General features: G+C 47.6%; 2 protein-coding genes and 1 pseudogene across 3 annotated transcripts; 1 reads left to right on the top strand and 2 right to left on the bottom strand.

Moving 5' to 3' along the window:
• Nucleotides 1-29926: 29926 nt before the first annotated feature.
• Nucleotides 29927-30351, bottom strand: LOC121433623 (annotated as a pseudogene).
• A 38895-nt stretch (nt 30352-69246) lies between these two features.
• Nucleotides 69247-128821, top strand: Ankrd33b (ankyrin repeat domain 33B). Its single transcript, XM_041632117.1, has 4 exons — nt 69247-69799; nt 109683-109812; nt 118614-118754; nt 126251-128821. Exons 1-4 carry the CDS (start codon nt 69443-69445, stop codon nt 127066-127068), a joined length of 1446 nt encoding a protein of 481 aa, XP_041488051.1. The 5' UTR covers nt 69247-69442; the 3' UTR covers nt 127069-128821.
• Nucleotides 128822-145004: 16183 nt separating this feature from the next.
• On the bottom strand, nt 145005-183880 carry LOC121433651 (death associated protein). 2 transcript variants are annotated; one of them, XM_041632138.1, is made up of 4 exons: nt 183686-183880; nt 175509-175605; nt 147092-147134; nt 145005-146166 (listed from the first exon to the last, which is right to left on the bottom strand). In XM_041632138.1, the coding sequence occupies exons 1-4, from the start codon at nt 183738-183740 to the stop codon at nt 146053-146055; spliced, it is 309 nt and encodes a 102-aa protein (XP_041488072.1). In that variant the 5' UTR covers nt 183741-183880; the 3' UTR covers nt 145005-146052. The 2 variants fall into 2 exon arrangements, with proteins under 2 accessions (XP_041488072.1, XP_041488073.1); XM_041632139.1 differs by lacking the exon at nt 183686-183880 and adding an exon at nt 177879-177961.
• Nucleotides 183881-286245: the final 102365 nt, after the last annotated feature.

The raw sequence follows: 286245 nt of genomic DNA, 5'->3' as shown, positions 1-286245 counted from the left end.
TCTGAATTGTGTGGAACTGTAGACCAGGCTAGCCTTGAACTAACTTATATGTAGACCAGGCTAGCCTGGAACTTACTTTTATCCTCCTGCCTCTGCCTCCCATGTACATCTCACCATACCTGGCGAGTTCAGTTAAAGTTTGTTCCTCCAGAACTGGGCTTTGTTTGGCTCTTTAGAAGGTTTTAGAGTGGTTTCTGGAAGGCTCAAGTGCTGGAGCTGGGTTCCTTGTGGTGGTGGTGAGTTGGTGGCACTTGTAAGAGGGAGGACATAGGGTGACAGGAATCTGAAGCAGCTGGTCATGTCCACAGCAAACACAGATGGGATGGATGTACGCATGCTTAATCTGATACCTCTCCAGGACCCAAATCCAGAGACTGTGCCGCACCCCACAGGACACCTGGTCTCCCCCACAGGACACCTGGTCTCCCCCACGGACACCTGGGCTCTTCCATGGGCACCTGGGCTCCCCCATGGGACACTTGGGCTTCCCCACAGGACACAAGACACCTGGGCTCCCCCACAGGACATCCTTTGTTCTTAACTCTCCCGAATTGTTTTGACCTAGCAAGTTAGGTCATGAACTGCTAACAAAAAGAAAGACATAATCCTGGTGTCTTAAGGTTTCTATTGCTGTGAAGAGACACCATGACTTTGGCAGCTCTTATAAAGGAAAAGAGTTAACTGGAGTGGCTTCCAGTTTCAGAGGTTTAGCCCATTATTATCATGGTGGGACATGATTTTTGGGGGCTGCAGACCCCTGGCCCCTTGACTTTCTTTGCCTGCCTCAGACCCTTTGCCTGCTGGAGTGAACTGAGCAAAACAACTTGTTTACCTGTGCCTGCAGCTGCTCTGAGCACGAGACCCTGATGGCAGGGGCATGGGTTCTGGTGAGGTCTGCAGCTGAAAGATCCCGAGAGCTGGGGCATGGCTATGAGTTAAGGATCCCTACATAAGCTTCCCTGGAGCACAATAAAGTTGGCATTCTTGTATCAAGGATGACCCGTGTCCCTGTCTATCTGTGTGCGTGTGTTTTTAAATCTTCAGGCTCTTGCCCAAGGCTCGCGTGCTGTAGCAGTAGCATGTAGAGAGCAGGCTTTACACCTGGTGTCATGCAGGCAGAGATGGTGCTGGAGAAGGAGCTGAGAGGAAGTGGTCTGAGACACTGAATTGAGCATTGTATGAGACCTCAAAGCCCACCCCTACAGTAACACACTAACTCTAAGAAGATCACACCCACTCCAACAAAGCCACACCTCCTATTAGTGTCACTGCCTATAAGCTCATAGGGCCAATTACGTCCAAACCACCACCACTGGCCTTTGTCTAGTTCACAGCACCTGAACACATGCATCGTCTCAGAATGGTGCCCGACCCTCAAGCTCTGTTTCTGAGAGTAAATCTCGTCAGCCAGTTCCTGGTTAGGTTTCAAGAATGTACTTTGCGTTTGCGGTGGACTCTAGGTTTAAAGAGGATTTGGGGGTACCTGTCCTCCTAATGGGGGTCACTGGCCAAGCAAGGGGTACAGTGGGACTCCCCTTTGGGTCATCACACTCCAGGGTCACCTCCATGTTCTGTCTCCATCCCTCCCTCAGGAGTCTGTTATCCCCTCTGGCCCTGGCTGCTCAGCTCAGATCCAGCCCCCCACCCGCACCCCCCGTGTCCTGCCAGAGAGGCTGAGCTCCCCCAAAGGTGCAAGATGAGCAGTGGTGTTTACTAACACATAAAGGAAATCACTTTCTAACCCATTTTTGTCCAGGAGCTTCAAGTACCTTCTTCTAGCACCTGTTTCAGGTCCCACACTTTTCTAAGGCAAAACCAGATGGCGTCCTCACAGTGTACCTGGCTCCCAGTTCCATGATGCACAGCTCCCCCTCATTACAGAGACTGCCTTCTCTTCAAACGCCAGCTTCATCTCGCCTGTGACAAGCAGAGGCATCTGTATCCCCTGCAGTGACTTCTTGTTAAACAGCCACAGGAAGCTGGGCCTTCAGTCAGATTAGTAACCACTCGGGGAAGTATGTGCCTGTGCAAAGTCGTTTGATGGCCGGCGGCTGTGCTGTACAGTAACAGTGCGCTCAACAGTCGGACAGAACTAGCCAAGCAACTGGTGTGCTTGGAAAAAGCCTCTTTAGGAGGCCAGAGTCACACCTTAGCTGCAGGAGACTGGGGTCTGTGAGGACCCTGGCAGGTCCATAGATGTTCTGCTCTGAGGAGAGGAGCCGGGATCTCCACACATGGGAAAGGAGGCAGCCACCCCTCGGGGTTTAGCACCTTGGGAGGCAAAGAAGATTTTTTTCAGTTAAAGCCTGATGATAATGAATCTCTGCACCAGAATAATCCAGCCCTGGTGTCTGAAAGACGTGGAGCCAAGGTTTATACATGGCTTGTGTTTGCTCCCTGAGGGTCGCGTGTTGGAAACTTTGTCCTCAGAATCCTAGTGTTGGGAGAGGTTAGCGTTTAAGAGGTGGTGCCACTGGGGTGTTTGGGGGAAGACTTGGGGATTAAGGACACTTGGAACTTTTGCAGAAACCCAAATTCAGGACCCAGTACCTGTACCAAGCAGCTGCCAACTTCCTGTCATTCCAGCTCCAGGGGATGAGAAGTCCTCTTCTAGACTCTGAGGGCACCTGTCCTGATGCATGCATGCACCTCCCTCCCTCATATATACACATAATTAAATATAATTTTAATTTTCTGAAACAAGTCAGAGCCTAACTGGGGCCTCCCCTCTCAGAAGGGATTATGGTAGAGATTCAGAGGCCCTGTGTTAGTTTTCACAAGAGTGAGCAGTAAGAACAGGCCTGATCCCCAGAGTCTCGTGTGTGTGTGTGTGTGTGTGTGTGTGTGTGTATGGGGGGGTGCTGTGGATCAATCTTTGTACACTGTAAAGATGTATTACTCTCATTGGTTACTAAAGAGCTGACTGGTCTATAGTTGGGCAGGAAGGGACTGGGTGGGAGAGCCAGACTAGGAGGATGTTAGGAAGAAAAAGGGTGGAGTCTTGGGAGTCACAAGCCAGATATAGAGGAAGTAGGACGTGTACAAAAATGAGGTAGCAAGCCATGAGCCACATGGCAGTGGGTAAAAGAATAGAAATTGAATAAAAATGGGTTAATTTAAAATGTAAGAGCTAGTTGGTAATAAGCCTAAGCTATTGGCTGAGCATTATACATAGTTAATAGTAAATCTCTGTATGGTTATTAGGAAAATGGCTGCTGGGACAGAAAAGTTTGCCTAAAGGGGGGGCAACACCATGGCCAACAGAGTGTTGATCCATGAGAGGCATATCAATGGCTCACTGTGGATGTTCCAACTTTGAGAGTCTGACATTGGGTAGTTTATTTTAGGCATGTTTAAGCACAGTGCACTGTGGGAAAAAAACCTTTCCTGGTAACAATTAAGTTGATCCCATGTTAGATAAAGCTTAGACATGACTACATAGAAACTCTTTGCAAAGTACACATGACATCGTCCATAAAAATGGGTTCTATAGATTGACAAGCTCACGATAAGGGTTTAGGGGGAAATCTGGTGTGTTCTCAGTCACATAGATAGTGCAGTGGTCACCAGGCTATCAACTATGTCAGTCCCTAGTCTGACATAGAAAATAAAGGCTATACATCTCTTTCTTTGAAGAGACAGCCTGTATGTTTGACATCCCTGTTCCCCTAGTGCTTATCCATGATCACAAGGACCTCTGTGTCTCCTTCGCTCTGGCTCATCTGGTGATGTGATCTCTCTTCTGTCTCCCATCGCTCCTACCTCTACATCCTTGCCAGAGTCAGACCGTGCCAGGGTCACCATGTCCTTGAACTTCCAAGCCTGTGAGCTAAAGAAGCCCCCTTCCTTTACAAAATTTACCCCACTTCAGATAGTTTACTGTAGCAACAACAACGACAAAAATGAGCAAATACACACGGCTTTGAAAAAAATCTGACTAATATCTCTGAGATTCAGTGAGGGATGAGGAATTGGAAAGCCAGAAGTGATGCGTGTGTGTGTGTGTGTGTGTGTGTGTGTGTGTGTGTATGTGTTGTGGGGAAGGGTTGGTATGCTTGTTTATGCATGTGTGTGTTTGCCCCTGCAGACACATGTAGAGGCCAGAAGTTGATGTCAGGTGTCTTCCTAAATTTCATCTCCACATTATTTTCCAGGGTTTCTTCCAAACACCCAAAGCTCACTATTTTTGCTATTCTGGGAACCTAGCTTCTGGGATCTCTGTCTCCACGCCCTTTTCCCCTAATGTCGAGGCTATAGGCATGTGCATGAACTTGGGCATGCTCAGCTGTTTTCATGTAGGTGCTGAGGATCCAAATTGAGGTTCTCATATTTGCACAGTAAATAGTTTACCCACTGAGCTCTTGCCAAGCCCACTTTCTGTGGTTTTGAGACAGGATCTTAGTGTAGCCCAAGCCACACTTTAAGTTCAGTCATCCTCCTGCCTCAGCCTCCTGAGTCCTTGGGTGCTGGACTGCTGGCATGCATACTATATGTCAGACACAAATTCTCTTAAGGTTTCAGCCTTAGCTTCTGAAGCCTCTCTGTCTGTCTGTCTGTCTCTCTGTGAACATCTATTGATATCTATCTATCTGCTCTCTAAGGAAATATTGAGCATCATTTTTTTCTTTCCTATAGGTGTTTATGGCATGTAAAAAAAGGCAGAGTGAAGAAGGGATGACTGGAAACATGCGAACACCTGGTGTGAAGGTGTGATGGTGTGAATATAACATGTGATCACCTGGTGTGAGGGGTGCTGAGGAGGGGGGCAGGCACGAGATCACCTGGTGTGAAGGGTGCAAAGGAGGGGCGGGCCCAAGCATCTGCTACTGCAATGATTTACACGCAACCCCTCATTTAGTTCCTGATCAGCTGTTATTTCCTGTCACTTGGTAGCACACTTGGGATTTCTGGTAAAGTAGGAAAATCTGACTTAGAAATGGTTTTCAAATGTACTCAGATTTTTTATCTCAATTTAGCAATTAATGGGGATGAATATATAAATTAATCATTCAAGCAGAATGAGTCTGCTTCTTCAGTAATTTGCAGCCAGTCATTCTTTTCCAGAGTCTCATCATTTCCACAGGCCCTTGAGACACTTGCAGGTCTGAATCTCTGCCCCAGCGTCTGGGAACTGAGCTGGGCTCAGAGCCCTTGAAGCAGAAACTGCACTTTCTCACCTGCTCTGCACGGCTGGCTCTCCTCTGCAGGAAGGGATTCCCCATAGATCTCCCAGGGGCAAGCCACCAAAGAGTTTACCGTCTTTCCAGGGAAGAAGAGGGACGCTCAAGCTTCCTGCCCCAGATTCAGGTGCACCCTCCTAGCCCACACGTCTGTCCCTCTCTAGTCTCTACACGAGCCAGCATTTCTGGCATCTGCCCCCACCCCTCTGCCCTGCCGTGAAATCAGAAGACCCAACAGGTAAAATACATTGAGCAATGTGACAGTTGGTGCCAGTCTTCCTATGCATCTCTAGAGTGTGGCTGTGCCCAGCCCACCAGGAGGGAGCCAACTTGGACCCAGCTGACCTCAGATGGAGAAGAGCTTCTTCTGGGCTGCTGTCCCAGTCAGCCACCACCCCAGCGCCAATCTCATGTTCAGAGCAACACAGAAGTATCAGGGACATGGCCAGGTGGGCAAGAGAGTGCATGCCAGGGGCCTGGCCGATGTTCCCAAGGGAAGCCTGGAGAACGGAAAGACACTTGCGCTGGGACAGCACCTGGGCTTGGGTGAAAATACATTTCCCTAGCACCTGTTATGGGCTGGATCCGGTGTCAAGTAAGAGCCTTGCATCCCACTGAGTTCTCACGCTCAGAAAGAGGCTCCTGCCACCCACGTTTTATGGATAAATTCCCAGCTCCTTGTCCGAGGTTAGTTAAAATGGGGATGGGGTGGTAAGACTATAAACCTGGGGAACCTGCTTTCAAAATCAAAGAAGAGAAAGGTGACTCCTGGGAAGGGGGCAATGACAGGATGGGGTAGGGGTTTATTTTTTGATTTCTAATCAGAATCGTGTGTAGAACAGGCTGCTTGTGAGGAACTCTTGAATAGAATTTGAGAGGAAGGTTTCATGGAAGATTGTTCACCAAGTGTGGGGGAGGTGTCTTGGTTCGTTTTCATTGCTATAACAATTCCTCAGACCAGATTGCTTACAGAGCATGCAGATGTATCCCTCTCAGCCTAGGATCCAAAGTGGTGCCTGCCTTACCGAGGGAGTCTTCCCCAGGGTCCCAAGGCTGCACAAGAGCTTCGCCTAGCAAAGGGCCTCAAACAACCCCCTCGGCACCCACCAGCTTCCTCAGCAGGTGCTGAGCTGGGTCAGCCCTTGACCCTGCTTTTCCCTTGTCTTGTTTTCATGATCCATGTTGCGTATGGGTTTGTGCTTCGAATAGAATCACACACCAGTCTAAAAAAAGAGTTTGAAAGCAGCTAAAGAAAATGCAGGCAGAGGAACAAAAGTGAGTTGTTGGTTGTACAAAGCCATGTGTGAGATGCCTGCAGAAACAGCATGTGCGCGTGGCCTCTTTCTCCTCTCCTGATGCCCACCAGTGCACCACAGGCAGCTTCAGAGACACCCTCTATCTCTAAGCGGCAGACAATATTGAAGGTTTGTGTGTGTGTGTTGGGGGGGGGGCGGCTGGAAAGATGGCTCAGAGGTTAAGAGCACTGGCTGCTCTTCCAGAGGACCTGAGTTCAATTCCCAGCAACCAGATGGTGGCTCACAACCATCAATAATGAGAGCTGGTGCCCTCTTCTGGTGTGCAGACAGAACACTGTGTGTATAATAAATAAATCTTTTTAAAAAATATTGAAGGTGTTGGGACAGGGCTTCACAGCTAAGTGTGGGGCTTAGGAAGGGGGAACCACTCAGTCTTTGCCATCATTTGTACTCTGCAGAAGATAGTGGAACACATAGTCTCTGTGTAGACAGAACAGACAAGCTAAGCTGCTGTATCAGAGTCACGTGGTTATGTAATGTCGTTGTGCCTGAAAGCACACAGCTGGCTCTCTCTCTAGGGACCCCTGGACGAGGGCTTCTTGGTGGTGAAGCTCCTGTGCACCACGGGTCCTTCAGGGAAGTAGGTGCCTCCGTTTTCCTACATAGCTGGTTTCTCTTTTACTCTTTGGTGGCCTGTCACCCAGCTCCCAAATTAATATACAGAGACTTATTCTTACTTAAGAATGACCAGCCTTAGCTTGGCTTGTTTCTAGCCAGCTTCTCTAACTTAAATTATCCCGTTTCTCTTTATGTTTTGTCTCTGGGCTTTTTTACCATTCTTTATTCTAAATATCTTCCTTTCTTTCTTGCTCCACGGCTGGTTGTGTGACTGGATGTCTGGCCCCTTCCTCTCCTCTTTTTCTTGCTCCTCCCTCTTTTCTTCTTCCAAGCCTAGATTTCTCCTGTGTATTTTCTGCCTGCCAGATCTGCCTATTTCTCTCTCCTGCCCAGCTATTGGCCATTCAGCTCTTTATTAGACCAATCAGGTGTTTTAGACAGGCAAGCTTCAACACAGCTTCATGGAGTTAAACAAATGCAACATCAAAGAATGCAGCACATCTTTGCATCATTAAACAAATGTTCCACAGCATAAACGAATGCAACACATCTTTTTTTTTTTATTTTTTTTTGGTTTTTCGAGGCAGGGTTTCTCTGTAGCTTTGGAGCCTGTCCTGGAACTAGCTCTTGTAGACCAGGCTGGTCTCGAACTCACAGAGATCCGCCTGCCTCTGCCTCCCGAGTGCTGGGATTAAAGGCGTGTGCCACCACGGCCCGGCCAATGCAGCACATCTTAAACTACTATTCCACAACCCTCTTGCTCTGCCACCCTGAGACTGTACAGGGAGCAGCTGGAAGAGTTAGAGCACATGGCCAGTCTTAAGATCCAGATTCAGAGATGCTGCTTGTCCCCTCCATCGGCCTTCCAGTGGGGGCCGAGGCAGGCTGAGTCATGTGACCATGCTGACATGCCCAACCTGCTGGGCAATGGGATCTCCAGCAGAGCAGCCGGGTGCCCACCTGACTGTATCACGTGGCTGACAGCTGTCAACATCCTCCACCCCATTCCATCTCTTCCTCCACGAGTCACAGAGCAAAGGTCCAGGTGCACACAGACAGTCCGGTAACAGCCTGGCCTTGGTGGGAAACCCGTGCCCCATCATATGGTTTTAACATTTTTAGAATTAAGACCAAACAGAACTTGAGAAAAACAAACCAACTTTCCGTGCCGCAAAGTCGGAAGTGTTGAGGAGATGAAGAAAACAGTCCCTGTACATCTGCTAGGGAATACAGAGTTTTCCTCCCACGTAACAAATTAGAAACCATCTGAGACTCGAGAAATCCGAGCTCAGGTTTCCTGAGTCTGTTTGCATATGGAGCAATGGTAGAAAGTTCAGAAAACATGAGTCAGTTTTGAAGAACTTTTGAGCACGAAGCGGGGAGGCGGCTGGAGGTTTTCAGTGCTTATGTGGAAGACCAATGCAGGGTGTAAGGATTTCAGGAGAATAACGACCCAAATAATGCCTGTGGAGTCATCGGCTATACTCTGGATCCGAGTTAGTGTCTGTCCACAGGTGCCGCTGGGAGACGATGAAACCTGGAAGAGGTGGGGCCTGTGGGGAGGGCGGTCCTTAGGTTGTCGGGTTGAAGCCCGGTCCTTGATAGCTTTAACTCGCTGGCTATGAATTAAGCAGCTTTAGCTTCACGCTCTTGGATGATGTCTTCTGTCCCTAGCAGAAGTTTCAAAGCAAAAGGTTTGCTCAGTCATTGAGTAGAACCCCCAAATCATGAGCTGAAACGAACCTCCTCACTTTGTAAGTTTGTGATTTCAGGTGTTTTGTGCAGCTAGAAATATTCTCTGTTCTGCTGGTCCCCCTGGATTGGTTTCTCTCTGCCTGCCTGTTTCCGAATAACCACTCCAAGGCTTATTATCAGTTACAATTGTTGGGCCAGTGGATTAGGCTATTATTGGCTAGCTCTAACTATGAATTCACCCATTTCTATTAGTTTATATTTACTGTGAGGCTCGTGGTTTGTGGCCTCACATCTTGCATGGCGTCTCTCTGACTCTGCCCTTTCTCTCCCTGTATCTTTGTACTTCCCGCCTGGCTATTTTTTGCCCTGTCCATTGGCTGAAACAGCTTTACTCATCAACCGATAAAACACACATTTGCAGCATACAGAAGGACATCCCACATCCGTTTCGTCATAGTCACAGGGAGCCCACTCACACACAATCTATGGCAAGTCGGTGTTTCAGAAAATACTAATCTCCCTCAACTTCATAAAAATGCTTTGACATGAGACTGTCGTGGCCACCGGAGCTGGGGAACTGGAGGCAGAATGTGAGGAATAACTGACCTAGTGCTACAAACCAGCCGGAGTGGATTTAAGACTCCAAGTCAGACAATTTGGTTGCTGGAGTCCGGCAAGTGTTCTCTGTAGAACATCAATCAGAAAATAGTTTAGGCGTTGCAAGTTGCTTGTTCCCATCAACTCTGTGGCAATGAAGAGCACACCTGTGTCCAATGGAACTTTATTGCTGAGGCTCGAGAGACGAGTGGCTAAGAGTGGATGCTGTTCTTTCAGAGGACCAGGGTTCAGTCCCACTACCTACATGATGACCCACAACCATCTATAACTTCAGTTCCAGACGACCCAAGGTTCTCTTCTGGCCTCCAGGGTCACCCGGTACCCATGTGGTGCACTTACACAATGGAGGCTAAACACTTAGACTCGTACTATAAAAATAAACCTAAGAAACCCTTCATTGTCCAACACCCAAGTTACAAGTTCATATAGGTTTGCGGCATTAAGTGTTATGCCCCACCCTTCCAGCTATTTCAATATGTCTAGGATCATTCTTAATTCTCTGTTTATGCTTACCTCCCACCCTGTGAACTTCAGGTAACTGACCCGGATGCTCTTTGATTGTTTTAGAGACGTCTTCTGACATAATAACATCTGAGCACTGACAGTCCCAGATGCCATCTGGGGGCTCTGCACCTTCCCCTGGGAAGTGGGTCCTGCTCCTGTCATTCCCGCTAAATAACATGACTGTGCACAGCATAACGTGGGACAGGGTCACGCAGTCGTCAGGAACAGGAGGTAGGTTTGGGCTTAGCCAGGCACTCCCAGGGCCGAGGATGTGGGATGATGCTCAACTGATGGGTCTCCTAGAAGTGAACGACAGAGGGCATCCACCACTCTGCCTTGGCAAGAGGGTGTTTATCCTGGTACTCTTGGTACCCAGGCTGAGAGTGACCCCACTGCGGAGGGAGCCCTGGTCAGACAGGAGCTGCTCATGGTGTAGCCTCGCTGGGGCCTTCTGTTATCCTGCTCAGGTGATTCTCCTTCCAGAGCAGTATGTGGCTGCCTGGCCGTCCCGGATGGGGATGGACATAAAGGCCTATGTTATGAACACGAGGCCTGGAATATGCTGGCCTCATGACGGTGCCTTGCTGGGCCCTGGCATCCGTATTTCCTGGGATGGGACAGGTGGGAGATAGGGAGGGGACCTGGTTGCTTCCAGCAGGCTGCATTCTCTGTAACATACGTGAGTATTTTTGGGTCTCGCAGACGCTGCCGTGACTGCATCTGCTCCTGCAGAGAGAAAGCAGCTGCCAGCACTGGGAATATGAACTGGAAGACTATCAGTGCGACTGCTCAGTCACAGCCTCTGGAGCTGCCTCTGAGCTCTCTGACCTCAGCCCCTGTCCCGTACCAGCCTCCCAGGGCTGCAGCACCTGACTACCTGGGGCTGGCGATAGAAAGCCAGAGTGGGTGCTGGCTGGGTCGTCTTTCTCCCAGGGTCCCAAGGATGAGTCCTTCCCTGCTTCTAGGTTCTGCTGGCCTCTGGCAATCCTGGTAGTCACTTATGGATGCCTCACTTACATCCCCGCCTCCCTCTTCATCTTCATCCTGCAGCTCTCTTAAGATGCTCCCTTACCATAGAGCGCCATCTTAACTGCACCAGCAAAGACTCTGTTTGCAAGTGGGGCCTTGTGCAGAGATCCTGGCAGGGTATAAAACTGCAGCAGCCAAAGGGACGTGGTGTAATCCAGTGCTCACCTCTGCATATATGTTGGACATCTTACCCCCCCCCCCCCCCATTTTGACAGAGTCTCACTGTATAGCCTTGGCTGACCTGGAAATCACCATGTAGACCAGGATGGCCATGAACTCACAGAGCTCCTGAACTCCACATGCCTCTACCTCTCAAGAACTGGGATTAAAGGCATGCACCACCATGTCCCATTAGGTTGTTGAGTTTCTTTTAATTTTTTAATTAACAATTTTTTTATTAATATATGGACATAGGTGAGAGGCCATGTTTTGGGAAATGGTTCTTTCCCGCTACCATGTGGGCTTTCTGGAACGAACTACTATGTGTCGATAGGTGTATGAAACCTGCATTCTTCTACAGCCTGCGTAGTTGATAGAGTGCCCCCCTCATCCCCCAGTTTCTCAAACTTGGCATCGTCACATCTTGGTCAGTTGTCTCAATTATTAAACACCAAAACTTTTAAAAAAATCAGAAAAAAATTTTAATTAATCAAAAGTTTTTAAAATAAGTATTAAAAAAACCACAAAACTCCCAAACAGCAAATTCAAAACAAAACTAAAACAACTAACTGAATAACTAGATGGGCTTTACAAATGTCTGAGGCGTGAACCAGTCTTTGGAGTGTGCAATGATAGCTCCTTCCCCTCCTGGGAATACAAGCCAAGGTGGGGCCGCCTTGTAGAAGTGAAGACCCTGCCATGCAGATACTTCAGAGTCCAGTCCATCTTCTCGGAGTCAGAAAACCCTAGTGCCAGGCCCTGGTCATATCTGTTATGACTCTCCTTTATTAAATACATCTCCAGGATTAAGACAGGGGTTTGTGCTCCATTTGGATTGTCCCGCAGTCTCCAGCAGTTTCCAGCGAGCCTTATCAACTGCTGATTGGACAAGACGGTTTGGCAGAGCTATAAATGGAGGTGGAGGAAGGGACTGTGGCGTCGACACCCACAGGCTTCTCTTTGCCAGCAGAAGAATATTCAGGGAGGCATAGCTGCCTCCGGGGAACCTCATGGAGAGTAGAACAGAGGTGGTCAAGGTGGAAAGAGGGGACAGCCCTACTAACTCTACGGCCACCATGTCTGCCTCTCCTGATTTAGGGGAGAGGAAGCTCCTGCCTGACTAATTCCTCTTGATTGCTGTATGACTTGTCCTGCAGGAGAGGCTAGGAATTATCATCTAGAGAAAGACATCCTAGCCCTAGTAGAGGAGGTACTAAAAATAGAGCTTCCCAAATCCCTCCAAGAGCAAATAAATGAATAAATGTAACTGGCCGTAAACAAATGAACTACTTCTGCTGAGTTTTCTTTTCCTTTGACTGTCCCCCAGAGCTACAATGTACACAAACATGTATCTTGATAGACTCTTTCATTAATTAAAAAAAAATCAGTTTCTCGCCCCCAACTGTGTGTGAAGTAATCCATAGGGGACCATTGTAGAGGCTGGGGGTAGCTTCTGATAAAATCACCAAGGGCAAACTTTTCTGTTCTAGAAAAATCCCTAGACTCTGCAGGGAGCACAGCCTGTGATGGTTAGCTTTTCACTGACTTGACACAGTCCAGAATCACCTTGAAAGAGTACTGAGGAAGGATTCTCGAATCAGGCTAGTCTGTGGGATTTTCTGTGGAGGGGGGCGGTGGTCTTCATTTCAGACCACCGCCGCTGACCCTGACTCATTAGAAAGGTAGCCTTTGCCTGTCTGAAGATGCCTACATGAGTCATGCACACACTGAAGCCAGAGGACAGTCTCCTCCCACTCTCTGGCTGCTGGAACAAAGTAGCTAACACACTAGGACCAAGATTTATTTGGGCTTATGGCTTCAGGGGTCATTCACACCTCCATGACAGGGGGTCATAGTAGACAGGAAAGACTTGCAGAGAGCAGAGGAGAAATAGGGGTGGGTGGGGGTTTGGGATGGGGTATGGAAAAATCCAGAGTCCCCAAATATTCTACAGAGTAGGCCCCCAAGGACCTACTTTCTCTGACTGTCTACACCAGTACCTTTGGGGCCACAAATCATGTCAGAACTGTAGCGCTGGGCTGGAGGACTTGGCTCTTATCTTCTGTGGCCTTTGCAGTATGACAGGTCCCTCTTGGATTCTGATCACTATTTTTTTTTTTTTTTGATTCTGTGGGGACTATGGGATCCTCTGGGAAAACTAAGTGCTGTCACAGGGTAAAGGACAGTCAGAAGGAAGAAGTGTATGCCCAGTGACATATTCTTTTCTCTGTCACTGTGTCTGTGGATAGCTCTGTCACCCAGGAGCTCAGTGACGATGTCACCCATCTCAGTGAGATGGGTCAGAGGGTCAACCCACCTGCCACCAAGCCTGATAGTCTGCGTTTGAGCCCTGGCCCCCGCGTGGTAGATGGAGCACAAACTCCTAACCTCCACACACATGCTGTGGTATGGAGCATACGTACGCACCTTGAATAAATAAATAGAACATTCAAAAATTGTTTAAATCACAGTGGGGGTTCATCAGAAGTCCCTTGCATGGCTGAAAGGTTTCTTCTCAGTAGCCTGTCAAGTGGCAGTAACAGGATCTATTAATGCCGAGGCGACCATCAGAGGGTGGTGGTGGGATGAGATGTCCCCTGTAGTCTTGGGCTTTTGAACACTGGGTCCCGGGTCGATAGCATGATTTGGACAGGTGTAGGAGGTGTGGGCTTGCTGGAGGAAACATACCCTGGGGGCAGACTTTGCAGCTTCAGAGATTTGTGCCTTTCCCAGTTTGTTCTGATCTCGCTAGCAGTTCAAGAGGTGGAACCTTGGGTGTTTACTATGGAGGGGGCACAAAGTGTGATGGAGTAGAAACCAGAAAACATTAACTTTCTATCCTCATTCGGGAGCCGTGTGTGCTACAGTGCAACCCCACCCTTCTCCAATCATGCCACTCTCGACCTCCTTTCTAAGTGCTTAGACTTTATCTCCACTCATTCCTGTTTTCACAGCCATGTATAATGTGCATACATCATAGGCTAGGACCTGTATATGGGGGAAACACGGGATTCTTGACTTTCTGAGTTTAGGTCACCTTGCTTAGTTTTTTTTTTTCCTTTATGTGTTCTGGGAACTGAACCCAGATCTTCTGGAAGAGCAGCCAGTGCTCTTAATCAATGAGTCATCTCTCCAGCCGCGTCACCTTGCTTACTTATACTTTCTAGGTCCGTTCATCTTTCCTAGAAGTTTTATGCTTTCATTGTTCTTTACAGAAAATATGTATAGTTGAATGATATCCCATGCGTATATAGACCACATTTTCATTACCTATTTTTCTGTTGATGGACAGCTTGGTTGGTTCCATTTCCTTGCTCTCATGACTAGAGTAGCAATGATCATGGATGTACAAATATCTCCACAGTAGGGGATGGAAATCTCTGGGTACGTGCCCAGGAGTGGAATGGCTGGGTCATATGGGAGTTCTATTTTTAATCTTTTGAGCAATCTCCAAACTGGCTTCCGCGTTGGCTATATTAATGTGCACTCCCACCAAGAGTGAAAAAGGTTTTTTCCCTCTCCAGAGCCTCGCTGTTGTTTGCTGTTAGATGTCTTGATGATAACCACTTTGTCTGGGCTTAGGTTAAGTGGTATCTCAAAATACCTTTAATTTACACTGCCCTGACAACTAAGAAGGCTGATCACGTTTGAAAATACTTCTGGGCTATTTGCACTTCTTCATTTCTTGAATTAGCCCATTTGTTGATTGGCAGTTTTGTTTCCTTGGTGTTCAGGCTAGGGTTGTAAGTTCTGCATGTTAACCCTCTGTCTGAAGCATAGCTGCTCAGGATTCTGCTGTCCTGCGGGCTGCAGGCTCTGTGGGCTGTTTCTCCTGCTGTACAGAAACCTTCAAAGATGAGGCAGCCTTATCTACCGCTTCTTGGCGGTAGTCCCCATGCTGTGTGTGTATGTGTGTGTGTGTGTGTGGGGGGGAGTCCTCTCAGGTTCTTGCTGTGTGTGTGTGTATGTGTGTGTGTGTGTGGGGGGGGATCCTGTCAGGTTCTTGCTGACACTGAAGCTTATCCTTGTTTTCCTCTAGTAGCCTCAGACTTTAAATTGAGGTCCTTGTTCCACTTCAGATTTAGCACCCCCCCTTTCTTTCTCCTTTTTTGAGACCAGGTCTCACTATGTATCTCTGACTGGTCTAGACCTTGCTATGTAGACCAGGCTAGCCCTTGAACCCTGCGATCAAGCTGCTTCCATCTCCCGAGTTCTGTTACTGATGGCACATGCCACACCACAGGTGGCTTCTGAGTTGATTTTTGTAGAAAAGATGAGGATCTGATTTCATTCTTCTGCATGGGGATTTCCACTTTTGCCAGCATGACTTGTATCTTTTCCCACTAAATGTTTTTGTTACCACTGTGAAAAGTTAGATGGCCGTAGCCTTCTAATCTCCACTCTTCCATTCCATTGGTCAACCTGTTTTTAATGTCACTACCAGGCTAGCATTGTCCCTAGAGCACTGCATATAATGTGAAGTCAGGTATTGTGCTACGTCCAGCGGCGAGCTTTCTCTTTAGGCTTGCTTCGACTACTCGGGGGTTTTCTTTAAAACAAGCAGTGGAATGAATAATTTTATTTTGTTCTCCCAAACTGGTAAAACCTACTTCACAGGAGTTCACTTACTTTTTATAAAAGTTAAGCTTTTAAGTAGTAAATATACTGAAGAAAAATTTTAAAATGCAGCCCAGTATCCTTCTGCTTATGAAACTATCTCTTTTTCTTTTTAACTGTGTGTGTGCGCCCGCGCGCGCGCGCGCACACACACACACACACACACACACACTTGTGGGTTTGCATGTGTGCAGTTGCCTTGGTGGCCAGAAGAGGGCATCATAACCCTTGGAGCTGGAGTTACAGGTGGTTGTGAGCTGCCTGCTGTGGGTGCAGGTACTAAAATCTGGTCATCTGCAAGAGGAGCAGGTGTTCCTAACCACTGAGCAATCTCCAGCCGCTACTTTATGAAAGTATTAAAGAAATAAGTCATGTAGTAGAGCATGGCTTTTCTTGAAGTGCACGTCCGCAAACATCTACTACAACACAGTTTGTTCACATACACTGGTTGTTTGTGATGCTCCATGTGTGTTGTGTTAGAGATGTTATGGGATTCCAAAACTGCTGTGGCTACAGGCTCTCAGGTGCGCAGAGAAGCAGAGGAAACACAGATGTAGTTGATTGCCATGCGACAGCACAGTGCAGCTGCCCGGGTGCAGATGCTGTGGCATCCAGAGGAAACCCGGGGCCAGCAGCGCGCTGCAGGCACTCGCGCCTTCGGAGATCAAGGGTAGGCGCTGTGTTTCCACCGGAGGAAACACAGAGCATGGGCCACGTTGGGAGCTTAAGGTCCTGTCTCCACCACGGCAGTCACTGAAAGACTTCCACGATGGGAAGGCGCTGGAACTTTTTTAGTGACAAATGACAAATCAGGTTCAAAGCGATTCAGACTGAAAGGGCAATGCTTTCGGACCCTGGCAAGCTCTTAAAAGCCCGGGGCCTTCAGGACTGGAACACGCATCGGGGAGGAAGTGAAAACTTCCTCAGGCGTCAACTTTGATCTGTGGCTTGTCTGAGATGGGCACAGCTCCTGGGGTGGGGGTGGGGGGTACAGGAAACTGCTGAAGAGAAGAAAACCGGGGTGGCCCACCTTAAGACAGCGTCATTGCTGTTTCCAAGTCCCTCAAACAGTCCCCATTCAAGCTCAGTGTGAGCAGCTCCACACACGGTGAATGGGCTAGCTTCAGCCACCTGGCAGCACTGGGCCAGTCACCACACAAATTCCAATACAGAGGCATGCCTGAATCACGTGACCTCCGTGTGACTCGCACGGAGCGATGGAGGGCGGAGTGGCTTGCGGTGAGGAAGAGGCCCTGCCCCACCTAGAAGAGAACGTTTCTAGAGGAAAGGGCAGCGCTCTCTTTCTTTTTTGAGAACAACAGATACGGGTGTGGGAAGGGCCTGACCCTGATGGTCTGCGTCGATTACTGGGCAGGCAGCCAGGTGGAGATGCTGGGCCCGCCCGATGCTGGGCAAGCCCACAAGCTCCATGAGTAGGCACAGAAACGTTCCTCAACTTTAACTCCGGCACTCTTACCCCACCCTGAGCAAGTATAACAGTCTAAGCCTTTTCAGAATGGCTGAGACCCAAAATAGACGAAGCTCCGAGAAGATAAATAAACCAAATGAACACCGCTTGGCTTCCAAACGACATGCTGGTTCCTAGGCAGCCTGAGCTCGCCTGCTGGGAGAGAAAAGAGCAGAGTGTGTGGAAGAGGGGAGGGGCAGACCCTGCAGCTGTTTCTGTAAGCTCCTCTCCCTGGGGTGGGCCCGGGGGTCTTAGGGGGAAATGGAGACTTCTTCAGCAGTTCCGGAGCAGCCTTTGAATCTGCTTCCAACCCTAGGTGATGCTAATGGTCCTGGTGCCCAAAGGAATGAGGGTTAGAGACTAGAATCATCCAGGCTGAAGGAGAGATGATATAAAAAGTTGTGAGCCAGGAGCATGGAAGCCACCAAGATGGGCAACCCTCATGGTTCCCAGCAAGACAGGCAGAGAGGGGCTGGTGAGCCAACTTGGTAGGGAGACCCACTTGGGCCTTGGCCAGTCTGAACTCTCCGAGTTCACCCCCTGGACACACAGAGAGCTTGTCTTAGCATTCAAAGGAAATGAGGGCAGATCTTCTCTCAATTGGTTCTGGGATCCGTGCCCAATGATCTCAGCGGGGGGGTCCTCTTTGGGGAGTCTGAGAAGGTGAAGGGGTACAGGTTTCCTTCTGGGCCCACATGCCAGCTTGATCTGGCAATGAAGGACAGTGGTCCCTACTTCCTCTTCCCTAAGCCACACAAGGCTCTCCTGATACGCAGGTTTTACTTCCTGGGTACTGTAGCTGGTCCCTAGATGACCAGGACTCCACAGACATTGTCACACAGCTTTTGCTCTGGACTCGCTAGAGCTCTTTGGACTTTATGATCTCCATGGAAAGAATGCAGCTGAGATCCCCAGACTGCAGCATAGCAAGTGGACAGGGTTTATTACAAGCAAAACGGTGTCATAGACTACGGCAGACCACTGGCTAGGAACCGAGATGGAGATGGTAGACAGCGGGGATGCGACAGTTAGGGACCCACCACTGTCCTCACTCAAGGTGACAACCTCCAGGAAGGGACAGAGATGCCACATCATTGCCACGTTTGGTCACCCACCTCTACCTGCTGATGTGATTCTAAACAATTTCCGGTCATTTCCAAAAACTGGGGTCCAGACTAGGGAAGTAAAGGCTCACTGTTGTGCCTTGAAAAGGAGGCTGCCCTCAGGGCCACCAGCTTCTGGCTAACCCATAGCATTCCAGTCCCAGAGGCTCTGAAACAGAAAGAGGCGTGGCTTTTGGCCCAGGCCTTTTCCTCTGATTTTTGTCATCTCACGATATGCCTGCACTGAGAGCCAAAGGATGCCCATATTTCTCCCCATGATGGGCGGAATGTGGTTGGTGCTGAGAGCAAGCGGTCCCCATCTTCCCAGAGACTACCCTGTTCTTTTCTCCATACCTCTCCTGACACCAGCTCCCAAGGGTTGTTGAACACAGAGCCTTGCATATGGCTGGCCAGTGATCACTTAGCTACTCCCAGGTCTCTGCGCTTCTTCAGCCACTGTTCCTGCTGCCCTTTGTTTTCTCTTTCTCTCTCTGTCTCTCTCTCTGTCTCTCTCTCTGTCTCTCTCTCTCTGTCTCTCTCTCTCTCTCTCTGTCTCTCTGTCTCTCTCTCTCTCTCTCTCATGTTAAGATTAAACCCAGGAACTTTGTGCAAACTAAGCCAGCGTTCCCCTCCCCCATCTAGGTATTTTTTAACCTAAGAGGTAAGAAGAGAGCATCATTTGGTTGTATTTTGTAATTTGGGTTTTTTTTAATCCCTGTGTCTGCTCTTTCCTCTCCCTGTTGTTTTGGACTTTGTGCCTGGTTTACATGAGCCAGGGTGAGGGACCTTTGTACATGGCCTGAGGTCATCAATTTTCAGAGAAATAGGAGTCTTTTGGGAGGATGAGCGAGCAGCAGCAAGACTGCTTTTGCGTGGGTGGCCATTTGAATTAAGTCGGGGCAGAGACTTTGGTATGGAGCAAGTCGCTCAAGCTTGCCCGTGTGTCCATCCCACGGCTGGACAAACCAGTCTCTGAAGAGAGCGGGCAGAAGGAAGCCTGGAGCTGAGATCCCTATCTTCCCTCCCTCCTGTTGCCACTGGTAGGAGGGAGGAGGGACCTGGAGACAAGCAGGGTGTAGGGGGGCGGGGAGGAGGAAGGGGAAGGGAGGGGCGGGGAGGAGGAAGGGGAAGGGAGAGGAGGGAAGGGAAGGGAGAGGAGTAGGGGAAGAGGGAAGACGGGAGGAAGTTGGCATTGCTGTTGAGGGGTCTGCCTCTTGGTGCATCCTGCCCACGTCCAGAGGCCTTCACTTCTCCATCCTTTCTCCAGAATGTTTCTCCTTTCTTGTTTTTTTTTGTTGTTGTTTGTTTGTTTGTTTGTTTTTTGTTTTTCGAGACAGGGTTTCTCTGTGGTTTTGGAGCCTGTCCTGGAACTAGCTCTTGTAGACCATGCTAGTCTCGAACTCACAGAGATCTGCCTGCCTCTGCCTCCCAAGTGCTGGGATTAAAGGCGTGCGCCACCACCGCCCGGCTGTTTCTCCTTTCTTTATCCAAGCACAGGGGCATGTGTATTAGCCCATTTGGACTACCATAACCAGCCCACATGCTGGGCACCTCAAGCCACAGAAACACATCTCTTATAGATCCAGAAGGTGATGGTTTGAGATGACCAGGTGTCAGCAGATGTAGGCTCCTGCGCCATCTCTCCTTGACTTGAAGATGTCCGACTTCATACAGTGTCCTCATCTGGGTTGTCCTCTTAGGACGGCTACCATATAAGCTTAGGGCCCACCCTAGCCCATACCCTAACCCCCCATTTTAGCATAACTACCTCCCTGAAGACTTGATCCAATCACATTCTGAGGTCCCAGGACATGAGGCCTCAGCATACAAGCATGGAGGGAACCTGGTCCATCTATAGCGGTGTAGTGTACACCCCTGTTTTTCACCCCGCCAGCTGTGGAAAACATGTGCGGAAGGGCTGCCTGATACAGTGTCGGCCATCTAGTTAAATAACTCCTTTGTGCATCTCAGACATTTTGCTGTTGATCTGCGACTTGCATTTAGCCAGCGTTCTGTGTTTTGGGCTGCTGCATGGCACCTCACCTTCCCATGAGCGTCTTCGTTCGTTTTCACAGGTATGGGACAGACACAAGGAGAAAGGAAAGAACTGGAAACCAGAGGAGTGTCTGGGGTCTGGGAAGCCCTCAAGGGCCCTCACAGCCATCAAGACACCCACAGGCAGAGTGGTCTGGAGGTCAGAGCACTCATTAAAGGAGTCCTAAGAGGCACCTTCTGTTTCCTCCTGGGTCTCAAGTCTCTGTCAGATGGGAAACATTACATAATACCAAAAGGGATTTCTCTGAGCTTCCCTGAATAATCCGGCTTCCAGTTGCACAAACACATTACATCAGCCACGACTGTAACCCAGCACTCAGGATGCAGAGGTGGAGGAGGACCAGAGACCTGAGGCCAGCCTGATGTGCACAGCAAATCCCAGCCCAGCCAGGACTACTTAGGGGGGGTTCCAAAACCAGAAAAAAATATCCTCCAGGAGAACAAAATGATCTCTTCAAATAACCAAAGAACCACCATCCTCCTAAACATCCCACCATCCACGTCAGGAGGATGAAAAGCTAGCGCCCAATCCCATAACTGCGGCTCTGTAAACCATTGAACAACCCAGGAAATGTTTAAGAGAGATTTGGAGACCCAGTAGGGGGCCAAGCATATCTGAACTGATTTGTGTCTCTTTACACTTTCTTTATTCTCTGCTCTGGACGGTTCTACCTTAAGGCAGTGGAGTAATCAGCAAGAAAGGGGGCATGCCCTCAATGGTGTGCCTCAAAGCTCACCTGCACCCTTCCAATACCTGCCTCTACCTCAGCTCCCCAGCTGGCCTCAGGCAAGCTCCTTCCTACACTGAGCTCCTTCTGTGAACTCCCCATCACAGCAGAGCCCAGCAACAGGCCATTCGCCCATGTACTGAGATCTCTGACACCATGAGGCACAACAAACCTTCCTATTTTTAAGATGGGTGTCTCACATATTTTGCTATAGTGAAGGGAAGCCCTATTCTCATTTCAATGCTCTTATTTCTTGTCTCGACTCACGACTAACTGACCCTAAGTCATTATACTAGGAACCAGCAGAGAGGAGATGGTTCTGTTCCTTCACTTTTCCTTCAGCATAACCCTTGCACAAATAATCATCATAGATTCACCGAATACACAAGTAACATCCTAAGAAATAGAACACTACCTCCCCTGCCCCGCCAATCTCATAATCCCTGGACTCCAGATCCCAAAGGACCCTTTGTCACTACTCAACCCCAGAGGTCAAGAGGTCACCACTGCTCTGTGTACCCTGGCACCCCGTGCCTTCCAGGGGATGAAGGGTGTGATCTCTTCAGTGCCTGGGTGTCTCAGTGTGGTGTTCCTGAGCTGCTGCAGCACCAGCATGAGGAGCTGGGGTTGGCTCTGCTTTCCTGTGGGGTAGAACCCTCTGTCCTGACACTGCACAGCCTGCTCACCCACCTCCCACAGTGATCACAGGGCTCACTCAGGGTTTCCAGCAGCTGCCAGCAATGCTGTGCTCTGACTGCATCGTCCAGTGAGTATGTGCACACACACATAATACACACACTCTCTCTCTCACACACACACTTCTCACTGGCAGTCCTGGGTGGATGTGAGGCACTGTGTAGTGTGGGTGTGCATTTTGGAAAACTCGCAGAGTTTCAAGGTAATTATATCTATCAAAGATTTCCACAGCCCTTATTGTCACACATATAAAACCCACTTAAGGCCACATAAATACGTTAAAATGCAGCTTTTTGTTCTGTTTTTTAGGTGTTTTTTGTTGTTGTTATTTTGTTGGTGGTGATGTTTTGAAATGATGCAATCTAGGCTGGCCTTGAACTCGTGATTTCCCCTGCCTTAATTTCTGAATGCTAATATTTGTGCCTCCACAGAGTTTGTGGGTTGAGTTGTGTCCCCTCCTGTTGCGGGAGGTCCTCCCACTCCTCCAGCCTATAGCTGCTGAGATACCAGCCCATTGGGGCGTGGTCTCTCTCCCTTTAAAAAAGCGGCCACTTCCCTCTCCTCTCTCTCTTCACTTCCTGCTCCACCGGCGACTAGACTCCCTTCCTGGTTGCGTAGAGGGCTGTTGCCTGGGACAGTGATCTGTAAGTTTTTCCCCCTTTAAATAAATACCACCCTATTAATCATAATTACAAACTGGTGTGGAATTGTTTGTGACTTACGCCTTCACCCTCCAAGCTTATGCGTTGACACTCCAGGCTCAGAGACCTCAGAGCTACCTTATTTGGAAATAGGTATGCCTTTCTGCTACAAGCAAAGGAATGCCAAGCATCGTCTCCAAGTCACCTGCAGCCAACAGAAAGGCCTGGAGCAGACCCCTGGGCTGCAGGACTCTAAGGTCAGGCATGCCACTCAGCGAGGGCAGCCCCATGAGCAGGGCTCAGGGTGGCGATTCCTGCAGAAAGATGTCTGCTGACTAGACACCCAACGGGCCTGGAGAGTCCGGTTAGATATTGTGTTTGCAGGAGGTTTTTCTTTTGAATCTCCTTCCAGAAGCCATCTCCTGTACCATTTGTCATCTTTCTGAACACTTCCAGAGAAGGTTAACAAATGACTCGGAGGACGGTGGAAAGCTGGTTGGTGGTGGTCAGCCCACTGTCACTACTCACCTGCCTTGGACAAGAGAGGGCCTAGGCTGATCACAGGCACCCACTTTGGCAGACTGGACCTCACGACACTCACACACCACACACACACACACACACACACACACACACACACACGGGCACATACATACCCTTCAATAAAAACAAATAAACCTTTAAACATTATAAGCACCAGCCGGGCGATGATGGCGCATGCCTTTAATCCCAGCACTCGGGAGGCAGAGGCAGGCGGATCTCTGTGAGTTCGAGACCAGCCTGGTCTACAGAGCTAGTTCCAGGACAGGCTCCAAAGCCACAGAGAAACCCTGTCTCGAAAAACCAAAAAAAAAAAAAAAAAAAAACATTATAAGCACCCACTCTTACTTCGCAAGCCAAAGTCACCTGATACGGCTGTGAGGAATGAAGTCAGGCCAGGTTGGAGGGGCCACAGCACAAAGGAGACTGACAATTTTATTGAGAACAATCAGATTTTTAATACTTTTATCAGAAACAGAACATAATGGCCATCTCCAGGATCAAACAGTTGTAGCCCCAGGAAACAATGCTGCATGCAGCTATCCAGGGCCAGCATTTTAATGCCGGAGACCTATTGTCCTGTCAAACCTTCAAGCTTCCCTGACTAAAGCTTATCAAGGCTGTCAAGTGAACTCTGTGATTTCCCACCACCCTCCCCCCGAAAATCCGTAGTTGTCTAACATTAAGTACTTTTGTAGTCTTCCATGGGGTTTCATTTCCTTCATCAGTTACTTCATCCCAAACTGCTCACTGCTATAAAGACCAAGATGCTGGGCAGGGTTTTGTCAAAGGGACACAGCCAGAATCACCTGAGAAGAAGGAACATCCATCGGTTGAGAAATTGCCTCCATTAAATTAGCCTATGGTCTTAAAAGCGATTGATGCAGGGAGGACCCACCCCACTGTGGGCAGGGGTGAGGTGTGTAAGAAAGGCTGAGCAAGCTGGAAGGAACAGGCCGGTAAGCAATGTTCTTCTGTGGCCTTTGTTTAGGTTCCTGCCCCCCTCATGATAGACTGTGGCCTGTAAGGCAGATAAACCCTTCCTCCCCATGCGGTTTTGGCCGTAGTGTCTACCTTGGCAGGAGAAGGCAAACTAAAGCAACCGTATTCCATTCCTTTGGGTGCCTGATGACTGACAGCCGGCTAGGTGCCCACCATAGCCGTAGGATTATGGAGTGAGCGAAAGAAGAAAAGCCCCACACATGTCACACTTGCTGAGTGTCAGCACTTTCCCCTGGGCTGCCCCTGACTTCCTGTCTCTACAGCAGGACCTGGACAGTCTTTGTGGTCATTTCAAATCGGTTGAGTGACATTTATTCTAATGGACATCTTAAGAGACTTGATGTGCTTAGCAAAAGCCATCTGTCTGATGAAATCAGCCTAGTGGCATCAGAACAAGCCGGACTATATCGTCGACTCTGAGATTATGGCGCTGGGCAGGGGGAATCTGGGTCAGCAGGACACAGGTTAGCAGAGCTTGTGGAGGCCATCGGGGAGCAGAGCCCTGGGCTCAGCAGACCTCTCTGCAGTCAGGAGGTATTGAAGGACACAGTCCCAGTTACAGGAAGGAAGGGAGGAAAGGAACAAGAGGCAGAGAAGAGGACAGGAGTGAGGGGGAAGGGAGAGGGACGATGGAGGGATGGAGGAGGAGGGAAAGGAGGGCAGGAAGAGAAGGGAGGAAAGGTGAGATAGAAGAGGGAAGTGAGGAAGGAAGAAAGGGAGGAAAGAGAAGAGAAAGGAGGAAGAGAGAAGGAAAAGAGAAAGAAGAGGAATGGGAAGAGAAGAGGAAGAGGAAGGGAAGGGGGAAGATATGAGAAAGGGAGAAGAGAGAAGGAAGGGAAAGAGAAGAGGAAGGGAGGAAAGACAAGGTTTACTTGCCAGTGTCTAAAAGAGACAGAATGAGTTGTCTGGGCAACAGTATGAGGCTGTGTGCTCCGTGTCTATCGTATGCTGGGAGCAGAACTAGGCAGCAGGTGTGTATTTTGCTAAAAGATACTCTGCTCATTTAAACCTTTTCTTCCAAAGTGAAAACCCACACAGCCTCCCATGGAAACATCTCAGAGTAAGGAGAGCTGTTGCGGCAGAGAACAAAAGCATGTGTGGAGGGCTATGGGCAAGCAGTGCTAACACCCACTGGGTCCACGTGAGACACGGGCTAGCAGCTAGGCTCTGTGGAATGGATCTGAATCTGGGTCCTCCACAGCCTGTCAGATCTGGACCTGCAGACTAGCTTCCTAGAGATGTAAACCTTTCCTGGGGCTGTTGTGACAAAAGACCGAGACCAAGAGTGGCTTGAGGTGACAGAAACAAATTCTTTCCATTTTGGAGGCCAGGAGTTCAAAGCTCAGGCTTTTGCAGGGGCTTGCTCTCCGAAGGTTCCAGAAAAGAAAAGGGTAACCAACTTGTTTAGTTTGCCCAAGATTAGTTTCTGTAGTGAAGCCCTCATACGGAGGACAGGTGGCCTCCCTCCTCAGCAGACAGATGGACAAGAGCCATGCCTGCCTAATCGGCTTTGGCTCCTGTCTCCTTGTTCAGATTTAGCGCCTCGTTGAGGATATACAGCCAACAGGTGTTTGCTCAGTGAATGTCCCTCATCAGAGAGTGAACAATTGCTGCTGATATTACCGGTGTTACCAATACATGGGACAGATTGGACTCGTAGCTTGGTCCAAGGCATGATAGAAGTTTCGCGCTAGTATGCTGAGCCAAATCATTAAGCAGAGTGCCTGGAGCATGTCCTGCTTGCCTCAGAGAGTCTGCACAAGTGTATGGGTCTGTCACGTACTCATGGTTTCATTGCCGGGCCGGCAGTTACAGGAGCCATGGCCAACAGCAGGATGGATTCACCGGGCTAACCCTCATGGAAGCCTTGGTTGCCACCTGGGTTTCCCTGGGCAGAGATCCTCTGCATATGCCTCTGGAATTATCTGACAGAAAGCAAGCTCTCTGCAATGAGAGACCCAAAGGAGCCTGTCTCGGGCTCCTGCAGATGCACCATGCCCCTGATGTGAATGGAAGCTTCCCGGGAAAGTTGCTACATTGGCACTGCAGGGCTTCCAGGCGGATCGATTACTGAGAACTCTGGGATCGTAGAGTTGGAATATTGCAAGGCCAGAGCCAAGTTATCTTGGTCTTTAGCCTTTAGTCTCTTGGCGGCCACTTCTGTGTCTGAGCCGCCGTTCCTGTGACTATCAGTGAAGCCTAGGACGCCTGAGAGGCTTGCAGCAGGGACGCTGCTCTCTCTGCTGTAACTTGCCCACCTGGCGCTGCCACTGATGTACCAGGTAAATCTGCTCAGGTGTGGCTTTCTTTGGTCCACGTTCCTGCGGTCGCTCATACTCAGCTTCGTAATAAGACATTTCTTCTTTCCTTTGGAACAAAGACTGCTTCGCATCAGTAGTCACGGCACATCTTTTTCTCGGAATAAGTCTTAGCCGGGCGGGTAACCCCCAAATCTGTCTGCTCAGTCCTCCCAGAGACTCACCAAGCCCAGGACTCCAATACACAGTCGGTAGAGGTGCATGGAGCTGCTTGCTGCTCCTGGCCACCCCCCCCTCCCCCGGAGGCCCAGCCCTCTCTGTTCTAATACACCTTATCACTGATTGCCGGGCTAGCCCTCCGGAGAATGTGGCAGAAAGCACGGCGCCAATGGCGATGGAGAGGGAGGAGAGCGGATCTCAGGGCTGCCTGCTCTCAGGAATCTCCGGGATGAGTACAATCAGACTGCTCTGTGAGGAGTCAAGACCCCAGGGTCCCCCAGAGTCCCTGCAGCCCCGCAGGCTCTCACAGGTGACCAGAGTTTGTTCCACAGTCCAAAGGCACATAATAAACACCTCTTTTGCACTAGCTTTAGTATTTTTGTATGTATAACTGGATGAGTATAATTATGGGCAGAAATGTCAATAAAATGGTCACGAAGTAGGTCTGAAGAAATCCCAACTTGCTGGAAATTTTAAAAAGTAATCTGTTTTCCAGGACAGCCTGGTCTACAGAGCGAGTTCCAGGACACAGAGAAGCCCTGTCTCAAAAACCATTTTTTTTTTTTTTTTAAAAAAGAAAAACTGAGCAGTGGTGGTGCAGGGACCAGAGCTGAGGGCCTCGAAGAAGACCTGCAGGCCTGTGGTCTGGTGAATTAGTGACGGTACCGGGAGCAGTCATGGGGAAAGAACAGCTTTTAAACAAATATGAGAGTTTCTGTTCCACTGAACTGGATCAAAATCTAAATGCAAAATTCATTGTTTTTGATCCTGGCCATTCTTACAGGTGTAAGATGGAATCTCAGAGTTGTTTTGATTTGCATTTCTCTGATGACGCCCTTTGCCCATTTCTATACATTGAGTTCTGATTATTGCTGAGTTGAGCAAGTCCAGCATATGTATATTTTTCCAGGCATCAGATTCTTCCCTGATAAATGATTTACAAATATTCCCTCCCATTCTGTGGGTTGCTGAAGATTAAGTTTTAATTGCAGTTTTATCAAGGCTTCCTGTCTTGTGTTTGGGATTTTGGTGCCTTATCTTAGAAGCCAAATGTAACATCATGACAACCGAGCCAGGGAAGACAGCGAGCAGTTTTCAGAACCTTGGAATTACTTTGATGAAAACCCCTACTTATGATAAACTCCTATTGCACAGCAAATCTGTGTGAGCCATCTGCCTTTATTAAAGACCGTGATTTGATGGCTGTCCCATAAAAGACGTTTGCGACAGCCATTGCTCCAGCAGAAAGGAGATTATATTATAATCACTCTGGGTTCCTGAATGGTCAAGCCTCATTGTGCCCATCATTGCACTTACTGGGTTCTTAATAAGGGGGTGAATGAATAACTGGATAAACGCACAGGCAGTTATGAGGACCTAATTAAAATCTTTCCAATTTAAACCTCTCAGCTGGAGGCAGCTGGGATTACAAACGCCACCCCTTCACGGCTGTGCTGGCTCAGTCCCTGGTTTTGTAGATTGGAAGGGAAGGCATTGGGGAACACAGCAACAGCTGGCAGGTCTGCCATCCTTTGCCTTACAGGGTTGGGTTGGCACCTGCCCCCAAGAACCCCTCCCCAACGAGCCTCTGTATATGATTGGCAGTTGTCACACCTGGTGGAGACCGTGAGGATCTTGGAATTGGCCTCTGACATTACAGACAACTAAGACAACCGAGTAGCCTTTGTCTTTGGCAACCACAGACCCTGTGGCAGCTTGTCCTGGGAGGGCCACCATTGTTGGCATTGTTGGCCTTTCTGGTCATTGGCCCTATTTGTGGCATCCCTGGACTTAGCAGGCACCTTCTGCTCTAGCCTAATTTACGGTGCTGGTCAAGGCCTCTGTCAGGGGCATGCGGAGTCTTCCGCTTTGCTATGTTCTTCACCTCGTTCTATTTCCATGACAACCTTGACAGCAAGGTCTTAATCTCCCTCTTTCATACATTGGAACCCCCAAATTTAGAGTGGGTGAGTAACTTTTCTGAAGTTTCACAGCGGGTGGGACGGATTGGCCTCCCAGCTCTCCCGTGGCACCAGCTTGCTGCCTTGCATGGCTGCACCCGACTCGCAAGTTCTTAATGGTCAGTGAAGGTTGGGTACTATGGAGGTCGGTTCCCTCCCTCTTGTCTCCTCCTTCTCTGTCTTCTCCTTCCATCTTTCTTCCATTTGTCCTGTGGGATTAACTTTATAACCTTGCGCCAGGCGGTGGTGGCGCACGCCTTTAATCCCAGCACTTGGGAGGCAGAGGCAGGCAGATCTCTGTGAGTTCGAGACCAGCCTGGTCTACAAGAGCTAGTTCCAGGGGGCTGGAGAGATGGCTCAGCGGTTAAGAGCACTGTCTGCTCTTCCAAAGGTCCTGAGTTCAATTCCCGGCAACCACATGGTGGCTCACAACCATCTGTAATGAGGTCTGGTGTCCTCTTCTGGCCTGCAGGCAGACATACAGACAGAATATTATTATACATAATAAATAAATAAATATTTTTTAAAAAAAGAGCTAGTTCCAGGACAGGCTCCAAAACCACAGAGAAACCCTGTCTCGAAAAACAAAAAAACAAAAACAAACAAACAAAAAAAACCTTATAAGCTTGCCTTTGCTGCATGAATTTAGGGCGCTGCCCTGGACTGTTAGAGAACTCGTCACTTAGGAGCTATTGAAAGAGACAGTAATGGATGTGAAGCTATGATGATTCCACTAATCCCGTGTTCATGAGAAACCCACCCAGGGCCATCTGTCTAATGCTCTCATCAGAAAAGAAAATAACAGCTATGATTAAGCCATCCTGAGGACAGTTACAGGTTCGCCTTTCTTGTAGGCGATGTGCAGAGATCGTCCCGAGGTCAGAAATTTGGATATGCACAGGAGTGAGCCCTCCCTCAACCTGAAACACATTTTAATTAGCGTCGTTCCCACCCAAAGCCTCCCAAAGGCTGCACTGTAGCCAAGTGAATGAATCTGTAGGATGTGGGTAGGAAGGCTGAGAACACATCAGAGCTTCGCATGTCCAAACCTGCACCTCCTTATGTCACCATCTCACGTGGCATCCATGAGCAAGCAGTGGCGGAGACTAGATCCTGCTGTGGGTGACTTGTGCCCACCACTCCCTGCTGAAGTAAGTCCTCACTCAGTCAGGGGGCAAAAGTTTGATCTGTAGGCAAATGGCATGAGATTGTGCTAGAGTGGGGTGGACCTGATGCAGTATGCCTGCTGCCCTTCTAGAAAGGGGATGTTTGCATGCGTGCGTGTGTGCATGCCACACACACACACACACACACACACACACACACACGGATGCAGGGTAAAGGGAGAGGCAGAGGTTGGAGTGGACAAACCAATGCGAACAAGTGAAAAAGTAACACTGTTCTGATCTCAACGTGTGATGGGTGACAGTAAGATTAATCCAGTTTTAGGTTTTAAAAAAGTGTGTATTTGGATAAAGGATTCGTTAGTGCTGAGAGTGGCAGAGTGATGCCCCCTCACGAGCTTGAGAAAATTTCTAGGTAGTGCACTGTGCATCTTATAGTGATGTAATCAGTCAGCTTAAGCCATGGTGCCACAGATTTGTTTTGACAACCAAATCATTTTTATTAGGGGACTGGGCCTCAAGAGGGTGGGCCTGGGGCCTCCCTGCACAACTTGCTCATTGGCACAGCCTCCAGAATCCTGTGGCTTCATCACATCTGGAAGCTCCAGAGGGTTGGAGAAGGGCTCATAGTGCAGGGCTCCGAAGGTGTCATCTGCTCAGAACCCAGTCCACTGTGGCTGGGGACTGTGACTGGCTGGCTGGTCACATTCCCCAGAGTTTTTCCATCATCAAGGAGCGGGCCATCCTTGGACGGCCACCACTCATGAGCAACCACTTGAGGACAGCCTTGACGACTTGCTTCAGCTCAACACGATGCTGGAATCCTCGGTGTCTGTGAAGATGGCGGTCTTATATGCCGGATCATGAGAAATGCATCCATCCTGGTGACTACTTCTGGCTCCAAGTATCTGGTGGTACAGGTGTGCAATCTCAGCGCTCAAGAGGCTGAGGCAGGAACATCATGAGCCAAGAACAATTGGGATTACATGATGAGACCCCTTATCAAAGAAATAAATGAAAATGATAAATGAAGATAAACATTTCTAGAAGGAAGTTGTCTTCTGGTTAGGCAAGTACAGGAGATCCCCCAGGGGAGGAAGCCCCAGGTAGCACCCCCCAGAAGATGCTGTGAAGGACCTCATTGCTCTTCGTCTTTATGTGACTTAATTTTCACTACCCCTTCACTTCTTGTTGCCAGAAAGAGAGGTGCTGTTTGGCTTTATGTTGCCCCGATACAGGGAGAGGAAAGCTGGTAGATTTCTTGTCTGGACCTGGGATGCAACAGTTACTGCTTGTATGCCATTGGATGGCATCCCCCAATTTCCTGGCATCTCGTAACTGAGAAGGTCCTCATTTGGGATAGGGTCTTTGGTTAAAATGATATTTTACTGGAATAGGGTGGCCTCTAACACAATATGAGTAGTGACCTTAAGACATGTCTTGAAGATATTCAGGTGAAGACACCAACGAATAAAGAGGAAGGGCCTATATAGCAAAGGCAGGGATGGCGATGACCTGGCTGGTGTGTCCACAGGGAGCACAGAGGTGTGACACTGAGGTCAACCTTGTGGGAGGAGGCCAGGGATGGGGTCTTCCCGTTGTCATTCTGCAGGGTTCAGTGTCATTGATATTTGGAGCTCTAGTGTCCACTGGCCAGAGAACATAAGTTGGCTGTTCCCAAGACACCAGCTTGTGATATTTTGTTCTGGCATCCACAGAATATGAGTACACCAAGTCAAGGCCAGGAACCTTTGCTTGCTACTCCAGCTCAGATTGTCTAGACAAGGGTGTTGCCGAGGAGCTGCGGGGACTCATGGCAACGCCAAGCTAAAAGAAGCAAACCCCTGCCCCAGATCAAGCAGGGCAGGGAAAGTGCCCAGCATTTGGAGAACGAGTCTGTTCTGGTTGGGTTTTTTTTAGTAGCTTGTTTGTTTTAAAACAGGGTCTCCTAACTCACTACACAGGGACCAAGAACAGAAACCATGACTGAAGGGGTCCAGGCCAACTCGGCATCCTCTTCCTGGGTCAGTGGAGGAAAGGGCAACAGATTCAGTACATGGTTAGTTCCGGTGCCCAGATGCAGAGCACAGTCCCCATGGCAGCCACTCCCCAGTGCCCCTGCTTGGACACCAGCCTCCCCTGCAGCTCACCGCCTGTATGGTTTGCACACGCGCAGTCTTCCACCCTGGTCGGAGGATCTCGATGTGCCGAGGAGAGGCGTCCTCTCTGGCTGCTTAGTGTCCCCTCAGAACTAGAGCGGAGGGAGATTAGGGGTTGCTAATTTGGGACCAGGACTGATGCGCTATAAAAAGCAAGGAGGCTTTGGGATCTGCAAGCCGTTTTAGAAACGCATCCCACACAGAAAGGATGAAGTCAGTGGGATTTGTCTCTCTCTGCACCTTTCCTCCCGAAGATCCTCCCAGCACCTTCCCTGAACCCTTCACGCCTTCACCGATAACCCTGCTACAGAAGTTCTGGATGGAGGGGTCAGAGGCGACACACTCAGGCTTCTCAGTCCAAGGCCAGCACAATCTGGGGACCCAGAAACAAGGGAGGAAGTTTGAAGGGGCTTGAAGGAGGCAGCAAGGAAGTGACAAGTGGAAGGAGGGCTGGCCCTACTGTGATGTCCCCACCGGAAACATTGGCATGTCAAAAAAAATCTTTAAGTTTTGTAGAAGAGTTGTAGTGAGTGGGGCTCTCTTGTGGGACCCTGAGAAAATCACCCTGAATTCTTGACAGTGGCATTTTACCAATCTATGATGTTCACCTCCTCTGCTGCCTCTGTCTCTGTCTCTCTGTCTCTGTCTCTCTGTCTCTGTCTCTCTCTCTCTCTCTCTCTCTCTCTCTCTCTCTCTCTCTCTCCTTGGAACATCATAGCTGTCTCCTCTCAGTGTCAGAGAGAGGTGTGTAAACCTGACTGGAAGGGTATTTCTCTCTGTCCTTCAGAGTATCACACGGACTTTGGAGGGACAAGGCCATCTGACTTTCCAGGGAAGTCATTTTATTTCAGCTCCAGGGCTGCCAGCAGGTCGCTTAAGCCCTGACCTTGACAGAGCCAATTCCAGGTCCTCTGAAGAAAATGTGTAACATAGTTTTTTGTTTTGTATTTTTTAGATTAACCCCCAAACTGTGTTTTCTCTTTTCTTGTCCATCACAGTATACTTGGCATGTAAGGTGAACATTCCTTTCTGGAAGGTTACTAGCTGTAAAGAGACCCCAGTGAGCCCAGTATTAAATTCCAGGATGATTGTTTGGGGACATAATATCTGCTGCGTGGCTACTGAGAACAATTCTGAAACACACTCAGGATGGCAGGAAGAGAAGCCAGATCTCAGAAGAGCCACAGCCCTGATCGTAGGTCACCACTTGACTCAGCAGGGAACCCCCGGGCTGGGGACCTCAGTGTAGTAGGACCAACAGCCTCTGACGGCCCTCTTGAGACCTGCAGCTGCTCCTGTTCCTCCCTGACATAGGCCCGAGCAGTCACAGGGTGGGAGCAGGAAGTGGTAGCACCAGGGACATTCCAGCAAAGGCAGATGTTGTGCGGGTGTCCTTGTCTTCTGATATTTTTGTCTTGGGGACCAAAGGCAGTGTAAGGCTGTCCTTTAACAAAGGCATCCTTAACCCAGTCTTCATGGAGAGTGGTGGACATGACCAGAGTGAGATGCTTGGCTCTGTGAAAAGGCTGTCTTATGGCAACCTACTCTTCTGGTCTCTAAAGTACACTGACTTCTATGCTTCATACGCTCTGTGGTATCACACAATACGGTACAGTAACAAACACGGGCAGAGATGCAGGCCAGTGCGAGAGCCCTCTCCTGGTGTGTGTGAGTGAGGCGCTGGGCTCAATTCTCTGCATCATAGAAACAAAAGAAATCAAATATAAGATAATAAGAAAAATAGTATGATGTATGTATATTTCCCTTTTATATATAATGTTAGGGTGCAATGGTATAATGTTTCAATTTATATAGAATAGCATGACTTATGCATTGTAATGGTGTCTTTATTTCTTTCCTTATGGCTGTGATAAAATATCCTGGTGAAGGCATTTACGGGAGAAGAGTTTGCTTTGTCTCGTGGTTCCATACTTAAGAGCATCGTGGCAGGGAGCTGCAATGGCAAGGGTCTGAGGGAGCTGGTCCTGTTACATCCACAGTCAAGAACAGAGCCAGATGCACTCAGTGTTGGTGATCTGCTCAGCGTCTCCACGTCTCCACAGCCTGGAATCCCTGTCTAGGGAATGGTGCCGCTCACAGTGGGCATTTCTTCCCAAGTAATCAAGATAAACCCCCACAGACACACCAGGAGGCCCATCTCCTAGGTGACTCTAACTACCACCAAATTGACAATCAGCAACGATATGACAGTACTATACCCTAGTCACTGACTTCTTTATAATAATTTATTTTATTCAAAATACTGAAAAGATGAGCATTGCGATACACAACCAACATGAATGTATTAGCTAAGTAGACATATTTTCGTGACTAAGCCTTAAGAATTCTGCCTGCATGCCCGACCCCCAGCACGTCTCTCCTTGAACAGTCTCATTCCACATGGTTTGTAGCTCTAGGTGGAAAGCGGCTGCCACTCAAAGTGCAGCTCTGAGGTTTCTGAGCCCTGACTTCTGGGCAGTGAATGATCCGAAGCGTATGTCCTGGCAGAGGTGAGGAAACACACCCTTCTACAAGCATCTCTCCTCTAGATCAAGCAGGAAAGATGCTTTCTTGAGAAGCAACAGGGGCTGCGGAGGGAGTCTCCAAAGTTAGATATCACATTCACGGGCTCCTTTGTAAGGAGCCAATCAACCGTGTCGCCAAGCTAATGACAGTCTAAAACACTTCTTATGCTTCCAGCTGCCCCTTTGGAGGAGCCTGCTCCCAGCATCCATCCCCTCATCCCCCACTCACACACAACCTCTGATCCGATCACAAGTTCTGGCTCTAGACCTCAAGGGTGCAGCTTTTTCTGTGTTCATCTCCATCCCCCAGACTTTTCATTTCTTAAGTTTAAATACATGTGTACCCCCAGTCTGACTTCATTATAATCTTGTTTGCCAGCTTTAATTGAGGCTGACCCCACCCTCACATTTGAGCATGTGCTTTGGAGCCGATCTCCCTTGCAGTTAGAGGAATGTCCACGAACAGGGGACACCCTTGTTAGTTACGTGTGTGCATGTGTGTCTGTGTGAGGTCAGGGACACAGTAGTGCAGTCGCCATGGGAGGCTAGAAGGATCGTATCCCCTTGAGCTGCAGTTGCAAGTGGTTGTGAGCTCCCTGATGTGGGTGCTGGGAGCTGAACTTGGGTCCTCTGCGAGCACGATATAAGCTCTCGGCCTCTGAGCTATCTCTTCCCAGTGATATCTCAATTTCCACTCATTTCAGCTTCCTAAAGTGTGCTTCACAGAACCTTCTGGGCGCTGGCATTCTTAAACCGAAAAGAGGAGGTCTGCTTCTGCTTTCAGATCGGATGTTATTCAGCAAAATGCCCGGGTCACTGGTCATGCTCTCCTGAACCCTGGCAGCCTTCATTGCCTTTGCCAAGGCTCTCTGTGAGGGCCTGGTGTCGCGATCCTCTGAAGGGATGTTGTCTCTTGTGGATCGCTGCCTGGTTCATGAGCTACAAGGAACAGAAAGCAGGACACAGCCATCTCTGCCAGGGTTTCTTCCCTCTTCTTTTTTACATAGATTCTTATGTAATCCAGCACCTGCTCTGTACAGGGCCGTCATAGCCTTCCCTATATTAACTATGAGTTCCACACTCACTTGTCACAGCCACCCACATTGTCACACCCTTTCTCTGTCATGTGCATATGGCCACAGTTCTAGGAACACTCACACGCACAATCATACTCGAACGCATACACGGTGTCTCTCTTGGTCTCGCTGTTTGTGTCTCTCTGTCTCTCTCTCTCTCTTTGTATCTCTGTCTCTCTTTCTCTCTCTCTGAATCTCTGTCTCTCTGTCTCTCTCATACACACACTCCTTCCTCCTGGGGTCTTCTACGCAGGACTGTGTTGGAGTGTGAATGTGTCCAGTGCGTGCTTGAGTGAGTGTGAAAGAATGCGGGTGAGCAAGTGTGGTTGAGTGTGCACGTTTGAGAGGGGTAGAACAAGGGCGGGAGAACACATGTGTGCATGTGTAAGTGTGTGACTCTCCAGCAGGCACTGACACCCTTAGATGAACGGCACCTCTGTGAGGGACCAGGCTCCTTGCTCAAGGCTCTGTGGGCCTCTGACCTTGGTGGCATCTGCAGGTGCCCCATAGCCCTAGGGTGAGTCTGAGCTACACGCTCCATCTAGGACATCCTGGTGCTAAGATGGGAACGAACTTCTCGCTAGAAGAACATGCTGTGCAAGGTGGAAGAGGAACAAATAGAAGCTCCCACGCCTCCCACGCCCAGGGCTGCAGCAGGCGGAGGGAGGGTGACTGACGGCTGAGTTTTAGGCAGATGTGGGAGCAACCCCAGCCAAGGCTCCATCACTCCGAGGCTTGATTAATGCTCTTTCTCATTATTTGATGTCAGTCTTCTTCCAATGAGCCGCTGCAAGCATCACTGTAGGATCACTCTGGGCTTCCTACCCCCCACACTAGCAAACATGCATTTAAAAATAGCCGGGTAAAATTCAACCCAGAGCAGGACACATTTGACAATAAGCTTGGGGTGGTTTTATAAGGCATGTATATATAGAATTTAACAGGATGAATGTTGTTCATTGCTTCCACAGGACGGATCTAGCTCATGGGGATGTGGCTGGGGTTCAGGCAACTGTTGTCAAGACTTCAGCGTACTCGCCTGTGTTGAGGAGCCCACCATCTCAACACCCCAAGGTGTCCATCCTCCCTTACCATAGGCCGCCTGTTCCTCCACTTCCTGCAATGCCCACAGCCTCATCTCACAGAACTTGCACCATGGCCTGGCCCTGTCCTTGACTCTATCTGCTGCGGGTGGGTGGGCTCTCAAGCTAGAGACCACACATGGTGTATGGAGGGCTGGCATGGGGAGCTCTGCCCAGCCAGGGAAGGGCTTTGCTGCCAGTGCCTTGGTTTTGAAGGTTCGAGTAGCAGGAACAGAAATGAAAACTGAGACATCATCCAAGGGCAGAGCAGGGGCTGGGAGAACCCTGGGTTCACCAGAGTTCCACTAGAGGGATCTGACACCTCTGACTTCTGCAGGTTCGGGCACACACCTACACCCACTCACCACACACTTAAAAATTAGTCATAAAGGCCAGGCGGTGGTGGTGCACGCCTTTAATCCCAGCACTTGGGAGGCAGAGGCAGGCGGATCTCTGTGAGTTTGAGACCAGCCTGGTCTACAAGAGCTAGTTCCAGGACAGGCTCCAAAACCACAGAGAAACCCTGCCTCGAAAAAAACAAAAACAAACAAAAACCAAACCAAACCAAACCAAACCAAACAAAACAAAACAAAAAAAAACAAAAAAGAAAGAAAGAAAAAAAAACAAAAAAAAGAGAAAAAGAAAGCAAGAAAGACAAAAAATTAGTCTTAAGAAGAAAAACCTGGGGACTGGAGAGATGGCTCAGCGGTTAAGGGTATTGCTTGCTCTTCCAAAGGTCCTGAGTTCAATTCCCAGCACCCACATGGCAGCTCAAAACTGTCTGAAGATCCAGTTGCAGGGCATCTGACACCTTCACACCAATGCATATAAAATAAAGTTAAATAGACCATAAAAAAAAAAATATTAAAAAAAAAAAAGAGTCGATTAGATCATCCAGGTTTCTGGAAACTCCCTCCTCCTTCTCTGCCTTATCATCCCTGTGGGCATAAAACAATTTATTTCAAGTATTAAAATATATATATTAAAAAAAAAAAAAAGAAGAAGAAAAACCTGGAGCCATAAGCATTGGGGCAGTCAGCCTATGACTCAGGCGCTCTGGGAACATTCTGCAAGCTATCCAGTCTCATAATAACCCACTTTCTGCCTCTCTTGATGGCAGTTTTGTTTTGGCAGAATTTTGTTGCCTGCAACCCCGAACCCAGGTGGATTAACCCTTGGCTGTACACACACGCAACGTTTAAACACAAACAGCAGGAGACTCGGTATCAGGTTCATTTGCATTGCAATCATTTTGAAAGGGAGGCTCAGGTGGGTGTGGCGCTTGGGCATAGGATCAGGACTAGTGAGGTAAGGCCTGCAACAGGTGTGGTGCTCCCCGGGGTGTGTGGTGGGTGCTCCCTGGGGTGTGTGTGGTGCTCCCTGGGGTGTGTGTGGTGCTCCCTGGGGGGTGTGGTATTCCCTGGGGTGTGTGTGATGCTCCCTGGGGTGTGTGTGGTGCTCCCTGGGGTGTGTGTGGTGCTCCCTGGGGTGTGTGTGGTGCTCCCTGGGGTGTGTGTGGTGCTCCCTGGGGGGGTGTGGTATTCCCTGGGGTGTGTGTGGTGCTCCCTGGGGTGTGTGTGGTGCTCCCTGGGGTGTGTGGAGCTCCCTGGGGTGTGTGGAGTTCCCTGGGTCATGTGCTGCTCCTGGGAGACTGATGCAGGAGGATTGGAAATTCAGGCTTGCCTACATACCTTAGCAAGATCCTGTCTCAAAGCAAAACGGTAAGCTGCGGAGTTAAGACAGAGGGATCACTATGAGTTGTAGGCTAGCCTGGGCTAATGAGTGAAAGGCTATCTCTAAAAACAACAAAAAGTGCAGCATTTGCATGTAACCTCTGCTTATTTTCTTACAGCGCTCAAATCCTCTCTAGATGACTTATAAGCTGGTGCTCGCAGCAACTGCGCTGCATTGCATAGGGAGCAAGGACCACAGCAAGTGTCTGCATGTGCTCAGTGCAGACACAAGATTGTCAATCCATTTTTTCTAAACAATATATTTTGATCATATTCTTTCCCTTTCCCAACTCCTCAGATCCCCCCACCTCCCTACTCACCCAACTTCATGTTCTTTATATCTTCCCAAACTCCAAACGAAAAACTAGGCACAAAAATCAAAAAACCAAAAAGTCAAAGAACAAAAAAAAATACCCGAACAAAACATGCACAAAAAGTCATGGAGTAGCCGGGCGGTGGTGGCGCATGCCTTTAATCCCAGCACTTGGGAGGCAGAGGCAGGCGGATCTCTGTGAGTTCGAGACCAGCCTGGTCTACCAGAGCTAGTTCCAGGACAGGCTCCAAAACCACAGAGAAACCCTGTCTCGAAAAACCAAATAAATAAATAAATAAATAAATAAATAGTCGTGGAGTTTGTTTTGTGTTCCCTAACTACTCCTGCACATGGGACCTGCCCTGGATGGTGGCTCATGTACCCAATGGCACTCCACTGGAGAAAATGGATTTTCCCTGTCCAGGAGGTAGAGATTGCAAACAGCTTCTTAGTTAGTGTCCACTTTCCCTTTTCAGCACAGGGACCCTCTCTGGCTTGAATCTGTGCAGGACTTGTGCATGTTGTCACAGTCTCTGTGAGTTCATCTATACACAGTCATATTCTTTCTGGAAGACACTGTTTTCTTGGAATCATCCATCACCTCTGGCTCTTGAAATCTTTCTGCCCCTTCTTCCACACAGATCCCCAAGTCTTGTGGGACAGATTTGTTAAAGACGTCCCATTTAGGGCTGAGTATTCCAAAAGTCTCTCACTCTCTGAATCATCCAGCTGTGGGCTTCTGTGTGAGTTTAACCTACCTCAACAAGAAGCTTCTCAATGCGGGGTTAAGAGATGCTCAGATCTACGGGTATAACGGTATTTCATTAGGATTCATTTTATTTCTATGTCCTTTAACAGAACAACAGCAGTGGAGTTTCCCCTAGGGCCCATATATATATGACCTATTTAGTCTCAGGTTCGTGACCACTTTAGCAGCGTTAAGGAATGGGTTCCATTTCATGGAGTGGGCCTTAAATTTGATTTCTAAAAAAATGGTTGGTTACTCCCATAACATCTGTGCCACTATTACACCAGTATATCTTAAAGGTAGGTCTCTGCTCTATGTCATAGAGTTTGTAGCTGGGTGATATAATGGTTACTTTTCTCCTCTGGAAACATGCAAATTACCTCCCAGCATTATAAATGCTAGCCAATAGGGGTGAAGCTTCTAGATGGGCACCAGCTCAATTTCTCCATGTCCAATGACGTAAGAGGAGTCTTCAGCAATAGGGTCTTACCATCAAACTGTAGAGAGTAGCCAATAGCCTTGTCAGTCGCCTGTGCCATTCTGTGGAGGGTGGCTAAGAGACCCATGTGGTCAATGATTCAAAAACATGTAACCCATTTCTTTTCTTTTTTCTTTTTTGGTTTTTTGAGACATTTCTTGCATTGGACATTTTATTTGGTGGTATATGATGTCTAGCTGGGGCATTGTCTCCCTCATTATACATGCACTCCATGTAAATTCCTCTCATATAGAATATATTTCAGGAATCTTCTATAGCAGTAGGTTTCTATGTGATTTTTCAAATGGCCTTTAGTGTTAGTTGTCCTTCTCCATATATCCTTCTCTTCCACACCCTCCCTATTTAATCTCCTATTCTAGTGTCCCCTTTACCTCTTTACAACACCATATTTTATTTCTTATCCTTGGGAAGATCCCCTTTCCCTCAAGTGCTCACTAGCTACTCAACCTCTGCGGTCATTTGGATTGAAGCACACATATCTAAGTCTTAAAAGAAACTTTTGTGGCCTGCTGAGAATGTCTGTTGACCTTTGCCCCTCTTGGGCCTAGCTAGATTTTCATTTGGGTTCACACCCTCCTCCCCAGGGAGCCCAGGCAGGGCCAGGACAGGTTTCAAGGCTACAGAGAAACCCTGTCTCAAAATACCAAAAAAAGAAAAAGGAAGAAACAATTTAACTTTCTTTTTCTTTTTTTTCTTTCTTTTTTTTTTTATTTTTTTTATTTTCAAGACAGGGTTTCTCCGTAGCTTTTGGTTCCTGTCCTGGAACTAGCTCTTGTAGACCAGGCTGGCCTCGAACTCACAGAGATCCACCTGCCTCTGCCTCCCGAGTGCTGGGATTAAAGGCGTGTGCCACCACTGCGCGGCAGAAACAATTTAACTTTCAATACTTTTCATCCCTACTGAGCCAAACCCTCACTTGGTGTGGAGTGATCCACATCCCTCAGGCGTGGAGCAGTGAATGTGGAGTGGAAAGTGGTCTCATTCCCAAGGGGTATTTGACCCAACAGTCCTCCTCCGCAGTAAGATGTACCAGTTGTGACTCAATTACAGTTAGCAGGGATGGTAGGCTGGCTCATTTTACTTGGACCACGGTGAGAGTCAACCTTACATTTTAACTTTTAATTACTATGCTTACGAGATCCATGAAACAAAAATGTCTCTGGTCTGCCAGCCCCTTGCCCAAGGACAGACAGTCCTGAAGTGCTGGAGGCTGCTGTTTCTGGGAGATAACAAGCCACACGTCTTCACTGCCCTAAACAAGTTTGCTTGACCCAACTACACCAGTTGTGCTTGATCGCCTGTGAGCAGGACCTTCACAGGCAGGAATTATTAAGGATATACTCTTGCCCCAGACTGGATGCAGACTGGAAGTAGTCAGGATGCATGCTTGCCCCTGATTGGACCTGATGGAAAATGCAATGGATTACGGGTTTTCCTTCCTAAGCTGCTGCAAAGCATGACTCAGGGCCATTTTTTCTGGGGACCTAGGTATGGACCTGGCCAAAGTCCATCCACCTGGCCAGTATTTCATTAAAGCTTGCTTCAGATTTGGCTTTAAACTGTGGTAATGGTCTTATTCTCGACCGGTGGGATTAACACTACTTCAGTCCATGCTAAAGTTCTCCTCTTCTTTAACTTAAAAGTTCTATCAAGAGTTACCCAGCATATTCTAGAACATTTCCTACCAAATCCCATAAAGCTATCACAGTACCCATATGGCTTGTTTTCTATGATATCATTGCAGGAAGTTTAATTAACTGTGTTGCAAGAACATAACCAAATATGCCAGTTTCTGAAGGGGAGCCAGGCCTGATGGCACACACATGTAATTCCAGCTATTCTGGGGGCTGAGGTGGCAGGATAGGGGGTGTAGGGCCTGTCTGGGCTATATAACTTGGTCAGAGCTGCTCGACTTAGTTGTGTCTCAAAATAAAAAGATACCACTGATACACTCCATGTAAGTGCTTGACTAGTTCACAAGACTCCAAGTTCAGTGTCTGTTACTATTTGAAGAGAACAGGAGGTTAAAAGATGTCATTGCTAGTGAAGGAATTTTAGTGTTTAGTGGTTATTATCGGGACACACCACCTCCTCGCCCCAAATTCAGATTCAGCAAAATTCTCCTTTTTTTAATGCCTTGTTTTTGTTCCACGTGAGTTCTTTAAGTGGCAAATAGTTGAAACCTAATCTGTCATGGATGACAAAGGGCTCACTAGCCCCCGGCGGCGAGCAGAAGCCCAGAGGTCACATCAGATCTCCAGCCAGGCCACCGTAGTCACTAACCTGTCAGTACAGCTCATCTCTCTGCTATTCCTTTGGTGCAGGACAATCTTACCCCTCTCCTTCTCCCTCTGAAATCTGTTTGGTCACAGCCTCCTCCCCACTCTCCTCATGCAGTGGGAAGGGTGGACATCGTTAGACGCGATGACTGCCGCTGGATCAAATGCTGTGTTTATTGGCAAGGATCTAGAGTCCCAGCCCTGCCTGGGCTCCCTGGGGAGGAGGGTGTGAACCCAAATGAAAATCTAGTTAGGCCCAAGAGGGGCAAAGGTCAACAGACATTCTCAGCAGGCCACAAAAGGGGACTTCCCAGTGACCTTCTGCAAGTTGCCTTTTGCAGAAGGCCAAACTTTGGAAATTCTCCTTGGAGATATTTTGGAGCAGATGGGATATTAGGGGAAGTGAGGAGAGTCTGCTGAACTTCAAAGGAAGATTACAGCTGGGAACGCACCCCCATGTTCAGCCTCCATATGCGTTCAATGAAAGGGTTCCCCCCTCCTACAAAATTTATTTAAAGAACATTGTCTTTTAAGTTTTAAAGGTGAAAACATACATAAAAGGTAATTTTAGTAACAATTCCCAACATTCATGGCTCAGTGTGGGTCTGGATATGTTAATCAGGGCTGTAACTGTCTGATATAATATGGTTTATTGAAAAATACATTCATGAATTGCCAGCTGTTTCCCTTTCTCCAGTATTCCCTGATGAGGGCACCTGCTGTCTACAGTAGGTAAAGGAGTCTATTGCCCCTCCACAGCTGTCTGTGGACCAGGGCTCTCAGATCGGTATCCGATCCCTGCTCAGTAAGGCCAATCATGGCGGGACTGAGAGCTGCTCATATAACTGATTAACACAATGCAGGTTTCGTATGAATTCCTGAGCAGTTTCTAATGAGAGCATCAAGACTGATGCAGTGTGGACCAGAGATGAACATTTCCTTTTGGTTTCCTCACTGTCTTTACAAAGCCCAGCACTTCAGAACTGATGCAGTCAACCAAGACTCCATAGGTGTGTGTGTATGCGCACACACGCTGCACAGTGTGTGTGTGTGTGTGTAATGTCCTTCCTTCCTCCCTCCCATCCCTGTTCCCTCTTCCTTCCTTTCTCCCCTCCTTCCCCACTTCTCTTTCTCTTCCTCTTTGGTCAAATTTATTTGAAGAATGTTCACGTCACTTCAAAAACATGAGCTTTTGTGATAATCTTCGAGACCCGAGAAAACCACACTTTCCCCCCAATCCATTATCCACAAGCCACAATGTTTTGTGGAGTTCCTCCATGTAATTAGCTGTAATAATTCCCATAACTGCAGTGACTTGATCCCTACAACTGAAGTGACTCATGTTTTGAGTCTCTTGCCTTCCTGCCCCATGGGGTCAACCAGAAAAGATGCTTATGGACCATCTAATGTCTTCTGATTGTTTGTTAGTTACCCCTAGCAATGGTAAAACTTGGGGTGAAAGGGAAACTTCAACCCCCTTCTTGTTTCTGTCTATAAGCTCCCCAGCTTGAGAGCCCACAGTGGGCTCTGATTTTTAGACACCCCCTCGGCAAAGTTTCCCCCAAATAAAGGCCTGGATTGTCCTAAGTCAATTGCTGTCTAGTCTCTTTCCTTTCTTGATGATCATTTACAATCTCTGTGTCTCTATCTCTGTTATTGTCTGTCTGTCTCTCTGTCTCTCTGTGTGTGTGTGTGCGTGTGCATGTGACAGACATAGTAGTGTTGGTACTGGGGTTTAGACCTATGCCCTTGCCATGCCCAGCAAGCTCCTCTCCACTAAGCCATACCCCAAGTCCTCTTTTTCAAAAAAAAAAAAACAAACAAAAAAAAAAAAAAACTTCTGGGCTTTGGTGCTTAAACAAATTCAATGCTCAGTTTCCTATATTTTTTTTTCAATTCTAAATAACAGATAGAAAAGGGGAGTCAATTCGATCTTTTGCAAGATCCAAAGCTTGCTGTGATAAGATAATTGATCGAATTATTTGATTGAAGATCTGGATTAGGTAAACACCGGTTTCAGTTTTCTGTCTGATCCCTCTCCAAGGGGCTTTGACAGTTGTCAGGGTGGAGGTTTCCACAGATCTCCTCTGCCAGGACAAATGGTGGCTTTTGTGGCTGTGAACTCAGTGCTGGAAAAAGCTGAACCAGGCAGAGCCTTCTGTACCTTGCGGGTGACTGATCTTAAATTCTAGTTTTGTCCGATCTCACGTGCTGCTGAGAACGTGTGTCTTTAGGAAACACAAACTGTAAACGCAAAATACTTCTTCTTAAAATATTTTGACTCAGGCATTATTTAAACCAAGAATTTCTGGCATAATTATATGACATATACTAAGATAATCCATCCTTCTGCTTGAATCCATGAATGACAAGAAACAGTGTCAAACTTTTTGATGCTGTCTTCAATGCCTTCCTCATGTTAGATCTTTCCAATGCTATAACAAAATACCCGAAGCTGAGTACTTATCAATAGAAGAAGTTTGGGGCTGGAGATGTAGCTGTAGGCAGGTGCTCATCTGGCAAGCAAGAGGCACAGCGCTATGTAACCGGGGTGTGGTGGTCACACTCGTCATCCCAGCATGCAGAAGGCACACGCAGGGGCTTCCAAAGCTTAGTTCAAGGCTATTCCCTTTGACAGAGATGTTTGTAGTCAGCCTGGGATACCCAATGCCTCTACAAACAAAACAAACAATGAATTAAAAGAAATGAGGTTTAGGTAGAGGGTACAGCTTGGTGGCAGAGTGCAGGAATGTGGTGCTTGAGTTGGCTCTCTGTAGGGATTAGTCCCGCCCCTTGGGGGGCGTGTTCGCCTTGGGCTAATGTTTGCCTATAAATTTGGCAAGCGCGCTCCCAGCCTTCCCTTTTGCTTTCCTGGTCTCCGCAGGAATGGTGGTTTTGTAAGTCTATTTCGCCATTAAAGCTGTATATATATTTTTACAATCAGTCTGCATTCGTTTACAACGTTACATTTTGGCGTCCAACATGGGCTATTTTGCCCCCGACTCAAGCGGGTAGCCCGATAGCTAACACAGCACCCTCCCGGGTGCTGTTTTTTAGTTTGTGACTGGGGCCCCAGTGCCGAGTCCGAGACACACTCGGCCACACAGGCCCATTCTGCCAGCCTTGGCTAAGTTTGCAGTGGAACCCCACTGCCTGAATTAGCAGAAGCTCAAGTACCTGTGGTTTTGCAACAAAAGCCGCCACAGTGGCAGATTTGGTCTGATACAAAGTGACTTGGCCGGCTGGTGGTGGCGCACGCCTTTGATACCAGCACTTGGGAGGCAAAGACAGGCGGATCTCTGTGAGTTCGAGGCCATCCTGGTCTACAAGAGCTAGTTCTAGGACAGGCTCCAAAAACACAAAGACCACCACTGGCAGGAACCGATCATTGCAGGTAAAAAAATTTTCTTTCATAAATAAAATGTCTGAACATGTTACTGTTCAAGAATTTAACAGTTTTTTTAATTGTACCATGTGGGAGATTTTACAAGAGGTGTCTATCACCCCACATCTATGGATCCTTCTGGAATTCATAGTTTTCATTGGCACTAAATGGTTTGATAATAGAAATATGATAAAGTCTTTACGAGACGAATCCAGGATTCTTAAGGGAGAGATTGAACGCTTAAAAACAATTGAGAATGACAACAATCTTCTCAAGAATCAGTTTGAAGTTCTCCAGGCTGATGTTAAGGAGAAATTCATTACTATGGAAGAGGGAACAGCTGATCTGGATCGTAAGCTTCAGTCCCTTTCTGTAGGAACTGAAACATTAGTGGCTGATGTTAAGGAGAAATTCATTACTATGGAAGAGGGAACAGCTGATCTGGATCGTAAGCTTCAGTCCCTTTCTGTAGGAACTGAAACATTAGTGGCTGATGTTAAGGAGAAATTCATTACTATGGAAGAGGGAACAGCTGATTTGGATCGTAAGCTTCAGTCCCTTTCTGTAGGAAATGAAACATTAACTGAGAGAATCAAAACTGCTGAATGTGACAATCGGATTTTGTCTAAAGCTTATGACAGATTGATGGAAAAATTGTCAATACAAGAAGGCACGGTTTATGCCATAAAAATTATGTCCAAAGATGAGATGTTATCTCTAATGGACAAACTTCATACTTTAGAATCCTCAATGAAGGCTTTGGAACATAATTCTGGACAGGAGATTCAGACATTGCAGAAGGCAATGGTGAATAGAATTGAAAAGGTTGAGGAATTTCTAAATTCTGATGAAGAAGAGCAAAGGGTAGAAAGGCAAATTTTAACTACATCTGTGGGTAAATCTCTCCGGGACAATTTCCACAAAGCTCTACCTACAGCTCTACCTGCCTTTCTAGTAATAACAACAGAGAAGGTGATTGGTTCCAGAAACCCTAGGGTCATCAAGGAGGATACATGGGAGCCTGTCCGTATGAATGATCTCAAGGAAATAAAACAGGCTGTCATGACTTTTGGGATGCAAGGCTCTTTTGTTAAAGAGATGCTAAGATCTTGGGCCATGACAAGCAGAGCAACCCCCTCGGACTGGCTCCAGCTGAGCCCTGCAGTACTTGAGAGTGGACCGCAATTGAAATGGAAATGCTTATTCAGGAAAGAGACTAGACTCTTAGAACAGCAGGAAAAAGCAAAGGGAATTGACATTTCCCTAGATAAAATTCTAGATGAAGGGCTCTTTTCCGACCCTCAGGAACAAGCTAATTTGGATGAAAACACACTCTCCATGTGTACTACAACAGCCTTAAGGGCTTGGGACAGGGTACAAGACCCAGGACAGAGAATGGAATCATTTGTCAGAGTTAAACAGGGTCAGAGAGAACTCTTTAGTGACTTTTTACAAAGATTAACTAAGGCTGTACAAATAGGGATATCTGACCCAGAAGCAAGACGTATAATGATTGAGTCTTTGGCTTATGAAAATGCAAATGTGGAATGCAAAAGGATTTTGGGCCCTTTAAAGCTCAGATCAGTGCCCTTGGAAGAATGGGTCTTGCATACACTCAATGTTGATACATTTGATAATGGCACTGAAGCATGGGTAGAAGAAGCAATTTCCAATGGTAAAAGGAGACACCAGAATACCAAATGCTTTAATTGTGGCAAAATGGGTCATATGAAAAGGAATTGTAGACAACGAATTTCAGAAATAATAATAATGCATCTTTAAGAAATAATAATAATAATAATAATAATGCATCTTCTAGAAATAACAGGAATAGGAGGACTCAGCCTTCAGGTTTATGTAGAAGATGTGGAAAAGGCAGACATTGGACGAATGAATGCAGGTCTACAAGAGATAGACAAGGCAACCTGATACAGACGGGAAACGTGAGAGGGGGGGCCTCACAGGCCCCCATGGCAAACATGGTTCAGTCATTTCCAGTTTCTGCAGAGAACGTGCCTCGTCAGGACAATTAGGAAGCCCCATGCCTACTGTTACAAGCAATAATGATCAGAAAGATAAGTTACGTGTGTTTTGGCAAACTTCTATAAATGATCAAAGACCTAAACTGAGAGTATGTGTAAATGGCATTTTTATTACTGGCCTGCTGGACACAGGTGCTGATGTAAGTATCATTACCCCAGAATCTTGGCATCCGTATTGGCCTCTTCAGAATGTAAATGTTCAGCACCTGGGAATTGGAACCCCATCTCGAGTAAGGCAGAGCACGAGATGGGTTGAATGTATAGGGCCAGAGGGACAAATAGGAAAATTAAGGCCATGTGTAGCCAATATCGCAATGAATTTATGGGGTCGTGACCTATTACAACAATGGAATACCGAAATTAACATTCCTGCTACTTCTAGAGCCCATATTTCTGAGAATAATATTAAAAAATATTACAAACGGAGAAAACCGGCCATTCGGGCTGTACAAGAACAAGCAATTGATGTCCCTTCAGAGATACCAACAGCCTTGCCTCTAAAATGGTTGACTGAGAAACCAATATGGACAAAGCAATGGCCTTTAGCTGAGGAAAAGTTACAGGCTTTAGAACAGCTGGTACAAGAACAATTAGATGCTGGACATATAGAAGAATCTACCAGCCCTTGGAATTCTCCTGTATTTGTGGTTAAGAAAAAATCAGGTAAATGGAGAATGGTGACAGATCTCAGGGCCATCAACAAGGTTACTCAACCTATGGGCCCTCTGCAATCTGGAATTCCTTTGCCCTCTTTATTACCAAAAGGATGGCCTCACATAGTTATTGATTTAAAGGATTGTTTTTTCACTATACCTTTGCAAAAAGAAGATAGAGAAAAATTTGCCTTCACAGTGCCTACTTAAAACAATTCTCAACCTTCGAGGAGGTACCACTGGACCGTCCTCCCCCAGGGTATGTTAAATAGCCCCTCCCTGTGCCAATATTTTGTGAGCCAACCATTGCAAATAATATACAAGAAATTTCCCAAATCTATAATATACCATTACATGGACGACATTTTGTTATCCGATTCAAACATGGATACCTTGAACAGACTGTTTGAGGAAATAAAGATACTTTTTCCTAAATGGGAATTGCAAATTGCTCCTGAAAAGATTCATAAGGGAGATTCTGTTAATTATTTAGGTTATAAAATAGGTTTGCAAAAAATTAAGACACAAAATGCACAAATTAGGAGAGATCGCCTACGGACTCTTAATGACTTTCAAAGACTGTTAGGAGACATTTCCAGTCTACGACCAGCTATTGGAATAACACCTGATCTAATAATTCATTTGAACAAAACCTTGGATGGTGATAAAGATTTAAACAGTCCCAGAGAATTAACAGCTGAAGCAGAAAAGGAACTGACAATGATTGAGGAAAAATTACAACAGGCACATGTGGACAGGGTGAATCCAGAGCTCGATTGTATTCTCGTCATACTACCATCAAAAATTCCTACAGCCGGGCAGTGGTGGCGCACGCCTTTAATCCCAGCACTTGGGAGGCAGAGGCAGGTGGATCTCTGTGAGTTCGAGACCAGCCTGGTCTACAAGAGCTAGTTCCAGGACAGGCTCCAAAACCACAGAGAAACCCTGTCTTGAAAAACCAAAAAAAAAAAAAAAAAAAAAAAAAAAAAAAAAAAAAAAAAGAAATTTCTCCTACAGGAATTTTAATGCAGAGAGATGATATTATTTTGGAATGGATCTTTTTACCACATAAACCAAGTAAGAAACTGAAAACTTATGTGGAAAAAGTCTCTGAGTTAATTATAAAAGGCAAGCTGAGACTTCGTCAACTAGCAGGCATAGACCCAGCAGAAATTATAGTGCCTTTCACTGCTGATGAACTAAAGAAATTATGGGAAGATAATGAACCATGGCAAAGAGCTTGTGCTAATTTTTTAGGAGACATTAATAACAACTATCCAAAAAGCAAGAGGCTTAACTTCATAAAGAGAACTTCTTGGATTCTTCCTTGAATCGTCCATGAGGCTCCAATAACTGGAGCCCGTACATTCTATACTGATGCCAATAAATCAGGAAAGGCAGGTTACAAATCAGAAGACTTGGGTAAGGTGGAACAAAGTCCGTATAATTCTGTCCAGAAGGCGGAATTATATGCCATTCTCATGGTGCTAAGGGATTTTAAAGAACCTATTAATATAGTCACTGATTCACAATACGCAGAAAGAGTTATTTTACATATTGAAACTGCTGAATTTATACCTGATGATACAGAACTAACTTCATTGTTTCTCCAGGTTCAAGATTTGATCAGGAACAGGCTTTGCCTTATGTACATAACACACATCCGATCCCATACGAGTCTGCCAGGTCCCCTAGCACAAGGTAATGCAGAAATTGATCAATTATTGATTGGTAGTGTGCTACAAGCCTCTGAATTTCATAAAAAACATCATGTTAATAGCAAAGGTTTGAAGAAAGAGTTTTCAATTACATGGCAACAAGCTAAGGAGATTGTAAAGATATGCCTTACTTGCTCTTTCTATAACCAAATGCCACTGCCTGCAGGGGCTAATCCAAAGGGCACCCAAAGGAATGAAATCTGGCAGATGGATGTGTTCCACTTTGCAGAATTTGGCAAATTAAAATATGTTCATCACACCATTGACACTTATTCAGGCTTTCAGTGGGCAACTGCTTTAAGTTCAGAAAAAGCTGATTCAGTAATCACTCATTTATTAGAAGTCATGGCTATCATGGGTATACCTACACAAATAAAGACGGATAATGGTCCTGCTTATGTTTCTAGGAATATGAAACAGTTTTTTGATTATTACAATATCAAGCATGTTACAGGTATACCATACAATTTTACAGGTCAAGCAGCCATAGAAAGATCAAATCGAACTATAAAGGATATGTTGAACAAACAGAAAGGGGTGGAAAACACCCCCAGAAATAGGTTACATAATGCTTTGTTAACCTTGAATTTTCTCAATGCTAATGAGAAGGGAACAACGGCTGCAGAAAGACATTGGATAATGGAAAAGTCTGCTGAACTAAATCAACCAGTTTATTTCAAGGATGTGCTGACCTCACAATGGAAGCCAGGATATGTGCTACGTTGGGGAAGGGGTTTTGCTCTTATCTCCACAGGTGAGGAAAAATTGTGGATACCGTCAAAATTAATAAAGGTTCGGTTTGAAGAAGAGAAGCCACTTGGAAAAGATAAATGACAATTCTTTCATAAGGATGGCGAGCATACTGATGGTAAGAAATACAGATAGGTTGGAGGCAGGGTTCTTTTCTTATCTCCACAGGAAAATACTCATCTTCAAAGAAATTAAGGGACCCTGAATATTTAATTACTGATGGATGGACACATTTTGTAAGTATTAATTTATATATATATATATATGTCTTATTAAACATTTCTTTATAAATATGTAGAGCTGGTTTTGATGTTGGACTCTGGCTCAGTCCCTCTCCAATTCCAAGCCTGTTAGTAAGAGAAAAACCCAGAGTTTCTGGAGTTTCTGTCTCATGTCAAGAGCCATGATATGGGACAGAAAGAAATATGAGTTTAGAAAACATCTTTGCTTTTCTTCTTATCTATCCTACTTTTCATTAAATATATCTATCATGCCTTTCATTGAATATATATATGTATGTCTATATATGTATATATGATTAATGTTTAAGTTTTTCACAATGAACAGTGAGTTTTTCCTGAAGTGACATTTGAAGTTTCCAGGAAGAAGATGGGGCCCCACAACAACAACTCTACCTGTAAGTCTATTTCGCCGTTAAAGCTGTATATATATTTTTACAATCTGTCTGCATTCGTTTACGCCATTACAGCTCTCCAGAACAACACACACACACACACACACACACACACACACACACACACACACATTCTGATTGGGTTCATAGCACACACCTGAGCGTCAGTGTGGGGATATTAGCAACCGAACAGTGACTGGTATCACGATGATGGGGGCTCCCTTGAGGGAAAGAGGTCACGTCACAGACACGAAGCCACTCAGCTGCTGAGTGGCATGGAGGTTTTTTATAACGAAATAGCATGAGAACTAACTGGGGTCCTGTGAGAAGAACGACTTGACTCCCTCCGAGGGAGATGCTCCCATGGCTCCCCTGGGCTCTGCCCTCCAACATCTTCACCATGGGACCAAGCTTCCAGTGCTCAGTCTTTGTGGGACACTCTCAAGTCCCGCCATCATCCCTGCTCTCTTGTCCTCTCTGAGAAGATCATGGAGATGCTCAGATGCCAGGTGCCACATTTGTGGAAAGAAGACCACCTAACATAAGTTCAACTTCGACTTTTCAGCCTAACCACTACATGGGACAAATGTGTGTTCCTTCCCGGGAAAATGCTTGGAACTGCCAACTCTCTGGGTGCTAAGCATGAGATACTACGCCCTCACTGGGTAGGGAACTGCAGCAGCGACCCAGAGCTCTGAAGTGAGCAGGTGAGTAGTGTTGCTGAGCTAGGATTGCTGGTGACTTAACCATGTTTTCTCTGAATTCACCTTACCCTGGACCATGTAGAGGACTATGAGGACGCCATCAAGAACGGAGGGGCGTCTGTGTGTAGTAGCTAGGAATACTATGTTTCATCAAATGTTATTGCCTTGTTGTACACATTCTACCATGTCTCCTCCTCACAGGGCTTAAGGAAGAAGGCAACGTGTCTCATGGGAGCAAGAGGTGTTCTGTGAGCCTCAGTATCGCTGTTTTACCAAGAAGGATGTGAACCCAAAATAGAAAGATATCTCAGGTTATGAATGAAGGTGATTATTAACATATGTTGTGAGACATTTATTTGGAATAGGGAATCACATCTCCATTACACGATTACAAGCAATGGCTCACCAACCTCCCACACACAAGTGAGTTGAAGTTTGGTAGTCAGTGGGCTACCGATATGGACACATTTCTGAGAGAAAAATTGGCAGTTTGAATGTTGAGGACAACCCTGCTATGCCTCACCCACAGCAGATTGCCTGGTTACCTGGTCCAGGTCCTTTCTCAGCCTCATTTCTGAGCTATTTCAGATCTCAGAGAATAATTAGTAATTGTCAGTTTCCCAGGTTACCATACCACAGTGCCAGAAATGATGTTAGATCCCAGAAATCACCCATCTCCCAGCTTCAGAAACCACGTGTTTTCTGAAGGCTCAAGGGAGGACCCTCCTTGCTCCTCCAGCTCCTGGCACAACCTCTCTGGGAAGCTTTGCTCTGGCCCTGGCTGGTTCTGCAGGCTGTCTTAGTGAGGGCGGCCTGTTGCTGGGTGTGATACACACCATGAGCAAAAGCAACTTGGGGAGGAAAGGGTTTATTTTAAAGCTAGTAGTCCATCACACAGGGAAGTCAGGGCAGGAACTCCAGACAGGAACCTGGAGGCAGGAGCTGATGCAGAGGTCATGGAGGAGTACCATTTACTAGCTTACTCAGTCTGCCTATTTAGATTACCAGAGTCCCCTTGCCCTGAGATGGCACTGCCCACAGTGAGCTGGGCCCGCCCACATCAGTCAATAATCAAGAGGATGTCCCACAGACTCAGCTACAGGAAGGTTTTATGGGGGTATTTTCTCAGCTGAGAGTCCCTCTGCCCAAAGGACTCTAGCGTGTGCCAAGTTGACATAAAACCGAGCAGGGGAAGGGCCTGTGCACGTATCTGTGTGACTGTGTCAAAATTACCTTCTTCTTGTGAAGACACCATTAATGGCATTAATGCCTCGACCTCAATTTAGCAAAGGATGTTCCAGAAGGAAATGGAGCCAGGTCACTGTCACCTCAGGAAGGACAGATGACTGTAGACTGTACTAGAACACATTTGTTTATTTCCTCTTCCCTGTCCCTTCCCTCCCCTCCCTTCCCCTTCTCTTCCCTTCTATCCTCTCCGTTCCCTTCCAGCCCCTTCTCTCCCCTTCCTTTCCCTTTCCCTCCCCTCCCCTTCCTTTTCCCTCCCCTCCCTTTTCCCCCTGCACCCAGGCTTCACAGGTCTGTTTCTGCTTTGCCCCTCCAGTTTCTTTGCGTCCTCTGGATGCTGTTTCCCCAAGGGTTCCATGCAGATGAGGAAACTCCCAGGACTTCACCCCCAGTGTGTTTCCTTGTGTTAAATGCACAGCAGGAACTCTGTGGGACACACAGGGCAGGAATTCCTCACCTGATATCTGGTTTGGAGAAATTGAGAGTAGAAATGCCATGGGTCACAATTATGGCTCAGCCTAGGAGGAATGACTAGGTGGTAACTGTTGTGCTTTCCTGTCGCTTTAAGGGACAAGCCACACCCACTCCCATTACCTCTGACCTGCCTGCCGCCATCTTGGCCCCTTCCTTTTCTGCTTCCTTGACGTGCGTTTTCTCTGTCTCTCTCTCCTTTTATCTCTTCTCTCTTTCTTTCTCTCTCTCTCCCTCTTCCTTAATAAATACTTATGGCTATTTCCTGTGTTTATGTGTCTGTTACCTGCCGCCACCGCCTGCGTGGCGCGTGCCCTCCCGCTGGTGGGAAGCTGTAGCCGCTTTTCTCATGGTGGGCTCCGCCATAACAGTAACCCCATCTGCAGGGGTCAGGGACCTGGAGGAGGCCATTCTGAACTGCTAGGTGGGGTGGAGGCACCATTCTCTACAGGGATTGGGGATACAGGGGGAGCAGCAATGATGGAGGTGACCTTTAGAAGGGCTACATACAGTTTAACTCCCCAGAAGTTTACTGAGTACTAATTAATAACAGCTATTAATCACGTGCTTAGTGAATCATGGGTTTTACCTGACCTCCCCCCCCCCCTTTTTGTTTTGTTTTTTTGAGACAGGGTTTCTCTAGCTTTGGAGCCTGTCCTGGAACTAGCTCTTCTAGACCAGGCTGGTCTCGAACTCACAGAGATCCACCTGCCTCTGCCTCTGCTTCTGCTGGGATTAAAGGCGTGCGCCACCACTGCCTGGCTTTACCTTTCTTTACCTGGCTTTCACATGCACTGCCCTTCTCAGCCCTGAAAGCAGAGACAGGCATGAAAGACTAAGCTTTTAAAAGCTGGCTGGATGGGTCCCATGCTTCAGAAAAGTCATGAGTAGACAGTTACCAGCCTGAGCTCACCTGCACGACTACTGCTCCACCAATCACATTCTCAGCATTCCCTGAACCTCCACCAATCACATTCTCAGCATTCCCTGAACCTCCACCAATCACATTCTCAGCATTCCCTGAACGGCCCTACCCTGTCCCACCTACTTCTACCCCCTCTAAGGGAGACACTATTGCTTTTCTAGCGCTAGGCATTAGTTTTGATTGATTTCCTGAATGTTATGCAAATTAAACCATGCAATGGGAGAGCCCTGCAGGCTTGGGAAGCAAGACAGGCTATGGGCCCGACCTCCCTGTGTGCAGACCACACACAATGCCGCGATGTTTGGTGGGCACAGTCTTGCTGGTGCCACCGCACGGTGAGAACGTGTGGAAAGGATGAATGGTCAGTATGAGCCAGGGGGCGGGGCAATCTGTAGGCAGAGCTGCTCCCCAAATAACAACACAGAGACTTATGCTTGGCCGATAGCTTAGCTTTTTTTCAACTAGCTCTTAAAACTTAAATGAACCTGTTGCTGTTAATCTATGTAGTGCCTAGGAGCCTCAGAGGTTCCTTTATCTCATGGACGTCCTTCCCCACCCAGCATCTAGTGGTATCGCCTCTGACTCCGCCCTTCTTCTTCCCAGCTTTCTCCTAGTCTGACTCTCCCGCCCAACCTCTTCCTGCCCAGCTACACGTCAGTCAGCTCTTTATTAACCAATGAGGGTAATACATATCTACAGTAAACAAACATTGCTCCACAGCAGGGATCTGGCTGGTGCAGGGAGAGGCAATGAGACAGAGTTTGACAACAGGACTTCAGAGGAGACCTCAGAGAATTATACTGAAGCAGGAAAAGGAAAAAGACAAGAATAAGCGTGTGGAACAGAGGGGAGACTGCAGAGCTTAGCGAAGCGGTCAACTTTGTTAAGAGGTCAGCTGAATGAAGCCCTGATCCCTGAGCATCAGGAGAAGAGGGTGCCACACGCCCCCACAGAGGTGGCTAGATCAGATCCTATCTTTTCCACATTCCCTGGAGCACGCTGGAGCTGCAGAACACCATCATCTGTCTTCAAGCTCTGGCTACTTTGGGCGAGTAGATAAATGGCACCAGAGAGACGGAGGAGTGGCAGCGCATAACAAACCAAGTCTTTACAAAGAGTGTGTTTGGATGCGTGTCTGCACATGTATGTTTTCGTGTGTGTGTGCCTGTGTCCACATGTGTGTGACATAGCTCTTTCAGACTGCTAGGAGAACTTCACTGAGCTCTTTGGAGACTGCTGGGGGATGGGAAGGAACGAGGAACAGCCAGTGTGACAAGAATAGTTGTCTTCTCAGCCCTCCTCAGCACCAACATCTCCAAGGCACAAGTTAGGCCTCAGAGAAGGTAGAGGAGGCACAGGATTGGCTTGTGTGTGTTCTGACTCTAATGATGGCCAACTCAACCAGCCAGCCAGCCAGCCAATGTCCGCCTGCCACGCCTCCAGCTGGCGTAATGACGCTCCTCCCAGCATGCCTTGTCTTGAGATCCTCTCAGTAAATCTACAGGACTTTAAGGAGTCCTATTCTTTTCAGGAGCATCCTCCCTCCTGAGGAGTACCTGTCCACTCTTCCTGTCTTTTTTTTTTTTTTTTTTTTTTTTTTTTTGGTTTTTCGAGACAGGGTTTCTCTGTGGTTTTGGAGCCTGTCCTGGAACTAGCTCTTGTAGACCAGGCTGGTCTCGAACTCACAAAGATCCGCCCGCCTCTGCCTCCCAAGTGCTGGGATTAAAGGCGTGCGGCACCAACGCCCGGCCACTCTTCCTGTCTTAGTGACATGAGGACACGGTGCTTCTCAGATTTCTAGCTACTACCTTGGGAGAAGACTGCAGGCTCAGACAGCTTCCACCTTGTGCCGGGACATTCCTCTGCCCTCCCCTGCCTGCAGTGGACATTGGGAGGAATACATAAGCAGTAAATCAGCGCTTAATTAATAACAGTCGAGAGGTCACTGCTCAGGGGGGAAGGAGTGAAAGTCTAGCATTAATGGAGAGCCCAGTCTCAAGGGGAGCCAGCCTCTGAGGCCTCCCTGCAGGCTGGGAGGGCCGGGGAGGCAGCTGCCTGCAGGGAACGCGGGCATGAGTCACTGGGGGAGGGAGGAGGAGGAAATCAGCGGGGAAAGAAATGTGTCTGCCAGAGCGGCCCGCGCATCTGCTGCGCTCCAAAGCCGCTTGACTGGGTGCTTACGGATTAGGAGATGGAAGGAAGGATATAGACGGCGGGCATATTTATCTTTATTGACGGGATATTTTTGGTCCTGGAAATAAAATGCAGGAATGTTCTGGTAAGTTGTTTAAGAGCTCTTATAGGCATAAAACGACCAGCGGCTGTGCAAAGAAAGCGCCAAACCAGGGTTGTAAATTCTCAGCCTGGCTCCTGCCTCAAGCCAGGACCCTGGCTCCTGGATTGCCAAGAATTCTCAGCGGCTGCGCTGGCCGGTTGGGTAGTGGGACCGCTTGCTTGAGAAGGCTGGGCTTGCTCAGCTGTCCATCCATTACTCACTCATTGGACATTTCTGAGTCGGTCACACACAGTTGTGGATACTCAGGAGTCTGAGAAGTCAGTCTAATTCCAGATTAGCGGCCGTACTCTTCTGTAGCTCCCTGGGAGGAAATGGACCAATTCCCTTCTCCGTCCAGCAACCTCAGGACAAGAGTATGCGAGTCCCCAACAGAACTGTTGTGTCCAGGGACTTGAGTGCATTTTCCCACTGTATAGACACAAGGGACTGGCTCAGTGTCACACAAGGCTCCGAGTTGGAGATGTGTGCAAAACTCACAGAACGGAACCGAGAAGCAGCTCCAGGCTTCCTCTGGGAGCAGCCGAGGGGAGGGAGGTCTCGCAGAGGCAGGCAGCAGGTGCTGGAAAACACAGGTGCAAACAGCAAGGAGAAGACTGTTTTCTTTTTTTCTACTTTCTACAGACCATGACACTTGCTAGGGTCCCCTAGAAGCATGGAGTACTTTTATAATCTCCAAATATATTTTAAAGGAAGTAGCTGAAAAACAGGGGTACAGCTTGTGGGGTAGGTGTGCTCTGCACAGGGCCACGGCAACAGCTTCACCTTCAAACCGGACCTTTTCTTCCCTTTTTGGAACCAACAGCAAGTGGATCACCAACTGAGCAGTGAGGGAAGAGGAAGGAAGAGGAGGAGTAGGCAGAGGGGATGATGGTGATTACAGATACAAGGTAATGAGAAAATGGGGGGAAGCAGACATTCTGGCAATCCCAACATTTGAGTGGGCCAAGGCAGGAGGATGGCCATGAGTTTGAGGCTAGTCTGGGGAAGGGGTAGGCTAATAAAAGTGAAGGAGATGGTTGTCTTTCCTGGAAATACATGGATTTTCTGGAATTAAAGCTCGGCTCCTTTCTCTTTTTTTCTTTCTCAGCGATAGCCTTGGCTGTTGACATCTATCTTGGCCTGCACACGGGGTCCTGTTGTTTTGTATGCAAAGGGGATTATCATATTATCATGAAGTTAATCGTTTGTCTGGTATCAATCATTCTGGCAGCCATCTAAGACTCAACCAGTTTCAGCCAGCTTACCTGAAGAGGGATTTCAGGTCTCCAGACTTTCTGTCCTCAAAGATAAACAAGATTAGGGAGGTAGATTAGAGCTTGTTCAACTGTGACTCTGGGTAATTTGGGGGAAGGGGAGGCGGAAGTAGAGGCTGTCTGAGTGAGTGGCTGAGGCAAAAGACCCCGAGAAGGGGTGAGTGAGGCCGTCCAGAATCTAGAGGGTTTGGGGTTTGGAGTTCAAGAAGCGACAAAGGCAGAGAGCTTCAGGGGACTGCAGCAGGCCTGAGGGGACTCCAGGTGTTCAAATAGGAGGTCAGCCTCCATCCTCTCCACAGAGCAAGAGGGAGGATTTAGGTAGTAGGGGATTAGGTGGGAGGGGAGTGGGGCTTTGTGAGAAGGTCACCTTGGGAACTGGCAGCTAGGGCTGCCTGAGCTAAGGTTGTGTGGGGCAAGGCCAACAGGCACTGGGGCTAGAGTAAGGGATTAGGACTAACTCTGCCTATTGATAACCCCTGGGTCCCCAGTTGTTGGGTTCCTCCGCCGCCAATGCAATAAGCCAAATCAAACCAAATGAATAAATTCAAATTTAATAAACAGAGCAATGCAATGCGGGCACCCCCAACTGGTCCTCAGGAAGGCAGGGGACAGTACACAAGAGCGCTTGCAAGCAGATCTATGGGCTGGGTCTAAAATAGCGGGTAGGCGTGGTTCCTGGCACCGAGCCAGTGTTGGCAGGGGTTTTCTCAGGGGCAGAGTCTGGAATGAGGTGGCTCCAGGGAGCTGCTGCTTGGTGTGCTGAAGGCCTGGCCTGGAAGCCTCCCAAGCTGGAGATTCCAAACACTTGCAAAGATGACCCTGAGGACCGGGTGGGAATGGATTGGAATTCCTACACCAGCAGGGCTTGCTTCCAATTTCTTTAGGGTCTTGATCCTAAACCATCTCCATGGGACGTCTTCTGGCTTTCTCGTCTAAAACCCTGCCATGGACCCTCCTGTTTTCCATCCCTGCTCAATCCTCCCCTGGGCGTGTGGCGTTACACAACACGCTGTGTATTTCTTTTTCTTTTTTTTTTTAAGTTTTATTTATTATGTACACAGTGTTCAGCCTCCATGTATGCCTGCGCCAGATCTCAGTACAGATGGTTGGTTGTGAACCACCATGTGGGTTGCTGGGAATTGAACTCAGGACCTCCGGAAGAGCAGTCAGTGCTCTTAACCTCTGAGCCATCTCTCCAGCCCCCACACTGTGTATTTCAGTTAGAGTCAGGAGCAAGCTTTGTAGGTGACCAAAGTTACAGTCCCAAAGATAACAACATATTTACTTCCTGGGGGAACCTAAGTCATTTCCTAGACTAGGTTCCACCATAAACTCTGCCTGGTCAATGGGCTCAAACCGGAAATACCGACTGCTAAGTACCCTATCATGGTGTCTCCATTGGCCCAAAGCAATCAGGCCAGCCAGACATTGATCTTATGTTCATACATTACTGAGAAGGGGAGTGTGGATTGAGGAAAGAAATAGACAAGAGACAGAAGACAGAGTCTGGAGGGCTTCCAGTGAATACTGTAAGAAAAATTCCTGAGTTTATTACACACATCCTTATATACCCCAGTCAAACGGGGAGGGCACAAGACTTTCATGATACAAAGAACAAGCACATGTAATTACAAACCCCCTTTCATCACAAACCCCCTTACATTACTAAACACCTGGTAACCGTGCCTAAGTCAAACATTCTGTTCTCTGGCTTTTAAGTAGCAAGACCTCCAATAGCCTCACCTGTGCTCCAACATCCTGTTGTTTGTCCTTGAGGAGTAACAATAGGCTTGAACTCTCTGCTCTTCAGTCAAGATGGACCGGATCCTAACCTGTGGGCTCTCACACTCTCCTCAGCTCCTAGCCCATGACCATCTTGGGAGTGCTTTTCCTTTCCTTCTGTCTGATTTCTAGTGCCCCATCACAATCCTTTGCTCTGTTTCAGTGGTAAGCATGCTGCCGCTGATAACCTGGGCCTTCTCACTGTGTCTCTGAGAAGCATGTCTTTCTCCATCTTCCTCCCTCTGGAGCCTGCCAGGATGTTCAGTTCACCTGTGCTACTATTTTTCTCTCAAACACTAATAAAATTACCCTTGAACTTCCTTCTGGGTCTGATTTTAAGTCCTTTTTAAAATAAAGTCGAGAATACAAAAGGGACCCCCCTTTTCTCTATTAAACCCCAACAGAACGGAAGCCCCCCAAAAGCAGATACTGTGGGCTCAGTTGGAGACTTTTCATAGTCAGGTTGTATTTCAATAACCTCCTCCTCAGAGTGTAGCCTCATTGGGAAGATGGCCATGCAGACACCATTAGGGTGGACCCACCCTGCCTGGCTGTATCCCCACAGGAAGGGGAGATTGGACACAGACACACAGGAGATGAAAGGAAAGGTTGGGGTGATATTTTCACACAGCTATAGAGCAAAGGTGGACAGCAAACTGCTGTAGAAATCTAGTCACCCTCAAAGTTCTCAGAAGGAACAAACTGGGGACACCCTGAGTTTAAACCCTGAGACTCAAGTATGGGACAGTGGCTTCTACAGTTTAAGACACCAGTGTGTGGGTGTGTGGTGTTTCGTTAGGGAAACCCCAGACAAAGAGACCACAGAGAATTATTTAACTTTAATTTCTTCTAGACAAGATCACTTAGGTTATAGAGAGGTCTTCAAGAGGTCAGGAATGGAGAGTGTGGTCTTCCCAACCAATATACATCACACATCCAGCCAAGTTTCTCCCATCTTGAGTTTCGTTTCGACAGACACATTTTGGTTTCAAACTTAAAAAAGAATATGCCATTAATAAATAAATAAATAAATTAATAAATAAAAAAGAAAAAAAGAAAGAATATGCCAAATTGCAGCTCACAGTAGTGACTGTTAAATTCTGATGAAGCCTGACTTTGGTTACTGAATCGATACTGTTAGGGGGGAAAGACCAGGGGGTGATTTGAAGATGGATCTCATCCATCCAGCGGGTGTTAGCATCAGCACTGGGTGATGCCCAACCCTTTCTGTTTGTTTCCAGCAGTCTACAAACAGTGGCAAGATATGAACCTGGCTTTATAGAGAACCACTGGTTTCTAGACATGGTCCACAGGGTCTGGAGAGATGGCTCTGAGGTTAAGAGCACTGGCTGGAGAGATGGCTCAGGTCCTGAGTTCAATTCCCAGCACCCACATGGTGACTCACAGCCATCTATAACTTGATCTGATGCTCTCTTCTGGCTGTAGATACACAGGCAGAGCTTGCATACATAAAATATGAATAAGTTGAATTTTAAAAAAGAAGTGGTCCCACAATCTGCCCCCTAGGGCATTCCCTCTTGCTAGTTATGGTGACAGGTCTCAGATACATTCCTGATGAGCCAAAGACTTTGAAATGCAAATGACGAAGAAAGGTTGTGTTCCCTACCAGCTGCTCTAGATGAGGTGCAGGGGAGGAACTTAGGAGGCACCGCCTTCTCGTTCATCCAGCTGGGACTTGTTGAGTATCTCCCACAAGGGCAAGCCTCCTCTGCGGATGATGGAGCTAAGGGAAATGAATGAGACCTGGTCACTATATTCGGTGACAAGAGAAGACAGCTTTGCACAAAGTCATTGGGAAATTATGTAAAAAGAACTGTTTCAGAGCTTGTAGAGAGGCGCTAGGATGGGAAAGGGTGGGCATCCCTGGCCCCACTTCCTATCCCAAACCTGTTCTTGGAGGAGGTGGGTCACGGAGAGTCTCCTGCTGACCTTAATAGGCCCCCACTTGTCTCCACTTGGCATAAACTGGTTTTTAAAATCCATCCTCCTTGACTCAATAGGGACTGTATCTTCTATCCTGAGAGAAAGTGGAGTTCTCCAGTTGCATGCATGGATGACTGAGGTGCCCTGACCCTGCCTTGTTGCTTCTTTGGAGGCAGCCAGAGCTGGGGAGCAGGTGGCATCTGGGAGGGTAAGGGGAACCCCCAGCCCCATTATCTAGGAGCTGAGAGGAAGTTGAGTGTGAGCAATGGATGACCCCCATCCTGAAACCGTCTCCCCAGGTCAGCTTCTCAGCAGGCCACCATTTGCTTTTCTGATGCCCAGCTCCACAGACACCTTTTCCCTTTTTCTGCTTAGACCCCTGCTCAGTTCATTCTTCTAAGAGGGTTCTGTTTGGTTGGAAGCATCACCCCAGCCCCTAACACTCATTTTGGAATGTGTGAGTGGAAAGCTCCATTTCAAGCCCCCTCCCCTGGGAGTTGCCTGGGTCCAAACTCCACCTCTGAGAAAGCTTGCCAAATGGTGACCTCTCCCCAGAGGGGGTCAAGACCATCCCACAGGCTATTTAAACTCCCAGCCCCACCCCAAAGAACAAACACCAGTGGTCTCTCCAGTTTTCCTTCCCCTTTTCCCAGAGGGCCTCCCAGGAGCATTGGCAGCCATTAAACCTGGGCTGTTTCTAACAGAGTGAGTTCCAGGACAGTCAGGACTATTACACAGAAAAACTCTGTCTTGAAAAACAAAACAAAAAACAGAAAAAGCATTCCTTTCTGCACGCCTGGCTTCCAGCCTCAAAGGTGAGTCAACAGTTCCTTTCTTTGTTTGTTTTGTTGAGACAGGGTTTCTCTGTAGTTTTGGAGCCTGTCCTGGAACTAGCTTCTGTACACCAAGCTAGCCTCGAACTCACAGAGATCCGATTGCCTCTGCCTCATGAGTGCTGGGATTAAAGGTGTGCACCACTTCCGCCCGGCCAACAGGTTCTTTTTATGTCATTAAAAATTAATTGTTAATTTATAATTAGTTGTATTTGTGTGTGCCCAGGCACGCATGTGTGCCCACATACATGTGGGTGCTTACAAAGGCTAGGAGAGGGTTTCAGGTTCCCTGGAGCTGGAATTACAGTTGGTCGTGAGCTATATAACGTGGGTCGTGGGTGCTGGGAGCCCAAGTGGGTCTTCCGCAAGAGCGCAAGGGTTCTTAACTCCCGAGCCAGCGGCCTAGCCCCTCCTTCCCCCTTTTTCATCTGGATACTCATTACTGTAGGCCAAGTTGGGTTTGAACTCATGGCAGTCCTCCTGTGTCAGACTCCCATCTGAGAGCTCCAGGCTTGGTCCTGCTTAACTCCCGCTCACCTGGTGATGGCAGGGCTGACAGAAGGAGTAAACAGGCTCAGCTCTCTGGATCTGCAAGCCATCCCCCTGCAGCTGGCTATGAATCAACTCCCACTAGCACACTGCACAAGGAATGTTTTTCCAACAATTGGTTTCTTCCCCCAGTTAACTTTTAAAAATCATTGCTAGAAATTGCAAAGCAACACTATACAACCTATCAACACAGGGGCTTGTCAGAAACGCCTTATCTCAGGGGATCTGCTTGGGATTCATTTTTTTTTTTTCATGCTTTATTGGAGTCTTCCCTGGAGCCTGGTTACAACAGCGTGAGACACTTATGATTACAGCCCCAAGCCTTTCCAGTACCCTAGTCTGGACTTACCTTTTTAAATGTAGCAATGTGCAAAATCCTCGAGGTAAAGCTAGGTTTGGTGGTGCGTGTCTGAAATTCCAGGTTCTTAAGGCCGAGGTGGGAGGATTGCTAAGAATTCAAAGCAAGCCGAGGCTACCTGGCAAAACTTGATTTCACAAAATAGCCACTTTCTAGTTGGATTTAAGTCGTGACCCACGAAATGAGACTCATACTTGGCCCTATTATTGTTGGGTGAAGAATTGGTAGCGAGACAGGTCCAAGGCACAAGGGGGAAAGCCCACTCCTATTATTCTGCTAATTGACATAATTTTAAACAGACATGGTTTCACCAATGGATCCAGGCACCTCTCAACCCTCATCAGGAAAGCTTCTATTTTCGGTAGATGGTGCCACATGGGGACCCACAAAGAGCCAAGGTGTGGAGAATGAGAGCCATCAGAATGCTCAGCCCTAAGCAAAACATCTACTGCACACACACACATACATACACACACACACACACACACACACACACACACACCAAGGCTTTTTTGGAACAGGAAGCAGAGACAGGAAGAGCCAGAGGCAGAGAATGAATTCAAGGGAACATTGTCCTTTGGACAGAGCAGGGCACTACACATATGAACTCAACAGTTATGACAGCATGCACAAACCCCAAGCAGTTTCACATGCAACCAAATCCCAGCCTGGAGAGGACAGGGGGACGTGGAGTCCCACCCCTAGTGGAGAGACTATTGGTGATTGATAACTGCTGGGGGGTGGAGAGTCAGTATCCCTGGCTGTCATGGAGCTCACTCCTTAGGCCAGGCTGGCCTCAGACCCAAGATCCACCTGTCTCTGCCTCCTGAGTGCTGGGACTAAAGGCGTGTACCACCACTGCCTGGCCAGAGAGTAGGTTTTCTTTAATACATCCTAAGTTGCCCGTGCACCAATGAAAGGTCATATATTCAGGAATAAAAGAGCAGCACAAATTGGATTTGATGGATGAGGAAAAAAATAAAAGATACACAGTTGAGTGCATAAGAAAGGGAGGCATGGATTTGGGAGGAGCTGGTGAAGATGGCTAAAAGCCGGGCAGTGGTGGCACATGCCTTTAATCCCAGCATTTGGGCAGTAGAAGCAGTCAGATCTCTGTGAGTTCGAGATCAGCCTGGTCTACAAGAGCTAGTTCCAGGACAGGCTCCAAAGCTGTCTCGAAAAACAAACAAACAAAAATTCTTAAAGAACTAATTAAAAAGAAAAACAACAATGAAATCCAAACAAACAAGCAGTTTGGGGTTTAAGGAGACCAAGCCATTTCAGATGAGATTAAATGTTCTTCAAAAGAAATCCCTGCAAAATTTATACACGATGGGGAATGCTAGAAACACCTTGACTGTCCAGAGTAGGCTATCTGTTGGTGTGGTGATGCTTGCATGTACACCAGTCCTTCAGAAAAGGCAGGAGGGTTGTGAGTTCAAGGTCAGCCCCGGTTACCTGAGACCCACCATCCATCCCCACCCTCCCCTACAGTGGAAAATGAGTAGGGGATTTAGCCAAGCAAATGCTGTAAACTCCCAGGAACAGACGTGCAGAAACTAGGCCCACTGCCGTGGCTGCTTCGCAGTGGTGCTACTGGCCAGCCAGGCTGACCAACAGCATAATGTGCCTTTGGCCCCAGTCAAGCTGCCTTCCATAGGATAACATAAAAAATTACTTCTTATTGACTCTGGTGGGATGCTTTTCTTGTCGAATGATCTCAACAACCTGGAGAAGGCTTCTGCAGAGTGACTTACACCATCAAGGAGGAGGGATATTTTAACCCTCACAATAGCAAAATTAACCCTTGAAGGTAAGGCTGAATTCTACCTAGGAGCAAAACTTCAAAGGCTGGGAATTCCAGCCCTCACAAAGGGTCATTATTGTTTCTCCATTTTAATGTTTTGAGATAGTCTTATTCGGTAGCCCAGGCTGGCCTTGAACTCCAAGCGTGCCTTTTGCCTCAGCTTCCCAAATGCTGGCATTAAAGGTGTGCGCCACCACCGCCCAGCAGGATGTTATTTTATGAACTTAGGATGGGCTTGGGTTTGCTCTTCTGTTAGGGTTTCCTGTCCCCCTGCAAACAAAAGGGGAAACGAGAGCATAGGGGGTACGCATGCTCAACATCTCCAGGGATAAACACTGCCATTTTAAAGACATTTTTATTTTAAAAATTATTTTTATTATACATGTATGAACGTTTTGTCTGCATGTATGTATGTGCAGCATGTGTGTGCCTGGTGCCTGAGGAGGCCACGATAGGATGCTAGCTTCCCTGGAACTGAAGTTACAGATGGTTATAAGACACCATGTGGGCACTAGGAACCAAACCCCAGTCCTCTGCAGGAGCGGAAGTCACTGAGCCTCCTCTCAGCCCTAAAGATTTCTTCCTATTTGGGAGTGTGTGTGAACGTGAGAATCTGTGCTCACGAGAGCAGCACCCATGGAGGTAAGAAGAGTGTGTCAGATCCCTTGAAAGTGGAGTTACAAATAGTTGTGAACTGCTCACTACTGGTGCTGGGATCCAAACTTGGATCCTCTGCTAGAGATGTACAGTTTTTATCTGCTGAGCCACTGAGCCGGCTCCCCATCCCACCTTTTCTTTTTTGAGACTTGCAGCAATCTGTTTGCCCCCCCCCCATCTCCTATGTGGAGGTGTGCAGCTCCATGCCTGGCCTTACATTATAGTTATGTATTTGTTTGTGTATATGTGTGCACGAGCTTGCGCGGGTGCATGCTTGTGTAGAGGTCAGAGGACAACTTTCTGGAGCTGATTTTCTCCTTGCACCACATGTATTCCAGGGATCAAACCCAGGATATTAGGCTCAGAGGTAAGGGCCTTTACTGAGTCACCTCCCCAGCCTCATACTTTAAGTTTGAAAAGTCTGAATCAGAGCTCTTACTAAGGTAGTGCTGAAAACACTTGAGTGTTGCAAAGACAAATTATTAAACTACATAGACAAAGTGAATACATATACACACATATATATATGTATACATCTGTATATAATATATATATATATATGTTATGACATATCACCTTTGAAACTCAAAACTCCCTCAATGTTATTGATCTTAAAATGAGCCTGTGTCTATCTAAAGTTTTGGTAAGCGGTTCCCTCCTTGTCACATGAATTTTGTACATACAATATATAAATTTTGACTTTGAAAAGAATAGAAGTTCTCTCTCTCTCATCTATCTATATATTGATTTTGTGTTTCTGTTTGTTTTTTTTTTTTTCTTTTTCAAGACAGGGTTTCTCTGTGGCTTTGGAGCCTATCCCGGAACTAGCTCTGTATACCAGGCTAGTCTCGAACTCACAGAGATCCGCCTGCCTCTGCCTCCCGAGTGCTGGGACTAAAGGCGTGCGCCACCACCGCCCGGCTGATTTTGTGTTTCTGATGAAGCATCTGTTGCCCTTGTGATAGAGGAGTGTGCATATGTCACACACATACACTATTGTTTTTTTGAGATTGAGTCTTTAGGAGCCCAGGCTGGCCTCAAATTTTCCACGTAGTTGAGGATGACCTTAAAGCTGAGGATGACCTTGAACTGTTCTCTCTTCGGTGTCCTGCTGGGGTTCCAGGCCCGGGGAAGGCCAGGCTGAGCAAGGATCTGCTTTTTTTTTTTTTTTTTTTTTCGAGACAGGGTTTCTCTGTAGCTTTGGAGCCTGTCCTGGAACTAGTTCTGTAGACCAGGCTGGTCTTGAACTCACAGAGATCCGCCTGCCTCTGCCTCCCGAGTGCTGGGATTAAAGGCGTGTGCCACCGTCGCCTGGCTGCAAGGATCTGCTTTTAAAGACAAGGGGAAAGTCAGTAAAAAAAAAGCAGGACTCTCTTTGGAGTTGTTTTATTTAGTCCTCCCACCCCACAAGTGCTGGGAACCAAACCTATAACCTCCATTTAACCTCCGGCTTGCTAGACAGGCCTTTTACCCCTGAGCTATACCCTCGTCTCATTCTAGTTTATCTTTATTTGGCAAATGATTCCAGCACTATTTGGACCTAAATTTCCGAGAAAGAAAAAAGGAAGTGGAAAACCAACAGCCCCCCCCCTCCCCTTCCACTTCAGTGATAAGCTGCAGCTGGCTTCATGGTAACCCCTCCCTCTCCAGGCTGCAGCGCGTTTGTCTTCTCTCCCCCCCCCCCACCCCTCAGAAACAGCCCTCCTCCCCCAAGCCCCCGCCCAAGTGGTCCCATGGACTTGCGGTGGTATTGTGGATTCTGAGTTTAAAACAACCCTCTGCCAAGCGGGGAGGAGAGTAAAGCCAGCAAGCCCACTGTAGAACACGGCGGGGTGCGGTAGGGAGGGGGGGGGGGCAACTGCCCCTTGTAAATCCCCGGAGTCCCTGTAACGTAAAGGCGACAAGGAAAGGGGAAATTTCCTTTGGGAATTTACGCAGCTGCGGATAGTAACAGACACAGAGAAGCTGAACCGTGATGGGGGTGGGGTGGTTCGGAAAGAAAGCCCCCAGTACACCAGCTTCTCTGACCACACAGGGTGATTGGCGCAGTGCGGGTGGCATCAGGTACTGCTCTAGGACCTCGAGGGTCCAACGTCTCTCGACCTACAGTGCCAGTCAGGAGTGTAATGCAAGCGCTTTCGCACGATACCCTCGGACTTGCCCGCCTGCAACCAGGGTCCTTTCGTCTGTCCCCCATGTCTCAGTCTTATTCACCTTTCGGCCTCCCACAGGTTCTTTTGGTGGGCGCGCCGTCAGGATTGGTGGAAATGAAGAGGAGGCAGTGGGTGAGAGAGAAGTGAGGGGCTTCTTATCATCTCGTGAGACATAGACGGGATGACCCCTAGAACAAGGCCACAGCTCCTCCTCTTCAAAGTGAGGGACTCCAGGTGACAAATCCTTACAGACGTTTCCGACAGACAGCCCCCCCGGGACAGGCATACAAGGGCCTTCTTCGGGTGCCACTGGTACTTGGCAGTATCCGAGGCCAGTGGTTGCAGTTTCCAAAGTGTTTGGCTGCAGCCCTGGTATCAAACCTCTCTCTGAACTGCCAGGATCCATTAGATCCCGTGAAGCCCCTCACAGCTCTGACCCTGGGGTGCTGTCTCCCCTCACCCAGACGTCCTCCCCTGAGGTCCTGGTCACCTTTTCATCTCTCCAAGAACTCTTTCAGGCCAACCAGCCAGCCACAACCAGCATGGTTTTGTATTACTTGAAGAGTCTACAGACCCCCGTCTCCCTTTCGAGTTAGTCGTACCAAATAAGCCTTCAGTTCCTATTTGGGACAAGATAGTGGCTGGGGCAGGTTCTCCCCCAGGGGGAGTTTCCTCCAAAGTGGACGGCTCCACCGCCAGCCCCGGAGTGGACGCCTTTCGGTGCTCCACGAGCCTGTCCAGGCAGTCTCGTGGGTGGCAACTGGCCCTAAAGCTCAGGCTGCCGGGGAGGTGACTGGTCGTGCGGCTGCAGGAGAAATTGCTCCTCCTCCAGCCCCGGGGCTGGTTACAGAGCACTCCGGGAGTGAGAAGGGGGTGGTTCTCCAGGGACAGGTACTTTCCGACTGTAGGAAACTCGCTCAGCTCTAGGCGTCCCGGGACCCCTTCAACACCGGGGTCCCCAGGGAGCAGCCCTGGGAGGGGCGGGGCGCCCTCTGTCCCTCACGTTGGCTTACAGCTTCGGGTTCTCCCGCGCGTGTCTTTCCTTGCTCCGGGAAAAAGCGGCGCGGTGGCAGCGGTGCGGTCAGGAGAGGACCGTGGCTGAGCTCAGGACACCAGCTGTGAAGGCGCCCCGCCCGCCGCTCAGCTTCCACCCCTCCCGGCGGCAGCGCAGGGAAAGCCCCCGCGGCTCCGCCCACCCCAGGGGCTTTTCTCCAGTCGCCAGTGACTTTGCTTCGGGAGCGCAGCCGCCTGGCGCGGCTTTCCTCCAGGCTGGAGCGCGCAGGGGCCCCTGGCTCTTCTGCGAACGCAAGAGGCAAGAATCGGTGACCTCGGGGCGCGCCCCGAGTCCGGGTCCCTTAACCCGCACCCCAGCCCCCGGCCCGCGCCTAAGCCTCCAGCATGGTGCTGCTGGCTGGGCCCGGGCCGGAGGGCGGCGGGACACACTGCTTGTCGTCCCCGCAGTCGCCGACGCCACCCCGGGGAGCGCAGACAGGGGACGATCCAGGGGACTACGAAGAGTACGAAGACTTCTCAAGTCTGCCGGACACCCGCAGCATAGCATCAGACGATTCCTTCTATCCTCCCGGAGGCGAGGAGGAGTGCGGCTCAGGGAGCGCCGAGTGCATCCCGGAGGGCGTCCCCGAGGCGGCGACCCTTCTGCGCGCCGCCTGCACCAACGACGTGGGGCTGCTGCGGGCGCTAGTGCTGCGCGGGCCGAGTTCCGAGGAGGTACGAGAGACTGACCGCAACGGCCGGGTAAGCCTGGGTTTGGGTTGGGTCCTCTCCACTCTCCTCCCTTGCCCAGACCCCCGTGGCACCCTATTTTTGGATTGACTGCCCCCCCCCCCCGAGCACCCTTTCCTTCTTGTGCGGCATACGGTAATGGGACACTATTTTCTCTGCTCAGGGGCGGAACCTGCGGAAGATGACCCATCCTAGCTTCCTAAAATGTATCCCGGTCCCGGTCTCTTTTCCGCCCCGGGGATCCCCTACTTCTCCCTGGAGGTTGGGGGAGGGTCCCGGAGTCCCTTTCTATTCAGTGCCGTAATGACTGCTACATTTCCCCAGGCCCCAGGTAGGTGACGGTCTCTACTCCTCTGCGGGGTGCCACCTTTTCCTACCCTCGCTCTCCAGTCCCATTTGTTCCCTCGGCCCCGCCCGCTGCCCTTGCCTAACACGTTGGTGTCCGGAGTAAGATCTGAAAGCTACAGTTCCTTTCCTTACCCAAACCGCCCTGTCTTCCCTTGCTTCTCCTAATGGCCCGCGCGGCGACCTGCCAGCCTTATCTGCGGTCACCGCTGCAGGTCGAAGCCTGCGAGCCCTCACAGCCACCCTTCAGGCTGGTCCGGGGCTGCGCCGCACAGTAGCGGCGCGCACTGGGGGTCGGCAGTCAGGGAAGTAGGGAGCGAGGCAGTCTACATTAATTATGCCAAGGCTCAGAGAAAAAGCAAGAAAGTTTCAAAACAGGAAAGGAAAAGTTGGAGAGCTCTTCCCACTGATCACGGACAAGGAAAGTGACCCCATTAGTCTCTTCTGGGTGGACAAACAAGCTCACCTGATTTCCATGTTCCCGGAGGCTCCGGGGTTTCTGCAGACTCAGCCTTGCACAAATTAGGGACGCCTGTGCTTCTGCTTGGGCGTCACAGCTGACGGAAAATAAGCGCTTTAATATAGGGACGTGGTGACCCCGTGCCTTTGGCTTATCTTGGGGCTGTGTGTATGCAGTGGTTTGCCTCTGACTGCAGTCTGGGTCAGACTTTGGCAAGTATGAAACCAGTGTGTCACTTTCTGGCTTTCGATAACCCGGCGGCACTGAACTTGGAGGAACGGTTCGTGATTGTGATATGTCAGGGAGACCTGTATGATGAGGGCAGTACTACCCTGGTGCCCTGTGGTGGCCGTTCCAGCTAGCACGCCGTAGGAAGAAAGACTCCAGGGGCTGTTTCTCTGCTCCACTTTCAGTTTAACTAAGCGAGTTTTCCGGGTCAGGTGTTCCCAGTAGAAACCTCTCCTTTCTGAGCAAGCAGAGCCGCGTCTTGAAACGATCGCCTGTGACCTAGGGTCTCTATGTTTGGGGTGCTCTTCAGCTGGAAGCCTTCACCTGTGAGTGGCCACTGGCCTCTTCAGGTTTATTGTGCTTTCTGGAGGGGGACGGGCGGACAGACAAACAATCAAAGTATGAAAGCGGCCAGAAAAGCTGAGACGTCAAACCACCCGGGAGGCTTGAGCAGGGCAGCTCAAATTCCAGGACCCCTGTAGAGCCCCTCCCCCGCCCGGAGGCCCAGGGCCAGGTAGGAGCCTCCGAGCAGTTCCAGTTTTCCCTTAGAGACACGGTCCCTTCGGCACAGTTTGTGAGCCTGAAGTGCCGCCCTGCCGCGGAGCCCGGAGAAGTCCGGTAGGCTCGGCCCTCTTTACCTCCCCCCTCCCCCCCCCATTACTCCGTCATTTGCTTCTCTCTTGTTCTAAAGAGAATGTAGTCCAGCCTGTAGTCCTTGTGCTAGGTATTTTGCTCTGTTTTTTTTCCCCCTTCCCTTGCTTATGAAGATCGAGACTGAAGGGCCTTGGTTCTGCTTTGAGCCTCCACCTCTTTGTACCCATCAGATGCCCCTGGAGACCCGAGGAAAGGGCCCTGGGCTTTTTAATCTCTGTGTCAGAGGACTAGGTCCATGTTCTGTGGACCCTGTGAAAGCAACAGACTGCATTCTTTTCTTTTAAATTATTTTTATTTTATGTGCCTGCATGTATGTCTGTGTGAAGGTGTCAGATCCCCTGGAACTGGAGTTACAGACAGTTGTGAGCTGCCATGTGGGTGCTGGGAATTGAACCTGGGTCCCCTGGAAGAATAGCCAGTGCTCTTAACTGTTAAGTCATCCCTCCAGCCCCCAGATTGCATTCTTACCATTAGTTATTAAGGAGAAAGCAAGAGACTTAGGGAGTCGGGAGGCAGAAGACATTTTGGTCAGGTCAGGCAGGTGGAGTCAGGGGCTGGTGGCAGATGTACTGTGGTTTGGTCATGGCCTGGAGCAGAGACGAGGGGCTGTGGGAGACAAGGCTAGACAGGACCACCTAGGCAAGGTGAAGAGTACCCAGCCTCCCTAGCTGCCTGAGAAATACAGGAAACTAGAGTGTCAGCTCTCCAGGGACCCCTCCAGTCTGTAGCAGTTCACGTGCCTTCTAGTGATCACGTGACTCACTCCCTCACTGAGTCCCTGTCTTAGGGTACTTTCTCTGGAAGGCCTTTCCACCCCCCCCCCGCCCCCCATCTAAGCCCAGAGCTGGCTTAGCTATGTATTGAGACACCAAGGACTGAGATTGTCCCTAGATGGTCATTTGAGCACCAGGAGGACTGTCTTTGGGCAGAGAGGGGAAAAGTACAAAGGTCCTGCCTGAGGCAGGAGCAGTGACTGTCCCAGCCTGGTCTATGGGTTGATCATTTGTCCTAAAGTAAACTTTAAAGCAGGTCCAAGAGCTTTGGCGGAATAACAGAGGGGGGGTGACAGCTGGTGAGTGCCTCTGAAGCAGGGCTTCTCAACCTGTGGGTCGAGACCCCTTTGAATAACCCTTTCATGGGAGTCACGTGTCAGATCTTTATATCATGATTCATAACAGTAGTAAAATTACAGTTATGAAATAGCAACTAATAATTTTATGGTTGGGGGTCACCACAACATTGGGAAACTGTATGAAAGGGTCGCAGCATCAGGAAGGTTGGGAACCGTGGCTGTGGAGGCTTTTGGAGGCTGTTGAAGTTGCTGAATAGCTCACTTCTTCAGAGGCCCAGTGTGAGCTACAGGTAGCTGAGGACCGCATGGGAAACTAGGGGATGTTACTGGCCATGCAAATTTGCTGCCAAATCAGTGTTCTGGAAGGATCTCAGGACCGACTGTGTAGCATTTAAATATTTATCACTTCATTTTCCAGGAGCACTGAACACATGCTCTTCCTGTTTTTGGGCGGAGGTTGTTTGGTTCCTCTCATTAAAGGATGGAACCCTCCAGACACCCTTTTCCTGATGGTTTTCTTCGCATCGTAGCGTGTAAGTCAGGCTTACTCCTGCAGCCCTGGCGGCTCTCCTTCGTTAACAGCAAGATGGAAGACATATTTGTATCATTGTAGTTGTGGTGGAAGGGCAGGCTGATGTCAGACTCCTGGGCCAGACTATGTCTGTGAAGCCTAAAGTGCCTCTGTATGGTGACATCTCAGGAAATTTCCCAACGTCACTGTTCATTTATTACCAACACAGCAAAGTCCCCCAGCGTGGGGTGCCTCCCCTCACGCAAGAGGCTTGCATCTCCTGTTTTACAGGATACTTGGGTGTGATCAACACTTTCCCCTTGAAACGCAATTGAGAAATTGGTTGCATATTTTTAATGAAGGATTTATGATGAATGTAGGAATCCCCTCTTTTTAAAGTGAGGGTCACAGCGTTGGAATTCATGCACTGTCCTCCATCCTCCTAGGCCTCAAATGCCCTGTGCGTGCATAGAAACTGGCTTACTCACAGGGAAGCTGAACTTTCAGGTCTGTGCTAGTTACTATGGAGAGTGGGTTCTGGCCTCGACCCTCCAGCACTTGCCGGGGGCCAGTGCACATAGGGAAAGGCTTCCTTTGCTGTTGTCTGCCTCCCATCTTGTTGTAGAAACATTGTGATTGATTACAAGCCCCGCAGTATGGAGCTTGATTTTATGTGGGTCCAAGGGGTTCAAACTTAGGTCCTGGTGCTTGTGTGGCCAAGGCTTTACCCACTGAGCCTCCTCCCTGGCCCACTGTGTTCTTGTTTGGGTTTCACTCTGGACTGTCGGGAAGGAGAGAAGGGGGCACTGGATAGTGTTGTACTGGGAACTCCAAGGATTGCATTAAAAGTGAATCCGCTCAGCTTTTGGGAACCTATTCTCTAAGCCTCCTTCTGCCTTGTAGGGAGAGTTTTGTCTTGGTCAGCTTGATATGCCACGCTTTGTTGACACCCATGGAAGGCCTGCCCCTTTCTGACTGGAGAAGATTGGGGTGGGAGGTGATGGAAAGTGGGGAGAGGGAACAGGAAGAGAGAAGGGGGAAACTTTGGTTGGTATGTAAAATAAATGAAAACATTTAATACTAAAAAAGGTGAATCAGCTCAAGTGATGAAGTGAGCCTGGGGAGACAGGGCCTGTGGTAGGTGGCCAGCTCTTCCTCCTTGGGGGTGTGTCCAGGCGCAGCATCCACAGAAAGGAGCTTATAGGTTAGGTATGAGGATATCAGTTATCTGTGGTTGTGTAGTGTTTATATGTTACTCAGTCCTCTGTACCTACAGCAAATATATTGAGAAATATATTTGAGAAAAACATATTAGTCTGGCTTCATACTTGTGTGGTTTCCAGCCCAAGCTCCTACAGGCCTCTCACTTTTTGCCTCTTCGTGCTGCATGGCCGGGACTGCAAGGCCGTGGTCCAGGAAGTTTCCCTGGATGCAGCAGTAGGCCCCTCAGTCTTGTAGTCTCCTTTGAGGACTATACGAACCTCATGCCTAGCCCCACCTTCTGTTTATTAGGAGTACTACCAAGTTTTTAACCCAGGGGCTGTACAGAACATTTACACAAGTCATAGCACCATGGAACTCACCCCGAGGGAACCCCAGGGGTTCAGTAGTAACCGCTCTGCTGAGGCTAACCAAGTGCAGCCTATGGAGGCGAGATTTTCCATTTGCTCCCAGCTGGTGGTGAACTGCAGATGGCAAGACCAGGATGGTCCCTGCTGATGACTCATCTCTGCTCCTCGTGACCGCTCGTCTTCCAGCAGGCTGGTCCTGCTGGCTTTCTGTGGCACACGCAGGTTCGGGAAGGCCAATTTTGGCCCAGGTTTAATTCCGCTTCTGCGGAAGTAAGTCACAGGTCAAGTTCAAGTGGAGACAACAGACTTTTCTCTCAGTGGGAGGAACTGTAAGCTGGGGGTGCAGGGGAGAGAGGCTCTTCTTGCTGTCAGTCTACCTGAGGGAAGATGAGGTTAAGTCTAGGACTACGATGTGCCCTTCCCTGGGTGTCTCCATCAGATTTCAAGCCTTTGGATGTTTACCTGCTGAGCAGTGGTATGTGTGTATGTGTGTCTATCTGAGTTCATGGCAGGTACTTGGGCACTCAGGAGGTCACAGCTTGAGGGCAACCCTGTTAGAGCAGTGTGGTTGTGCTGGCGGGGTTGCTCTCTGTTGGCTTCTCTGAGTTGGCTTAAAGATGCTCATTCAGCCTCCATGTCTCCAGGATGCCTGGGACTTTCAGGCCACTGAAACAGCCTTTGACTCGGAGTTCAGCTTCTAGGAGGCAGTGATGAGTGGGTGGTTATTTCAGAACAGGTGAGGGGGTTGACAAGACGGCTCAGTAGGGAAAGGCGCTTGCTACAACCTAAATTTAATCCCAGGAGCTGTCACAAGGGTGGGAGGAGAGAATTGATGGGAAAACGTTGCTCTCTGACTCTCCCCACATGCATGCCGAGTCGTGCGTGCTCCAGGAAATGGTTTATCTTGGCTCACAGTTTCAGAGGTTTCAGTTCACAGTCACTTGGGCCTGATGGGTTAGGCCTGTGATCGCACAGTACAACGCGGTGGAAACATAAGATACTCACTTCATGGCCGTCAAAAAATGGAGAAAGAAAAGGGGGCTGAGGTACTATTATTCATTCAAAAGGTTTTTCCTAATGGTCTAACTTCCTCCCAGTAGGCTCCACCTCCTAAAGTTTTATCACATCCCAGTAGTGATACAAACTGGGATCAAGCCTTCAACACATGAGCCTTTGAGGAATGCTCAATGCCCATTTATAGTGAGATAATGCGTGCTAACGGGAGCTCTGGGGCAGGCAGGAAGGCTCAAAGGATGGAGCCACTCGCTGCCACATTCAAGAATCTCAGTTGTCCTCCACTTCCATATATGGGCTCTGGGATGTTAGCCCATGGGATGTTAGGTACATCCTCTGTTGGATGTCTAGCTGGCAAAGGTTTTCTCCCACTGTGTTGACCACTGCTTTTCTTGATTGACTGTTGTTACTTTTGCTGTCCAGAAACCTCTGGGTTCCATGTGGTCCTGTTTTCAATTGTTGGCCTCATTTCCTGAGCAACTAGATTCCTATTTAGACATCTTGACCTGTGTTTGTGTGTTACAGTGCACTCTCTCCTGTCTCTTCCAGCAGCTTCAGGTTTTACATGGAGGTTTTTGATTCATTTGGAGTTGGTTTTTGTATAGTGAGAGATATGGGTCCAGCTCCTTTCTTCTGCACATGCACATCCAGTTTCTCCAATGTCCTTTGTTGAAGTTGTTCTCTTCTTGTTAGTGTCTTTAATCTTTGTAAAGAATTAGGTGGCTGTGGTTGTGTGGGTGTAAATCTGGGTTCTCTAGTCTATTTACATGTCTGTTCCTGTGCTAATACCATGTTGTTTTTGTTGCTATAGCTCTGTAGTTTAGATTGGGATTGGGTATGCTGGGGCCTTAGTCTTTTTGCCTAGAATTGCCTTTAGCCCTCCCTTTTAATTTCTTGTGGACCACTGTTTCAGCTTATTGGGGTAGGAATTCTAAATCATAGCCACAGGGCATACATAAGCCAAAAATAATCCCTTATGTAAAACAATATGTTATCTTATTTTTTTATTAGAAAGAATAAGAAGAAAACAAGTTGTTGAATTGAGCAAAGGCAATGTGTTTCATTCAAGAAGGTAGGGAAATAATTCACATAGGCAGTCTGGCGTGTGTGTGTGTGTGTGTATGTATGTATGTATACACATGTATACACGCACACACACTTGTGTGTAATCAATGCCATTGTGATCTTCCTCTTGCCTTCCCTTAGCTTCCTGATCTCCATGGAAAGAATTCAGATGAGATGCACAGAATGGTGTGTATGGTGTAGGAATTTATTACGGAGTAAATTGCATCATTCCCAGTGGGTGAGGTTGTCCAGTGGCCGAAGAGAGAGACCATTGCAGCAGAATACTCTCAATGGCTGAGCATGGGCCATGGCCAGAGATACTACTCTGTAGGACACTCTTCCTGGGTGAGCATGAAGAGTGGCCAGAGAGGTCATTTTCCCAGCTTATATTTCAGTTAGATTTTATACTATTGTAAAAGTCTCTGAAACAGCCTTCCCAATGGTCATTTTCTTGTCAGGTGATTGACAGGCATGTTTGGCTTGTCTCTCCCAGGAGGGAACAATGGTCTGTAAAATCTCCTGTTAGATAGTGTCTTGAAGGAGTCAGAATTCCTGGAAGCAGTGCTAGATACTGATAGATTGGTGACCTTCCAGGAAGTCGAGAATGTCATGTCTCCTCCCAAGGCCAGAGCTAGAACTCAGGTCCCTTTCCTTTAGCGGGTCTTTTGAGTCTTACTGCCCCAGTTCTTGGTTTTTACGAGGAATTAATTAATGAGGGAGGGTCCATCCATACCCAATGCCTGTCAAGTGTGCAGATACCTACGTGGACACCTAGCAATACTAAGGGAAAGGACTGGGCAGGGAGGGTGACGGGTGGGAGCCACAGAGTTGTGAGGAACACGGGAAAGACAGAGTGTGAATGTGATCCTAGAGCCTTTTGTCACACTCAGGATCTTGCGTTGTAGATGAGGTAAGATATTAAGGATTTGGGAAGAGAGATGGCTTAGAGGTTGAGAGTTCTTCCTGCACTTCCAGAAGCCTCAAGTTTGGTTCCCAGCACCTGTCCTGGGATGTCTCAGCTGCGAGAGGCACAGATGGGTATGTGGATGATGAGGTGGGAGTATCCATCTCCTTGTGCTTATGGGAAGTGTCAGTTAAGAGTGTTGCATTTATAGTACCCATTCCTCCAACAATATGTGTTTGTTGTTTGTTTATTTAGTTAGTGATGCTGAGGTTGGAGCTTCAGGCCTCACGTTCTAGGAGAGTGTTCTTTCATGAAGCTGGTTAAAATAGAGAAGTTGGAACTCCTAGTACAAGCCTGTAATCTCAGTTTCTGAGGAAGTTGAGACAGGAGGATCAAATGTTCAAGACCAGCCTGGGCAACTTAGACTCTATCTCAAGAAGTCAAAAGAGGGGTGCATCTCAGTGGTAATAGTTCATGTAGCATGTGGGGCCCTGGGCCCAGTGTCCAGTTCTGGAAGTGGGGAGGAAAACAAGGAAGCCACACCGATGAGAAGAGCTCACTAAAATCTGTGACATTCTTGAATAGTGTGACTGTAGAGACGGAGGACGACTCTAAGTTGGAGAAGGCAGAGCTGCTGCAGAAAGACAACTGGAGGAGCCCTGGGGATGGGACAGTTCTGCACCTAACATGTGTGGGTTAAAGTGCACGGAATTAAACACAGGCATGCACATGCCTTCACACACATTTGTGTACATACCCTCACACAGAGGCACACAGACACTCATACACATGTATGCACACACCCTCTCACACAATGCATGCTTGCATCCTTCCACCCATGTGTGCATACACATGCATTCATATACTCCAGTACACATATGCGTGGACACACTTTGACATGGTGTATATGCACATACTCTTGCCCACCACGCATGCATACATATACCCATAAACACACATGCTCACACATAGGTACTTGAGTACAGGTACAGCTTGACTCCATCCTTGGTTTGTAGCAGGGTCAAGTTCCTGGTGGCACTGTTGTGTCATACGCAGGGGTACTGGCATCAAGGACAAACGTTGGAGAGCGCAACTTCCTGTGCACCCGCTAACTATTTCAAGACGTTAGTGGGGGTTCCCCCTTGATGCCACCTTCGCTTTCTGCTTAAATTTACCTTTGGTGACGTGGCTGAAATGAACCCGGCCCAGAGTGTGGGTAGCAGAGCTTTCCTATGCTCAGTGTCTCGAGCCTCCCTAGGCTGCTGACCCAGGAAGCGGCCTCTTGGCTATGGAGGGTCACCCCAACCCAGACTGCTGAATACAGATGCTGCAGCTTCAGGTGCCCTCTACTACCAGATGCTAGCCCTCTTATCGTCTCTGTCAACTGCTGTGACTGTTGTCTGCTGGATGCTATGTGGGCTCAGAGCAGGAGTGATGCCACAGTTGAGTGCTCATCATTATCTTTCCAGTATCCTTCCCGCACCGCCTTCCCGCCTTCCTGCACCCCCTTCCCTCACCCCCTTCCCGCACCGCCTTCCCGCACCGCCTTCCCACACCCTCTTCCCATACCCCCTTCCCAGGCCTTTCTTCTGACTGCTTGGGCAGGAGTGCTCAAAAATAGTCATCTGCTCTTTTTTTAAATCTGTCTTTAAAATATATATAAAAAACAAAATCTCTTTCATATATATTTCACATGTAAAATATATATGAAAGAGATTTTGTTTTTTATGATTTTATAATATTTTTATTGCACTATACATTTCTCTCTGCTCCCCTCCGTTCCTCCCCTCTCCCTTTCAACCCTCTTCTGTGACCCCCACGCTCCTGATTTACTCAGGACATCTTGTCTTTTTCTCCTTCCTATTTAGATCCGTGTAGTCTCTCTTAGAGTCCTCTTTGATGTCTAGGTTCTCTAGGGTTGTGGATTGTAGGCTGGTTTTTCTTTGCTTTATGTCTAAAAGCATTTTAGATTCAACTGTTGAGAGTCCTCTGTTTAGGTCTGCACCCCATTTTTTACTGGATTATGTGTTCTTTTGATGACCAATTTCTTGAGTTCTTTGTATATTTTGGCCCTCTGTCTGATGTGGGGTTAGTGAAGATCTTTTCTGTCAGCTGCTGTTTTGTCCTATTGACCATGTTCTTTGCTTTACAGAAGCTTTTCAGTTTCAGGAAGTCCTATTTATTAGTTGTTGCTCTCAGTGTCTGTGCTACTGGGGTTGTATTTAGAAAGTGGTCTCCTGTGCTAATGCATTCAAGTATACTTCTTACTTTCTCTTCCATGAGGTTCAGAGTGGTTGATTTTATGTTGAGGTCTTTGGATATCAACAAGTAAAAGAATGCAAATAGATTTATATCTATCATTATGTACAAAACTTAAGTTCAAATGGATCAAAGACCTCAACTTAAAATATATTTTTAAAGAATGATTGATTTTGCTCTTTTGTGGGTATGAGCACTTTGCCTTCATGTATGAGCACCATGTGCCTGCCGGTGCCCTCAAATGTCATAAGAGGGCTCTGGGTTCCTTGGTACTGGAGTTAAGATGGTTGTAAGCTACCATGTGAGTGAGTGCTGGAAACCAAGCCCAGTTCGATGCATGGGCAATGAGCATCTTTAGTGGCTGAGCCAATGCTCCAGCCTTGTAAAATAGTTTTTATACTTACTTGTTTTCTTTGTATGTGCGTGGACAGATGTGTACCACGGTGCCCATGGGGGTCAGAAAGCCCCAGGGAGGCATCAGTTCTCTCGTCAGGCTTGTCAACAAGCTCCTTCTCCCACCGAGCACCTGCTCTCTGATCTGGTTTTCTGTAGGTCTGAAATGGAAAGGTCCATGGGAACGGCAGCACCTTCCCATTCTTCTTTGGGGATACATGAGGTCCTTAAATAGGAAGCTTTCGCTCGGTGGTAGATGTTCGGGCAGCAGCTATGGCTTCTGGGAGTGAATTGCTATCCAGGTTGTTTCTCAGTACTACTGTTGGCTGCACTTTAGCCTGGAATCAGGTGGAAGCAAAGCAAATATTTAAGCCAAAAGGGGGTAATTAAGGAAATGGAGCTGGTTGTGGTGGGGTGGCTTACACCTGTAATCCTAGCATTTAAGAGGCTGAGGCAGGAGGATTGCCTGCTGTGAATCTGAAGGCCAGTCTGGGCTGTAGAGTGAGAGACATTGTCAGGAAGGAAGGAAGGAAGGAAGGAGAGAGGTAGGTAGGGAGGGAGGAAGGGAGGGAGGAAGGGTAGGAAAAAAATGTAAGCTGGTGTGGTACATGTTGTAACACCAGCCCTTTGGAGGTAGGGACAGGAGGACCAGGAGTTCAGGGTTATCCTCGGTTATACAGAGAGTGGAATTCTTGCACAGCCACGTGCCAAGGGCAGCTGTGGCACACACCCAGGTGCACCCCGACTTGGAGCAAGTGGGCATTGAGGTGTTGCTGTGGTGAGCAGAGGAGAGGCAGATAGGACTGGAGGCAGCCAGACCTTGGAGGAAGGATCGCTGAGGGACTGCAGCTGTCCTGTCAGTGATGGCCATAGGTTTTCATCTTCCTGCTTTGCTGGCCCATCCAGGGTCTGAGGCTGGGGTCAACAAGCGGCTGTGGTGGAGTTTAGAAGTTTCCTTCAACTTCTGTTTCCCTCAGAAGTTGAAGTTCCCAGGGCCAGCCCCAGAGGACCCTCCCCGCCCACTCTGCCGTTTCTGCCTAATGCTTCAGCATCGCTGCTTGACAACTCTGAACAATAGTCACCTGCTAAAAATAGCAGGCAGTGACCTGGCTGTCCCCCAGCTGTGACTTGTAGTGAGAACGCGGGTGGGTTTCTGGAAAGTGAGTCCCAGGTGCAGAAAAGCCAGGCTCACTCACCTAGTTAATAATTGAGCCCAGCTTGCTGAACTGTGGTGACCTTCTTCTCCCTGGTGTACAAACATCCTGAGCAGGCTGGAGCATTTTCCAGAAGTTTCTTTTTTTTAAAAAAAATATTTATTTATTTAGTATACAATATATGCCTTCAGGCCAGAAGAGGGCACCTGACCTCATTACAGATGGTTGTGAGCCACCATGCGGCTGCTGGGAATTGAACTCAGGACCTTTGGAATAGCAGGCGATGCTCTTAACCGCTGAGCCATCTCTCCAGCCCCTCCAGAAGTTTCTAAGGCCCTCAGTGGGCACTGTGAGGCAAGGGAAGAAGAGACTCTTGCACATTTTGTCATCTTTATGGCCGGTTTCATGGTGGGCTGCACCAGGCCTTGCTGATTGGTTGGCTGTGATGGTGGGGGTTCCCCCAGCAGGCACCAGTTGGACCAGGCATTCAGTTTACACTGGGATTTTGTGTTTGTGTGTGCACATACGTGTTCATCTGTGAACGTACACTCACTGAGTCGGTGCATGTGGAGACTGGACGTATGTCGGGCTGCCTTCTGTGATCACCTGATCACGCCCCGCTGTAGTTTTAGAGTCAGGGACTCTCACTGAACTTGAAGCTCTCCCTCCGTTTTACCCAGACTGGTTAGCCAGTGAGTCCAGATCCACCGGCCTCTGTGCCCTTCATCCTTCCAGGACTGAGGTTACAGATGTGCACACATCATTCCTGTCATTTACATGAGAACTGGGGATCCAGACTCAGGTCCTAATGCTTATGTAGCCAACACTTTATCCCCAGTGGGCCTTCTTCCAGCCCTACTGCATGCGCTTTGTCATACGAAAGCCATCATGCAGCAGGGGGACACAGAACAGAGCTGTCTTCTTGAGGGGGAGATGGTCTTTACGGGGGGTAGAGAGTCCTGGTTAGAGTGGGGAAGGGGAGTTAAGGCTTCTAGCTCCTGTCACAGGAGAAGTAAATAGATTCTCTAGGACACTCTGACATTAGACACACTAGAGAAACTGGTGACTTTGTTTTTAATAAAAGTGATCATCTCTAGCCAGGCATTGGTCGTGCACACCCTTAACTCCAGGACTCGGGAGGTAGAGGCGGGTGGATCTCTGTGAGTTTGAGGCCTGCATGGTCTACAAAGCAAGTTCCAGGATAGCCAGAGCTGTTACACAGAGAAACCCTGTCTCAAAAAAAAAAAAAATCATTTTTAGTTTCCTTTTGTGGATAAATGAATCTGAATCCTTTGGTTTTATTTGCAGGGAGGTGTGGAAGCATTTGGGGAGATCATAAAAAGATAAAGCCTACTTCGCTTGTTAGAGGCTATCACTCACAAGGACCGAAGTCCTGTGAACAAATTTATTGGGGTCTCCAACCCTGAAGATACTCCTTTTATTCCTTAGCTTTAGTTCATGGAGGGGACCTTTCATCATGCCGGCTTTGTTTGCAGTGGGCTAGACTGTGTGTGGTGTGCACACCAGCAAATGCAGGAAGCCTCTGCATTTCTCAGTGACACAGCAAGTCACTGCTGAGCCGTGGCATTCCAAGAGAAAGGCCATGTCGAAGCTTCTGCTATGAGAACAGCATCGGATGCTGAAGGGATAAGAAGAGCATTGTGTGTTTGAGTATCTCTGCTGCAGAAGAGACGTGCAGTTCGAGAACGCATCAATAGAATGGTATGCGCACGACTTTCCAAGCCATTTTTCTTTTTCCTTTTTTATTTATTTTTTATTTTTAAGGTTGGCCTTGAACTGATTCTGTCCTAAATTCAAAGTGATCCTCTTGCCTCACCCTCATGTGTGCCAGGATCACAAGTGTGTTCCCCTCTCTCCAGCTCTGAAAGTCACTTTTACTTAAAACAAAACCAAAATACAACAAAAAGCAAAACCTAACAACCACCCCCAGAAGAAGTCTTCATCAGAAATTCGATTCTCTGCTGCTTCCTGCTTGCAGCCCTGTATCTCACTTGGCTTCCCACTTGCCTGTTTCCTGGCCCCTCCTGGGCCACCTGGTCTACAAGCCTTCAGTTCTTTCCTTCCCTCCGAGGCCCTTTCCTGAGCCTAGTCTCTTCTTCCTGTGCAGTCTCATTTTCTGAATCAACTTGGCTAGCTGTATTAGTGATGCAGTTAATCAGACACCGGTCTAGGTATTGCTTCCTAGGGACTTGGAGCTGTGGTCAATATCAATATCAGTATCAATAGTCACCCTTCGTAATGTGAGAGGGGTCTCGTCTGATCATTGGGCTCTTTAGACACAAAGCTAGAGGTTTTCTGAAGAAGAAACCCTGCCTCTAGCTGTCAGTGCTGCAAGGCATGGTGGCTCTGGCCATCCTAGCATTTGGGAGGCTGAGGCAGGGGGATTTGGGCAAGTTCATTCTGAGTTCAAGGTCAGCATGAGTTAGAGTAAGAAACAAAAGCAGGGCTTAGGGGATGACTCAGTGAGAGAATGCTCACCACACAAGAACAGAGATGTGAGTTAAGACCCCAGCATCTGCAAAAGCTGGCTGTGGAAGGTGCGAGTCTGTAACCCTGGCAGCTCCCTGGACCCAACTGACCAGCCCGCCTAGCCAAATCAGTGACCTCAATGTTTAATTGGACCGTGATGCTTTCTGTCAACCTCTGACCTCCGCCTGCGTGCACACACATGCATATGTGCCCTCCCCCACACACCCACACAACCTCTGACCTCCGCCTGCGTGCACACACATGCATATGTGCCCTCCCACACACACCCACACATGCCTGCAGGAATATGTGCATGCAACACCCATAACACAGCACAGACAGACAACCTGAAACCCAACAGCCCCGCTGCATGAACTCCTTCCTATCTTCAGCCTCCAGGGCTGCCCTGTGGGTTTTGGACTTGGCCGACCTCACAATCATGTGAGCCAGCTCCTTAAAATAAATCAATCCATGCTTGAACCTCCTATTGGTTCTGTGTCTCCAGAGAGCCCTGACTGGTTGCTTCTTCCTTAGCTTAGCAGTGTGATCTCCAAGCTGCCTGCTCAGCTCCGGCTGCTGTCCTGAGGGTCTCTGACAGTTGGATCAGCAGGATTCCTCCCGTCTGATTTCTCCCACATCCCACGTTGCTGCTGCCTCCAGGCTTAGGGGTGTAACCTGTGCGCCTGGCGTGGGCTTCCCAGGACCCCTGGGCCAATGCTCTGCTGTAACTGCTAGAAATTCTTGATGATTTCAGACTGGGGTCTACCTTGCTGCCTCCTTCCTTTTCTTTTTCCCTTCTTCCTCTTCTCCCTTTCCCACATCTCCTTCCCCCCTCCTTTCCCCTTTCCCCTTCTTTTTTAGATGGAAGACCATCCTCTGCATGGTAGGATGTTTAGCAGTGTCCTGACAGTCCCACATTAGATGATAGGATAAACTCTCTCCCCAGTGGTGACAAATAATACTGTCTAGACACTGTCGAGTGTTCCCTAGGGACACAGCTACCTTGGGGTGAAAATCCCCAGCTAGAGCAGGTGACTCTTGGGGGTGAGCTCTGTCTCAGGTACAATTGCTTGCTTCCTTGGCAATAACAACAGTTTGGTCAACTGGTTTTCATTTACATATTCTTTTCCTGACATTGTCCTTGGTGTGCTTTGTTTCTTGAGAAGTGGTCCGGGGTAGCCCAGGATGACCTTGAGAGAACACTTCTAAACCTTGCAGAATGTAGATGCCTTTGTAGAAAACTGCCTATTGGCTTCTTCAGGACATCTCCGTCACAAACTCTCCTGATCAGGGGTCCCAGACATGTAAGCTCTGCTGCCTTTTTTTTTTTCTTTTGTTTTTAAACAGGGTCTCACTATGTAGCCCTGGATGGCCCAGAACTCTGTGTAGACCAGGCTGCCCTTAAACTCATAGAGATTTGCCTGCCTCTGCCTTCTGAGCTCTGGAGTTGCTGCACCTGGAACATAGGTGCTCCCCCCGCCCCTCCGAGATAGGGTTTCTCTGTTGCTTTGGAGCCTGTGCTGGAACTAGCTCTTGTAAACCAGGCTGGCCTTGAACTCACAGATCAGATCCACCTGCCTCTGCCTCCTGAATGCTGGGATTAAAGGCGTGCACTATTTGGAATTTTATTGTTTGAATATTGACGCTAGACTATATTTTCCTCTTGGGATTGTAACAGAGTAAATGAACGTGTGAAATTCCCGATTGAGGAGGCTTAAAACCTCTACTCCTCATTCTGTAAAGGACTCCAGATTTCCTTCTCACCCTTCCACAGTTCTCCGGGGCTTGCAGTGAGGGGCACAGAGGACAAGCGGAGGCAGCCAGCCTGTGCTCAGGGAGGCTGCAGCTCACGAGGGAGCTAGCTAGAAGCTGGAGGTGGCTGCTTCCTCCCTTCTGTGATTGTGTGATCTGTATTTTCCCAAGAGAGCTGTGACCCTGCTGTGTATGTGTGTGTTTGTGTGTGTGTGCGCGCGCATGGCAGTCTCTCTGTGTAACCCAAACTAATTTGATGAATTTGCCATCTTCCTTCCTTATCTTCCCAAGTGCTGGGACCACAGGCATGTATTACATTCCTGGCATACATTATTTTTTTTACTTTTTCAAAGGGATTTTTTTAATAACTAGTACTACTTGAAGTTAAAAAGGACTCGCATAAACATGCTAGAGTTTTGAGTTTACCATGTTTATTTTCTAATACTCTTGAGCATGTGCACACACGTTGGGGGTTCTGGTGGAGAGGATGCTGAGCAGAGGACCCTGCTGCTTTCACACAATCTGTGTGCTGTTGGGAGAGGAGGGATTTCTGAGATGCTCAAGTAAAACATGAGAGAACTGTTTCCCGGGGGAGAGTGGTGAGTTCTTAGAACAAAAGATAAGCAGGCGGTGACACGAGGTCTTGCAGGTTTTGGTTCATGATGAAACTTCCCCTCTTTGCTGAGGAAGAAACCCTTGATGAAAGACAGAAGCGAGAGAAAAACCTCACCGTGTTGTTTCTAGGGAATGACCATCTTTGGAGGAAATGATGGGAGTAGCTTGGACTTTTCTAGAATGATGAGGAAGCTAGAGGCGCTGGTGTGGAGTGGAGAGGAGGACACTGGAGAGAACAAAGGCAGGAGGGACTAGGGATTCACGGTGGTAGCAGCTTCCAGCGATGTGACCACCGCTGTGGGACATACAAGGGTTCGGGGTGTGGCTGTGTGTGTGGGTGAGGAGGCTTCGTTTGCTCTGGGTGGAGAAGCAGGAGGAAGCCTGAGAAGAAAGCCCTCCAAGGTGACTGCTTTCTTGGTGCCCGTAGAGAGACCCTGGTCTGTGGCGTGTGACGGGTGATGGTCACCTGTGATAGCTGACCACAGGGGCGTTTGAGGCAGAAGACAGCTGTAGTTCTAGCCTCACCATGTGCCTGACCCCTCCTCCATCCCCAGGGTATCAGTCTTCCTCCTAGCCAGTCCCCATGACGACCTCAAGCTCTATGAGAATGTGGCTTTCTGTTCAAGTGGCTCCTGAGATTCCTCTGTAATCTCTGTTCATCGCCAGTTGCTTCTGTTTCTGCCACCAGGTGATGATATGGAAAACCCTAGCTGGATGTGGAGAAGAAAGGAGGAGGGTAGCTAGCATTGGTGTCACAGCCAGTGACCGCTACTTGCTTAGAAACCACTGGATTTGATGCAATGTGTTGGGAGCAGTGAGGCCCCAGATCCTGAATTTCTTGTAAACAACTTGTCCCCCCCCCCCCCATCTGAGTGCCTACAGCAGCTCTGAGTACGAGACCCTCAGGAGTTCCTGATGGCAGGAGAGTGGTTTCTGGTGGGTTTGGCTGGGGCGTGACTATCTCTATATAATCTGCCCCTGAACACAATAAGGGGGCATTCTTGGGGAATTCAAGGATGACCCATATCCCTGTCTCTGTCTGTGTGTGTGTGTTTTAACCTCCAGCCCCCTTGCCCGAAGCTCGGGAACTGGGTGCCAGCGCCCAGAGTGCAGACACGGGGGCACGGTCTGCGGCAGCAATGTTAGAATAGAGTGTACCTGGGACGCCCATTACGTGCCTGTGAGTGTTACTTTCTTCCCTCAATTTTCCAAACACCCCATAAGATGACATTTAGATCAAAGTACTGTTCTCATCCGTCTTTTAGTGCTGAGCAAGTCTTCCTGTGAGGCACTGGGATGCATAATTTGGAAAGCTGCTTTGTCTTCTGCAGTCAGAGCCAGATTCAAATGTCGATCTTCTCCGGGTAAATACGGCCTCATACATTTACATCCCCGGTACCTGACTCACGTCTCCTGGTGTTTGACTTCGCAGTGTAAGCAGGTGTCTTTCCCATATATCTACATGTACCGGGACATTATTCACATGGTTGCTGACTTTCAGCTGGCTAGCGGTGTTTGCTTGTCTAAGGAGCGGGGAGACGCTCTTTTGCTGAGACATTTGGGGGCATGTGAAGTTTTCATTGCAAGAAATGGCTTCTGATAATGTTTTGAAAGGGTTTTTAGTGTGGTACAGATTCTTTAGGTTGTGACTCCTGAGGGACCTTGTGGGGTCCCAGTCATGATCCCCCCACCTGAGTTTCATCCATGATTATCCCTGCCTTTCCCCCCGCAGTAATCTTTCCCCTCCCCTCAAAAGCACAGAATATGCAAACTCTCCACCCCTCCCATCTCCTCTGCTGAAGAGGTCTGGTGGCAGTACCTTCTGGGTCATCTCTCTCCTGCCTCTTTGAGGAGGTCTACAGTTCCAGGTGAAGTCTATTCCACCACCCTGAGCCTTTGAGAAAGCAGTGTGGAAAAGAGGTAGAGCCAACCTGCAGGGGGCATGCAGTGTGAACATGAAGGAGATGCCATTGGGTCTGGGGCTTGCTTGTTATTCCATTGTCACCTAGCACACACTGACCAAGACAAACTGCCTCCCCCATAAAGGGACTGCCGTGCTTATTATCACAACTCTTATTCAGACCAATACTGCCTCAATATCTAGCTTCTCTCTTGTTCCTGCTTTCTTACCCTTGGCCAACGTACCTCAACGCTGCGTCTGTCAGCTCCTGCATTCACGTTATAGAAAGAGAAAGTCCTCCTTGGGCCACCCTGTGCACACCATTCCTACTTTAAACCTGGTGAGCCCAGGATACACCAGACTTTCCTGGGTTTGCCCTGTGCTTTCCCCACATGATCCAATCTACTTCAGTAATAAAGTTAAACTTTATTACTCGTCCCAGCTGGAGTATTCCTCCCCTGCCCTCCCTTGTCCGATGTTTCTCTTAATGAACAGCGTTGCACTTTGTGTGTCTCTTAGCTCTTTTTCCTGATACCTTTTCTTGTCTGTCCATTCTTGGTTAGCCAGTCACTCTTTCACGACTTTTCTCCTTGGCCTAACCTTCTGTTGGTTTTTAAATCCTCTTTTAAAAGTTGCTTTTTAACTGATACATGGACCACCGAAATTATACATAATAAAAGCAATGTTTTGGTGCCTTCCTGTAGTGGGTGATGTCTCTTCAAATAGATGTCACACCCTTATGCCAGATACTTTTCAGACGTTTCCTTCTGGATTTTTGAGATGCCCTACTGTTGCTGTGGTTGCCTCACTAGGCAACAGGCCCTGAACTATCTCGGGACGCAATGACCCATCTCTCCCCATCCCTCTCACCTGCTTTTAAATTCTTACAATTACTTCCATATTTAATTTATAGTATCTTCTTCATCCTCTTCTCCTCCTCCTTTATTTCCCCCTTTTCCAGCTCTGGGCCCTGAACCTTCTAGAACCTTGTGCGTGCTGACAAGCACTCAACCACTTAGGTATTCTAACCCTTATTTGGTTTCAGTCTTTGCTAGAAAAATGCTTTCTTCCATTGATCAGTTGTTTTTTTTTTTTTAACGTAACAAGTTATTTTAAAGTCTAACAGTTTCAACATATGCTGTCTCTTGGAGATATTTTTTTCTCTTGGTTTCGTCTCCTGGTTTGGTCATTTTTTTCCCCCCTGTATTCTATTCTATTGTAGCCCTGGGTGGCTGACCTCCCTCCAGAGTTGCCACAGGCAGACAGAACAGGGCAGACTGTTGCAGGCTGTCTTGTGGCCATTGTAAGTCCATTCTCCTGGCTTGCCTTATCCTTAGGTCTAGCTTTGGGTTTCCTACGGTAATGGCATGCTTTGCATGTTTGCTGTCACTGGCAGGCCACATCCTTATGTTGTCTTTTCACATTGGATTGTTTTCCTCTGATCCTTTGCTGGCTTCCTGCGTGGTTTCTCTGATTCAGCCCTGTGAGTAAACAGCTGTCCAGAGGGCGCCTGAAGCTGAGCTCAGGGATTTCACCTTTCTGGGGACTGGGCCTGCCAGACCTGCTTGGCTGGAAGGTGGATGTCTCCACTAGATTCTTGTTTCCTTGAGCTAGCATTTTAAGATGTAGCTGACTTGGCTGGCTTGGTACTCACTATGTAGACTAAGTTGGTCCCTCTGCATCTGCCTCTGAAAGGCATGCACCGCACCCTCGGCTGTAGACCAAAATATTGAGTCGTCTTTATAGTCTTTATATACGGAGAGGGTCTGAGTGCTGCCCTGTATGGCATCTGAAACCAGCAGTCTCTGGTTTGTTCTGCAGTTTTGCTGAGGAGAATTTCATTTCTTTAGGGTTTGACACTGAGCTTCAAACCATTCTTCCTTCCCTTTTTTTTTTTCTTCCTGTTTTTGGTTTTTTTCGAGGCAGGGTTTCTCTATGTAACAGTCCTGGTTGTCCTGGAACTCGCTTTGTAGACCAGGCTGACCTTAAACTCACTGAGATCCACCTGTCTCTGCCTCCCAAGTGCTGGGATTAAAGGCGTGGACCATTACTGCCAGGCCAAGCCACCCTTTCTAAGCCAAGTTTATAGAAGGAGTCGTCTGAATTTCCTCCCAGTGTCTTTATGGCCGCATGTTTACTGATTCATTTTTGGGCTTAGGACACCAGGTAAAGATCCGGCCTGGCTTTCCCCCTGAGGCAGCACTAACCACTGGATAAGGTGATTCCTTGATGCTATTTTATCTTTATTGTGAGTACCTGTCGTCTCATTAATGCTTTAACTTACCTTCTCTGCCTGCTGCGGAGCCAGTGTGCTCACACGCTCGTTAGCTCTTTGCCGGTCTTTGGCTATCCTCTTCTTTACCCATTTGGATAATTATAATTACATAAATTATATAAATATAATTATAATATCATAATTACACTGTTGGTACTTCAGGCTGATATTTAATATGCTCCTGTAGATTTTTAAATAAACCCCTGTGCACTGTGAATTTTGCTGTTCTTCAATGGCCTTTTAATTTTTGCTTTCGCTGTTTTTATTCAAAGGAATATTTTTTTTGTCTAGTACATTTATATATTTTAATTGTTTCTATGCTCTCAAAATATGTCTCTATCTCATTGATAAATGAATTGTTTGCTATATATAGATATGTATTTATATATGTGTATATGTATATGCATTTATTTTTGCTCTTAAGTTTTAAATATTTATTGATGTTTGGTTTTGTGCGCCTGTGAAGAGGGGGATGGGATGCATGCCATGGCATCTGTGGCACGTGTGTGTGGATGTCAGAAGACAGCCTGCAGAGACTCCATTCTATTTTCCTGTCATATGTGGGTCCTGGCGATGGAACTTAGCTAGCCAATGTTGGCGGCAAGCACCTCTCCTTGACAAACCATGTTACTGAGCACCTTAAGTATTTTCTCCTGCTTTGAGATAAGGTTTTACCCTGTAGCCCAGGCTGGTCTCTAGCTCACAGTGCTACCTGTCAAGTACTGGGATCTCATGCTTGGAGTGTGTGTGTGTGTGTGTGTGTGTGTGTATGTGTATGAGAGAGGGAGACAAGTTCTCAGTGTTTATCCTGGGATACCCTAGACATCTCGTTCCTGCTGCCTCCTTTTGAGCGCTGGGATTGCGGGCACGCGCCACCGCACCTGGCTTTATACAAGTTTTATTACTCAGTAATTAACTTGCCCAGCAAAGCTGCTTGTGTGTTCAATCCATTGTCCAGGTCATTTCTTTCAATACTTAACCTTTAAAGACAAAGGACTTTTCCTCTGCTCTACCCACATCCTGTTTGTCTGCATTCTTATTCCTGTGTTTAGGAGAATGAGGCGAGAAGAAAATAAAGTAACAGACTCTTGCATTCAGAAAACGGTTTAGAAGCCCAGTGAGCTTGCCGTGGAAAGCGGCCGTTATCTGCCCCGACCTCTGGCGTGGCTGCTGCTTACAGTGCCGGGCCACTTTCTACCGTCCTCACTTTCGCTTTCGCTCCCTGTGGCAAGAACCGGATGCCCTTCTGCCAGGGAACCTGCTCACTCATGATGAGTCTTGAGTCATGAGTTTGGGGTGACGCTCATGACTTGCTGTGGTGGCAGATGGGGTTTTTTTGTTCCTCTCCCTCTCTTTCCCCCTCCTGAGTCAGACCCCAGCCACTCATCGGCATTATTTCATATGTATTACTCTCATTCCTTGTATGGCGCACACGTGTGTGTGTGTGTATTTGGAACATGCTTGCAACCTATGTGGCCCAGGCTAGCCTCAAATTTGAGATTCTCTGGTGTCAGGCTCCAGAGTCATAGATGCATGCCACCATGCCCGCCCACCTTTGTCTGTCCATACCAGTGCTGGCTGGTTTTTTTATTTTTTATTTTTTTGTTTTCCCAGCTTCTCTGGTGGTTAAGGCCATTCTTAATCCCCCACCTCTCTCCACGTCCACCTCTCATTCTGTCTTTAGCTCTTTCCTTCTGGGAAGATTAGCGACATTTGTTTGACTTCATAACCTTGCTTTTATCTCAACTCTCTAGGTTGATTTTTACAAACTAGAAAGTAAAATTTGTATTGCTGTAACTCGGCATCCATCACTTTGCTGGGGATCCTGGCGAGACAGGATCACCTTCTCTTTTCTCCTTGGTGATACATTTTAATTTACCACAGCACATATTTTACGTGGTCTTTATTCTTGTTTTGGCTGTAAAATCATAGCTGTCAACTCATTATTCTTTACAAAGAAAAAAGCAAAATCGCAAAGCTGGGAAGCTCCCTTAGTTCAGACATTGCTTCAGGTACTCAGGTATTAGAAAGCAAGTATTTGAGGTGCGTGATCAACTTCTGCACATCCCTGAGGCTACAGTGATCTAAGGGGCACACTACAAAAGTGTTACAGCTGCAAGCAGGCAGATGTAGTCAGAGGTGAAGACAGTACTACCTCAGGGAGTCGCTGGCAGCTTGTGGGTAGGTGATTCTTGAGTAGAACTGTCTAAGTAGCGAGTGAGGGTCTTACACTTAACGGATGGCCTGTGTGTGCAGGTCGTGGTGCTCGGGTAAAGGTCAGAGGACAATTCCGCTCACCAGACCTGGTGGCGAGTGCCATCACCTGCCCTGATGAACCCCAGAATCTCCTTGATGGTCTGCGCTGCCCTGCTGGCTTCGTTTGCATTTTCCTTTACTGGTTTGAAAGGGGGCAGAGTGCGTATGACATTTGCAAAGTGTTTGTCCTGTGTGTCTCCTCAGTCAGCTGCTTGTCCCTCTTGTTAGCCGTCCACCAGCCTTCCGGTAGCTGGAGAAGAAAAGGTAGGCAAATGACCAAGTGTTTTGAGTATAGGCGTGCATCGTACAGTCAGATTTTAGGGTTTTTTTTTTTTTTGCAAATGTGCCAAACAAATACCTACTTTTACAACAGGTGTCAGTGACAGGGGCCCACTGAGACTGACAGGACCCCACCCACCATGGGAGCTGGGAGCTGTCTCTTTTTCTATGTACTCATTGAGTGAATTGCTGGTTTTTTTTTTAATTATACTTTTTAAAGAATCTTTTGGTTTATTTTATGTATAACTGATATTTTTATTTATTTGAACTGATTGATTATAAGTATTTGTGTTTACTATTAATATTACCCATGAGGAAAAAAAAATCTCTCTGACTAAAGGAAGAGGGTGGAGTGTTTGGAGCGCCTGCTAGAAAGAGTAGAGTTTCCAGGGTCTGAACGGCGGGCAAAGCGTGGCATGTTGCATGTTGGTACAAAGGAAAGGTAAGGTCTGCTGCCAGATGTGACCCTGGTGAGAGGGCAGTGGGGTGAATGAGGGAACCCGCCCCCTGGTATGCAGTGAGGGGGGGAGAGCATTGATCACTCCCTGGTAGTTTTGGGCGGGCGCTCAAATGGGCGGTGAAATCGCCTCTGGAAGCAGGTTTGTCCATTCACTGGGCGTTCTTGGAGGCTTGTGTTTACAGTTTCTCTGTTGAAGAGTGTGTAGAACTAACTCCCTGTTGAGCCCAGACTGGCTTCAGGCTTTTCATCGCCTTGCCTCTTAAAATGCTGAAATTTACAAGACAACCTGCCAGCTCTCTCTTCCTCTTCCACCTCCTTTTCATATCATATACACATTTATCTCTCCAATAAGTTTTCCTATCAAGAGCAGAAACCAGGAAACCCAGGAGCCCTGGCCCCTCTCTGGGCCCATCTCCTGCTCACCTGCTCTATGGCTCAGTCTCCTCTGTCCCCTGCCGCCTCCTGCAGTAACCCTCCTACCCTGGCCCACACCTGGCCCTGACAGAACACCTCCAGTTCTGCCACCAGTGCTCTGAAGCCGCCTTCTCTTCCCTCATCTGTGGTCGGATCCCGCCCACTCTGTCCCCCCCACCCCCCACCAGGGCTCTCCGCTGATCTCACCCAGTCCCAGCAGCTCTGGGTTCCTGGCATCCCTCTCTAAACTCCTTTCCGGTCACCTCCTTCTCTGCCAAGAAGTCATTCTTTTTAGCTTCCTGACTTACCCTACCCAGTAGAAGAAACATCTCTAGGGACTTCAGGAGCCCCCACGTCCCTCGAGGCTCCCAAGGCCTCCCAGGGCTCATGGGGGTTGAATAACTGCGTTGAAGGGACTGATGAGCAGAAAGGGTCCATAGTGCTTTTAAAAGCTGCTGTCTCTCTCTAGACAGCCCCCCCCCCCCCCTCGCTGAGAGGTGAGAAAAGTGCTTGCAGCTGCCGCTGGCCCTGTGAGAAGGGAAATCCTCCAGAGTTCTGAGGCCCCTGGAGGGTAGTCGCTCACTATTAGGTCTGCCTGCTTTGTTCTTTGAGGGGACTTCTGAACAAATCACCTGTAATCCTTACCATTGCTGTGAACCACATGATGAGCAACCATACTTAGGCCTGGGACTTGGGACTCCTGGAACGTGAGCAGCCTTTAAATGGGAGGGGCTATAGAGGGAGGAGGTAAGTTCAGTGGTGGGAGGGGTGTGTGTGTGTGTGTGTGTCTCTGTGAGCCCGCAGAGAGAGCTGAGCAGTGGTCTGTGTTATGACCAAATCCGCGAAGTCCCCACCAAAGCTAACAAGGAGACCAAGTCCCGTATGTAAAAGCAAAGAGCCTTTATTTTAAGCAAGTTTGCAAACACGGTCTCTCAGCGTGTCCAATGTATTGGAATAAATGGAGAGCCCTGAGCTCAGTTAGAGTTGGGTTTTTATAGTAGTAAAGGTAGGGGTGAGGGGTTTCTGAGGTTTAGGACCCCTGATTGGCTGACATTTGTCTAGGAGTATCTTGGTGAGTGTGTGCTGGCAGGTGGTCCTATCTACAGCAGTTGGAATGTTAGGCATTTCCTTAATCTCAGCTTGTGGTTCTTTCTGCAGCCAGGTATTGCTTCAGGGTAAACTCCTGAGACTCTCTCGGGGCCTCTATTTAAATTTATCAGGGTAGAGTTCGCTCTGGCAGGTGATAAAGGTTGGAAGTAAAGAACTAACTGCCTTTGGGTGACCTGCCCATCCTTAGCTTTTCATGGCTGGCTCCCAGAGTCTGGGCAACAAGGACACCCTGAGAATGTGATAGGGTTCAGGGGAGGAACTAAGGAATCAAGGCTAGCCTGGTGCTGGGTGGGGCCTGATTCCAGCCTCTCTCCTTACTCTCTCCCAGTTTCACAGACTGGGCCCTGAGCCCTCAGTTCTGAAGTCTGGAAGTCAGAAATCCAGGTGACGACAGAGCCACGCTCCCTGTCGCCTATGCTCAAGCATAGCACTCCTGGGTGTGTAGTGCATTGCTCCGAAAACCACCCCGATTTTCATGTAGTTTTCTGTCTCAGACCTCCTGGATGACCCATAAAGATCTTTTATGTTTTTATCTACAAAGGGACTATTTCCAAATAAGATCACATTCATGGATACCAAGGGCTAAGATATCCCCCTACCCCGTGTGAATCTGTTTTGAGACAGTACCCCACCAGGAAACCCAAGTTAGCCTCAAACTTGGGATCCTTCTGCACTGACTTCTCCACGGCTAAGATCCCCGTTTGTGCCATTGCGCCCTGCTGCAAATGTCTTTATTTCTATTCCAGAGCAGTAAACTAGACTCTGTCCATACGGTTACTTCCGTAGTAACTGAAGGAGAGGGGAGTGTGGCTGAGAACCCCAGGTAACATAACAAGGTTGCCCGTGCACCCCCCAAGGATCCTGGGTTCTGTCCTCAGTTGTGAGTCCCTGCCCTGCCATTTCCCTGTCTGTCCTGGTCATCACCTTCTAGTCGATTCTAACTCTGGAAATCACCAGCGTTTTCTTTTTCCATGGCTGGTGTCAGCCTGAAGCTGAAGAGCTGAGAGGGTGGGGAGAACCCTTCTTGGAGGGGGAAGTGCTTTCTGAGGGAAATTCATCCAGGGCATGGTAGAACTCACAAGTTGGCAACTTCTTGGTTGTGCCTGGGGCATCTGTTGTCCCTGGAGTAAGCTGAACAGCCTGTTCCAGGCAAGAAAGAAAACACCAAAGCAAAAGAATGACGTCATTGTGTGTGCACTTGTAATCATTATGAAGCCCTACTTCAACTTGGTGCTAAGTATGAGCCTGTGCTTCAAACTGATATGTGTTGAGTGTGTACACGGGCATTCTAATGGTTTTGGCTTTCTGGACCTTGGTGTGTTTACAAAGAGACCTTGATTTTTTTTTTTCTCAATGTTTTGTCAGGGGCCCAGTCAAATAGGTCCCTCTGCCTTCTGTTCCCCACCCTGCTCACTCTCTCTTTCTATGGTTGCTTTCTCTCCACCCTGAGGAGATGCTGCCTTCTCACTCAGAGGCCGTGGTGCTGTTAGCTCCGCCTGGGAACCCCGCTCTGCCAGCACTGACCACACTTGGTCTTTCCCTCCGCGTGCTTTACAGAGCTGCTGCTTACACGCAACAAAGCGCGTGTATTCTAACAGCTGGGCGCTTCCAAAATGTTGGTCATGCACCGCTGACGTAGGTGTGCCCTCTGAGAATGCGTCGCTAGGTGGTACGGTACTGATGCCATAGGCTGTGCTCCTGAGAGCCTGCGTGGGCCAGTCCCTCCATGGCCTTGTGGTGCAGTAAAATCACAAGGTAAACCAGAGACGTGAGGCTGTTGCCATCATGACACAACGTTCTGTTTTACTATAAAAATTCTTTTTGCTAGTAAAGTGATCCATTAAAAAAAATAATGGCCAGTGCTTTAGAGCTAGCCCAGGCTCTGAGGTAAATCTCCAGAACCCACGTGAGAGAAATCTAGGCGTGGTAGATGGCACTTATAATCCTGGTGTTGGGGTTGAGACGGGTAGTTCCCTGGTGCTCATAGCTACAGCTAGCCTACATGACAAATTACAGGCCAGTGAGAGACCTTTGTTCACAAAACGGGTGTCTCAGGAATAGCCTCGAGGCTGTTGTCTGCCTTCTACAAGCATGTACAATGTGTGCATGCATGTTTATACACGTGCAGTTTCACATACATGAACATACATGTGCATATACATACATAAAAACGATGACAGGTGTGAGGTAGGAAATATATAATCCAGTACACACTACATATTATCATCATCAGATACAGTGTACTGAATATCGCTTTTTATGACTGTTGGTGTAGTAAATTTATACAACCAATTCATCATCGGCATGACATCACGGTGACTGAGGTCAGTGAACGGCAGAATGTTCTACTGTTATCTTAATGTGTGCGGTATGTCACCAAGCATGTGTGGCGTGTGACTCTCTCTCTGCATCTGTGTGGTCATCTCCTCCTCGCCGAGATTTGGGAGTTTCCATCTCCAGTATGCTTCCCTTTGCCCCCTTTCTAGTCGGTCCCTGCCCACCAGAGGCGGCCACTGTGCTGATTGCTTTAAAACCATGGATCAGCGGAGCCAAGGCAGAAGCCTCTGGAATCCCAGAGCCTACCCTGTGACTGGCTTCTTTCACCCATCACAAAGGTTTTGAGTTTATCTTCTGTGTTCTGTGGATCTCTGGGTTGCCTTTTCTCTTCATCTAAATTTTTTCTTATTTTTAACGTGATGTATATACAAATGTATGTCTGTAAGTGTGTGGGGGTGTCTGCCTTTCTGAGTGCAGGCACACAGAGTCCAGAGGAGGAGTCAGATCCAGGGGAAATGGATTTAGAGGCGGTTGTGATATACCTGATGTGGGGGCTGTGAATTGAATTTAGGTCCGTGTAAGAGCAGTAGGTGCTCTCTATAATCGGCTGATCCACGTCTCCAGCCCTTTCCATTTTAAATAATTGTAGTGAGAAACAGTTCACATGTTAGTTTACCTGTTTAAAAGAAATGCTCAATTTTTTTTGCACATTTTGTTGTTTTTAAATGTTGTGGTAAATATGTGTAGTGGAACTGGCTCCTTTAACCACTGTTGGGAGCGTGCTCTTTGGTGGCATGAATTACCTTAGCGACGCTATGCTATGAAACTGTCACCACTGTTTCCAAAGATCTGTCACCAAAAGCAACCCTGTGACCAGGAAGCCATCGCCAACTCCCTCCCCACTCGGGTTCTGCTCTCTATATTCTACTGTCTTTACCATTTGTTATGCCGTGTTTCACACGGACAGAATGCAGTGGTTTGGATGAGCAGAGTCCCGCACAGGCTCAGGCGTTTGAACATTCATCACCAGTTGGTGGGACTTTAGGGGAAGTCATGGAAACTTTAGGAGGGTCGGTCCTGCTAGAGAAACACATCACTATGAGTGGGCTGTGAGGGTTTCTAGGCTCACCCCTTAATCAATCAGCTCTCCTAGCTTCCTGTGTGACAAACTGTGATCAGCTGTGTGCTCCTGCTGCCCCCTGCCATGACTTCCTTATCACTGTAGACTTCCCCTGTGGAACCATAAACCGACAGGAACCCTTACTTCCACAAGTTTCTTCCCGTCGTGCTATTTTATCCCAGCAATGAAAAACAGCGCATGCACAGAGGGCTCGATGTGCTCTTTTGTGCCTGGAGTATGTCACTTGTGAAGGTCTGCTTATGTTGTAGCGTGTATTAGGACTCTCTTCCTTTATAGAATGGGGAAATCGCCTTCTATGTGTACCCCATGTGTTGCTTGTCATCTGTCGAAGCCTTGGGTGCTTTCGTTATTGTGAGTAAAGCAGCTCTGAACCCAAGGGCGCAGGGCCCTCTGCGTTTCCCATTTAACCTCCCTTGGATGTGGACCTAGGGCTGGAACTGATGAGTTCTATGGCAGCAGACACTCCTCGGGACTTGGCTGTTTGTTCAATGGGATGTTCGAGGTCTCTCAGTTGTTGCATATGTAGCAAGATTTTGTTTTTTTATTCTTAAGCATATCCTGTAAATTCATGTATTTCCAGGTTTACCTGTTCTTCCTCCTCTTCCTCTTCTCTTCCTCCATGTAGCCTGAGAAGTAGGACAGCAAGCATGAGCTGTTGTACCCGGCTTTGTTAGGTGTCTTAATGATGAATGTTGACACTGTGTGCCGTTTGGGCCTGTGAGTTGTGAATCAGGCTCCCAATGTCCTTGTATCTCTCTTAATTTGAGCGCTGATGGTATTTCTCCGGAGCATGTCTGTGAGCATTGCTGTGTCATGAGGTAGACATGTGTAGGCTTGAAGAGCAACCAGACTTCCAGTGGTGGCCTCCACTCCACCCCCACCTGCCGGGAGCACGAGCGCTCCACACCCTCGCCAACATTTGGGATTGTCAGTCTTTTTAATTTTAGCCGTCCTGGTGGGTGTGCGGTGCTGTCTCTTTGTGGGTTCCATTTCCATCTCCCTGGTGACTAATGATATCGAGCACCTTCACATTTGGGAAAGGTTATAATTTAAATGCTTTTACATAAGGGAATCACTCTAGGAGACGTTAGCGTGCACCTGAGAGCACAGGCATGCCGGAGCCCAGAATGTCCCATCCCAGTTATCTGCCCCGACAGTTATGAGTCAGACAGACAGGTGTCAGTTTCAGTTACATCTGAAGTCACAAATGAGTTGGCAGCCTGGTTAAAAAAAAAAGGCGGGGGAGGGGACACACACACATGTATTTAGAGACTATTTTGAAAATAAAAGAAAATGGAAGGCTGTCTTTCATCTTCTGTGTCTCCCGCTGGGGAACCAGGCTTTTGGGGATACTCCACTCTGTGAAGACCTTGCTGTGGCTCTCCCCGATGAGGTCATGGGTCACCACCTAAGCCCACACTACGACTGCCTTCACCTGGAGGCTTCTGTGCATTTGTGACATGGTCCTGTCCTCCCCGGTCACCGGTCCTGTGAAAGAGGTCCTCTTCCTCTGGTGACCTGCACTGTGCCAACCCCTCCCAGGCTTGGGACAATTTCCCCTGCTCTGCCTCACCCACTGTCCCCTGGGCCCAAGCACATTGCATTGTTTGCTTCCTGGGCTCCTTCCCTAGGCCCAGTGTACCCAGAGGAAGGACCTTCTGTGTCTGTCTGCTTGGCTCCTCTTCCTGTTTCCACTCCCTGCCAGGTTCTCTACCAGTGCTTGCCTGTTGGTGGTGGATGAAGATTATTCAGGCTCTCCTCCCTGGGGCCTCTTTCTGTGGATATTTGATTAGTTACCTAATCAAATTCTTAGCAAATGGAACTATGCCTATATATTCTTAAATCTAAAATCTAAAAGACCAAGTATAAGCCACCATTTCCTGCCTTTCTTCATGACCATTGCAGCCCAGCCTTGTCACAAGGGGCTTTTGTGTGTTCTCAAAGAAGTAGTCTGTTGGCAGTATTATGAGGGAGGCATTTGAGGGTGACTGTGGGTACCTTAGGCTAGAAATAGGCAAGTGTTTATTAGTATACACCACGAGAATGACTGGGCAAGGCAAGAGAGTGGGTGTGCCTCCTCATTCAAAGAAAAAAACCAGTCACAATCAAAGGAGAACAGAAAAATGAGGTGAACGCTATGCCTGGCATCGCTGAATGAGGGAGAGGTGTGTGGACCCAGGTTCCTGGGCAGTGTGGGCATCTTCACTGCCCTGCTGAGAGCCTCACTCACCCAGTACCCTTACCCTGCATCTTCCTGTCTCATGGCCCACAGACCACTTGGGAGCTTATTAAAAAGTATAAGTTCTGACTCAGGAGCCTGGCGCTGGGGCCTGAGGTTTGCATCTCTCTGTAACTCCTGGCAATACTGATGTTACGGATCCAGAGACCTCTCTTGAGTGGCTGGGGCAGAGGCTGAACCAATCAGGTTAGTTGTCTGAGGAAATCATCAGTCAGCTTGTCCATTCTCCATCCTTTGCACTGGTTCATATGGTGTAAGCTAGCTTATTCAGCCCAGGATTTGTGGAAACTTAGTCTTCTAAAACATTGTGGGAACAGGGAAACTGGGAGACAGGTTTAATGTATAAAAAGGGCTGGCGAAGCACTTGGGAGGCAGAGGTAGGCGGGTCTCTGTGAGTTCGAGACCAGCCTGGTCTACAAGAGCTAGTTCCAGGACAGGCTCCAAAACCACAGAGAAACCCTGTCTCAAAAAGCCAAAAAAAAAAAAAGGCTGGCGAGCCTAGCCTCCTGAGGACCTATGTTAGGGTCTCCAGCACTCGCCTCAAACAGCCAGAAGTTCCAAGTGTGGGACAGGCAACACGTGGGTCCCAGGGGTTTACTGACCAGACAGTTTAGCTAACCAGTGAACTCCAGGCTCAGTGAAAGACCCTGCGTCAAAAGTAAGTTGGAAAGGAACACGTGACATCAGTCTCTAAACTCCACTGTGCATACATGGGTCTTTATGCACTAAGAATGCACACAAACAACACACACAGTCACACACAGACACACAAGATACACACACAGCACACACACACAGATACATGCACACAGAGACATACACCAACACACACACAGACACGCACAGAGTAGGGTTTTATTTATCACTAAGTAGAACATGTCGATGTCAGAAGCCTGCAGTAGATCAGCTGGAAGCAGCTAAAGGGGAACATCGTAACGGGGAACAGCGTCATTTTATTTTTACTTTATTTTTACCGTGTGGCCCGCAGGTCCTAGGCATGGAGCCACATGGTGAGAAACTGAGATGGGTAGGCACACCATGCAGACAGAGAAAGTGGGTATTTATTTAATGGGTTATGGAGGGGATGAAGTGAGACACTCTTGGAACTGGCCCCAGCCATGTCCCTTCACCAGCAAGGCTGCACCTCCTAAAGGCTCCATGACCCCCTAAACTGCCACCAACTGAGAATCCAGTTTCAGATGTCTGAGACTGTGGGGGACGTTCTCATTTAACCCACTACAACTAGTAAGTAGCCTCATTCAGAGCAATCAAACCGAAATCCTGTTGACTTTCTTCCCATCCCCCACCCTATGCATTGTTATTTTTTTCAGTTTTTTATATAAAAGTTTTATCTATTTTTAATTTATTTTACTGTTTAGTGCTTTCCTTTTATTAAAATTCTTCATAGGTCTCATTTTAAATGTTTAATGAGATTATACAATAGAAAAATTGTTCTTTAACTCTTCGTCCTAATTTCCAAAGAAGATCACTGTTTTGGGTGAATTTGCATTTCTCTCTGTCTTCTAAGCATATGGAAAGTCCTGATTGAAGCCCATAGAAGTTTTCCAAGCTGATAAGTGGAATTAATTATATGTCTCTAATCACAGTGGATTTAACATCTAGTAAATTTTATGATTATTGACAAGACAACAATGATTATGTATTTCAGTATGTTAGCTCTTCTTATCATTACTACCAAATAGCCCACAAGAAGCAACTTAAGGGAGAAAGCATTTTGGCTCATGGTTTGGGGAGGCCATCCAGCTAGGCGGTGAAGGACTGGCAGAGGGACCAGGTTATGCCTAGTGGTGGGAGCTGCCTGCTTGCTCACATCTGGGCATCCTAGGAAGCAGGGGAAGGGATTGCTGGTGTTCAACTGGATTTTTACCTTTTTTATTCAACCTAAAACCTCAGTTCATAGGGTAGTGCCACATTTAACATAGACCTTCACCTCTCAGTTAAACACCTTTGGAAACACCCTCACATACAAGACCAAAGTATATGTCCTTAATGCCCTAGGCCAGCAGTTCTCAGCCTGTGGGCTGTCACCCCTTTGGGGGTTGAACGACCTTTTCACAGGGTCACCTAAGACCATCGGAAAACAGATATTTATAATTACAATTCATAACAGTAACAATGACAGTTATGAAGTAGCAACAAAAATAACTTTATGCTTGGGGTCATCACAACATGAGGAGCTGTATTAAAGGGTCACAGCATGAGGAAGGTTGGGAACCACTTCCTTGGGTGTTTCTTAGTCCAGTCAAGTGGACCAATCAGAGCCAATCATCACAAGCCTGCCTTTAGTCAACCTGACTCCTAACCCAGGGCTCTCAAGTCTCGTATTGATCTCAATGCCGTATGCATTTAGTCCATCTCTCAAGTCCCCAGAGTCCTAGCCATCCTAACATATTCAAAACTCCAAGTTCAAAGTCGCCTCCGAGACTCACAGTAGTCTCTTAGCTGTCAGCTCTTGTGAAAATCAAAACCAAATTAGATACCATTGTGGTTTTAGTGTGAAATGTCTCCATAGGCCAGTGGTTCTTAAACCTTCCTAATGCTGCAACCTTTTAGTACAGTTCCTCATGTTGTGGTGGCCCCCAGCCATAAAATTGTTTTTGTTGCTACTTCATAAGTGTAATGAATCATAATGTAAATATCTGATGATTTCTGATGGTTTTAGGCAACTGCTGTGGGAGGGTCGTTTGAGACCCACAGGTTGAGAACCACTGCCATAGGTCCTTTACTTGATGTTATTTGATCTTGAGGCAGAGTATCACCGTGTAGAGCAGTCTATCCTGGAACTCACAGACTCTGCCTGCCTCTGTCTCCAGAGTGTCAGGGTTAAAGGCGTACACTGCCATGCTTGGTTTGTAGACCTTTTGGTTTAGCTCACGATCCCCAGCTATGGAACCTTCGAGGTGTAACCTCATTGCTGGGGGCAGGCTTTGAGGTTTTAGAGCTTGGCTCTTCTTGCTGTCTTCTTTCTGCTTCCCAACAACAGCTACAATATGATCAGCTGTCTCCTGCCGTCATTGTGGCTTCCCCTCCACAGCTGGTTGTATCCCTTCTCTGAAGTTGACTGTTGTCAGGCATTCAGTACAGTGGAAAGAGAAGTGACTAACACGTGCACTTCCAGGATGCAGAGGTGCGGAGCAGCATTCCCATTCCCACAGGGGTGAGGCGGAAGGTTAGCAAGGACTGAAGCAAGGTCACCAAGCTTAGTAGCTCCACGTTCCTCTACCAGGGCTCATGACGTCATCATCTGGGTTCCTTGGACTTGGCTACTAGCCCCGTCTCTCAGACAGTGTTGCCTGTGGCCTCTCTCTTGAGGCACTCCACACTGTCTGCAGCCTGCCTCATGAATGTCCCATTTTTCTGGCATCTTCGCTATTCTGGGGTCTCCATTGTGACTTTGAGACACTCCTGAGAAAACTGTACTGAGTATTGTGTGGGTCCGAGAGAAACACTGGATGGGTTTGACTTCCTACTACTTGCGATGCCGCTGGATTCTGTGGATCCCTGTGTTTATAGTGCGATTGTATTAAGGCAGTGACCCTGAAGAGCTCCTTCCTTTGTCCTTCCCTAGATGATGTCCAAAATGCCTGTTCCTGCAGCCTGGCCATCATCCCGGGCTGTCTTCTCATGACTGTGACCTGGTGTTCTGCAAAGCTTATTTTCTCCACCCTTCATGTGATTTGACTTAAAAAACAAGACCAAAACTTGGTCCTTATCTTAATCTGTTTCATTCTGGTCCTCGTCTTAGTCTGTTTCATTTTACTGTAACAAACTGATATCCATTGAGTAACATATAAACAATAGAAGCTTTGACTTTGGGCTTTGAGAAGCCAGTAAATGCTGGTCAAGGAGCCATGTCCGGCAGAGGCTTTCGTGCTGTGTCATTCTGTGGCCGAATGGAGAGGTGCGAAAGACCCTGCTTGCTTGGAAAGCCACTTGCTGTCTTCATGTAACCGGGCATCAATCCACACTTGAGTGTCCCGGTTCACACTGTCACTTTGCACGTTTCGTTTCCAACACGGTCGAACCGCATGTGCGGGGTAGCGATTTTGACAACAGTGTGAGAGTGGAGAGGATTGTCTGGGGGCTGGGAGAGGGCTCCTTCAGTGTGGCGCTGGGACACGCCCGAGGGCAGTGTTACTGGCCAGTGGAGATGCATTTGTTCACAAATGCTGGGTGACATTGGCTCACCATGTGGGGGAAGGAAATTAGATCTCTACAAAGATCATCAGTAGAAAACGAGACAATTGTGATTAAACCTAAAGATTTGAAAGTAAGCTCTGAATCTTTCCAATGAATTATGAGTATCTTTGTGGTGCTTTACGACAAAGGAGGCATTTTGTTTTTGTTTTTTTTTTGTTAGGCTCTCATATAACTGGGGCTGGCCTTGAATCCCCAATTCTCCTGCTTCCACCTTCTCAGTATTGGGGTTACAGGAATATATATACACCATGCCCAAGAAGAAGGGATTTCTGTCTTTAAAAAATTATTTGTGTATGTGTATATATGTATGTGTGTGTGCGCGCATGTGTGTGTATGTGTGTGTGTGCATGTGTATGTGTGTACATATGTGTATGTGTATATGTGTATGTGTGTGTGCCTGTCTGTATAAGTGACCCAGCATGCATGTGGAGGTCAGGGGCAACTTGAGGAGCCAGTTCTCGTCTTACATCTGTGTGTGGACTCTGGAGCTCAGACTCGGGCTTTCAGGCTTTCGTGACAAGTGCCATTGCCTATTGAGTCATTTCTGCAGTCCAGGCAGGATTTCTCAAATCACAAAAAGCATGACCATACTGGAAAACACTAATAATGTTATTACATTAAGTGGAAAAGGATGGCAAAATATAAGGTAAATAGGAAGATTGGAAGCTAGGTCCTTCTCTTCCCTTACATTGATTGCTGTTGAAATGGAAATATTTTGGATATGTTGAGTTAAATAAGCACACTGTCAGAATAATTGCTTTTATCAATAGGGCCATTAGGACATTTTATACAACTTTCATTGGTGGCACCTGTTCTATTTCTCTTGGACAGTGCTGACTTTGAATACATAGCCTGATCAATGAGGAAAAGGAGAAGAAGCCAGTAGGAAATGGACAAAGGATATAAACAAACTGCTTGTTAGACTGGAAATGCTGATGGCCGACAGATATCGGAGATGTTTAGTTTAAGTTAAAACTGGGGCAGTGCAAACCAGAATTACAAGAACATGGGCGCCAAGACAGGATTTAAACTAGTTGAACATGAATTGATTTTTTTATTCTTTGAGAACTTCAGACGCGTTTACAATATGTATTATCATATCTCTCCCTGTAATTCCACCTTTCCTACTCTACATACCCGTGTCCTTTCCTTTGTGCAATGCACTGAGCTGTCTCGTGTGTGGACATAGGGCCATCTACTGGGGCACAGGCAGCCCACTAGGGCCGGCAGCCTTTAAGAAAACTGGCTCTTCCTCCCCGGAAGTCTTCAATTATCAGTAGCTCCTCTCCTAGAGCTGGGGCCCCAAGAGCAGCTCCCTGTTCCTTCCGGAGTGTGAACTAGAGTTTTAAATGTGGAGATGCTGGTCTTTTGGACCAGGGCCCAAGAAGACAGGTGACGAAGGTCTTCATTTTGCAGAGTCACCAAGGCCCCGGGGTAGAGATGGGCGTCACTGCTTCCTGTCTCCTGCTGTTTCATCCCGAACCCCCGTGTTTAGTCATCTCTTTCTTCTCTGGCAGTCTTCATTTCTGACCAAGCATCGGGCTGTCGTCATCCAAGCCTGTTTCCTGTTCTGAGAACTCTTCCTCAGGTGGTGGGTGGAACAGACCCCGCAGTGTTAGCACCACAGTGACGGCAGTCCCAAAAGAAGGGCTGGTCACGACCCAGGGACCCCAAGAGACACGTAACCACCTATGGAACTGGATGGAGTGTTTACAGGAGGAGGATCCTGTTGGGGCTGCAGCTGCTGCCGAGGACTTTCCAGGCGTGCTGTATTGATGACCCCCAGGAGCAGCAGGACCCAGCGCAGCAAGCCTTCGGCCCGCAGCCTTCTGTACACTCCTAAAGGAGAAACAGAAGGCCTTTCAGTAACTGCGAGTTGTTTTCAGGGGTGCTTTTGCCGATGTAAAAAGGCCAAAAGCATATGGCAAAGAATCTTCTTTTACCTTGAAGAAACACACACGCACACACCCACGTACACACGCACATACACACACACAGACACAGATACGTGCACGCACACATGTGCGCGCACACACACACTTAGTACATAAAGAGGAAGTTACAGTGTGTTCAGTACGTCGTATTTCTAAGTCGGGAAACTGTCAAATACTAGAGCAATGCTTCTACCCAGAGATGTTTGGGAAGAGTTCGGGTGCTCCCAGGTGGTGCAGAGAGCATCCTGGCTCATTTGTGCAAGAGTGAGCTAACAGTTGAGCAAGGAGGATGGAGAAGTCGGTACAGTGACCGGGCTGGCAGGAAGACTGCAAGCTCCAGAAGCTTGCTCATCTAGGCCTCCTGCAGCGCTCTGGGCTTTCTCTTTAAAAGTAAAGAACTGAAAAAAAAAATAATGTGTGGATGACCTATTACACAAACCGTATCAGCCAGAGTTATCAGACAAGTTCTATGGAGTTGACTATCCTATCCTATGGATATCAATAACTCCAATATTCCTTAGAGCTTGAAACGTGGGCACACGGTCTAATACTCTTTTGACAGGGCAACTTATTATGATAATGGGAAAGGTACCTTAAGAAAAATCATTCTTTTTATGTAGTTTTGAATCAGTTTGGCCCTGGTGCTCAAGTTGCTGCTCCCGCCCCCTGAATGCTGAGATACAGCAATATGCCCCCATGCCCGACTCATAAGTGACATTTTGATTGACAATCTGGTTGTAACAGTGCTGGTCACTGTGGGATTGCTCTGAACTTCAACTTGACAACCTCCATGCAGCAGAGCATGCATTGGCTGGGCTGAAAGAGCAGTAATCATCAAGTTTGGCTCCTGAGAGCCCATATTAGGGGACTAGTCATCTGGGTGTCAGAGACAGTAACCCCATGTCTTGACTATTAGACGTGTGTTGGTCAGCTGAGGTTGCTGTAACAAAACACTGTGGACTGTGACTTATGAACAATGGAAGTTTCTTTCCTTTGCAGTTTTGTAGGCTGTGGAGGCCAGAGGTCAGGGTTTTGGGGGGCTCTGTTCTGATGAGGGCCTCTTCAGGTCTCAGATTGCCACCTTCTATGTCCTTGAATGCTGGGAAGGGGTAGAGAGAGTTGTCTGAGGTCCCTATTCTGTGGGCACGAATCCCATTCATACGAGTCCCATCCTCACGATAGGTCGACCCTCTAGTGCTATCCCACGGTGGGTTAGGAGTCCGCAGGAGACTGGAAAGAAGACACAAGCCATCTGTCTATGGTACCCACCCTCCATTAAAGCCTCAGTTTGTACTTTCTTGAGTTATCTACCCAATACATTTCTCAAAAGTGTGTGTGTGTGTGTGTGTGTGTGTATGTCATGCCTGGATATTTCTCTTACATGTTTTCAAAGGCCTGCATGGAATCCCCACTTCCCTAGTCTACTTCTGACTTGATCTACAGATGAAGCTAACTAAGCCTTGGTTTTGTAATTCCTCAGACACATGAGAGAATATCGCTGAGCTACAAAAATGGAGTCCTTGTCTCGGTCACCACAAATAGCACTGCATGACATGGCTGTGCAGAGATTTTTGCCAAGTGCTGACCTTGAGTCCCTGGGGCATGTGCTCAGGAGAGGTATAACTGAGTTGGTTGACATCTCTGTTTTCAAATTTTGTGAGGAGCTTTTGCACCAATTTCCATAGTGACTTCAGTAGTTTGCACTCCTCTGGCAATGTTGAAGGTTCTTACTATTATGTATTCTTTTTCGGTTTTTGTTTTTGAGACAGTGTTCTTCTGTATAATCATGATTGTCCTGGGACTAGCTCTGTAGAACAGGCTGGCCTCAAACTCAGAGATCTGCCTGCCTCTGCCTCCCAAGTGCTGGGATTCAAGGCTTGTGCCAAAACCCTCTGGCCTGTATATTTTTGATAATTGACAAATATTTCATCAGTAATTTCCAGAATCAGTCATCACCATTCACAGACCTCTCCTGGTGCCCCACAGTGCCTTCCTCTCAGATGCTGTGTGCTGTGGTCTGCACGGCTGCCTTTTTAAAATACCTGCCCTCCCCAGAGCCTCCTCCTGATTTGACAGTGGACACCCAATTGTTTAGGATGAGACTTTGGCATCATCTTGGTTCTGTGTCCTCTCACACACCCTGAGTCTATTCTAACAGAAAATCTGTCTTCACGATAGAGAATCCATACATATCTCCAGCTTGGGCCACTGTCACCTGCTCAGCTTCTATAGTACATGCTTCTCTGGTCTCCTGAGGCCAATTTCTGCCCAGCACTCAGAGTTAATGCAGAAGATTGACCACCGACTGTCTAGAGTGCTGCAGGGCTCTTGGCTACCCAGAGGGCTTGGGTACCCCTCCCTCAGTTCATGCTGCCCCAGCCTCTGGGCCACCTGGGAATGCTCTGATGGACTTGCCCAGGTCTGGCTTTGCTCCCGCTGTTTTTCTGACTGAGTTGCTTCCTATCCTTGTTCCAGGGGCATGTGTTCCCTTGCCTCCTTCAAAACTGGGTCCAGATACTCCCTGTGAGTCTGCTGCACCCCCAGATCCTGCCATGCACACACATCCCGTCTTGTTCCACACAGCTGTCTAACACACATGAAGCCGGTAGTGTGTACGCTTTCTTTCCCATCAGAGGGAAACACTCCTGAGGGCAGAGATCTAGCCGTTCATTGATGTCCCTACACCTTGTACCTCATGGTGATGGTCTCTGCTCGTTTGCAGATAAGTAAATGGTTGACCTGAAAGTTGAAAACGTTGAGAACTGGGGACTTGAGGTCCTTGCTGCCTCTTCTCCAGCTTCAGGGGTGGGGGTGGGGACAGCTCTTCCCCTCAGGGTCCCCAGAGCTCACTGGTGATGCCTGGGCTGTGTGCCTCTGACCCACGTCCCCTCTTCCTTTCTAGACTGGCCTTATTGTTGCGTGCTACCACGGCTTCGTGGACACTGTGGTGGCCCTAGCGGAGTGCCCCCACGTCGACGTCAACTGGCAGGACAGCGAAGGGAACACAGCCCTCATCACGGCTGCACAGGCAGGTAAGAGCCGGCCTTCATCTCCCTTGGGGACTGCCGCCGGGCAGTGTTGGCACCCGTGGCTCCTGAAAGATGGAAACAGATCTGCTCGTAGCAGGTGCCAGGAGGGGGCACCCATTCTCCCCACGCTCCTGGAATAGCATGTTTACCCACTCAGGGAGGATTCAGAATGGAGCTTCCCCCAGCCAACGTCTTCACCACACTCCAGAAGGCAGGTTTGCCTGCCACTCAGAGCACCGACACCCTCCAAGACCGGGTGGCATGGCACCGGCGGGTGGGAGTCGCAGTCATGTGCTTTACTGACAGTTATGTAATTGGGTACACTGAGAAGGTGACCTTACGCTTCACCTATAAAGAAGAGCCAGGGACAGCTCTCCGAGCTTCAGAGAATTCAGGTGCCAGAGTGCAACGAAATTAGTCTTGTGAATGTGGTTCCAAGTACGTGTCAGGGTCGTCTCCACCATGACCTAATGCACTGCTCCCGTGGGTTGGCTTGCACTGCATTCAGGCGGCGGGCATGTCGCTCAGTTGGTAGAATGCTTGCCTAGCAGGCTCAATGCCCTGCGCTCGATCCCTAGCGCTGCCTAAGCCAGGGCTCAGCTGTGCTTATCAGTGACGCCAGCACTCAGGAGATGCGTGCCATGGGGGCAAGCTTAGGGCCACAAGGTCATCCTTGGCGTATTTGGAGTTAGAGACCAGCTTGGAATATGTTTTCAAATACCTAAATAAGAAAATAAATAAATTTATAAAAGTTATATATATTATATTATATATATATTCCATTCAATATATTCCATTCAATCACTTTAACATAAATGCTTACACAGTCTCAAACAGTTGTGTAACTGATCTTCCCCTACATTTTTAGCTTCTATAGATCATAGTCAGCTCTTTGTATTTTGAGATTTCCTATCTGCAGATTCTACATGGATAGACAACACATTGTTTTAACTGGATCTAGAGCAGGGGCTATAGATAACTTAGTGATAAAGCACTTGCTAACCAAATATAAGGCCCTGGATTTGGTCCTGAATGAAACAAACAGCAGCAATAACAAACTCCACGCAAATAAAAATAGTATGTCAGCACTAAGCACATACGGACGGCTTTCCTTCTCGTTATGGGCTTAAAATACAGTGTAACACATATTTATGTCATATTTATGCTGCATTTGTTTCTGTAGCTAATGTGGGAGATGTTTCAAGCACACAAGAGGATTGTGCAGGTTATATGCACTACAATAGTCTTTTAAAAAATGTAAAAATTATTTAACTTTATGTGCATTTTGCCTGCTTGAATGTCTGTGTACCACAGTCATGCAGTACCCATGGAGGCCAGAAGAGGGCGGTAGGTCCCTTGGGACTGGAATTACTGTTGGTCATGAGCCACCATGTGGGTGCTGAAAAACAAACCTTTGTCCTTTGGAAGAGCAGTAAGTGCTCATAACCTGGGAGCCATCTCTCCAGCCTTGAGAACCTGGTATCCCACGAGGGTCCTGGTCCTGTCCTCACAGCAAGAATGACCATCTGTTTCATCAGTCATGTTCTTAGCCGCAAGTAACACAGCCACCTGTGGCTAAGCCAGGAAGAAGAGGCCTCTGCATTCTGAAAGGGGGTGGGGAGCTTGGGTGGTGTCTTAGGGTTGCCATTGCTGTGTTGAAACGCCACGGCCAAAACAACTTGAGGAGGAAAGGGTTTCTTTGGCCTACACTTCCACAACACTGTTCATCACAGAAAGAAGTCAGGACAGGAACTCAAACAGGGTAGGAACCTGGAGGCAGGAGCTGATGCAGAGGCCATGGAGGGGAGCTGGCTTGCAGCCTGATCCCATGGAGGCCTTATCTCAGTGGAGGCTCCCTCCTTTCAGATGGCTCTAACTTGTGCTCTTGACTGTGGATGTGATGTGACTAGCTGCTTGAATTCCTGCCTCAGTTTCCCCTCAGTGATGGATTGTGACCTGGAATTGTCAGCTGAATACCCCCCCCCCCCAACTTCCTTTTGTCAGGGCATTTTATCACAGCCATAGAAAAGAAATGACCACGTGGCATGGTGGCATTTGAGAGCTGCCTGACATGGGTGCTGGGGGCCAAACTTAGGTTTTCTGGAGAGCAGAGTTCTCTTAACACGGAGCTGTTTCTCCAGCTCCCATACCCTTAGGAGGGGAGAACTGAGGAACAGCTGGAGGTCACTGAGCCATGTCCACAGGCCTCTTCCTTTGAGACACGGTCCCACTACATTGCCCCAGCTGACCTTCGACTTAACAACTGTCCTAGCAAAACTTTAGGATTATTCCACTGTGCCAGACGCTTCATTTGTAAAACAGATTTATTTTTAAATTGTGTGTGTGTGTGTGTGTGTGTGTGTGTGTGTAATAATGTGCTTACAAGTCCAGGTACCCATGGAGGCCAGAGACATACATTATATTTCCCTGGAACTGGAGTTACAGTGATTGAGAACCACTCGATATAGGAGCTTAGGACCAACCCTGGAGCCTCTACAAGAGCAGTACATACTCTTGATCATCCAGCATCTTTCCAGCCCTATTTAAAAAGCAGATTTCCTTTTATTATTTTTAAATGGTGTGTGTGTGTGTGTGTGTCTATGTGTGCTCGTGCGTGCAAGCGTGTGAATACAGGCTAGCCCTTCATTTTAAAATAATCCGCCTATCCTCTCCAGTCCTCAGGGTCTTGTTTTACCTCCCTCCTCTCTACTCTTTCTCTCTTCTATTGTTTTAAAGAACAGATTAGCATTTTGGCAAGCCTTTGCTTTCCTAGCCCTGCCCTGCCGCTTCCTGTAAACCCAGCTTTCATGCCCGTGGCACACTGTCCCTATGCCCGAGCCACGCTGCAGCAGTCCCAGCCACGCCGCTCTCCTCTCGTACCTTGGAAGGCGTCCGGGACAGGAGGCTTGTCTTCCTCCAGCCCCTGCTGCCCCAGCTCTGGTATCTCCCCGTTTATGGTAGGGGTCCCCAAGGAATTCCTGTCCGGTTAGGAGGCTGCGTTTCCAAAGCCAACAGCTCCCTCTACTGGCTTGCCCTGGAGAACTACAGTGAGTCAAACTAGACAAGACTACGCACCACCCAGACTCTCTAACAGCCTTTTCCTTTTCGAAAGCAGCCTTGAATAAAGGAAGACATTTTTCACCTGCCCCTGTTCTTAGTGACAGCAAGACTCAGCCACAATTGGTGCTTGTGACAATGTTGAACGAGATGGTGATTAATTACGGTGGTGGCCATTTAATCTTAAATGATGGGGCTCGTGGCTTGATGATCATGAAGTGTCTGACGAGGGAGCACCTCCCGAGGGAGAAGTGGGCATGTTCTAACCTCCTTATGGGATAGGAATTCACTGAGCCTGGAGTCTGCAGCCAGTTGGAGGGCTGTGGTTCACCTTGTCACCAGTGGGTTCAAGTCCTGTTGCAAACCCAGGGAAGAAGGAGTGTTGGGAAGGACGGTCCAGCAGGTAGCCAGGCAAAGGGAGACTGGGTGTTGTGGGAGGGAGGGCATATACAGAGACAACAGGTTATAGAGTTCCTGAGGGCTTAGCAGAGGAGCTGTAGACACCCAGAGATGCTTGTATATCAGCGTCCATGGTTCTGCTATTCATAGTAGCGAAGTTGTACACCAAACCCAGGCATCCAGCAACTGGGCTGTATAAAGAAATGCGGTATATGTTCATAACAGACTTTTTTCAGTCATAAAGAGGAAGTTATATTTTTGTAGGAAAATGGATACGACCGGAGTCAAATTTCCAGAAAGACAAATCTCGTATGCATTTCTCAGTCGTGACTCCTTATTCTGCATAGCAGCTACACGACCATGCACACATCCACAGCACCAAAGCAGAAATAAACAACAGTGGTTCTCAACCTGGGGGTCAAGACCTCACAGGGGTCAACTATCAGGTATCCTGCTAATAGGTAATCACATTACAGTCTATAACAGTAACAGATGTGCAGTTATGAAGTAGCAATAGAATAATATTATGGTTGGGGGTCAGCACGACATGAGGAGCTGTATTAAAGGGTCGCAGCTTCAGGAAGGTTGGGAACCAGTGCTCTAAGGGAGCTAACAGAATGGGGGAGGGGTGGGAGAAGTGAGAGTAGATGTATGAGTGTGTGTGCGTGTGTACGTGTGTGAGTACGTGTAAAAAAGCTTGGGAAAGAACCCAAGCCATAACACAAAGGAGATCTGCGAGGTCACCGGGCAGGGAAGGGAGGCTGTGGTTGGGGGACAGAGGGTGAAGAAGAGATGCTCACCACAGAGGTGAACTGGGGTGCACAAGCCTCTGAGGGTTCTGAGTGGCTGCTGTGGTCAGAGAGGCTTCCTCCTGGACCGCACATGCTATAGGTGGAGGATGGGCAGCAGGGAAGCCAGGCCGGCCAGTCAGAGGAAATAGTGTAGCCCAGATCAGCGGGTAGACACGGGCACAGAGAAGCTAGGATGGGACGTTTTGGGAGACAGAGAAGAGGGGGGATTGGCAGAATTGCTGACTGGTGGCACGTGGGAGATGGGGAAGGTTTGGGATGAAGCCCAGACTCCTGGCTTAGATATCTAGTGCTATCCATCACGGAAGGATGTGCTGCGGGAGAGGAGTGGGCCGGAAGGGAAGGTGTTTGGGATGTGATGCAACGAGTTTGGCTTAGTCGTGGGACACCCAGGATAAATATCCGGTAGACAGATATTTAGGTGCGAAAGTAAGAAAGGACAGAAGTAGATGTGGGTGAGTTGGAGAGTTGAGGATAATAACCGAGTGCAGGGAGTGTGGGGCTGATGGCAGGACCGTGTGGATGAGGAGAGGGCCTCTCCATCGTCTCAGGAGCAGGAAGAGCAGAGAGGTGGGGGGGTCAGAGGGAGAGATCCTGGAGTACTCATGGGAGACAATTCCGTGAGTGAGGGGACAGTGGTCAGTGCTGGGGGGGTGTCAGGTATCAGAAGGGACCACAAGGGGTCGCTGGAGAGCTGTTGGGAGGATTCTGACAGAGCTTGAGGGGTGTCCGTACCAGATGAATGCTGCATGAGTCCTAATTGGTCTTTATAATAAAATCCCAGAGTCAGATGTAGGGGTGAAAGCTGAAGGAACAGAGAAGCAGTGTGGTCAGCCACTAGTTCTTACCTCTACCAGTGCTCAGACCAAAGGAGCCATCCTGTCCTCAGACTGGTGGTTTTAGACTATCTCTGACTGACTGCTTCAGACTGCTGCTGCCTCAGACTGCCTCTGAGCTCCTGTCTCCTCCCACCTTACATTGCTCTCTCCACCCAGCCTTATCACTCCTGTCTCCACCTTTCTAGTGCTGGGATTAAAGGCATGGATCCCAAGTATTGGGATTAAAAGTGTGAGCCAACAGCACTGCCTGGCTCTGTTTCTTTTTTAGACGATCCCGTGTAGTCCGGGGTGTCTTTGTTTTAGAGCAAGCTCTTTTTTTTTCTTTTTCTTTTCTTTTTTATTGATTTTTATTAAGCTCTACAAACAATTGACTGTTTTTTCTTTTTGTTTTGTTTTGTGTGTTTGTTTGTATTTCGAGACAGGGTTTCTCTGTGTAGCTTGACGACTGTCCTGGAACTAGTCCTTATAGACTGGCCTCGAACTCTCAGTGATCCACCTGCCTCTGCCTCCAGAGTTTTGGGATTAAAGGTGTGTGCCACCCCTGCCTGCAAGCTCTCTTGAGTATAGTGATGACCTCACAGTTATGTTGGGCACCATTCCTTGGGCGGGGTGAGGCTTACTGTGGGGAGGTAGGGAGTCTCTGTGGTGAGCCTGCTCTTGAGATGGAACCAACTCCTGTAAGGTGTAACTATGTGTTTAATATAAATACACATGCATACATGAGTGTACACATAAACACACACACACACACACACACACACACACACACACACAACTCACTTGTTCTTCGCTGGTCAGGTCTTCCTGGGGGATTAAAGCAGCACCTCTCCCGTGGCTGTCAAGGATGTATTGCTACATCCATGAGCTCCCCCCACTCCCGTCTCTACTTGCCCTGACTTTCTTTTTCTTTTTTCTTTCTTTCTCTCTTTCTTTCTTTCTTTCTTTTTTTTTTTGTTTGTTTTTCGAGACAGGGTTTCTCTGTGGCTTTGGAACCTGTCCTGGAACTAGCTCTGTAGACCAGGCTGGTCTCGAACTCACAGAGATCCGCCTGCCTCTGCCTCCCGAGTGCTGGGATTAAAGGCGTGCGCCACCACCGCCTGGCTATCAAGGAGGAGGAACAGTTAATGTTTAGGCAGTCTGGGAACACCAGGACCATCTTTAGTTTCTACTGAACACAGCCATCAGTGTGACAGAGGTGCTGTTCTCCCTTCTGGAGAAGCCTGGGGCAGGGAGTGACTCTTGGGCCATTAGAGCTCCAGACCGCAGTCAGAGCCGATTTTCTGACCTTAAACAATATACATAAAATATCCATGTAATGGGCAGTTGGCTCTAGAGTTTGTTTTCTTCTCTCTGCCCATTCAAGTTGCCAAGGGTGTGTGTGTGTGTGTGTGTGTACAAACAGCACCTGCTGCAAATTGTGACTGACACACAGTGTCATGCTTTGATAGAAAAAGAGCGAAACAAATGGCAATTCGTTTCACTGAGACGCGGTCTAAGTCTGACTGTTGTGTGACAAGAGTTCACGCAGAACGCAAGCTAACGAGGTCCCAGGTCGTCTACTACTCCACCGGCTTCAGAGCCGTTGCGTTACTGTGGTCTCGTGACCCCAGCTTCATCCTGACCCCCTCGCACAGAGGAGGCCCAGTGACTGGTGAGTCCTAAAAGCACCGTCCCAAGTTGGAACCTGTGTGCTAGGTAGCCTGGAGCCCCAGCCTGGGTCTTGTTGGCTTTGTAACAGTCAGCAAGGTGGTGACCCACCATTTCCCACTGTGGCTGAGCTCGTTGGTAAGCCTCAGCCCAGCTTCCTAAGAATCAGAACTCTGGTTTGTGTGCTTGTTTGTTTTAACTTTTAAGTTGGTAATGGGCCAACTCCAAGGATTGAGTTTGCACAGCGTGACAGCCGTCTGGAGTATACAATGTCTTCTGCAAGGGGTCACAGGGGTTCCAGTCTGGATATCTATCTTACTTGGGTGTGGTTGGACTGACTGGAGGCACGCGGTGTATTGATTTAGTATTGTGCTCACAGTGGAAGGACTGGGAAGGGGGTGAAGGCTGAGGACATATGTGCTCCCTCTCCCTTCTACCTCCATCCTGAAGCCTGCTTTGCCGGGATTGCAGCCAGGTCAGGGAGTCGGGTTCTCAGAGCTGCCACCAACTGCAGACTGAGAAGTGTGCGCAAGCAGGGGAGGCCCCGAGGCGTTTCTTGGTCCTATGCTGTACCACCCATTCCGCCTCTGCCCCAGAATCACGCTGGGAAGGGGACTCTGGGCTCCAGTGGTCTGAGTTCCCTAAGTGTAGACGTCCAGGGAAGGGTGGTGTACGGAGAGGGTGGGGATGCCCCCGAGGCCCCGTGCCTGTGGGTCTGATAGTAGAGCTGAAAGGAGCATGGGTAGAGTGGGGTAGAGGAGGGAGACTCAGACAGCCTGAGCTGCCCAAGAACGGAGTGACTTTGGGCACCCGGAAGCTCCCCCAAGATAGAGGGACTTCTACAGTCTCTCATTGCTAAGGCTTGCCTGCCATCTGCAGAGTCAGGATGGAGATAGAAGATAAGGGGAGGGGAAGCCCTTGAACACAGGGAGGGGGGCAAAGAAAACTGCTGTTTTGTCTGACATGGATGGTCTTGAAATAGCGATAGCAATGGAAGTGATCTTCCATAGCCCCCTTCAGGGAGCGTGAGGTGATGTCTACTTTCTTGGTTGTGGAGGAGTGGTGTTTGGTTGCTCTTGTGTTCTGGGGGTGCAGGCCAAGAATACAGCTAGTCAAATTATAGTGTGTAAGTCAGCCCCCATGGTATCTAGCTCCGGTGACAAGGCTGTTGTAACCGATTTTGACCCCTGAGGGTGGGTAGGGAGGAATAAATCACGGAAGGACTAGGGAAGGTGGACAAGTTGCCCAGCCCGGCCGAGTGTGGGTAGGGTGGGAGATTTAGCAGCCATTTCTGCTATGCAGGTAGTTTCCTGCTGGTCATGTGATCCTTGCCAGCAGGCCCCTAAGGCAAGTGCCTGGTGTTCAAAAGTTCTGGGAGTGAGCAGAAACCATATTCTGTTTGTGAGGAACAAGCTGAGAAAGATTCTATGACTGTGCCTGCGTGTGTGTGTGTGTGTGTGTGTGTGTGTGTGTGTGTGTGTGGTGTGTGTGTGTGTGTGTACAGGCACATACATACAGTGGTGTGTAGTAGGGGTGAGGAGGACCAAAGGGAGGCAGAAATACATCCTATTATAGGTGGTAACCAGAGGCGCCCAGCATGAATTAAGATACAGTCTTGCTTTGGATTTTCCTACTGATGCTCCATCCTTGGAGACATTTCCCAGGCTCCTTTGCAGCCTGGCTTCTGTTTGCCGTGGTGACTCCTGACTGCACCGTGCCTGTGGGGAAGTGAACTCCTTCCTCACATGGCGGTGCCGTCTGCCTCTGCCCCTGCCTCCCTGAGGAAACTGAAGGGACGCTAGTGACCTATACTGTGTGTTCCGACCGAGCAGTGTCTCCCACTTTCCTCGGCTCCCTGTGACCAAGAGAATTGTGATGGGGATCGAGTGAGAGCGCGCGCGCGCACGCACACACACACACACACACACACACACACACACACACACGACAGCCAGTACGGTTGGCGACGAGCAGTTTCTGTCTTTCTCTGCCCCACAGAAGCGATCACCTTTGCGGGTACTTGGATCTACATGCGTGTCTAATTCTTTTTCAGGGCATGCCACCATCACCAACTACTTGCTGAATTATTACCCTGGTCTGGACCTAGAGAGGAGGAACATATTCGGCTTCACAGCCCTCATGAAAGCGGCCATGCAGGGCCGAACGGAATGTGTGCGAGCCCTGATGTTGGCAGGTAAGGTCCGCCTGTCCAGTGCGGTCTCTAGGCTTGTGATGCACCAAAGGGAGCTCCTTGAAAGAATGCATCTTAAATAGACCCGTGCTGTTCACAGAAACAGTGACAGAGTCCAAAGTAAATGACATCAGGGCTGGCCAATGAGGGCTGACCACAGCCCTGGCCATTTCCTGAACCCCCCCACTGCTCCCTGCTGAAATCTTCCCTCCCCAGTCTGCCTATTGGCTCTCTAACTGTGCTCAGGTTTATTCTTCGAGAGTGGATATTCTGGGGGCTGGGCAGATAGCTCAGTGGGTAGAGCCATGCGCCACGTGCCTGAGCACTGGGATTGGGATTCCACACTGGGGAGATGAAGACAGGAAGGGAATCTCAGGAACAAGCTGGCTCGCTAGACTAGCTGAACGGAGGCGTTCCAGGATACAGATTCCTGACGTCCATTGGGCTTCCACATGCGTACCTCCTTATGTGCATGTGTGTCTATGCACCGGAACACACGTGTACATGGAAAGAAATGTTCATTCTGGCCTCACCGGTGTCCTAAGGAAGATGACCCAGGTGGTGCGGATGGGTTGGGAGGGGCTGCTCCTGCAGAACTTGCATGGGGCTGTCCTTAGGCCACAAGCTGGATCAGCAAGAATGTACCCTTACACCACCTGTCCTTGACTCCCCAAAAACTTCCCTGCCCTCATCTTTCTCTCCCTTCTCCCTGAGACAGAATATGATAGCACTTCGTAGACGATTGATAAACCTGCCATGTGAAAGTCCTTATCACTGATCTCTTCAGTCCTGCTCCTGATTTGAACCTGAAAAAGATCATTGCTAGGTCAACATGAGCAGGTGTCTTTGAGAATTAATTGAGAAAAAAAGGAACGTAAAGCCCAAATAATAGTGGGTTCAGAATCAACATCTAACACCGCAGAGGGTGCTGTGCTGCTGTTACTTCATGTTCTCCACACTGGGTGTAGCCGGTCCTGAAGAGCCAGGGCTTATTAACAGTATCTATGTACTGTTCTCAGTTCTAGAGGCTGGGAAGCCTGACATCAAGGCACCAGCAGATTTGATGTCTGCGAGGAATCCAGTCCTTGTGTCTTCACATAGCAGGGTCAAGCTGTCCCCCTGAAGATTCTTTACAAAGGGCATAAATCCCTCAGGACAGGAAATGTCCTAACGTTCCCAGCTCTTAATACCGTCACAGTGTGCACAAAGTCCCAGCCCGTGAGTTTTTGAGGACACCAAGGTCAGATCACAAGTCTCCTCTGACCCTAGTTACCCAAGGGTGGTGACACTGTTCTAGACATTAGTCCTTCCCATGAATGCCCTGTTTCTGTTCTGTGTCCCTGGCTGGCTGGCTCCCACGTGCGGGTCCCGTGTCCTCTGTTCCATCCAGTCTGTGGCAGTTGCTCTGTCTTTGCCAGTTGTTGTGCGTTGTACAGCATCTTTCCACCTCATCCTTGTGCTTAGTCTGCAGTTGTGGGCCTCACAACCTTGGGTTTTCTTTCCTCCTGCTTTAATCTATGTCTTAGAAACTACTTCAAGAAAAACACCCCAGATTTAATGAACAACAAAAGAAGCTTAGAAGATAGAAAACTCTCTTGGGGAAAAAAAAATCATAATTAGGATTGACTCCTGGGACTGATTAGATACTAGGACCCATATGGTGGAAGAGAACCAGTTCCTGCAAGTTGTTCTTTGACGTCCACATGTAAGCTTGGCACATTTGATAAATACATCCATGTTAAAGGGTATTTTAAAATGAATCCCACCGACTGTGCCTTTTGTTCACCTGAGTTTAATTTTTAAAGGCCAGATATCAGGGTCAGCAGAGGTAGGGTTCTCCTGTCCCATTTCAATGAGAAGTAGTCATTTCTAATTAAATGGTGATTATCTGAGGCTATTGTGCTGGAAGAAAGCTTTGTCCGTTTTCACTGGGTCAAGATCTAGTTATAGCTAGATGAAGATCTTTAATGATTTTATGTTCTTCAGCCCAAAAGTTAGGGTATCAATCTCATCAAGTGCATTTCCCCCAATTAATTAATTTGGACTATCAATTCTCTTTTGGCAGGAAGTAAAGTCACTCACTATTCCTGTCATTTCTTCTTAGCTGTCCTGCAGTTCCAGGCTCAGCTGCAGCCTTTAAAGTTTCTCAGAAACGCCTTCCACAGCCTCTGGAAGATGAGGCCATTTCGGGCTCGATGTTAACATCGCTCTTTCCACCCCTGCCTGCTGTTTGCTTACAGATTTGACATAAGGTCTCTAAACTTAACTCTTCCCCATTGATCTCCACAACCACCGCGAGCTTCTCCCCTCCACTGAAGTCTAGAATAATTGTCAGGAGTGCGCCTCGCTCGCTGTTGGCGGCTTTGTGTCGAGTGCAGCCCAAAGCCCAGGAGTGCAGCTTCCTGTGCAGCCTGCTGCTTACCTGCGCGTGGACCTGTCTCCTACCTCTCCTGGCCTTAGCTGATGACAGAGGCCTGATGGCAGTCGTATCACAGGAAGTTGTAGGTGGGATTTTGTTCATATGAGGACAGGGTGCCTAGCTTGGAGGAAGTTGTAATACATGCTGGGTACAGTCAGCTTTCATTGTTGGTACATTTACACGATCAGGAGTTACTTGTGAATGAATGAAAAATAGAGCATAGTTTTCTCTTTGAAAATCATCCTTGGGATGAGGTGTTCGTGCTAAGGAGAACGTAACGTCTTGACACCAGTGACACATGGAGCAGCTCAGTCCTTGTAGAGCCCATCTTGCCAATGTAGGGCTTCCATTTACCAGATGACTGGGGCACCCTCCAGCTGGGACACCCCAAAAATGCTTACGAATTGCCAGATGACCCCCAGGGAGGTGGTTCTCTCCCACAAAGAGCCACAGATACAATTAATTAAAGTGGGATATGATAAATTAAAAAGAAAAGGAAGAGACCCTCCTGTTCTTGGACGCCGTCCACCTCCCTTAGGGTGCTCCTGACGGGAGCGCTTAGCCTCTGGAATGTTCCAGTTCGCACCTGTCTTAGCTTATAATTATCAGGAAGCTGAACTGAGTTTTCCTTTTAGAGGAGATGTATTTTAAAGGAAACCAGTGTGCGAGCGGATGGCCTCCCTGGGTTTGTTAGACAGCGGTAAGGATGCCTGCTGGGATATTTTCAAATACTCGCCACTATTTTGATTTCTTATTACCATTTAAGTACAGTAGTATTAGGAAAATGGAGATATTCCTAGGTACCAGTTAGCTGTGCATAGAATGCATTTAAGTACAGCGGAGGACAGTGACTCAGAAGCAGACTACAGAATTAGCCTATGATTTTTTTTTTTAAAAGGCACGTACAATACTACATACTAATGTAAAACACATGTATCTCATTCTATTTTTTTTAGAATGCAGGATTTTTTGGTTCCTGAGTGCTTTTATCAGCAGATTTGAGTTTTCTGGCTTGCAATTTTATCATGTTCAGTTGTAACCACTTCTCCTAGAATGATGAATGATTGAATTGGCTGACCTCCTAAACCCTTTAGCTTTCTCCACAGTCGACAACACACAGGCACACAGCAGCCCTTATCTGCATTGTCAGGTAGGATAAAATAATGTTGGGATTATTGGAACTCTGAATTTAATGACAGATGCAGCCAATTCTGCAAACCGACCGGGTGGCTGTTTGGACAGGCTTCCTGATAATGTCAGCCATTCTGATAAGCATCGAAAGGGACATGCGGCACCTTGTTAACCCGCTGGAATATTAATGCGTCGAAGTGACAGGTCTATTTCTGTAAGTGGCTCCAAGGAGCTGTGTCAACGATGTGATTTCTTCCCTCGATGGAGGTTGCCAGGTTCCAGACCCGCTTAACAGAGTTCACTTTATTCCTGAAGTGTGATGTAATTGCTGCAGCCTCGGAGGAAGAATGTGAAGCCTAGCATCCCCCTGTGGTTCTTGGGAACCAAACAGATCGACAGGGAGGTGAGGAGCACACTGCGGACAGTAGGCCTTGTGTATGTGCTTCCCTCCTAGACAGACCCTCATGGCTTGCTTCTCAAAAACCAGGCGATTTGTGTCAACACAGAAGTTGCTTTCAGTTTATGGAAGACAGACATTTTCTGTTCAAGTTATGAGCCCGGAAGATGCCCACTAGCACTGGTAGTTTTTGGAGAATGTGACCTTAGGAAGAGGCACTGTGGGGAGGGAGGCGAAAGCGATGATCCCCTTGTGGACCACTGGATGGCAGCCTGGACTCTGAGAGGCTCTGACCCCCCAGGAATGCCAGCTGAAGGCCCGGGGAAGCTGTGCGGTGTATCCTCCGGCTGATCTCCTGATAGTGCCAGGTCCCCACTTGCTGAGTGTCACGGGAGACTTGCCATCCCTGTGTTTGAAGGTGGCCCTTGTGTCACAATTGACTGTACTTTTAGGGCCTAAGTTATAGGTCAGAGCAGGCACAATGGCCATGATGTCAAGGACTGGTCTGCAGTGCCAGGAGGGAGGCCTCAGCTGGGTTTTGTAGGACAGATAACATGGAGGGTAGCTACTGGGACAGAAAAGGAAAAAGGAAGTGGCACATTCCTGCTTCCTGCTCTGTCTCCCTCTCATTTGGCCCTCTGGGCCTGGGTCTTCACACCTCCCAGGGGAGAGTGTTCCTGAGACCTAGCAATAGAAGGCCCACCTGTCCTCTGTAGCGCTTGCTTTCGATGGTCCCAGTAACAAAATAGTCCATCCTGGGTATGATTTAAAGAAGGCAGACGTCGGTTTCTCTCAGCTCAATAGAAGCCATGGGTCAGCAGATCCTACCCAGGGTTGACCTGGGTTCCATGACATCACAGACCCTGCTTCTTTTCTTTTGTCCACCAGTTCTCCTTAGTCTTGTCAACCTTGCTCTTGTGTGTGTTTATACATACATGTGTGTACGTTGGTGTGTATGTATGTATGTGTACGATGGTGTGTGTGTTCACGCATGTGTGCACACTGGTGCATGGGTGTGCATACATGTAAATTGTGTGGAGGTAAGAGGTTGGTGTTTAGTGTCTTCTTTTGCTCTCCACCTTGCTTTTTGACCTTGGTTTCTTGCTGAACTTGGAGCTTTCTGATTTAGCTTGATTAGTCATGAGCTCCAGGGATCCCCCTGTCTCTGCCTCCCCAGCCCTGGGATTCTAGGTGCTCTCCACCATGCCCAGTGCCTGGCTTTTTACATGGGCTGGGAATCCATTTAGGTCTTCATGATCATGTGGCAAACACTTTATCCACCCTACCATCCTGCCAGCCCCATTTGACAGCTTGTTTCTGTGGGAGTCACCAGACCTCTGGGCCTCTGGTCTGTTTCAGGTAGAAATCAGCAGCAGCAGGAGGCAAAGAACTCATTAGGGCTTACTGATCAGTCCTGGTACTGGGCCACAGAAGGCTGGATGGGGACTAGGACCATTGTCCTTAGGTTGGACCGGTGATTCTGAGATGGCAATGTTGTCTCCTAGGAGATATTTGACAATGGCCAAAAAAGAGTTTGGCTGTCACAGCAAATGGGCTACTGGCATCTTTTAGTCAGAGAGCAGAGGTGTTATTAGAGTTCCCACAGTGCACAGGCTAACCCCATAACAAAGAAGTAACTGGCCAAAATTTCCAGTACTTTCAACATTGAGCAAGCCTAGGTTAGAGCAATCATGATGTCGTGTGTATATTTGAGTATAATGCTTTCTTGAGTGTAGTAGAGCATTTTGTACAGATAACTTACAGCATAGAGCATAGCAGCCAGTAGCCACCAGAGTGAGAGCCCAAGTCATGTCTCCAGTTTTGTTCAGTGGGTGAAATGATGCTGGCTAGGAGTGGAACTCAGGTGAGCCACTGTAAGGAGATGTTCCTGTTACTCTTCGAAAGGTATCAATGTAAAGTGTGAATCATCTTTTAGGTTGGTAGAGCATTTGCCTGGTATGTGCAAGGTCCTAGATTCAATCCTCAGTACTGCAACACATTCTTCCAGCTCCACGTCTTAGAGTCTATATCTGTGGGTTCAGCTGGCTCTGATAGAACACACAAACACACACACACACACACACACACACACACACACACACACACACACACCATGATCAGACCTCTTTTGTTGCCATCCCCTAAACACAGTGTAACAATGGTAGATAACATTTGTATTGAGTTATGGATTATGGGTAATCAGAAGATGTTTCAGTGTATCGGTATATAGGCTGACGTGCCACCCCAGAATTTGGTATCCAGTGGGGGGTCTGGGTTCCGTTCCGTATGGAGGCCAGGGACAGCTGTATCATCACTCATAGTTTAGTTGCTGTTACCCTTAGCAACAGTTTCCCGAGGAGCCTGGTGACTCGGGGTCCGGGGCTGCTCTAGTAGAACTGGCTCATCTTGATTTACAGCATTTGTTTTCTGATCGTGCTAAAAGATAGGAGGAAGACGGCTAAGCTCTGGACAGCATTTCCTTTCATTTTTCATTAGCCTTTGAAAAATGTCTCTTTCATGCAGTGTTCATTAAAGTTTTAATTTCGCAGTTTGTTCCCTTTTAAAGTGACATGCAATTAATTAAGGTTTAATGTGTCATCTATTTTTGCAGTGGCATTTTTACTGCCCCCCTTTCCATTTTCCTAGTTTATAAATTGTGCTCTAGCTAATGAGTTCCTCCTGAATTCCAGTTCCGAGTAATTGCCACTTTCCCAAGACTGGTACTCTTTAATGTGTCGCGGGACTAAGGCTTTCAGCAGGTGAGCTAGGGAGGTGGTCTTCCAGTCACGAGGCTTGATGTAGGCCTGCAGGGTGGGGAGGTGGCTGAGCCCCACGCTCTTGACTCAGAGCAACTGATCAGCCACCATGTTAGACACGTGGGTCTGTGTGAGATCTAAATGAAGATCCCGCCGATGCTGACTGGGTCCCTGGGGAGCTCACAGACTAGATAATTGCCCTAGTTCTGGATGCTTTGCCGGCGGAGAGTAATGGGACTTGGACTCTTGCATGATTTTTAACTATGCTGAGCTGAGATTGGTTGTGGTTCTGCATCCATTTCTGTAGGCAGCAGTTGGAATGTATGTGGATCTCAGCTGAGTTGGGGTTTAAGTCTGCAGTGTCTTTTGGGGAAGGGGGCATGGAAGAAAGATTTTCCAGGGAGTGACCATTGTCTCTAAAGAAACAGTCGCCAGGGCACATAAATGATTCATTCTAAAGAGTTGTCTTATGTAAACCCGGGGATTGGGGTGTCTGAAATTGATGGGGGTGTGCAGGAGGATTCAGTGCTCCAGGCAAGCTCTGGTTGCTCTTACCCCCTGCAGCTGATCGGTGAGGCTCCACCATATTTGAAAAGTAACCATTGTGACTCTGAGTCCAATCTCTCCAGGCTTGTGCCCAGCTCAGGATTTGGTCAAACCACTGGTTACTCTGGCCTAGCCAAGAAAATGCAAAATTAACCAGAATAACTGTTCTAGATCCTGCCACCATTCTTCATCTGTGGAAGCGCATCCTGGCTGCCTGACCCACTGGGGCAATGTGTGTTTTTTTTTTCAGGGGCGGATGTTCAAGCGAGGGATCCCCGCCGTGGGATGTCACCACAGGAGTGGGCTGCATACACTGGCCGAGTGGAGGCTGTTCGTGTCATGCAGAGGCTGATGGAGCGACCCTGCCCAGAGCAGTTTGGGGACAAGTACAAGCCAGAATTGCCGCTTCCCGCTGAGGCGCTCTTGAAACCAGCACGTTCCAAAAACTGCTTTCAGAGATTCACAGAGTTCCTGCGGTCCACTCTGACCTCCCGCTCAGGCCAGGGACTGGCGGATGGAGGTGTCCTTGATCACATGGTCAGGATGACCACAAGCCTTTATAGCCCCGCCATTGCTGTCGTCTGCCAGACTGTGTGCCCGGAGAACCCTCCCTGCGTGGGGAAACGGCGCCTGGCAGTGCAGGAAATCCTAGCAGCTAGGGGGAACCCGGACACCTATGCTCAGGATGGCTCTGAACTGCAATCCCAGACTTTGGAGACTCCCAGAGCGAATCCCTGGTCATCCCAGTCCTCTGGGGCCCCAGGACCCACCCCTGCCCCTGTCTCACGGAAGGCCAGCCTCCTGCCCTTGCAGTTGCTCCGGAGAAGCAGCGTGAGGCCAGGAGTGGTGGTTCCCAGGGTGCGCATCAGCAAGGCCCCTGCGCCCACCTTCCAGCCCGAGCGCCCAGCCCCAAAAGGCAACACCAAGGACAGTGTACACCTGCAGATCCCCAAGTGGCGGTACAAAGAGGCCAAGGAGGAGAAGAGGAAGGCGGAGGAGGCGGAGAAGAAACGCCAGGCAGAGGCTCAGAAGGAAAAGCGGGCGCCACGTTGGAGGAAAAGGACGTGAAGGGGCCGTGATACCCTCCGCGTGTGTGCCTGGTGTGGGAGCAGCGCAGGGATCCAGCTGGGAGGCTGCGGGTGGTGTAGATGGCACCACAGAGAGGGGTGCCCCTCTCCGCTGCATTACACAACCTCTGGGTCGTTCTTTCCTAGACCCACGAAGCAGGTTCTCCATTGTTCCCAAGACAGGATGGCTTTTGCTTAAAACTAGTTCCCTGAGCAGTTTATACACCCAAAGGGCAGTTTCCCAGAAGTCACCTCTTAGAGGACCCCAATGAAGAATTAAAAAACCTAATTTATCAAAGGGCATTTTCACATACTTTTTTATTTTGTTATTTATGAAAAACTGCAGCATTTTACAAGTGATGGGCTCTTTGTAATTATGGCAGTTTTAATCCCTGTGTTTGGAGACCCTTTGTTTAAAATGCTGCCTCTAGCAATAAATACTTGTAATGATTGTGTGAATCACACAGAACTCTGGCATTCTCCCCTTTCGCCCTTCGGTTCTGGCTTTTGCCTTCTCGTGTCCCGTGGACACACCTGGCTTTTCCTATTGACTTGAGTGATGCCAAATGCCTGCTTCTACTTGATGAGGGCACGGACTTCTATTCAAAACGGGCAGGTGAGATGGAAGCCTTCATTTCAGGAAGTCTCCTTCCTTTCGTTCCCTTTCTTAAACCTTTTGTTCTGACCATCGTCGTCATCATTGTCATCATCATCACTTATATCCTTGAAAGTGACCATGGCCCATTGCAGAAGTGCATGTGTTTCTGGGATCAAACTCATTTAAAACAAGAGGCTTGGATAGACAGACCATCCATCTTCCAGGTGATTTGAGGAGAACAGTTATTTAGCAGGGGGTAGATTTAACAAATGAGTAGTAGAAACACAATCGTATATGCCCAGAAAGAAGCAAATGTGGGTATCCTTAACTATGTCCAAGATGCAGAGGGCGGGGGTGCTGCAAACTTTTGAGGGGCAGACAGATGACTTTTAGGACAGGTGGAACACCCTAGATCCTAGACAGCAGTTTGGGGAAGGTTTTCCTGCAGTGATCTGCACTCAGGTGGCCCTCTCCTCCAGGGAGTCTCTTGTGTGTTTTGAGTGACAGTTTCCCCTTGATGAGCCCCAGTGTTCAGTTCATCCCCATCCCAACTTTGTAGACCTTCCGATATGTGGGGACTCAGGCCGGGATGGGATTTGCCTTGGGTGCCGACCTCTCAGTGGAAGGGTTCTTTCTATACCTTTCTTTCTTTTAGCTCCAAAGCATTAAAAAATTCCCAACTGAGTCTTAGCATACCAGTCACGTGCACTTTATTTGGATATTTAATGTAGCTACTTTATTACTTTATTTGGATATTTAATGTAGCTACTTGGTAGCTGTAGATTCAGAATACTACAGACTGATTTGGAAGCCCTTTGCTGAGGTCCGTCTCACACTGCAGGGAGGGGGAGAGTGGTACTGACTTAATCTTAATTCTTCATACTTGGTGCCATTAGGCATTGAGCAACGAGAGCTCTCCCACTAGCTTTCCCCGAAACACCATAAAATAGGTCAGTCTGACCTTAGATCTAAAAAGGCAGGGAAAGAAAGCCCTTGCTTTTCCCACTGCACTATGAGACTGAGACCTCTAGATCCCAGGAGAGGATGGAGGGCAGGGCTATGACAACAGGATATCAGCAGAGACCTCTAGATCCCAGGAGAGGACGGAGGGCAGGGCTGTGGCTTCAGGACATCAGCAGAGACCTCTAGATCCCCAGGAGAGGACGGAGGGCAGGGCTGTGGCTTCAGGACATCAGCAGAGACCTCTAGATCCCCAGGAGAGGACGGAGGGCAGGGCTGTGGCTTCAGGACATCAGCAGAGATCTCTAGATCCCCAGGAGAGGACGGAGGGCAGGGCTGTGGCTTCAGGACATCGGCTCTGCCTTCTGCTTTTGGAAAGGAGACCTGCTCTGTTTTCCTGATTTGGCAGAGTCGAGTCACAGGCCTGGGGGCCTGCTTGGCCTTGGGTGTATTAATTGTAAATAGTGAATTCCAAGTGGACAGGTGTCTTCTCAGGGATTTATACATAAATATAGTTGGGGAGAAGTTGAAGTGTAGTTTAAATCTTTTTGATGGTGAAGTCAATTAGGGTTAAACTGGATGAAAGAAATATTTCCAAGATAGTATCAAAGCTGTTGTTTCTAAGGGAGGTCTTGGGACTTGCCTCCGTGGAGATTTATGGGGACCTCGGCAGTAGGAATGACATCACAGTTGTGTCTCTCAGCTGCTGCTTCTAGCTGTGACCCTTGTGTTAACAGTTGCCTCCAGGTAGGCAGAGGTGACTGATGCCCAGATGGACAATCCATACCCACTCCCCAGAGCTGTTCTCTGAGCCCCTGGTCTATTCCCCTTGCTTTTAGGATAAGATGGCCACAGTCATTGAACGGGAGCTCACAGGGTGCCTTAGGAAGGATCGGGCTCCTCAGGAAGGAAGGATGAGGGACACTGTACCCTTGGTCCATCAATGACCCCCATGGGTAGTGTGCTTGCTGTGCTGGAGCAGGACAGTAGGTGGCAGGAGAGACTTTGCACCTCCTTCTTCAGCTCCTTCCAGGCTCCTGGGCCTCTCCTGATACCTGGGGGGGGGGGGGGGGGGGAGTCAGAATGGCAAGGTGTTTTCCATCTCAGCTTTGGATTTCCAGACTCATCTCACACACCGGGAAAGGGAGGATTCATGATGTGGGCTAGAAACTGGGTTTTATAGACTCAGAGAGGGTGTGCCAAGAGGCCTGTGGCCATTCCGTCCCAGCTGGCAGCTGGAACCAGGTCTCTGGAGAGGCACCAAGGCTGTTATAGACAAGAGAGAGGCTTGTGGGGAGGGGGCTGACTCCAGTCTCCAGGAGTCTGGGAGCATCTACAGTTATTCCCCAGAATAATAACTGTGTCTCACCGTAAATTCCCTCCTCTCATACGGTGAGGGGGCTTTTCTAGCGACTGGGAAATTCCAGCAGGTTCCCCGTGAGTTCTCCAGTGCTGGTCACTGTCTGGGCTCTGATCTGTGCTGCTAGCCCTTGGCCCCTTCAAGCCAGGCAACAATGTGGAGGACCACGGCTTCTAGAGCGTGAAGGCGGGAACACTGAGCATGATGAATCCTTAAAGAAACAACAAAGTCACACAACAGAAGAATGACCGGGGCTGTCAGAGCGAGGGTAGAGTTTGCCACAAAGAATGAAAAGGCACTTCTTAGTCACCCTGGCCAACTCTGCACATCTCTGTAACCCGAGTCCGTTATTCATTTATTTGCTAAATTCACATGTTTGTTAACTTTTTATTTTTTGAGCTGAGAACTAAACCCAGGGTTTGTGCTTGCTTGGCAACTGCTCTCCCGCTGAGCTAAATCCTCAGCCCCGAGCTTCACATGTCTACTCCTTAACATTTTTGATAACGTGACTGAAAATTTCTCCAGAGGCTTTATTTTATTGATTGTTATTATTAAGGCTTAGCAGTGCTATTGGGAATGCTGCCTGCTTTGGTCTGGCTGGATCGGTTTGGCTGGTTTTCAGGTGTTGCTGCTGGAAGCCAGGTGCTACACATGCAATTTTCACGCCCTGCCCCAACCTGAAGTAAGACTGTAATGAAAGGTGAACCCCCTTTTGTGCGCTGGCCGCCCTCAGCAGCAGGTTATATTAATGGGGTCCGTGCATGCTATCCACTTAAAAAGGCAAGCTGAAGGCCAGAACTCTGCTTGTAACTGTCCTAGCTGCAGGCTCACGGTGGCACTCAGGGAGTCTCTGCGGCCTGTTTGAGGTGTGTGCTCAGGTGGATTGCAAGGCCTGCGGGTCTACCCAGAGTCCCCAAACAGTGTGAAGCCTGGCTTGGCTGGAGTTTCCACACCCCAGGCTGTCCTACTAGGAAATGGTGCTGTCCCAGGTGGCTAACAGCAAATAACCCAGTTGCGTATGGGTCAACTCTGGCTTTGGTGACTGTCAATTGTGTGAGGGGCCCAGACCCAAGAGCACCCCCCTGGAGAGCTCCCACGGCCTCCCAGAGCTGCTGTCCTGCTTTGGGGGTGGGCGTATACTCTGTGGGACGTGACACAGGTGAACCCCTAGAACAGAATGGTACTCTAAGGAAGCGTTGGGATTTTCCAGTCTGCCTTGGTATTAGATCAGCTGGCTAGTTCTGGTTTTAAAAACATTCTCTTGGCTGTCACGTGACTTGCATTGTTTAGAAAGAGAAGGTAGATGGCAGAGGCATGAAACTGTCCATCCCAGGCAGAGAAAGCAGCAGGCCGGGCTGACCTGACCCTGTATGGATTTGAGGAGTAGCAAATCAGGCACATAACACACAGCAGTTAGAAAGTTCTAGAAACTAGCTCACAACGGTGTGACTCTGTGTACATGTGACAGGAGGGTGAGTGGACACCACATGTCCAGAAGTGGCACCGTCATCCTCTCCACCACCGACCTGGGGCCTGCTGTGGGGTTAGAACCCAGGGCTCCATTCGAATGATGGCGAAGCCTACTAGGACTGGAGCTTTCTTGGTCCAAATCATAATTCTAAAAACAAACAACAAGAAGAGAGTTGGGCCTAGAATTTGCTGGGGTGTGAGAGTCTCGGCTTTCAGTGGTGGGAGACTGACGGTGAGGGACGGAGCCGACTTCTGTACCGCCAGGGTTCAGGGTCCTGCCTTCTGGTTTGAGCTCTGTTTTACTGAATGTGAAGCCATTTCCTTTGTCATTCCTAACCCCCTCCCCCCTTGTGAGTTTTTGGATGCTGTACAGATGTTGAATGTGGATATCATTGTAAATTCCAGAGTGGTTTATTTTGAGATGAGAATTTTGCTACAGTTTATAACAGGATATTTTCCTATTTAGACCTCAGGGACCTTGGGACCCACTAATAAGTGTGACCCCCCCACACCCCCAGCAGCTTCAATTCTGGATAGACAAGTTATGTAATCTCAAAGTTAAATGTGATATATTATTCAGTAGGAAGAATGTGTTTCTCTCTTTCAACTTCTGACAAATTCTGTTGTAAAAGTGTAGAAAAAAGAGACACTAGAAAAAAATAAACCAATGGTGAAAAGAATTAAAAATCACCTGTAAAATAAACATTATGGTATAAAATTGTGATATTTGAATAAATTATTTTAAAATACTATCAAATGTATGGTATTTTCCTGTCATTTGTTTTGGTTGAAACGGTTCTATACATTTTGTTTCCACACACTTCCACTTTATTTTCATGGGTGTTTCTCGTGAGTGCTTCCTTGTACCTCACAAGGACCATGGTCCACCCCTTCCAGAAGGCACACCCCTGAGACAGAAGGCACCCCAGTTTTCCTCTGTCTCCCTTTACCTGAGTGGCACGCTATATGTGTTATCATTCAGGGATTTTTAAAAAATCATTAATTAATATTTCTTTGTGGAGTTTTAAAAATAATTTAGAAATGTGGTTTTATATTTAATGACTTATTTGTGTGCACGTGTGCGGCACACTTGCCTTTGGTGTGGTGGGTTAGCGGACAATTGTGGAAGTTGATCCTCTCCTTCTACCAGGCAGTTACTGGAGATCAAACTCACGTGACCAGGCTTGGCCGCTCCCTTTGCTCATAGCCGTCTTCCCAGTCTAGGTGGTTCTCAAATTTGCGTCCCTCCTGCCTCTGCCCCTTCAGCATGTCCTACTTTTATGTATTACCACAGCTTGTTTAAAATATTTAAAAAAGTAGTTTTCACAGAACCAAAGGTAGCCAACCTGAGGGGGCAACAAGAAGCCACAGTGAAGGGATCTGTGAGGAAGAGACCCCTCAGCACCCGAGGCTGCTCCCGAGCAGCTGTGTGATCCTTCTAGAGCTGGGGCTTCATTTCCACTTCTCATTAAAAATTTATTATTTTACTATTTTTTACTTTATGTATATGAGTGTTTTGTATCCCTGCTGCTCTCAGATCTTCTGGAATGGGTTACAGATGGCTGCCAGCTGCCATGTGGGTTATAGGAATCAAACCTAGGACCCTTAGAAGAGGAGACAGTTCAGTGACAGTTGAACTATCTCTCCAGCCATGTGTCTTTATTTTTTTTTTAAATATTTATTTATTTATTATGTATACAATATTCTGTCTGTGTGTATGTCTGCAGGCCAGAAGAGGGCACCAGACCTCATTACAGATGGTTGTGAGCCACCATGTGGTTGCCGGGAATTGAACTCAGGACCTTTGGAAGAGCAGGCAATGCTCTTAACCACTGAGCCATCTCTCCAGCCCCCCATGTGTCTTTATTTTTAAAAACTGTATTTTACATATAATAATACAACTTATATGTCAAATAACATAATAGCTTGGTACAATTTTGAATAGAAGAAAAAAAGAGAAACAGGTGACAAAACCCCTCCCCCAAAGCGAATTTTTACAAACCACTTTACTGAGTTGGGTCCATGTGACCAGTCAGGTCTAATTCCCCTCTCATGAACGGTCAATGGAATTGAAGGGAGCCTAGCTTCCTCACTCAGGCTCAGAGGAACAACATATGCTGGATTCTTTTGAGATGCAAAATGGTTCTTGCTGCTTCAACGCACAGAAAGTTGAAATCACAAATGCACTGTGAAACTAGAGAAACATTAGCTGTCTGTCTTCTTTCATGTCCCACGTGTACTGCCTGAACCCCATCCGTCTTCATTTCCTGCTATTACCCTCTCAATATCCTTCCTAAACTTCGGGACTTTACCCACACTCACAGATTAATGTGTATGTGTGTATACATATGCATATAAACGTATGTTGTCCCTTACATGTAGACACAGGCTTATATTGTTTAGAGCTGTGGTTTTAATTTTTTAAAGATTTATTTATGTGTAATTGGTGTGTGGTCATTTAAAAGAAAATGGTCCCCAAAGGGAGTGGCATTCTTTTTTTTTTTTTTTTTTTGGTTTTTCGAGACAGGGTTTCTCTGTGGCTTTGGAGCCTGTCCTGGAACTAGCTCTGTTGTCCAGGCTGGTCTCAAACTCACAGAGATCCGCCTGCCTCTGCCTCCCGAGTGCTGGGATTAAAGGCGTGCACCACCATCACCCGGCTGGGAGTGGCATTCTTAGGAGGTGTGGCCTTGTTGGAGTGGATGTGGCCCTGTTGGAGAAAGCGTGTCACTGTGGGGGTGGGCTTTGAGGTCTCATCCATGCTCAATCCATGTCCAGTGTCTGAGATCAGTGTCTGTCACTCACTCAGCCTCCACTCGGTGGCTCTGTTGGTTTGCAGCAGTCTTCCTGACACTCTACCTTCTCATGTCCCCTCACCGGCACTTTGCATGCTGTACTCCTACCGTCTGCACCCCCCCCACCAAACCGGAGGTGACATCTTTGTCCTTCCTGGGTTTCCTGAGTAGCAGTTGTCCCACTGTGTGCACTGTGTCTGCAGGCTGTGAATGAAATCCTTTGAAAAACATGAGCCCGGAGGCAGACTGGACAAAAGCTGGACTCTGCTCATGGCTCCACCTCAGCTGGAAGACACAGCCCCACACCAGCAATCCAGCACGTGGCTCTCTTCTCCTCTAGCCCGTGGGCATAATGGGAACCCCTCACCTCACTGCGGCCTCATGGCCCTGCCCTGTTTGGTCATCCTGTCCTTTTTGTGCTTCTCTGTCTGGCACCCAGCATTGCCAGCAGAAAGCTCCCATCATTCCCGGCAGTGAACTCTCAAAGGAAGCCTCCCATTGCCTACCTACCCCTTCTACCCAGGAGTCAGAGAAGCGGCTCGCCGAACAGTAGCATGGACTTGGTGGCTGTCCTATGAAATGCCTGCCGGGACATTGCAGATTGGACCATGTTAATAAGGGCACTGGCATTTTGCTAGGAGAATGTTGGACAATAATAAAAACCAGCTAAGTCAGCTCAGTTGAAGACACAGTGTGGAAGATACCCAGCTTTATTAGACCCAGCCTGGCTCTTCTCCCAGAAAGGCACACGGGGAAGAAGATGCTTGGCTTGCTTAATTAAACAAATGACACCACGCGTAATCTAAGCTGTGTGAGGAAGCCTTCGGAGGCACGCAGACTGGAGGCCAGTCTTGATTACATTTTTTCCTCCGTGATATGTGTTTTGTTAGTGAATCCATGAATCCTGAACTCATTCTCGAGTCCTGGAGAGTGGCCTTCTGGGAGTGACTCTGGGAGTGACTGGACTCAGTGTCCAGTGTCTTTGGGATGCTCAGGGATTCTCCTAAACTCCTCTGCTTTCAAGCCTTTCAGACCATCAGGGATATCTCTCAAGAGCCCCAGTGATACCTGATGGAGAATTGGGTACCAAAATATGGCCCGCAGGGAGCAGAAAGAGATGTGTGTTTCAACGGCTTCCTGAATTCTAATCCTCTGGGAAGACAGAGGCTAGACCCACTCGGTCTCACTCTGTGTGAACTCTGGTGTCAGCGAGGTGCTCTGAACTGTTCATCTGCAGGTGGAGATGTCACTGTACATCTGGCTCTAGGCTGAAGAAAGAACTCGCAGGAGGCTGTCTGATCTCTTCCAGGCACACCCCAAGGTCAGGATGTGGGAAGAGAGCAGAAGAAGCTGAAGCAGAACTGGGAGCCGCGCTCACATCTAGTGCTGTGGAATGGGTGCAGGCTTAGGGGGTGGGGATGTGTGGGGTATGACAGGCATCCCCGGAGACACACCACCAGCCGTTCTCCACTGGCCCTGGCTCCCCACAGCCTCATCCCTGACTCTTCCTCTTCCTTTCTCTCACACACCCTTGAAGATCCCCTCTTGTGTGAAACTGGACAATCTGTGGTGATACAGGTCACACGCTAGAGCATCCTCCTTGCAGGGAGTCTCCGGCTGGCTTTCCTCATGGTTCCATTGAGAAGCTGAAAGGGAGCAAGGAGGTGGCAGTATCTTCTCATTCTTTAAGAGGAAACGTGGACCTTTTGAGCATTTGTGTGAGGTCGGGTTAGGGCCAATTCCATGTAAAAGATAATAACAATACAGCTAAAAACTATCTTCTACACAGACCATTGGCCAGGCATGTTAGAATACTGAAATCCAGGGACTGTTACTCTTCTCATCTTACAGATGGGAATACTGAAGACAGAGAGGACAAGTACCCAGGAGGCCTTGGTACTAATAAAAAAAGATGCTGAGGAGCAGCTCGGAGTTCAGTCTCAACGTCTGTACTTTGGTGCTAGGCAGCTGGGTGTGGTGGTCCATGCCTATAATGCCAGCCCTGGGGAGACTGAGGCAGGAGAGTCAGTGTAAGACAGAGGGAAGCGAGGGCTATCTAATCAAGTTGTGAATTTGCGGATAGCCTGGGCTAGTATGATATCTTGTCTTGAGAGATGAGAGGGGGGAGAAGGATTAGCATTAGAAAGCATAGAATTTAGTGTTAGGTTAGTCAAAGCTTTGCCACCTAACTATGTGGCTTTGACTTCACTAAACTTTGCCTTACTCATCTGCAAAATGACAAAGTGTAGCAAGTAGAGTTGCTGGGAAGGCCTGGTACTGAGTAAGGTCAACAGATCTGGGAAGGTTGATAGAGATGGGGACGATGAAGAAGGAGATGCCAGCGTTGGTGGTCTGAAGGTCCTGATGAGATGCTAAGGATGATGGTGGCACTGCGTGGTTGGTCACAGTGGTGGCATAGCCCTAGATTTACTGTGATCTGTGTAGTACAACGTCTCTGTGATTAACGAAATACAGTGTTATGTTTATGTTGTTTAAACAAAGTGAATACGTGCCTATCATTTATCATCTCCTTATGTTTAGGTTGACTAGATGTCGTTGGAGAAGCTAACTTCTTCACTGAATTGATGCCAGCTCCCCTTCTTAGGGATGCTAATTGTTTTGTCCCCACAATGTAATGGTCTTTTGTTTTCCTTTTCTGGGCTAACTTTAAAAAAATTACGTTTTGTGTGTGTGTGTGTGTGTGTGTGTGTGTGTGTGTGTGATATGTGTGGACATGCATGCCACAGGTCACACATGGAGGTCAGAAGACAACTCTGTATAGTCAATTCTCTCCTTCTAGCTCTAAGTGGGATCTGGGGATCGAACTCAGGACGCCGGGCTTGTTCAGTAAGCACCTTTACTCCCGAGCCTTCATTCCAACCCTCCTGGGAAAACTGGGCATTTTTTTTTCCTTTGTGATGAGAATGTTTTTTTTTAATTAAATTTATTTATTTATTAAGGATTTCTGCCTCCTCCCCGCAACCGCTTCCCATTTCCCTCCCCCTCCCCCGATCAAGTCCCCCTCCCTCATCAGCTTGAAGAGCAGTCAGGGTTCCCTGACCTGTGGGAAGCCCAAGGACCGCCCACCTTTATCCAGGTCTCGTAATGTGAGCATCCAAACTGCCTAGGCTCCCCCAAAGCCAGTACGTGCAGTAAAATCAAAAACCAACTGCTATTGTTCTTGAGTTCTCAGTATTCCTCATTGTCCGCTATGTTCAGCGAGTCCAGATTTATCCCATGCTTTTTCAGAATGGTTTTAAGAAGAGTTAAGTAGTCTAACTTGCTACCTTGAAGAATGTTAGTATTAAGCTTCCCGGAAAGTACTTCTAGCTGTGACACCAAAGCAGCCGGTTTCTGAGGGACAGTCAGCTGTCACAGTTATGTTAGCACCCCCGGGGTGTTACATGAGTAGGAAGGCAACACAAACCATTGGAAAGACACTGCAAGGCATTCAAAGAGGGTTCCTTCTTGCACAGCACGGAACTGCGCCTCAGGATTTAGCTGGTTTCTCACAATTGTTCTTGTTTTGCCTTCCTCTTTACTTTGAGGGTCTCAGACGAAGCATGCCTCAGGAGGTTTCCTGCACTGGCTTCTGGTCTTGTCAGGCGAAGGTGGAGGTGGCATCCATGGTGGGGAGTAAAATTGATGAGAAAGCAGTAGACTTTTACAGTTTGCTTTATCCGGTGCTCTGAAACTTGTCTTTTACGGCTGTGCGGACACACCTGGCAGCTGAAACTAGAGCAGCTCCAGGACTTCATTGCAGGGGGGCTGTCAAGGAAGCCGAGTTCCATGTTCGTCTTCAGGCAGTGTGGGGCTAAGTGAGCACTCGTCCCAAGAATTCTGTGGGGTAGATTGGCTTCACTAGATTCCTCCTCCTGGAGGGAGGAAGGGAAGGCTTACCACACAACAAAAGAACGTTAGGAGAACTCAGGAGAAAGGACAACCTCCCCAGGGATATGTAAGTAGAGAGGAGAATCTTAGCAACACCTGCAGGCTGTGGAGGGGGCCCCTGAGATGCAGTTTTCATGAGTGGTACCAATGCTGGTGTTGGCTCAGTGATGCAGGTGCCAACTACCCATGGACCTGTGAGGAAGCCCTCACCTACACACCTGTGAGTGTGGCAGGGTTAATAAAAACCCAGAGACAGATATTGGGGTTCAACCTGAAGGTCAGAAAAGCAAAACAGCCGGCCACTGTCTCGTACCTCTGCCTCAGTCTGAAAGGCGATCCTGCCTCCAGGAATCTCAGAATGAGACCGCATGAGAGCTGTCTCCTCCCATCTTATATTCCTCTCTAGTGCTGGGATTAAAGGCGTGCAATACTACCGCCTGGTTTCTGTGGTAAACTAGTGAGGCTACTGGGATTAAAGGTGTGCGTCACCACTATCTGATCTGTAAGGCTGACCAGGATGACTGTTTCACTCTCTGAACTTCAGGCACGCTTTATTTATTAAAAGACAAATGAAGTATCACTTCATGTGTGGAAGCCCAGGAATCTCATAGTTCACCAGGCTGACTTGGGTGAAGTCAAGTCCTTGGTCCGTGACCGGTGCCCTATCAGGGGTGAAAAGGTGTCCGGTCTTACCGCTCCAGTTCCTGAATAGTCTTTGCTCCTCAGGACAGAAATGAAGGCTCTGCTAGAAGACGGAGACCCAGGCCAAGGCCATCGCCCCCTCTATCTGCAGACACTCAAGCGTCTTTCCCGGCAGCCCGTTCTGCAGAGAGACACCGTGTTCTTCTTTAGCTGTTTGTCTTTTTGCAGCGAGCCCTGATGGCCTCGAGGTTAATCAGCTTGAGGGCACAGCGTTAGCGGTGGAAAACAGGCGGCAACCGTTCAGAAAGAGGCTTTGAGACCTTTCTTAGAGAAAATTTAAATAGCTGAGCCAAAAGCCCATCAGCTTGTCCTGCCTGCCCTCTGCGAATTGGCTGAGGAAGCCACCAGGGGACATTTATCTCGGTTCTTCTTTGTATCAGCATCGGAGGAAACAACCATTACGGTGTAGCTCTGCTGCACACTCTCCCAGAAGGAAGAGATTTGCTCTATCTAACGCATCCAGGAGCGAATCTGTATCACTGCAATTTGCTCCCCGCACTTCCAGGACTGGGGAGGCGGTGGCAGCCGCTTCCACTGAACGTGCCTTTATCACGGAAACATGGATTAAGTGTTTTCAAGATTCCAGAGCAAGAGGAAATTGACTATGGCTGTTTGCTTAGTTACGTTATAATAAACCAGAGGGTTCTAGAACAGGGCAGGCACATGCGATTTTGATGGGCTTGGCATTGTTGACCTTTTGAGGGGGGCCCCCTCTGTGCAAGGGGGATGCTTGCCAACTAGCCCCTCCCCCAGCTTCCCAGCTGTGACACATTTGTCTCCAGATTTTGCCAAATGTTCCCTGTTAGGATGATATTACTCCTAGGTAGCAACCACCTTCTTGGCATAACGAGGGTCCTTCCTGATTCTCTAAACACATTCCATAGTCCCAAGAATCTCTCTGGTAGAGACCATAAAGGGTTCCTGTGATTTGCATGAGAAACTGAGCCCTCTGCCTTAGGTCGCTGGCTAGTCTCTTTCAAGTGACCTTCAACAGTGCATAACAATAGTGCCTAAATGTAATAAAAAAAATCTCATTTAGGGCTTCTCAGTTCTACTGATTATATTAGTTTATTTTATCTGTTGGTGTTGAGTTTTTTCCAGTTGATGAACTGGATATTTTTAAAGCATGGCAGTTGGATTTACCATAATATTTAGGATTAAAGGGGATGAAGCAGGAAAAGTATTTTCTCTTGTCATGAATGTGACTAATTGAATTTTAGAATGCCTGCTTGGAGAGCAAGTTCAATGCTAGACAGAATGTGGCCAGGACCTGCAGACTCGTCCGTGCTGTCAGAGGGGAAGAGATCCAGAGCTCTCTGAGACCGGGGTAAACATGAGTGTGGTGACCTCATGTGGGTTCATTCTCTGTCAACACACCTCAGTGTCCAGGTGTCCCGGTATTTGGTTAAGTGGCATGCGTGATGCCTGTGTGGGCTTTTCTGAACAGGGTTTAAACTGGTGGACCCTGACAAAAGCAGATTGTCCTCTGTCATGTGGCTAAGCCTCCAGCAGTCCCTCCAAGGCCGATGCTTCTAAGAGTCCTGGAGGTCTGTCTCTCACAGACAGCCCCTGGGCTTCCACGGCCACCTCAGCTCTTCCCAGGTCTACATCCTACCAGCGTAGTCTGCAGGGTGCACTTGCCAGTCTCTGTAGGTTCACGAGCCAGTTCTTTTTATGAGTTTCTTCTACAGAGAATGGAGGCTCACACTTGTTTGTTTATTTTTGAGACTTGGTCTCTCCATATAGCTCTGGCTGTGTTGGAACACACTCTGTAGACTAGGTTGGCCTTGAATTCACATAGATCTGCCTGCCCTGCCTCTTGAGTGCTGGATTATTGGCATGCACCACCACACCTGCTGATTTATGCTTGTAATCCCAGCGTTAAAGAAGACACAACCAACCTGGTCTATCTAGCACACCGCAGGCCAGTCAGGCCTACACAGACTGTTTCAAAACCACCACCCACCACCACAATCACCTCCACTACCACCTCCACCACCACTACCACAACAACACCAACACAAGACATAAAAGTAGGAAAGGGTGTAGTTGGAAGGACAGGTTTTGGTCAAGAATGACAGAACAGGGAAAAGGATAAATCTGTTCAATACATTGCATATATGAAACTCAAAACCAAACCAACAATGTAGGTCTGGGAGCTGGCTTAGCGTATAGAGGGCTTGCTTCAGAAAATGAAGACCCAAGTTCAAACCATCCCTCCTCGACATGCAGGCTTGGCTGTGCGTCCCGGTAACTCCAGTGCTGTGTGGAGTGAGACAGCAGGGTCACTATAGCTTGCTGGCTGCTAGCCTAAGGCTCAGTGAGAGACCTTGTCCCAAGAGAATAGAGCAGAGACTGAGGGAACAGGACGCTTGGTGTCCTTCTCTGGCTTCTGCTTGTGTTCAGGGACGTAACCTTTCACTAGGTGTCCACATACCGCGTACACACACACACACACACACACACACACACACACACACACACGTTTACACACACTCACACATACACATATGTATATGCACACACAAATAAAAATGAAAAAGATCCACATTGTGTATGGATAGGAGACTGCAAAGAAGGGCAAAAAAGCTTCCATGAATGCACTTGTGCGTGTATGTGTGCATAGTTAGATGCCGCTTAAGAATAGGTGTTTGCTCCGAGAAACGAGCCATGACGTGATTTTGCCATTTTCAAACTGCGTGTGTATTTATACAGCCCGTGACAGGTGCAGTGTTCCTAGGTGATGCAATCGCATGGAAACACCCAGGAATCAGAATGAGATAAAGGAGGCCGATCAATGCCCACACCGCCATGCGAGATGTGTCTGTAGGTCACGTCCTTTGGCTTTGGTTCTCGAGGGACTCCTGGCCCCGGCCATAGTTATGGTGAACTCAGAGTTCCCACTGCTGTCTCCTGGTTCTGCAGGAGCATATGGCTTCAGTGCCACTCTGGAGCCTTGCGAAAGGCCCAGGTTTTTGTTTGGTTTGTGTTTTGATCCTGCAGAGGCCAGCAGGATGTCCTGTCTTGGGGAAAAAAATCCTTTTGAATTTGTAAAAAGCAACATTGAATCAGCACAGCAGCTGGGAAGTTAGGGATCTGCAGAACAGCAGAACGCCATGGACTGTGCTGGCAGGAGGCAGATGCTTCGAAAATAATAAATTAAACACAAACCTGCTGGGTCTGCCAATATCTGCCCACCACCCAGCTCTAGGGCATCCGAGCTCCAGGCTCCCCTAGCTTATGCCCTGCTTGGATGAAGGCCTTTCTACTGTCCAGTGGCCAGGGTTACTGGAAACTGGCATGTCCCACCAGTGTCTCTGCTCCTGGATGCACACTAAGGCTCACCTGGCTTCCACACCTGGGCATATGGAGGAGTGAAGGGCAGGTGTGCAGGGCAGTACCGTGCCCCTTCCGGGTAGCAGCGAGGCTTGTGATGTCAGACTATGTCCAGGTGCTTCTCAGGGAGGGTTGGTTTCCCCTTCTCTTCCCCAACCTCCTCTTGGGATTTGATGATTGGGCAGAATTCATGGCATCTCTGACCTTGCTTTATAAGCAAGAATGGTGACATATCAGTGTTAGCAGAGAACTGTCTTAGCATGTACAAGGGCTTCTGGGGACTTCTGGGAGGTTCTGCAAAATTCCGTGTGTTATGATGATAAACTGAGACTTAAGGGGAAAAAACCAAATTTCTCAAGGTCTTGTGGGTAACAAGCAGACAAAGCAGGCCTTCAAACTGAGGCTCATCCCGAGCTCTGGGTTCTGTTGTCCCAGGCACTAGCAGCTAAGGAAAACCTATAAAATGGATGTGTTGATCCACCTAGAGCAAATCCAGGACTCAGCTGAATTCAGCATCTGTCCTTGGACGTGAGGAGGCAGCATTGGGTTTCCTCTGTTGTATGCCCCCAGCGTTATCTATGGGGGCTTTCTTAGCCCAGGGTCACCTACTTAGCTTCCTGGTCTTGATCAGTCTTTCATCTACCATATGGGCATTCTGGCACGCCTCCATCCCGCCTCCCTGGAACCTCCATGGTCACCTCTGTAGTGTTTCCAGGGGAGTGTCCACACTCTCTCCCTCACCAAACCCCCAACCTTCATTAGCATTTCCATGCCAGCCTTGGTATCTCGCCCAGTCTTCATTTCAACTTGTCAAACTTGGATCAGAAGCTCTGCTTGAGGCCACATAAGAGTCAGCCACGAGCGGTCTCTTATCTCCCATCCAAGTTCTTTCTCCAGCCATGTTCCTGTTAGTGTCACGGTCCCCAACAGCTTGGCTACAAGGTCTGAAAGCAAGGTAGCAGTCTTGCCTCTCACACTCTGTGACCAGACAGGCAGCAGCTCTTCCTCCCCACAGCCACGTGACCGGAGGATCGAGGCTCAGAACAATGCGGAGGCAGTAGCTGACGGTGACCTTTAAAGAGACAGTCTTTATTGAGATGCGATTTCCATTGCTCGTATTTTTAATTACGTGTGTTTCTCCGTGTATATGCAAGCATGTATGCAGGTGTGCAGAGAGGCAAGAAGGGGGCCTCAGATCTCCTGGAGCTGGAATGATATAGGCAGGTCTGAGCCTCCCAGCGTGGTTGCTGGGAACTGAATTTGAGTCCTCATCAAGACCAGCGAACACTCTCAACTGAGCTATCACTATGGCTTCTAGCTGCGACTTTCCTGTTCCCTTTGCTCACATCCTGGCTGCCCCTCTTCTAGATTTCCATTCTGGACATTGCGCAGGGGTGACCTTATATAACCTGTGATCTTTGGTGACCGTCTTCTTTGACTGGCATAGTTTCCGGGACTCATCAGTGTTAAAACACATCACGTTTCATTCCTATTATTGAGTTGTAGTTGCTTATATGAGTATACCTAATTCAAAAAGCCCAGCGCCCAGCAGTAAGTAGCTGGTAGTGTCATGCCGAATTGCTCAGGGAACTACCAGATTCTTTCTGCGAGGGGCTGCGCCACTTCACACTCCCAGCTGGACCCTAAGAGGACTCTGATTTCTGCACACCCCTGTTGGCACCTGTAACGGTCTGACCTTGGTTTTAGCTGTTTTCCTGCAGCAGTGTTTCATTGTGGGTCTACATTCGGTTTCCTTGATGACGAAAGAGGAACATCTTTTTACTTTATTATTTTTTACTTTTAATTTCCTTGGGATAAGGTCTCACTATGGGGCACAAGACAGCCTTGAACTCACAATCCTCCTTTCTTAGCCTCTGAGGTGCTGGGGTTACAGGCATGTGCCACCGGGCCCAGCTAGGATATGTCCCTTTTTATGTGCTTACTGGCCATCGGTGTATCTTATCAGAGGCCTTTGATTATTAATGGGACTTATTGACCACGGAGATTCGTTTTATCTCCCCTCACACTAGAACACACTCACTGACAGGTCACGCAGTAAGGTGATGCTGAACCACAGGGAGACTGCAGACGTGCAACTGAACCACAAACAGCAGAAGACACTGCACCCTGGACAGCCGCTCACAGTGTGGGGCCCTAGCACTTCTGTCCCTTTGTCTTCTCTCTCTCTCCCTGTCCATTCCAGGGCTAGTTCTGCAACAGGTGACAAGTTCAGGGCTGTTATGGTGTCTGCGGATCACACTTAGTTACCAAGAACAGCTCTCTGTCCCCGGATGCAAAGTGAAGATCAACATTGCTGCTCTTTATGACTCAAGACACACGCAGAGCGACAGTGGCCTCCACGAGTGAGCAGACTAGCCCAAGTGCAGAACCGGCCACATGCGAGGTGGCCTTCAACTCCTGATCTTCCTTTCCCAGCCTCTCAAGTCGCCAGGGCTCCAGCCTTAGCAATCAGGAGGACTTTCTTGTCTGGGAGGACCTGAAATAGGCAAGTGTTGTGCATATCAGAAGCTCTTCAGCATCACCCCTGGGCTTGCTACTACTAATTCTCTTTTAATTCTGCCCTGGAAGAACCTACCCGGCACAGGGCCAGCTGCTGGACCCATGCAGGACACGTCAATCAACTGAATTAAGCCTTTCCGTTTCTGACAGTTACAGAGGCGACTAGGCCCAACAGCTCAGCTCTGTGCGGGAAGTCGGTGACGTTGATGATATTCATCCCGTGTGCCTGTCTGTACTTCCACTGAAACAGCCGGCAGCCCTGGGGAGCTGAAAAAGGGAATCTCTGAGACATAAAAGGGAGACCGAGGCAAAATGCAGGAGCTTTATTAAAATCAACATATTCTCAATGTCATTAAGATTATTAAATTTATTTAGGGAAACATGCCACATTCAGTGACCTAGAGCCCACAGAGGCACACCAGAGACAGAGTACACGGAACACGGGCAGCCCCTCAGGTTGCTGAACTGAAAGGGACTATGGACACTTCAGGAGTTAGGTACCAGAAGGCGAGCAGTCTGCACAGGGGACCTGGTGTTACCTGCTCTAAGGTCCTTTCCTGTATTTGGTCCCATATGACAGAGCAAGGCTGTGGGTTCCACGGCAGTGCTACACCCAAGCCTGGGTCTCCAGCATGAGCCTTGGTTCTTGGCACTGAAGAGGCCTTCAGTAATTAAGAATGAAGAGACTGACCAAACAGGTGTGTGTCCTGCTCCCTGTTAAGCCCACTCCTGGATACCAAATTGATTTTAAGATTCTAGGAGCCCGCCCCTCCTTCAGTGAAACGGCTCAGGCCTGGTGAAGAGTTCCAGAATGGCTGGTGGTGCAGATGCTGCAGGTCACAGAGCATCGGGACAGCCAGGAGTACTCTGTGAGCAGCACTCCAGAAGGTTCTATGTGTGGCTAAAGGAGCCTTTTAACTTTTCAGAAAAGCAGGAATTCTGCAGTCATGGACCGGGGCCAATATAGGGTATGCTAGGGCAGGAAGAAGTCACAATTTATAAAATCCATATCATAGTGTTTTGTTTTTCTAACGTTATCAAATCTCCCCAAGGTGGCTTCTTCCTCTTAGGACCAGGCGTAAGGACTTTAAGTCATTGCCAGTATGAAGGACTTCCTCGGGACTCGCCATGTTCTGCCAATGGCAGTTCAGTGTCACACAACTCGGACTCAAGGAAAACTTCTGCAGTTGCAGCCTCTCTAGTTTTAAATGTGGGGACCTGAGACAGTGGGGGGGGGGTCACTTTGCTTTGCCTTAGGCTTTTCTAGGAAAGCGCAAGTTCCTTTGGTCAGGGGAGCATCGTAGGGGGCGGGCCTGGGTGCTGCGGCTGCAGAGGGTGCCAGGGCCTGGGCGCAGATCATTTGCGAGGTTGTTGGATATGCTGTGTTCTTGGAGAAACATGTTTGTCTATGGAGGCATGCGGCTTCTGGTGGGCCACTTGTGCAGCCGCAGGGGGAAAGTCTTTGTCACCCTGTGAGGAGACAATACACAAGCTGGTTAACAGGAAGTGAAAGAGGTGGAGAGACAGTTCTCCGAACCCAGCCCCACCCTTTGCTGCAGGGCTGGGGATAAGTGGGTATCAGGCTACCTCTGCAGCTAAGCAGGCCCTGCAGGCCAACAGAACCACGGGGCAGAGGCTCGAGCCCCCGACTGAACAGTGATGGTGCCTGCACATTTGCCTGGAGAAGACCCAGCTGGTGTCCTTTTTAGGTCTGATTCTGTCATCTGAACCGGGCGCAAGACAGGCCAAATGCAGAGTCTCAAACTAGGATCTGGGCAGGCCTGAGGAAGAATGGGTGGAGAAGAAGCCTGCGGGGGCCTGGAGAATAGGGCGGGCTAAGCTTGGCTTCTTATGCCAACAGTGGGTTTGATCTGGGCAAGGGCAGACAGAACCGTGTAATCAAGGACTGAATCTGGCCCCATGCAGACAGTTAGTGACCTGCCATGGGCTGGCTGGCCCTAGGGCGTAGATGGCTGTGACAGCTCTGTTGGCAAAGCTGTCCCCAGCAATGGTGGCTTCCTCCTCAAAGGTGCATGGTGTGGCAGAAAACATGAGCGTAGCCCGAGGGCCAGCAAACAAAAGCAGTCAAGCAGGACACACATGGGCATGCTGAACTGGTATTTCATGTAAGCCTCCTTTGTCATACGCTGTACTGACGCTGGGAAAATGTGTGCAGACCAGGCTACTTGAGGCCCAGAGCCATAGCCTGCGGTGTCAGGTGAATCCGCAGCAAGCAGGCAGGTGCTCAGTTGTGGGCACCACTGAAGCACTGGTGCTTATTAAAGGCACAGGCAAGAAGAGACTGCATGGGAGTCCACACGCCCACACTCTTCCAGGAGCGGATCAGGTGCAGGACCGCGCCGCTCCGCTGTCTGTGTGCAGAGGTCACACTTACCCGGGCAATAACACCGGAGATGTACACTGTTGGTTTAGGCGGGCTGGAAGACAGATGGGGAAAAGAGGATTTAATGAGTGATTCACACAAGGAAAAAAAGAGCAAAGCAGCTGTGGAGAGTCCAGCATGGGCAGTGGTGGCTTCTGCCACCGAGGAGGGAAAAAAAAACGGGGAAGCTGACCTCTTTCCTCTGTTGCTTTGTCAACAACCAGGCTGGGGAGGGAGTTGGGGGCTCAGGGGCTGTGAGTCTCGGGAGCTGTGGGGCTCAGGGTGCTGCGGGGCTTTGGAACTGTGGGACTCGGGGGCTGTGAGTTTCAGGGGGCCGTGGGACTCGGGGAGCTGCAGGGCTTTGGAACTGTGGGACTCAGGAGGCTGTGGGACTCGGGGGCTATGGGGCCGCTTCTGAGGTTAGTCCAGGAAGAGCGTGGAAATGGGCTGCAGCAAGTAACAGCTGAATTACATAAGATTCTTTTATTGCTGGAATGAGTGAGACCGTCAGTCTATGAGACTGGAAACAGGCTTCCCTGAAGTGGGGCAGAAACAGCTAAACATGGGGTATTATAGGGTCCCCAGAGTCCATGGCTTCTGGAAGTTTCTAACTGGGGAGACTCGGAGTCAAAGCAAACTCCTGGCCCTGGTGCCCTCCCCTCAAGAATTAAAAAGGCAAAAAAAAAAAGTCACTGAAAACTACAAAACAAAGCCAAAATTATGATTATGGGTATTTTCCTGCATGCGTCTATGTAGCGCTTGTATGCTTGGTGCCCAGAGAGGCCAGAAGAGGGCGTCAGATCCCTCAGAGCTAGAGGTGCCTTGTGAAATGCCCTATGGGTGGTGGGAATGGAACCCAGGTCCTCTGGAAGAGCAGCCAGTGTTCGTAACTCTTGAACAATATCTCCTGCCTCACAACTTGAAAAATAAGTGTGTGTGTGTGTGTGTGTGTGTGAGAGAGAGAGAGAGAGAGAGAGAGAGAGAGAGAGAGAGAGAGACAGACAGTCAGAGGTCAACCTCAGGCGCAGAACACAGTTTTCCAGACAAGGCCCCTCTCTAGCCTGAACTTGGCGAGTGCAGGCTGGACAGCCAGGGAGCCCCAGGATCCACCTCTTTGTAGTACCTGCCCCAGCATTTTGTGTTTTTAAAACTTTATTAGTACATATTAATTGTATACGTTTTCTTTGTGTTAGTGTCAATTCTTAACACTTTAATTCATATGAAGCTCCCCGAAACCGTCTACAGTACTGAGGGGCAGAATATGGTATAGCATCGAAGTAATACGTGTTCCCTGAGGGAAGAGAGATGGGCCCAAACACGTTCAATTGCTGCAGTCTCACGCAGCAACTGTGGTGGCTCTCCTTCCCAATTCCTGTGGATCTGGTCGTATTCTTTTCTTCTTCATTTTTTTTTTCTTACAAAAGTAATCACACTGTGTCAGAAACTGCTTTCTGATCTGAGATATGGCAGGTGTATGTCACATATAAAATCTGGTTATGGGCACTGATTTCTTGGGGAGATGCATGGTGCCCAGTTCATAAACGCCACGATGAGTCGGAAGCAGGGAGCGGGGTGCCATGAACTAACGTCCCCAGCAGAGCCACACCTGGGTTTGAGATGCTGATCTAAATGAGTTTGGGCTCTAAAAGTCCCTCTTTGCCTACCTCTGCACCTGCTCTTTTGACTACAACACAAACACTTCGGAAGGTGTTAGCTAAGCATGACTAGGCCACTAGCTGCCACCAACCCCGACCCCAAGGGTGTCATCAGACAGTCTGAAACCTACAGTGCAAACGCCGTTTTGCGACAACCACTTCCCTACCCGATGAACCTGGTAGGCGCAATGATGTCTCTCTGTGTACCTGTGTGTACAGAGGCCAGAGGCCAGCCCTGGGTTATTCCTCGAGCACCGTCCACCCTATTTATTATGTGTGTTTGACATAGGTCCCCTCGCTGGCTTAGCGTGTGTAGAGCAGGTCTGGCCGGCTGGTCAGTGAGTCCAGGGATCTGCCTGTACCCATGTCCCCAGCACAGGATCACAGTGCACTCTCCCACACCTTACTTCTGAGCTGGGTTCTGGGACTCAGGCCATCACGCTTGTACAGCAAGGGCTTCACCATCTGATCTCTCTCCCACTCAAATGCACTGATTTAGAACTTTCTTTGGTTCATGCAGCTGCTTCCGTGGCTGAACAATTCATTGGAGGAGATCCGAACTCGCGTTCCTGGACCATATTAACTTCTAGGGAATCCATATTCACGATCTTGGAATAAACTTTCTCTTACTCCGCTTGAAGCAGGAGCTGTGTTTTGTTCTGACGGTATGTGGGAGGCATTCAGAGGCAGACTGTGGACAAAGTCACAGCCCAGAAAGACTGGGGCAGAACACGGGACCGAAGGGAGGTCCTTGGGACGCTGTTGTGCTCAATGCCAGGCCTGCTAGGCAATGGTTGAAGTATCGCGTGAGCTTCTAGCCCACCTCCCATAGCTCTGCATCTGGGTTATGCTGCAGGGCTCCTTTGAAGGAAGCCACAGCTAGGTTGTGTGTGTGTGTGTGTGTGTAGGCAAAGGTCGTATTATTTAGAAAGTGCGCGAATGCTTACATCCTAGCGACTATAGCAAAACCACTTGAAATTCCTCAAGTAGTTTCTGTTGCTCCAGGAGAAGCTTCACCTCACAGCTCAGAAACAGCCCGGTGTCTTTCAGTTTCACTGACTGATTGTGGTGGGGCTAACTGGGTCAGAGCTTTCTCTACCACATGCCAATTTAACTGCAGAGAGGAGTCAGTTTGCTAATTCCAAACCTCCTCATGTAGTGAAGGGGCTGTGGCTGTGTAGTCTCAGAACATGCTGGCTACTTCAGGCAGGGACCACCTTGGGAGGTGCAGCTACAAAGGCACCAGGCCCATCTGTCTGACGTGCAGCCAGCTCTGAGGAGTCTTTGGGGAGGGCTGCTGTCCTGGCACCATGGTGAGGAAATAATAAGAGGCTGGAAAGAATGGGTCTAACCTTCTTGCACACCGAGGGACTTACCATCCTAGCCCCAAGATTCACTGTGCTAAAATGGCTTGGAACCCTGAATTACTATGTCATAGCTGCTGTCCAAGTTGTCTGGAAACCAAGTTACCAGGGACCTCCCATCAGCACCTGCTCCCAGGCATCATACTGCAAGGTTGCCTTGGGTACTATCCCTCTACCTGCCTCCTCTGTCTCTACTCTAGCCAAGGCCTGTGGGTATTTGCTGAGTCAAGCTTGACAGGTGGGCGGGGCTTTGCACTGAGTGACAGGAGGTGTGAGAATCAGGATAGGAGGAAACAGATGTGGCTCCAGGGCAGGTTGGAGACCAGCCTTTTCCCAGGCCCTACTTAGCACCCTACCACTCCCTGAGTCTCCCCATCATAACCTTAAATGACTGCAAGGGCTTGAGAGCTGGAAGGAGACCGCAGGGGTAAAAATGACCTCTCCCATCCCATCCATCACAAGGAGGCTTGGGGGGGGGGGGGAGCGGGGAGAGACGGTCATAAACTGAGGACCCACGGGGAGCTCAAGAACAACACTTGAAGACCCGGTAGCTCAAAGGAAAGTTCATGATGGAGGAGCTCTGTGGTACGGAGCTGGACTCGAGCGCTCCAGGGTTGCGTGCGCTGCGCCCCTGCGTGCCCGAGGCCGTGCGCTGCGCCCCTGCGTGCCCGAGGGTCTAAAGCCACAAGCACCTACTTTGCAGGCTCCATTTCTCTGATGGAAATCTTTCTGGCCAGTGCTGTTTGGAAGACTCACCATTGTTTTCTCTCAAGAAACGGCAGCCACCCCTACCCTCCCTTGGCCTCAAGCCTCTCCAGTCTTTAAAATCACCTAGTAAGATTTCCAGGAACTAGGCAGAAGGCAGTGGCGCACGCCTGTAATCCCAGCATTTGGGAGGCAGAGACAGGCGGATCTTAGAATTCGAGGCCGGACTGGCCTACAAAGTGAGTTCCAGGACAACCGCATGTTACACAGAGAAACCCTGTCTCAAAAAACCAAACCGAGGACTCCGTGTTGAGAGGAGGAAGGACAAACTGAAAGAGAGGCTCAGCTGCTGGGTGGCTCTCGTGGAATGCATACTTCTTGACTACCGTTTGCATGGACGCAGAGTTATGACACCTTGGGAGCAAACCCTGGGAGTTTATTTCAGCTTTATTTGGAATCTGTGGCCTGGTGTGTCCCCAGAGTTCCCACCTGGGGTGTTTCCCAAAGCATCTCCTAACAAACAGGCGGAAGAGTCCTTTCTTGCCACTCTCTGTCCTTTTAATACCTTTCTGGCCTGGTCTTCTACTACTTGGGGTTATTAATTTCACGGACACCTGAATACTCATTAGTATGGCTGGTGCGTGGAGGCTCCTGTCTCACCCCACTGCACCCAGGCAGGGTTTGTAATGTCATTCTTCAAGTGTGCCGGCTGAGGCTGCTTCCCGCCTGCTCTGCATGTCTCCACCAGGTGGCGCCATTGGTCCTTTCAGAGCATCAGGAAGCCCAGCGTTTTCTAAGGGAATCACTGTCAGGTGGGTCTCGGTGGAGGTGGAACTCAACCTGAGCACTCCCAGTGGGATTAACCCAAGATAGAAGGACCCAAGCCCTCTGCCTTTGGCACACGCAATTGGCCATGTTTTTCAAGAGGGCTAGCAGATGTTCATGGTCGGTCTGGTCTTAGAGCTGCCTGGCAACGAGGAGAAATTTCCTCACTGGAGTGGGGCCTAAGTGCCTACTCCTTCCTGCAGATATCCTAAGTCCAGGGCATTCTCCCAAGTGTCTAGAGGTGGCCGGGGCCAGGGCCCCATGTGATGCAGCAGCTCCTGCTTGGGGCTCTAACACACTTCTCTTTAAGGCTTGGCTGACTGGATCTTGAAGGCTGAACCTTCCACATAAGATAAGCTAAACTCCGAGGGCCGAGTGAGGGTTAGCTTGGCTTCTACTTAACGCCTCACTGTGCACTCACTCAGGACACAATGTGAGAACTGCCAGGTGATTCAGGAGGGCCTGCGACCTTCGCCTTTATCACTAGAGTTCCCGAAAGCTGTTCTTGGCTAGGACTCTTCACGACCAAAACTTCGAACCCTTTCTCTTCCCCCTTTTCTTGCCTCTCCCTGACACAGAGGACAGTCATCATCTATCCTCCCTGACTGACCTCTCCTCACAGACGCCAGCTGTGGTGATGACCTTGTGTGGTGATGACCTTGTGTGGTGATGACCTTGTGTGGTGATGACCTTGTGTGGTGATGACCTTGGCGTCCAAGAGTCACTCCCTTCATCCCACTGTACAGGAGGAGAGACCCCAGGCCACACAAGTCCAGCACGCTGTCTCTGTGTTTTCACCACCCTGGAGCACAGAGGGTGTGTGAAGGGGCGCTGGAGGGTGTGGGTTATGGAGACTGAGGCCCTGGGGCCAGATGGGCAGCTTCCTGGCTTCATTATCTGTCTGTAAAATGGGAGTGAGGTCCACTCGTGTGACAGCTGGAGGCTTAAACGAATAACCCTGTGGCTGCGTACAGCACACAGCTGCCTGCAAGCTCACATTTGGGGGCAATGGTGGAATTAATTTTGTCTTCTGAACCGTAACTGAAGATTTCCTCCCAGGGGGACACTAAGAGGGATGCGTGGATCGCCCTGGGGAGGGGAATTGGATGAGACCTCCTGGGTAAACTGGGAGGGGCAGTAGAGAGAAGGGGATAAGGGATGAGAATATAAAGGAACAGGATGGTTGTGCGGAGAGAAGGAGTAGGAAAGCAATGAAAGAGATACCTTGATAGAGGGAGCCATTACGGGGTGAGGGAGAAACCTGGTGCTAGGGAAATGTCCAAGAATCCACAAGGACGACCCCAGCTAAGACTCCTAGCAATAGTGGAGAGGGCGCAGGAACTGGCCTTCTCCTGTCATCAGATTGGTGACTACCCCAGCTGTCATCAGACAGCCTTCATCCAGTAACTGATGGAACCAGATGCAGAGATCCACAGCCAAACACCAGGCCGAGCTCCGGGAGTCCAGAGAGAGGAGGGGTTATATGAGCAAGGGGGGTGGGCAAGGTCATGATGGGAAATCTACAGAGACAGCTGAACCAAGCTCGTGGGAACTCAGAACTCTAGCTGTGGATACCACATGGGGCCAAACTAGGCCCTCTGCAAGTGGGTGACCAGTTGTGTGGCTTGGTCTATTTTAGGGTCCCCTGGCAGTGGGACCAGGATCTAGCCCTGGTGCATGAGCTAGTTTTTCGGAGCCATTCTCTATGGTGGGATGCCAGGCTCAGCCTTGATGCAGCGGACAGGGGCTTTGTTCTACCTCAACTTAATGTGCCAGGCTTTGGTGATGCCCCATGGGAGGCCTTACCCTTTGGGAGGAGTGGGTAGGGGGTGGGTGGGAGGTGAACTATGGTTGAAAGGTTCTGGTTGGTGGAAGGCAGTCCCAGCACACGAAGAGCCAGGACTGGGACCTGTCTGTAGTGATGTCTGGAAAGCGTGCTGGAACGGGGTAGGAGATGCCTGTGTGCTGTTACCCGGAGAGCCTGAGAACAGTCTGTGTGATCATCAGGTTGTGTATAAAACCACACAGGCATTAGAAGCTTTACAGGTTCCGTGATTTCAGGAAGCAGCACTTAGAGCTCTCCCATCTTTGATTCTGAAAACTGTGACGTTTTTAGGGCATTCTATTAAATTTCAATGACAAAGAAGTCCATGGAATCGCTGGTGCTGACTAGGCAGGTACTGAAAACTCGGGTGTTAATTGTTACGTCTGGAAATAAAATCCAGGTTCGAGGGTCGCGCTTTCCAACGACAGGGTTTCCTGCTTGTTCAGTAGCTGGAGGGGTGGGGCTTGACCTCTCTCCTCATGATGTCCTCTCCCTCCTCTGCCCTAGCAAGAAGGCAGTGACAAGCAAGCACCAGGGGCCCTGTTTACAGATGGGGTAAAGATGAGGACTGTTTCCCAAAAGGCTGCTTTAGATCATCAGGAAGCCAGCGAAACAACCTATGAAGTCCGCCAGGAGCTGAGACGGACGGTCGTTTTAAATCTCCAGAAACAGAATTGTCCAGTTTCATTGTGGCCAGTCTCTGTGGAAACCATGAAAACCCTGAGTATGTCCTAAAGGATGAACAGAATTCCCACGAGACAGAGCCTCTACTGAGATGTCTGCCCCCCCATCCCATCTAGTTATGTTTAGGGTGTATGGAGAACCACAGCATCTCTGTAAACTTGGCAAATAAGGAGGCTCAAGGGGGGACCCCATGGGTTTCTCTAGGAAGAGAAAATAGATTTTGTGGGTTGGCAGGGGACAGGAGGGATCAAATTGGGGTGGGGAGTGGAGGGGGAGAATACTGGGAGAGATGACTGGAACTGGAGGACATTTGGGGGCTGATATGGAAACTCCGTGGACTCTATGAGGGTGACCCTAGTAATGGGGATACAGAGCCTGAACTTCCCATCTTCTGTAACCAGGCAAGGCTTCCAGCGGTGAGACAGGGACAACAACCCTTAGACCTACAACCTGTCCTGCCTGCAAGATGACTGCCTTAATGGTGGCACAGAGCTTGTGGGCGTGGCCAAACAATGACTGTCTAATTTGAGGCCCGAATCATGAGAGGGAACCCATGCATGACATGCCTGTTCCTGGATGGCCTAGAACAAAAAGGCTGGATAGACCCAAACATAGCTGGCACCCCCCCCCCAAAAAAAAACCCCAAAAACAAAACAAAAAACAACAACAAAAAAACCCTCAGTGAAATGATTGCTAACTATATTCTGCTATACTCATAGTGGTGTCTAGTCCAGTTGTCATCAGAGGCTTCACCCAGCAACTGATGGGAGCAGATGCAGAGACCCACAATCAAACACTAGATGGAATTCAGGAGCCCTGCAGAAGAGGGGGAGGAAGAATTGTAGGACCCAGAAGGGTCAAGGACACCATGAGAACGTGGCCCACAGAATCAACTAAGCAGAACTCACAGAGACTGAAGTGACAACCACAGAGCCTGTCTGGGTCCTAGCTAAGTCCTCTGCACTATGTCAAGGTTGTGTAGCTTGGTGTTCTTGGGGGAGGTGTCTCCTGGTCCTCTGCACACATGTTATGTTGCATACTTTGGTGTTCTTGTGGGAAGTGTCTCCGACTCCTTTGCCTGCTCTTGGGACCCTTTTCTTCCTACTGGTTGCCTCGTCCAGCCTTGATATGATGAGGGTTTGTGCCTAGTCTTGTTGAAACTTGCTATGACATGTTTAATTTTCCTGAGAGGTCTGCTCTTTTTTGAAGGGGAATAGAGGATGTGTGGATGTGGGGAAGAGGAGAGGTGGGGGGAGAACTGGGAGGAATGGAGGGAAGGGAAATTATGGTCAGGATGTAATGTGTGTGTGTGTGTCAGAGAGAGAGAGAGAGAGAGAGAGAGAGAGAGAGAGAGAGAGAAAGAGAGAGAAACAGATTAGTCTGGGGCTGAACTTGAACAGACAGGAATCAGGGAGGCAGGGAGTTGCCAGGACTGGGGAGTGGGTAGGTAGGTTCAGTGGAAGAGCAGCTCCAGCTGGGAGCCGTACCTTGCATGTGGGTACCTATGCAGTGCAGCCCTAGTATATGGAACACAGCAGCCAGCCTGTCGGGACCTGTGCTCCCCCCATGCACCCACAGTTCCTGAGCAATCCCTAGTGTTCACAGTGCTGGGTGCTGTGTCCCAGGAGTAGCAATGCAGACAGGCTTGACCTAATGGAGCACAACCTCAGGAAGGTTCTGGGATCTAAGGAAGGTGCGGACTCAGGGCTTGTCTCTCTGTGGGGATGAGGGGGGGGTCTCCACTCTCCTGGGGAGCTAATCTTACAGTTTTGCATTTTGTTATCCTTGAAGAGACCACCTGCCTCAGGTCATGTGTGGACAGTCAGGGAGAATGCTTGACACTGGAACTGTCCTTCAACACCCAGGTCCTGTGTCCCTTGATCTGTAATAGCAGGGGTGTAAATCACTGTATGGACCTCCTAGAGGTGAACCAGACAAGAGGGAGAGACGACACCTGTGTGAGAACTAGAGCTTGGTGAGATGCAGGGCACACAGCAGCGACCAGAAACATTTGTTTTCTTAAAAAAAAAAAAATCCTACGATTATTTTGTGTGTATATGCCGTGCGTTTGCGTATATACAGGTGTGTGAACATGTACATGCTATGACACACATATAACAGGAACATCTGCATTGGTGCTCTCTTTCCATTGGTTTGGTCCCAGGATCAGACTCAGGTCATCAGGCTTGGCAGCAGGTGCTCTTACCTGCCAAGTCCTCTCACCAGCTCTAGAGACTGGTTTCTACAATCTGTTCCTCATTTAAAATGAGGCATGAGTGGACGTTCCCAGGTGAGAATGCCCGTATCTCTGTTGCTTGTTCATTAAGGCCGGTGTCGATGGACCAGGAGGATTAACCCTGAATGTGTTTCTGTCACGCGTGGGAACGCAGGGGAAGCAGGGATTCTGTTCACGTTCGGGATGCAGTCTGGTGCGTTTCCTTGGCACTTGCCTCAGTAAGGGGCCAATTGGAACAGAAAGAAACCCCAGCATCTTTATGGCTCAGCAATAGGGCAGAGAGAGAGAGAGAGAGAGAGAGAGAGAGAGAGAGAGAGGCCTGAGATGGTTATCAGGACCTGAGTACAAACGTTTTCTGCACTGTTGTTTTCAGAAATGACTGTAATGGCAGACAGCACTGTATCTGTCTTCCTTCCTTTTAGTCTAAAACAATTTAACAAATGAAATCACTCCCAACTCCTGCTGTCTCCCTGGTGACCAGCAGAGGGAGAAGACACTTTATTCAGGGAAACACTCAGGAGGCCTGGGGTCTTCTGCAGGGTGGCCTTGCCTCCAGGACAGTCTGTCCAGGGGTAGTGATTGACACGGCCCCCTTTCCTTATTAAAGGCATACACACTAACACTGTAGGCCATTCCAAGTCGAGACACATGTCCAGAACAGCCTCATCTTTACTCAGGCTGTAAATGCTCACATTTCCTCTGCCTGCTCTGACCTTGATGCTTGAGCCAGCTAGTCAACACCAGCTTCAAAGGCTACCACACCTGCTACCGTTCTGGCTTTCCCTGACTCCCCAAGGGCAGAACTGATTCAAGGCAGCTGTGTTTCCACAAGAGCCTCCCATTTAACCAAGACTTGATATGACGGAGGCTTCTGCACCCTGGCTCCCTCTGAAGGTCAGGGACTTTGGGGAGTTTGTGCAGCTAGTGCCCAGCACACTGCCTGGCACACACAGCTCCTTAGGAGCTGGGAGCATCATCAGAGAGTGACACAGGATTTCAGTCACAGAGGGAGTTAAGGAACCAGAGGTGGCTTAACTGTTCCCTGGTTAGCAATGTACGCAGCTAGCCGTGCACTGTCAGCCTCACAAGCTTGGAAATGCACAGCTGGAGATGCACAGATTCCGTTTTGTTACCTAATGACCCGGCTGAGCTGGATCCACGGGCAATGGGGCACTGCCCTGGAGCCCACGTTAACGGGTTCTCCCCCCAGCTTCTGCTCCACCTTCTGCCTACCATGAGCTCAGGCTAAGGAGCACTTCTTCAGAGGACTGGAGAATGGGGCCGGGGCCAGGAGTTGAATCCCTAAGGACAGTAGGTGGGGGCAGAAAGGAAGAGAAGGACAAAGTGTGTCCAACTGAAGGCCACTTTCAAGACACTGAGTCAAACTCAATAGGAAACAAGCCTGTCTCCATGCCGTATGCGAACTCATGGCACTGGCCAGCAATGGCTGGCTTTCTTCTCTTCCTGTATTCCCTAAAAATCTGGAATGGTCCTGACAGTCCAGGTGACCAGCATCAGACTCAGGCATAGAAGATATTCATCATGTAAAGAAACGGACGTCTTTACTGTGCGATGTCATTCATGACAAGAGACTCAACAGTGCAAACGAGACCACTGTGTCCAAGGCCTGTTCTCAACACAAAGATGTGTGGGTGCTCGCCTTGTCTTCAGCTAGAAAATCTGGGGTGTTCTGTCTCCACAGCCAGACTCCCTTCTTACCTGGGGATGTCTTCCAGCTACTGGGTTCAGTTACCTGCATGCAAACAGATCTCTGAGTGGCAAGAGCTGGGGGGAGGTGCAGTCTGTGAGGAAAGGCTTATTTTGGGGCCACACTGACAGGACAGGATGCTCCCCGGCAGGAAGCTGACTTGTTGAGACAGAAGGATCTTTTCTTCTTATAGGTGATGCCTTAGATCTGTCTCATCTTACACAAAATTCAAGGGCAGAGTAATGCATGTTTGTATTCTGATCTCTAGGGCTAAGAAGAGAGCCGGCTGTTCTTACAGACTTGTAGCAGAAGCCATGTGTGTGGGCCGGGAACATGCTTTGGACTCCTGTCTGGAGTCCTAGTTACTGGGCAGCAGGTGTTTCCAACCAGGGACAAGTGTGTGGGATTCTATTTTAGAATTCTGGAAGTGTCATTCTGAGAGAGCAACCTGGTAGAGTTCGCTCTAAAAAGACTCCCCGAACAATTAAAAGCAATAGACCGAAGGAGCCATACGGGATGAATAAATTATTAAACTACTAGGAAGTCGCTATAAATATGCATGCAATTCAATAATTCATAATGGACGGGTACAACAAGGCCCTGCTGGCTACAGCAGCAGCTAGCATCCTGGGACATGTGCCAGTGGCGTCTTGACAGACAGGCGTGGGTGCAGGAGAGTCAAGAGTCTTCAGAAGAGTGGCCCTCGGCACTCAATGCATCGGCGAGAAGCACTGCAGACATCAGGGCCTTCTGCTGGGCCAAGGGACAGAACATGTCCCTCAGACACTCGGGGCAGGAAAAGGCACACTTGGTTCGCAACCGCTGTCTCGGTCTCCACTGCAGCTCCGGTCTCTTCTACCAGGAAGCGCCAGGGCTTCCAGAGTTGCAGAAACGATTTGTTACTACGGCACGGTGTTGTGGAGGCATGTGTGCCCTGCGGCGGCGTGCAGGTGGAGGCCAGAGGACTTTGGGGAGTTGGTTCTCGCTCCACCTCATTGAAAAAAAAAAAAGCTATCTATTTACTGTTTGGGCTGCTCTGGGGCACTCATGGCTGGCTGGTTCATGAGCTTCTGGATGATTCTCCTGTCTCTAACTCATCTTGCTCAAGGAGCACTATGATTCCAGCGCCCCTGCATCCAGGATTTTTTTTGGGGGGGGGTGTTTCTGGGGATTGAATTTAGCTCATTAGGTTTGCAAGGCGAGTGCTTTTTTCCTCACTTTAGTGGCTTTAGCCACCTCACTGCCCCTAGCTTCTCAAGTGTTATAAAGGGCACATGCTCCGTAAGTGTGAAGAGCACCCTTGGGGGAGGACCTTCGCAGCACTCCACCTAAAAACTTATTCGTCTGTCGACAGAAAAACACAGCATCAGCCTGAGGGAGGAATAGGGACTGGAGCTCACGTCAGTGGCACCGCCATCAGCAGGTACATTCTAGCTTGGAACTGTGAAAGCGGTGCAGATTCCCAAGCCCTCTGGACTGCTCATCTGCCTACCCTGGAGACACTGGCACTTTCTGTTCTCTGTAGCCTATGTGTTTCTATGCCACCGATTAAGACAGAGACGAGATGGTAAAACTATCAGGAGGCTTTCCCTTGGACTGCCTAGAAACCTTACGTGCAATCCCACGCACGATCTGCAATGAGCAACACTGGAGTCTCAGTTAAAACCACCTGCCAGGCAGAGGGAAGGGCACAACCTTCCCAAATGCAGCCTCGGCTTGCTCTTTTCTGCGCTGACCTTACTAAGTACGAACACTCTGGCTTGTGGCTTTATGGTCTTTCACTGATGACTGTCTGCCCACGGTCCACCAGCCTCCTATGTATGCAGGCCAGGGACACACAGCACTGACCTCATCCCATACAGAAGAGCAGGCTGAGAGATGGCGGGGTCTAGCCTGTGGTCACAGGACTCTGTGCAGCTGCTGCACGTGCAACCTCAGTCTTGGGTCGCCCACGACACCTAATTCTTGGTTTCTCTGATATTAGGGTATGACAGATGGGTCCTTATCTGTCTCTTGAAGACACACACACACACACACACACACACACACACACACACGGTCCTACAAAGACTGACATAGCTGCCTGTTACAGAAGACACACAGAGGCCCAGTTCCAGCGATGCACAGACTGTCCTGTCTATACTGCGTTACTCTTGCCTGGTGTGTAAGACCCAGATGTGGCGGACTCCCAGACAGGGGCACGGCAATCAGGTGAGACACCATGCAGATGCTGCCACTGGAGGTCTCACACCCTCTCCCACCTCCTGGCAGTGACCAGAAAGTGCTGCGCAGTAGAACAGTGCTGTGGGGTGAAGAGTTTTGTGCCTTTCTCTGAAGCAAGGGCCTCCCCTTAAGCAGACCGCATGCCATGGTGCACTGCGAATTTCTAAGATGTGCCGTAGGAGGGCGTTTGCTGGATGCCCAGGACCCGCTGACCATGAGGCTCTTTACAGGAGGGCTTGTTAGGACCAGCTTCCTGAGAAGCTGACTTCGGATGATGTTGTACAAAGAATATTCTCAGCCCTCTGCCTGGCTTAGCTGGAGGCTGGGGGCAGATGGTGCTTCTCAATGGAGCCTGTGGCGTGGCCAGGGGAAAATGCGCAGGCTGAGGTAAGGGTGAGCCAAGATGGAAACCTAGGCTGGGCTGCTTGTCAGCTGCTGTACCTTTATGCTTTGAACACGAGTGGTCCTGGTCCCAGCCCCTATCAGTGGAACAACATGTCAGCTGTGGGTAAGTGAGCAGGTCACAGCTGATAAGCCATCAGTGCATGGGCCCCGCTGAGAAGGACCAGGACTACTGGCCATAACATGCTGCAGTGTTCCACATGACAGATTCTTAGTTGGTTTCATATCTGACCCAGAACCTCGGGCTCCAGGGTATGGGATGCCTCTCCACGATCCCACAGGGCTGAGACTCACTACACCTAACTCCCCCTCTCCTAGCTACACACCCACCACGCTGCACTCTTCTCCAGAGGTGGAGGGGTGTCTGAACACCAAGAGCGGTCCCTCCAGGCAGTAGGCCTGCTCAGGGTATGTGTAGAGACACAGGCCTGGAGCCAGGGGGGCGATGGTACCTCTCACTTAGAAGTGTCTGGGGCAGGGAGAGAGGTAAGCCTTCTGTTGGATGGGAGTGGGAAAAACACAGGGACTCTTACTGCACGGATAACTCCTTGGTCTGCTCAGCGTTTCCCTGCTCGAAAATGAAAGGGGGAACTGAGGCCGGGCAGTGCCCCTCCCCTGCAAGGGGTCCTCCTCTGCTCAGAGGTGGAAATGCAAGTCAGTGAGGAGTCCCCAGTGATATCTGTTGACCTTGAAACCCACCACTGGTAATGTCCCGAGGCCCTGGCAAATGTCGTCTGTTAATTTTGGTGGTGTTGGGCAAACATTCTATCTACCATTTAGCGACATCCCCAGCCACCCACAAAAATTCTTTAAAAACTATTTTATTTTATGTGTATGGTAGTTTTGCCTGCTTATACATCTGTGTCTCACATACGTGCCCGGTGACCTTGGAGACTAGAAGATGGTGTTGGGTCCCTCGGAACTGGAGTTTAGACATGGCTGTGAACCACCGTGTGGAGCCATGCATGTTGAGCGTGCATCCTCTGGAAGAGCAGCACACACACAGACACACACACACACACAGACACAGACACACACACAGACACAGACACACACACAGTGTGCTTGTAGCCGCCATGGCATCTCTCTAGCCCTCTGCTCCCCCACAGACATTTGTTGGAAATAGCTGTTGGGTCAACACCAGGGAAACAGCAGCCCTCTCAAGCAATTCAATAACATTTAAAACACAAGCATCACGGAGCATGTGGGTAACTCGAGTCTGGAGGAACAGTTCTCTGACGCCATGGAACAAAGAAGGCAGATGGCAGCAGGCAGAGGGGAGGCCAGCCTAGCTCATCACCTGTGCCCCTGACCACGAGAGCCCACCGCAGAATTCAGCACGAGCTATTTACCACTTTCTGCATGTCAACCTGTCACATGGAATAGTTAATCTGATGATCCTAAATTGGGCCTGACAAGCGTGTCTCTTGATACATCATGCCCGGATTTAGCAGAGATAAACAACGTTGTTAATTTTTCCAACAGGGGAAACACATATTGGCCCAGGATTGCTTGGTGTCCATCTCACGGCAACACTGGCCTGGCTTAGTGAGCAGTGCGGCCAGTGTTTGCAAATGTGATAGCCAATGGGCTTATGCAATTACTGCACACCAAATTTTAGGGACAAAAAGAGTATCAAAGTGAGATACAGAAATTACCTGTCATTCATGAAGAATCAGTGAGAAAATAAATATACCCAAAAATGTAAAAAAAAAAAAGAAAGAAAAAAGAAAAAAGACCAAGAAGAGCAACAACAACTCAGAAACACAAAGCCAGTGTACAACATAAATTGAAGTCTAGGTGTCTTCGGGTACCAAGAAAGAATCTTTTAAACCTAGCTCCCCTCTATCATGGCAACCCTAAACATTCACGCTGCAGGAGGGTGGCTGTCGGAGGCCACACTGCACCCAGGCTGGAAGTCACTATGAAGACACTTTAACCACTAACTTCTCACCCCAGTACCCAGCGCCTGGTACTTGTGCCAGCTCTTCTCTGAGGGCATCCATCAGTGGGGAGAGAGCCCACAGGGCTGGGTATCAGTCACTAAAGTCACAGCATGGGGTGGCCAGAGTTTGATGTCCCAAGAAATCCTCTTTACACATTATGTGTCCAGCCACTGCAGCCCCAAAGCCCCACCACGGTCAGGGACAGCACTCCTCAAAGCTGTATTCACTGATGGCACTGTCAGTGGTGAAGCAATGCAGACAGACGTGCCCTGCACAGTGTGTCACCTCTAAGGTGTCACAATGTCCAACTACAAACGGTGCGTTGTAGGGGTGCGAAGGAAAACATACAGCACGAAAGTGGCCCTGTGAGGTGTGATAACGCCCTGCTGGGCGCAGCGCACACTTCCTGTGCTCTGTACAAAGGTTGCACAATCATTTTCTGTGAAGCCTTCATAGCACGAGGCTTGGAGGGGGGGCAGATGTCAACAGCCCTTTATGCTACTGCAGAGGACTTGGGTTTGGCTGCCAGAACTCACAGGCTCAGAACCACCTGCAACTCTAGTTCCAGAGAGCCAGTGCTCTCTTCTGGCCTTGGCAGGCGTAAGGCACGTATATGGTGCACACACACAGGCAGACAGAAGACTCAGACACACAATGAATGAATAAATAAATCCCACTTTTTTTAAATTAAAAAAACTTTACAGCACCTCTAATTCTGGGGCAGAGTAATTTCTAACTAACTGGAAACTAGCCTCCCCACAGAGCAAGTTCTGCAAGGATCAACTGGCAAGCTGTCTGTAGCCCCAACTTCTGCTTTGCGGTCTCCTCCAGTCTTTAGATAGGCTCTGGATCCTCGCGAATATGGAGCCACTAAAGCACGCTGAGCTTTGAACGCTTTTAATGGCCACAGATCCTCATTTTCATCTCGCTTTCTTTCCACCACAAGTGTCTCAGCAGGGAAAGGGACACAGGTAAAAATTCTGGGCTCTGGACAAGGGCACAGGCACCAAAGCTTAGTGACCTGCCTGGGCCACCCAGTGGTCACAGGTCAGGATCCCAGAGACAAGCTGGGGGCCAGGGACCAGAATCCCAGGCAGCTCAAGGCTCCTTTGCTTAGGCTGAAAATGGTCCATGCATAACTCTTGACTCTTGGAGGTGACATGCCCCTCAGTTGTCTAATTTAGCATCATGCACGTAGTCGCTGACGGAAAACCATAGAGAAACCCTGACTTGAAAAACCAAAAAAAAAAAAAAAAAAAAAAAAAAAAAAAAAAAAAAAAGGAAAAGGAAATTGTAACGCCTAACAGGAAAGAGTCAAGCTCAAGCGCATGATGTAGGGAGGGGGGGCGTTGGGGGAGGGAGGCTCTTTGCTTCCCTGGCTTGGGCTGTCCAGGCCTCTCAGGAGGACAGATCTGTACTCACAGGCATGGTTCGAACCACCCCAAAGATACCCGGGGATTGCAGAGCAGCCCGCTGCCCTGCCCTATCCTGCCTACTTCCTGCCTCTCTGATGCTACCATTTTGTGGGCGCTGTCTTGCCAGAGTCAGAACGTTCCTCCTTCCTTTCCGTTTACAGTTTCACGTGGAACAGATCAGCCCAGGGAAAACAAACTTCACTCCTCGGCTGTCTTCGCTTGTGGTTCTGCCCTTCTCATTTAAGGCACGCTTTGTGTTCCCCACTTAGGGTCACAACAGGCTTTCCCAGCCGTGAGTCGTCGCTTTGACCCTGACTCAAACTTCCCCGTATTTGTATTTCTCCCTCCTGATTTCTCTGCAACAGCCCTGGAGAGTTTCAGTCTCTGACATTAGGGTGTCCACCCGTGTACCAGCGTGTCCCGTCTGGAAGGACAGGGTCTCAGATCCTGGACCGGCTGATTTGGATGTGGACTGTCATTCCACACTAGCAGCCGAGGAACAAGCCATCTCCACAGAAGCTGTGCCATTTGCACACACACTTGCACACCCACTGCCCCAGTGCCTGTGACCCCCAGGGCCTGAGCCAACACTCGGTAAGTGGAAACATCAGCAGTGTTCCCGTCTGAGACGACCTGCACTGGGAACCAGTGCCCAGCAACGCAATCACATCCTGCGAAGACACTTCTCAATTGGAAAGTTACAGGCAGACAGACCCCACACATACCCTTCTCAATAATCGGCCCCAGGTCTTTGGGGAAACACCTCTAGTCACCAGAACAGAGGGGGGTGTGCCTATTAGACGCTCAAGTCAAATCCTAGTCCACCAGTTCTTTGAGTGTGATGGAGAACACGTCCTTAGCCTTTCTGGGATGAACTCTTCAACCGTAAATGGAGGCGCATCAGCTTCCCTGCAGGATACTCAGACGGGAGAAAACTAACTAGCCGAGCCTGAGGGTAGTTTTCAGTAGCCATTATTTGGTTATGAGACTTTCTGAACAAGGCAGACTTGCTTGTTCAACATCCACGACAACCTTCTAAATCTCTTCTCCTCCAGGGCCCAGAGAGGACACCGTGTAATTACAAATTCAGTAGACTAAATGACATACTTTGGAAAGCAGATTAGAGTCCCATGAAAAACATCTTCAACACTGTTCTGTGGACAGGTCTCCTGTCTCAGCCTCCTCTTCTCCGCAGGAGAACCTGCAAACCCTGAAGTCTATCAGGGAGTTCTAATAACACTCACGAAGTGTTATTAGAGTGTGCACCACACAGGCTGGAGTATGTGTACAACTTGGGGGTGACGGGAAATGTGTCTCAGGTCCACAGATCCAAGGATACAGATTGGCCTGTGGTCTGCAATCACATTAGTGGGAGAGGTTCTGTCCACTCCCTGTCACCCAGAGGAGAAGGTCATGGCTGGTAAAGTCCTGTCCCAGGTACTTATGTGGGCCCCAAGTCCAAGTGTTTCCCAGCCTGCTAGGCCACAGCGTTCAGACCTAAGGAGGGACCACAGTACTCAGGTGTGAGGTGTATGAGGAATGGGGCTGTGGCCTTGTTTTTGGTGAGGAGGGGACTTTCTCCTGACAGTCAGGAGAAAGTGCTGATTCCCTGGTTCCAGCATGAGAGCTCAACAGGGCGCCTCAGAAGCAGGAAGCAGAGGGTTCAAGCATGCTCAGTCTGCAGGTGGTCTGATGGTTCTGCATCCAGAGATAGCCAACCAAGATGCAGGAACAGAAAAGAAACAGTAGCGAGGAGGAGGAAACTTTCTCCCTGGCCCAAGTGTGCGCAAGTGGAGGCTGGGGGTTGATACAGTTTCTTCCTGGATGGCTTCCTACCTTCTTATGCTTGAGACCAGGCGTCTCACTGAACCTAGATCTCTGCAGCTTAGCTATGCTAGCTAGGAAGCCCCAGGGATCTTCTGTGTCCCCCGAGAACAGATTACAGGGAAAAACCACCATGCCCAGCTTTTGGGAGGGTGCAGGGGACTGAACAGTTTTCATGCTATGTGACAAAGGATTTACTGACTGAACTATCTCCCTAGACTGGTTATCTCTCTCTCTCCTCTCTTATACAAGAAAAGTGAGGTCTTATTTTTATTTGTTTGCCACTGGTATTTATTTACACTTAGTCTCTTATGAATTGTGCGCTTCTGACCAACCTCCTGGTAATCTGGCATTGTTATTCATTTATATTAGGTTTCTACTTGTCTTGACAGTGTGTCCTGAGTTTTAGTGAGCTGACCATGCTCCAAAACATCAAAGCAGAAGATCCTTAAGGTTCAGGGAAGGTTTAGGTTCCATCCAGGGACAGGTGACAATGACCACAAGGGTACCACAACCTTCTGCTCCATTTTCTCAGAGCCTCGGGGAAATAAGTTACAGGCCAGCGTGCAGAGTACAGATTCCAGTGAGTGAAACAGGGTGGACAGACCCTGTGAGGTGACCTTACTGACACACAGTGACACACAGTCCGTGAGGTGACCTAGACAGCCTGCCAGTCAGCCTAGGTAACACCCACCCACCTCCGCTGTGTTGGTGCGCGTATGTCCCCCCAGGGCCCAGCTGTCTCTGTCACCAGTTAGGAAGATTCCATTCGGGTGTCCCCACGTGAGGTCTTCTTAGGGGCTAGATGTCCTCCACTGGCTTTACTTCTCCACTGTGTTGATAAGTCCACTCAGCAAAGTATAAAATCACCAGCCTCCTAGGCTCAAATGGCAAATCAGAAGTGGACCCTGCTTGTAAAGTGAATGCCTGACCACGATCTGCAGTATCAGGCCTGAAGCCTTGGGGAGCTGCGTGCCGTGTAAAGGGGGTGGCGTGGCCTTCTGTGTTGGGGAATATGATGTTAAGGTGTGTGGCCTTTGTTTACGCTGCATTGATTTAACTCTGTGAAGCTGTGATTCTTTGCCTGTCTAAACCACCTGATGGTCCTGATGAAGACCTGAATGGTCAATAGCGAGGCAGGAGCAAGGGTAGGCAGGGCTGGCAGGCAGAGAGGAATTTGGAAGAGGGGAGTGTGTCCACCCAACCACCCAGTCACCCAACCTGAAAGGAGTAAGAAGGAACGTAAGATACACAGGAGGAAGAAAAGGACAAAGCCCAGAGGCAAAACTTAGACGGGTTAACTTAAGAAAAGTTGACTAGAAACAAGCCAAGCTTAGGCCAGGGCGTTTATAACTAAAAATAAGCCCCCTTGTGTTTACTTGGGAGCTGGGGGGCGGGCCCCCCAAGAGGCCAGCGGGATGTCCTATCTCTGTCCCACACGTGTATCTGCTAGAAAACTGTAGGCAGTGACGTTCTAGCAACTTAATGAGTTAGTGCCAAGGGCGCCTGTGAGGATGAATCTTTCCCATGTGGCTCTGTGCCAGTTATTCATTCTGCTGAGAACTCTGGGTCTAAGAGAATCTTAGGCATGCTAGATTTAGGGACAGTCGTGTGACCCAGTTCTGACAAATGGCTTTGTACGGGGTTCCTGGCATAGCACCTTCTTGCTTTTAAATCCAGACACAAGAGATGCCTGCTTCATCTTCCGGGTACCGCTTGTGTGGATGTGGCCCGTCTATCTAGCCACTGCCAGTCCTCTAGCCTAAGGGAACAAATGCATGATGATTCAGGACTTCAGTGAGCACCGGGCCCAGCCGCCCTGATCCTTTTCTGACGAGACCATCATGTCCAAGTATCTGTCTTTCCCTTTCTCTTAGGACAGCTCTGGTCCGCCTGGGATGGCAGCCATAGCTCTATAGGAAATCCTTTCAACTCTTGAGTGTGCTCTTTCCCAGCTGAGGCTGGGCTACAGCCAGTGCTCCTCCCCTTTAGGATATAAGAATCATCATTTCGGCCACCTTAAATCGTACAATGTGGCAGCGCTCACTGAATTCATTTCCTTATGGGACCATTGTCACTATCTGATTCTAGAACACTCCACCATGGCTAAGGGAACCCATACCCATGAATTCACCTTTATGTATGGGCCCATTTTTCCCAGCTATCAGTGGCCAGTGAACTGTTTTCTGTCTCTCTGGATTTCCTTCCTTTAGGCATTTCCTGCAAATATTACCAGAACCATGGCCGCTGGTGTCTGTTTCCCTTACTTGGTAAAGGTTTTTCAGGTTCTACCTACTGTTGTAAGAACTCTGCCCTCACTCATTCTTTCGGCTAGATAACACTGCACTGTAAGGATGGAGAACATTCTTTCAGATGATGGACACCTGGCCCGGGGCCACCTTTTAGCTCTTGTCAATGTGGTGCACCAACCATCCACAGACAGGCTTTTGTTGGATCCTTGGTTTTGAATCCTTTTGGGTAAACTCCTAGAGGAAGAGCTGCTGCAGCTCACAGGCTTCTGAGCTGCCAAAGCTTGGTTGCCTCAGCACGGAGGCCTCTTTGCTGCATTGTTTACCACCTACAATGGTAAGAAACAAACTGATCGCCTTTGGCACTCTAAAGTGTGCCTGCCGCTCTATACTGCTGAGTGTGTTCACAGTGCTGAGACAAAGCCTTTTCCTCTCGGCATCAAGACTGCACCCTGAACACCCCTCCCCATTCTGCCCACACCATTAGTAACGTCCATTCTAGTCCTAATCTACAATGGGACTGCTCTGGACCTGCCAGTGGGGTCCTGCGGGCTGTGTCCTTTTGGCCCCCCGCTTCTTTCACTTGGCACAGTATTTCAAGATCCTCTTTGCTGTGGCACGAGACACGATTTCTCCCCTTTAAAACTCTAGATAATATTTGAGTGTATGTCCTCACAGAACTATTATTTTGGGGGTACAAACAGCCTTTACAGGCTGCAACAATAAATGAAGAAGGGGGGCATGTCCACTACTCCCGGGGCAGCATCCCCAGACGCAGTCACTGTCATGTGAATAGGAGACCTTTCCGAGTGTGACATTACTCTCAGACTTTCAATCCACAGTCATTCACCTTTAATGACTAAACCCTGCCCCAAGGGATGAACACAAATAAAAACCAATGAGCGTTTTGCCTCAAGAGAGTTGAGCAACAACAGAACGTGGCCAAGAAGGTGAAGAGGGCTCTTTCCCCACACAGGCACCAGGCCATTCGCCTGTCCCACCAGCAGGAGGTGGCAGCGAGTTAGCACGTTTCTTAGAGCTACCTCTTTAAAAAAAATCTGCCAGACGTCTTCCGAGCAAGCACTGTGCTGTTGGGCAGCTGAAGCCAACAGGCTCATTTAAAAGAGCAGAAAGGGTCAGGTAATAATGGGGCAGTAGACTCAACCAAGGCTCTTGTTTTCCATGAAGTTATTGTTACATATTTCATTTTATAAACCCAAGCGTGGCTCACATGCTCATGGTTAGCAAACACTCCTAATATACAGGGCAACTCTTGGAGTCTCCACAGACAGAACAGAGAGGTCAGCCCCAGAGCAGACATACAGAAAAGCCTCGTTTCTTTCTTCCCTCTTCCAGGTGCTGAGAGGAGCCCTATCAGAAGGGAGGGTGCATCTGGCTTCTAAGGGCCACTGAGAAGCTAACAGACCACTTCTGGTTTCCACACCTGCTTTGCAGCCAGATGCTGGATAAACGCTGCCTCCAGTCCATCTGCAGCAGTGTGGAAGCTGAGACTTCATACTCTCATCCCCAGCCTCAAAGAGTTCAGCCTGTTTGGGGACACCTTTGATTGGCTGTGCACCAAATGCAATCCCCCTCTGCTGCCCACTTAGTGAGAGATATCAGGCTGGATGGGGGGAACGCGCCAACTCTTGATGCTGCTGTTTGCCACGCACACCCTGCTCGGCTCATAAGGGGATCCTAACTAGAACCTCTTAAAGGCAGTTATAGTCTTGCCCATCCTGTAAAACTCGTATTCCCTGTGTTTGTGAAGAAAGGTTTAACTCCCGCTGTGCACAATGACAAGACGGGCACTGGGATGTGAGCCAATCGGTGAAGAAGGTGGGCATTGAGCTTAGGATGGCTTTAGTTTGGAGAGCAATGGACACGAGAACCTACTCCACTCACACCTGTTTGCCCTGCAGAAACAAGCTGTATTAAGTCAAATCGGCTAGCTCCTAACACATGGGCTGTCTATCACTAGGTCTCGTGGGCCTGAGGGCTCCCATGGATGCAGACCCATGTCCCTTCACCTGCCCTCGGCACCTTGCAATAGGTGTGCAATGCGCGTGGCTGATGGTTTCCTGAGGCAAACTGTCTTGCTTCATCCTGGACTCATCCCAAGTGCCTAGAACTGTGTTCAAATGCCGCCTTAGGAATGAATTTAAGCGAGTTTTCAGAAAACGGACAAGCGGCTTACAATGAAGCTCATCTAAATGCACACTTGGGAGCAAAAAGGAAAGGAAACCTCATCTCAGCTCATCGCCAACGATGTGGCAAATGCCAATGATCTAATTGGATTTGACAAGAAGCAGTCCGCCCCCACTACACCTGAAATTACCCAGAAGGTCATTACAAATTTAAGCTCACATCCTGAATCACTAATGGGAAACTTCACTACGAGGGTGGTTGGACCTTGACATAATAACTAATGATAGGATCAGGTTGCTATTGCTTATTTCACCTTTATCAATTAGGTTGCCATCTAGTTTATAGATATCATATAACTTACAGAATGGAGTTATAGCACTAAACAGCGTGTGTGTGTGTGTGTGTGTGTGTGTGTGTGTAATGAAAAAATGACCCAGGCATGGTGGCACAAGCCAATAACCCCAGCACTTGGGAGACTCAGGCAAAGGGAATCTCAAGTTTGAGGCCAGCCTCGACTATAGAGTGAGACCTTTCTCAAACAATCCAACAGAATGAATACAGAAAATATTCTTTAAAATCGATGGGGCATGAAATCGAAATGTGGGGCCATGCCCTCTGGACAGAACACCTGGCCAGGAAGACGGGTTGCTACAGTGCTCAACCAGGACAAGAGTAAATGCTGGCAGAGGGGCTCCTTTGCCACGAGAACTTCACACACTGTACCTCAGATACGCTTTGTTCTGAGGGTCTTGTGACAGCTGCGTCATCTCAGTCCATAAACAGGGGCCACCAGTCAGCCCTCCATAAAGATCTTTCATGTCACACAAGGCCCTGAATACACAGACACGAAGCCTTTGGTGCAGCGCAAGGCTCCAGAGCCCACTGCACACCAACCTGGGTCAGCTCTGGCTGCCATGTCACCGGGGCCCCGACATAACACTGAGTTTGGTCTGCCTGTATCTGCATACATGTCGGGGCGGGGGGGGGGGGAGGACACTCGACAGGCAGCTGGGACTTACAGACATCGCTGAACTTACAGATGGTTTACACATTGGTCAACCACATGGAGCCATTAGGGTTCACACACCCAGACCACAGCCCAGAGATAAACAGTCTCATGTGGGGGCCTTGTGACCTACGTGACAAACAGCTGTGCTAGCCTCTGGCTTCAGAGTTTTCATTTCCCTACTTCTTATCCCAGTAGATAACGTACGTAAGGAGAGAACCAGTAAGACCGCAATGGGTCATAATTTGGCATTTGTTTGGGGCTCATTCTAAAGGGGCTGTGGTGAAATCTTAAACCTTTAAGTTTTCGAACTCCGACATTATTTGGAAACAGGGTATTCACGGAGACAGGCATAGGAAGGTCACCAAGGTGAGGCCCTAATGCAGGAAGAAGGGGAAATGTGGACATGGAGACACGTGACAGGAGGAGGTGGCGTGTGTCAGGTCTACAAGTCAGGGAAACTCAGACACTGCTTGCTGACTGTGCGGAAGCCGCTTCTTCCAGGCTGAGCATGGCCAGTGCCACCCTGAAGCAGAGCAGCTGTGGATCATTTCCACAACGCCTCAGGCGATCAGGCTTCTCCTGTGGGGGAAGGACAGGTGCTCAGGAGACCTCCCGTTCCTATGTAAAGCCCCAGGGCCACGTGTCTCCCACAGTTACGTCTCTGCTCTGCACCTCCACGCTCTTGCTGGTTCACACAGCCAGGTCATCACAGAGATGACCCCATTGCTAGTTCCAGTTCTCTGCCTGGTTTTATCTTGTGACCAAATGCCTGACAAAAACAACTGAAAGAAAGATTGGTTTGGGCGCAGGTGGGAAAGCTCAGTCCATCATGGAAGGGAGGGCGTGGCAGAACAGGAGGATCTGTATCAGTGTAGCCGTGAGACACAGCGAGAAAGCCTGCACACCCGACACACAGGCGACATCACTGCCACGGTCCAGAGCCCTCTACTCCTGCGCATCCTAAGGGAAGACCTGTACCAGCACAGAGCCGGACGAGCAGACACAGTCCCTCTGCACAGCATTTTCTCCTCCTCCTAAGCTGTTTATGTCAGGCGTTCTGTCCCAGGGACAAGGAGGCTAACAAACACACCATCTTCCCAGAGCTACAGCAGAACAAATACGTTTTCAGACAGATGAGAGACGAAAGGATCCATCCCCAAGAGACACTGTCACAGTCCATTTTCTGCCATATAATGCAGTAATGTGATTGTAAAGAAAAGAGCGTCTACCTCGGCTCATGGTTATAGTCCAAGGTCAGGGGCTGCGTCTGGTGACAGCTCCAAGGGGGCAGCTTGGGGGTATGGCATATGTATTACTTTCCGGTGCCCCCATCTTGTGTACAAAGCCACCAGAATCCATTCATAAGGCCCAGGCCATGACTTACATAACCACCTCTTAAAGCCCGCTAGTCTGACCTTTTCACCGCCTCTGCCTCACAGTGGGGGCTGAATTTCAACTCAGGAGTGTCTGAGGGGCAGACTTGGCCCATTTCCAAGACACATACCTTCACTGTAGAGGACACCAGGCAGAATACATATGTGGACATCTACAGTAGATCATAAATGACTTCATCTCTTTAACCTCTTTCAAGACTATGAACTATAACAACAAACATTAACTATGTACAAGGGGACTGCAGTCCCTGACATGCTTGAGCTAGCTCCGCTGTGAGCATTGGCTAAAGGTCCCTCTTCACAGGCCTGTGCTAGCGATCCCATGTTTCTACTCAAAGTAGGCCGTGGTGGGAGTATTTAGCTCACAAAACAGCAAGTGCTACAGACGAAGACTTGGTCATCAGGAGAGGTGTGGCTAGCAGTTCCCACATACGGTATCAGGAGTACAGGGAGAACAGCAGGAGAACCAAGAGAGGATGGTCTTACACAGTTTCAGGGCTTCCTCTTTTCACCTTTTATTATTTTAGGAACATGAGCATATATGCCTATATATACATATACACATGTATATATACCTGATGGGCCTAGTGCTGAGCATTTTATCTACATATATGTTTATGTGTCACATGCGTCTGGTGCCTGGAGAGGCCAGAGAGCCACTGGCTATCTTGCTGGAGTCAGAGATGCTTGGGAGGCTCCATAGGGTGCTGGGAATCGAATGTGGTTCCTCTGCAAGAGCGGCCAGTGATCTTGATCACTGGGCCATCTCTCCAGCCCTAATTTTCATGGTTTTCATTTTTCTCTTACATTTAGTATCTCAAAGCAGCCTGGCGGCATAAGGCATTTCTAAATCCCTGGAAAATTAAAGATTAAGGGCTGCATAAACTCATGTGAAGAAGTAATTGCCAGGGAGGTTGTGAGACACCTTGGGTCATAAAATGACCTCCTTGGGGCTCCGAACGTTCATCTTCTGTGTAATCACTGCTCTGTCTCCAAGAGGAAGGAGGAAGCCACCAGAAATGAGTTGTCAAACAGTCTTAAATATCCAGGAGATGCTTAAAAGGGAGCTTGCAAGTGTGACTCTAAGGGGGAGATTGACATGGGACGTATACAGCAGCCTTATTTTCACATCTGGAGTAAAAGCTTAGGGTTGTGAGAGTAAAGTCTGCCCAACTGCAGACCCAATGCCACTCCCCGGAGGACGACTACATACTCTATACATTCTGGAAATAAACAGGGCTTTTCCATGTATAAAGCGATGCCGGCCCTGTCCCTGGAGCCACGCTGAAAACTGATAACCCCAATCTCTTTATGGTGAAGGTATACAGGTGGTCTGTGGCATATGTGCACACACACAGAAAAGCAATAAGAAGTATTTTCAAAATCCCTAAAGAAGCAACAGCGATAATCATTACTGAGCTATGTTGACTATTACTCAGACACCCAGCACAGGACAGGGAGAGAGGCAAAGTCAAGCTTGCACCATCACACGGGGCACCAGGACCGATGCCTGCATCAGCACAAGTCAACAGCCTGCTGTGCAGATTTCTCCCACTCGGGATGTGCTCCCATTAGGTCACATGGCTTAGCCGCAATGGTGAAGAGCCAAGCCAGAGCCAACATACCCACAAGGAACACAGAGATCTGACTCCAGGGTAGCACAACAGAGACTTTGCCTGCAGCTCTGCAGACTCGACTCTGCAATCAGCTTGCTCCATCCTCCCCGGCTCTACAGATGTGTATGTGTGTGTGTGTGGGGGGGGGGGGATTGATTAATCCTTCAGGAGAAGAGGATGCTGTAATCTAAGGCGGGCACACCCCATCTCCCTCTCAACGCCACTCCTCCGTGATTTTAGCTGCTCCTCTCCCACATTAGCTGCTACATCTCCGCTCATCGGAAAGTCAGAAGAAGCGCAAGGGGCCGCCCTGTCTTGGCTCCTACACACAGGTAACTTTCCATCCCTCGAAATCTAGAGGCTGGACCACTCCCTTTCCTGGCCAACAATCCCCTTCCTTCTTGCTAGAGTGGAGACACCGTGTGCAGTGGAACGCTGCTGCGGATGCTCTTCCACTTGGATGTATTCACGGTTGTGTCTGAGGTGACGATGATACGACAAGGTTACTCACAATGAGGGATGCAGCCCTCAAACCAAGCTTCGAGACCAGAACCTTCGAGGAAAACAGGTGGCCGACAGAGGGGCAAACAGAATGCAGGACCCTGGAGGGCTGGGGCTGTCACTGAAGGACACACACAGTCACTTGGAGAGTAACCTTGCTTATTACAGATCTGCCTGCAGAGCATTTCCCAAGTCGGTTCCCTACCCTGCCTGTGAGGATGCTGAGGTTCCACGGTGTGAGCGGTCACAGGAGGTCCAGGGGGATCCAGGCGGAAGCCCTAGTGAAGAGCTCCTGTCCACAGATGGGCAGTGCACACGTCTCGGGACTGGGCAGAGACCTGAGCACCAAGAACCACCAGGCACAAGAATTCATTTCCTCCACCCTGTGACCTGCCAGGAGAGGTGGAAGCTGTGTCCCCCTGCCCCCTCCAGAGTGCCAGACTAAAGGGCTACAGGGTGAGGGTATGTTCCACTCAGTTCCTGGGCCCAGCAGCCCTGGTTAGACCAGAGGACAGGGTGCCTGGCGGAGGTGAGCCAGACGGCACACTCCAGAGGCACCATCTCCCCCCTGCTAGTGCAGAGTCCTGCCCCACACAGTGTGCAGGCTGGAAGTCCAGGAGGTGCTGGACGCACAGACAGCATTAATATTTAACCGAGCGGTCACTTGCACAGTCTGCTCACGTCACTAGCTGTCTCTCACCTGGTGCTTTCCCATTCTTGCTCATCTTTGTCTTTTTCTTCCTTCCCGTCTCCCGTGTGTGGGTGTTTCTGCACAATCCGCATCCCGCCGGCTTTCACTGAAATAAAAACAAAGGTGGGGTGACCAGGGTGGAGGGGTGTCTGCCTGTGGATCTGGAGCACCTGATGGAAGGCCACGACGGACTTGATACAGTCCTCGGTGCCCTATTATACCTTAGAAATTTCCCAAGGCTCTCGCGTTCCTTTCCGATCACCTCTAAGTACTTTCTAAGAACAGCAGTGTGAACGGAACATAAGCCAGGTGACATCGTGGCTACTCTGGGCTCTCTGTGTCATAGGGACAAAACATGGGCCTCTTAAAGCCTGCCTCGTGATCTGAGTTCTTCAAACACCAGTGGTTTGGACAGGGTGACATGGCCATGGCTGCCCAGCAAGTTCTGGGAAATTCCCTCGCACTGGGGTTACGGACATGAATCACGCCCAGCTTCTGGGTGGGTGCCAGGAATCCGAACTCAAGTCCGCAGGCTTTCAGAATAAGCCCTGGGCTGAAATGGCCGTTCTCTCAGCTCCGATGGGTTCTTCTCAAGAGAGACTGGTACTGGGTGAACCTCAGAGCCCAGCCATGGGCCGCAAAGCCATTCAGAGCAATCCTCCTTCCCAAACAGTGCTCCAAAAGGCTGCTGTCGGCAGAAGTCATGTTCTTTCTAAAAGCAGCTTTTAAACACACTTCCTGTACCACGGAGCTCGCCTGTTTGTCTAACACGGCCTCAGTGTACTCATGCATTAGGGCTTCTTTCTTTAATGCCAAATACAATCAATCCTCTGCATGGGTGCAGCACATATTTGATTTGCCCACTCACCAGGTGATGGGCACTTAGGGTGTTGGCAGTTTGGGCTGTTATGAGCACTGCAGCGTTGGATAACGTCTATATAATTTTCTGTGTCTGTATGTTCATTTCCTTGGATCTGTAGATAGGCATGGGATAGCTGGGTTCCATAAGAACCCTGTGTACCCTACTGAGAAATGACCAATGTACACCAGGGGCCTCTGATTTCTACAAATGTGTACCCACATGTTATCTGTAATTGTAGTCAAGCTAGCCAGGGAAGAAGGGGTGGAGGTGGAGAGTGTAGGATGGAAAAAATGAGGAAATACCAGGTAGACAATCCAATGGATTACCGTGCGTGCATGAGTGTGGAGGCCGAGGGTGGATACTGGCTATTTCTCCGAGACGCTAAGTGTTTCTCAATCTTTCCTCCACCTGTTGTTTTTGAGCAAAGCCGTCTATCTCCATCTCTCTAGCACTGCAATTACAGACACGAACTAGCTTCTATGTGTGGGTGCCAGGAATCTGAAATCAGATCCTCAAGCTTTTGGAGCAAGCACATTACCAACGCGGCCATCTCCCCAGCCCCAGATGGCTCCAAGGGAGATTTTAGAGCCTGCACTGCGCTAATGTGCATCAAGCTTTTAGGTGGGATGGAACAAGAAGTGGTGCGGGACAATTGTCTATATTCTGTCAATTATGTTTTAAATAAACACTGATTGGCCAGTAGCTGGGCAGGAAGTATAGGCAGGTCATTGAGAACAGGAGAATTCTGGGAAGAGGGAAGCTCCCTCTGCAGTCCTGTCCAGACACAGAAGAAGCAAGAGATAACTATGCCGCTGAGAAAGGTACCGAGCCATGTGGCTAACACAGACAAGAATAATGGGCTATTGTAAGTTATAAAAGTTAATAAGAAGCCTGCGCTAATGGGCCCATCAGTTTATGATTAATGTAGACTTCTGTGTGATTTCTTTGGGACTTAATGACTGTGGAAACCGGGCAAGACAGAAACCTCAGACAACAAGAAATCTCCCCAAATATATCTGACAACAGATTCTCCCCAATAAGCCTGTGTATCATCTTTTAGTAGCATTGTTCCAGGACAGGGTTTGCATGTGCCCTATGCTCACCAAGCCTTGTACCGTGGTGTGGAGCTTAAGTTCTGTAAAGCTGATCTGTCTTAAGACTCTGGAGAATGCCCAATCTAGCCCAGACATTCTGATCAGAGGGGCTGTGCTTAAATGGTGAATCTGCCAATCTGGGCTTGAAACTAAAACCCTGGTGTCTCACCCTTTAATGCAGGAACACCATGCTACTCTGGGGAAAAACGGATCCTATTTAACAATGCTCCCAGAAATCTGCCTTTTATCTCAACAACTGATTTTCAGTAACTTTATGTCTCTTTAAAGAGCTTAGCTTTGTCTCCACGTCATCATCAGGTCTTTGCTGGGGACTTGGTCCTCCCTTGTATCTGTTTCAGGCACATCTGTCCTACAGCTGCCTGTCCCGCTATTTCCTCTACTGAGGTCTCTGTGTGTGCCGACCTTTGCTGTATACCTCTGTCGGTTCCTGAGTTCGGTGGCTGTGGCTCATGTGCTGTATTCCCTGCCCGAGACAGCAAGAGTCGCTCCTGGTGGAGGCAGCAGCTCTGTGGAGAGAGAGGCTGTAACAGTTTCTGTTCAGGTCCTCTCATCCTTCTGATGGATTTCTTAGCATGGGAAGGGCAACAGTGGATGCCAAGGTTTGAATGTGGCATGCCCCACGCAGCTGTGTTTGAAGCCCTTGGCCTCCGGTTGCTGGCTCTGCTTAGCAAGACGGTGGACCATTGAGACATGCCACCTAGTAGATGGACACAGACAGCTAGAGGGGGTAGGGAAGCTTTGGAGATCATAACTCAGCCCTGGTTCCAGTCCTGGGCACTGTCTCTTGATCTGCCAAGAAATGGGAAGCCTCCAGTCATCGTGAACTCTGCCATACCTGCCTGGCTTCAGTGGATGCTCACATAGCCCAGGGTGTGAGCTCTATAAGGCAAAGGTGGAGAATGTGAGGGGCAGCAGCAAGGGTGGACACTGGGTGCTGATGTCTGGCCTATATACTTGTCAGTTGTGGGAAATCCCAGCGAGAACCCTCTGCCCCAGACCATGTAGTCTCCAGAGGCTCTCCGTGGTATGAACTAAAATTATGAGCACCCCGCCCCCCATGCCCTGATCCTGCACCTCAGACAGCTCATCACTAAGGAAGCTGAGGGGAAGTGGAAGAGAGCAATGCTCTTTGGTTAGGGTGCAGGCTGCTGATTTAAGCCACACAGGAAGGGGAGGAAACGGACCAACAAAGGCTGTGTCCATCTTCCACATCACTGCGTCTGAGAGCAGAGGCACCACGCAGCTGTCTCGTCAGTCACGAAAGAAAGCAAGACCCGACTGCTGGAGGTGCTGGGGAGAATTGTCATCAGAAATCCTGGAGGCAGGGACTGTTAGGTATTGGCCGATGCCACCTCTGGACCCGCGTGGCAACTGGGTCAAGGCCACTTAGCTGGGTCATGGGCAGCAGAAGGGGAACAGTGACTGTGGTGTTACTTTTAATGTCTCCTTTCCCCAGAACTTACGAATGTGTTCTGTGGCAAGGTGAAAGTATGGCTGCAGAGGGAATTGAAAGCCAATCGTCTGAACCTAAGATTACTCTCCATTAGCCACGTGGACCACGTAATCAGAAGGGTCTTTAGATGTGACAAGAGGAAAGAGAAGAGTCAGGGTCCCAGTGGGGATGGAGGAACGGGCTACAAACCAAGGCATGTGGGTGAACTCAACACAGAGAAGGCTCCCCCCAGAGCCGCCAGAGGACAACAGCCCTGCTCACACCTTGGCCTGAGCATTGTGACACCCTACTCTAGACTCTTCCTAGACTGTGAAAGGAAGAACTGAATTATTTTGCATTTACTGAGATTAAAAAAAGAACAAAGTGCACTATTTCTCACTCGACCTGAAATAAACACAATCATTTATCTAGTGACTTTAAGCTCATCATGGTTTTAAAACCACCAAATTTACTATAATTACCTGCAGAAACTACCACAGCAAAGCCTGCCTCTCACGGGCCCCGCCCGAGATCTGATATTCTACCACATTCAACCCTCTGTGGCAGCCTGTGCAGACATGGCAGCATCACAGGGCAGAAAGTGCCCGGGAATCCACGCTGCTCCTTGTTGGAGGTTCAACAGGAGAAAAAGGAACTTTGACTTCTTCAGCTCAGACTGTTTTAAAAAGCGAATATTCCCTGTGTAAGCAAAACGATGCCTGAGATATGGCTGTGAGACAGCCACCAAGCATGTCAGGACACGGGGTGGTGGCTGAAATGAACAGGGCACATACAGCAGGCCCCAGAAGGGGAAGCTAGCCGGAGCTGTCTAAGGAACAGGGGAGGTAACTGTAACCGCATTACAAATGCTAGGTTAACCCTGATGGAAACACATAAGAGAAAACAGTCACTAAAGCATGGTGTGCCCCGTGGCATGCTGGGAGTGGAAGCAGAGGGCGCTTGCTCCCTTCTCCCGGTGGTCAATGGGTGGGTTCCCTGGCTGAACGTGGGAACCTGCTTACCACGTGTATGACAGGATGCTCGCTACAGAAAGGCAAATTCACCTTTCATTTCTGGCAACAGAACAGCCTGGATAACCCAAAAACTTCCTGCAAGAGAGTACTTCAGGGTCAATTACCATCCGCAGGCTTTAATGCATCCTGAAGCCATGTCTGAATGATTAATGCAATGGAGCTGAATTATCGGTGTTGCTGAAAATAGCAAGTGGCCTATTTCCCACCGTACGTGACATAAACAGCCACGTTCACATTTCCGGCTGACAACTTCTGGGGACAGCCCTACAGAAAAGCAGCAACACGTGATGGGATCACGTTATCAGTTTATGAAACTCGACTTATTGTGTTGGCTCCCCTGGGCAATGGGTACACGTGGTGGGGGCTATAAGCCTGAAACGTGTATCTGCCAAGCGAGTCTTTATCCAGTTCACATGCGGACTGGCAGGGGCGAGTCATCGCGTGTAGTCTGGGCAGCTGGGAAGGCCACGGCCGCCGTTAGAACCAATGCAGCTTCTGAATGCGTTGCTGCCTTAGCAAGAGCGGTGAAACCAATGGGCTCACCCCAGTTCTCCATGCATTTTCTGGTGAGGAGCAGCAGTGGGGGCTGCAGTCTGGGCTGCCTGGCTTGCTGTCAGGGAGATGCCTGCACAGTGAAGCGCCATCTATCCCAGGAAGGTCTCTGTGCAGCATGTCCTTCTTTGGAAACCACCTCCCTAACCTCACAGCTTGGGAGTGGCCTCTGTCGAGCGATGGACACTGTCAGGCTGCTAAGGTCCTTCAGGCCAGTCCCCCACCTCCCATAACCAGCTCTTAGAGGTTAGTAAGTCACCCCAAATAGCTCTGCCAATGATTTAAATGGCACTGCCCACAGTATCTTGATGGTAGGCCACTGCAGTCAAAGTGCCCAGCACTTAAATACTTGCTTGCTGGTATGGTTGTAATAATGACCAGACTCTAGTTACTGCTTCCACTGTGCTAATTCTAGCCGTTCACTACCTGTGCAAATGAGGGCAGCAGGGAGGCTATAGGCGTGGCATTAGAAAGTGAGGTGAGGGGTGGAGGCAGACAGGCCTTGGGGAAACTTTCCTGGAGCTTTTTACTAGGCATCTCCTTCTAGGTAGTGTTGCCAGCCCCTGAAGGTACTGACGCAGGCAGGCAGGGAAGCCAGGAGAGTGGGAGAGACTGGGGGTAAGTGCAGCGAGGAAAACGGGCATTGTAGGGACTGGAGAGGCCAATAAAGAGAGAACACAAGAGAGGACAGCAAAAGAGGCATGGTAAGAGGATTTTATTATTTCCAATGAAAGATGTAAGCACACGTCTGTTATACAATGTAAGCACTTAATGAAAGCTTTCCCGAAGTTCTTACGCAGTCATTTTGACTTACAGACTGTGTTCTTGGCAATCCTTTATTATTCTTTACTAGTGGGTGGCCCTTTCTTCTTTCTACAAACATTTATCCTGCAGCACTGCCGCTCTCTCAGATTGCCAGACAAAAAAGGGCACACTCTGGCCTCCCGGCCACAGAAAGGAGCTTCTGCAGATGAGGAGAAACACACCCTACAAGGGGGGCAGCCAAGAAGCACAGCCTGCTATCAGCACGGTCCCTCCCACCCCTCTGGGCTTGGTGGCCTTGGGATTTCCACTCTAAAGACCTTTGGGTCAGGTGAGTTAAAAGGCTTGCCCTAAGGTCACAGACATGTTTGATTAACAAGAGGAACAAACAGGCAAAGGAGCAAAAGTTACAGTCCCAAGGCCAGGCCCCACTACGGCTACCCCAGAGGAAGACGGTCTGGTCCAGTCTCTAACGTCAGGTGAGGAGACCCCTGAGTCCCAGAGAAGAACAATGTCGTGCCCCAAAATGCTAAACTTAGAGCCCAAGTGCACAGCTGCACAAGCACAGCAAGGTGGTTCTCCCTGTAGGCACAAACAAGGTATTCCGTTTCTAATTCAAAAGCCTGTTTGCAAACCAAAGTAAACCAGAACTCTCCAGTTTCTCCAAGTGAGCTTTTCCTTCCTCTGATCCTGAGGTGTGCCTCATAGTCTCTGTGAGCAATTTAATCAATGTTGTTTTGACTCATTGTCTTTCTAAGAGGCACACATTAATGAACTCCTTCTTCAGGGAGACTCCATTGAGTCTCTGTTGAGCACAGCCCCCTCGCCTCAGCCTGGAATCCTGCATTGTGGGTCAGGCCAAGCAGAACAGATCCACAGGCAGCTGGACCCAAACTACTCCTTTAAAAGTTAAAGGTCAGGGTTTTCCTTAATGGAAATCTTTCTTTGTTGTTCTTTGGTTTTGCTCTTCTTAAATTTTAATAGAAAAAAGTTTTTATACAATATAGTCTGATTATGATTTTCCCCTCCCCAACTCCTCCCCCACTGCCCTACCCACCCAACTTCACTTTTTTTAAAAAAGAAAATTAAACACACACTCTCTCACACACACACAAACCACAAAACCAGAAACCAAAACACACAAAGCAAAAGACTAATAAGACAAGAAAAAAACACCAACAAACAAACCAAAAAAACCCCACAAAACAAACAAACAAAAAACCCAAAGCAACACAACACAGGAAATCTAAAAAAAATACCATTGAGTTCATTTTGCCTTGGTCATCTACCTACGGAGCATGGGACCTACTCTGAAAAGTGAGACTCTATTGGAGAAGACTAATTTTTCCTTTGCAAAACAGGCACTAGTTTTGGATAGGCTTGGTTAGGGGCTGGAGTCTGTGTCTTAAAGGGAGTCTTTCCAAGGGTGGTTTTGTTTGGTCCGAAGCGAGGATTGAACCCAGAGCGTTACGTACTCCATGATGGAATTTTACAGCAAACACAAAGTGTTTCCACCACAGTGGGATCCTTTTCTAACTCCTACACCCCGTGAGGTTAGCGGAGAGGCGCTGTCACAGTGCACCGCCTTTCCGTCACTCCTGTCCTCCCGTGGGGGCCAGCAGCTGCAGAGGTGTGACATTTTAACAACAGAGAGACTGTACAGATGTGTCCCCCACCCAGCATAGTCCTCTAAGGTTTGTTGGGAGGAGCCCTGGTTCAGAGTGTGTGCCGCCGAGACCTGGAGGCTCTCTAAGAAGACTTGGCTTCTGGGACCCGCGGCCTTCGAGCCGCCTCTCAGGGGTGTTCTCACAGGCATCCTTGCCACCTAGTCCCACCAGCGTGGCAGCCACGGAGGAACAAACAGGAACTGAGTGGAGGCGGCGCCCAACGCGCACAGAGGTTGCCTGCCATTTCCTAAGAAAGGTGCCTCTTTCCTGAACTTAACTGCCTTGGCTTAGAGTTTGAGGGTTTGCTTTAAAAATATTACTTTAACCACTTTCAATAGAATGCTGGATGAGAAATGAAAATGAGGCGAGAAAGCCATGCCAGGTGATTAGTGATCAGGATTATTTCCGCTCCTTTGGTCTGTCAGTGTGAAACGCTGTCAGCCCACGATTAATCATCACGGCATAACACTGCCTTTTAATTGTTGGGGGCTACCCCCAAACATCTGTGCAATCTCAGCGGAAGCTGCCGACGTTTGAGTTCTGAGTTGTACAACTGGGCTTAGCGCGGGCACTCGCGGCGACTCCCGAGGTGGCTACGTGTCCCCGCCGGGGAGGGCTGGATGCCCGCGTCCCGCTCACCTGCGACCCGGAGCCCTCGCTCACCTGCGCGCGTGCGCATCGCCCCGGTCCGGGACCCGGGGAACCCCGATCCTGCCCCGCCCCCGCCCGGCGCCCCGAGACAAAGTGCAAACCAGTCAGTACCGGCGGGCGGGTGTCCAGCTTTGGTCTCCAGCTTCCCTTCTGGAGGCGAAGACATGGCGCCGCTGGCTCGAGGGGCAACGACGGCGGCGGCGGAGGGGTGGGCGGCTGCGCGCGCGCGCGAGGCCCCGGAGGGAAGGAAGGCGTGGGGCGCGCGCGGCTCGGGGACGCGCACTGCCGCCTTGGGCCGAGGGCGTGGCTCCGGGCGACTGCGTGGCACGGCCACGCCCACTCGCGCTGGGCGAGCCGCCCCGCCCTGCCCCACCCTGGCCGAGTGGAGCGTGCGCAGCCGCCAGCGCCACGTCTATCTCCTGGCAGCTAGCCGGGCAGAGTGACAAGGCGCGTGTCCGTGGAGGGTGCGCGGCTCCGCGATCGCTGGAGAGCTGGACGAGCAATGAGGCTCCTCCGCCTAGCTGTCCCCGAGGGAAGCGTCGCCCGCCGGTGGTTCGAGACCTCAGCGCCGGGTTTCGTTCAGAGATGACAGCGGCCTGCTTCATCTCTCAGCTATCAGCTCATTGCCCATGGCTCCTTGGCCCATTTCGCTGCGCGACTCATCCGGTGCCTCTCCAGAACTCACAGCTCTACAAAGATCAGCAGTCTTTAGGAAAAGGCCTGCCACCATCCCCTTTGGGTTACATATGTACCTTTTGACGACACAGCTATTCAGAGAGGTCGGGTGCCACAGGTGCTTCGACTCTTCTCAATCCACAACGTGTTGAATAGCCCCCTCCCTGGCCCCATGCTGCCAAATCCAAAGATCACTTGTCCAGTGCCCTTGATCTCGTAGTAGCATCGGAGACAGCTGTGGCTCCTCTTTAGCTTTAGGGATGCTGTGTCTTGTTCAGTCCGGAGGCCACCCTGGCTTACCATTCAGCTTGGCCGGCTTCCCTGTAGACCTGTAATGCGTCAGTCTCAGCTCTTCTTCCGTACACGTTCCTTGGGTGCTCTCTCCTGTACTAGTGTTTGAGTCTGGGTAACTCATAAAAAGAGGTATTTATTTAACTTACAGCCCTCATGAGGCAGATGGATTACAGGCTTGTATAGAGAACAAATTCTCAGTAGAGATGTTTCCCAGTTTTGAAGCCTTACAGACGCCAAATGCAACCTGTAGCACCAACAGCCCACCAGGCTCTTTTGTGATGGGGCCTGGCAAACTATCACCTCCTTGCTCATGGCTCCTTGGGCCACACTGGCTGTTCTGGGGCTTACTAGAGGGATAGGCTCATTCTTTCAGTCTTAGCATCTGCCATTTTCATCAGTGAGCATGGGCTCCTCCACACTCCCACATGATCCACTGCTTCCTGCATCACAACCAACTCTTAAGGTCAGCTGACCAGAGAGAACCCCGCTCTTTCCATTGTTTAGATTGCATGTTTCAAAGCACTAGTAAAACAATACGCTAGAGAATATAATTTTGTTTCTGCAATGAAATTTTTTTTATCACTGTGTGTAAAATACAGGAATTGCCCCACTGTGTATTAAAATAACTCTTTACCAGTCAGTTCAACTGCTTTCTTCTTCCAGCCTCGACTTTTTGTCTTCCTCTGCTGCTGTCTTAGGGATAAGAATTTTTGTATTCTTACTCACTACACAGAATTCTTTCACACTGTGAATTCGGCTCATAAGGGGAGGGTAGCTTTCATTCTTGACCCAACTTCGCAGCATTAAAGGTATTTCTTTATTTTGCTATAGAAATTATAAATAAAATCAAATATAATTGATTTGGCCTTCACACATATAAAACACATGGGGGGAAAATCCCACACAGGTTCCAAAAGCCAAAGAAAAACAAGATTGTGGCATATATATGTTGCACACATGTGCACACGCGCGCGCGCACGGGCACGCGCACGCACGGGCACGCGCATGCACGGGCACGCACACACACGCGCACGCACACACAAGCGCATGCACACATGCGCGCACGCACAGGCACGCACACACAAGCGCACGCACGGGCACAGAGGCAAGCGATCCTTGAGGTTTCAACTTGTCCTCAGTCACGGGGGTGATTGAGGAACCACCCAGGGCATTTTCAGAAGGGCTTCAATAGCCCATAAAGAACACGGAGTCAATTTCAGCCCCACATGAACTTATAGTTTAGTAAAAGACATTTGAAGAAAGAAATGACCAACCTGACCCCTGGCAAACATCCTCTTATCTTTATTTGGAAGTGAGAAAATAGAAACCATAAAGAAGATGAGAGTCGTGGCACTATTAACGCTGGTTCCCTGCAGCACTCCAGATGTGCTGTGGATCATCCGTGGAGACACGAGGGAAGGGTGTGGACAAGGCGTTTCCAGCTTGTCCCATGAGCCATGTTTGACCTCGTGGAAGCTCCTTGTGCAGTCTGTGGCTATGATTTTGTATTGGAGGCAATAACACTTATCTTAGGGATTCAATATTATGGCACAGCATTTATCTCCTTATATAAAATTTCTTACAAGGGTATATAAATTGCTATAAGTATAAAAATAAACACGACAAAGACGTGGAGGATAAAGAGGCTTTCAACAAGACAAAATAATCTCAGGAGAGCCCAGCATCTAAAATTGAATAATAAAATATTTTTGTTACTTTGTTTTTAAAGAATCTATCCAGGAGACAGAGCTGCTAAGACCTAACACTGCCCTTAAACACATATAAAAACCCTTCCGGAAGGTTCTTCGCCTGGGAGCTCATCAATCTCAGAGAGCCTGGGTGTGAGACAAGCACCAGGAGGGTGTGGAGGTCACCATGACCTTTGCAAGCCCACGGGGCTCTGCTTGGACTTTTTCCTTTGTGGGCAGACCAGAACGAAGAGTCCACGAAGGAGGTCTGTAGACATATTAGGATCCATCCTGACTGTATATCCATGTATGAGCTCCAGCAATGCCACCCTCCCTGTGACTCAATGTCCCAGTCTTAGCACAGATTGTAATGCACCCTCTAGAATGTCTCTGAGACGTGTGGGTTGATAGTATAACATACTGAGAATGCTGTGTAAGCCTTACGGGTTGAACACAGTCTATTCAAAGCATGTTGCTTGTTTAGAGATTTTAGAAGGGAAAAAAAAAACAACAAAGTACAACACAGGGCAGAATCTGATTAACATTCTGGAATAGTAATAGATTCCCACTGTTTTGTGCTGGCTTAGGAAAAGGTGAGGAGAAAGGTGTTCAAGGCCCTGAGCGTGAGCCTTTCTGCTTGACTGGAGTTGGGAGGGTGTTCACACGGAGGCAGCACAGAGCAGAGGCGCAGCAGGTGGAGACGGAGGACCATGATCTTACCACACTTGATGTGATAGCATAGTGAGCAGACATAGGAGGCCCTGCCCTAAGTCCAGAGAGCTGCATCCTCTCCGTACCTGCATTTATGACCTCGGCTTATCCCATCCTGCAGTGACAAGCTCCACCGTTGCCTTGAGACAGAGTGGGAAACGGTAAGATTTTAGTACATTATAAACATGATCTCCTAGCCATTCTGTCTGAGTCTAGCCTCTTCTCACTGCCCCCAGGTTTCCCCAGGACGGTCTGTGAACTGTTGCTGTCTCTGCTGCAGCCCCAGGTCTGTCTCTGCTGCAGCCCCAGGTCTGTCTCTGCTGCAGCCCCACGTGTCTCTGGGCCCTGCTCTGCACATCTGTGTGGAGGACTGTCAGTCTGCATGTGTTAGTGCACCCACTTTGCTATCTCAGGGCTCCCCTGAGAGGAAGAGAGAAAGGACTCCGCCAGAGGCTGCTGCCCCTTTGTTCCCTTCAAAGCTCTGTGCTGTGGCTTCTCTCAACTTGCCATATGGATGTCTGGACTGCTTTCAGGAAATGAGGACATAATCTGAGTGCATTTTGGAAGAAAACAATAAAACAAGGCCCTTTGTCAAACCTAAACAGCAGAGTCACATCTGAAGAGTAGAGCAAGCCAGCACTTGGTCAGCAGTCCACCAGTGTAGTGGAAGTCTTCTCTGTCCTGTCGTCCACTGGCCAGGTTTCTCTCGGCCCACAGCCCATCAGCTCCCTGCTGTCGCTTATGAAATAACCACTCTGAGGCTTATTACCAGTTATGATTGTTTGGCCAATGGCTTAAGCTTCTTACTGGCTAGCTCTAACTATAAATTAACCCATTTCTATTAGTTTATATTTTACCATGAGGCTCATGGTTTGTTATCTCACATTTGGCTTTACTGGCAGCTACATGGCATCTCTCTGACTCCGCCTTCTTTCTCTCTGTAGCTTTGTTTGGATTTCCCACCTAGCTATATTTTGCCTGCCCATTGACCAAAACAAGTTTACTCATCAACCGGTAAGAGAAACACATAGTCGCAGCATACGGAAGGATATCCTACATAACCAGTCCATGGAGCTGGCTACCATGTCCTTTCGTGTGCCCATCCAGACCACCAGACAAGGGTGAGCGATGATCCTTCTCCCACTCTCGTTCTGTAGAGTCTCTCTCTCTTGGTGGATGTTGGATGTTTTCCTCATTAACAGTAGCTGCAGGGCTGGGGAGGACGCCCCTGGGACATTGTCCTCACACTAGGCAAGGAGGAGCATCCTGTCAGTGTGTCTTGTCCCGGGAGATGGTGACCTTTATCACCCCACTAATGGAGAGGGTTTTGAAATGTGGCAGTTTTGTAAGGCGAAAGCTAACGTATTGGTGCGATAAGATCTTTTTTAGTAATCACTGTGAACTGGCTGACTTTCTGTGCTTGGCTATGGTGTGAGTGCCCTCAGGACTTCGTTAATGGAAATTCCATCCTCATAGAGAGGATGGAGGCTTGCCATGAGGTTGCTGTTTAGAGGTGGGGCATTCAAAAGGGGATTAAATTCACCACAGGGAAGGCCCCACCAGTGTATCTCTGTAGATTTTTAAAGAGAGGAAGAGCATTGAGAACACACACACACACACACACACACACACACACACAAGGTGCTCTTCTCTCATCCATGATGCGTGTGCTGGCCAGAGATGCCCAACAAAGAAGGTCACTATTAGATGGTGCCTCTGGATCTTATGCTGTGTGTGGAAATAGACCTTCCCTTCTTTTTAAAATGGTCCACCTCAGGTATTTCCTGTTAGGAATGACAAAACGGTCTAACATGATATTAATTTAAGTCCCATGACGGTTGCTAAGAGCCTATATTAACAAGCTTATCTCTGGACGCGGTTCTGGAAGATACTTCCTGTGGCTTTCTTCATCGCCTCCTCATTCTCTGTCTCCAGAGGTTAGAGGTGGTAAAGCAATATTCCTAACAAATCCAAAGCCTATTTTTCCTGCTGAAATTACTTGGGTTTCTTTCAAAGCCATTTTTCTTCCCTGTTGGTGATTCCCATCACTGATAATTATTCTGCACCCACCAGAGTGTTGTCTGTGTGGCTTTGCAGGCTGGGGAAGCTGTAAATAATGACTTCTGTCACATCCCAGTCCTCGGTGTCTGCGACAAAGCCCGTGTTGTGTTTGTTCAACACCAGAGAAAGTTCAAGCTAGGGAAATACAATGGCTGTTATTCCAGCTGAGGACAAATCTCCACCCGTCCTTCTGGGGTGGAAGGACCCTCTGGGTGCCATTCTGGAGCTTTTCCCTGGCACAAATTAATAGGCTACCTTTGCCACGGAAAAGACAAGATGCGATTTCTATAGCTCATTGGGTACCTTCCCATCTTCTTTATCTTAATGAAGACCTATGGGGCCTGGGAAGAAATGATACCCTTGAGTTTTCCATGCAAGGCTGTGGAAAAGATACTGCTTAGCAAGACACCACTCAGCAACACACGGCAGGATGCTGCTCTAGGATACCACTGAGCAAACACACTACAGGACAATGCTCTGGGCCAGTTTTAGATTTGCTTGCCTCCTGATTTTTTGTCACATAGGAGTGCTATCCTTCTCATTTTCTTTCCACTTACCCATTTTGAAAGAGAACATTCTGAAACATTATGGGAAGCTTTATAGAGCACAGCAGGGGTTTCTGGGGTTAAGAAAGATGTCTGAAGCCTCAGCAATGACCAGGAAGTTCTGGACATGGCAAGAGCATCCTCCCTCAGGATACTGTCAGTGGATGACACATTGTGGCCCTCTATCCTAAGTGTTAGCACAACTGAGCCACAGTGCCCAGATATTTGGTCAAATGTGATTCCTCAGGTTTTGTAGAGAGAGTTTTCAGATAGGGTGGATATTTCAATTGGTGAATCTGGAGTGAAGGTGATGAGGACCCTCCTTGATGCCATGGTAATGGTGTGTCCAACTGTGGAGCACATGAAAAGAGGAAAGACCATCTGCAATGCCACACACTGACGCCACAACTCTCTCTGCTGGTGTTTGTTGAAGTTCGAATGTCAAGTGTTCCCCATAGGCTTTCTTCCATTTCAGAAGACCCTGCTGTGCCTACAGACACCCCCATAATTCTGCTTCCTAACTGTGGACACAATGTGACCGACCATTTCACACTCCTGTCCCTATGCCTTCTCTACCACAATGGCCTGTACTCTCACACCATAGATTAAAAGAAATACTTCCTTAAGTTGCTTCTTATTGGATATTTGGCCACAGCAATGAGAAAAGCAGCTAAGGCAGGGTCTCTCTGGACCTGTCTCTGCATCTCTTTACCCACACAGTTGTGTGTGTGCATGTGAGTGTGTATGGTATGCATGTAATACATATATTCACACCCTTCCTGATCCTGTGTCTCTGGAGAGCCCTTGCTCACACATTCCACTCCTCTCTTTTAAATAACCCCTCTACTCCAGAGAGCACGCAGCAAGCATCCCGTGGCCTTAGCTCACTGGGGATTGGGTGCTATGCGATGTGATCTTTCTGGGTCTTAATCAGTAAGCAGAAGCAGACACAACGCTTACAACCCAGTGACCACAGCAAGGGCAGGAGCCTCATTAGCTGATAATCAGGTCTCAGGCCACACTGGAGTTGCCTATTCCCAGGAAATCTACTCCAGGATTCTGATGCACCCAATATGATGGTTCTCTAATTTGATGTCAGCAGATAACAACACCTCTGTCCTCTGGTGCTGCCTTTGATCTCCAGGAACAAAACTCCTGGGCCTCATACCTTGTAGCTCCAAGATGGAAAAGAAACTTAAGAGCATTTTATGAGGCGCTAAGCCTGTCCCTTGTGGGAACCTGTTCTTGTTCACCAGCCGCCTACTGTTAATGAAGAGCCAACTCACTGGCTTTAGTCATTTGGCAAATCACTAGATTATACGTCTGTGGAAATTCTCTTGAGCCTCACAGAATTAAAATGACGTTCTAGGAACATTAAACATCATAGTGACACTTTTCACAAAGCAAGTGTGCAATGCAGGACTGTCCCCAACAGACCCAGAGTTGTCCTGGGAATGTACTCAACTTGGATAGATGAAGCACCGTATCAATCAAGTTGATTGGCATCTCCATGCCTCTCTCCATCAGCCCATACCAACTTACTTTAAGTTTCTTGATGTGGGATGTCCTTCTTTATATGTGTTGCTTTTATTGGTTAATGAATAAAGCTGCTTTGGCCAATCGCTTAGCAGAGTAAAGCCAGGTGGGAAATCTGAACAGAGATATACTTAGAGAGAGTAGTCAGAGTCAAGGAGATGCCATGTAGCCGCCCAAGAAGCAAGGTGTAACAAAACATGAGCCCCGTGGTAAAATATAAAATAATAGAAATGGGTTGATTTAAGATGTAAGAGTTAGTTAATAAGAAGTCTGAGCTAATAGACCAAACAGTCTTGTAATTAATGTAGAATCTGTGTGATTATTCGGGTCTGGGTGGCCAGGAAACTAAAGTGTAATCTCCGTCCACAATTTCTCCTTTAAGTGGAATTGTACAGTATTTGCCCTTTTGTGACTGTATTCGCTCACTTGAGACAATTCCCTCAAGGCCATCTAAGTGGCCACAGACCTAGCCGGTTGCCAAATGCCCAATCTAGTCACCGTCAAAGAAAGCAAGCAAAAGTAATGGTGAAAATCTAAGAAAGGGTTCCGATAAAATGGCCGTTCAGGGGAGGGTAGACAGCGTGTATTTCAGTCCACCTTTGGGCGCTGGTTTGGGTTCAAAAAGAGGGAGTACTGGGGTCAGAGGTGAGCCGTGTGGATGGTTAAGTCATCTTGGTCACAGTGCGGGCCGGAGTCTTTATCTCAGCTCTGGTTATGTGAGATGATCCGAAGCTGTCCCTCAAGGGGTGGACCATTTTCCACGAGATGACTGTGGCTGCTCTGTGTGACCTTGTTCGCCATACTCTGCTCTTCCTAGAGTACCAGGGGGTGCCTGCCCAAGAGGAGGACTGCAGATTTTCAGGATGGAACTGGACGCTGTAAAAGCCAACAGTAAGACTTATGGTTGCTCTGTCTTTGTGTTTTCATCCTCGAAGGGGGATGGACTAGGTTGGCTATCTCTAGGTTTCAAGTCTCGTGCTTCACCTACTGAGCTAGTCAGGCAGCCCATTATCTAGAGAAGTCACCTTGTGGGTGGGTAACTTGCCAGCAGGCAGAGTTAAACACAAGTCTGACTCTAAGTTTTAAGACAAAGGAGGCATGCGTGAAGCAAAGGAGGGATCCCAGGTCTTCATCCTTTACAGGCAATTTCTTGGTGCCTGTTTCACATAGCACGTGTTTCCTTATTTTCAATGGCTATATGTACATAATTACCTTTCTTACTTCTGGCCAACTGACTCCTTACTCCCGCTGGCTAGCAGTACCCAGCTGACCTGTCCTTCCTGAGCCTGACCTGTCCCATCAGATGCAGCGCCCTCTCCAGCCCTGCCCACTAATGGCCCTAGGATCTCAGCCTTGTCCTGACTCCTGCCCTCAGGAAAGCTGCTTGCAAGACTTCTACCATTGGCTTTCTTAAGTCTGCCTGCTATTCCCAGTGACTCAGAAATACACACTTTTCCTTTTTCCTTAACTGTTTGCCAGAGCCTGGATGTTCTGCAGCTGGTCCCCTAGGTTTGCTCACACTTCCTCTGAAGCTCTCCCTATCCTTGCCATGCGGCTACTCATCTGCCACATGGCTGACTTCCACACCTAACTCAAACGGCATAGCTTTCTCTCCTCTTCTCCATCTCCCTTGTCTTGACAGCTGCTGAGATTTCCAGCTTGTCTGCCCTGCTGTTTTTCCTTTAAATAATAAGAAAACTGTCCACGACTTTCCTTCTGAGTTTGTTCTTGAAGTTTCTTATTAGTGAGGCCAAACACCCAAAGAGAGAACCCCAAATCCCATGGTGACATATACCATCTTTTGTGGGGCTCCCTAAACAGTGTAGAACAAAAGGAATCCTGTCCTTTTCATCTCTCCAAGTATGGTGGTCTTGTCTATATAAACACACCTGATCCTATGGTCCCCTTTGCTCCTAGAATCCTGGGACTGTCACAGTGAGGAGGGAAACACAGTTGGCACCAGGCCTTCCCAGGCCAACTTCAGATCTCATAAGGCCAGAAAGAATACTGATCTTCCAGATTTTCCTTCATTCGACTCATATTTTTAGACCGAATGCCAAGAGCCCTTCTAGAACGTCGAGGTGAGGTCCCCACTTCGATGGCACTGGAGGCTCGCACGGCCTGTTGACAAGTGGCAGAAACAGGCTATGGTAGTCTCTGAAACAAGTTGCCAAGCTGAGTGTCACCCCTCCTTCTGAGACCTTGCAACATAAGCATGGCGAATTCTTTCTGTTCAGACGCTACGGTTCCTTGGGACAGAGTTTTGAAGGGAAAAGGCGGTGTCACTGCAAGGTGGTTGTAATTGCACGTATTTAGGAAGAAGTATGGGTTAGCGAGGTTCCACCTGCATAGATTTTATCCCTTTCCGTTGCTCCTCCATGTGAGTCTTTTGAAGAATCCTTCATTCTCCCTGGAGGGATCAGTAAACTATGGCACGAGGCCAGATTCAACCTGCTGCCTGTGTTTATATCCAAACGCTCGCTGGAGCACAGCCACCCTGCACACAATGCACTGCTAATGGTGGTTTCTGCCTTGGAACAGCGCGTGGAGTGGTTGCAGTGCGGGTGGTCCGAGCTGCAACACCGAAAACATTCATTTGGCTTTTGTTGTTATTCCCCTCTTCAGAGCGGCACTTCTGAGAGTGTGGTCCCCAGGCCAGCAGCATACATGTCATTGAAAGCGCGCAGAGCTCTTCAAGTTCTCATCCAGCCTCTTGCTTATCCAGCCGGACACTCTGATGCTCACGATACGATGCTCACTGGTGAGTGGGCTGTGGTTAGGATTCAGAGCTACAGAGCATCACATAATCCATGGCTTTCAGGGAACTTGAACCTTCAGAAAGTGAGAAGCCTTCAGGACAACACCTCCCTATTAGTGGCCCACACATTAATTGCCTCTGGGAATACCCTCACAGACACACCCAGAGGTGTGCTTTATTGCCCCCTTCACTTCTTCCCATGCAATCAAATCAAGATTAACCCTCGCACCTGGGTCTAGTTGATTAGGAGGAAATTTATCATTAGACTGAATTCCAGCTCTTTCCACCTTCAGCTCACAGATTCAACAGTTTCATGCCACTATTTAAATGATTATAGATGACAGAGCTCATGGGTCACACCTGCCGCATTTGGACAGTGATTGCTAATACGGCCTCTTAATACGAAATTTGTAAATGCTGTGGTGAGCTCTTTCTTCTTTATGGTAAATCACTTTAAGTATGTGTGTTCTCTTAAGGCTTTGTCGGAAACGGTAGCACATTAGTTCTATTGAATATTTAACTTTATTTTTTGCCTTATCTTCATGCAGAATACATGTCATTGTCTGTGCAGGGACCACGAGATGAGTCTGACCCAGTAGCAGAGTATGTGTTCCGTACAAAAGCACTAGCTCATGTCCTCAGTCTTGCCTTCTCTCCGCTATCTTATTCTGTGGGTAAGGCAGAAGGAAGGCTGTCACCAGGCGCTGGCATCTCAGTCCTGGACTTTCTGGCCTCCAGAACTGTGAACCAATAAGCTTCTGTTTTAGCTACTTTTCTATGGCTGTGATAAAGCACTACAATCAAGGCAACTTTTGAAAGGAAGCTTTTAATTGGGCCTACACTTTGTGGTGGTCTGAAAGAAACTGGCCCCCGTAGGAAGTGGCTCTAGTAGGAGGTGTGATCTTGTTATGCTTTTAAACAATTAATAATTATTTGCAACACCTAACGCAGTATTAGTGCTATGTAGGCAGTTGCTATGCTTTCACAATTTAGATCAGTTTTCACTTTAAGGCTATTTGAATATGTTCAGACTGTTGTTGATTGAACCCATGGATGTTGGTTCATGGATGCTGTCACATGAGGTTACATGTTTCCACCTTTTGTCAAACATGCCCAGGGCCCAACTCCCCTCTCCTAGGTTGCACACTGTTCTGAAAATGGGCAAATGCCTCAGGCAGTCTTTATGTACAGATATAATTTCATAACACGTATAGGAGCACAGTGCTAATTTTACATGAAACAAATTGTCAGAAAATGACCTTTCTGGACAAAAAGGCTGTATCTATTTTTTACAATGAAGCTATGCGCATCCCAGATCCCAGAATCTGGACTGTGTGCAAACGCAAGCTTAAACCTGTATTCAGTCTGTTGAACAGCTCTCGCACTCCATCAGCTCCCAGAACCTCTGGTGGCCTGGCAGAGAAGCCACTAGCAACCAGGCCTATGCAGCTGTCACTACCCAGTGTCCTTGCCAGCCCCCCATTCTGTTGGCTCCTACTACTTATTAGGCCCTGACAGTTGTCCAGTGGCCAGCACTGCTGAGGAAATCTCTGACCATCAGCTAGAGCTGTGAGGGCAGAAGGACTAATGGGTGCCAGTGTGGGCTGGGTCTGGATGGACACCAGGATGGGAAGGAGAAGTCCGTCCAACGTGTGCTCTTTGTTTTTCTCTGCTAATCCACATGTGTGGCGTCTTGAAACGAAGATACTCTCTGTATAAGAGCATGAACTTAGAACCATCTAGACCTGGAGCTGCACATAGACACAACTTTCTTCTTGATGCTGTGTCCTGTGATAGCAAAGACAGCAGCACCTCTAAGCTAACTCTTCACTTTCTGTAAACAAAGGCTAAAAAATACAGTCAGGATCCAGGATGGATATGGTTGGGTGAGAGTGGCCAGTGGTGATACACAGAGCTCTGCTTCTAACGGCTTCTACTCCAGCATGGCTGAGTCTTGGGATCATATCCTGGGGTATTCAGTCTCTTACCACTGTGATGTGGCATTGTAATCTACAGAAGTGCTGGGCCACAGTCATGCTGCCCTGGCTGTGGGTTAGACACGCCCAGTCTATACTGTGGCTGTAGCTCTCAGATTGGTGGCTGAAGCAGCAGAAGGTTATTTATCCCAGACCTGGAGGCTGGAAGCCTGACAGCCATGGGTCAGCAGGTGTGTTAGCTTTCCACACGGTGACAAGGCGCCCAAGACAACAGACTTTATAAGGAAAGTTTTGGGCATTGGTTGCTTGGCCCTGCTGTGCCTTCAGCAGCAAACTAAATCATGACAGAAACACCTGGGAGATTGTTTACCTGATAGTGCCTGCAAGCCAAAATGATCAGCGTGGAGAGGAGAGTTTAAATATCTCTTTCGAGAGCATAGTCCCCGAGGGAACTCACTTCCTCCTACTAGGCTGTTCTTCCTCAAGATTCTACTACATCCCAAAGTGCCACAGAATGGGGACAAAGCTTTTGATACAGGGGCCTTTTGGGGATAGTCAAGCTACAGAAGCAGCAGTGTTGGCTCATTCTGAGGGAGCGTCTGCTCTAAGGTTTTCATTGACTTGTAGGAAGCCATTTTCTTCCTTTGTGCATTCCCATTGGCTTTCTCTAATGTACATCCCAGGCTAATTTCTCTGTGTTAGGAGGCTTTGTCACCTCTGTAAAGACCATAACGCCAGCAACCTCACATTCAGAGGTCCTGGAAATCAGGAATCCAACATACACCCCTTTTGGGAAGGCATCATAATCAAATGTATATAATAAGGTCTTTACCTAAAAAATATTTTAGCGCTCTGGGATTAGACAGAAGTTACAGACAATGTTTGCTGGGTGCTTTCTGTCCATACTAAGTGTTTTATGTGTACCATTCAATTTTATTTCAACCTTTGAAGAGATGATAAAACAGAGGGTTAAAGAACATTAGGAGATTTAGCCACACTATAGCTGGTAATGCTAGGGCGTGATGCCCGTCTAAGCTGGAATGACTCCAGGATCAATGTTATTCATATTGGATGTTCGACTGGTGGGGAACAATTAAACCAACAGTGAAGCCAATATTTGTTTAGGGGCCTAATCATGTTTCCTTTGTAGCCAGTGTTCATGTGCCTCTGTCACAGTGGCAGATGATCATACAAACCCAGTTTTTATCCCTTCCCACTCTGAGAATCCCTCCTTTGCCTGAATAGAACAATCTAGATCTTCTGACCACAGAGACCATCTCCTTAGAGCCCTTTAATTTTCTAAGGAGCATCTCAAGTGTTCCATTGCAAACTGGAGGTAAAATTGTACACCATCCTCTGCAAATAAATTGGCTTAATGTGCTCCCAATAAATAAAGCCCCAGGGCTCCGGGGAGTGGTGTCTTTCCATGGAATCCTATCAGAACACAAGCTGAACTCTTAGTACAAGTAAATAACACGTTTCGGTAATGGCAGACACCATGACAACAATAACACGGGTTAGCGAGGGGTGTGTGTGTATGGATTTGAGCATAAGTGTGTGTGTCTTTCTAGTGTCTCCTAGTGAGAACCCCCAAACCCGACTCCTATTTTACTAACAGTAAACTCTCACTCCTTTGACACTAAAGCAGGCTTCTTGTAGCATCCTCTCTCACTTACTAGTGAATTTCCTCAGTTGTGAAACCAGGTGACTTCCAGTGGGAGGTGTCTCTTGCAAGGGTTCCCCGATCTTGGACACCTCTATGAAATGACCCCCAGGAGCTCTCTGCTGCAGAGCCTCAAGAATGAGGCAGAGCTCTGGGGCAACTGTGGAGAGGAATAAGATGGCCTTGGCCTCCCACCCCTCCACCCACTCATTTCTGCTCTTCCTCCCACTTCAGCTTCTGCAGAGTCAAGTCTCTATGTTGTTTGACAAAATCAGAAAGGACCCCAGGTTGAGAGTCAAACAGTGTCATTTATTTCTGGTTAGGTGAAAGATCAGGGTCAGGCTGTTGTCCTGGAACACAGTGCCCAGGAACAAGGGAAGAACGTTTCTTAAGAGCCTCATCCGTTTGCACCCCGAGGATCTTGAGCGTGGCACATGGTGCTGTAGGCCTCAAATCCCAATGGTCTAACATGCTAGGAAACGGGAATGTCAGGCCTGCATGGTCCTGCCTGCCGTGGAAAGACCACAGCCAAGGGGGGGGGGGGCACAGCAGAGCAAGTGTTGTCACATTGGAAAGGCCATTCTGTGTGGGGTAGCAGCCCTTGAATCCTGGGAAGGAGAGGCGGCTCTCTGCGAGGCCCTTGTTTTTCTGGGGCTCAGCTAACATCACAGAGAATCTCATCTGGAGTCTTTTACACTCTTTCTATTGAGCCAAATTGGAGGTGGAAATTATGACAAGCTAACGTTCTGTTACTATTTTTGTTTAAATGTTGTTGACAATTGTGTTTGATGGCGACTTGACACAAAGTAATGTCGTTGGGAAGAAGAAACCTCAATTGGGAAAGGGCCCCCACTAGATTGGACTGTGGACAAGAGTGTAATACATTTTCTTGGTTCATGATTAGTGAGGAAGGGCCCAGTTCACTCTGGGCAGTGCTACCCCAAAGTGGTAGTATCGGGTGCTGTAGGGTCAGGCCAGTAATCAGCATTCCGTTGTAGCCTGTGCTTCAGCCTGTGCCTCCAGGCTCCTGCCTTGAGTTCCTGCCCTGGCTTCCCTCAGCGATGGATGACATAAACCCTCGTTTCTCAAAGTTTCTTTGTTCATGATGTTTATCACAGCAATAGAAAGTCCCTAGTACACCACTTCATCTAATCCTGTAGCTCCTTTGCATGATCTTATATTGTTCTTCCTGCATATGATCCTGGACACTGCTCCGAAATGACCTCCTCAGTGCCTTCGTTTTAGCTCCTTTGGTTTCTACCATCTATTAATAGGATTTAGTGCAATGCTTCTGCCCACACTTTACCTTGATTAAACCCAATCTCCTTTCATCCACCCTTCCTCCTCCTCTGCTTGCTTCATAGCCTCCATTACGGTAGCACTTTGAGGTAATGAGTTTAGGAGAGACAAGATGTAACTTGAAATGAAGCCAAGGGAAGGATCATGAGGTTCCCTGCTTGGGAATGGGAATCCACTCAAGGTCCCAGGATGCCCCTGTCTCAACATTCTGGTAAACTCAGGGCTTCAAATCTCTAGCTCCCAGCCCCCCCCCCCCCCCCCCACTGCATTTTCTCATTACCTGGAAAAACAGGCTCATCTCAATTTGTTGAAAGCACAGGTTCTAGAATGTCCGTAAAATAAAATGTTTCTGTATAAATTGATGACATGAGAGCTCCTGGTACGGTTAAGGGGGAGATTTTCACTGTAGATATGAGAGTTAGAGAACAGCCAGAGGCATCTGGAGGAGTCCAGACTGAGAGAGAGAGAGACTGTACGGGACAGTGCTACTGACAAGAGCTGGTAGAGTAACCGGGAAGGGAGAGTAGGGAAAACAGTGAGAGAAGCAGGAGCTGAGCAGAGAAAGTGGGCGGGGAAAATCATGAAAACACAGAGTGTAAGGAGAATGAGTACGGGTGGGCAGAGAGGCAGGAAGCCCTGGGCTAGAGGGAGCTTAGAGTAGGGGAGGAGGTGAAGGGTTAGGATGGTAGCAGGGACTTTGAAACGTAACAGGTACTCCTGGTACTGAGGGAACCTGGAGGCCAGCATGCACTTTGATATGTTAATAGGAACCGCAGGGAGCCTTTTGTCCCTTCTGCTAGAGATAAGGAAAATGACTCCTTTTGGTAGAGGGAAATAGGCTACCTTAGTTCCTGAGGAATCTGGCTTTGATCCAATCACCAGAAATCCTCCTATAGTCCAGGCTGAGCCCATTTCTGAATATTTAGATGGCCTTCTGGAATCTTGGGAATTGGGATCCCCTTTGGACCTAATGGCTTCTAACTTTGAAAGTCAGGAAGGGGGCATTATTGGTAAAGAGACAATGAGAGAATATTTTAATAACATGGTATCAGCAGCCAGCCCAGCCCAATCCAGCTATGTGCTAGTGACCTTTACTTTCCCAAGACTTGGTCTCCTCATTACCGGGTGGAATATGAAGCTTGTTCTGACCAAGGCCAAGGAACTGGCTCCTTACTCTCCCTTCCTGGTTTATTTGTGGTTATGGGAGTGAGGCTTGGGTGTCACTTATAGTGATCACATCCATAGTCCTTGAATTCTTTCCCCTGACAAAATGAGGTTTAAATATTTATCTGAGGTTCACTGACCACTGGATACAGCAGGCTACATTCACAGCTGTGAAGCAGAATTACTGAGAGAGAGCTGTGTCACCAAGGCCAATCAAAGCTTCAACTGTGGAGAGTTTGGTGCATCCTTAAGGTTGGGTTCCTAATTACAATTTCCCCTGGACTGTCTTTACCGCCTCATCTCCCACCCTAAGAACTTCTTGCCCCGTTCTTCACGTCAGACCTAAGATCCTTACACACAAATAAGCATTTTTAGAGTGTATTAACTCAACAAAGCCCCATCCTCCCCTGACGGAAGGGCTAAGAATGCTACCCAGTAACAGCGGAAGTCTATGGTGAAGATTCTCCTATCTTAGGGCAACCAACCTCTGAGGTTCCCTTCTCTCTAAAAACTGCCTTGATTTATAGCTTCCTTTGTTCTGTTACCATAAAAACTCCATGAAACTCCTTCCACATGGGAACACCATATTGGGATTAGCTAAATTGACATTCCTGGGGCATGGTCACTCATATTTGAACTTCAGAATAAAGCAACCTTTATTTCCTTTGAGTCAAGAGCTTGGTTTTGCATCCACAAATTTATCTGTGCCCTAGCCTTCTGCGTGGAGGTCCGTGCAGGATGAGGCCCTCTGTTTCTAATCTCTCCTTTGTCTATGACCTGACTGGTTTTCTGAAGAGGAGCTCCTCCACCCAGAGTATATTTAGTTCATCTGGCTGGGGAACTTTGTTAATGATGTAGAGAGATAACCAGTCATGTAGCTTATATTAGAATCGAGGATTTTGCCTCCCTCAAGAATACAATCTTAACTTATTGTTTGAGGCTCCATTGCTTTTGGATAAATACAGAGTGTGTTTTCTATTTCCCTATTCCAGTGCACAGCTTTTTCAAATGAACTGCAACGGAGCGCTCTCTCTGTTTGTGTTGGGAGCCATCTCGGGTTGGCATCCAGAAAGCCTAATAGTGCAAGCTGAAAACAATCCCGTGGAAGCAGAGGCATGGAGAGAAGTTGTTTCGTGAGCGTTTTGCAAAATAACAGTGCAAGGCCACTGCTTGAGTCGATTTCTTAGGCAGGGGGTACTGCTTTTGCCCACAGAGTTGGCCATTCCCAGGGTCTCAGGTGACCTCAATCTGCAAAATCACCTCCCATGTGCCGTGGAGACTCTTTCCGCACGGGTGTCTTCTAGATTGAACTGCGTTTCTCTGATTTCCTTCCCACCCCCCTTCAAACTTGATATGAGCTAAAGCTGTTCAAAGTTACAACAAGCAAAACCAGAGCAAAGCAAGCAAACCTCCTAAGAGTAGCAAGCTGTCCCTCAGACCTTACTCAGTGCTCTTTGTTGCTTTGCTGATTTCTGCATGGAAAATTCGCTATGGTTGGTAGCTTCGTGTTGTGCCAGGAGTCAGAGGGAAGCCTTCCTCCATAAGATTCCCCTACTGTTTTGGTTTACTGAGCAAACAGTGTCAACTGGATAAGTAAGCCTTGGCTGGCAAGTGAGGCGCTGTGGCATCTGTTTTCTGTTGGTTTCAGGCATCCATCCACCTTTTACCTGGAGCCACATGGCTCCTGGGTACCTCCTTGTGCTGGTGCTGTTCACAAGAGCTGTTGCTAGCGTCTTTAACTCTGCTTTCGGTGACCTCATACTGGCAGCTGGAACCTGTCTGCAAGGGGCTATCTGCAGCACGGAAATAAGCAAACTCTACAACACCCTAAAGTCAAGAATGTTTCACTCCTAACCCAGAGAGCTGGATTCTAGATGGTAGCACCCTTCAGTGCCTGTGGCTAGCAGTTCATGTTTCAGACTCTAGATGTCGATTGTTGGATAGAAAGTTGGCATCCAGAAAATGGATGTGGGTTTTCATCACCAGATGAAGACACTATTATGAGCCAGGCATTCCCACTGCTGCTGTGTGGTCCACTCCTCAGCTGGGAGGTGTAGCTCTTCCTCTGAGTATACCCGTGTGAACATACCTGTGTGGGAATCTATGTGCATGCTCATTGTTGTTCCTGTGCAGTATGTTTGTGTGTGTCGGTGCACATTAGGGAGTTTGCTGTGGGAGAATGCTCTTGTTCCCTGTAAAGATTTGTAACTCATATGGTTTAATAAAACACCGATTGGCCAGTAGCCAGGCAGGAAGTATAGGCGAGTCACCAGAGTAGGAGAATTCTGGGAAGAGGAAAGGCAGAGACGCAGTCACCAGTCAGATGCAGAGGAAGCAAGATGAGAATGCCTTACTCAGAAAAGGTACCAACCATATAGCTAAACATAGATAAGAATTATGGGTTAATTTGTAAGAGGTAATTAGTAACAAGCCTGAGAATAGGCCCAACTTTATAATTAATATAAGCCTCTGTGTGTTTCTTTGGGACTGAATGACTGTGAGCCCTAGCTGGACAGAAACTTCTGTCTACAAGAGTTGTGTGTATGTACCTGTGTGTGCACTGTGTCCGTGTGTCTGTATGTCTGTGTACCTGTGCATGAAAGCTTGTATTTATCTTTGTTCACCTATGTGAGCCTATGTGTACATGGACATCTATCTGTGTTCAACTGCGAGGTCTTGAATTTGTAGGTCCGTTCATTAAAATACTTCTGTACATCACTGAGCCCATGTGTGCTTATATCTAGACACACATATGCATGGATTTGCTCATGTGCATGCATATATATATATATATATATATATGTGAACACACATATACACTGGTATGCACATGAGTATGTGTGCATGTGTATATATGACAATGTTATGTAGCTATGTGTAGGCAAATCCATGCATGGGTGTTCTTATGTGGACCTGTGAGCACATGCACTTGCGTGTTCTGTTACATATGAGGTAAGTACCAGCCATCTCACGTGTTTTCTTTCTCTCCCATCTGACTGTCAGTCTGGGAGTCTCCCAGCCTGAGTATACAGCTACCTAGATTCCTCGTTGCAGTGGGGAACTGAGGGCTGGAGATTCTCAGAAGACTGGGACGATCTGAATCACTCCTTCCTCATTCTCCCCCTCTTCTTGTCTCTACTCCTTTCTTACCACTCAAAAGGACACCTAGGAACTGAGAAGATGACATGGCATCTGGTCAAGAGAGATAGCAGCATCTGTTTAGCTTCCCGTGCTGCATGTTCTCTGGGTTATTCCACAAGCCTTTTGGCTTCTGGCCAGTGGAAGGTAGATTGGCCTCAAGGCCTGAGCTTTGGTTCAGACCTTGGTTTCTGCAGTCTCTGCTGTCAGTGCTGGTAGGAGTGGAGCTCTGAGTTTGCACTCAGAGATGCAGGCAGGAGTATTAGGCCCCTCCCTGTGCTCTGAGACCAGGCTGCTCTGCCCTGCTGTGTGCTCACCGTTTCTTGCCTGCTCTTACCTCCACAGTTTTTATGGGTAGTAATCCCTTTAAACTTTACAGAGATACACTGAGAAAAGTTCCTAGAATTCACACTGAGTCTTGAGAAGCAGTCTCAAAGAGGGGAAGTAACTCGCACATAGCCAACAAGTGACAGAAACAATTGGACAGGAAAGTTCTAAGCTCTCAGCTAAATTTATTCAGGGACCAGAAGAAATGTTTCCATTTATGTGCTACTTTCTATCACCTCTAATGTGAGTACTGCTTTAACCTATAATATTATAACTCAAGTGTATTCAGGAAGGCCTGGCTTCCCAGGCAAGGATGAGGATACTGGCTAGGTTGGACAGTAGCATCATTTGATATCAGAGTTTTCTGAGCAAAGAGGATGATCCTTTCATGCCCATTCAATAGATCAGCACCCTAGGAGGGGTCCATCTGCTAATCAGTCTCTTGCTCTTCTTAGGGGGAAAGTAAATCTGGGAGAGAGGTGGGGAGGGAGACAGACGAGAGAGAGAGAGAGAGAGAGAGAGAGAGAGAGAGAGAGAGAGAGAGAGAGAGAGAATTTGCTCAAGGGCCCCTGGCTCAGCCAGGACAGCTCAAGTCTATCCCACATCCTTCTCTGACTTGGGATACACATGGTTCTTCTGGTGGGTGGATACTATGCATGGGTTTTCCTTGGCAGGTGACAAAATATAACTTGGCCACTGGGATGAGCTGCAGGAAGAGGCACAAAACATATCTGAACAGAGGCAATAAAAAAAATGTGCCAAGTACATGCAGGGGCTGTAGATACCACGGCGTCAGGGTAGCCACAGCTGAAGTGAGGTGAACGCTGCCGACTGCTGAGGCCAGCTCTGTTCCCATCCATTCAACTTGACCTCAAAAGAGTTCCAGACAGGAGAAGATGGTGTTTGGATCTCTGAGGAGTCTATTGCACAAATCAGGTGCCCAAACAGCGTGTAAAGAAAAATAACACAATAAAGACAGAGCAACAGCAGCGAATGCCATCTGTCTGCCTCTATCAAGCAAGAAGCATTTTGTTTTTCCTAAGCAGGAAGCGTCTTAGAGGTCAAATCAGGCCTTGGTTATATCCTTCTCTTAGTTGCAATCCCTTGTTTGTCTGGGCATGCAATGGGATTTTATTGCTGACTGCTAAAAGCAAACATGCTTGAATGTTGCATGTTTGTGAATTTCATGATTAAAGCATCCATACTGCCTAGGCTCCCACAAAGCCAGTACGTGTAGTAGGATCAAAACCCAGTGCCATTGTTCTTGAGTTCTCAGTAGTCCTCATTGTCCGCTATGTTCAGTGAGTCCGGTTTTATCCCAGGCTTTTTCAGACCCAGGCCAGCTGGCCTTGGTGAGTTCCCGATAGAACATCCCCATTGTCTCAGTGTGTGGGTCCACCCCTTACTAGACCTGGATGGAGGTGGGAGGTCCTTGGACTTCCCACAAAGCAGGGAACCCTGATTGCTCTAAGGGCTGATGAGGGAGGGGGAGTTGATTGGGGGAGGGTAAGGAAAATGGGAGACGGTGGCAGGGAGGAGGCAGAAATCTTTAATAAATAAATAAAATAAAAGGAAAAAAAAACTACTGCAGGGAACACAGATACAGCTGGGATTGGATCCGCTGAGAGACGACCAGGTTTCTGCTATATTAGCACTTGGTAAAATCATTGGCTAATGGTAATTGCATGATAAAAAATAAATTCAGGGCAACCTGTTTCAGATATCCTAGTTTTTCTGACCATATATTTTGGCCTTGAATAAAAGGATGTGAAGCTTTAAAGTATTGGAAAGCTCTGGGGCCTGGCTGGGAATAGCAACAGTGCCTTTTGTTGAACAGGAAGTATAGAAAGGCTCTGTTAACTTCTGTGAAGGAGGTGTTCCTGACGCATCTTAGGTAAGCCCAAGTGTGTGCCCTCCATCAGGGTGCTCAGGAGTGTACTGAACAAAACTCGGCAACAAATCCTCGAATATTTCTTACTTTTATGTGCTTTGACAGCCAACAAAAAGCATAGCAATGTGTTGAAGGCTTTTTTCACATAACACGCACCGTGTCTGGTTATGGACAGCTGGCAGAAGTCCCCCAGTCCCATTGTACCAGGAGCTGCTGTTGGCCCTGACCTTGACTTGCAATAGCTTTCTTGGTCTGTTCTTTTATTTTTGGGTATAATTCCACTGCCTCCTCTTATATAAAACTGATTAATTTTTAATTTATTTTTTGTGTGTATCGGTGGTTTTGCCCGTGTGCTGAGAGTGTGCCTGGGTGTCCATACTAGAGGTATCTGAGCCCCTGAAACTGGAGTACAGGCAATTGTGAGCCGCTTGAAGTGGGTGCTGTGAACAGAACTCCGCAAGACAGCAAGTCTTCTTAGATGCTGAGCCATTTCTCCACTGTCTCCTACCCCTGCCTCCTAATGATGAAGAACATGCTCACTGCTGCTTTTCTTTGCACTCTTTCTTAGTGGGCATTAACAGCTCACAAAGTGGCTTGTGATTACTTTCTATAAAGTAAGAAAGACCGTGCCAATCTCGCCAGTGTTCCACTGGCCCTCAAATTCAGCACATGTCCATCAACACCCCATTCCTACCTCTCCTTCTTCCCCAGCCCCTTGTTATGGGGTTTTTAAAGCTCTTCATATCAGTAGGTGGCTTAGTTTCTTGACCCCTGGGTATATCCCAGTTTATGACTTGCCTTAGATCCAATAAAGCAACAAATATGGCAGGGTAGTAGACCTAAGCCTGGGCCTACAGATATCTGACAAATATCCACTCACTCCCATGGTCCTGGGATTGCCATGACAACAAGACCCAGCCAGACTCTTAGAGGATGGAAGCTGGTGTGTGGTAGCGCCAAGCTGTCTCAGCCAGAGCCAGCTTCAACCAGCCTGTGGCTAAGCCCCCTGCCGCTGCAGGCACTTGAGCCAATCAGACTAAAAGCCCTAGAGGAGCAGAACCAACCATCAGACTCAGAACTGATGAGTCTGGTTTGCAGGCACAGAACTTGGAGGCATTTGATTAATTATGAATAACTAACCGATACTCCTGAAGAACAGTAAGCATTTTGTAAATAAAGTTAATGTTTGCTGTTGTTTAGTCAGCTCACTAAATCAATCTCAGTTTCCTCACTGTGAGACTCTCCCTTTCCCCCTAATAAATCTTAGTTTCACCCCTCACTGTGCCCCCATCCCCACCCTACCCCCTTGATTCTCCTCTTGGGTTTCTGCACTTTGTCTTCTGCTGAACACAGTCATTCATCAGTTTTATAAATACTACCCTGCCTTATTTTCTGCTCCCCATTTCCATATAGAGCTTGAGAAGAAACAAGCCGAAAGGAGTTCTTAGCAGAATATACCAGATTCCTGGAACTGTAATAAACTAAGCATAGCAAGTCAAAGTGTGAGGTTCCCACTGGTGGGCACTAACCAGACCTCATTTGGTCTCTTCTAAGCAGGACAGGAACATTTTTAGTTTCTTCCTCATAGACATCCCAGGCAATCCCCAAGTGCTGAGGGATAAAGAAAGATTGGGTAAGTGTTGATAGAGGTTTCTGTCCCACCCAGTCCTGCAGCCAAGCTGTTCAGTCCCAAAGAAACACACAGAGGCCTACATTAATTATAAATCTGTTGACCTAGTAGCTCAGGCTTCTTATTAACTAACTCTTACATCTTGCATTAACCCCTAATTCTTTTTGTTTGTGTTAGACACATGGCTTGGTACCTTTTATCAGTGATGCATTCTCATCTTGCTTCCTCTGTGTCTGGGTGATGACTGCAGTCTGAACCTTTCCTATTCCCAGGATCCTCCTGTTCTTGTGGCCCTGCCTAGTCAGGGAGAAGTTATGTAGCTGCCAGAGGAGAAAGACATGAGCCACCAGCTGGAAAATTTTGTTGGTAGGCCATGACCTCATGGTGATGCACAGATTAATGGAGATGGGCTAGTTTTGGATATAAGAACTAGCTAGAAATGTGCTCAAGCTATTGACCAAACTGTATTGCAAATAATATAGTTTCTGTGTCATTATTTTGAGTTGGGGTGATTAAGAAATGAACTAGCAGCCTCTGCCAACAAAGAGGCCATGCCCAAGTAGGCTGCTATCTTAAAGGCTACTGACTGAAAAAATTCCTACAGCACCTCCCCCTTTTGTTTAAATAAAAGAGCTCTAATACAAAACTATATATAATAAGAACAAATATCAACTATAAAAATTAGAATTACAACCAGTATTAATCAAGGAACATATGCTAAATGTTTCAATAATCATTCTATCCTAAGGAGTCTAAGTTTGTATTAGAAATGGCATGACTAAATCATAAGAGGAAAGTAATTACAACTATCTAATTAATCTTCAACCCCATCAAAGGCCTGAGAAGGGAGATAATATTACTTGAGTAGGCAGGAAGTGCAATTAAACAGCTTCCAAAATGTGCAGTAGATGGCAGAGACTACCTGGGCAATCACCCAAAGTGTCATTTGCAATGTTGAAGCAAACAACTTTGGCTAAGGTCTAGAGTAACAGACAGATCTTTTTTTGAGGCAGGAAAATTTTCAGAACTGTCTTACCCTGTCTTGGCAAGTTTGGGCAGTCTTTTTTCTTGCATCCTGCTTATCCAGTCCGGACATCATGCATTTTGTCAGTGGTCAAGGCATAGGGAGTTCAAAGGTCAGTTTTGCCAAGAAGAAAACAAGCTCCAAGTGGAGTGTCTTCAGTGCTCAACATTCTCTCAGGAATAGATCGGTGCTTCCGGGAGCAATTGTGTCTCATTTCAACAGGACCTTAAGTTATTTAAATGCCATGTTCTACAGTTCTTTGAAGTGGCTGAAGATTACCAATCTACGCAGAAAACAATCTCTATGTATCTAAAGAACCTGATTAGTCTAACTATAAGTATGACAAACATAGATGACTATTGACCTATGGTACTTAATACTTGTATAACTTAAAGACTAAGACTTCAAGTAGAACTGAATTAGAGGAATACAAAGTAAATGATTCTGGATTTGATCTTTACTTGTTCCAAACCTTTATCCTTTGACCTCTGTCCAACCAGTAATCCTCTACAAATGTATTTCCTTTGTAAAATAAGAACAGTTATGTCCGCTCCACTTAGTCATCACTTTGAGGATAAAGTTCGACAGCATGTGTGAAAATGTTTTATAAACTGTGAAGGGACGGCGTGATGCACCGTGAAATACTGCTACTACTGCTTCTGCTTCCTGTCCATGCCAGGAGAATGGACCTAGAAGAACAGCATGTGGTTCAGTGGTTTACCTACTTGCTTCTCAATGGAAAAATACTCTGTCTCATAGCACAAAAGCAGGCTGGCAGACACAGAGAACTGGAGGAAGCCAGCATATCACAGCTGGAGCTCTGTCTCAGGTTTAGAACACAGGCTTCTGGGTAATGCAGATATGGGGAGGAGTTCCTGGTGTCAGTTATAGCAGTGAGATGCAGCTGTGCAGTACCACCAGCCTCCCAAGGAGTTCTTCCCAGCATCCCTTAGGACCTCTGCTCAGGCAAAGCGGGATCTTGCTATGTTGAAAACAACTTCAGGAAAAGTCAGACTAACACCAGGTTAGTGAGTTTGTTAAGTAGAGACAAGGGATGGAAAACATTTTGGCTTTAAGCTGTGCCGTTTGGAAGTGCACATACACACACAGGAAAAGTATAGTGCATACCAATACGTGGATCTGGAGAGCAAACAGAGGGAGAGAGAGAGAGAGAGAGAGAGAGAGAGAGAGAACTAAACTGTCATTTTTAGTTTTACAATAGAAATATATATGATTCTGCTTTTTTAAGTTACATTTTTTTCCAAGGATACAATCTACAACAAGAGTAAAGAATTGGCAAAATTTAAAAATGAACTGAAAGAAAAACACGAGTTGTTTATCTTCTCTTTGCTGAGGGTGTCTGTTCACGAGAGGAGGTGTACATGTGTCAGAGGTCAAGGTTGGGTGTGGTACCTCAGTATCTGGTCCTTGTTTTTTAAAAGAGAGCTCAACAGGTAGGCTACGCTGACTGGAGAGAGTCCAGAAACTTATCTCTGCCTCTCCCAGCGCTGGGATTGCAAGCATGCACGTAGCACCTACCATCTTTACACAGCTCTGTGGATCCAAGTCAGGTTTCCCTCCTGTCCAGGCCGGCCCTCTCTGACTGAGCTGTCTCCCCAGCCTTAGGCTATCTCTCTTCTCCTTAAGAATTTCCCTTCGAAGACGAAATTGTAAAGTGGATTACTAACACAATTCAACACAAGGCTGCAAACATTCAGGCCTTAAGGAGACTTGTTAACTGATTTGAACACACCCTTGTTTGAGGCATCTTTAGGAAGATAAGCATCATCTGTGTAGGCAGTTTGAATTTTATCTGTTGTGTGGAGTTTCTTGACTCTTGCCAGCAAGAAACTCAAACTATATCCCAGGATAAGGGAGTTCTTCCCTTCTCTTGACCCTTCAAATTTTCCTTTTGAGCCTGCCTCCTGTGAAGACTCAACTCAGCGATTGCAGAACACAAGTTTGACATCGACTTGTTCAGGTTCTTCTGTCTCTGATGCAATTGATACAAGCACGGCTAGGAGAGTAGCAGCCGGGCCGGGGTTTACTGCTTGCAGTGAGGAAGGATCATTCTCAATGCAGTGCCCCTCAAACTAGGAAAGCAAGGGATTGTTGTTGGGAGCCGTGAACTCCCCAGATCCTTGTTTTCCTCTGCTCTGAGACAGCCTGCAGCTGCTCTGAGTGGGAGACCTTCAGGAGTTCTTGGTGGCAGGGGAGTGGTTTCTGGTGGGTTTGGCTGGGGCGTGGCTATCAGTTAAGGATCTCTATATATGCGGCTCTGGTACACAATAAAGGGGGCATTCCTGCCTCAAGGATGACCCGTGTCTCTGTCTGTGAGTCTTTGTGTATTTCAATCTCCGGCCCCTTGCCCAATTCATGAACTGTATGGTAGCGCATAGAGCTCAGACTGCGTGGCACACAACAGATTGCGATTGAGGGGAGACCATACATATTCTCATAGGAAAGATCGATCTACAAATGTAGATGCAGACATGTAAGTGGGCATGCACAGGTAAAGGTCATACATCCGTGCTCCAAAGATGCTGGATTGTGGAAGGCCTCCCTCTGGGTAAAACATCAGTAATGAGCTGAGTAGACGCGAGTGAGTCAGAGTGACTCAGGGATTTGGGTTTGTTTCTTGTTTCTCTAGAGGGCTATAACTGAAGCCAAAACAAACTTAAAGGCACTTTGTTGGAGAGTCCACAGTCCTTAGTTAACAGACCCTCCCTTCCTGTCTTGTCGCCGCAAACATAGGTCATTGTATACAGGTCTAGCAGTCCCAAGAGGATGCTTCGTGGGTATATAACATATTCTCATGGGAAGACCACCTGTACTCAGGGTTCTGCACAGGAACCCTCCAGAATCTACCCCCAATCTGGGCAAAATAGCAAAACAAAACAAAAAAAAAAACGGGGAGAAATAAACCAAGGAGGACCCAGAGGTTTTTACATGAAGCGAAGAGTTTTCTACCAATTGCTGTGGGCTAAAACAGACTAGTTAACAAGGAATCGCGCAAGGTAGAGGCCACTGGTTATCCCTCGTGGAGATGTCCTGAGCCTGATAAAGACCAGAGCTGGTTAATCCAACAGTTTAATGAAATCATCACAGGGTAGGAGCAACATTCAAGTTCTAACCCAGAACCACAAACGACTGTATTTGAAGATGGGGTGAAGATTGTTGAGGTCTTTATGTGTTGAGTCCAGTTTGATCAGCATCCTTTTGGAGGAGGTTAGAGTACAGACATGCTTAGGCTGACCATGAGTAAACAGAGAAGGCCGTCACCCATAAGGCAAGGCAAGCTTATCCCTTGACAGTCAACCCTCCTTGTTTTTAGGACTATGAGAAACAGCTGTCGGCACTCCAAGTCTCTCAACCTGCGCCATTGCATTATAGCAGCTGAGCAGACGCACACTTTACCCTCTTCTCCATGGCGTTTTTACAGCTCCCAAGTTCTTTTTTATTATTGTTATTTTATTGAGATCTACATTTTTCTCTGCTCCCTTCCCTGCCTCTCCCCTCCCCTTTAAGCCTCTCCCATGGTCCCCATGCTCCCAATTTACTCAGAAGATCTTGTTTTTTTCTACTTCCCATGTAGATTAGATCCATATATGTCTCTCTTAGGGTCCTCATTGTTGTCTAGGTTCTCTGGGATTGTGAATTGTAGGCTGGTTTTCTTTGCTTTATGTTTAAAAACCACTTATGAATGAGTACATATGATAATTGTCTTTCTGGGTCTGGGTTACCTTACTCAATATGATGTTTTCTAGCTCCACCCATTTGCCTGCGAATTTCGAGACATTGTTATGTTTTTCTGCTGTATAGTACTCCATTGTGTAAATATACCACATTTTCCTTATCCATTCTTCAGTCGAGGGGCATTTAGGTTGTTTCCAGGTTCTGACTATGACAAACAATGTTGCTATAAACATAGTTGAGCACATGTCTTTGTGGCACAATTGAGCATCCTTTGGATATATACTCAAAAGTGGTATTGCTGGGTCTTGAGGAGGTTGTTTTCTAATTTTCTGAGAAATTGCCATATTGATATCCAAAGGGACTGTACCACCTTGCACTCCCACCAGAAATGGAGGAGTGTTCCCTTTACCCCACAACCTCTCCAGTATAAGCTGTCATCAGTGTTTTTGATCTTGGCCATCCTGACAGGTGTAAGATGGAATCTCAGAGTTGTTTTGATTTGCATTTCTCTGATGACTAAGGATGTTGAACATTTTCTTAAATGTCTTTCAGCCATTTTAGATTCCTCTGTTGAGAGTTCTCTGTTTAGGTCTGTACTCCACTTTTAAAATTAGATTATTTGTTCTTTTGATGACCAATTTCTTGAGTTCTTCAACTTCATATGGAAAAGCAAAAAACCAAGGATAGTTAAAACATTCCTGTATAATAAAAGAACTTCTGGAGGCATTACAATCACTGACTTAAAACTCTACTACAGAGCCACAATACTGAAAACAGCCTGCTATTGGTACAAAAACAGACAGGAGGACCAGTGGAACCAAATCGAAGACTGAGATATTAATCCACACACCTTCAAAACCTGATTTTTGACAAGTAAGAAAAAAATATCAAATGGAAAAAAAGAAAGCATATTTAACAAATGGTGCTGACATAACTGGATTTCAACATGTAGAAGAATGAAAATAGATCCATATCTATCACCATGCACAAAACTCAAGTGCAAATGGATCAAAGACCTCAACATAAAGCCAGCCATACTGAACCTCATAGAAGAGAAAGTGGGGAGTACACTTGAATGCATTGGCACTTCCAAAATATAATCCCAGTAGCACAGACACTGAGAGAAACAATTAATAAATGGGACCTCCTGAAACTGAAAAGCTTCTGTAAATCAAAGGACACGGTCAACAAAACAAAATGACAGCCTCCACAATGGGAAAAGATCTTCACCAACCCCACATGAGAGGTCTGATCTCCAAAATAGACAAAGTTCCCACATTCCTAACAGTGAGTCTGGATGCTCTCTGAAGTCTCAGGGCCCTGCTGCCCTGGCACTAATCTGTCTGTTCTGTCCTCTGTATCCTGTGTACACTCCCGCAGGCTGGCTTCTGGTCAGTGAGCTTGGCACTGCACCGTTTTGTAACTCTTTCTCTTCACAGCAAACAGTCTTCATGTCCTTGCTTTCCCATCTTTATCTGTTGAAACACACCAGTCCTTCAGAATCACCCCAGTGGTGTTTCCTTAAAGCCGTGGTGAGTGAGATCATTCTTCTGCCTCCACAGCATCCCTTGGTAAGACTGCACGATGGCCTCCCATCTGATGAGCAAGACCCCATCCGTCTTTCAGACGCACCGGATTGCTTTCCTCTTTGCTGCCGTTCTCAAGGTCAGGCTTCACGCCATCCATCTTTCAGTCTGTGTCCAAGGGTGGTGCAGGGAGCTTATTTTCACAAACGTGGGTGATGAAACGGCAGGCCTAACTGGACCACAGGCTCAGAAATCAGGCCAGAAATGAAAACACAAGTAGCAGACATGAACCAAAGAGAGGTCAACCTTAGGATGGCCCAGGAGAAAGTGAAAAACTGGGAGGGGGTGAATAGGTTTTCTGCCCCTTAGACAATAAGTTTCTCCGCCCATGCAGTAAGCTAGATCAAGCTGAACTGACAAACTATAACAACAACATACTGAGCAAAGCAACCTGGGCGGGTTCTCTGGTCCCAGAGATTGAGGCCAGAGAAGTCAAGTGCTCAAACCAGGGCAGGAAAGTTTTATAGATTATGGATGAGGGGTGACGACATGTCCACCACAAGCTGGGGTTGTGCCTGAGTGTGGCCAAAAGCTGACTGCTTAGGTGGGGACTTGGGTGGGGGACACCTCAGGGGAAGAAGCTGCAATAGCCGCCAAGAATGTGGAACTGAGCTTCTGTGCCTTTCCTTTGTTCGGAGACTCTGAGTGTGCCCTGTTTAGAGAGAGAGGGAACCATGTAGGGGTTAGCTGGTCATTCCAGCAGTACAGGGACAATTAAGTCTGGATAGAAGAAGAATGTTACCAGAAGCCTTGCTGGGAACGCTACTGGCTACCTGGAGGAGGTCTGAAGTGCTTTTACTCTGAGTTTGCTTCTGAGATGTCATAGTGGACATTGAGAACCGGGACTGGGCAAGGAGCAGTCCTCTGAAGGCTAACACAAGCCCGACAAACAGAAGTTCACTGGACCGACACACAGACTGCCCAGACCTGCCGTACCTGATCAGAGGCAGAGCAGTTTGCAGAATCATCTTCCGGTTTGTTCCCTGAGCTGTTTCACTAGGGAGGAAGCATAAGAGAAACAAGCACACGTGCTCTATCTCCCGCAAACCCTTGTAAAATCTGGACACTCCCCCTCTCCTTCAAGAAGAAAATGTCACCTGAGCTTTTGTCCATGTGAGTCTGTGCGCTCTGGTGGGGACATGGGTGGATTTTGTCTCAGGAAACCTTCGATTTTATATGCATCTGTGTGTGCACGTGTGCTCGTGTATGTGGAAGCCAAAGGAAAGTTTTGGTCAGCATTCCTTAGTCATCTTCTATCATTGTTTTTCGTTTTTGTCCCGGGGCAAGGGCTGCTCCTCTCAGTAGCCTGGAGTTTGCCTTGTATTCTAGGCTGGCCGAACAGCAAGCCCTAGAGATCCAACTTCCCCAGCCAGCCTTGCTATCACAAATGTGTGCTGCCACACCCAGCTTTCCAGTGCCAGCGTGGAACTATGAGTCTTTGTGCTTTCACTGTCTGAGCTGTCTGCAGCTCCCTTCCCCAGCGACTGTTAAACCAGCAGGACTTTAAGACCCCCCCACCCCTCCACCGCCACCATGCCGCTGGCTTTTCCTTTCTGTCTTCCCTAGCCTATCACATGAGCATGTCAAACTGGAGGCTTTGTATAGCAGCAGGACCAGGCAGATGCCTCCAGGCTGGGAAGCGTCTGTGGGTACCAAAAGGCCTGACTTGCAGGCCAAGGCTTTGAACTAGATTCCCCTAAGCCGAGGGAGCCTGTGCAAGGGATCAATAAAGGAAAGGCCCTCGGGAGAAGGGAAGATGGACCAGGCAGGAAAGGCAGGAAGCTAAGTACACAGAGGAGAGGATGTCTGACCACCTTTTGCTGGCTCCCAGAGTCATTCTGCTGCATGAATCAGACCACACAAAACCTGTCCCCGCCGGTCATGGCAGTGGTGGTAATGCCAGGGGTAGGGCGGAGCATGAGTCAGACAAGGTGACAATAGGGAGTTCTCAGCTGTGTTTTTCTGCCGTGGCACAAAGTATATCTGAAGTGCTTGGGACCAGAGTGTGTAGGTGCTGGGTTATTATTTTAGATTTTGAAATAATTGCCAAAAAAATAATAAAAAAGAAATATTTGCATACACACACAGACACAAAAACACAGAAACACATACACATACACGACACATGCTAGAAAATCTTGGAGATGAGACCCAGGTTCAAACAACTCGTTTATGTCCATACATACCTTTTAAATAAAGCTTGAAGATAATTTTCTACAGTGTCTCTAAATAAGGTTGCATTCTGAAGTCTTGGGGGTTGGGACTCCAACACACTGTGACTTGTTGGGGAAAAGGGAGAATGATCATTTACCCCTGCCTGTAGCAAACACGTTTCAACATCGTGTGTGTGTGTGTGTGTGTGTGTGTGTGTGTGTGTGTGTGTGGTTCTGTGTTGTGGAATGAGGCTGCCCTGGATGGATGTGGGCTCCTGTGCTGGAAAGCCCAGCTAGAGATGAGTGGGAAAGGCATAGTAAATGCCCTGGAGAGTGTACGAGTGCACACGCAGCCTCCACAGCATCAACACTGGAGGAGCAATTGGCGAGCGAAAGCAGCGTAAGATCTGTTGGTTATTGTCACACTTTCACACGGTGAACTATTTCCAAGAGAAGTGCAGATGGAATTCTAGCAGCCCTTGGATAGTCCCCCGTATGTCTCTGCTGTTGCCTGGATGCTATTGGATTCTCTCTGGTTCACCTACCTTCCCGTTTCTAAGGTTTATTTTTTTATTATTATTAATTTTGTTTGAGATTATGTCCTAAAGTTAAATCTACGAAATAAGGCTTGTTTCACCTTATTTAACTTTCTATTTCTTTGTGTATCTGTGGATGGGTAGAAGGTCATGTGTGTGGAGGACAGAGGTCAACACTGGGGGCCTTTGTCCATCATTTTCCGCTTGAGTTGTGGAGACAGGGTCTCCCACCGAATCTGAAATTTGGTGATAATGCAACCAGCTGACCAGCCAGCCCCAAGGACCCTCCTGTCGTTGCCTCCCCAGTGTTAAGGTTACAAGTGAGCTCTGCCGTGGCCAGCTTTCTTTTTCCTTCTCTCCTCCACCCTCCTGTCTTTTTCTGTAGGTGTTGGTGATTATCTCAGGTCCCAATGCAGCAAGCGCTTCATTGCTTGAGCCACCTCCGCAGACTCTGATTTCTCTCCTCTCCCTTCTATTTTATTACCTCTTTTTCTCCTGTAGGTGACTTTCTAAGCGTTTATATTCTTGTGTTTAAAAGAATTTACGCGAATTCTCCATACAGTCATATCTTCTCCCTTCCCTAGCCCACTCTATCCACTAGTCTCTCCATCTTTATTCTTCCGACTTGACTGTAGAAATCATCATGATGCAAATATGCTCATCATCTGTATGGCGGCAAGATACCTTAGTACTCTGTAGTACTGTGGTACCCGGACAACTTATTGAAAAATTGATTGATTGGTAATTGGGCTGTTTTATGCTTTGTGCATCTAACTGAAGATGCTTCAACGAATAGCCCTTGGAATTTTTATTTTCAAATTCTTGCCAATAGCTCTTTGGGTTAGATCCCAAAAGTGGGCTAAAGGTACTTATCTCGTCAATTTGGTTTTCTGCCAATGTATGAATTCATTAGAGGTTGCAAAATGGTGATGTTTAAATGCCATCTTTCTTTATTCATAGTCTGGAGACGGTTCTCTCTATCACATCTCTGAGTGCACCCAACGACAGGCTTTTAATAAAGCCAGGGCTGGTGGTTGAGTCTTTCTCTTGGCTGGCTGACTTTTACTGTAATGAATCGGCTCTCAGGCACCCTCCACAGGCGTCCAAGGAAACGCTTCTCTCATCTGTCTGTATTGATTGTTAAAAGCATCTCAATCCCATGTTATCTCGGGACAATGTTAATTGGCACTTGTCTTATTATAACCAAAGTGGAGCATCTTTCCGTCTGTCAGTGAGTCGGCTGCATTCACTTCCCCACAAATGTTCTGCTAATATTTCTAGGTTACCGTCAAGTACCAATGTTGGTCTTCCTTTACTAGACTGTCTTTACAAATTAAGTTCGCGGATCTTTGCATTTTCTTGGTGTATTAGTTTTCGTTTTTACTTTCCTTCTTGAGGTTTTTTTGTTCCTATAGAGAAAAAGCAATGCGGGGGAAATATGCTCATAATATAACCGTAAAATATGTGTGAAGTTTTCAAAAGTAAATAGGGGAACAAAGAGGTTTTACAGATAATTAAAGAAACTAAATTTTCCTTATTTTTAATTAGCTTTTTGAGAAGTTTGTACAGCGTGTTTTGATCATTTTCGCCCTCCCCCCAGCCCCTCCCAGATCTGCTCTCATTCCTAACCAATCCAACTCCCAAAAGCTATCGATTTCCACGGGTCAAGTCCAGTTTGTGCTGCACAGATACCCTTGGACAAACCGGATGTGTGGCCTTCGCCCGAGCGTGATGGGTCAACAGAATCTACCCTGAGAGACTCAAGAGAAAGTGGTTTGCTTCCTGGTTCTTCCTCCCTCTGCTGATCTTTCCTTTATCTCTTCTAGATCCCAGATCATAATTGGGAAATTTTCTTAATTCTCAGTTTAAAAAGGAACTTATCCACATTTTCATCTAATATATACATATTTAAATATATAAAATATTTCCCACCTGTCTTTACTGGTTTAGTGAGATGACTTTTTTTTTTTTTTTTTTTTTGCGATGTTTTTCTCACGTGTGTGAGTCTGGATTGTCTCTGCTTTGTTGAATCTGTCTGAGCACCAGATTAAAGCTTTCTGAATGAAGGAAGCTTCACCTTGTGTTTTAGTACTTGAGAGGTCTAGCTCTGTCAGGTCCCCCACCACCACCACCGCCCTCTTTCCTGAGGCTAGGCAAGCTTGTTTGTTATTTAAATGAACTGTATAATCAGATTCCCTGACCTGTGGCGAGGCATTATTATGGAAACACCACCTACATTCTAAGCGATGGAACTTTCGCTGGGCCTCAAGGGTCAGAGTTAATAACACACCTTAAGGTCACTTAGGACTTTAAAGACTGCTACCCTAGTGTGTACTTAGCCACTGGTTTAACCTGCCTTTAAGGGAACAATGTTGCAATCAACTTTTCTTGCCTTTGATTTCCCATGGAACCAACTTTTACAACCTAAGCCAGTGTCTAGCTGTAATGTTAAAATCATGTACTCTTCCGTGTGTAGACCCAAGAGTAATGCATGTATGTGCATATGTGTTATGATAATCATTTGCTCATTGTGTGTATATGTGCGTGCATGTGTGCTTCTGTGAGTGTATGTGTGTGTATGTGTGTTTCTCTGTGTGTGTGCATGTGTCTGTGTATGTCTGTGTGTGCATATGTATATGTGTGTGTTTCTGTGTGTGTATGTGTGTGTCTCCCTCTGTGTGTATATGTGTATGTGTGTGTGTGTGTCTCCCTCTGAGTGTGTATGTGTGTGTATTTGTTTGTATGTGTGTATCTTTCTCTGAGTGTATATGTGTGTCTCCCTCTGTGTGTATGTGTGTGTGTTATCTGACTCAGTGACTTCCCCTCCCTTCAGACTCTGTGAGGCCCCCCTCCTCACTTCCCCATGTGATGCTTTCTGTGCTGCTCAATACAAGAGAGAAAAATCCTTTGTTAGAGATTTTTCCTAAGACACACAGGGACACATACAGACACAGAGAAAAGGACAGACAGACTCACAAGACAATATTCAAGCAGGCTAGGTTCAGATACATGCAGACAGGGTGATGGAGACACAGAAGCAAGAACTGGAGAACTCAAATCTGGGTCACTTTTCTGTAATGTGACTCTGAGTTTATTACTAATGAGTTCAGCCTGACTGCACCGGCCCACCTAAGATTCCTGGTCACGTAGACTTACGTATTAGCTGTATATGCACAGTGCTCCCATGGGAGAACATGGACGTCTTCCCATGGCATCAAGTACACTCTTGCGTCTTTCAGGATGCTTACCAGTTTCCTTCACATCGGCCTTAACGCTCCTTAGTAAGTCAGACCCATTTCCGTGTTGTCTCTCCTGTCATTAGTGTGGTCTTCAAAGCCAGGCGTGCAGGCAAGGCACGGATCTGCAATCCAGCACACGGCAGATGGAGGCAGGAGGGCCAAGCAGTCGAGGGCCTGGTTACATGGTAAGATGTGCTTTAAAAAAAGGAACAAACAGAAAAACAAATATAAATAAAGAATTAGACAAAATAATGGAAGCATGGTCTTCTGTTCCATATTCTTACTGTTTTTTAAATTTTAATATTTGATGATTATTTTTGTTATTGCAATCTTACTAAATATTTTTGGTGTCGTAGCTTGCTTTCTGTCGACGTGTTGAATTTTCTGGATGCAATCATAAAGTAAAACCTGATTTATATCAAGAACTTATTTACATTATTTTTATCATATTTCAATTAATAAACAATATATTAATATAGTATACTTTATCATTTATTATATATTATAATCTTATTTGTATTGTGAACTCAAATGTTTGGGATCTGAGTCTGAGATCTTGGAAATCGGGACCAGGGCGGTTGCTTACCTCTCCTGGAAACATAAGGAGAAAAGTAAAGCAAGTTTCAAGTGTTCCAGTCACAATATTAACTTTGTGGAGCTGAAACAACCGTGCAAATCCCTCTCTGTGTCTCCCTCTCACCCCCTTCCTCTCCCTTTCTTTCCTGTCTGTCTGCGTTTGCTTATCCGTCTGGCTCTCCCTTTCCCTCCTGCCCTCTCCTTCTCTTTTTCCCTATATAGATTGCCCCAGCATTCAGGAATGTTCTTTTCTCATAGATCCTAGTAACTCTACTCCATGACGCTTACTCAAGGTTTTCTCTACTCCTTGACTTTGCTGTTCCCTTTTCTCTGTGCAGTGTCATCAGGGTTGGCTCCAAGTTCCCAATTCTTCTGTCTTAGCCTCCTAAGTGCTGGGCTACAGGACCATGGTTGTTCTATCCTTTTTTTCTTGGTCATGTTTATATTTTACAATGCGAAGAATACTGGTGATAATATACAATTAAAAATATGATAAAAAATGAAAGTGTGTCTTAAAAATACATAACAGTATTTCTTAATACAGATTATTTTACCCTAGAAAAAGATATTTTTTGTGTGTGTGTTTGAAGTATACAAAACATAGAATATCACAGAAATTGGGGAAATGTTAACAGTCTCAGTTTGTGGGAACAGATCTTTGGTGGCAGATGTGATACCCGGAACTCATCCATTCATCTGACAAATACTGAGTGCCCGGTAACATTCTACCCGCTGTGGACAAATAAGGCCTCTGTCCTTTTGGAGTTTGTTTTTTAGAAGGAAGACAGAAGATAGGGAAGCAGCAGAATATAGAGGATCAGTTCCATGCTGAAGAAGTCTGGTGATGGAGGAAGGTCATTGGTTAATTATAATAAAAAAAAACCTGCTTGGCCCTCATAGGTTAAAACATAGGTGGGAGGAGTAAACAGAACAGAATGCTGGGAGGAAGAGGAAATGAGCTCAGACGCCATGCTCCCCTCTCCCGGGCAGACGCGATGAAACTCCGACCCAGGATGGACGTAGGCTAGGATCTTCCCGGTAAGCGCAACTTGGGGTGCTACACACATTATTAGAAATGGGCTAGTCCAGTTGTGAGAGTTAGCCAAGAAGAGGCTAGATATAATGGGCCAAGCAGTGTTTAAAAGAATACAGTTTGTGTGTTGTTATTTCGGGTAAAGCTAGCAGGCGGTTGAAAAGAAGGCAGTTTGTGACCCAAAGGGATGTCACAGTGTACAAGGCAACGAGGAGCTGAGATGAACTCAGGGAGGTGAGGGGTGGATCGTGCGAGAACTTTTAAGTTCTTGTTTTGTTGGCCAGGAACTTATTCATCATGTAAGGGAGATGGGTTTTGAGCTCACATCCTTGGTGTTCCAAGTGCTGAGAGTACGGACATGAGCCCCCATCCTCGACTTTTAGTTCTTGATGTGGCACTGGGTTTTACTTGCCAGCAGGTATGAAGTCATTGTGGGAGATGTTAGAGCCGGTTATGACAGTTCTGACTTACGTTCCCATGGAACATGAAAACTCTGCAGTCATTAGGCTGCTTTCACAGAAACAGAATAACCTTTTTATAAATCTGGATTTGAACTCAGGCCTACTTATCTGAACTCCTGGTCCTGTCTGCTGCAAGCATTTCTTCCCTAATGCAGTAGGTACAAGTACTTTATCGTATACTCCCGAGCTCTCTGTTTTACAATTTTCCCCTTTTTGGTGGAGAGTAGGGCTGTGTCTGAGTTGTGTTTTTTTTTTATGCTTTCCAAAAATAAATATTCATTCCTGCCACGTGTGTCATGATAAATTGTAGCACGGACCATAAAAGAGGTGGACAAACATCTCCTCTCTCAGGAAATATATAGACTGCCTTTAAAGAAAAGACAGGAGTTATATTGAAATTATTTATATTCAACGATTTTCACTTTGGTGGGGATTCTTGCTTGTCTCATTTAATTACCTCAAACAACATTGCCATTTATTTTTCAAGACTCTCCCCAACTGAGACGGGGAAGCCGTACAAAAACGTGGGATTTCCTTTTCGAGTTTATGGATTTTGACTCCCAGCCTGACTGTTCAGTCAGCACAGAAAAAGACAGCTCCCATCCATGCCCCTAAGCCTTATAAACCCCACCTGAGGTCAGAACATCCTGCTGTGCTTTTTCTATTTCTCACCTCATTTCCAGGAATAAAGATTCAGCAATCCCCGCCTAAGTGACAGAGCTGCCTCTCACACCTGCTGCAAGGCAATTCTCATGGGGCCAAGTGTTAGGAAAAGGAGACAGGCTGGGGGCCTCCAGCTCCCTCCGTCCATGGCAGCTTCCCACAGTGGACTCCACCCCTTAAGGGTGTAGTCTTCAGCCTACACCTTGATGCGGAGATGTGACTGGAACTGTAGAGGACACTGCATCTAAAGATGCTACTGTTCACCCGTGGTCACTATTCCAGCTGATCTCAGGACTCAGCCCTGACAGCGAGGCCCTTCGCCTTTCTGCAGGAGTCCCAGGACGCACCTTTCACAGGAGAATGTATTCTGGGTAACAGTTAATTGATTGGAGGTTGGTCTTGACCACCATCGTCCCACGGGCTGTGTATTCTCCAGGAAACAAATAGTGAAGCGCTCTAGGTTGGAATGTATTGTGAACTTCTTTTGGGTCTGGCAAAATCGGTACCAGAAGACTATACATAGCACCCGACTTTTCTAACTCTTAAAATCCTTGTTAGGAAGTTCATTCCAGCTCTGCTTGCTTTGCTTCTGTCACCTATGTGAACACAACATTCTCTCATGCCACAGGTCACAGTGTCCCACCCATGACCCTTCCGGAAATAGATGTGATGTGGGATTCCCTACTGTATGCTGTGAACCTGTTTTATTACCATTGGTTAATAAAGAATCTGCTTCGGCCTATGGCAGGGCAGAATAAAGTCAGGCAGGAAATCCAAACAGAGATATAGAGAGAAAGTAGACGGAGTCAAAGAGACACCATGTAGCTGCCAAAGGAGAGAGATGCTGGAACCTTACCGGTAAGCCACCACCTTATGGTGATACACAGATTAATAGAAATGGGCTAATTTAAGATATAAGAGTTAGCCAGGAATATGCTTGAGCCTTTGGCCAAACAGTGTTGTAATTAATATAGTTTCTGTGTGATTATTGGGGTCTGGGTGACCGGGAAACTAACAAGCAGTCTCGGTCTACATAGATGAATTTCATCTTCGTTGGTTTTTTTTCTTCTTTTTCTTTTCTTTCTTTCTTTCTTTTTTTTTTTTTTGGTTTTTCGAGACAGGGTTTCTCTGTGGTTTTGGAGCCTGTCCTGGAACTAGCTCTTGTAGACCACGCTGGCCTCGAACTCACAGAGATCCGCCTGCCTCTGCCTCCCGAGTGCTGGGATTAAAGACGTGCGCCACCACTGCCCGGCCATCTTAGTTGGTTTGTTCTGTCTTTCCATACAGTGAAAACCCACATGGGCTTCTTCTTTTCATTTTCCCATCCTCTTCCTCCTGTTTTTTTTTTTTTTTTTTTTTTTTTGTTTTTTTTTTTGTTTTTTTAAATATTTGTTTATTTATTGTGTATATATACAATGTTCTGTCTGGGTGTATCCCTGCAGGCCAGGAGAGGGCACCAGACCTCATTACAGATGGTTGTGAGCCACCATGTGGTTGCTGGGAATTGAACTCAGGACCTTTGGAAGAGCAGGCAATGCTCTTAACAGCTGAGCCATCTCTCCAGCCCCCTCTTCCTCCTGTTTTTTATAGGGTCTTTCTATGTTGGCTTTGAACTCATGATCCTCCTGACTCAGCCTCCTGAGGACTGGGATTAAAGGTGTGTGACACTTTGCCTGGTTCACTTAAATTACTTAAAGTATTTTTAAATTAACTTTTAGTGATTCTTTGTGGTTTTTACATCATGCATCCTGATAAACAGTCATTCTCAATGGTCTATGGTTTGGGAACTGATACCCTGTGTTTAACAAAGCTGTTTCTCACACTGCTGTACCTTAAGCTAATCATTCATTCATTCATTCATCCACCCATTCCTTCACTGCATAGACATTCAGAGCTTGCAGGCCCCTGGGACTTCTGCACCCATGCTGATGCTGTGGGAGGCTGGCGGTTCAGCACTTCCATTCTTTTGCCTCTTGCTCCCCTCTCTCAGCCTCGGCTCTGATACTGCTATAGGAGCCTTTCAAGAACTAGGCTTTCCTTTTCTAATTAAGGTTTTATAGCTTAAAAATCTATAAGATTCTGCATTAGATATCATAAGATGTGATAATTAGGAAGTCTTTGGCATCTTTCCAGGAAAGGCCAACTTCCCCATCTAAGGAACACAAAGAAGTAGAAATGAAATTACCTAAAATTAATTTTTATTCCTTCCTTCCTTCCTCCCCCCATTTCTTTCTTTTTCCTTCTTTCCTCATGCCCCGCATCTAGATTTCTTTTCAATTTTCTTGATAATTTCTAGCGCTGCTCATATTTCTTGCCAATGCCATGGTTTTCTTCTTTGCAGCTGAAGGACACTCTACTTATCCACACACTTCCTTTACTCACTTATCCCCTGAAGGCCAGCGGGACTTGGCTGTTGGGAACGGCTCTGTGGTAAATGTTCTGCACGCTGTAGACACAGTGGTGGTAAGGTCCCTTATGGTCTCTGATCTGGCAGACCTGAGGTTCTGGCATGCTCGTCCATTGTATGGCAGCACACGGCGCAAGGCCCAGCATTCGGCAGTGTTTCTTTCCAGGCCAAGACACAACCTAGGAATGATGGGAGCCCATCGCCTCTCAATCTCAACAGGCTCTCCAGTCCCATAAGATTGCTTCCAGGCCACAGAACTTTTTTGTTGGTCCAGCGGAAAAGACATGTGGTTACACAATCAGGAGTCTGGGTGGAAAAAGGCACTGCCGACGTTCGTACACATTAGAGTCTAAGAAGTGTTCCCAGTCCTTGAAGAAAACCATTACTTGGCTCACTGCAAGCTAATTGCATTTGTTCAGCCAGTGTGAAAATGGATGTAGATTGGATGAGCTGTGAAACACCCTACTGTCCTACTGTTAAATCGCGAAATAAAGCCACTTGCTCAGTAGACATGGCCGAGGATGGGATGTTCACCAAGAAGTGGGAAATTGCTTGGTAAATTTCACTTTTATGCTTAAGTGACTCTTTTAATTAATTTCTACTGACCTCCTCCTCCAGCCTCACAGGTGTGAGGAGATGAAGGAGGCATCTCACGGAACTTCTGAAGTTGGGGCATGAAGATGTGGAGAAGCTGATTCCATTCAGTCTCTACAGAGCTGGAGGGTGTGGGAACCCGCCGCTCGAGAGCCAGACACAGAGGATGCAGTTTCAGCGCCGTCCTGTGTCACTTCTACCTGGTGTGACAAAAGCTGACTTTAAGCATTAGAGGCCACAGTGAGACTTATAACGAAAGCAAGGAGAATCAAGTTTTAATGGGAAAAAGCATTAAGCATTAAGATGAAAATACATTAGGGCCCTGAAGGCAAAGGCCTTCATCGCCAACACCATCCTAATCTGCTTTGATTGGCTGATCCCTTACTGCCACCTCTTCACTAGCAGCCGAGAGGTGTTGTGTCACTCTGGGACTTGTTTCCATGCGGAAGAAGCTGTGATCCTAGAGTTTTCAGAGAGGTGGTGAGGCCAGTTGGGTTTTCAAACACTGCTGGTCAGAAACCTCATCACTCCCCCGGAGCCTTAGCAACCGTTTGAAGAAAAATGACTTAGTGAAGGGTCTGCATTGTTGCTTCATGTTCAACTGTGAGGAGAAATGCATAAGGTTATGAAACAGGGGTTAGATACTTGATAGAATGAGCAATTTATTTTTCAAGCAATAGTGTATCCTAGCACTTTAAATGATCTGGATTTAGATCCAGCACTGGCAGAGGGTTTGCATAAAACCAAAGATATTTGGTATCATGTACAATCTCCCCAATGAATCAGTCAGGATACAGATAACACGGTCATCGAAATAATGTTTACAAATTCTTTGAACGGCTGCCCAAGGATAATCTATGGTAGGTGCCTGAGATGAGGGCCCTGAGCCCAGACGGCCATCGACGAAACAATTTTTACTAAAGGTCACACAACTACTTAGAGTAGAAGAACTAAGAGAAGAACCAGGTCACCACAACCTGTCAGGGCCACTCCCTGAATTTTGCGAAGGAGTGGATGGGGCTTTGCCTTAGGCATCCTATTCGGCCTGTGAAGCAAGGACAGTGTGAAGTCTTGTGAGCCTGGGGGAGTATACATGGGGCGGGCATATGAACTGCTATGTTGTTTCCAGCAGCTTGCCTCCAGTTTCATGAGAAAGTTAAGCAAATGTAGGACAGGGTATAAATAGATATTCATGGCTTCCTTAAGGTGGCAGCGCTTTCCTTCATGAACTTCATGCTACAGTATTGGTAACGTGGGAAGACAGAGGCTAAGGGTGGGAAACCTGTCTAAGCTACCTGGTACCCAAACTGAGGCTTCCAGACATACTGCAATGAGTTTCTCGCCTTATGTATGGGAGAATGGAGCTATAAATTGCTTATCACATGCGTGTGCACACTCATATGTCCTCACACACACACCTATGTGTGTGTAAATGTATAGGCACATAAATGAGAGAGAGAGAGACGGATGAGAAAGAAATTCTGACCCTGATCTGTTGGCCATCTTGTTAGCCTCCTGGATATTCCATTATGTAAAGAGAAATGTGCTGTAAAAAATACTTTAACTAAAATTCTACTCAAAATGTGCACACGTGCAAAATCTATTCCCTCCATGGTAATGTGGAATGGTGGATGGTTTGCCCTGTTAACTGGGTTTGACAGACAGCACTGACGTTTCGGAAGCAGACTGGAGACAGTTGTCCTTTGTCCTGTTAAGAGCTGTGATGACTCAGCAAAGGGCGAAGACACCGGCTCCTGCTTCTTCCGGGGTCACAGAGCCCGTGTGTATTTGCATAGCGAGACCCAGTATGAAAGGCTGCTTTGTTTAAGTTGCTGAGTCTGAAGCCACACTTCCCTGCTGCTCCTGTTCTCTAAAGTGCAGGAATTATTAACCGCTTATTTGGGGAGCTGCATGTGGCCCGCCTCTAGCTGACTGATACACAGAGTCACCATTTTTGCTTTATTTTGAAACATTCTGATACACGGCTATTTTTCTAACTCTCTTACTTTTTTCTTTATTGCATGATTGTGAATGTTAATGCATGAATTCCTTGGGAGGTATGTTCATTTATTTGTGTTAATGACAGTCCATAGTATCTTTGATTATCCTCACTTTTAAAATCTTCGCTTCTGAAAATAAAACAAACAAGTCTCTTTCAGACTAGGAGTGGCCTCTTTCATAAAAAACAAACAAACAAATAAACGACACCCCCAAATCCCTTTCTAGAATCGTTTCCAACTTTCAATTTTTTTCTGCCTGTAGATCACTCCATCTTGAGTTGGGCCATGAACTTGTACCCTACTACAAAGTTGCTCTTTTAATCATTGTGGATAAATGGCTTTGACTGGATTTAAAATGAATATCTATCCGTAAGGAACAGTGTCCCAAGAAGTCATTAGATTCTAGAGCTGGGGTTGAATTCCATGCTCTTCGTAGTTCCTCATGTGTTCCGACTTAGGAACTTTCCCAGTTAATTGCAGCTATTGGATTACAATGAAAATGAGAGATGGCAATGGAATGCGGCTAAGGGCCGGCAAAAATCAGAGGGCAGGGCCATGTCCTCATAGTCTTGGGGCCTCATCTTCCTCCTGTGAGCCACACACTTCCTTCTTCTCCTAGTTCAATTCCACATGCAGTGAGCTGGGAATGGAGCTCCTAACATACAAACTGGTATAAGAAAATCTCTAGGTAAGAACACAATTTGAAGAATCCATGGGCAGAGCTTGGGAGACCCAGGTGTGTGAGAGGCAGTGCTTAACAGCCTAAAGCAGAACACGGAAAATCCCAGAGGGCGCAGGAAGAAGGAACTCTGGAAAGGAAAGTTTTGTACACTCACAGTTAAGTCCTGATGATTAGGGGTACAGATGTACGTGTGAATGAGATCCTGTAATTCTATAGTGAAAAACAGCAGGACAAGATATCCACAGAGTGCTACGACCTGCATGGCTTTAGAGCCTGACCTAACCAGAGTGGTGTGGGAAGGAAGCAAGGTCAGCAGCCAGGCACACATGCAGAAAAGTTAGGCTTGCATAGGCCCTCTGCTCTGATGGAGACGCACCAACATCCGGAGTCCCAGTGCATTCTTATATCTTTGCAAGCAAGGATGTGGTTTATTGTTTCCAGTTGACAGAGAAAAAGTGCACTGTAAACTGCCTCGCTCCTGAATAATGAAGAAAGACAGTTTTTCAAATGTGAGGGACCAGGGATGATGGACTTTAGACACTTAAGCCCCAAGGACAAGAAGGTTCTTCACTTGTCCTGACACCTAGAACTCTCTGCATGTGTGCTATCCTCTTCAGTATCTTTCTGGGGACTGATGGGGTTTGGAGAAGGGAAACATGTGGAAGGCAAGAAAAAACAACCCTCTTCCATACTTCAGCCTCAGATTTTCTTAAATAATCCTAGTCAGGTTACCTTCAGGATAAGGCTTAGAAAGAGAGAAAAAAAAAACCACCCTATCATTCTTGTGCCTCCCATGGTGTCCACCAAGTCCCTACTCTTGGCTTGGCTTCATCTAGGTAAAAGTAGACCCAAGAGTTTGCAACATAAACATAGTGGGAGACAAAGGCTCTCTGTCTGTGCTCAGAGGCTGGGGTTGGATCCTAGCCTGCTTCAAGAGGGCGAAAAGAAAAGGTTCTGCCTGGCCAAGGTGGAGAAAGGAAAGCTGGAGCTCTTAGGGACCTGGGTAAATCTCAGGGATTTATTGCCTTTCTTTTCATCTTCCCTGGCTTACTGAAGTTCAAAGCAGAGGTGACCTTTAAGATGGGCTGCTTCAATCCATCGTTTATAGCGAACACGGAGTGCCTCTGGGGGCTGGCGCCTGGTCAATAGCAGAAGTGGGGCCAGGTGGGGGCTCCTGACTGGCACAATCCTTTCCACTGCAACCCATGTTTCCCACAGGCCATATCTCAACATGAAAGCTGGGGACTATCTTTCCCACCGGGTCTCTGCACAGGGGATATGTCAGCACACATGAGGGACTAGAAGGCAAGGAACTGAGGAGCCTTGAGGACTCTTGAGCTTCTACAGACCCTTTGGCCATACTCTAACTTCCTTCCTTTTTCAAACCATCTACCCAGGACCCGTTGTATAACTCCCGAGGCTTTCCACAGCCCTGTATGTAAATGGCTATGCTTCCAAGTCTTTGACTTCAGTCTAAAATTTGATAGACGTGTGGACGTTTGTCTAGGTGGAACTTTTAAGGATTATCTGATTTCGCTTGAGCCATTGTATTCTGCCCTGTCTTTCTTTCTCCCCCCCTCTCTTTCATGCTCTACATTTTCAAGTTCAGACAGCATCTATTGCTTTTGATATTCTGGCTCCCTATCTCCCATCTCTGTCGAACACCAGATTCTCAGGAGGAGTGGAGACCTGATCACTGCGGCGTGCTGGAGACCCGTGCCTCAGTCAATGCGGGCTTTGTAGCGTGATGGACACGGCTGTAATGAGAATCTCAAGGTGGGTGTTTATATCCCTGCTGTTTTGTCACCTGAGCCGAAGCCACGGGCTTAAGCTTTCAATATCCAAGTCCCTTCATCTGAGAGTGAAAATAGCTGAACCAGATCTGCTTAGCTCACAGTTCTGTGAAAATGAAGTGCAGGTATCAGACACATGTGCAGGTTTGAAAGTGCGGGGTATACACTAGATACAGTACGTCTGGAACCTTACATGTCGGCAGCAAATTCTGTCAAATTCAACAGGCTTGACTTTTTTTTTTAAAGTTAGAAGTATTTTTAAAAAGAACTAACTATGTTTAGGGGGGAAAGGGAGCTATGCAATTTCCAACAAAGGAAAACGGTTCTGTTTTCGAATTCTCTAGTCTGTCCACTTGGGCCACACTGCCCATTGCTCTGTGCTCCTCTGAGTGCTATTGGCTGCTGAATGAGCTCACAGCGGCATGGAGCAGATGGCCAGTTCACTGAGCTGTGAGTGGGGAGTGGGAAAACTGTCCCTTCTGCTTGCTGCACCAGGAGCCCCATTATGAGGAGCTGTGCTGGCTGCCTCTGGGGGACACGCTTCTAGACCACGGACCTCCCCACCGCAAACGCTTCCATGCCACATGGGAATCACAGAACTACAGAGTTGGGTGAGTCCTAAGATCTGGAATGTTCTTAAGGTCACAGGTTTGGTCTTCAGCTTGGTGCCATTCAAAGGCAGTAGACATGGCATTATGTAACAGTGGAAGACTGGGGATTTAGTGCTCAGAATTTGGGATGTTCGGGGAGAAAGAGTGAGAGACATTCATCACCCAGAGGCCAGCAGAGGCCAAGGAGCCCAGGAGGCAAACTGGGGAGAGAGAGGGTGGACGTGGGAAGAGAGTGCTGGACACAGAACCAGGAAGAAGTGATGCTCAATTCTGCTGCAGAAGTGAGGATGGGAAGAGCAGCGGTGATTTTACTCAGAAGCATCATGGCCGCGGTTGTCCTTCAGGGGATCTTGCATTAGTATGCAGAGCCAGCGTCACAGGTAGAGGAGTGTCAGCACACCTGACTAGGATCAGGGAGCTTAGTGGTCAGTGTCTACATGCCACCAGGATGTAGGAGACTCTTGACGGATTATAAAGGACTCTTCCCTTTGGGCTTGTATGGTTTTGGATTGTCTAACTTGAGTCTGTTTATAAAAATGTCATCATTGCCTCTCCAGTTTCCCTTTTCCTATTTTGACCCCGAGATGTCCGTCGACACCTGCACTTGTAAACCTTCTGTTGGGTTGCATTGCGCCCTGTTGTGCTCCGCTCTACTTGCTGTGTCTCCAGGCCCTTTACTCAGCTAACTCTAACTAACTTTACCACTGCTTCCAGCATTTTCTACAGTTCCTTCCATCCTGGAGACTTAGCCCAGGATTCCGAATGGGAAAGAAAAGAAATGAAAGATTTCCTTTTTTGTACTGCGTGGACAATGCCATCCAGGTGATTTCAGAATGACTCTAGAAGGGAGTCCGAGCCAGGATCCTCAGAGATGTACAGGAGAAACCAGGGCTCAGGCACCTAGCAGGAGCCTTTGCGTGGCCCCAGGAAATAGAAATCCCATTTAAGGTGAGGTCACAAATAAAATGCAGACCAGGAGACATGAAAATAGCTTCATCTTGCTTAAGTGTCTTGACCAGCATCCTCAGATGAAGTAATAAGGGCGGCGGCGGGGCTGCGTCCCCAGCACCCCAGCCGCCTGCCCGGCTAGCTTATGCCCCGAAATAATTACACGGACACTGTATTCTTTTAAACACTGCTTGGCCCATTCTCTTCTAGGCTAATTCTCACATATTAATTTAGCCCATTTCTAATCATCTATGTATGGCACCCCAAGGTGCGCTTACCAGGAAGATTCTAGCCTATGTCCATCCTGGGTCGGAGCTTCATCCCGGGAGTGGGGCATGGCGTCTCTCTCAGGCGTCTGCTCCCGAGAGCAGAGCTTTCGAGTCCCTGAGCTCACTTCCTCTTCCTCCCAGCATTTTGTTCTGTTTACTCCTCCCACCTATCCTCTAACCAATAAAATGGGCCAGGGCAGTGCCTTTATTAACCAATGACCTTCCTCCATCATTTCCCCTTTTTCGGTTTAAACAAAAAAAAAAAAAGGCTTTAACATAGCAAAATTACATATAACAAAACAGTTATTAAGTAAAAGTTACAATAATCTTTATCATAACTAAAGAAAACTATAACTATAACTAACTATTCTTAACTCCATCAAAGACTCCAGAAAGATATATTACCTAAGTAAACAAGAACTAAGAAACTTCAAACTCTAGAAATGACAAAGACATCTCGCTGCCTGGACAGTCACCCAAAGTTCTTTTGTACCGTTGGGGCATCCATCTTCAGCCTTCAGGCCCATGGTATCCAGCAGTCATTTCCATAAAGCAGGAAAATTCAAAGTCAGTTCAGTGACTATCTGTTGTGTCCTGCAGAATGTCTCGCAGACTCTTTCAAAATGAATCAGGAACCCCGAAAGATCATCTCACCTTAGGCAAGTTCAGTAGTCCTCTCTCTGCGGGTTCTCTGTGTCCAGTTTATGCAATAGTCCAGGCAAGAGCAGTTTCTTGCCCAAATGGCTATCAAAACTCCATAACGAGCCTCTTCGATGCCCATCTTCCTCTTGAAGTAGATTGGTGCTGCCAGGAGCAGAGTGTCTCATTGTCATGAAAAGTCCTCAGTTATTAAAACATTAAATGTCCTATTCTGTAATCTTTGAAAGACATGAAGAATGTCTATCTAAAATATATCTCTATATATCTAGAAAATCTAACATGACTACAAGCTTTACTATTATCGATGATTATCCATTAACAACCTATATTTCTTAATTATACAGTACATATTTAAATGAACTACACAATCACAATACCTTAATCAAAATCAGAAACACTTATACATATAACAAAATTGACCGTAAATCTCTATCAATAAAGCAAAATCTATACTAATGCAAATTATTCATACCTATATCATATCCCCCTTTAAATGTAAAAGAACGTTTATAAACCATATTTGGGAACATGGGCACAGTTTTTTCTCTCCAAACTGCTTCCTGCTGAATGGGGGCGTCGTTAATTAGGTCTTTCACGGTATAACCTGTGTGTTAGCTTCATCTCAGTTGGCAGTTGAGCGAAGCAATTTTTTGAAGGCGTTCATACCAACCCTTCAGGAGGGCGTGGTCCATCATACCAAATCAGAATAGAAGAAATGAACAGCGTCTCATCCTCTGTGAAAACAAAATAAGAAACTCCTTTCCAAAGCATCATGTCCTTAGGTCCAAATTTCAAATTCAAGGCATCAAAATATCTATGTTGGATTAGCTCAGCAGCATTTATAAATAAATATCTTTTAGTAGCTTTTGCTCTTTCCTCAGCATTCAAACAATTCAAAGAGAGCATAATAGCATACAGTATCAAAATTCTCTGTGTATTTTCCATCTTTGTGCAGCTTTGTTTTAACCTCTGTTTAGTTTATTTTTACTTTTAACTTTTTGCTTTTTGGGATAGGTTCTCTGTATCTTTGACCTGAAGTAACTCTGTAGACCAGGCTGTCTTTGAACTCTCAGAGATCCGCCTGTCTCTGCCTCCCAGGCATTCGGGATTAAAGGTGTATGCTACTACACCTTGAACTCACAGAGATCTGTTTGCCTCTGCCTTCTAGGCACTGGGATTAAAGGCGTGTGCTACCACACACAACAACTCTCTTCCTTTTTTTTTTTTTGTTACTTTTAAGAACTTTAAATTTTAGTCTGCATATATTTTTAACACACTTCAAACCATTTAGAAATTTTCTTTGTCTTTGAATCTCTCTTTACTGTATATTTCTCTTTTTCTGACCACACGAGTCTTTAATTTACCAAGCAATATCAGTAGGATTAAAGGCGTGGTTTGGCTGGATCCAGCCCATTCCTTAGCTTTCCAGCCTCATGGCTGAGGTACTGGCTGTAGCCAGCAAGCGAGCTTCAGCAGCCTGTGCTTGCAAACCGCACAAACCGCCTGCGTAAGAGTCAGAGTTTGCCCTGGCAGGACAGCCCAGAAAGCTGGCATTTTTAAAGGGCGCAGCTTTCTTCCTGCTATGGCTGAAAACCGAAAAGCATGCGTTCAGCTTTTCGTCAACACCGTTTAAGTGTTTCGTGGCAGGACCTCTTAATGAGCTGCAGGCTTTGCAGCTAAAGCTGAGTCAGGAAGCTTCTCTTAGAAGAAAGTGCATGCTTGCCTCTAACAAGCAGAGCAGACCCGAGAACACAGCGAGTCTCGTTGCCATCAAACAAATCGTAGCACTTTACACCAAATGTTCTAGTCAAAAGCTCTGTCTCCCGCAGGAGCCAGACAGAGATCGCAATGGCGGCACAGCCCCAGGAAGTCGCGCTTTAAAATGACACAGCGTTTTTTCTGCTACTGTTGCCGAATCAGGGAATCTCTCTACAGCACGCCACCAACAAACATCAAAAATCTGTGTTAAACTCTCTCTCCCTTATTTTTAAGCCTTCTCAGGTTTTTTAAGTGGGTTTAGTCCATCACGTGGGGCGCCATATGAAGTAATAAGGGCAGCGGCGGGGCTGCGTCCCCAGCACCCCAGCCGCCTGCCTGGCTAGCTTATGCCCCGAAATAATTACACGGACACTGTATTCTTTTAAACACTGCTTGGCCCATTCTCTTCTAGGCTAATTCTCACATATTAATTTAGCCCATTTCTAATCATCTGTGTATGGCACCCCAAGGTGTGCTTACCAGGAAGATTCTAGCCTATGTCCATCCTGGGTCGGAGCTTCATCCCGGGAGTGGGGCATGGCGTCTCTCTCAGGCGTCTGCTCCCGAGAGCAGAGCTTTCGAGTCCCTGAGCTCACTTCCTCTTCCTCCCAGCATTTTGTTCTGTTTACTCCTCCCACCTATCCTCTAACCAATAAAATGGGCCAGGGCAGTGCCTTTATTAGCCAATGACCTTCCTCCATCACTCAGAGAACCATGGTTTCTAGATAGCTCCTGCTTCCCTTCCTCTATTGCTTCTGTCTTGTGGGCATTTTGGCACCTCCCTGTATTTATTCTCCATTCCTTTTAGGGACACTTTCAGTACATATGCAGGTACTCCGTGATTTGGATGGAGTGATATCTCCATAAACCCACTACAATTTGCAGATGCGTTCAGTCTGTCTGGCCTGCAAAGCGTGTGTTTTCGCTATGCAGTACTCTGTATCTAGTTGGCCGTCTCTCTTTATGAATTCTGGGCTGATGGGAAGGGACAGCTTGCTGATGGGGTACAGGACCCCATAAAGGAACACCTCACCACATATCTCTAGCCACGGGACAGATCAAAACTGAACACATACTTTCTACTGGATAAATACTGTTTTGGAGGCATTCATTATGAGGTTGAAGAATCTTAAGTTGAAACATCATAAGTTAGGGACACACTCTCTCTCTGATTCTCTCAAGCTCCAGGCTATGAAAAATCCTGTCTCAAGAAAAGTAGACAGCCTCTGATGAATTGACCCCTGATCTTCATGCACGTGTGTATACATGTTCACATGCACCCCATACACACATGTAGCACATGAATATACACACATATACATACAAAGAAGGAAATAAAGAGAGGGAGACAGACAGTATGGGGTGTACAGATGCTTCTAGACACTAAGAAAGAGGTTACACGGTATGTAAGAGGCAGCCCCGTATCCTGGGGCCCAACGGCTGAGGGTCAGTCGTAAGTGCTTGTGTTTAGAGAGAATGGATTCAGACCCCTTTAGAGGATGGAGATAGTTCGAGTGTGTAGCCTTACCCTTAGCCAGTGTGCTCAAAGATCTTTTGCCTCTACAAAAACGTGGTTCTGTTATCAGAAGTAGCGTCACTTAAAGCCAGGGTCATGCATGATCTCACAGCCCCTGCCAGCTGGGAACCCTGGGGTGGCTAAGTGGGACCTTCCAACAAAGCAGCTCTTCCAAGGCTCCACTCCAGATATCAAATGGACAGGGATCTCTTCCCAGGATCATGCTATTGTCAGTATTGGTTCTTCGTAAGCTGCAAGTCATTGGCTGACCTTGACTAAGGCTTCCCTCTGCTCCTCACCACGGGCCTTGGGCACAGAGACTCTTGTAGCGGAGCAGCCAGCTTCCTGGACAGTGAACATGCAAGAGACAAGACCCAGCAACACAGAAGCCGGAGCTTGCTGAAGCCTCGTCTCAAAAGGGCTGTCCCATCACCCGCCATCTTGCTTACATTGAAGATAGCAAGTGGCGAGTCCTTTCTCTCCTTCCTTCTTCCGTCCTCTCCGAGTGCCTGTCTGATAGAGCTGAAAGAGAGCTGGTGGCAAAGGGTACGGGTTGCAAGGAGAACCACAACCCTGGGGTCATAATTCAAAACGTGGCCAGTGAAATTGGAGCTAAGTGCTCACCATTTAAGGCCTAGTGTGTGAGGTAGTGGGAGCTTTCTTCCCATTGGCCCAGTGCTACTGATGATCTCTGTGAAAAAAAAAAAAAATAGCTTAAAGGTCTTCAGCAAGAAGTGAAAGCAGTAATTTTGTATGTTGCTGATGTGTAGACTCTAAACTTATACTATCATCAGATCAGTGCAGGGACCTCAAAATATAACAAGACAACCACAAGCATCTCAGAGCAGTGAAAGCCTTAGGTTACCAGCAGAGACAGCTGTGCAGCTTCTCCTAGTGCCGAGGTGAACGAGCCTTCATGTCAGGAATGAGAAACAGCGCGGTCGCTGTCATAGCAGTGGTTCAGCAATCACTAAAGGACGGAAAAGAGAAAATAGGGCAAGAGGCATAGTTGAGACCTTGAGGGACGAGAAAACCATGGTAGCAAAGACAAAGTGCATCTGCTAATAATGACCAATGGCCTAAACAAATGTGATCCCCGTGGAAGAGCAAGAGACGGGCAGGGAAGAGGCAGGCTCTCCCGACAGGACAAACAGAGCTTCTAGAAGAGCAACTATATCTGGGAAAGTTAGCAGGTCAGTGAGCAGGTTAAGTGCAGATTGAACAAAGCTGAAAAGAGGATCAGGCAGTGGAAAGTTGTAGATTTGAACAAATATCCAGTCTGCAGTAGAGGGTGAGAAAAAGAGAGACCATGCACAGAAAGAGAGGAGAAGGAAGAGGAAGAGAGAGAGAGAGAGAGAGAGAGAGAGAGAGAGAGAGAGAGAGAATGCTTCTGTAGGGTACATTGGCACATACCTGTACACCCAGCACGGGGACTCAAAGGCAGAACTGGAAATCCGAAGCTAAGCTAGGATACATACTGAGATCCTACCTACAAAAGTAAAATGTGTGTATGCACGTATGTGTCTTGTGCATTTCATGTGGCACATGTGTGTATGAGGGGCGTGTGAACGTATGTACACACGCACTGACAGAGGTCAGATTGTTGAGACAGGGTCTCTCGTGGCCTGGAACTTCTTGGTTCTAGTAGGCCCACTGGCCAGTGAGATCCTGAGATTCTTCCTCCCCAGGAAGTTTTCTATGGATTCTGGGGCTGCTCTCAGGTCCCTAAGCTTACAGGGCGGCACACCTCACTGACTGAGCAGACACTACAGCCTTCTCTTCCTTTGGAATTCATCTTCTTCTAAATGCTTCCCACATCTCCAGGGTTTCTCTGTATTTTAGGAGGAAGTGGATGTCCCCGGTAGCTTGTTCTCTCCCTAGTGTCAGAAATCAAAGTCAGGCAGAAGGCCCTGGTCGGTCCCACGCAGCATAATTGATTAATCAAGAAGTCTCCATATTTCAGTTCTCAATATTGAAACAGATTGGTCTTTACCAGTTGTTAAAAGGTAATCTCTAGTTCATAATATAAATGATCTCCCAGGATGAACGCCATTCGGGCAATCTGGTGGATTAATTGCTTCCTCCCCAATGACTTACGCCTTGAAACAGACAGGAAAGCAGGATATCAAAACAAACACTTGAAGCACAAAGATAAAAAAAACGTTAATAATTAGTAACAACTAGAAGTAAAATTAATCCACAGTGGGCCCATAATGCCAGCTACTTAATGCAAATTAACAAATGACATTTTAATGTAAAGGACACGAATGCTGATATTCTAATTTTCCAAGTAAGATCAATAACTCAACAAACAATAATGTGCTCTAAAAAGGGAGCTTAGAACCAGAGCAATAACTTTACTTTAGAGAGAAGTGAAATGCCACACAAGTTTATATTTGTGGCTTCAAAATTAGAGTAAATTAGAATTAGGTGCCACAGCCTCGGAAGGAGGGCCTCGTAAAGCGGGAAAGTACAAGCGACGCTGATCCCAAAGTGATGAAGCCCTCGCCTCGCACTGGGTAATGAGGCAATCTCTCACTTCCCTGCAGGATTAGCAAGGGCAATTCTGAATTAAAATGGTGTTGTCTCGAAGTCTTGGCATCTCGTGCCTTAAATAAAAGTTTTGAGAATGAGTGATGGAACATCATTCCAAGGTCTTGTGCTGGACTGCTTGGACTGAGTAATTTTAACTTCAAGCACAGAAACACACTCCAGCATTCAGAGCAGAAGTTCAGCGTGACCACAAGTGGCCTCACGGACTTTTGTCTGGTTTGTAAAAAGCACAGAATAAAACCTCTTAAAGTGGATACCTTCCACGGCGAGGCACCTTGTGGTTGAAAGATACCCTCTGACAGTTCGTGCCGTTTGTTCCTTAAAACTACTGCATAGTAGGTGTTCTTAGTCTTATTCTATAGTGAGGGAGTCGAAAAGTTAAGGTTTTCACAAGGTCATGCCTTTTGCAGACTCAAGACCCTGCTGGTCTCCAACAGCATGCGGCCATGCTGAGAGGAGGGATGCCGTCTGCACTCTTTCTTTTTAACTATGCTCTCTGCTCCTCCACTCCAGCGGGTGTATGTATGTGTGTGTGTGTTCTCCACTGTGACCAGTAAGCCAAATGAGTGTCCTTTATCAGTTCTGTCATTTCTAAAGGGCATTGCTTCTCTGCCTGTTCTAAGGTGTGTTTACAATCATTTATTCGTTTTGGACTCAGGGTCTCCTGGGCACAAGACATCCTCAGCTTCTTGAGTAGTTGGAATGACTTGATCCTGACTGTCTTAGATTTCCAGTTTGTCCTTCTTCAAACGGAATGTAATGCAGGGCAAAAATGTGAGCCATAAATGCCTTCCATATCATTCTCTATGCTCGCCATCCAATAGGGCCGTTCCAATCTCACTTTAGCTGAGACAAACAAGCTGAAATGTACCAAGTAAAGAGAAACATTTATGCAATAAATGTTCAACAATGGAATATACCCACGTGTCTTTAGCCATGAACAAGAACTGGAAAGCCAGCAGTTCAAAGGCAGGGGTAAACTTTTCTCTGAGCACCAGTGGTGTGCATTTGCTTTGCTTGTTTTTACAGTTTTATATAAATAAAAATCTATGGTATAGAAATATGCCATTAGGAGTCATTTTGTTGCTATGCTCATCTAGCAGAATAATACTAGTAGGTTTTTGAAGTATTATTCCAATTATTCCATATCAATAAAAATTCAGTACTCAGCTATCAGGGAAGGATCAGAGAAATGGAGAAGCCGCCATGCCTCTTCAACCTGCTCTGTTCTTAAAAGAAGGAAATGTTGTGTGATATTTTGATTGTGTTCTGACAAATAAAGCTTGCTTGGAGTCAAAGGATGGACCTAGCCACTGGCTGACCAAAATTAACCACAGAGGTTTTGGAGGACTGAAGACAGAGAGGACAGGAAGTAGTAATGCAGAGCAGAGAGGGATCTCAGCCCTTTCGAAGGGAGCTGAGGAGCAGGTAGGAGAGGCCTGGTGGCTGCTCTCCTTCTTGGATCCTTCAGGTTCTTACCCCAACATCTGACTTCTGAATTTATATTGATAAAGAATAATTAGGTTTTCCCCTAGGACTCATGACCTGTTTAGTCCTGCTTCCTGACTTCATTAACAGTATCAGGTGTGAGTTCCATGTCATGGAGTAAACCATAAATCCAAACAAAAAATGGTTAGTTATTCCCATACATGTACCACTATTGTACCAGTGTATCTTGTGGGCAGGTCAGTTGTTATATTATATTTCCCCTTCTTTGGTAGTATTCTTCTCTCCCCAGTTCCTTGGTAGCTATTGAACCTCTATAGATATTCTAAACAGAACTAAACACAAAAACTCACATTCATATAGAAGAGGACATGCAAAGATTGCCTTTCTGAGTCTTGGTTACGTCTCTTAGGATGATGGTTTCTAGCTCCATCCATTGACCTGCATATTTAACAATTTCACTTTCCTTAGAAGCTGAGTGACATTCCATTGTGGAAACAAACCACATTTTCATTATCCACTCATCAGTTGATAGACATCTAACTTGTTTTCATTTTCTGTCTATTATGAACAGAGAAGCAATGAACATGGAGGAGCAAGTATCTCTCTAGTAGGGTGTATGCTCCTTTGGGTATGTGCTCAAGGCTTGGGATAGCTGGATCTTGGATAGATTGATTTTCAGCACTTTGAGAAACCTCCACCACAATTTCCACAGTGTCTGTACAAGTTTGCTCTACACCAGCAATGAAAAAGTAATTTTTTTCCGCACATTTTTTGCTAGCATCTACTGTCATTTGTTTTATTAATCTTGGTCATTCCGATTGGGGTAAGATGAAATCTCAGAGTAGTTATAATTTGCATTTCCCTGATGACTGAGTGTGTTGGACATTTATTTATTTATTTATTTATTTATTTATTTTTTTATTTTTGTTTTTTCGAGACAAGGTTTCTCTGTGGTTTTAGAGCCTGTCCTGGAACTAGCTCTTGTAGACCAGGCTGGTCTCGAACTCACGGAGATCCGCCTGCCTCTGCCTCCCGAGTGCTGGGATTAAAAAATTTAAGATTTATTTATTTATTTATACATACACAATGTTAGAAGAGGGCATCAGATCTCATTACAGATGGCTGTGAGCCACCATGTGGTTGCTGGGAACTGAACTCAGGACCTCTGGAAGAGCAGTCAGTGTTCTTAACCTCTGAGCCATCTCTCCAGCCCTGTGTTGGACATTAAAAAAAAAATGTTTCTCAGCCACGTGTGCTTCATTTTATGAGAACTCTCTGTCTAGTTCTATATCCCATTTTAAAATTGGCTTATTTGTTTTCTTGATGTTTAGTTTTTTTAGTTCTTCGTGTACCCTGGATATTAACTCTCTGTCTGATGTACAGTTGGTAAAGATGTTTCCCCATTCTGTAGGCTGCTTCTTTGCTGTGTCCTTTGCTGTGGAGAGTTTTGGCTTAACAAGGGCCATTTACTAATTGTTGGTCTTAATGCCTGCACTATTGATGTATTATTTAGAGAGATCGTTCCTCTGCCAATGAGCTCATTGCTCAACCCCCTCAGAGAAACTTCTTGTAGTAGAGAGTAATTAACATGGAGACCCACAACTGGGCAATGTGCCGAGAGCGAAAGACATTGGATCAGTCAGTCCTAAATGGGAGCTCTTTTTCAAATCCTTCTTCTCAAGCCTCAGGAATATATGCAGAAGAGGAGGCAGAAACATTGTAAGAGTCAGAGGTAATGGTCAACTCCAATGAAACAGGATCTTAAAGGCACAATGGGGCTGCTACACACATGAACACACAGAGACGCTGACAGTACACACAATACCTTCACATGTTTCATTCCACAAAATCCCAGCACAGAAAGGCAAAGCGGGCACAAAGTCACACTCCTAACCAGTAGTTATTTGCAACTAGTACCTGTTTGGAGAGGAAAAATCAGTTTGCACCAATGGAGTGATCCTGGGTATATCAACCACACTCCAGGTCAGTCCTTGTCCCCAGGAATAGCTGGTCAACACAAAGGAGACTCCATATTTTTGTGTGCCTTCTCTTTTTGAATACATATATAGTGCTTCTTCTCTCCTTTTGCTCCCCATGATGGTGCAGTCATCTCATGTCCCAGTAATGCTGTTTAGAAAAGAACTCAATCAGAGTGATGTGTGACAATGAGCATCTATAACTACTAGACATCTCTGTTTGTCCATTATTAGTACCATAGAAAGGAGAACCTGCTATACAAGGTCTAAATGAAAGCTGTACAGCTAAGAGACATGCGATGATCATATTGTGTTAACAGTTGGAAGCTATTAAATTTTTCTTTCAATGAGAGATTAAAATGTTAATAGCATCTGAAAGTGTTCCAGAAGAAAATACATGTCTTCACTGAGAATTTTCTAGAACTTGTTGATTTTAGGACATACTAACTCTACCTTAAGTGTCTTATAAACCCTCTTTATTCTGAAATGAGGACATGGGTTGAGTTTTTTCTTCTTCCACAAATGGGTGGGACCCTAACTGCCATAACCTCAGACTGTGACCTTGTGAAACAAGAGGACTTTCATTAGGTTAGCAAAGGTAAATTGGCATAACAGTTGACCCCAATCAACATGAATGGCTTCTTTATAAACGAAAATTGAGATACAGTACATTCATACATACACACACATACACATATGTACACATGTGTACACACACATGTACACACGGACATAAAAAAACAGAAAGTGAGATGTTCCTTGTCTAAACCAAGAGAAAATATCAGCCAGTTTCAAAGCCAAGAGCAGGCTGCATCAGACTTGGCAACCCAGCTGCTGAGTTGCAGAAGGAATCAGTCCATGGATATCTTTATCTTGGACTTTTGGTCTCTGGATGCTTCATCCTAACTACTGGCTTGCTTTCATAGCTCTGAAAGGTACTGTACAAGCTACTAGTGGAGAAAAGCCATCACCAATGGTACCCATCTATGGATTCTATAAGATCCAGTAATGACTGACCTGGGAAGAAATGCCCACTCATGCAAGGGTGGCACAAATATCACAGAAGTAATTGACCATTTTTTTTATTGGATTAAAATTCTACTCCACAAGATGAAATTCATACTTGAAGCCATTATTGTGCTAAGAGTCTATGACTATATAGGTCATAGATCCTAGGGGCAAACCTCCAACTTCTACTCTGCTAGATGGACATAGTATTGAACCAACTCCTACTGATTCATTGTTCTGCTCATAGATCAATGCACTTCTCAGTGCTTAGCTGGCAATTGCTAGCTGCTGAGAGAGGAAGAGATAATGTTCTATAAGAATGTTGGTCACTCTCTGGTGAAAGCTGATCCAAGCCCTGAGAAGTCATCTCTCTCCAGTAAAAGACCACCCATCCAAGAACATTTGGGCAAATTGGTTTTAAAGGCTTAAAAAAAGAAGACAAAGTTGAGTGGGTGAGGAAAGGGGGATGAATTGTGGAAGAGTTGGGAGCGAACAAATATGATCCAAACACATCCTATGAAACTCTCGAAGAACTGATAAAAATTAAAAAAGAAAAGCACAGGCCATTTGCTGTCTAACACATGAATACAGCACAGGGAATGTAACATGCTGCGTATGTGTATGTGAGTATTCACATACACGTGGACATGTACTTCTAGACATTTCCAGGGCGCTGCTTCGTCGACTGAAACCTGACTGATGTGCACAGCGATTGCCTACACACATTTCTCAATAGGGAGGCTTCCTTCTTCTTCACCTTCCCCCTCCCACTTGCCATTCAGCATTGCATAATCATTTGCCGCTGGTTACCTCTCACAGCGCCCTGCACCTGTTCCCTGTTTACATTGGCACTGCCGCAATCCTCACTGATTTGCAAAGCTGAATACATTTTGATGATTTAAATAATGTTTGAATGCAAGCTGTGTCTGAGAAAAACTTCCCTTGCTATATCAGAATATATCTATATCTAAATTTGACCCTGAAAATACCAACATTAAGAAAAAGAAAAGAGTTCCTTCTTTCCTTTTACCTTGGTGACTCTTAACTTTTCAGGCCAAGAGACATTGGTTATTCTCTGAGAAAATAATAGAGACCAGGTGACTTAAATAACAATTCTGAAGGCTAGGTACCCATAATTAGGGAACTAGCATGGCCAGTTCCTGGAGAAGGCCTTTGGCCCAGCTTGGGCTCATTTCTCACCATGTCCTCACATAGTGGGGCAAAGAGGTAGGGGCAGAGGGACAAGGAGGGAGAGAAAACTAAGGAGAAGGAAGAGGAGTGGAGGGGAAGGAGGAGGAGGAAGAGGAGGGGAGTTGTTTTTGTTCTTGTCTGATGACAATAATTCCATCACCAAGGCTACAACCGCATGTCTTCACCTAAGTCTAATGGCTCCCCCAAATTCCCCTGTAAGCAGAAGTTTCTGTTCTGCCTGGTCCAATAGTCTTTCAGTCCCAACAAAACATACAGAAGCTTATATTAATTATAAACTGGTTGGCCTATTAGTTCAGGCTTATTATTAACTAGCTCTTACAACTTAACCTATAAAACATAATTATTTATGTTTAGCCATGTGTCTTGGTACCTTACTCAGTGAGGCATTCTCATCTGGATGGTGATTGCAGACTGAGCCTTTCCTCTTTTCCTAGTCTGGTCACCCCGCCTATACTTTCTGCCTGGCTACTGGCCAATCAGCATTTTATTAAATCAATACAAGTGACAAATCTTTCCAGGGTACAAAAGCATTATCCCACAGCATTCCCCTTTAAATAACGTTGTGTCAGAGATCAGAACATCAGCATTCAAACTTTTCTGGGTGGCAGTAGAATACAAGCATTCAATCCATCACAAGAGATAAGAAACAGATCCAAGGCTGGTGAAATGGCTCAGCTAGCAAAGCCACTTGTCATGCAAGCCTGCCAACACAAGCTGGCAGGCAGAACCCATATAGGGGACATGGGGAAAAGCAGTTCTTTCAAAAAGCTGTCCTCTGCCCTCCACATGCGCACGGTGCCATCCCTGTGCCCTCACACATGTTCTTGCACACCGATTATAAATTAACCTGTGGAGACTTCTAACGAAGGTTTTAAATGTCTCCGCATGGCTGAGCGCGTCTGGGATTTGGCTGTTGATAGGTGTCTCTGCTGTATTTATTGGGCGGGTGGGTTAGAGTTGAAGGAGAACACCTCCAGGTCCTGGTGCTTCAGAAGGCTGAGGGAAGTTGTGCACAGCGTAATAATCGCTAAGTGTTTTCACCAAGGACGAAGCATGTAGTCAGGGACACCAGTGGGGAATATGCTGATGATGTGGAGTGAAACACAGCAACCAAGTTCTCTGCTAGTGGAGGTGCCCACGGAGGGAAATGTCTCTGCATGGTATCCTATGGCTTCTGTGGACATTGACCAGCTCGAAGCAGTTTCTCGATGTTGTTTTTCCCTATTTTCCAAGTTCTTTGACTCCAGCCCTAGCTCCCGGTGAGCCACGGTCAGAGCAACATGTCTTCCTAGCTACAGGGGTTAGTACAGGTGTCGGCAAGCGATTCAAGCAGAGTCAGAGAGGTGGGAGAACATTCTTGGTGGGACTTTTGGGAACTAATGATGCAACATATGGTATGCACTTTAGCCTGGAGTCATCGACTGGAACTTCTGCAGTCTCCTTGGTACCAAAACCTGAGATTTCGCCAACCTATTGAAGACAGGGTTTTGTAATGCACTGTGGTCGATATGGAGAATCCCTACAGAATGGAACACGCTGGTGGCAAGGAAGACACCCTGTGGTATGCAGCTCATCCCTGTGTGTTCAGTGTTTAGCTGTCCTTTTTGTATGTGAGGGGAGAGGGTAATTCTTCCTACTCTGTTTATATTCTGTCTATTAAAGAAAATCACTGCTAGCAATCATGAAGAGCAAAACTGTAAGTGAAAGAGACGTAATGTGATAGATGATAGATAGACAAATAGACAGACAATAGATAGACGATAGATAGATAGATAGATAGATAGATAGATAGATAGACAGACGGAGGCACAGAAGGGTCACCAGTTGACATGAACACACAGAAAAAATAAAGCAGGAAACAGAAAGGCTCTTGGGGCCTGGAGCCTGGGACTTGATGCAGACCCTTTCTTTGAGTCTCCATGATCCCTCTGTACTTGACAATATGGTCCATTTCCCTTTCTCCTGCGTGCCCCTCCCTATTCTCATCCCTCTACCCTCTGTCTATTCCCTTTCCCTGTCCTCTGCCCTCTGCTTCTCTTGCCCTCTCTCTGCTGGTTTCCCTCCCTCCCCATCTTTGTCATAAAGATAGCCTGCATTGGTCAGTGTTCCTTTCAAGCAGTGACATTAACAAATTAAAAAGGCGTTCATCAGTATTTTATCACAGCTTCTTCTGGCCAAACAACTAGAAAGCTGCCTGGACTCAGGAACTGTCTAACAGTAAGTGACCAAGCTCTGAACTGTATTTTGAGATAGACTACTAGACACTTGCTTAGTCATGATCAAGCCCCTACACCCCCTGGGAAGTCCTTGCTGCTCCCCATTCTCCAGTGAGGCCAGGGGCAAAGCTGACTCTCTGCTTAAGTCAATCATCATGTTCCATCCTTTGGCACCAGAGAGATCAGTTTTGTGGTGGTCACCTGACGCCCAGACCTGAGAAGGGTTATTTTCATTAGAACAATCAGGAAGGCTGTTTCTTTTCCTGTTTGTATGTATCTGAAAGGGTCACTGGGCTGGAACTGTGGCCAGTTTCTTGTGAGCACACGGGCCCTGAGCATGGGCTAGGCAGGACTGAGTTCAGGGGCAGACACTCCATCCCTGAGAGACCTTTTGCAGCCTGGATCAAGCTGTGCCTGATGCAATAGCGTCCTTGGAATTCTTCAGTTTTCTGAACGAAGAAATCCCTTTTTTCTTTCCTTAAGCTTATGTGAGTTAGGGATTTTGTCACTGGTGGTCCAAAGAGTCATAACTAATACCATTATGGGATGCTGGCTTTGAGGGAGAGTGTCAGGTAATCTGTAAGATGGAGAGGCTGAACTATAAGCGGAGACAGATCCTAAAGCTCTGCTAGGCACATGCTCCCCTTTTCCTGAATCCATAAACCACGTTGCTTCCCTGGTAGAGGCAGCATGAATACATCACGCTGTCTCGACTTGCAGTTCCAGTCCTTGCATGGGAGGTGCAAATTTCATGACTTTAAACTTCTAGTGTGCAGAAATGTATCTTTCTTCATTGTTTTATAATTGAGTTTAATTTAGCTCACAGACCCTCACGTCTACACATGGCAGAGAACTTTATCTTGCTGATTCCAGCCTGTTCTGGCAAGCTTAAAGCTGGCTTAAAGCTTGGTATCTGTTAGAGGAGGGGTAATAAGTTAGTTTATGGTTCTGAATAATTTTCTCTTGGGGGTGATTGCTTTCTAGCAAGCAAGGCAGGGAGGCAAACCATCTGGACTGGGAGTCGACCTCTGCCCATGGTGGACAGCAGGCTGGTCCATCCAGTGGAGTTGGATAGCTGTTCCTGTGGGCTTCATTTTGCCTATGTCCAGTCTTAACCTCTGCAGACTCTGACAGGCCCTCTTTTGTATCCAGCTTGAGGTCCCATCATGCCTGGGCTCCTAGCAAGGTCCTTTCTCCATTCCAGCCCTTGAGATCCAGTTCCCTTACGTCTCACGTTAGCAACAGGAATGTCTGTCTTTGTCCATCTCACATGGGAGGGAGACTTTGGGGTTACCTGGGTATCCTGTCTTCCTAAGGCAGCCTAATCCCCATATGCGAGCCTTCCCTGTTTCTCTCTCTCCTCTATATTTCTCTCCTCTCTGCTTTCTTTCTCTGCCCCTTTCCCCTGTCTCATCTCCATGTGCACTTGGATCTTTATTGGTTCTGGTCCCCTGGTGAAGTCAGAGTACAGCCATAGGGACCTTGGGCGGCAGCTTCCTTTCTCCAGACAGTCAGACACATCGGCTGTGCTCTGGCCTCTTTGAACGCTCTAAGCCCTGGACAGCACCTGCCCTCACGTGTGTCTTGGGCTGGATTCTTTTCTGTAGGATTCCTTACTGTGGATCTTGATTTGACATGAATACAAGCCTCCTTTCCTTTCTTTCCTGCCCGCACCTGGTAGCCACATCCCTGGTTTCCACAACCTTGCCTCTATTCCCTGTCTCCAGACGCTGGCTGCCCAGATTCTAGGTGGAAAGGTCAATTGCTTATGCTGCTGCCTCGTTAAGACCTGCTGCTCTTCCCTGCAGCTGGGATCCTGGGCCGCCACTGTCTTATTTTAACGGAGAAGGAATCTCAGGGCAGAAATGACAACTCAGGATAACACTGGTGTTATTAGAACATGATTTGGTTCCAGAAGTCATCAGTGTTCCCCAGCCTTGCCGGCATTAGCCCATCTTACTTCTCATGGGGCATGGTTGTTAGTCATTGCCTCTACTGTCTGTCTGTCTGTCTGAATCTCTGTGGGGCCGAACTCTGCCTATTCTACTAAGGGACATCACCATGGAAGGAGTGCTCCTTGCCAGCATGGGTATCTTTTCCAGAAGGCTAGCTGAGCCCAGGGTTCTTTAAACTGCTCATAATCTGCCCTGGATTTCACGTTTGCAGGTTCCTTGCTGGAGGACCCACTTTGAATTTCTCATAGAGCCCCCTGGGGTATGGCAGTTTCTGCATGTATTTAAAGCATGGGCTTTCAAATCATCCTCATTGCTCTGAGCTGAATTGCATCTGCCTCAAAGATGGGTTCTACTAGTCCATAGAACATGTCCTCTCTTGTGGGACAAGATTTAGGGTAAGGCAATGCTTAGCAGCTCCCTGAGGAGTCAGGCCCAGATGCTCTCCTGCGGAGTCTTTACTCCACCTCCTACGTCCCTTCTTTTGAAGGGACGGCAATGCCCCAGTCCTTTCTGAGCAGCCAAATCTTCATCTCTTTCTAGGCTTCCAGGATGTGGACAGCCATTCTTGCCCTCTGAGGCTCACACCTTCCCTGTCTTGCTTAAGAGTCTAAGTCCGGGTGGGACGTGAGAGCAGGTCCTTCTGACAAGCTTACATTGTTGTGGATCATGCTTTGACTCTCGCTTGCTGGAGCCATGTGACTTGATGGAATCTCATCAGGCTGAGTCTGGGCAGGACTGATGACCTGAGAGGATAAGAAGGGGTTTCCAGAAACTACTTTGCACGTGGAAGTTCTGATGGCAGGAAATCATACGGAAGTCGGTGTGTGCCTTGAGACTGGCAGGATGTCGAAGCTTGATGCCTGAGTCCAGCCCCTGGGCCTGAGTCTCGGTCCTTATAAAACTGCGTAGAAACTTGAAGTGATGGTTTTTATGAAATAGAGGAGTCCCCAACATCATCCTTGTGGGCAGATGAGATTCAGAAAAGAGGGAGGTGGATTTCATGTGGGCACACATATATTACTGCATGTGCAAACGCATGCAAGTGTATGTGGATAAGCATGCAATTGTGTGCAGGAATATGCAGGTACCTGTGTGCAGTCATGGTTTGGGCACGGACTATGGATAACACAGTCTTGACTGTTTTTGCTTTGCTTTACTCGGGCAAGACAAAGCCCCCAGCCCCTGCTGCTCTTCCACAAAGGTGTCAAGAGTAATCCCAATGATTTGAATTCTGCCCTCCACTTGTAGCCATCTCTTTTTGTGTGAGAGATGTCTTCATCTTTGGCTCTGGTTATCTTGCATTTGCTGTTTCCTACCTGCCCAGCAAAGCCCTCCAGTTAGCCTTTCATTTCGGCTCTGCCTTTCTGTGTGGATCACACAGAGGGAAGCTTTAGAATCCTCTCGCCTTTGTTGCGCTTCCCCTCGATGGCCACTTGTTTTGAGGCTATACATATTTTACCTCACAGAGAGGGGATTTGAATTCTCTGATTTCTTTGTTCACAAATAAACCTGGGCCCAGAGCCCTGCTTCCTCCAGAAGCGCAGAATCTGTACTGTGCCATCTGCCAGCAGGTGGCAGGGTGTCCATCCTGCTTGTTTTGATGGAAGCTTCCAGGGTTTGCACGGAGCACCGTCTGTCCAGACTACCTCCCTCTCTATTATGTTACAAGGCAGGGGCCTGAGGTCCTGACGTTAACCGCATTCTTATTTCTGGCATGTTCCCACCGCCCTGCTGTGTGAGATCTGCTCTGTTATATTTTCTGTCATTTTGTCCTTTCCCAGTGCTCTCCTCCTTTGTCCCAGGAGCTGGCTCAGAGTACTCTTCTGGCTGCTGACTCCAGACCTTGAGAGTGACCCTTGCTGAGAGTCCCTCCCCTGCTCCTACCAAGACCTGTGTAATAGAGGGTGTGAAAGGCCAGTCCTCTGGAGACAAAAGAACAAGTCTGGGATATGATGAATGCCCCACAGTGCCTCCAAGAGGCCTTTCTAGCCCCCCCTCCCCTTGCTACTCTGCTATCTGCTTTATCCTGCTTTCTTCCTTCTTTCTCCCTGCAGGCCTTCCTCGGTGAGTTGGTAGCCTCCAACCCTCTCTCAGGATCTGCATTTAGGGAGGCATCCTAGAGGGTATCTGCATAAAATATGTAGTCACGTATCTCTCTCTCTCTCTCTCTCTCTCTCTCTCTCTCTCTCTCTCTCTGTGTGTGTGTGTAAAACCCACTTGAGTGTTATTCTTCATGCTTACACTCCCTGGGTATCCCGCCGAGCTTTACCTGTCTGAGACCTCTTCATTCATCTAGCGCTCTCAATCCTGTTCACAGTGGAGTCACCACTGAGTCCAGCCACCTACCAAGTGACAACAGGTTGCCTCTGCCTTGATGTGACCACAGGCACAGCCTCTGTGTGTTTCCTTGCACATGGAGCCGTGGACTGGAGTGACCGAGGCCTGGGCGAGCAGTCATCAGGTGTGCATGCCAAGACTGGGGACAGTGTGCTTAGCTTTGCAGACCCCTACAGACGGCTCCCATGGCTGCAGCGGCTCACGTGAGTGTCTCTCCTCACAGGCTCTCCCACAACTGGAAGGGCCCCTTCCAGTGGCCTATATTCTGGGGTGGGTTTTCACCACCGTTTCCGTTTTCTGCATATTACAGGAAATTTCCAGGGTTCCTCTCTGTGTGCACTCACCAGAGAGTCCCCCATTCACAGAAACACCTTCTAGTTTAAAGAACAATTTAAAGACATTCTTTGTTTACTCCAGACATGCGTCCCTTGTTGTTTCATACAGTGGAAGTATCTCTGTTGAGTGGGCCATCTGTCTGCCTTGCTTGTGGCTTCCTTCACGGAGCAGAAATCCTTAGGACTTACTGCTTTATGCTCTCACTGTCACACGGAGATTCGGATGGCATAGCTTTTTTTTTTTTTTTTTTTTAATACTTCACGTGGTGTTTGTTACACGGCTTCAAACAGGAGCAGGTTCAAATCCACAGGGAGTTGCGTGAAAACGCAAACCTGCAGACATGCATTCACCTTTCCTGGCGACTTTTCCACGCTCGGGACTTCTCATCTGTGGACTCTTTATCTTTTGGCGCCTTCATGTGCAAGAGCCCTGGTGGTCATCCCCATGAACCCTGGAGGTGCCTTAACGTGAACTACACAGAAGATACATGTTAGCAAGCCAAGCTAGACCCAATACCGCTGCGCAGACAACAGAAGGGAACGCCTTGACAGCCCTAAGAGGAATCTTTAGTCTCCATGCCTCTCATTAGGTGACCTGTCTTCAGTGTTGACCGTCAGTATCAGAGCGATGGATGCAGAGCTAAGCAGCCTGTGCAGCTAGGGCTGACTGCCCCTGGACCACAGAAACCTGAGTGCCTGGAGCAGTAGTTGTGGCGGATTCAAGCTCTGCAAGGGAGGGAAGGACAGTCACTCTGGCCGTCAACCACACCTGCTCCTCCCATCTTCTTGTATCCCACGTATCCTGGTTAGTTCTATGTCAATTGGACACAGGCTTGGGTCATTTTCTCTTAACTGAGCAAATGCCTCTAAGACTGTCCTGTAGCCGAATCTGTTGGCCTTGGTTAATGTTAATGTAGTAGAGCTTAGCCTACCGGGGGTGGTGCCAGCCTTGGGCAAGTGGCCCTGAATGATGTAAGAAAGCAGGCTGAGAAGGCCATGAAGAACTCCTCCATGTCTTCTGCGTCAGTTCCTGCCTCCAGGTTCCTGCCCCATTTCAGCTCTTGCCCTAACTTCTCTGGATGGACAAGCTGGGGGACATGAATCCCCCCTTTTCTCTTCAAGTTGCCTTTGCTCCAGGTGCTTCATCCCAGCAATAGAAAGCCGACTGAGACACTGCTGCTATTGCCTTGGGAAAGCCAGCATACCTGGATGACTTAGGATTCAATTCAGCTGCAGATAACGGAAAACTCAAACAACAGCGGTGTAAGCAAGATGGGAGATTGAAGAGAAACCTCAGTAGTGTGTGAATTTTATCACCTTATTTAAGCTTTCCTTAGGAGCTCTGCCAGCGACCCCTGCTCACGTCCTGCCGTGCGTTGTGGAGCACAGCAGAAGCCACACATCCAAAGGGGTAGAGAATAGAGAAAAGCTACTGCAGGCCAAGGCATACTGAAGGACCAACAAAAGCCCAAAGAAGCAGAAAAGATTTCCCTGCAGTCTTCCTAGGGAATAGAGCTCTGCCAATACCTTGAGTTGGATTTTTCACTCCAGAACTCTGGGGCAATAGAATATTGCTGTTTCAAGCCTCTGTGACCTCATGGGGCCCTGTAAATACACGGGTATCTCATGGCCATGCACATCTGAAGCAAGGACATGGTGTCAAGCTTCTCAGCAGTCTTTGCTGTAAGGGAGATTAGAAGAACAGGTCATGGATGGGAACACTGCAGCCTCCACCACACTCAGATGCCGAGTTCTTCTCACCTCCCGACAACTTCTCCTATCACCTGTCCCCTGAGAAGTGGGAGTGCTGGGTCTCTCCCTTAGGACAGAAGCTAATGTCGCCCTTGACTGGTTCGTGAGCCCTGTACTCAGTGTGCAGCTTGTTCTGTGCAAGAGGCATGGGTGACAGACAGTTCTTATTGTTTATATTCATGGCCTTCAAGTGACTCCTGATCACTAAGGTGAGAGATGCTTTCTCTGCCTGACTCCCGCTGCCAGCCTTGGGTATCAACATTTACAGATGACTTGATCTGTCACCCTCCTGCCTATAATTTCTGCTGGATATGAATGTCCCCTAAGACCCAAACCCAAGAAGACCTCCCAAACATCCTGAGGTATCCTTCTGATCTCAGGGCAGCTGCTATCAGCTGGCATCTGGTCACAGATGGCATGCTAACCTAGCGTGAAACAGGAAATGACATGTGATGATGTCCAGTAACCTTTGGACATGCTATAACAGACTTTGAGGGAAAACCCCACAGATGTCAATTTTGTCCTCCAGTGACTCATGGTGTGGTGGTTTGAATGAGGGGAGAAGTGTAGCATGGGTTCTAACTGTTCTTAATAATAAAAACTCAGAGTCAGATATTAGGGGATGAAAATTGAAGCACCAGAGAAACAGAGTGGTCAGTCACTACAAAGTTCTTACCTCTACCAATGCTCAGACCTAAAGGGCAATCCTGTTCTCAGACTGACTACCTGAGACTGACTGCTTAAACTGCAATGAACTCCTGTCTCCTCTCACCCTAAATTCCTCTTTCTGCACAACCACATCATTCTTGTTTCCACCTCCCTGGTGCTGGGATTAAAGGTGTGAGCCACCACTGCCTGGCTTTGTTTCTCTTTGAGACTGGATCAATCTAGTCTAAACCAGGGAGGCCTTGAACTCAGAGATCTCCCAGCCTCTGTCTCCCGAGTGCTGGAATTAAAGGTGTGTGCCTCCACTGCCTGGTCTCTGACTAACTAGTGGCTTGCTCTGCACTCTGATCTTTAGGCAAGCTTGATTTGTTAGAACACAAACAAAATATCACCACAGAGGAGTTTGGTTTCCGACACTGAAAGAACAGTTGACTCTATTTGCTAAGGAAAATCTGGGGGTCCTGACACCCTTTGTTGCCCCTATTCATTAAAACACCTCTTTCCCTGGATTTAACATGGGATGCGGCAATTTTGTACTGACACAAACTCCAAATAGTTAGGATGCAGCCTAGTAGTTGGTGGGTGGATAGACATGGATGCCATATTAGCCAACCAAACCATTGACTTTGCTAACCTCCCATGTCTGAATTGGTGCAGGCTCCTATAACATAATATCGTAGAGGAGTTGGTTTATAAGCATCAGAAGTTTGGTTCCTTCAGCTTTAGGTCTGGGATATGGGCCCTGGTGGATTTGGTGTACGGTGTAGGTTCATGTAGCACCTTTGCACTGGGGCTCGCATGTTCCTCACGGCGAGAGACCTGAGACTTCCCAGGCTTCTTCGATAAGGGGACAAATTCACTTAATGAGAGTTCCTGATCATCTCTCTTGCCTCCACCTTTTAACATCATCATCTAGAGGGCTGAGGTTTCAGCATGTGAATTTTGGGGACACAACAATTTGGGGTATAGTATTACATCTACTTATCACTAGCAGAGGACACATTCCTAAAAGCGACACTGATTTCCTTTTCATCCGGCTTTTTTTTTTTTTTTGAGTTATGCACACTTATTTGGTACGGGTCATCCCCTCCCTCCTCAGTCATTTAGCAAAGAATATAAACTTATGGATGGAACAACCTAGATTACTGTTTATGGCTTCAGCAAGGAGGAGCCAGGAAAGGAAGAATCAGGGGATACAAAGGGGGTTCCATTACAAAACCACCAAATAAAGCTTCCATGATGCAGCCTGGCAGTCCTGACCTACTGGGTAGGGGATGTGTTTCTGTGAGCACATCAGGTGCGATTGAAGCTGGCTTCCGGGGAATCCCTGTGCGGCCTTACTTAGTCTCATAACTACTCCGGGTGGGAAGGCTTCTGGCCTGGCTTTACCTCACAACTCAGCCTCTTCTCAGGAGCTGTCTGAAATTCTAGGTGCTTGTAAGATGTACAATGGGTTTTCCAAACTGTGTTTGTCCAATGACAAAGACATTGGATTTAAGAATAACATCTCCAGGAGAAGAGAAGCAGTTTGTTCTCGGTCAGGAAGTTTCAGCAGAGCCTTGGTGCTAGGGACAGTGCTGTTTCTCTCCCTTGGAGAACTGAGCACAACCCGAGTAAGAGCCTTGCATGTAGTCTGCATCAGTCAGAAGAAGTTTGGCCAGCTGCTGTGACAAACAGTCCCCAGAACCTAGATACCTTGAAATAGTCAGATGTATTTACTGCTTAAAACACATGGCCGCTGTGGGCTCTGCTTAAGCTGTTTAGGAATTTTGCAATGCAGTGCTGCTAGTCTATAAATTTGTCCATTGCTGTGAATTAAAGAAAAAGAGCTCTTGGATGACCTTGAAAACACACCCTCCCATCTAGAAGTAAGAGTGGCTATTTCTGTTTGGATTCATTGACTAGAACTGGTCACATGTCCCTATCTATATTGACTGGGGAATCAGAAGCAATGCATTATGGATCAAGAAGCACTAATAATAACTTATGACCATTGCTGAGTCCCTGCCGAGGTAGAGGTGTTGAGAACTTGATTCTTTATTCATCATACTCTAATTCATTCGCATTCATCCTGATTTTGGAAAGCAATGCCTTCAGACATTATTTATCTTGATTATTGAGCTTTTTGGCACTCCCATAAATTTGTCAGGCAAGCCTAATTTTTGCTACAAATAGAGGGAGAATAAAAAATTTCAGGGTTTTGGCTGAACAGCTGCTTTTGTCTTAGAGCCCTGGGGGAGAAGGAACTCTACAGAGTCAGGGATGTAGTCGGCATCTACATAAATACCCACGGAGAAAGCAGCAGTGAGGAATTCAGGAAAGAGGAAAAAAAAAAGAGGCCAATTTGGGATGAGGTTCTGGATTCCTGGGTGCCACAGCTCTGGGTCTTTATTTTGTCAGAGTGGCCTACAGGACATGTTGTGTGAGCAGTTTCCTCAGCGACCTTCCAAGTACATTATGGAGACAATTAAAAGCATATCCCGGAACCGCAGATTTCCAGTGATTGGGTGGAGGTTAATCAGTGTGAACTGAGTGGACAGCTTGTTCAAGTAAAATCGATTGGAATCCTGATGAGAGAAACTGGAAAATTTTGCTGCTTTGCTTCTCAGGAACAGTGTTTGCAAGTGTGTGTGTGTGTGTGTGTGTGTGTGTGTGTGTGTGTGTGTGTATGTGTGTGTGTGTGTGTGTGTGTGTGTGTGTGTGTGAGAGAGAGAGAGAGAGAGAGAGAGAGAGGTAGAGAGAGAGCACATACGCTCGCACATGTGTGTGCACGCGCAAGTGTGTGTGTGTGTTTAAAGTTATACCGGAATCCCAAGGAAATCCTGTAAGATGCAAGATCCTGGATAGTTTCTGAACTGTAAACATCCAGCAATTTAACTTATTCTGATAGTTGTTACGATTTTTCTTTTAACTGGTATCTCCCAAATTTTCTTCTGTGTATTTCATGTGGGTGTAAATCTATAAAATTGACCCAGATCCTCTCTCGGCAGCAGACTGATCTCTCTCTTTCTCTCCTTCAGTCCACGTACCTTGTCAAACACCCGTGAGCTTGCTTGATGTAGCTTAAAGGAGAATTTCGAAGACTGAAATTATTAGTTGACTGTGTTTCTGCTTGGGACTCAAGCGAAATGCATAACCAAGCGTGACGCAAAAGGAAAATTATCCTCTTGCCCACGGCATTGTGTTGCTCGTTGGTATAAGCTCCAACATCCACACAGCACCCCAACGACAGAGGGGTTCACCACTTGAGTATTTGTGACAATGAGGAATGCTTACAGTTTTGAGAAACACTTTGTAGACAGCTCTTGACACACAATGTGTTATGCGGTAAAGAACACAGACTTCGCAATGGCTAAGAGTCATGGTGCTAACATTAGTCTTTGTCATCTAGTGAGTTCATTTCCCCAGCTGCCTCCCTGGAGATAATTAGGGTCTTAGAGTGATGTATGAATGCCGGTTACCTGGGATCAACCCTAGAACAGGGAGCGCGGCTGACACCAGGGTAAGACCCATTAAGCTGATAATGAGTAGCTCCCCTCTTAGGCGAATGCTCAAGGTAAACAAGGGAAGTCAAAGAACAGAGTTTGCTTTTGGGGTGACCAGCAGTCAAGGCAAGTGCCACCAATACCTGAGCTAGATTTGGTGGATAAGGGGCAGCGCGAGAAAGGAGAATGAAGGCCTGTGCACCACAGGGAACAGGTGGAGTCAATTGCAGGTCTGATGGGGACGTCTCTAGGCCAGTACACTGTTAAGCCTATTGGCATTTCTCTCTTTCCCAGCTAAGGCTACCTGTGACTTTGGGAGATTTTCTCTGGGGACCACGTTCCTCCCCCAGGTCCATAAACAACAGCGACAGTGCCTGTATTTATAAACTGTGTTTCTCTCTCTCAAGATCAGCTCATGGCTCACTAGGCAAGATGGTCCTTTGCATGGAGCTGGGGTAAACTTAAGGTGCAGAGACTCCTCCAGAGGCCTGAGGGGACCAAACCATGACTGACCTCTCCTGATTGTCCCCTTTGTGTCATTCTTCTCTGCTCACCCCTTGAGGGCCCTTTGGGGATGCTTCCTGAGGGTTCCCTTGGGTCTGATCTTTGCTGGGGGTTGGGAGGCCTCCCTCAGTGGTGTTTATCGAAACAGTCATTGTTGGTAGAGTTGCAGGAGTGGAGCATTCAGAAACCATAAACGAAATCAAATGACTTCAGGCAGCAGATAAAAAAATACTTTGTATACTGTAAAGTGCTTCCCGATGTTAGCAGTTAGCTCTACCTCAGTTACAGGTAGAGATCAAGGAAAGAAAGACTGGAAAGAGAGAGGCGAAGACGAAGGGCAGGAAGACTTTAGAGTTATTGCTGCATAAAATCCCCTGACTGAGAATTACGGCAGAAGTACCAAACGGCTCCTAGCTATCATAAAGTCTACATTCTTTGGAGAATAACACATTGTGCTGCAACAGCAGTATAGAGTACTCACCCAAACCCCAAGCTTTCTTAATGTTCATACACGGCCAGGTAGCGATCACATTCATCATGAGGATGCTGCAGGGACAAGAGTTGATGCCGAAGACTGAAGCGATGTCAGGGTCAAGAACCCACACTTAGAGGCCCATTTCTTGGTCTTTAAAGCTGGATTAAGTTCTTAAGAATTCTTCACTGGCACCACTGGTTTCCCTGCTTTTGACTTGTACACCCACCCTATGGGGTGTAACAATGGACACAATTCTCAGGTTTGTGGGACATGTCTGTTCTTTTGGTTCTTTGGCTCATGGCTTCCACTGAGTCCCTTGGAGCAGCCCCAGAGCATCCTACATCAGCACTATGGCTGCTGTTGCATGGCTAAATGCAGTTTCTTCAAACCATCCTTTTCCTAAGCAACTTCTCTTTGTGGTTGTCTCCCCAATCACCAAGAGCCCTTTGTAGGCAGGCAGCACAATCAACCAGAGCCCCTTGTTGTAGAGTCTTCCAGAAGGTCAGTGATGAACTGACCTCCAAGGAGTATGCTTGAGACAATGCTAAGGACACCGTCCACTGACTGCGTGCTGTATCCCTTCCTTGGGCATTGCCCCTTATCCCAGACTCCATAGCCCATACAAATAGGCCCCGTGATGATCTGATGGCCTTTGCTGCAGAGATGCAAAACCCACCACAGGTAATTCTCCTGGTATTTGGATAATTTGGAGGAATGATTAGCAAAATTAGTGATCCATTTTAGGGTAAACTGGGTAGAAACTTGTACAATTTAGGAAACTTCCCTGGGTTGTGTACAACAATTACTTTCCAGTTTCCCCATGAACCCTTTACCCGAATTCCATCTGGTTTTTTTCTTCCTTCCATGCCCTCCACCTAGAACTTGACTATTGCATAGAATTACATTTGAGGTTCAAATTCAAACATCGACTTAAAAAGCCAGTCTGTAGCCAAACCCTGTATACTTTTCTATAAAAGCCTTCTTATGATAAGCCCTGTTTAACAGAGGCAAGAGTGCTAAGGGCCCACAGTTCTGGAGAGTGCTAGTTCTGGGTCCTGGTGGCAATCTACTTTTCATAGCTGAGCAGAAAGGCAAACTAACTGCTTAGTTGTGAAGAGCAGATGACCATGCCTCCCATGCCAGGAGGCAGAAAGGAGATGGGTGGTGGGAGACCAGAGAAAGCAGCATCTAGGAAGAGTTCATGAAAGAGGCTCCCTGCCACATGGCTGTTGTCAGGAAACTTGTGTAAACAGAGTTCGAGTGTGAAAAAAAGGAAAAGAAAACTGTCCCCCCACCCAGGGGGGAAATGGGATTAAAAAAATAAAGGCCTAAAAAACAATAAAGGCCTCGGAAAAGATACTGAAATGATTCCTTGAGTCTGTTTGAGAGAGAAAACGGAGTGTCAGTGTATGTGAGGGAGGGAGGGCAAGGACCAGCCCGCACCAGTGCGGCTCAGGGGTCGGGAGCAAGAGCAACATTTGAATCTCAAGCGTAGTTTTCTTTCCATTCCAGTTCCTTTCCTTCTTTGCAGAGACTGATTCTGGAAATTATCTTAGAACACATCTTATCGGAGGTGCAGGGAATATGTCATGTGTTTGGGGTATCTGAAGGCGAGGCTCTCCGCAAGGCCAGGCTGTGAGTTTTTGTGGGGTTTCCCTTCTCTTCAGGACCTGTAGCACAGGCACTGTGGATATGGGTTATTTTATAGAGATGTAGAGAGTCTTGGTTCCATCATCAGTGAAGAGGTGCTGAAAACTCTGGGTAAATTCCTCCTGTCTGATCCCATTCCACACAGACCTCTTAGCTCTTCCCTTCCAGAAGCATCCTTTCTGGAAGAGAGTGTACCAGTAACTCCCATGTCTTATTCCCACACCACAAAGTCTTTAGATGATGACAATACCCAGGACTGGGAGAAAGATGCTGATGCTGTAACCACCAAGGAAACAGCTACAATCCACCACTAAAAACTCCCTTCTCAAAAGCAGCTTCTTTCTTAAGTTAAAAAAAAAAAAAAGATTAAAACTTACATGTTGAAAGAAAAACTTTGAAAATGAGAGTGGAAAATTGTAGAGTATTTATACACATTTTCCTTTGTACCTGGGAAACTGTTTTAGGTAAAAATACATCTCGGGATAATTTTATATGAAGCAAAAATCAGTTAAGATTAGTATAATCTATTGGACAATTTTGAATCTTTCAAATGATCCATGTATCCAATTGAGAGCAATTTTTGGAGTATACAGTAGCTTGGTTCATTTGTATTAGAAACCTTTTTGTTACTTACACTTCTTTAGTGTTTAATAAAAATGGCAACAAGCCAAGGCGATCTCAGTTTGTACACTGGCAATTTTAGTTGATATTAAAAGATATCCTCACCAGGATCCGCGCTTCCTGATGACCTACCCCATCCCAGATTCTGGCCAAAGTTTGAACTTGAATCATAGCATGTACCTATTGATTTATGACTGTGTGCTGGATTGTTTCTCATGCAGGGAAATTGTATACAGCAACAAAATCCAATCTTTGAATCCCGAAACTTGACATTCAGCGTTGAGTAAGCGTCACTGGGAAGGTAATGGGCCGTGCAAATAAAATTTCCCTCTTGACAAATGAATAGTGTGACCTAGCAGGCAGCTGTCCCTGGTGAGTGGGACCTACCTGGCGCTGCCCAATGGCTGCTCTCCATGGCAAGGCAAGCTGTCAGATAGAGAGACTCAATTTTGTCTTGTCAGTGTTTGAAACTCTTTTAAGCAAGTTTCTTATCATTGTTGTGAACAGTGGCCATACCTGTTGCCTTAAAGTAACACAAATGGATTTTTTTTTACAGTTCTGGAGGCTGGAAGTCTGAGATGGGCTTCATTGAGTTAAAGTTGAGGTGTTGGCAGGGTTACAATGCCTATGGGGGTTCCAGGGGAAGATCCCTTTTGTAGCCTTCCCTGTTGATAGTGGCTCCTTGAATTCCTTGGCTTATGGCCCCATCTTTCATTTTCAAGTATATCACTCCAATCTCTGTGTCCCCAATACTATCACCTTCTCCCTTCACCTGCCTTTGCTAAGTAATTTGCAAAGTTGCTGTTGCTATATGAAGTTAAATAATGCAAAGATTAACATGTGGGTCAGAGAGATGGCACAGCAATTAAGATCACTCAGGAGACCCAGTGACTTTGGGGAAACCCCTTCTTTTACAGCAGACCTGGGTTCAGTTTTTAGCACCTTCTTGGTGGCTCACAACCATCTGTAACTCCAGTGCTAGGGGATTCTTTTTCCACCCCTCCTTTTGGCTGCTGTGGTCACCTGCATGTACACGGTATACACAATACACACTGGCAAAACACTGATACAAATAAAATAAAAATAAAATTATCCTTAAAACATTCAAGTATTTAGATTATTTTTAGGGCTTAATTTTTTTTACTATAATGTAATTTATAGTTTGTGATTTTTTTTTTAAATTTTACCCAGGCTAAGGACCTATTTGCAGCCCCTAAGTGTGGCCCCAGAGGCCATGGTCTAGTGGATGGGCCCACACCCATGTACATGTGCACAGCACTAACCAAACTTACTAAGTTACTATAAAAAAAGTCATGAAAATGTAAAAGAGACTAGGGTGAAGGTTCAGGAGGGATTCCAAGGAGGGAGGATAGAATGTGATTGAAATTCACTGTATTCATATATGAAATTCTTAAAGAATAATAAAAATATACTAAAATATCTTGTAAATTGGAGAAAGCAAGGGCACCTCAAAGACTCATTTATGGGTTGGAAGATATTAAACATAAGCTCTTTTGTAAGAAAAATTAAGTTCATATTCAATGGTACATATTCAACTTTCAGATTTCTCTGACTTTAGAGATTTTTGCCAATGTAAGGCTAGTTTTTCTTAAAAAATAACATCCATGATAGCTATTATTGTATGTCTGAGAAAACTATAAAGTCTAACTTAGTAAAATATGGATAGAAAACTTAAGAAAAACATAGAGTTCATAAACATTTTTAAATCTAAAAATAAAACACCCCAAACAGCAAATAAGCAAAATTTTGTATAAACCTACTCATTTGCCATCACTGTATGAGAATTTTGATTGTCCCAGGTTCTTGTCACATTGTTAGATTCTCCAATTTAGCCATTCTGAAGGATGTATATCTAACTATAGCTGTAATTTACATCTCTCCAGTTACTGATGAGCTTGCATAATTCTGTATTCTACTGCATGTTTGTCTTTCCTCTTCAGGAGTCTCCAAGCTGGGCCATTTCTTTGTCGTTCCTTTGGGCGGATTGTCTTACTGGTTTGAAGATATTCTTCAAGGTTTCTGGGCACGGCTCCTGTATCAGAATGCAAGCAAACAGGCAGTTTCCGAATTTAATCATGGAACCCTAAGTCCTCATATGACAGAATTTGGAGGTTGGAGATTTGGGAGGGGATAGGGTCCTGAAGGTGGAACCTTCCTAAACATGAGCCCTAGCATTTTAGACACACACACACACACACACACACACACACACACACACACACACAGAGAGAGAGAGAGAGAGAGAGAGAGAGAGAGAGAGTTTTTGTGAGATTTCCAGCATGGGAGAGAGGGGTAAAGAGAAGGCAAACGACCTACTGAGCACCAAGCAAGTCCTCAGGGGAATAACATGTTCAGGCATGTCTGACATCTCAGCCTCCAGAACCCTGAGGGGTGAATTGCAATGGTTATCAACCACTTACTTTACATCATTATGAGATAGCACCCCGAACTGATTCATGTGCCCTGAAAGTATTCTCTCTTCCTCCCTGGGTTCCCATTCACTCTCTTAAAGTTGCCTTGTAATAAAGGAAAACCTTCTAATTTCAACCTGTTCTACCTCATTCATCTTCTTTGGAGTGAATGTCATCTTGTGCAATTTTATGATTTTTTTTCCCGGTTTCAAAGTTAGAAGTCTTGTACAATCTTATAGATGTGCAGCCTCTCTGGAATTGGCTATTTTGGATGGTGTGAGGGTAGAAGATTCTCTTTAATTAGATGATTCCACTTGACCCCACCTTCTTCCTGCCCTCACCTGTGATGTCATTGTGGTCACATATTAAGTGATGTGTGTCTGCAGGACTCTCTAGAATTTTCTGTTTCACTGGACGTAACTTGATTTAGTGAAAATAAGGAATTGTGATTCTTCTTATATTTGTATGCTTATAAAAAATTTGTACGATTAAGATAATTATTATTGTAGTTTTCTTTCTTCTTCCTTTCTTCCTTTCTCTATCCCTTGCTCCCTCCCTCCCTCTCTCTCCTTCCCTCCTTTCCTTCCTTTCTTCTTTCCTTCCTTCCTCCCTCCCTCTCTCCCTCTCTCCTTTCCTCCCTCCCTCCCTTCCTTCTTTCTTAGAATAATGTTGGGGATCATAAAATCCACGTAAGTGCTCTACCACTGGCCTCTCTACTCTCTCCCCAATAGCTCCCCTTTAATCACAGCATCTTGAATACCTTGGTTTGTTCCATTCGTAGATAAAGGGGTGTCCTGAGTTCATCCTAATTATATCCTATCCTGATTTTCAGGCTTCAAGAAAAAAGCAAAAGCCAAAATCCAGCCATGGCTTTGGGATGGCACACCCTCTGAGAGCATCTGCTGGAGGAAAATGAGAAGTCGAAGCCATCCACAGACTACCAGCCTGCTTCCAACACACTTTTCTTCCTGGAGAGCCCGGTGTGAGTCTCCTAGGCTCAACATAATCTTAGTGCTTCTCCAAAGCCCCCATATAGTGTGAAAACAGAAGGGAGACTGGGGAAAGGAAGGATGCTAGTGGGAGGGGGAAAGAGAGGAAGGAGAAAGTGAAGGGCATAGGGAATGAGTGTGAACAAAACACACAATACGCTGGACAAAGCACGTGTCTCACGACAGCCAGCATTGTCTACAGTGACTGTATGCCAACGAAAAGAAATAAAAGCTATATTGTGTTAAAGCAAAACAAAGCAAAACCTATCAGCTCATTTTCTCCTTGTCTCTCTTCTGCCCCCAGGGTGGCTTCTCCCTAGCTTTTGCACTGCCCAAAGTTCATCCTGTCTGATATCTTCTAGAAAGCCTCTCTCAAGCATCTTGACCCTTGTAGCTCTTTTTCTCCCCAGAATCCTACAGTTATCATTATTTCTGAATTGCTTGTTCTGGCCTTTGTATCATTATTAAATATTTCATGGGTGCTTATCTATCTTGTCTCTCAAGCTGGAGACCCAGCTGCATAGGAGTCAAAATCCCCTTCTTACTGAAAGCAGTTCCTCAATAAATATTTCATCAAGGAAGGGAGAAAGAGAGGTCAGGGCAACTGAGTGCTGGCCCTGGGATGCGAAGAAAGAAGCAGGGAGAAGCACTGAGGAAGCCTGCAGCTGCCAGGGAACTGAGAGTCACTCACTCTTCCCTCTTGGTGGACACTGGCTGAATCCTTCACACTTCCGAGACCCAGATTGCTGGTGTTGGCTCATTGAGAGATGCCCTCAACCCTCACTTAATGTTTCTAAAGGCCTGAACCAGGAAGGCCCTCCTACAGGGCAGAGTGGAGAAGGACCTGGGCAGGAAGAATATTGTTTTAAGTCAGAACTCTTTGTAGCCCTAGGTTGCCTTGAACTTGCAAAATGAAGCTGGGAATGATCTTGGGTATCTAATTGGACAGCTTTTATAATAATCTGAGTGCTGAGATTACAGGCCTATGCCACCATGCTCAATGTATGTGATGTTGGAGGTTGAACCGAGGTCTCCCTGCATGCCCTGGAAGGCTCTACAGAGCTACCTCCCCATCTCCTCTTTTTTTTTTTTTTTTTTAATGGAAAAGGAAGCAGCAGCTGGCCCTCTCCTTGCAGAGAGAGTAAGCCTGTAACTAGGAACGATGTGAAAACTAGCTGGACAGGCTCAGACACCACTTCTTTCAGGCTGTTCAAGACTCATCTGCATGGATAAACCAGTGCAGCTGTGGGAGGGGGACAGCCTTTAAAGAGCTGCTGAACAAGATGGGTTTCATAAGCCTTCAAGGCAGCGTCAAGATGAGCTGTGCATGTTGGCTGGCCGGCCTGCTAGGAGACACGGCTGAGCTACAGGTCAAGTGAGACAAATATGGAAAGACACTCTAGCTGCTGAGGGATTTCTGTCATTTACCCAGACAAGCGATTTTGGATTTTTGTCCCTGTATCTTCACAGAAGTTCTCCACTTAATGCCCCCAAGGTTTCCAAGAGTACAGAAGGGCCTATCCGTAGTGTGTTTTCTCCTAAGACATTGTTTTCCAAGATGTGGAAAGTTGGTAAAATGAATATTGACAACTCAGCATTTTTGGAAATTTTTAAAATGTGTGCATTGCAAGCATAAGACCACGATCTTTCTTGGGGAATGAGAAATCATTCAGAGTCAGCCATCTACTATCCAGGGGTTTTCTTTTTGGTTATAGGAAGATGCTAGAAACTTATTCATCATTTCCCCATGGTGAGTCCCTAAGTCCTAAATAGAGGGATGGGGATAAAATGACACGGGGTATGAAATATTTCTATTAACCAAAACTCAATGCTCGTGATCCAGCAGCTAGACCACAGGCTCTCACAGTGTCTGAGCCTGGCAGTGGTTCATTCTGCATGGAGCACGACATAGCTGCTCTTTCTTTCCAGGCAGAGGACTCATCCTATCAGGGTTAGTGGAGGGCAGGGCTACTGGGAGGAGGCATGAGTAGGAATGGGAAGGGGATCCCCGAGCCTGCTTCTACCCAGGAAAGCTGAGCAACAGGGGGAATCGTGCCGGATTTAGAAACCCTTGACTTCCCACTCCTGGTCCTTAACAGAGTTCCGGGCTGCATCCCCTCCCCTGATCCTGGTTTCCATCCGTGGAATAGGTGCCATGTGCCTCTTCCCTGGCCCCCACCTCTCTCCAATGGTGCTAGACAAGGACCCCCGAGCTGTGACTGTGGATCCCTTATCTAAAACATTTAAGGCCCAGAAGTAGGGCTTTGGAAAGTTTTAAACTTTTGGAGTATTCCACACATGAATGTGAAATCTTAGATGCAAATCTCAACATGAAATCCCCTTGAGTTCCACATGTGACCTACAATAGCTCGGATGTGTTATTAGGTAGTTTTAATGCCTGTGGTTTGACTACAACCCACCACACGAGGTCAGATGTGACCATTTTCAACTTGTCATGATAGGCTGATGCTCAGAAGTTTTAGACTTTGAAGTATTTACAATATCAGGTTTTCAGGCTGGAGATGTGTATAGTGTGTGTGTGTGTGTGTGTGTGTGTGTGTGTGTGTGTGTGTGAATTGTGAGGAAGAGCTAGCCATTCATGACTTTCAGTTATAAACTGAGCACCCAAGTGTCTGAGTGGTTTCTCACTGGATTCCACTGACGATAATCCAAAGGGGCCTTGGATGCCCCTAACATTTATTCTAATGCGCACCATCGAGGGTAATTCTTTTCCCTGAGACAGGGTTTCTCCAGGTAGTCCTGATTCTCCCAGAACTCACTCTGTAGACCAGACTGACTCTGAGCTCAGAGCTCCAACTGCCTCCACCACCCCCCCCCCCCCCCAGATGCTGGGATTAAAGGTGTGTGCTGCCACTGCTCAGGGAGGTTGATATGTTTTTTAAACGGCCACCAGAGCAACTTGGGAATCAAGCTGACCCTGGTAACTGTGTGAAACCCTGCACAGTAGAAGTTTTCTGACCCCAACAGTTTTAGAGTTGTTTCTAAACTTGGTGAGTGGCAAGGAAGGGAATTATTCTTGAACTTCTTAGGGTACATTTAGGGTAAGTTTTTTCCATGTCTGGAAAGGAGGTGCTAATTGGAGTTGAGAAAAATGTGATTATATGATTCATGGTACATATAAGAGGCCAGGCTGAAGTAGACTGAGGAGTGAACACTTGGAAAGCTAGGACGTGATCTCCTACCCTGATAGCATCTCGATGAGTCAGCTCTCATTTGTGTAACGGAATAAGCTGGCGATGTAACTCGTGCATTCTCCTTTCCGTGCGGATGGTGCCAAGTGTTGCTGCCAGCCAAGGCAGTAGATGAATTCCCACCGAGCAACTGAAACTCCCTTTGACTCCCTGGATGGTGAGCCTGGGAAATACTTCTTCTTGTGGCCTGTTTTGAACAGGGCAGCTTGCATGCCCTCTCTTTCCCAAAGACAGGTTTCTAAGTGAGTTTGCAGCTTTAGACCCTGGACCCTGAAATGGGCGGAGCCTTGCCAAGTCCCGAAATGCTCCCACGGCATCTTTCCTATTGGCCCGGTGCACATCACTTCGCCCTTACAGGATCCTGGGTAAGCTACTTGCCTTGTAGTGATATAAGTCATCCCAGGAAGGACAGGCTTTCTGGGGGCCTTAATTAGACACACAGCCCATCACAGTGAAGAGGGTGGTGACTGGGATGGCTCACCTGATGAAGGAAGGTCATTGGTTAAATAAAAAGAAACTGCTTGGCCCTCATTGGTTAGAAGATAGGTGGGAGGAGTAAACAGAACAGAACGCTGGGAGGAAGAGGAAGTGAGCTCAAGCTCCACAGCTCTCCTCTCGGGAGCAGATGCCTCAGAGAGACGCCATGCTCCCCGCTCCAGGGAAGATGCATGCGATGAAGCTCCGACCCAGGATGGACTTAGGCTAGAATTTTCCCCGTAAGCGCACCTAGGGGCGCTACACAGATGATTAGAAATGGGCTAAATTAATATGAGAGAATTAGCCTAGAAGAGGCTAGATAGAAATGGGTCAAGCAGTGATTAAATGAATACAGTTTGTGTGTTGTTATTTCGGGCATAAGCTAGCCAGGCAGCTGGGGTGCTGGGGACGCAGCCCCGCCGCCCTTATTACTACACTCACCCATGTGGCAGGAGTTTGCGGTACAATTTGTTCACACATTTGTGGAGCAGAGTTCAGGCCAGACAGAGTCAGATGGTGACCCCCAAGCCAGTCCCTGTGACCCACTACCATGTCTTTCACCCTAAGGTTGCAACTTCCCCAGTTTCACAAGCTAAGGCCAAAGTGCTCAAACTGCGGAGGACATTTCATGCTTAAACCATGCAAGATTCTCATCTCTTTAGTGCCGAGGCACAGGTCCTCTTTGCCTGCAGCCATAAACACACACACAGTCCTTTCTACTGGCCAAACAGCACATTTCCCCCACATATTTCCCATTTCTTTTTACTTCCAATTCCCTGTGTAAACTTAGCTGGAAGCTGCAAGCAGTAACCACAGCACAGTCTCAGTGCTATGCTGTTTGGACGTTCTTTCCATCAAATTGATTAGTTTACTATTTCTGAATTCAGCCTCACTCAACATTTCAGGACCTGGGAGCTTCCTTTGACTGAATGTGGGCAGACCCTGTTCAAGAACGTGACATAAATGGTCTCTTCCACACGCCTGCCGCTTAGATACTGTAGGGCCTCGGCAGTGCGCATCTGCACATTCTTTAAACTCCTCCCACAAGTACTTCTGAAGGCCCAGACTCTCTAGGCCGGGTTTAGTCACAGCAAGAACATGCTTCTCTGGTGTTGCTTTCTGTATTTTGTGCTTTTGAGCACTGAGAACAGAATACTTTGTGAGGACAACTAAACAGATAAAGATTGATTTTGACTTACAGTGTCAGAAGGTTTCCATCCATCATGCCACGGAAGTTAAGGCAGAGCGGCTGAAATCATGGCGGAGGATTGTGGTGGAGGCATCTCTGCCCACACCAGAAGGCACAGAGTGGTGGGAACCAGAGGCCTGGTCAGTGTCCAGAGGCCCTCCTCTTACAACCTGCTTCTGTCTGGGCCCCACTTCCCCACATAGAGCCACCAGCTGGTGAAGGGGCATCCAAAACACTGCTGGAGATCATTTCAGATTCAAACCCTACCAGTTCAGAGATGAGACTTGAAATCCAATGTCTCAGGGCTGTTGATTGAGAATAAATTCAGCCTGGCGGAGAGTGAAGAAAATGGCATTTGCGTGGGGCTAATTAGGAACGTAATCTTGGCAAACATGGATCCGAGCAATTGTGAAAAGCTGTGAGAGGTGTCAAAGTTCTGCTGGTATTTATAGCTACAAACCAGAAAGGAGACTTGGAAATGATTATCACTTGTTAGTAAGAAACTCTGGTTGGTGCCTGCCGAAGTCAAACTGCCTTGAAAAAAACAGGCATGGTATTGTTTCAGTCTCTGAGGGGTTTGCAGAAAATAATTAGTTATGTAGAGAGTCAAGCAGAAGTTAATGAAAAATATTTTAGGAAAAAAACCCGGAAGTTCAGGTTGCTTAGGGTTTGAGTGTAGTGTATCTGCAGCCTAGTTCAAAGACCCACTTAGACAAGGTGCTTTCCAAACCGCGCACTGATTTTTGTTTAATTCTGTCGTAGATTCGAATTATTTTATAAAATATATGAGATGAGTTAAAGGAAAAAAAAAAGTACTTTGCCTGAGTGCTTGCCTGCACATGCATGGCCCTGGAACCCGGAAGTGCCAGCCACACTGTGTGGCTGGAATCATAACACCATGTAAATCCCATCTACCTTCAATCAGGAACTGACTTACTTCATCCTGTGTATCCCCCATCTACAGCCAATCAGGGACAAGCATATATCCTGACTTACTTCATCCTGTGTATCCCCCATCTACAGCCAATCAGGGGCAAGCATACATTCTGACATATTTCTTGCCTATGTACTTCCTGCCCACAGGTGATGGAGCACACCTGGTGTAGTTGGGTCAAACAAACTTGCTTAGGGGAATGAAGGCAGGTGGCTTGTTATCTTCTATAAACAACAGCCTCCGGCATTTCAGGAAGTATCTGTCCTTGGGCATGGGGCTTACTGGGTAGATCTCTTAAACACAGTAATTAAAACTTAACTTTGGCTCTCACAGAAACCCATTCTTCTCACGAAGGCAAGGAAGCAGAGAGAGACAGTGAGGTTCCCAAAATCCCCTTCATGACTGTGTCACCAGTGACCTAACTTCTCCTGACTAGTCCCCAGCTGTGTAAGGTCCCAACAGCATTAGGAGCAAGGAGACCAGGACTGATCACGTAGGCCTTTGTAGGCCTTTCTGGACCCAGACTGTAGCACTTCTATGAGGCAGAGGGTCTCTCCTCCACCTGATTCTAGTCAGGATAATCAAATCCCTCAAGGTCCTGACATTTGATTTTTACCTTGTGGGTTGGTTAAGTGAAAAATCCTCCATACTTGATATGGGATCAAATTCCTCCCTTCACCTTCCACATCTTATTGCCCTGGCCTGCTTCAGCAGCAACCATGCTGGATCCATCTAACAAGACTTCCTTAGCTTTAGTCTTTCTCTTAGTAATTTTATTTCTGTTCTCCACTATTCTTCTCCTTGCCAAAAAAATTTAAATAAATAAAAATCTTCATTTGTTCATATATTTAGGAAATGAGCCCATTCATCTCTGCTTCTGCAACTCTCCCTACCCCTATTCCCCCCCCTCTCCGCCATTGTTACCCTCAACAGAGTCTGCCTTCCTGCCATTAACAAGAGCCAGGAAGCCTTTCTTAATAGTTTTGTGACCTACCAATTCAATGAGCCCTCTGGCTTCACTAACTCTGACCTAAATTAAAAATAATAAATTTCTGAGGTTACCCAGCTGTGCAATGCATCTTCAGCTTCTGCAAGCTGCTATGTAGGTAATATCCCTGCCTTGTGCTCATGCTAACAGTTTTCGAGAATGGGAACCCCTTCTCTTCCTAGTTTAGTTATTACATTTAAAAAAATTAAAATATAATTACTTCATGACACCTTCCCCTTCCTCTCTCCAAACCCTCTCGTGTCTCCTTCCTTCCACACCTTTCATATCCCTCCCCTTCCTACTTCTAAACCCAAACACTCAAATGGCTAGAAGAGAACACAGGCAGGATAGAGATGGAAGAGAACACAGGCTGGATAGAGATGGAAGAGAACACAGGCTGGATAGAGATGGAAGAGAACACAGGCAGGGTAGAGATGGAAGAGAACACAGGCTGGATAGAGATGGAAGAGAACACAGGCAGGATAGAGATGGAAGAGAACACAGGCAGAGATGGAAGAGAACACAGTCAGGATAGAGATGGAAGAGAACACAGGCAGAGATGGAAGAGAACACAGGCAGAGATGGAAGAGAACACAGGCAGGATAGAGATGGAAGAGAACACAGGCTGGATAGAGATGGAAGAGAACACAGGCAGGATAGAGATGGAAGAGAACACAGGAGAGAGATGGAAGAGAACACAGGCTGGATAGAGATGGAAGAGAACACAGGTAGAGATGGAAGAGAACACAGGCTGGATAGAGATGGAAGAGAACACAGGAGAGAGATGGAAGAGAACACAGGCTGGATAGAGATGGAAGAGAACACAGGTAGAGATGGAAGAGAACACAGGCTGGATAGAGATGGAAGAGAACACAGGATAGAGATGGAAGAGAACACAGGTTGGATAGAGATGGAAGAGAACACAGGCAGAAATGGAAGAGAACACAGGCTGGATAGAGATGGAAGAGAACACAGGATAGAGATGGAAGAGAACACAGTCAGGATAGAGATGGAAGAGAACACAGTCAGGATAGAGATGGAAGAGAACACAGTCAGGATAGAGATGGAAGAGAACACAGGCTGGATAGAGATGGAAGAGAACACAGGATAGAGATGGAAGAGAACACAGTCAGGATGGAGATGGAAGAGAACACAGTCAGGATAGAGATGGAAGAGAACACAGTCAGGATAGAGATGGAAGAGAACACAGGCTGGATAGAGATGGAAGAGAACACAGGCAGAGATGGAAGAGAACACAGGCAGGATAGAGATGGAAGAGAACACAGTCAGGATAGAGATGGAAGAGAACACAGTCAGGATAGAGATTGAAGCGAACACAGGCAGAGATGGAAGAGAACACAGGCAGGATAGAGATGGAAGAGAACAAAGGCAGGATAGAGATGGAAGAGAACACAGGCAGGATAGAGATGGAAGAGAACACAGGCAGGGTAGAGATGGAAGAGAACACAGGCAGAGATGGAAGAGAACACAGGCAGGACAGAGATGGAAGAGAACACAGGCAGAGATGGAAGAGAACACAGGCAGGATAGAGATGGAAGAGAACACAGTCCGGATAGAGATGGAAGAGAAGACAGGCAGAGATGGAAGAGAACACAGTCAGGATAGAGATGGAAGAGAACACAGGCAGAGATGGAAGAGAACACAGGCTGGATACAGATGGAAGAGAACACAGGATAGAGATGGAAGAGAACACAGGCTGGATAGAGATGGAAGAGAACACAGTCAGGATAGAGATGGAAGAGAACACAGTCAGGATAGAGATGGAAGAGAACACAGTCAGGATAGAGATGGAAGAGAACACAGTCAGGATAGAGATGGAAGAGAACACAGTCAGGATAGAGATGGAAGAGAACACAGTCAGGATAGAGATGGAAGAGAACACAGGCAGGATAGAGATGGAAGAGAACACAGGCTGGATAGAGATGGAAGAAAACACAGGCTGGATAGAGATGGAAGAGAACACAGGCAGAGATGGAAGAGAACACAGGCAGGGTAGAGATGGAAGAGAACACAGGATAGAGATGGAAGAGAACACAGGCAGAGATGGAAGAGAACACAGTCAGGATAGAGATGGAAGAGAACACAGGCTGGATAGAGATGGAAGAGAACACAGGAGAGAGATGGAAGAGAACACAGGCTGGATAGAGATGGAAGAGAACACAGGTAGAGATGGAAGAGAACACAGGCTGGATAGAGATGGAAGAGAACACAGGATAGAGATGGAAGAGAACACAGGTTGGATAGAGATGGAAGAGAACACAGGCAGAGATGGAAGAGAACACAGGCTGGATAGAGATGGAAGAGAACACAGGATAGAGATGGAAGAGAACACAGTCAGGATAGAGATGGAAGAGAACACAGTCAGGATAGAGATGGAAGAGAACACAGTCAGGATAGAGATGGAAGAGAACACAGGCTGGATAGAGATGGAAGAGAACACAGGATAGAGATGGAAGAGAACACAGTCAGGATGGAGATGGAAGAGAACACAGTCAGGATAGAGATGGAAGAGAACACAGTCAGGATAGAGATGGAAGAGAACACAGGCTGGATAGAGATGGAAGAGAACACAGGCAGAGATGGAAGAGAACACAGGCAGGATAGAGATGGAAGAGAACACAGTCAGGATAGAGATGGAAGAGAACACAGTCAGGATAGAGATTGAAGCGAACACAGGCAGAGATGGAAGAGAACACAGGCAGGATAGAGATGGAAGAGAACACAGGCAGGATAGAGATGGAAGAGAACACAGGCAGGATAGAGATGGAAGAGAACACAGGCAGGGTAGAGATGGAAGAGAACACAGGCTGGATAGAGATGGAAGAGAACACAGGCTGGATAGAGATGGAAGAGAACACAGGCAGGGTAGAGATGGAAGAGAACACAGGCTGGATAGAGATGGAAGAGAACACAGGCAGGATAGAGATGGAAGAGAACACAGGCAGAGATGGAAGAGAACACAGTCAGGATAGAGATGGAAGAGAACACAGGCAGAGATGGAAGAGAACACAGGCAGAGATGGAAGAGAACACAGGCAGGATAGAGATGGAAGAGAACACAGGCTGGATAGAGATGGAAGAGAACACAGGCAGGATAGAGATGGAAGAGAACACAGGAGAGAGATGGAAGAGAACACAGGCTGGATAGAGATGGAAGAGAACACAGGTAGAGATGGAAGAGAACACAGGCTGGATAGAGATGGAAGAGAACACAGGAGAGAGATGGAAGAGAACACAGGCTGGATAGAGATGGAAGAGAACACAGGTAGAGATGGAAGAGAACACAGGCTGGATAGAGATGGAAGAGAACACAGGATAGAGATGGAAGAGAACACAGGTTGGATAGAGATGGAAGAGAACACAGGCAGAGATGGAAGAGAACACAGGCTGGATAGAGATGGAAGAGAACACAGGATAGAGATGGAAGAGAACACAGTCAGGATAGAGATGGAAGAGAACACAGTCAGGATAGAGATGGAAGAGAACACAGTCAGGATAGAGATGGAAGAGAACACAGGCTGGATAGAGATGGAAGAGAACACAGGATAGAGATGGAAGAGAACACAGTCAGGATGGAGATGGAAGAGAACACAGTCAGGATAGAGATGGAAGAGAACACAGTCAGGATAGAGATGGAAGAGAACACAGGCTGGATAGAGATGGAAGAGAACACAGGCAGAGATGGAAGAGAACACAGGCAGGATAGAGATGGAAGAGAACACAGTCAGGATAGAGATGGAAGAGAACACAGTCAGGATAGAGATTGAAGCGAACACAGGCAGAGATGGAAGAGAACACAGGCAGGATAGAGATGGAAGAGAACACAGGCAGGATAGAGATGGAAGAGAACACAGGCAGGATAGAGATGGAAGAGAACACAGGCAGGGTAGAGATGGAAGAGAACACAGGCAGAGATGGAAGAGAACACAGGCAGGACAGAGATGGAAGAGAACACAGGCAGAGATGGAAGAGAACACAGGCAGGATAGAGATGGAAGAGAACACAGTCCGGATAGAGATGGAAGAGAAGACAGGCAGAGATGGAAGAGAACACAGTCAGGATAGAGATGGAAGAGAACACAGGCAGAGATGGAAGAGAACACAGGCTGGATACAGATGGAAGAGAACACAGGATAGAGATGGAAGAGAACACAGGCTGGATAGAGATGGAAGAGAACACAGTCAGGATAGAGATGGAAGAGAACACAGTCAGGATAGAGATGGAAGAGAACACAGTCAGGATAGAGATGGAAGAGAACACAGTCAGGATAGAGATGGAAGAGAACACAGTCAGGATAGAGATGGAAGAGAACACAGTCAGGATAGAGATGGAAGAGAACACAGGCAGGATAGAGATGGAAGAGAACACAGGCTGGATAGAGATGGAAGAAAACACAGGCTGGATAGAGATGGAAGAGAACACAGGCAGAGATGGAAGAGAACACAGGCAGGGTAGAGATGGAAGAGAACACAGGATAGAGATGGAAGAGAACACAGGCAGAGATGGAAGAGAACACAGTCAGGATAGAGATGGAAGAGAACACAGGCTGGATAGAGATGGAAGAGAACACAGGAGAGAGATGGAAGAGAACACAGGCTGGATAGAGATGGAAGAGAACACAGGTAGAGATGGAAGAGAACACAGGCTGGATAGAGATGGAAGAGAACACAGGATAGAGATGGAAGAGAACACAGGTTGGATAGAGATGGAAGAGAACACAGGCAGAGATGGAAGAGAACACAGGCTGGATAGAGATGGAAGAGAACACAGGATAGAGATGGAAGAGAACACAGTCAGGATAGAGATGGAAGAGAACACAGTCAGGATAGAGATGGAAGAGAACACAGTCAGGATAGAGATGGAAGAGAACACAGGCTGGATAGAGATGGAAGAGAACACAGGATAGAGATGGAAGAGAACACAGTCAGGATGGAGATGGAAGAGAACACAGTCAGGATAGAGATGGAAGAGAACACAGTCAGGATAGAGATGGAAGAGAACACAGGCTGGATAGAGATGGAAGAGAACACAGGCAGAGATGGAAGAGAACACAGGCAGGATAGAGATGGAAGAGAACACAGTCAGGATAGAGATGGAAGAGAACACAGTCAGGATAGAGATTGAAGCGAACACAGGCAGAGATGGAAGAGAACACAGGCAGGATAGAGATGGAAGAGAACACAGGCAGGATAGAGATGGAAGAGAACACAGGCAGGATAGAGATGGAAGAGAACACAGGCAGGGTAGAGATGGAAGAGAACACAGGCTGGATAGAGATGGAAGAGAACACAGGCTGGATAGAGATGGAAGAGAACACAGGCAGGGTAGAGATGGAAGAGAACACAGGCTGGATAGAGATGGAAGAGAACACAGGCAGGATAGAGATGGAAGAGAACACAGGCAGAGATGGAAGAGAACACAGTCAGGATAGAGATGGAAGAGAACACAGGCAGAGATGGAAGAGAACACAGGCAGAGATGGAAGAGAACACAGGCAGGATAGAGATGGAAGAGAACACAGGCTGGATAGAGATGGAAGAGAACACAGGCAGGATAGAGATGGAAGAGAACACAGGAGAGAGATGGAAGAGAACACAGGCTGGATAGAGATGGAAGAGAACACAGGTAGAGATGGAAGAGAACACAGGCTGGATAGAGATGGAAGAGAACACAGGAGAGAGATGGAAGAGAACACAGGCTGGATAGAGATGGAAGAGAACACAGGTAGAGATGGAAGAGAACACAGGCTGGATAGAGATGGAAGAGAACACAGGATAGAGATGGAAGAGAACACAGGTTGGATAGAGATGGAAGAGAACACAGGCAGAGATGGAAGAGAACACAGGCTGGATAGAGATGGAAGAGAACACAGGATAGAGATGGAAGAGAACACAGTCAGGATAGAGATGGAAGAGAACACAGTCAGGATAGAGATGGAAGAGAACACAGTCAGGATAGAGATGGAAGAGAACACAGGCTGGATAGAGATGGAAGAGAACACAGGATAGAGATGGAAGAGAACACAGTCAGGATGGAGATGGAAGAGAACACAGTCAGGATAGAGATGGAAGAGAACACAGTCAGGATAGAGATGGAAGAGAACACAGGCTGGATAGAGATGGAAGAGAACACAGGCAGAGATGGAAGAGAACACAGGCTGGATAGAGATGGAAGAGAACACAGGATAGAGATGGAAGAGAACACAGTCAGGATAGAGATGGAAGAGAACACAGTCAGGATAGAGATGGAAGAGAACACAGTCAGGATAGAGATGGAAGAGAACACAGGCTGGATAGAGATGGAAGAGAACACAGGATAGAGATGGAAGAGAACACAGGCAGGGTAGAGATGGAAGAGAACACAGGCAGAGATGGAAGAGAACACAGGCAGGACAGAGATGGAAGAGAACACAGTCAGGATAGAGATGGAAGAGAACACAGTCAGGATAGAGATTGAAGCGAACACAGGCAGAGATGGAAGAGAACACAGGCAGGATAGAGATGGAAGAGAACACAGTCAGGATAGAGATGGAAGAGAACACAGGCAGGATAGAGATGGAAGAGAACACAGGCAGGGTAGAGATGGAAGAGAACACAGGCTGGATAGAGATGGAAGAGAACACAGGCTGGATAGAGATGGAAGAGAACACAGGCAGGGTAGAGATGGAAGAGAACACAGGCTGGATAGAGATGGAAGAGAACACAGGCTGGATAGAGATGGAAGAGAACACAGGCAGGGTAGAGATGGAAGAGAACACAGGCTGGATAGAGATGGAAGAGAACACAGGCAGGATAGAGATGGAAGAGAACACAGGCAGAGATGGAAGAGAACACAGTCAGGATAGAGATGGAAGAGAACACAGGCAGAGATGGAAGAGAACACAGGCAGAGATGGAAGAGAACACAGGCAGGATAGAGATGGAAGAGAACACAGGCTGGATAGAGATGGAAGAGAACACAGGCAGGATAGAGATGGAAGAGAACACAGGAGAGAGATGGAAGAGAACACAGGCTGGATAGAGATGGAAGAGAACACAGGTAGAGATGGAAGAGAACACAGGCTGGATAGAGATGGAAGAGAACACAGGAGAGAGATGGAAGAGAACACAGGCTGGATAGAGATGGAAGAGAACACAGGTAGAGATGGAAGAGAACACAGGCTGGATAGAGATGGAAGAGAACACAGGATAGAGATGGAAGAGAACACAGGTTGGATAGAGATGGAAGAGAACACAGGCAGAGATGGAAGAGAACACAGGCTGGATAGAGATGGAAGAGAACACAGGATAGAGATGGAAGAGAACACAGTCAGGATAGAGATGGAAGAGAACACAGTCAGGATAGAGATGGAAGAGAACACAGTCAGGATAGAGATGGAAGAGAACACAGGCTGGATAGAGATGGAAGAGAACACAGGATAGAGATGGAAGAGAACACAGTCAGGATGGAGATGGAAGAGAACACAGTCAGGATAGAGATGGAAGAGAACACAGTCAGGATAGAGATGGAAGAGAACACAGGCTGGATAGAGATGGAAGAGAACACAGGCAGAGATGGAAGAGAACACAGGCAGGATAGAGATGGAAGAGAACACAGTCAGGATAGAGATGGAAGAGAACACAGTCAGGATAGAGATTGAAGCGAACACAGGCAGAGATGGAAGAGAACACAGGCAGGATAGAGATGGAAGAGAACACAGGCAGGATAGAGATGGAAGAGAACACAGGCAGGATAGAGATGGAAGAGAACACAGGCAGGGTAGAGATGGAAGAGAACACAGGCAGAGATGGAAGAGAACACAGGCAGGACAGAGATGGAAGAGAACACAGGCAGAGATGGAAGAGAACACAGGCAGGATAGAGATGGAAGAGAACACAGTCCGGATAGAGATGGAAGAGAAGACAGGCAGAGATGGAAGAGAACACAGTCAGGATAGAGATGGAAGAGAACACAGGCAGAGATGGAAGAGAACACAGGCTGGATACAGATGGAAGAGAACACAGGATAGAGATGGAAGAGAACACAGGCTGGATAGAGATGGAAGAGAACACAGTCAGGATAGAGATGGAAGAGAACACAGTCAGGATAGAGATGGAAGAGAACACAGTCAGGATAGAGATGGAAGAGAACACAGTCAGGATAGAGATGGAAGAGAACACAGTCAGGATAGAGATGGAAGAGAACACAGTCAGGATAGAGATGGAAGAGAACACAGGCAGGATAGAGATGGAAGAGAACACAGGCTGGATAGAGATGGAAGAAAACACAGGCTGGATAGAGATGGAAGAGAACACAGGCAGAGATGGAAGAGAACACAGGCAGGGTAGAGATGGAAGAGAACACAGGATAGAGATGGAAGAGAACACAGGCAGAGATGGAAGAGAACACAGTCAGGATAGAGATGGAAGAGAACACAGGCTGGATAGAGATGGAAGAGAACACAGGAGAGAGATGGAAGAGAACACAGGCTGGATAGAGATGGAAGAGAACACAGGTAGAGATGGAAGAGAACACAGGCTGGATAGAGATGGAAGAGAACACAGGATAGAGATGGAAGAGAACACAGGTTGGATAGAGATGGAAGAGAACACAGGCAGAGATGGAAGAGAACACAGGCTGGATAGAGATGGAAGAGAACACAGGATAGAGATGGAAGAGAACACAGTCAGGATAGAGATGGAAGAGAACACAGTCAGGATAGAGATGGAAGAGAACACAGTCAGGATAGAGATGGAAGAGAACACAGGCTGGATAGAGATGGAAGAGAACACAGGATAGAGATGGAAGAGAACACAGTCAGGATGGAGATGGAAGAGAACACAGTCAGGATAGAGATGGAAGAGAACACAGTCAGGATAGAGATGGAAGAGAACACAGGCTGGATAGAGATGGAAGAGAACACAGGCAGAGATGGAAGAGAACACAGGCAGGATAGAGATGGAAGAGAACACAGTCAGGATAGAGATGGAAGAGAACACAGTCAGGATAGAGATTGAAGCGAACACAGGCAGAGATGGAAGAGAACACAGGCAGGATAGAGATGGAAGAGAACACAGGCAGGATAGAGATGGAAGAGAACACAGGCAGGATAGAGATGGAAGAGAACACAGGCAGGGTAGAGATGGAAGAGAACACAGGCAGAGATGGAAGAGAACACAGGCAGGACAGAGATGGAAGAGAACACAGGCAGAGATGGAAGAGAACACAGGCAGGATAGAGATGGAAGAGAACACAGTCCGGATAGAGATGGAAGAGAAGACAGGCAGAGATGGAAGAGAACACAGTCAGGATAGAGATGGAAGAGAACACAGGCAGAGATGGAAGAGAACACAGGCTGGATACAGATGGAAGAGAACACAGGATACAGATGGAAGAGAACACAGGCTGGATAGAGATGGAAGAGAACACAGTCAGGATAGAGATGGAAGAGAACACAGTCAGGATAGAGATGGAAGAGAACACAGTCAGGATAGAGATGGAAGAGAACACAGTCAGGATAGAGATGGAAGAGAACACAGTCAGGATAGAGATGGAAGAGAACACAGTCAGGATAGAGATGGAAGAGAACACAGGCAGGATAGAGATGGAAGAGAACACAGGCTGGATAGAGATGGAAGAAAACACAGGCTGGATAGAGATGGAAGAGAACACAGGCAGAGATGGAAGAGAACACAGGCAGGGTAGAGATGGAAGAGAACACAGGATAGAGATGGAAGAGAACACAGGCAGAGATGGAAGAGAACACAGTCAGGATAGAGATGGAAGAGAACACAGTCAGGATAGAGATGGAAGAGAACACAGGCAGGATAGAGATGGAAGAGAACACAGGCAGAGATGGAAGAGAACACAGGCAGAGATGGAAGAGAACACAGGCAGAGATGGAAGAGAACACAGGCAGGGTAGAGATGGAAGAGAACACAGGCAGAGATGCAAGAGAACACAGGATAGAGATGGAAGAGAACACAGGATAGAGATGGAAGAGAACACAGTCAGGATAGATATGGAAGAGAACACAGGCAGGATAGAGATGGAAGAGAACAGAGGCACGATAGAGATGGAAGAGAACACAGTCAGGATAGAGATGGAAGAGAACACAGTCAGGATAGAGATGGAAGAGAACACAGTCAGGATAGAAATGGAAGAGAACACAGGCAGGATAGAGATGGAAGAGAACACAGGCAGGATAGAGATGGAAGAGAACACAGTCAGGATAGAGATGGAAGAGAACACAGGCTGGATAGAGATGGAAGAGAACACAGGCAGAGATGGAAGAGAACACAGGCAGAGATGGAAGAGAACACAGGCAGAGATGGAAGAGAACACAGGCAGGATAGAGATGGAAGAGAACACAGTCAGGATAGAGATGGAAGAGATCACAGGCAGGACAGAGATGGAAGAGAACACAGGCAGAGATGGAAGAGAACACAGGCAGCGTAGAGATGGATGAGAACACAGGATAGAGATGGAAGAGAACACAGGTAGAGATGGAAGAGAACACAGGCAGGATAGAGATGGAAGAGAACACAGTCAGGATAGAGATGGAAGAGAACACAGGCAGAGATGGAAGAGAACACAGGCAGGATAGAGATGGAAGAGAACACAGGCAGGATAGAGATGGAAGAGAGCACAGTCAGGATAGAGATGGAAGAGAACACAGGCAGAGATGGAAGAGAACACAGGCAGGATAGAGATGGAAGAGAACACAGTCAGGATAGAGATGGAAGAGAACACAGGCAGAGATGGAAGAGAACACAGTCAGGATAGAGATGGAATAGAACACAGGCAGAGATGGAAGAGAACACAGGCTGGATAGAGATGGAAGAGAACACAGTCAGGATAGAGATGGAAGAGAACACAGGCAGGATAGAAATGGAAGAGAACACAGGCTGGATAGAGATGGAAGAGAACACAGGCAGAGATGGAAAAGAACACCGGCTGGATAGAGATGGAAGAGAACACAGGTAGAGATGGAAGAGAACACAGGCTGGATAGAGATGGAAGAGAACACAGGAGAGAGATGGATAGAACACAGGCTGGATAGAGATGGAAGAGAACACAGGTAGAGATGGAAGAGAACACAGGCTGGATAGAGATGGAAGAGAACACAGGATAGAGATGGAAGAGAACACAGGTTGGATAGAGATGGAAGAGAACACAGGCAGAGATGGAAGAGAACACAGGCTGGATAGAGATGGAAGAGAACACAGGATAGAGATGGAAGAGAACACAGTCAGGATAGAGATGGAAGAGAACACAGTCAGGATAGAGATGGAAGAGAACACAGTCAGGATAGAGATGGAAGAGAACACAGGCTGGATAGAGATGGAAGAGAACACAGGATAGAGATGGAAGAGAACACAGTCAGGATGGAGATGGAAGAGAACACAGTCAGGATAGAGATGGAAGAGAACACAGTCAGGATAGAGATGGAAGAGAACACAGGCTGGATAGAGATGGAAGAGAACACAGGCAGAGATGGAAGAGAACACAGGCAGGATAGAGATGGAAGAGAACACAGTCAGGATAGAGATGGAAGAGAACACAGTCAGGATAGAGATTGAAGCGAACACAGGCAGAGATGGAAGAGAACACAGGCAGGATAGAGATGGAAGAGAACACAGGCAGGATAGAGATGGAAGAGAACACAGGCAGGATAGAGATGGAAGAGAACACAGGCAGGGTAGAGATGGAAGAGAACACAGGCAGAGATGGAAGAGAACACAGGCAGGACAGAGATGGAAGAGAACACAGGCAGAGATGGAAGAGAACACAGGCAGGATAGAGATGGAAGAGAACACAGTCCGGATAGAGATGGAAGAGAAGACAGGCAGAGATGGAAGAGAACACAGTCAGGATAGAGATGGAAGAGAACACAGGCAGAGATGGAAGAGAACACAGGCTGGATACAGATGGAAGAGAACACAGGATAGAGATGGAAGAGAACACAGGCTGGATAGAGATGGAAGAGAACACAGTCAGGATAGAGATGGAAGAGAACACAGTCAGGATAGAGATGGAAGAGAACACAGTCAGGATAGAGATGGAAGAGAACACAGTCAGGATAGAGATGGAAGAGAACACAGTCAGGATAGAGATGGAAGAGAACACAGTAAGGATAGAGATGGAAGAGAACACAGGCAGGATAGAGATGGAAGAGAACACAGGCTGGATAGAGATGGAAGAAAACACAGGCTGGATAGAGATGGAAGAGAACACAGGCAGAGATGGAAGAGAACACAGGCAGGGTAGAGATGGAAGAGAACACAGGATAGAGATGGAAGAGAACACAGGCAGAGATGGAAGAGAACACAGTCAGGATAGAGATGGAAGAGAACACAGGCTGGATAGAGATGGAAGAGAACATAGGAGAGAGATGGAAGAGAACACAGGCTGGATAGAGATGGAAGAGAACACAGGTAGAGATGGAAGAGAACACAGGCTGGATAGAGATGGAAGAGAACACAGGATAGAGATGGAAGAGAACACAGGTTGGATAGAGATGGAAGAGAACACAGGCAGAGATGGAAGAGAACACAGGCTGGATAGAGATGGAAGAGAACACAGGATAGAGATGGAAGAGAACACAGTCAGGATAGAGATGGAAGAGAACACAGTCAGGATAGAGATGGAAGAGAACACAGTCAGGATAGAGATGGAAGAGAACACAGGCTGGATAGAGATGGAAGAGAACACAGGATAGAGATGGAAGAGAACACAGTCAGGATGGAGATGGAAGAGAACACAGTCAGGATAGAGATGGAAGAGAACACAGTCAGGATAGAGATGGAAGAGAACACAGGCTGGATAGAGATGGAAGAGAACACAGGCAGAGATGGAAGAGAACACAGGCAGGATAGAGATGGAAGAGAACACAGTCAGGATAGAGATGGAAGAGAACACAGTCAGGATAGAGATTGAAGCGAACACAGGCAGAGATGGAAGAGAACACAGGCAGGATAGAGATGGAAGAGAACACAGGCAGGATAGAGATGGAAGAGAACACAGGCAGGGTAGAGATGGAAGAGAACACAGGCAGAGATGGAAGAGAACACAGGCAGGACAGAGATGGAAGAGAACACAGGCAGAGATGGAAGAGAACACAGGCAGGATAGAGATGGAAGAGAACACAGTCCGGATAGAGATGGAAGAGAAGACAGGCAGAGATGGAAGAGAACACAGTCAGGATAGAGATGGAAGAGAACACAGGCAGAGATGGAAGAGAACACAGGCTGGATACAGATGGAAGAGAACACAGGATAGAGATGGAAGAGAACACAGGCTGGATAGAGATGGAAGAGAACACAGTCAGGATAGAGATGGAAGAGAACACAGTCAGGATAGAGATGGAAGAGAACACAGTCAGGATAGAGATGGAAGAGAACACAGTCAGGATAGAGATGGAAGAGAACACAGTCAGGATAGAGATGGAAGAGAACACAGTCAGGATAGAGATGGAAGAGAACACAGGCAGGATAGAGATGGAAGAGAACACAGGCTGGATAGAGATGGAAGAAAACACAGGCTGGATAGAGATGGAAGAGAACACAGGCAGAGATGGAAGAGAACACAGGCAGGGTAGAGATGGAAGAGAACACAGGATAGAGATGGAAGAGAACACAGGCAGAGATGGAAGAGAACACAGTCAGGATAGAGATGGAAGAGAACACAGTCAGGATAGAGATGGAAGAGAACACAGGCAGGATAGAGATGGAAGAGAACACAGGCAGAGATGGAAGAGAACACAGGCAGAGATGGAAGAGAACACAGGCAGAGATGGAAGAGAACACAGGCAGGGTAGAGATGGAAGAGAACACAGGCAGAGATGCAAGAGAACACAGGATAGAGATGGAAGAGAACACAGGATAGAGATGGAAGAGAACACAGTCAGGATAGAGATGGAAGAGAACACAGGCAGGATAGAGATGGAAGAGAACAGAGGCACGATAGAGATTGAAGAGAACACAGTCAGGATAGAGATGGAAGAGAACACAGTCAGGATAGAGATGGAAGAGAACACAGTCAGGATAGAAATGGAAGAGAACACAGGCAGGATAGAGATGGAAGAGAACACAGGCAGGATAGAGATGGAAGAGAACACAGTCAGGATAGAGATGGAAGAGAACACAGGCTGGATAGAGATGGAAGAGAACACAGGCAGAGATGGAAGAGAACACAGGCAGAGATGGAAGAGAACACAGGCAGAGATGGAAGAGAACACAGGCAGGATAGAGATGGAAGAGAACACAGTCAGGATAGAGATGGAAGAGATCACAGGCAGGACAGAGATGGAAGAGAACACAGGCAGAGATGGAAGAGAACACAGGCAGCGTAGAGATGGATGAGAACACAGGATAGAGATGGAAGAGAACACAGGTAGAGATGGAAGAGAACACAGGCAGGATAGAGATGGAAGAGAACACAGTCAGGATAGAGATGGAAGAGAACACAGGCAGAGATGGAAGAGAACACAGGCAGGATAGAGATGGAAGAGAACACAGGCAGGATAGAGATGGAAGAGAGCACAGTCAGGATAGAGATGGAAGAGAACACAGGCAGAGATGGAAGAGAACACAGGCAGGATAGAGATGGAAGAGAACACAGTCAGGATAGAGATGGAAGAGAACACAGGCAGAGATGGAAGAGAACACAGTCAGGATAGAGATGGAATAGAACACAGGCAGAGATGGAAGAGAACACAGGCTGGATAGAGATGGAAGAGAACACAGTCAGGATAGAGATGGAAGAGAACACAGGCAGGATAGAAATGGAAGAGAACACAGGCTGGATAGAGATGGAAGAGAACACAGGCAGAGATGGAAAAGAACACCATCTGGATAGAGATGGAAGAGAACACAGGCTGGATAGAGATGGAAGAGAACACAGTCAGGATAGAGATGGAAGAGAACACAGGCAGGATAGAGATGGAAGAGAACAGTCAGGATAGAGATGGAAGAGAACACAGGCAGGATAGAGATGGAAGAGAACACAGGCAGAGATGGAAGAGAACACAGGCAGGATAGAGATGGAAGAGAGCACAGTCAGGATAGAGATGGAAGAGAACACAGGCAGAGATGGAAGAGAAAACAGTCAGGATAGAGATGGAATAGAACACAGGCAGAGATGGAAGAGAACACAGGCTGGATAGAGATGGAAGAGAACACAGTCAGGATAGAGATGGAAGAGAACACAGGCAGGATAGAAATGGAAGAGAACACAGGCTGGATAGAGATGGAAGAGAACACAGGCAGAGATGGAAAAGAACACCGGCTGGATAGAGATGGAAGAGAACACAGGCTGGATAGAGATGGAAGAGAACACAGTCAGGATAGAGATGGAAGAGAACACAGGCAGGATAGAGATGGAAGAGAACACAGGCTGGATAGTGATGGAAGAGAACACAGGCTGGATAGAGATGGAAGAGAACACAGGCTGGATAGAGATGGAAGAGAACACAGGCAGGATAGAGATGGAAGAGAACACAGGCTGGATAGAGATGTAGGAAGGACTTTCTGAGTAGAGCTCCATGTGAGCAGGTGTTACAGCTAATAGCTGACAAGCTGGACAGTATAGAACTGAAAGGCTTCTATCCAGCCAGTGAAACAATCTATGCATGAGGAAAACCAGGCCTTCTTAAACTGTTCCAACCTGGGACCCTTCAATCTAGATGCTGTTACATAACCTCAGGTTAATAGGTATGTAGAGCAAATATTGACTGATAAGAAACCACCAATAAATGTATTTTAGATTCATTCTCTGGTGTACGCAATTTTGCCATTTATTAAATTTGAGATTAAATTTGTACATCTGTAATGTAGATGTCTTGATTATATCCACAGAAAGGACTAAGTCTTGGCCCAATATTTGATACTGCAGGGTGAACATCCTCAATGTTTTCAGACTTGATTGATATTTTGATTATAATTGCCAGTGCTCAGAATTCTTCATATTAATACATAATATAATTTTTTCAGGATGATTTTGGAAATTCTGCCTAATCAAATCATGAGACAAAATTTATTCAGTGATCTTTTGAAGTGAAATTCCAGCCAGCAACTAAAATGATGATTTTTTGAAATCAAATGTTCTAATAGAATATAATCCAGACACACTGATTTGAAGCTCACATGCTGAGGAACAAAGACATGGAAAGGGCAAATAAATCTTTTCCGTAATTAAGTAAATTAAGTGTATATTAAAAACACTGTGATCCATAGAACACAGTGTCCCGAATCCAAGCCAAGTTCCATTTCATGGTATCGCATGGCCCAGTGGCATGTGTCATGCAGTTCAAATGTTGGGTGTTTCATTCAAATCAAGGTTTCTGGCATGGCATGGCATAGTGACATGCATCGTGCGGTTTGAATGTTGGGTGTTCAGAATCAAGGTTGCAGCAATATCCTATGATGTCACACAGGTGAGTGCTGCCAGCCACATCCCAGGGTCATTGTGCAATTGAAATTTAACTTTGGGTCGTTGTGACAACAGGTAAGCCCCAAACCCCTTCATTCAGTGGCAGTAATGGGTGGCAGCCATCCTTGTCTGCACAACCCTTCCCGTCGACCTTCGTTAGACCTTGCTGCTCAGGCCACGCCTCATTTCTTTGAATACACTTGGAAGGTTTTTATATTGGAGCTATAGGAGGCTGTAAGTGTTGGGCTCTGTCTATTTCATCATTGTCTGTGGTCTCAGAGCCAAAGACTCCAGGGAAACCAGATA

Source organism: Microtus oregoni, unplaced genomic scaffold (genome assembly GCF_018167655.1).
Source record: "Microtus oregoni isolate MIOR12 unplaced genomic scaffold, Mior012 000040F_ref0000088, whole genome shotgun sequence".
Classification (NCBI taxonomy): Eukaryota; Metazoa; Chordata; class Mammalia; order Rodentia; family Cricetidae; genus Microtus; species Microtus oregoni.
The sequence above is the reverse complement of the archived record's forward strand: the minus strand, read 5'-3'. Positions and strand labels throughout refer to the sequence as shown.

What these genes read in the sequence shown, in the direction of transcription:
- LOC121433651 (XM_041632138.1), bottom strand. Translation starts at nt 183,740, where the DNA reads ATGTCTTCGCCTCCAGAAGGGAAGCTGGAGACCAAAGCTGGACACCCG. An exon ending in AGCTGGACACCCGCCCGCCG is followed by an intron (nt 175,606 to 183,685) that starts GTACTGACTGGT and finishes TTTTTATTTCAG; the next exon opens with TGAAAGCCGGCGGGATGCGG. An exon ending in CAAGAATGGGAAAGCACCAG is followed by an intron (nt 147,135 to 175,508) that starts GTGAGAGACAGC and finishes TCTGTCTTCCAG; the next exon opens with CCCGCCTAAACCAACAGTGT.
- Ankrd33b (XM_041632117.1), top strand. Translation starts at nt 69,443, where the DNA reads ATGGTGCTGCTGGCTGGGCCCGGGCCGGAGGGCGGCGGGACACACTGC. An exon ending in AGACTGACCGCAACGGCCGG is followed by an intron (nt 69,800 to 109,682) that starts GTAAGCCTGGGT and finishes CTTCCTTTCTAG; the next exon opens with ACTGGCCTTATTGTTGCGTG. An exon ending in GCGAGCCCTGATGTTGGCAG is followed by an intron (nt 118,755 to 126,250) that starts GTAAGGTCCGCC and finishes TTTTTTTTTCAG; the next exon opens with GGGCGGATGTTCAAGCGAGG.